The sequence below is a fragment of the Panicum hallii genome, chromosome 1 (genome assembly GCF_002211085.1).
Source record: "Panicum hallii strain FIL2 chromosome 1, PHallii_v3.1, whole genome shotgun sequence".
NCBI lineage: Eukaryota > Viridiplantae > Streptophyta > Magnoliopsida > Poales > Poaceae > Panicum > Panicum hallii.
In genome coordinates, this window is record NC_038042.1 from 1471790 (window position 1) to 1676177 (window position 204388).

At 46.0% G+C, this 204388-nt stretch overlaps 36 protein-coding genes and 1 non-coding gene across 70 annotated transcripts; 22 read left to right on the forward strand and 15 right to left on the reverse strand.

Moving 5' to 3' along the window:
- Window positions 1–1981: 1981 nt before the first annotated feature.
- LOC112902233 (probable L-gulonolactone oxidase 6) lies at window positions 1982–4195 on the reverse strand. The gene is made up of 2 exons (XM_025971197.1): window positions 3145–4195; window positions 1982–3013 (listed from the first exon to the last, which is right to left on the reverse strand). The coding sequence occupies exons 1-2, from the start codon at window positions 4091–4093 to the stop codon at window positions 2175–2177; spliced, it is 1788 nt and encodes a 595-aa protein (XP_025826982.1). The 5' UTR covers window positions 4094–4195; the 3' UTR covers window positions 1982–2174.
- Window positions 4196–5607: 1412 nt separating this feature from the next.
- On the forward strand, window positions 5608–17807 carry LOC112879491. Of its 4 annotated transcripts, XM_025943769.1 has the most exons (21): window positions 5610–7072; window positions 7981–8274; window positions 8375–8632; window positions 8738–8870; window positions 8953–9092; window positions 9182–9815; window positions 10323–10387; window positions 10460–10561; window positions 10747–10889; window positions 11377–11432; window positions 11715–12358; window positions 12465–12655; window positions 12810–13098; window positions 13394–13681; window positions 13763–13872; window positions 14343–14673; window positions 15223–15624; window positions 15793–15997; window positions 16088–16123; window positions 17172–17331; window positions 17408–17807. In XM_025943769.1, exons 1-19 carry the CDS (start codon window positions 5651–5653, stop codon window positions 16090–16092), a joined length of 5712 nt encoding a protein of 1903 aa, XP_025799554.1. In that variant the 5' UTR covers window positions 5610–5650; the 3' UTR covers window positions 16093–16123; window positions 17172–17331; window positions 17408–17807. The 4 variants fall into 4 exon arrangements, with proteins under 4 accessions (XP_025799560.1, XP_025799554.1, XP_025799540.1 ...); XM_025943755.1 differs by having other exon boundaries at window positions 15793–16123; XM_025943760.1 differs by lacking the exon at window positions 16088–16123.
- A 299-nt stretch (window positions 17808–18106) lies between these two features.
- Window positions 18107–18892, reverse strand: LOC112883871 (uncharacterized abhydrolase domain-containing protein DDB_G0269086-like). Its single transcript, XM_025949130.1, has one exon. It carries the CDS (start codon window positions 18890–18892, stop codon window positions 18107–18109), a length of 786 nt encoding a protein of 261 aa, XP_025804915.1.
- Window positions 18893–22438: 3546 nt separating this feature from the next.
- LOC112879530 lies at window positions 22439–26140 on the reverse strand. Its single transcript, XM_025943808.1, has 6 exons — window positions 25745–26140; window positions 25452–25611; window positions 25156–25338; window positions 24984–25067; window positions 23369–23450; window positions 22439–23217 (listed from the first exon to the last, which is right to left on the reverse strand). Exons 1-6 carry the CDS (start codon window positions 26062–26064, stop codon window positions 22784–22786), a joined length of 1263 nt encoding a protein of 420 aa, XP_025799593.1. The 5' UTR covers window positions 26065–26140; the 3' UTR covers window positions 22439–22783.
- A 2776-nt stretch (window positions 26141–28916) lies between these two features.
- On the forward strand, window positions 28917–31171 carry LOC112879559 (protein LOW PSII ACCUMULATION 2, chloroplastic). Its single transcript, XM_025943837.1, has 3 exons — window positions 28917–29368; window positions 30042–30195; window positions 30868–31171. Exons 1-2 carry the CDS (start codon window positions 28981–28983, stop codon window positions 30179–30181), a joined length of 528 nt encoding a protein of 175 aa, XP_025799622.1. The 5' UTR covers window positions 28917–28980; the 3' UTR covers window positions 30182–30195; window positions 30868–31171.
- A 296-nt stretch (window positions 31172–31467) lies between these two features.
- Window positions 31468–32397, reverse strand: LOC112883918. The gene has a single exon (XM_025949188.1). The coding sequence runs from the start codon at window positions 32395–32397 to the stop codon at window positions 31468–31470; it is 930 nt and encodes a 309-aa protein (XP_025804973.1).
- Window positions 32398–33101: 704 nt separating this feature from the next.
- Window positions 33102–34973, forward strand: LOC112879550 (uncharacterized protein At2g29880-like). The gene is made up of 4 exons (XM_025943826.1): window positions 33102–33205; window positions 33684–33802; window positions 33888–34277; window positions 34365–34973. The coding sequence occupies exons 1-4, from the start codon at window positions 33183–33185 to the stop codon at window positions 34928–34930; spliced, it is 1098 nt and encodes a 365-aa protein (XP_025799611.1). The 5' UTR covers window positions 33102–33182; the 3' UTR covers window positions 34931–34973.
- Window positions 34974–35095: 122 nt separating this feature from the next.
- On the reverse strand, window positions 35096–37152 carry LOC112879538 (protein ALP1-like). Its single transcript, XM_025943816.1, has 2 exons — window positions 35991–37152; window positions 35096–35898 (listed from the first exon to the last, which is right to left on the reverse strand). Exons 1-2 carry the CDS (start codon window positions 36471–36473, stop codon window positions 35197–35199), a joined length of 1185 nt encoding a protein of 394 aa, XP_025799601.1. The 5' UTR covers window positions 36474–37152; the 3' UTR covers window positions 35096–35196.
- A 128-nt stretch (window positions 37153–37280) lies between these two features.
- Window positions 37281–41701, reverse strand: LOC112879517 (3-isopropylmalate dehydratase large subunit, chloroplastic). Of its 2 annotated transcripts, XM_025943794.1 has the most exons (14): window positions 41538–41701; window positions 41331–41462; window positions 40898–41221; window positions 40704–40772; window positions 40510–40626; window positions 40000–40074; window positions 39834–39911; window positions 39649–39744; window positions 39490–39539; window positions 38855–38909; window positions 38636–38767; window positions 38424–38471; window positions 38168–38326; window positions 37481–37621 (listed from the first exon to the last, which is right to left on the reverse strand). In XM_025943794.1, exons 1-14 carry the CDS (start codon window positions 41589–41591, stop codon window positions 37481–37483), a joined length of 1530 nt encoding a protein of 509 aa, XP_025799579.1. In that variant the 5' UTR covers window positions 41592–41701. The 2 variants fall into 2 exon arrangements, with proteins under 2 accessions (XP_025799572.1, XP_025799579.1); XM_025943787.1 differs by having other exon boundaries at window positions 37281–37621; window positions 41331–41591.
- A 3653-nt stretch (window positions 41702–45354) lies between these two features.
- Window positions 45355–49945, forward strand: LOC112878745 (AT-hook motif nuclear-localized protein 7-like). The gene is made up of 6 exons (XM_025942961.1): window positions 45355–45722; window positions 45809–46272; window positions 47524–47591; window positions 47766–47897; window positions 49002–49166; window positions 49311–49945. Exons 2-6 carry the CDS (start codon window positions 45840–45842, stop codon window positions 49626–49628), a joined length of 1116 nt encoding a protein of 371 aa, XP_025798746.1. The 5' UTR covers window positions 45355–45722; window positions 45809–45839; the 3' UTR covers window positions 49629–49945.
- An 18577-nt stretch (window positions 49946–68522) lies between these two features.
- Window positions 68523–72008, forward strand: LOC112879009 (bax inhibitor 1). Its single transcript, XM_025943324.1, has 6 exons — window positions 68523–68781; window positions 69685–69828; window positions 69968–70059; window positions 71074–71260; window positions 71349–71504; window positions 71615–72008. Exons 1-6 carry the CDS (start codon window positions 68671–68673, stop codon window positions 71666–71668), a joined length of 744 nt encoding a protein of 247 aa, XP_025799109.1. The 5' UTR covers window positions 68523–68670; the 3' UTR covers window positions 71669–72008.
- Window positions 72009–72155: 147 nt separating this feature from the next.
- On the forward strand, window positions 72156–74490 carry LOC112879010 (cyclin-P4-1-like). Its single transcript, XM_025943325.1, has 2 exons — window positions 72156–72767; window positions 73849–74490. The coding sequence occupies exons 1-2, from the start codon at window positions 72394–72396 to the stop codon at window positions 74213–74215; spliced, it is 741 nt and encodes a 246-aa protein (XP_025799110.1). The 5' UTR covers window positions 72156–72393; the 3' UTR covers window positions 74216–74490.
- A 1190-nt stretch (window positions 74491–75680) lies between these two features.
- Window positions 75681–80168, forward strand: LOC112880116 (RNA-binding KH domain-containing protein PEPPER-like). 2 transcript variants are annotated; one of them, XM_025944605.1, is made up of 7 exons: window positions 75681–76155; window positions 77075–77330; window positions 78058–78206; window positions 78301–78510; window positions 78666–78776; window positions 78944–79129; window positions 79770–80168. In XM_025944605.1, the coding sequence occupies exons 1-7, from the start codon at window positions 75736–75738 to the stop codon at window positions 79980–79982; spliced, it is 1545 nt and encodes a 514-aa protein (XP_025800390.1). In that variant the 5' UTR covers window positions 75681–75735; the 3' UTR covers window positions 79983–80168. The 2 variants fall into 2 exon arrangements, with proteins under 2 accessions (XP_025800390.1, XP_025800400.1); XM_025944615.1 differs by lacking the exon at window positions 78666–78776.
- A 3663-nt stretch (window positions 80169–83831) lies between these two features.
- On the forward strand, window positions 83832–91328 carry LOC112902636 (probable alkaline/neutral invertase F). Its single transcript, XM_025971756.1, has 5 exons — window positions 83832–83909; window positions 87498–87946; window positions 88283–88717; window positions 89344–89899; window positions 90714–91328. The coding sequence occupies exons 2-5, from the start codon at window positions 87539–87541 to the stop codon at window positions 91013–91015; spliced, it is 1701 nt and encodes a 566-aa protein (XP_025827541.1). The 5' UTR covers window positions 83832–83909; window positions 87498–87538; the 3' UTR covers window positions 91016–91328.
- A 232-nt stretch (window positions 91329–91560) lies between these two features.
- On the forward strand, window positions 91561–92791 carry LOC112883955 (putative F-box protein At2g02030). The gene is made up of 2 exons (XM_025949233.1): window positions 91561–91771; window positions 91833–92791. The coding sequence occupies exons 1-2, from the start codon at window positions 91561–91563 to the stop codon at window positions 92789–92791; spliced, it is 1170 nt and encodes a 389-aa protein (XP_025805018.1).
- A 639-nt stretch (window positions 92792–93430) lies between these two features.
- On the forward strand, window positions 93431–95424 carry LOC112900242 (light-harvesting complex-like protein 3 isotype 1, chloroplastic). The gene is made up of 3 exons (XM_025969032.1): window positions 93431–93875; window positions 94721–94858; window positions 95021–95424. Exons 1-3 carry the CDS (start codon window positions 93503–93505, stop codon window positions 95266–95268), a joined length of 759 nt encoding a protein of 252 aa, XP_025824817.1. The 5' UTR covers window positions 93431–93502; the 3' UTR covers window positions 95269–95424.
- Window positions 95425–95511: 87 nt separating this feature from the next.
- Window positions 95512–99697, reverse strand: LOC112900249 (general transcription and DNA repair factor IIH subunit TFB4). Of its 2 annotated transcripts, none has more exons than XM_025969051.1 (12): window positions 99522–99697; window positions 99340–99428; window positions 98896–99166; window positions 98764–98810; window positions 98478–98500; window positions 98358–98403; window positions 98069–98122; window positions 97903–97971; window positions 97103–97179; window positions 96811–96906; window positions 95951–96062; window positions 95512–95740 (listed from the first exon to the last, which is right to left on the reverse strand). In XM_025969051.1, exons 1-11 carry the CDS (start codon window positions 99550–99552, stop codon window positions 96005–96007), a joined length of 861 nt encoding a protein of 286 aa, XP_025824836.1. In that variant the 5' UTR covers window positions 99553–99697; the 3' UTR covers window positions 95512–95740; window positions 95951–96004. The 2 variants fall into 2 exon arrangements, with proteins under 2 accessions (XP_025824836.1, XP_025824828.1); XM_025969043.1 differs by having other exon boundaries at window positions 98478–98515; window positions 99522–99696.
- Window positions 99698–100274: 577 nt separating this feature from the next.
- LOC112880604 (65-kDa microtubule-associated protein 3-like) lies at window positions 100275–103530 on the reverse strand. 4 transcript variants are annotated; one of them, XM_025945335.1, is made up of 10 exons: window positions 102953–103529; window positions 102640–102864; window positions 102320–102556; window positions 102012–102206; window positions 101765–101920; window positions 101527–101686; window positions 101287–101435; window positions 101091–101178; window positions 100929–101000; window positions 100275–100834 (listed from the first exon to the last, which is right to left on the reverse strand). In XM_025945335.1, the coding sequence occupies exons 2-10, from the start codon at window positions 102859–102861 to the stop codon at window positions 100518–100520; spliced, it is 1596 nt and encodes a 531-aa protein (XP_025801120.1). In that variant the 5' UTR covers window positions 102862–102864; window positions 102953–103529; the 3' UTR covers window positions 100275–100517. The 4 variants fall into 4 exon arrangements, with proteins under 4 accessions (XP_025801120.1, XP_025801104.1, XP_025801112.1 ...); XM_025945319.1 differs by having other exon boundaries at window positions 100927–101000; window positions 102958–103527; XM_025945327.1 differs by having other exon boundaries at window positions 100927–101000; window positions 102985–103526.
- Window positions 103531–108159: 4629 nt separating this feature from the next.
- LOC112880622 (calcium-dependent protein kinase 4) lies at window positions 108160–114552 on the forward strand. 3 transcript variants are annotated; one of them, XM_025945348.1, is made up of 12 exons: window positions 108160–108582; window positions 110242–110372; window positions 110894–110935; window positions 111090–111201; window positions 111300–111378; window positions 111473–111642; window positions 112401–112527; window positions 113017–113132; window positions 113213–113320; window positions 113400–113462; window positions 113575–113748; window positions 114072–114552. In XM_025945348.1, the coding sequence occupies exons 1-12, from the start codon at window positions 108289–108291 to the stop codon at window positions 114237–114239; spliced, it is 1584 nt and encodes a 527-aa protein (XP_025801133.1). In that variant the 5' UTR covers window positions 108160–108288; the 3' UTR covers window positions 114240–114552. The 3 variants fall into 3 exon arrangements, with proteins under 3 accessions (XP_025801133.1, XP_025801126.1, XP_025801141.1); XM_025945341.1 differs by having other exon boundaries at window positions 108162–108582; window positions 111279–111378; window positions 114078–114552; XM_025945356.1 differs by having other exon boundaries at window positions 108163–108582; window positions 114078–114552.
- A 451-nt stretch (window positions 114553–115003) lies between these two features.
- Window positions 115004–116245, forward strand: LOC112883964 (pentatricopeptide repeat-containing protein At3g12770-like). The gene has a single exon (XM_025949245.1). The coding sequence runs from the start codon at window positions 115004–115006 to the stop codon at window positions 116243–116245; it is 1242 nt and encodes a 413-aa protein (XP_025805030.1).
- A 499-nt stretch (window positions 116246–116744) lies between these two features.
- LOC112880640 lies at window positions 116745–119221 on the forward strand. The gene is made up of 5 exons (XM_025945369.1): window positions 116745–116838; window positions 117760–118146; window positions 118323–118434; window positions 118529–118589; window positions 118658–119221. The coding sequence occupies exons 2-5, from the start codon at window positions 118113–118115 to the stop codon at window positions 119039–119041; spliced, it is 591 nt and encodes a 196-aa protein (XP_025801154.1). The 5' UTR covers window positions 116745–116838; window positions 117760–118112; the 3' UTR covers window positions 119042–119221.
- LOC112880646 (small nuclear ribonucleoprotein E-like) lies at window positions 119187–121218 on the reverse strand. Its single transcript, XM_025945379.1, has 5 exons — window positions 120991–121218; window positions 120834–120896; window positions 119703–119781; window positions 119564–119609; window positions 119187–119468 (listed from the first exon to the last, which is right to left on the reverse strand). Exons 1-5 carry the CDS (start codon window positions 121057–121059, stop codon window positions 119459–119461), a joined length of 267 nt encoding a protein of 88 aa, XP_025801164.1. The 5' UTR covers window positions 121060–121218; the 3' UTR covers window positions 119187–119458.
- A 602-nt stretch (window positions 121219–121820) lies between these two features.
- Window positions 121821–123808, forward strand: LOC112901153 (Golgi SNAP receptor complex member 1-2). Its single transcript, XM_025970003.1, has 5 exons — window positions 121821–122350; window positions 122439–122528; window positions 122624–122695; window positions 123068–123197; window positions 123361–123808. Exons 1-5 carry the CDS (start codon window positions 122003–122005, stop codon window positions 123456–123458), a joined length of 738 nt encoding a protein of 245 aa, XP_025825788.1. The 5' UTR covers window positions 121821–122002; the 3' UTR covers window positions 123459–123808.
- A 175-nt stretch (window positions 123809–123983) lies between these two features.
- On the reverse strand, window positions 123984–128023 carry LOC112901141 (phosphatidate cytidylyltransferase 4, chloroplastic). Of its 2 annotated transcripts, XR_003230253.1 has the most exons (7): window positions 127512–128023; window positions 126557–126747; window positions 126144–126268; window positions 125535–125668; window positions 124954–125069; window positions 124451–124803; window positions 123984–124141 (listed from the first exon to the last, which is right to left on the reverse strand). XR_003230253.1 is itself a non-coding variant. In XM_025969989.1 (6 exons), exons 1-6 carry the CDS (start codon window positions 127961–127963, stop codon window positions 124712–124714), a joined length of 1110 nt encoding a protein of 369 aa, XP_025825774.1. In that variant the 5' UTR covers window positions 127964–128023; the 3' UTR covers window positions 124196–124711. The 2 variants fall into 2 exon arrangements, 1 of the variants encoding a protein (XP_025825774.1); XM_025969989.1 differs by lacking the exon at window positions 123984–124141 and having other exon boundaries at window positions 124196–124803.
- Window positions 128024–129562: 1539 nt separating this feature from the next.
- LOC112891758 (pentatricopeptide repeat-containing protein At1g71210, mitochondrial) lies at window positions 129563–134142 on the forward strand. 3 transcript variants are annotated; one of them, XM_025958714.1, is made up of 3 exons: window positions 129563–132571; window positions 133734–133859; window positions 133957–134142. In XM_025958714.1, the coding sequence occupies exon 1, from the start codon at window positions 129741–129743 to the stop codon at window positions 132483–132485; it is 2745 nt and encodes a 914-aa protein (XP_025814499.1). In that variant the 5' UTR covers window positions 129563–129740; the 3' UTR covers window positions 132486–132571; window positions 133734–133859; window positions 133957–134142. The 3 variants fall into 3 exon arrangements, with proteins under 3 accessions (XP_025814499.1, XP_025814505.1, XP_025814490.1); XM_025958720.1 differs by having other exon boundaries at window positions 133738–134142; XM_025958705.1 differs by lacking the exons at window positions 133734–133859; window positions 133957–134142 and adding an exon at window positions 133453–133692.
- Window positions 134143–134873: 731 nt separating this feature from the next.
- LOC112891774 (ribose-phosphate pyrophosphokinase 1, chloroplastic) lies at window positions 134874–138635 on the reverse strand. Its single transcript, XM_025958734.1, has 10 exons — window positions 138369–138635; window positions 137844–138017; window positions 137280–137528; window positions 136785–136928; window positions 136507–136674; window positions 136118–136187; window positions 135789–135870; window positions 135518–135677; window positions 135266–135345; window positions 134874–135121 (listed from the first exon to the last, which is right to left on the reverse strand). The coding sequence occupies exons 1-9, from the start codon at window positions 138477–138479 to the stop codon at window positions 135307–135309; spliced, it is 1197 nt and encodes a 398-aa protein (XP_025814519.1). The 5' UTR covers window positions 138480–138635; the 3' UTR covers window positions 134874–135121; window positions 135266–135306.
- Window positions 138636–139771: 1136 nt separating this feature from the next.
- LOC112891783 (probable xyloglucan endotransglucosylase/hydrolase protein 30) lies at window positions 139772–141433 on the forward strand. Its single transcript, XM_025958746.1, has 3 exons — window positions 139772–140219; window positions 140340–140440; window positions 140543–141433. The coding sequence occupies exons 1-3, from the start codon at window positions 140027–140029 to the stop codon at window positions 141347–141349; spliced, it is 1101 nt and encodes a 366-aa protein (XP_025814531.1). The 5' UTR covers window positions 139772–140026; the 3' UTR covers window positions 141350–141433.
- Window positions 141434–141939: 506 nt separating this feature from the next.
- LOC112891794 lies at window positions 141940–145218 on the forward strand. 10 transcript variants are annotated; one of them, XM_025958755.1, is made up of 4 exons: window positions 141940–142348; window positions 144004–144450; window positions 144547–144609; window positions 144879–145218. In XM_025958755.1, the coding sequence occupies exons 1-4, from the start codon at window positions 142218–142220 to the stop codon at window positions 145087–145089; spliced, it is 852 nt and encodes a 283-aa protein (XP_025814540.1). In that variant the 5' UTR covers window positions 141940–142217; the 3' UTR covers window positions 145090–145218. The 10 variants fall into 10 exon arrangements, with proteins under 10 accessions (XP_025814540.1, XP_025814549.1, XP_025814557.1 ...); XM_025958772.1 differs by having other exon boundaries at window positions 141942–142348; window positions 144754–144886; XM_025958780.1 differs by lacking the exon at window positions 144879–145218 and adding an exon at window positions 144781–144877 and having other exon boundaries at window positions 141942–142348.
- An 871-nt stretch (window positions 145219–146089) lies between these two features.
- Window positions 146090–147073, forward strand: LOC112891851 (18.9 kDa heat shock protein-like). The gene has a single exon (XM_025958840.1). The coding sequence runs from the start codon at window positions 146230–146232 to the stop codon at window positions 146737–146739; it is 510 nt and encodes a 169-aa protein (XP_025814625.1). The 5' UTR covers window positions 146090–146229; the 3' UTR covers window positions 146740–147073.
- Window positions 147074–147976: 903 nt separating this feature from the next.
- Window positions 147977–151170, forward strand: LOC112878738. 2 transcript variants are annotated; one of them, XM_025942948.1, is made up of 3 exons: window positions 147977–148386; window positions 149703–149744; window positions 150738–151170. In XM_025942948.1, exons 1-3 carry the CDS (start codon window positions 148138–148140, stop codon window positions 150972–150974), a joined length of 528 nt encoding a protein of 175 aa, XP_025798733.1. In that variant the 5' UTR covers window positions 147977–148137; the 3' UTR covers window positions 150975–151170. The 2 variants fall into 2 exon arrangements, with proteins under 2 accessions (XP_025798733.1, XP_025798734.1); XM_025942949.1 differs by lacking the exon at window positions 149703–149744 and having other exon boundaries at window positions 147984–148386.
- Window positions 151171–151826: 656 nt separating this feature from the next.
- Window positions 151827–155902, forward strand: LOC112878938 (transcription factor HBP-1a-like). 4 transcript variants are annotated; one of them, XM_025943216.1, is made up of 14 exons: window positions 151827–152148; window positions 152644–152790; window positions 153215–153280; window positions 153403–153489; window positions 153641–153727; window positions 153837–153893; window positions 153965–153995; window positions 154081–154138; window positions 154219–154270; window positions 154348–154384; window positions 154512–154696; window positions 155248–155325; window positions 155424–155549; window positions 155629–155902. In XM_025943216.1, exons 2-14 carry the CDS (start codon window positions 152737–152739, stop codon window positions 155743–155745), a joined length of 1035 nt encoding a protein of 344 aa, XP_025799001.1. In that variant the 5' UTR covers window positions 151827–152148; window positions 152644–152736; the 3' UTR covers window positions 155746–155902. The 4 variants fall into 4 exon arrangements, with proteins under 4 accessions (XP_025799001.1, XP_025798999.1, XP_025799000.1 ...); XM_025943214.1 differs by having other exon boundaries at window positions 151828–152148; window positions 154461–154696; XM_025943215.1 differs by having other exon boundaries at window positions 151828–152148; window positions 154482–154696.
- A 247-nt stretch (window positions 155903–156149) lies between these two features.
- Window positions 156150–163500, reverse strand: LOC112878937. 5 transcript variants are annotated; one of them, XM_025943210.1, is made up of 13 exons: window positions 162869–163500; window positions 162741–162779; window positions 162245–162342; window positions 161802–162040; window positions 161680–161711; window positions 161277–161603; window positions 160883–160954; window positions 159404–159486; window positions 158653–158913; window positions 158464–158570; window positions 157453–157676; window positions 157022–157200; window positions 156150–156724 (listed from the first exon to the last, which is right to left on the reverse strand). In XM_025943210.1, the coding sequence occupies exons 1-13, from the start codon at window positions 163412–163414 to the stop codon at window positions 156457–156459; spliced, it is 2475 nt and encodes an 824-aa protein (XP_025798995.1). In that variant the 5' UTR covers window positions 163415–163500; the 3' UTR covers window positions 156150–156456. The 5 variants fall into 5 exon arrangements, with proteins under 5 accessions (XP_025798995.1, XP_025798998.1, XP_025798994.1 ...); XM_025943213.1 differs by having other exon boundaries at window positions 161277–161555; window positions 161802–162043; XM_025943209.1 differs by having other exon boundaries at window positions 160883–160951; window positions 161802–162043.
- A 448-nt stretch (window positions 163501–163948) lies between these two features.
- On the reverse strand, window positions 163949–168240 carry LOC112878939 (dnaJ homolog subfamily B member 1-like). 2 transcript variants are annotated; one of them, XM_025943219.1, is made up of 4 exons: window positions 168006–168240; window positions 167127–167291; window positions 165603–166021; window positions 163949–164614 (listed from the first exon to the last, which is right to left on the reverse strand). In XM_025943219.1, the coding sequence occupies exons 2-4, from the start codon at window positions 167289–167291 to the stop codon at window positions 164176–164178; spliced, it is 1023 nt and encodes a 340-aa protein (XP_025799004.1). In that variant the 5' UTR covers window positions 168006–168240; the 3' UTR covers window positions 163949–164175. The 2 variants fall into 2 exon arrangements, with proteins under 2 accessions (XP_025799004.1, XP_025799003.1); XM_025943218.1 differs by having other exon boundaries at window positions 167127–168240.
- Window positions 168241–170363: 2123 nt separating this feature from the next.
- On the forward strand, window positions 170364–174048 carry LOC112876493 (ADP-ribosylation factor 1-like 2). Of its 2 annotated transcripts, none has more exons than XM_025940620.1 (7): window positions 170364–170653; window positions 171444–171534; window positions 172205–172320; window positions 172594–172653; window positions 172763–172828; window positions 173311–173516; window positions 173718–174048. In XM_025940620.1, the coding sequence occupies exons 1-6, from the start codon at window positions 170597–170599 to the stop codon at window positions 173503–173505; spliced, it is 585 nt and encodes a 194-aa protein (XP_025796405.1). In that variant the 5' UTR covers window positions 170364–170596; the 3' UTR covers window positions 173506–173516; window positions 173718–174048. The 2 variants fall into 2 exon arrangements, with proteins under 2 accessions (XP_025796405.1, XP_025796412.1); XM_025940627.1 differs by having other exon boundaries at window positions 171469–171534.
- A 395-nt stretch (window positions 174049–174443) lies between these two features.
- On the reverse strand, window positions 174444–174525 carry TRNAS-GCU. The gene has a single exon. It is a non-coding gene; the product is annotated as a tRNA-Ser (tRNA).
- A 366-nt stretch (window positions 174526–174891) lies between these two features.
- Window positions 174892–178680, reverse strand: LOC112878562 (E3 ubiquitin-protein ligase SINAT2-like). Its single transcript, XM_025942834.1, has 4 exons — window positions 178466–178680; window positions 177270–177561; window positions 175722–176108; window positions 174892–175446 (listed from the first exon to the last, which is right to left on the reverse strand). Exons 2-4 carry the CDS (start codon window positions 177504–177506, stop codon window positions 175120–175122), a joined length of 951 nt encoding a protein of 316 aa, XP_025798619.1. The 5' UTR covers window positions 177507–177561; window positions 178466–178680; the 3' UTR covers window positions 174892–175119.
- A 10529-nt stretch (window positions 178681–189209) lies between these two features.
- Window positions 189210–190520, forward strand: LOC112876484 (lysine histidine transporter 2-like). Its single transcript, XM_025940609.1, has one exon. It carries the CDS (start codon window positions 189315–189317, stop codon window positions 190518–190520), a length of 1206 nt encoding a protein of 401 aa, XP_025796394.1. The 5' UTR covers window positions 189210–189314.
- Window positions 190521–204388: the final 13868 nt, after the last annotated feature.

A 204388-nucleotide genomic window follows, 5' to 3' on the forward strand; every position in this document is an offset into this window, starting at 1 on the left:
CTACCTACAAACTCACCACCTCGGGGGTATCCCTCGGTGGGCGTGGCGGTAAAACACTAACAACTGGCACGCCAGGTGGGGGGACAGGTTTACATGGAAGTTCTAGTCGGATACATGCCCTAGAGTCCTACCTGAGTAATTTTCTGGTAGTTCTCTACTGTATCCGACCAGTTTGACTATTGTAGGAGTAGTTCTACTACGCTACAAGTAGTTACAATAGATGTAGAGCGTGGGCCATATCCCAACCCTTATCCTAGAAAAAGCATATTACGTGTATAGTCCCGTGTACCTGGGTTTGACACCTCCCCCCACCCCCCCAAGTGCCCCTCCGCCGGAGCCCTCCGAGCTCCGCACGTGTGCTGTGGCCGTCCATGGTGCTCGGCGGCGCCTAGATCCGCCCTCTATGGGTTCGGACCTCGTGCTCCTTTGGCGCCCCCTCCTGGATCTACCAGCGTCGAGGTTGCTGCGCCTCGGCTCTCCGATGCTTCGCACCAGTGGCTCCCCAAAACCCGCCCAACTCATCCGCGGCGACCAGTGGCCCCTCCCCCTCCCCGTTCCTCGTTGCTGCCGCTGTGTGAGGCTACTCCACAATGCTACCGGTGCGGGAATCGCCATGCGGCCGCTTTGTGGCTGCGGTGGCAACTCCTTCCCTTGGCGGGGCTGCCCTGCACCCCACCCCTCGCGGACCCAGGGCCTTCGGCCGTGTTCCTCGCCGCTGCCATTGCTCTACCCTCCGCTTGCGGTTCCTGGGCCAACATTGGAACTGGTCTCATCTGAGGCCGACCAAATTGGGGGTGTGGATCCGGTGCTGCAGGGGCCTCTTCGACAGGGCCTCCTTCTCGCTGCGGCCTGCTCGTTCGTCGTCGGCTCGTTGATTGTTCCTCCACCTCGTCGGCGAGACCCTATCTTTGCTCTGCATCGGTTTGTGTCGATTCATTGAGTGAGTAGCCCATGGTCGTCCTGGGATGCGGAGGGGCGGGTCCTGTGGACTCCGATGTTGAGCCTGCTTTTTGCGGAGTACTTAAGGCCAAACTGTGGAGTTCACCATCGCTGCACAATGAAAGTGCCACGTTCGGTGCATGGGAGGTGCCCCACCTCCGCTTGGGGAGGTGCCCTACCTCTGTTGCAGATCCAGTGAATTTCTGGGTGTTCTTGACCCGTTTGTTGCCTTTGGCTGCTTGTTTCTTGGTGACCCGACAGTGAAAGCGTCGTGTCCGGTGCGCGGGGAGGTCTTGACCTCTGTTCGGTTTGCCGTCTAGCAAGCTTCTATGCTACCTTCGCACATATCATCTCTCCTGTTGGTTTCGCCATTTGTTGCTGGTGCTTTCTTCTTGCAGTCTCCTATCTATTTTCTGTCCGTACTCTTTTTTGGACCTACTTGATGTTGGTCACTGGCCATTGCCGTGGTTTGGCAAGTATTCTTCTTTGGCGCCTTTACTCCATCGGCTTTGTCCTGTTGGTGGATCATCGAATCAAATGCCGGATGCTATTATTCACCTCTTGTGTTATCCCCCTTTAAGGTTTCCTCCTCTTTCATGACGTTGGATAGCAGTACGTGGAGCTCGGATGTACTTCAAATGGTGTTGCCCCCCAACTTCATAGGAGATGGTCGGGCCTGGCAAGCGGCGGTTGGTGTGCCTTCCATTGTCTTTAGTCCCCACTTCATTGGCGTTCCCTTAGATGGAGGGCACCAGTGGAGCGGCATAGCTACGAGGGGTGGTGTGGATGCATATTGGTTGTGGTTTGTCCGGTGAGCATATTGTTCGGTGGCGACTCTTTTCGGCGATCGGTATGGTCCCTTGCTCCATATTATGTATTGTCCTTTAAATTGTATAAGTTGTGCTTCTTTGTTATTAGTGCTCGTGTTGAGTTGTACCTTTTAATGCTGTGTAATCTATGGTTTAATGAAACTTCAGGCTAGCTTCTTGCCTGCCATAGTTCCCCATAAAAAAAAGAAAATGCATTATCTATATCAACTCCATTTCCGCGTCAACAAAATAAAAACTCATAGACTAATAATCTTTTTTTAAAAAAAACAGGAGGGGTTGCTTATAAACCAAACAGATAATGTAGTAGATACATGAGAAATCTTGCATGCACACTTAACCATTAATTAACGAATACTCTGCCAACTTTGCTGCGTCAGCATGCAGCCTCTGCCGGCCAGTGCCAAGCTAGTCGTCGTCGTCGTCACGCCGGCACACCCTGGCCTCCTTGTACACCCTCCCCGGCCGGCAGAAGTACCCCTTGCTGGGCGCGCAGTGCGAGTCCTGGGCGCACACGCACAGCCCCTCCAGCGCGCACCCATCCCTCACCACGCTCACGCCGCCGCCGCCGATCCCGAGCACCGCGTCGCTCCACTCGCTGGAGAAGAGCCCGTCGGGGTCGAACGCGCGCTTCACGGCCACGAACGCCGCCACCCGCGCCGCGCCGTACCTCCCGGCGGCGCCCTCGAACGCCGCGTTCTGGTTCTTGCCCCAGTGCGGGAGGCCGCCGTACTTGCGCAGCGCCATCTGCTCCACCTCCTCCACGGCGTCCCCATGCAGCCGCGGCGCCGCCGGGTCGCGGCTCCGGTAGTAGGTCAGGTCGAAGTCCACGCTGTCCTCCGACTTGCCGAGGTGCGCCGACGAGGCTTTCACGTAGCGCAGCAGGATGCCGTTGTACACCTCCACGCCGCAGAGCGCGTCCGGGTTGAGGTCGCGCAGCCGCTGCACGTCGCGGATGAAGGACGCGGCGCGGGACAGCGGCACGCTGATGCCGGACTGGAAGTAGAAGGTGCCGTGGGAGACGCGCGGGTCCCAGGGGCACGCCGTGAGCAGGGCGTCGTCGGGGCCCGCCAGGCAGCGTCCCGACGACTGGATGCGGTTCTGGAACCCCACTACCGGCCGCCCCGGCAGCGGCGGCAGCAAGCCGTTCTTCATCAGGCCGTAGTTGCCGGTGGAGAGGATGGCCCTCGTCGCTAGCGCCGTGACGCACCTGCCGCCGGAGTTCTTGGTGGCTTCAACGCCCTCCTCTGCATTCGAAGGAGCAAACAACAGAATCACCTGCTGTCAGTATGTAGGCCATAGAATGCGCGGGGGAGAGCTCATCGATGAGTTCGTTGCATGCATGACTAAGAGTCCATGACTAATAATGGCGGCGTACCGGCGAGCCTGTCGGCCTTGAGGGCGAGGGTGGGCGTCGGCCGGAAGCCGATGAAGTCGTAGACGCCGTCGCCGGAGGTGTTGAGGGGCACGCGGTCGTCGACGCGGTAGACGGCCTTGCCGTGGCCAGGGTACCAGAGGATGTCGGCGAACTCGTGCTCTTTGGCGAAGGCTACGACACGGTCCGCCAGGTCGCCGTCGTCGCTCCTCTCGAACCGCACCGACCGCTTGAACATGGGCTGCAGCGCCAGGGTGACCTGCGAGATGACCCCCAGCACCCCGAGCGACACCTTCGCCGCGTCCAGCTCCGGGTCGCCGGCCCCGAGCACCCGCACCCTGGCGTACCCCTCGGCCGCCGGCGCCGGCGTGACAATCCTCATCCCGACGACGTACTCGTGCACAGCGGAGCCCTTCCCCCAGAGGGAGCTCCCGTGCGCGCCCGTGGAGAGCAGCCCGCCGACGGTGAGCCCCAGCCAGTAGGGCGTGTACGGCACCGCCAGCCCGGCCTTCGCCGCGGCGTCGATGAGCTGCCCCAGCGTGACGCCGCTCTCCACGGTGACCTCCCCCCGGGCGGCGTCCACCGCGACCACGCGGTTCAGCGCGTTGGTGCTGATGATGAGGCCCCGGTCTCCCGCGGGGCAGGCCAGCTTGGGCACGCTGTGGGAGTAGCGCGTGGCCACCTTCATCCTGGTCCCGGCCGCTGTGGCGTTGGCCACCACGGCGAGCAGTTCCCGCTCCGACGCCGGGAAAGCGGCCGCCGCGGCGCGGCACGCGGAGCGGTCCGGGAACACGCCGTACGCGTTGGTCACGGTGCAGCCCGCCACGCCGCACCGGACCACCGGCGGCGGCGCGCTGGCCCCGGCGAGGCGCGCGGGGCAGACCCATTGCGCCGCCGCCACCGTGATGGCAACTGCGATGACGGCCCGGAGGAGGCCGTGCATGGCCATCATTGGCGCCTGCCTCTGGCTGCGGCGCTGCGTGCGATCGACTACCTGCACTGCTTGTTCTGTAGCTATCTGGCAGGAATGTTCCAACTCCAAGTGGTAGTAGCTGCTGATTGCTGGGGTGTGGTGTGGCCTGGCAGTGGCAGGCCGCTGGCTTATAATGCCACACGTCCGTTGACCGTTGAACCGTGTCGGTTGGAATATTGAGTAAAATATCGGTATCCCCGCGTTGATTTCATGGGCATGCATGTGGTGATCATGCGCCACGAGCGCAATAATCTTTTTTCGGTACGATCAGCTGCTAGCTGCTGCTGCGGTGTGGAAAGGCATCATCATCCGCTCCTCCTGCTCGCCTTTGGACCTTGGTTGATTCGGCTTGGACTCAGCTTGCCCACCGACGGACGCGAAACTTGCCGAGGGAGAAGGTGAGGAAAGGTTGCTGCTGCTGGATTATTATACTGGCAGGCAACATGCATGCGCGGAACCATACGTTCCTCCTCTTTAATCGCATTATCTTGTTTCCCATCCAAAGCGAACGTTCGCTGATTATTTACTATTTGCGGCGGGACGGTAAGGGAAACCGGCAGCACCGTATGGATCCCATGCCGTTGCACCTCGGTCGATGGGATTTGGACATGTCGACACGTCTTGCAATGGCGCCCCGTGCTTGATTGCGCCCTTCCATAAGCTATTAGCTACTGCCGCCTTTTTTTATATATATGTAGCATACAATAAACTGTAGGTGAATGATTAGCCGCCGATAAGACGATGCTCACGGACGGGTGCAGTGTCTTTTCGTCGCGTCTGTGGTGCTGGTAGCCGGTAGTAGGCCGGCCTATTTCTGAAACGACGTCGTCGTGTTAGGAAATGTGCCTGATGTAGACTTGCATACGTCACGGAATACCTAGAATTGGTTATGGCCCCTGTATGCAGATTTTGCGAGTAGACTATGTACTCCCTCCCTCCCTCTCCGTTCTATCTATTTTGTAGGCCGTTCCAACCGCTTCCGGAGAGATTAACAAAATAAATAAAAAGTGTTCCAGATATATAATAAAAATTATGTCTAGATATACATTGTGTCTATATACGTAATAAAAATTTATGCATCTAAATTTACTAAAACGACCTACAATTTGAAACGGAGGAAGTACAATCCATGATTCTAAGTTAAAACAAACATGGTCGACATGCCAATGTAACAGAATAAAAATGGAATAATTAAGATCGGCTCTTTATGAACATAATCTGTTTAAAACGGATAATTTTGAGGACGGGTTTCAAGATATCTGAACACACTATCATTACTTACTTTTACTTTAGCTCCACAAGGAAATGAACGTAGACTCCTCGAAAAAAAAGGGAAGGAACGTCAGAACGTGTAGACGGGGGAGACCTAAGGCCCATCAGGCCGACGTCAACGATAAGGCCCGTTTCCCACGGATAGATAAACTGGGCCTCAGCCCAATTTGTACATACTGTGACACAGTCAGCAAACTAACTGGCAGAGTTCGCTCCCCAAAATCGCAGCACAGAAAAACCTTCGACGAGAAGGCGGTCCCCCCCATGCCGTCGGCGTCGTCGCCGGCGATGGCGTCGCAGCACCCGCCACCGCGGCAGGAGCTCGACCTCGACGCGTTCCTCCCCTCCTCTCCAACCTCCTCCGCGGCCTCCGACGCCGACGCCGACCACCGCCGCGCCGTCGACGACCTCCTGCTGCTCCTCTCCTCGTCGGACTCCGACTCCGAGGAGTCCACCCGCGTCCCCAGCACCAGCAGCCGAGCCCTATCCCGCGTCCAAGCCCCAGCGCCGCCCGCTGAGCCCTCGCCGCTGCGTTCCCCGTCCGCGTCCTCGTCCCCGAGGAGATCCACATCCGCCTCGCCGTCGGAGGCCCTCTCCTCCCTCGTCGCGAGAACCTTCTCCAGCAACGGCGCCTCCTCTTCCTCTTCGAAGCCGCTGCCCTCGCTCTTCCGCGGCGTCCGCCCCAGCCCCAAGCCCGGCGCCGCGCTAGCCGCCGCTGCCGCGGCATCCCGCGCGGTCCTTACCCCGCACGCGGCTGCAATCAAGTCCCGCCGATCAGTCTCGGCGCCCGTCGAGAAGCTCCTGGAGGAGGGCAGTGGCTCCGAGGCCTCCGAGGAGCTCCCTTCCACTGGAAGCTTGGAAGCAGAGGTAGAAGAAAAGGGGAACTCGGAAGAGGTTCCTGAGCCGACAGAGCAAACTGTCAGTGGGAATGTGACTGATGAATTTGAAGAGGAGAAACATGGAGAAGTGGAAATTGAAGAGAGCTATGAGTCTATGAAGCTGGTGGAGGCGAGTACCCTTGATTCTGTAGTCGCTGACGATTTCAGTGGGCATGAGCAAACGGCTGAAAATGGCAATTTGATGGAAGCCGACAAAATTGAGAATCAAATTGTGGATGTCTATGAGGAAAATACAAATGACAAAACTGGAGGTGATGGTTACATGCAATCAGCTCAGGGTATGGATCCAGCTGGATCTGTTTCCGAGGAAAGTTTTGATGATGACCGGGAAGCTGACATGTCCGATGGCTTCATCGAAGACCAAGTGGAATCTGAGAGTTTAATTGATAAGGTGATCGAGGAGAGGATGGAGCAGCTGGAGATCAGCAGGAAGGCTGAGAAGAATGCAGAGAAGAAACAGAAGGTGTCAATGAAGCCGTTGGAGTGGGCAGAGGAGCTTGAGAAGAGGCAGGCCTCGTTTGGTCAACACTGGGAAGAAGGAGCTGCTGCGCAACCCATGCAATTGGAGGGGATTGGAAAGGGCCCACCAGCTATTGGTTACATGCAAATTGAGATGGACAACCCAGTAACTCGTGCCATGTCCTCACCGTCGTTTAGGCCAGACCATGGTTCTCCCCAGGTGCTGGCAGTCCATAGGAGCTATATAGCGATGGGTACGTCTAAAGGTGCTGTCATTGTCATTCCAAGCAAATACTCCATTCATCAAGCTGATGATACAGACGCAAAGGTTAGTCACACTGGTGCTGGTGCGAATAAGGCATGTTTCGTTAATACTATGGTATAGTTGCATATTTTGACTTAAAGATGATGTATCATTATGTGGTATTTGTAATGAACTTCGAGATGATTATTTCAAAACATTGTGCACTATATCAGTCCGTGTTAATTTATCGGTAATTTTAGCTTTCTTGTCTTAAGGAGATAACAGGAAGGCACAGAGAAGTATGGTATATTTTTGTTTCTATAACTACTCTATGTTGTATTTGTGCATCATCATTCTACAAATGAGTTCTTGTGATCAGAATAACACTTGAAATCTAGCTGAATCTGAATTTAGTTTGCTGGCAAACATGTGGAGTCAGTCACTACACCAAAATCTAGTACAAAGGCAACATTTAGGTAGATTTGCAGAAGTACCTCAGATTCTAGATCTGGAGCAGAAAATGCAGCAAGTCCTTGTGAGGAAGCTGATTAGGAAACTCCCTTGTTTGATGTACCCTTTTTAACATTAAAGGATTGTTAATTCATGCCATGCATCAGTGAATCATTGGAACATAGATCATTGTTTTCTCTTTCTTTCTAGCTGATTGAAATGCTATTAGCCCCCCCCCCCCCCCCCCCCCCCCCCCCCCCCCCCCCCCCCCCAAAAAAAAACATGCTGTCTTGATTAGCTGCTATATTTGCCCATGTTGCTCCTGCCATGTTTTTAGTCATAATATGTTAACTTGCAATTGCTATTTCATAATTGGGCCAATGGCTGCACATATATCTTAGGAACCAATATGCAAAATGTTGTTGGATACTTGGATGAATCTGGACGACAATAGCTCTTCTAGTTTGGTCGTTTTGAATTTCTATTAAATATGTGTATTGGCCTTTGAGGCTCTAACCATTGTTTTTTTAAAAAAAAATCAGATGCTTTTCTTTTGGAACCAAGGTGAGAAGACTCAATCACCAGTGACTGCCATGTGCTTTAACCAGCAAGGGGATCTTCTACTAGTAGGATATGGTGATGGTCATATGACAATTTGGGACGTACAAAAAGCTACAGCAGCAAAAGTCATATATGGTGAGCATATGGCACCAGTAGTGCATGTTTGTTTTATCCGCCAATCTAAGGCCATCACTGGGGATTCAAAAGGGGTTGTTCTATTGCACACATTTTCCATTATCCCAGTAATTAACCGTTTGACTGTAAAGGGAACCCAGGTATGGAGAAACACCATTTTCCCCTCTATGTTGCATGTATTATCTCACTAGCTTTCGTGTTGAACATGTGGTCTGACAAAAGCTAGCTACAATTTGCCAGCGACTTTTTGATGGAAATACTGGAATTGTGCTCTCAGCCTGTCCTCTTCTAGTGGATGAATCCTTTGGTTTTAGCAACTCATCTACCCAGGCAAACCAAACAACTTCCTCCAGTGGTAGTGGTCTTGGCAGCATGATGGGTGGTGTTGTTGGAGGTGTAGTTGGAGTAGATTCTGGATGGAAGTTTTTCAACGAAAGCTCCTCTACAGTGGAGGATGGTGTTGTGGTCATGTTTATTATGCATCAGCATGCTCTTGTGGTACGTACCAGTTATATTCTGGAAACATTTTCTTCGATTTTGGTAGCAATCAGATATGTTATGAATTCTTGGACTGAGCATAATGTTCTACTGTTTGCCTGTTAGGTTAGACTCCGTACCAATATTGACCATGTTGACCATATTGAGACCTTCTCTAGACCAGATGGAGCACGAGAGGGCTCCATCGCGTATGCCGCATGGAAGTACACATCATCCTTCAGTGATTCATCATCATTAGGTAAAACTAGGCCTCTTTCGCGAGCTCTTATTGGTGCTTTCTTTTTTGTGTCTTTTGATGGACTAAAAGGATGATACTATAGATGAAGAACGGGTATCATGGCTTGCACTTGCATGGGACCGTCAAGTGCAAGTGGCAAAGTTTGTTAAATCAAAGATAGTTAAACACAAGGAATGGAAGCTCGATAGTGCAGCTATTGGTGTTGCCTGGTTAGATGACCAGGTATGCAATAGGTTTCATTTCTGTAGTTCATTTAATATCTGTTCTCTACTTGGTTATAAAATTAAATTACTGTCTTTTTTCCTCTTCAGATGTTAGTTGTCCTTAATTTGAGAGGACAGCTCTGTTTGTTCTCTAAAGATGGCAGTGAGCTTCGCAGAACTACCTTTGTTCCGGATGGCCTTCTGTTTGATGACACAATATTGCACCATGCACATTTTTCTAACAAGTTTGGTAACCCAGAGAGGCATTTTAACAGTTCAGTAGCAGTAAGAGGTGTTACAGTGTATATTCTTGGGCCAACCTTTCTCACAGTTTCACGACTTCTTCCATGGAAAGAACGAATTGAAGCACTAAAGAGAGCTGGCGATTGGATGGGTGCACTGGACATGGCAATGAGGCTTTATGATGGTCAGACACAGGGTGTTGTTGATCTCCCGAGAACAGTTGATTCAATTAGAGAAGCCATAATGCCTTACTTAGTAGAGTTGCTTCTGTCATATATAAGCTATGTCTTCGAATATATCTCGATTGCATTGTCAAGTCATACTGGAAAAGGGGGAGAGACAGATGTTCTAATTGAGGCTGATAGATCCCTGCTGACACAAAGAGAGGAACAATATGCTCGTGTAGGAGGGGTTGCAGTTGAGTATTGTGTCCACATTGGGCGTAACGACATCCTTTTTGATACAGTCTTCTCTAAGTTTGTTGCTGCACAAAGCGGAGGTAGGCTTATAATTCTTTCATAATAAACAACAACCTTTTTTTGTTTTAATTATGAACTTTATTTTGGTTGATGCAAGCCCCCATTCTGCATTGGTTAGATCCTACTAGATCATTCTTTAGTGTATCATATTATTTTCCTTGAATTTTATCAATAAAACTAGAGAACCTTGCAAAGCTATTTCATGCCTCTGATCTAAGCTATCCACTTCCGTTGGATCCCTTTTTGAGTTTTTAACCTCAACAAAATCTTTTCGATAGCCTGACCTGTGCTCTTATGTTTTCGTGGTCCATTAATCTTCCTTTTTTTGGTCTTTGTAATATTTTCGCTTGTGTGTTGAAATTCCATGGGCTTATGTGTAACTGTGGTTGTGGAATCTATTTTAGATACAGATTGCATATGCCATGCTGGCTTATGGGATGTTGCATGTACGCATATCATATCATTGTATCTGTTGTTAAACTGTTGCTATTTGCTAACTTGAAAAGTTTGAAATGACATGATAATAGGCATGTTTCTGGAGGTACTAGAGCCCTATATATTGAAGGATATGCTTGGTTCTCTCCCCCCTGAGGTGAGCAGCATCAGGATCTACCAGTGTTAGCACACCATTCTATACATGAATATGCATATATTTTATTTGCAGATTATGCAAGCACTAGTGGAGCACTATAGCGGCAAAGGATGGTTGCAGCGAGTTGAACAATGCATTCTTCACATGGATATTTCTTCATTGGATTTTAATCAGGTATAGGCAATATTTGTTACTGTAATCTTCTGCATTGTCTTGTCAGTTATATTCTGTTGCCTAGATTGACCGAGACCGTAAGTTTTTAATTCATATTGAATTTCTTTCGGTCCCATTTTTGTAGCTTGAACTACAGTATTGTTTGAGGTTGCCAACACATTTTGTTATGCTTGTGTTGTGTGCAGGTAGTCAGACTGTGTCGTGAACACGGGCTATATGGTGCACTAATTTATTTATTTAACCAAGGTCTGAATGATTTCCGTACACCTCTAGAGGAACTTTTATCAGTCATTCAGAATAGCAACAGAAAAGATGCTGCTTCTACTGGGTATGATTCTGGCTCATAACAGTTCTATGAAACTTTTCCAGATAAGCTAAACACCCCCTAAGCTGCTTATATATAACCAGATCATGGTTTCAGTATTCTGAAGTTCCTGATAAAATATTTCTTCTGGCAAACGAACTAATCTGAATCCTCTGGATTAGCAAACACCATCCCCACATATAAGATGATACAATATTTTGTCCATAAGTTGTGGGCTGTGATTTGGTTATGATTTCATTGTTTTGAAAGTCTGGATCGAAGTATGTGTTTTGGTAAATTTTCATTAAATAGACTTTAATTCTTAGCAAACACCATTGTTATTCCTTACCTGACTATCATTTTTATTTGAAAAATAGACCAAATGAATCTTGATTTTCCCCTCATTCTTGAGTGTCCACATATGGAGGATGCTTAAGATATTTTTGCTAGGTTTTATTCTAATACTAGCATCATATAGATATCTTACCCTCTAACGCTTTGTGTGAAACAGATACAGGATGCTTGTTTATCTGAAATATTGCTTTCAGGGCCTGGCATTTCCCCCAGGTTAGTGCCTTCGCCATTTGTGGCATACTTTGTTTACTATTTTCCATTAAATCAATTGCAGTTTAGTACGAAGTTGGACCCCAAACCTTGTTTTCCATGTGGTATGGCTTTGTTGAAAAACACTGTAGTGGAAGCATACTTGATTTCATAAAACTGGAGACATTGAATTTACCACATGATTGATTCGTTGTCAGTCAATATGACTATCAGCAGGTTCTTTTGTATAACCAGAAACAGTACATATTAGAACTCAGAGATGTTCTGACATGATTTCTTTTTCAGGGCATGGGATAATTCCCCGATCCCACCTTCATTCAGTGAGGGAAGAACTTCTGCAATTTCTGCTTGAAGAATCTAAGTCACTTACTTCTGAAGTATTTAAGGGTTTTAGTGCTTCTTGTGGGAAGTGCCCAAACATATGCTATCTTCTATGGATGGATACTGAAGCTACCTTGGAAGTTCTCAAATGTGCTTTTGCACAGGACAGTTTTGAACCTAGAGATGAACTTTCTGGTACTGTCAATGCACCTGCCTCAGAGGATGAAGATGACATTATTGCTGGAAACCCAGGGAGTCAAAATAATATGGTACAAAATGTATTGGATGCTATCATTGACATTGTTGGTTTGGAAAATGAGGTTGTTCGGTCCGTTGTTATGGGTACAGCTGACTCAGAATTTTGGCCTTCAGAGAAGGAATTTGGCTATTTAATCGAGTTTGTGTCCTTTTTTGTTTCCCACAAAAGGGCTACTGCATCTAAAAGAGTTGTTATGCACATTCTCACTTATCTCACTTCGTCTTATGATGACACAAGAGCAAGGACTCAGAAAGAAAAAGAAGTTCTTCAACTCTTCAATGCAGTTCCCCGAAATGACTGGAATTCTGATTTTGTCTTGAACCTCTGTTCAGATGCTCATTTTCATCAGGTCTGCTACCACTATTCTGTTAGAGCCATTCCTGTGAAATTTATGTAGCATGCTGCTCGAAAATACCAGTTGAAATTTGTGTAGTAACATTCTTGTTGCTGTGTAGGCCTGTGGCTTGATATTTACAACCAGGAATCAGAATTTAGCTGCTCTAGATAGTTACATGAAGGATAAAGAGGAACCATTCCATGCTTTTATCTTCATTGATAAAAGGTTATTCAAATTGGCTGATGATGAAGGTTTGTCATTTCGTGCCACAGTAATATCTCGTTTTCCTGAGTTAGTCAAGCTAAGCAGGTAAAGTTATTTTATCTTGTACCATAGTAATTATTTATTAACCAGATCATATTCTTCTCTTTTGTTCTTCCTGTCATGTTTATCTTTCAACTGAATCATTATCTCTTCCTCCTGAATGCTGATAATCTTCATGTTTATCTTTCAACTTTATCAGGGAATGTGCATTTGTCTTAGTCATTGATCATTTCTGTGATAAGGTCCAGCAAATATTAGCAGAGCTTCGGTCTGATCGACACAGCCTCTTTCTTTTCTTGAAAACTGCTATTGAAGTGCACTTGTTAGGAAAACTTGACTTCAGCGAGCTTAGTGTAAGAAACAATCAAACTGTTGAACTTCAGTACTCTTCCACTGACCTTGAAGATTATCAGCAGAGGTTATCAAATCTCAAGTTAGACCAGAATCCTGTTTCTATTGACGACGAGTTAGTTGAACTATATCTGGAGGTAAGTGTGGTGACAGATTAATGACTGTACATTTAAGTGCTAGCTGCTATACTGTACATTGAATGTTATAAGAAAATCAGGCAGCTTATATAGTGAATTGCCAGAAATAGTAAGGTATCACAAAACAATATCCTTTTGCATAGTGTAAAATTATGCGTTGTTATCTACAAACTTTTTTGTAACTGTTGCAAAATTGGTCTTTCTGAAAAATACATAAATAGGAAATAAAAATTATCACAGCATATTTCTCATGATCTTCCCCCTCTTTGTTAATCCAACACATCTTCTTTCACAGCTTTTGTGTCAGTATGAGAGAAGGTCGGTTCTGAAGTTTCTGGAGACTTTTGACAGTTACAGATTAGAACGGTGCTTGCATCTTTGCCTAGATTACGGAGTTACAGATGCTGCTGCATTTTTGCAAGAGAGGGTTGGTGATGTTGGGAGTGCCCTTGCACTTATCCTGGCTGGACTTGATGAGAAAATCAGCGTATTCATCTCTTCTGTGGAAAATACTTTCTCTGGTGCTGCATCAAAAAGTACCTCTGAGACTAAGCAACCAGACATTGTTCTAGAAATGAATGAGGTATATTTCCCATACCCATTTGAATTATCTAGGTTTGTAACCTCTGCTGTATGGGTATTAACATTTTCAACATTTTTTAAGGCTCATCCAGTGCTTGATGCATTACATGCCTCCATTGGGTTGTGCCAAAGAAATTCACAACGCTTGGACCCAGAGGAATCTCAGTCTCTTTGGTTCCAACTGCTTGACTCGTAAGTTATGCTAATACATAATACTTGACTCTTAACTTAGCATTATAGTGTTACAAAAGTATTTTGTACGATGAATCTATTGACATTGTTTCTATCTGGTTAGTCACAGTCAGTCTTGCTACTTATGATCATAGTTAGAAAACATCAATGGCCCTGTTCTCTAAAATGACAGTATTTATGAGCAGAGTGCTCACGCATAATACCTATAATTATCCTTAGTTATGGTTGAAACTTTTGATTAAGAAGTAAGAAATGAGAGAAATATTTTCCAGGAAATTATCTGTTAGGTTCAATAGCATATTTGGAAAGACAATAAGAACCTATTGCTGTATCATATTTGGTGAAGTTTTTTTCCAAGCAGTTCTCAACTTTGTCATGCTCTTAGTTTGCTGAAGTCATATTGTTTAATTAATCCTGTGTACTGGTAGATACCATTTACTGCTTCCAACATTGTTGTGTTATTGATTCAGCTTTTCAGAGCCACTGAAAAAATTGTATGGAAGCAACGATGTAAATGAAAAAAGTGCCAGGTCCAAGGGGAGCGAAGCACCAATTGAGCATCTGAAGGGAAAAGCACTATCACAACAAATGAGGATTTCAGCTAAACAAAGGTGCCTAAATGTTCTGCGGAAAATATTTTCACAATTTGTTGGAGAAATAATAGAGGCAATGGCTGGATATATACCCCTACCGGCAATCATGGCAAAACTTTTATCTGATAATGGGAATCAAGAGTTTGGTGATTTCAAACTTGTGATACACAGAATGTTATCTATGTATCTTTACGAAAAAAGAATACTGGTATGACTCTCATTTGTCTTTTACTTGTAGGCTGCAATTACTGGCTCCATTTAATGCTTTGTGGAACATTGTAGATGATCATTGGTAATTTTTGAATGGCACGATTACATATTGCAATAGAGAAAGGTTTGAAAAAATTGCACTGTTTGCTGGTTGTGTTGACCTGTATTCTCATCCTAAATGGTATATTTGTTACTCTGTTAGTAACTGGCCTTGATGAATTGTCATTTCTTAATGCTACTGCCTCATGATGTCTTAAATTAGATATATTCATTCATGATCTGATTAATGTTCCCACACTGACATCTTGAACCAATTTTTGAGGGAACATCTTGAACCAATTATTTTGTTTTGCTCCAGTAAATCTAAAGTTGTTCCTTAAGTGTTGAGCTCTCTACCCACCATATTTCTTATTACATGTGAAATATCAAACAACTTGAAGGCCTAATGCAACACATCACGGCTTTTATCTGGTGATCTTCCATAATTTGTCTTGATAAGAAAGAAGGCTTAGCTCGCAGCGCTGATACCTTATGCATCTGTCTGCAGGAAACAGCTAAGTCAGTAATTGAGGACGACTCATTTTATACCTTGAGCTTATTGAAGAGAGGAGTTTGTCATGGATTTGCTCCACAGACTTTTGTATGCTGCATATGCAACTGCTCACTTTCTAAAGAAGGTGCTATTTCAGCCATACGGTTGTTCAGTTGTGGGCATGCAACACATCTTCAGTGTGAGTCTGAGCAGAGCAGGTCATCTAGTCGGGAATCTAAAGATGGATGCCCTGTCTGTCTCTCAACGAGTAATACACAAGCCCGAAACAGATCGCCTATGGTTGATAAGGGGCTAGTCAAGTATTCTGGGCCTGAACATGAAGTGTCACATGGCATCCATCAGACTCATGAAGTCGATCATGCTGAGAGATCTCGCGGGCTACAACATATGTCACGGGTATAACTATCTCAGATAATCTCATTTTTTAGGCTGCATCCATAAATCTCTCAACTTAAAACTGAACGCCTTTCTGACAATTGAGAAGTGAAACTGTACCTAGTTATAACCTTCTATTGTGTCTCTTCTCATCAATATGTAATATGGGGATAATATTTCTTTTTGCAGTATGAAATACTGAGTAATCTTCAGAAAGAGCAGAAGTCCTTTCATATAGAAACTGTACCTCCATTGAAACTTGCACCACCAGCTATATATCATGAAAAGATACAGAAGAGGACCACTTCGGTGGGGGAACCTAGCAAACATTTAGTTAGAAGTCAAAAACCCCGGAAAATATGGCAAATGAAGGAGCAAAAGTCAAGCGTATTCCGTGAGTTACTCCCGTCACTGACATCATAGGCATCAATTTCATTGTGCTGATTCAATTATGGAATTTTGTTTGCCCATTGATCCTCTGCAGGTTAATATAAGAATTAAGTGCTCTACTGTTTGTATGGTATGTAGTTCAAGCTATAAACCTTCAGTAATCCTGCCTGTATAGTGTTTCCCTTGTTTTAACATCTGTGACATCTACTGAGAATGTTCTCTAAGATCAGTACTACATTAGGTTTTGAAAAATGTTGAATCTACTCTTTCAAAATGTTGTTATAGATTTTGATTAACAATGAATTTAGTACTTTTCAAAATGTTGAATCTATTTAAATGTTAAATCTGGTTTTTCCAAAATGTTGAATAAAAAAACACAGATCCATAGCATAAGATTGTTTATTTAGTGCACGGAGCAGGTGTATGGCAGGGACAGAGATACTAAACAATGTCCAATGCTCATTGGAATTTTTTCTATTAATCCTCTAGCCTAAATATGATTGAATGCACGATGAGACTGAACTTATCACTCCAGTAGCTGTTCAAAAATGGCACCAAACCTCTGCCATTTGAATCTTAGCAAAACACATGACGCCACTACACAGTTAGATATTCCTTGTCTCCTGACTTGGCACTATACATTTTTCAAAACTATCCTTTGACTTATGATTTCTTTTATACTACAGTATTTGTAGCAACAAAATCATACCTGTTGGGAAGTACTTTTTAAATCGTATTCCAATGATATTATTTTTGCAAAACGGACTTAAAAAATAACGTGAGGCTAATTTTTGGTCAAAGATCACAAGATTTGAATCTCGAAATGAATGTACACCTTATATTTTGGGAAGAGGGAGTCCTGTTTCAGTTGAGCTTGTGAGATGCTTTTGATCCCTTGCTGAGACCAAAGGATTTGCATATGCTCATGATCAAGAGAAAATCTGGCAGGATGAAAAGGGAAGCATGTATACTCGAATAAACTTTAGAACTTCTACTGAAATTCACTTTCTATGATTGATTGGTGGATAGTGCATCCAATTTGGCATCTAGTTTTGTTTGCATTCTCTATTGATAATGAACTAACTTGAATGATGTTTCTCCTTTGCTGGTTAGTTGCATGCCTGGTATGCTTGCTCATTAATAGTAAGGCTACCAACATTTCTTCTTGTTTGGCGCAGGAACCAATTCAAACTGATTGTTAATTTGCTTCATGACATCACCACAATTGGATCTTCAAAGACTACTGCGAGCTGCTCATCAGTACATAATTTTCGTCTTTGGGATGCGTCTTGTCCTTTTGGAGTCATGTGATTCTCCCACCCTATACCTTGATCAAAGGTAGCAACTTTGATTCTTTCAGTTTGGGACTCTTATCTTTGTTGCCTAAAAGTGTCTCATCTTTCGGTTATTTCAGGTTTTGCGGAATTTGGAGTTATGTTGCTTTGAGCTAGGGAGGGATTCTCAACACTCGCGAGAGCATAGAAATTAGATCCTAAAGTGATCCCTTGAGGCTGTAACTTGGAAGTAGAGTTTTTTTTTAGATGAAGTTGAGAAGTTCGTGATAAGTCGTGCAGCTCACCATGCCGACTTCCTGTACAGAAGCATACGCGTGGTGACGTGATCCTCGTACAGTCTGTAAAATAGTCTAAAGTAACACAGGAGCGCTGACATGTATATACGGCACGAGAATAATGCTTGTACGCCCACATGACCTCCAACCAGCTGAGCTGCGATACTATCGGTTCTGATGTAAAGTCACATAATTATTTTTTAAAAAATATCAATGCACATAATTGCCTTTTTCTTCTTTCTTACAAGGGGATACAGAACTGAATCTCTGTTGCATCTTGTGATTACATCTGCGCGTCGAGCAATCGGAAGCCAGAAGAAGTGTCTGCAGTCTGAACTGACTATCGGATCTGCTAGACTCAAGATCCTGAAAACAAGCTTCGAATTTGGTAGTAATCCAAAGCCTTTGGTGTTAGAGTTTACATCACATCGGTCTGCTCAGCCAGCAACATGCTGCTGCTAATCACGATCACTAGCCCTAAGCCGTGTGGATGATGACAACCAGATCAGCGAGCAATGGACGATCTCGTCGACCTGTCGGCCCTCAGAACACGTCGGGGCCGCGGAAAACCTGGAAGCGGCAGCTGTCGGCGCCGCGCGCCTGGACGCCGAGCGCGTAGTTGGCCGCCGCCAGCTCGGCCACCTTCTTCTTGAGCTCCTCCGCCGCGCGCTCCGCCTCCTCCTGTCGCCGGTGCAGCGTCGCCACGCCGCGCTTGAGCACCCCGTTGTCGCGCTCCAGCTCCTCCTGCCGCCTGTGCTGCGCCGCCACGCCGCACCTCAGCACGCCGTTGTCGCGCTCCAGCTCCTCCGCCCGCGCCTTGAGCGCCGCGTTCTCCTCCCGCAGCGCCGCCGCCTGCGCCTCCGCCGCCGCCGCCGCGCGGCTGGCGACGGCGCTCTCGACCAGCTTCAGGATCAACGACGCGCGGCCCCTGGCGTCCGCCACGTCGGCCGCCGCGGACATCTGCTCCACCAGAACGCCCGCGCACTCCTCCATGCCGCCGCCGTCGGCCCGCGCCGCGGCGCTCGCGACCCGGGCCGCCGTCGCCTCCCTCTCCCTCGCCTGCCGCTGCCGGGCGCGGCACGCCTCCACGGTCGCGTGCACGTCGCGGCCGGACGCGGCGAAGCAGGCCTCGAGCTCGCCCGGGCCGGCGTCCGGGAAGACGCGGCGGAGGGCGTCGAGCGGGTCGACGGCCAGCGGCGGCCGCTGCGCCGCCGCGGCGCCCGGGCACGGCGAGAAGCGGCCGCGCTTGGCGAGGTGGGGCGGCGCCGGGGTCACCTCGTCGAGGAACGGGGTCGCGGCGCGCTTCCGGCAAGCTATGGCAGCGGCCATCGCGTCGGGATCGCGGCGCGGAGGGGGAGCTGCTCGTGTTTGCTGCTTCCCGCGGTATCGGCTCGTCAATATTTATGGTGGGGCGCAGTGAGCATCCGAGTTCGAACCAAGATCGAGTTCGTGTCCGACCAGAATTCAAACAAGTGCCTCACCGACTCTCAACCGAACAGAATCCAGGTTCGAATGGCCTCCGAGTCCGATTCGTGCCCGGACTATCCGACGCCCGGCTGGTCCTGACGATCCGACTCGAGGGCGAGCGAGAGCTCGTGGCCGACGACGAGACAAATGGAAACGTCGACGCTGCGCTCCACGCGTTCCACAGTCACGGGGACGTGGTACGGTGCCACGTTCCTCGTTCCGGGAACGTCGTTCCCCTGCTGGGAAACACGGTTACATTTTCGTTCGTCCCAATAGAATTAAAAATTATTTTGAAACAACGTACCATGTTCCTTGATCATCGATCCGGGAACTTTATTACGACTGTGACGCGTTCACGCTCGCCGGGGTGGCCCGCGACGAGTAGGAGAAGATGCAGCGGCGGGAGGCGCTCTCTTACTGACGGTGGGCATCTGAAGCGGCGGCCTGTCGAGCAGAGGAACGCTTCGGTGGACAGCGACCCGGCGAGCAGCCGGGCGGCATAGTCGAAGCTCTGGAGGTGCCCTGTGACCGTGCGGATCGGCGCCGGCGCCGCCCTTACCGAGCTGGCGGAGCGCCGTCGCGTCGAGCTGGCGGAGCAACGGTACGATGCGGTAGGCCGAGAACCACGCGGCGGCGCGGAAGAGGTCCGGGCACGCTCCGGCCATCCCGTGTTCCGGTGTTGCCCGAACAGGAGCACGGGGACGCGCGTGCCCCCTCACCGGACACCGGCCAGCTGCGCTGGACCAGGCAGCAGCGCTCGACGGTCCGCCGGACCTCTATCTCCTGCGCGGAAGCCGTGAACGCCCGCGGCGGAGGTCAGCACGGCGTTGTTGCCGTCGTGGTGCCGGGCACGAGGGCGGACGGTGTCTGATCGGCCTTGTACGGATAGGATCGACTTCAAGGTAGCGAGTCCCTCCGCTGGCTCACGCGCTCGGCCGCCCCAGGCTGGCCAACCTCGTCGGGGAAAATGATCGACAGCGCAGCCGCGCAGCAAATGGGCAGTTCTCAGGCCCTCGCGGGACCGACGGACGCCGCCGAGGCGTTGTACCGTACCGTGCATGAGCACGACGCGAACGGCCAGCTGCGCCGCTCCATGCCCAATGCTCTATGTCCCCATGGGCCTCCATCTTGAGCGAGCTCGCTGTACGTTGAGATCACGACGGCGTGGTCGCCATTGATGGCGCCGAGCAGCCCGTGCTAAGGGGATCGTCGGACCTTCACGGCCACGATCAAGCGCGGCTTCAAGGCAGCGAGTTCCCTTTCGCTCCACGCTCTTGGTCGCTCTACCGTGCCACGGTTCCCTGCCACGATTCGCTGGGCCGGAGCTCTGGCGAGCCGCAAAAACAGGACTAATACCGGCAGGAGGATTCGCAAACCATTCAGGTGTCAAATGTTCAGAAAGTATTCTATTTTCTAAGCAGTTACAGTGCTAGTATTGTCAGAAGCAGAAGACAACGCTCGTCGCCGCTGATCGTCCTGCGAGCCGGAGCAGGCACGAACGCAGCGCGGCCGGGCATGCCCACCCGCACCTCCATCCATCATCTCCTCGTCCTCGCTCCTCGGCACCCAACCGTGCGCTACATCCTGCACCAGACGGCGGCCGCGACCGCAGATCCGGCGACCTCGTCGACGAGCGCCTCCCCACCCGTACTTCCAAGCTCCGTCGCCGTCGCAGAGCATGCCTGCGCCTGTGGCGCGCCACGCCGGCCGGCAATGCCCCGTTAAGCGGACAGGGGCTACCCGGCGACTCCACTGTCACGCCGTACCGGCCGGGAGAGTGCGGGAACATGCAGGTCCGGTCGCCGGGCGACGCAGAACGGGAACCGGCGCCCCGAGCGCCTGCGCGACGACGAATGCCGGGACTCCGGGGAGGACGGTATTTGATTTCCCGTCCGGGGGGTGGACGGTAAATGAAATACCGTCCACCCCTTGGCCTTTCCTGGTTGTTGGATCAGCCTCGTGCGGCGGAGATCGACCTGAATAGTTGCCTTACCTCTCCACGGGCCTCGCGCGCTGTCCGCTTGGGCTGCCGCTCCCCGGCACCGTGCGCTGCGCCTGGCGCCTGGCGCCCGCGTCGCCGTCCAACGCGCAGCCTCATCCCCGGCCACCGTGCACGCATGGAGCACGAGCTGCTTCTGCCGCGCCCCCGTCCAGCGCCCACGGGCAGCACGCCGACGCCCGCATGCTCGCCAAGGGCTCCGCTCCAGGAGTTTCGCGGCCGGGCAGCAGCTGCGGCAGAGGTCAGGATTGCTTATGCTTCAGGAGGAGAAAGAAGCTTTACGATCGATGCTGATGCTGCTGGGACCTAGTACATGGTCATCATGTTGGGCTGCTGGCAGATGGGCAGCCACGGGCCGTCCAGTATTGTCTGGCACGCCGGCCGGCATGGCCAGCACTTAGCTTGCCCGCGCTCGTCGGCCCGGTCGCTGAGCACGCAGAACGCCGTGCTGCGAGCCCGTCCGGCAAGGGCTCCAGGAGTTTCCGGCCAAAAGTGCCATGGATGGACGCGCATGGTTCTCTTCGACTATCCCCGGCGTCGACGTCCGACTCCTGGGGTGGTCGGTATTCCATCAACCGTCCGGGGGTGGAGACGGTAAATGAAATACCGTCCACCCCTGGGCCTCTCGAAACCGTTAGATCGGTCTCGTACGGCTAGGATCGGCTTTAAGGTAGCGAGGCCCTCCCGCTGGCTCGCGCGCTGGGACGCTCCAGCGCTGGCCAACCTCGTCGGGGATGATGATCGACGGCGCCGCACGCCAGGCACGCGGGCTGTTCTCCGGCCGTGGACGCTCGCAGGACCGACGGACGCCGCCGATGCGCTGAACCATACTGTGCCTGAGCACGACGCGGACGCCTGTGAGAGCTTGCTGTTGAGGTCACGACGGCGTGGTCGGGGCGTCGGGCAGCTCGAGCTCAGGGGTGTCGTTCGACCTTCATGGCCACGAGCAAGCGTGGTTGCAAGGCAGCGAGTCCCTTTCCACGCTCCTCTAGACACGCCGCGGCTCCCCGCCACGATTCACTGCGCGGAGCTCTGGCGAAGTGGCGAGCCGCCCAGCGCCGGTCGTGAGGCGTTGGTGCGCATGAACGCCGTCTAGCTCGATAAGCGACGGACATGGAGACTGGTCTTGCACGCTAGTGCCCGGCAGCGGCAGGCCTCGCTGGCAGCAGCACGACGCCGGGCGCTCCATGACGACGCGAGCCGGCGAGCGTAGGTTGTGTCAGCACGGGGTCTGTCACTGGACACGGCCTGCGCGTCGCACCCACCAATGTCGGCGTCGGGACGGCGTGGCGCCCGCGAGGGAGCAGCCGTCGCGGAGGCAAGTGTCGGAACCAGTGTCCACGGGGCATCAAGTTCGACCACAGAACCATTTGTTTCACGATTTACCGGCAACTACGCTCAACACAAGATGGGACAAAACACTTTTAATTTGATCTGAATAGTCCGCTCTAGTTTGGTCTTGAGATGGAAGGTTACATTACATGAAACGAATTTATACATATAGTTGGAATTCCTTCCCCAAATGAAAAGTACAATGATTTTTACCCTATTCCCTCTCTTCCTCGTTATCTGACGGCCGGCAGCATATATACACATCAAAAATGCTCTGCATCTGCTCTCTTCAGTCTCGATGGCATTTGCCCCAATTAACCAGGCATTGAATCACCTCTTCCCTCCAATCTAAGAAAGCGAATCAGGGCGAGTCCAATAACCACATTGGCCAAGGCGGAGGACACCGAGAAAAAACAGCAACTCTACAATGTCTTCCTCTGCCCCACGAATTTCCGCGCAACGCCAAAGATGACAGCCTTCGTCAGGAGCCCTTGATCAAGGGTACAAGCCAGAGCGACTGCCCCGCCAAGCACGAGGAACCTCGACATATTGCTTCTCGCAGGTTTCTCTTCTGCTTCCACAATTTCTGATTCGTCGCTGTTGGTCTCCAGTGACCGAACAAAGTTGTCGCCAACCTTAGTATTGATCCGGGCCATCAAGGCACTCTTTGACGCTGGCTCCCCAGCAGCCCTGGCCTCCTGATAGGCCCGGAGTCCAGGCTCAATTTTCTTTACACATCCCCACATTCCCTGCCGAATCCCAAGCTTTGCAATCTCGTATGGTATACCCATGTCCTCATGGTGAAACAGAAGAATCTCACAGGCTGTCAACCCTCCATTCCCTCTCTTTGATTCCACTGTTCAAATACCAGTCAAAAGAAAATTCTGAGTTAGACAAGAGCCCACAGAAACAGAAACAAAAGGGATTTCCTTGCATTCAGTTCTAATTTTTCTGTTATGCAACTTCTATTCCCAGTCTCGAGCATAATAAGCAAGGGAAATGATTACCTGCACGAATGCACCAGCTTGAATAATACAAGTCAACTCTTCTAGGTTTGTTACGCCGTGGGATGGATGAGCATGGTATACCCTGCATCAAGTTACAAGAACATCAATGGCTGGGCATGAACACATGACATGATGTGAGTAAATCTACTAATCTCTTTAGTCACATTCACATTTTAGTGATCTGACAAATGCAAGCGGAACTAGCCTCAAGACTACCCATAACTAACAAGATTATAAACAAACTTTTTACCTGGCACCGATGTAAAAAAAACATCTAGGTTTAGAGAAACATCCTATTAACCACTGTATACAAGGTAACTGCTCAAAACAACAATGTTGATACATACTCATGGAGCTTCAACTACAATTTAGACCTAAACGATTTTCTCTATTGGGCATCTAACAAGAACCCCGAGGGGGAACCATCACCCAAATTGACTGATAGAAGAAAATAATAGTGACTCGTTGATATCAACTAACAGAAATTTGATGAAGAAAAATAGCGAAATCATTTATATCAACTGAGTGAAGAATGATAGGTCCGCAAGGAGTAAAATAAGGCAGTAGAGAAGTATACAGGCAGTCAAGAAAAATAGTAATGGGATAATATTTATTAAGTGAAGACATAAGAATGGGGATTCTACAATGCAACACAAAGAGGACCCAGTTGTAGAGGGAAAAAATTGGGAGGGCAGGGGTGCAAAAAAAAGAAAGAGAAACCTTAAGAAAGCTCTTGCCATTTCAGGAATGGAATTGGACCAAACTTTTAAAACATGGGTAGGAATATGAAATGCCATCAAGGGATTGATTTAAAGATATGTTCTTGTGGCTTATTTATTTATTTATTTATTGCCAATGCTTGTGGCTTCTTTATTGAGACTACAAAGAATGGGAGAACACACCATGTAAGGAAGGTAAGAGTCCATCCAAGTCTAGAAGTAAGCCAGAGACAACTGAACAAAGGCTGGCGTCAGCACAAGGGTGAGCTGAAGAAACCTTTTTGAAGAAATTGGTTCTGACATCAAAGATTGGCTAGCTAGGACTGACTATAGCCAGAACCGACATATTTCTAAGTTTGACATTGTTATATCTGTTACTTCCTAACCTCTCATTACTGTAACAGGCAGCTACAATTAAATGAAGGTTCCTTCCATAGTTTGCTTTCGAAGGAATAATGATGAAAAGGAAGAGTTGGAGATTTCCCTGTCAAAGACTTAATATTAACATCAAAACTTCAATGATGTCAAAAAGCCTGTCTAAGTGAGTGCTCCAATGGTGGACAAGTGGCCTCAGGTCAGTACCATTAGATACATGTAGCTATCATGAAATATCAGGACTGGAAAACAACCGCTGAACTTCCTATAAGTGACCACCAGGTAACACGTAATTCTGTGATTGCCTAGCCAAGCAATAAATCCATATAGCCGTACGTCTGTGCCTATTTCTGTCAATATTACAGTATGTATGTAGCCAAAGCTATATGGACCAAATTGATCCAAGAAAGGATATATTAGGGATCAAGCATAAGTCCATACATCCTGGAATCAACACTAAAATAAGGAGGTATTATCATTTACCAAAGACAACATCTATTGGTTTTTCAAGTCTGCTTCACCTTTGTGACACAATAGTAGGCGCCCCCCAATTTCCATATCCGACGAGCAATTATGTACTCTCTGTCACTGCAGAAGAAGGGGAACTGCAACAACACGAGATCAAAGCATAAGCTGGTAACCATAAAATCAGGAAAAATTATAGCAAATATACCATCTGAAGACCCCACTTACCTTCCGGACCCAATGCACCTTCATTGTCCCGGTTGTCTGGCACTCCTCCAGCGTCTTATGATAGATAAGCATATCATCCCACTTGTTGGACATCCGGAACTCATCATCCCCAAAGAAGTCCCTCACTTCCTCAGGAGTTGCATCCTCAAAGATAGTACTACTCTGATATTGTGGAGGTCCAGTCTAATTTCATCCAAACAAAATTCAATCATTACACGAACATGAAATTAAGTAACCGAATAAGCACATAAACACTTCAAATTTTGCAACAGAAAAGCTGGTGAAGATTCGTTCACCTGGGCATCCCTCCTCCACGCCTGGTAGGTCATTGTGGGCAGCGACTTCTCCATCATCTTGATCCAGGCCGGCCCGCCGTCCCTGCCCCCCACCAGCCTCCAGAGGTTCACCAGGTCGTCCTTCCCCACAGACAGCTCCTCGTTCGCCATCTCCGACGACCTGCCAAGCACCACCATTCCGTCAAAGGCGGGCTCCCTTTCACACGCCAAATCCACCAAAGAACACGGCTTTGACCACAACCCGGACCAAGAAACACAACACATTTCTCCAAACAGTTCGCGAGCCTACATACCCATGCGCGGTGGCCTCGTCCTCCTGCTGCTGCACGGTGGTCTCGGAGTAGCCAAGCGGCGCCCGGAGGCGGGCGGGGAGCTGGGCCTTCCAGAAGTCGAGCGTGGCGAAGGGGAGTTGCGCCGGCGCCGGTGCAGTGGCGTTGCCGTCAGCGGTGGCAACCAGGCCGGCGGCCCAGCGCGGGCGCCAGGCCCAGCCGAGCAGGAGGCCGAGGAGGGCCGCCGCCCAGAGGGGCCCCGCGAGGAGCGCCATCTCCCAGACCGCCCCCCACGCGGTGGGCTGCTCCAGCACCCTCGCCACCGCCGACAGCACGTACCCCATCGGAGCCGACCGGGCGGGCGGCGACGGAGTGGGGGGACGGACGCGGCTGTGCGGGTGGGGTGGGGGGCGGAGAAGAAGAGAAGGAAGGAATGGGGCTTTGCGGCCTATGGAGAGGATTAAAGACTCGATTTTTGGGGATTTTTTTTTCTCTGGGGGACGGAAAAGGTGTGGTGCACGAGTAGAGATGGGGCCATTGGAGTGTGGACATGGCGCATGGACTATAATCTGACTCTCTGAATATTTTTATTTGTTTTTAAGTCATTTTTTTAGACTTTGGAGGCTTTGGGATCCGAGTAGCTTCTCTCTAGTTTAGTTGGGACATTGATAGTTCTGAAAGCTGATCAGTCCTCTCTGTCTTGTTTATTTGGAATTTGGTGAGTTTTGGGGATGGATTTTGTTCTTCTTTATAAGAAAAATGAGATGATGTGGTAACACAAGCAATGGTTTGGGTGAGCAATTTGTTTATTGGTTAGGAGTGATAGTATTTATGTAAAGGTGTTGGTCGCTCCTTTGATGTTCTAACTTGGGTTTCTTTAGTACTGTTGTTGTGTGCTTATCATATCATGTGATTAGTTGTTGGTTGGGAAGTTGTTTTCTCAAGAGTTCCATGTTATCATGGCGTTCCTTAAAGGTACAAAAGGTGCTCTAAGGAATCTAAACATGCATAGAATTAAAGGATTGCACTCTAGGCTTGCCTAACTACAACCCATGTGTAAATTATTAAAAAAAGGGGGGGGCAAATGAATGTAAGCCCATTCCTTTGTAGAGTAAGAAAATTATTGTACAGGGTTTACATCACATCCTACCAAATCCAACACTAAAGCAGCTAACGCGTGAAACTCGTTGCCCTTGGAGAGTGCTATTTCAAGCATGGTAGATTGTTCTATTGACCGGTCAACTTGTTAAACGCTTTGTGTGCGCATACCACAACTAATTGACTAATCACCTGCCAATGAACTCCTTTTGGGTAGTGGAGTAGGGCTTTCTTCTTCTCCTTCTCTCCCCAATTGCAGTTTGGTCAAAATAGAAAAAAAATTAAAAATCAATCAAAGAAAAACACAGTTGGCCATGGCCCATGTGATGTGAGGGCAGCTGCGTGTGTGCCTGTGGACCGGGCGCAGCGACGTGGGTGGCCGCGCCCCAAGCGATAAGGGGATTTGGGAGCTGAGGCTGTTGGTGGCGCGTGTCGATTCTGGTGGGGGCCCAAATCTCCTCTCCGGCCAACGGCCGCGCGCCACGTAGGCCCTCCGGCGACGGCCTGCCCTATTGGTTGGCGGCCTCTGCATCTGCCAAAGGACACGAGGAGGCGGGTGACCCTATCTCTCTTCTTTTTTACCTTCTGCCAATGTGTTACTGTTTGCCATGGATAATATCATATGTGCACAAAAGCAAGAAAAACAAAATTATTGTACTCAAAAGTTAGTTGGTGAGATGCATGTCTGAGGTCAAGGGACAGCTGCTGAGCTGAGCTCCGTCCTCTTCTTGTACATTGTACTTGCTCCTCAGCCCGTGCGTGTTAAACGTTTGCCTTGACACACGAAGCCGACGACCACTGATGCTGAGTTAGCAGGGCCGCCATCCACTAATGCAATGATAATGCTTGCTGCCTAGCTTTTCACCGAAAGCATATGATACGAATATGATTTTATTTGTGATCTTAGCTAGCTAGCCGTCAACCAAAGCGACCATGCGCTTCTCTCCGTCTCCTCCGCTCAAAAAAAAAAAATAGTAAACCACATGTGCTAGATAGCTGCTCTCACACTAGTTTTTGCCTTCTCCTTTTTAACTAGTGCTACCCGTATAACCATAGCTATTTTTTTTATCACAATATTGTCGATCATGCATGTATACCTCTTACCCTCTTCCTCCAAGAAACAGTACCTCGTGAAAGTTATAAAGCTTATTCGTTTCATTATTACAAGTTTTTAACTAACAATTACCCTATGTGTCATTTCTGCGATATACCTATTTCTTATTTTAACGTGAGTATAATAATATTAACTTTGCGTATCATAAAAAATATGTGATGATTGTACAAGTCTTATCCTAATAAAACAAAATACGTACTTATATTTTATACAGAAGTTTGTTGCGAGTACACAACTAATTAACCTCTCTTTATTTTATTTGTTCCCTTTTTCCTTTTCTCTCCTGAGGGGAACAACATGATTTGTTGGGAGACAGGCCTTTAAACAAACAAGTGAAGCTAATAATCCCTATGCATAAGTTCAGTGGTGACAACTAATGCATCTACTTTCTTTCTCGAAAGAAAATCACACACGGATATCTTATATCTACAATGCACATCAATCATAACCACTTATGATTAACTATACAGATGCGTACATTGGAGGTGTCGTCTTCTGCTTCTCAGAAAACTAGTCCATAATACAACAACGCAACATTGTTTAATTCAAACAAATTTAAAACTATTTTTCATCATCAGCTAACATCAGCGACAGTTCGAGTCCCACTATTTGCCTTAAGAAAATGTTGAAATTTACAACATGCCCATTATTTTTGGGGGAAAATAGGAAAACATTTTTTTTCACATTTATGATAAAGTTTTTTATTGCCTAACATGAATGTAAACTATAATTTACCCTTATTCGTAGATGGAAAATAAGTTATTCAGACAGACAGACTCTTCCTAAAAAAGTGCTCCGGACAGAAGATGCGTGGCCTTTTTTAAATTTCGGCATGAGATTATGCATGCTTCAGGAAAGCAGTGGAGCTAAGCTAATGCCACATGAAGCAATTGGGCTCAATTTTACCGGCCCATATACGCATGGATCAGAAGCCTCGGGCCCCCACCTCACATGGCCTAGCCCGACTCTTCTCTCCGGCCCAGCCCCCGAAGTGGCGGATAAGCTGCGCGCGGCCGCGCCGTCGCCGCAGAAGCAGAACGCCGTCGCCATGGCGTCTCCCTCCACCGCGTTCGTCCCCCGCGCCGGCCTTCCCCTTCTCCGCGCAACGCCGCTATTCCGCGTCATCGCCTCTACCTCGGGCGCCGGGAGCAAGAAGAAGGACAAGAAGCCCAAGAGCGGCAGCAAGAGAGCCGGCCAGGACAAGGATAGCAAGGCGCTGGAGCCTCCGGCCCCCGTGGTCCGCCGCGCCCCGGCGGGCAGCGCGTCGATCTTCCAGCAGCAGCAGGAGGCGGCGTCCAAGGCCGGGGGCGCCGGTGGGAAGGGGCCCACGGAGGAGGAGCTGCGGCAGCGACAGGCCAACGAGAACGCCTTCCTCCTCGCATGGCTGGGGCTCGGCATCATCATCCTCGTCGAGGGCATCGCGCTCGCCGCCTCCGGTAATATATACAGCAGCAATTTGGTCTCAAACTTACAATGCTGCATTCGCTTTGCTTATTGGTGGATGGTGATGGTAATTCAGTTTAGCATTCTGCTTGCACCTGCCAGGGCGTATTACCTGAATGTAGTATTGAACATCCCCAAATGAGGAACTGTAGTGTTGAGCTCTGTTAGTACATAACTACATTAATAGACGATTAATTAAAGCTTTCGTTGTGGCAATTGTTGATGAATTGAAGAAAAATTGTCATGATGGTGGCATTTTGGTTGCTTTCCACACCATCATTCTGTGTGCTGTCACGTGGCCAAACTTTTTAACCCATCCTAGAGTAGATAACACACGTTCAAATGCGGAAACACCTAAATGAAATCACAATCTAATACTCCTGTCTCGAGAATTTTCAAATGGAAAATGTTGGTGCAGGAATGATCCGAGGAAGTGTAGCATGAAGCACAAAAGTACCAAAGAAACCATTTAACTTTGATCATCTAAATGAGAGAGGATGTCCAGCAACAGAAGCAATAATTTAGTTAAGATCAGGTCACCTAACTAGTAACTAATAGTTGAGTTGTGGGTTTGACTCATCCAGTAATTATATGCCAAGGATTTTGATACTGCAGAACTGTTGAACCAAGTAAGTCATGTCTTAAACTTGTATATGTTATATGCAGGATTTCTGCCGGAGGAGTATGACAACTTTTTTGTCAAGTACCTTTATCCATCGTTCACTCCAACAGTTGTTCTGTTTTTGGCGGGTACGGTTGGATATGGTGTCCTCAAATACTTTGAAAGTGAGAAAAGCAAAAGCTAGGTAACAACACAAAGGTGGGACTAGATATAATCATCTTGCGAATTTCCGAGATTTACTTATCCTAATTTTCTTCACGCTTTAGTCTACATTTTGTGATATGCTATGTACTTCCTCGCCACAAAAATGATATTTTTGCCATATAACTTGTTTCATGCATGGAATACATAAATTTTCTTAATTAGATAGGATGCTGAGGTATCAACCTATTACAAATCCTGCACTTGATGAATACTCAAATGAAGAAGCGATAAACGAGTAACAATGCACAGCAAGTCCTTTAGAGTTAGATTCTGGATGCTACACTAAGAGCTAACTTTTTTAAGCAAAAGGAGGTTCATAATCATTACTAAGGCTTTTTGTATTCATAGTTACCTTTTTTCGAATGTTTAATATTACAATTACCTAGACCAAAGTTGTGGAAAAATAGTGCTTTATGGTTTCCTGACTTCCCTGATATAATAATGCACCCTAGCAGTTTTCATTTGTCCAAAAATTGATGTTCCATACTAAGTTCTTCATGTTTTGTCCATATACCACGGCATATGTCTCTGACTCATTTCCAGCCTCTGGTGGACCCGCTAATTTTACCTGATCAGATGCAGCATTCCATGCTAACCTTTTCATGTTTTTAAGTTTTTTTCGAAGACCACGATGTAATCCTGCTAATTGTATCTGATCAAATGCAGCATATTTGGAGCAAAGTTGAGATGCACGCTATGTATGAAGTATTACGGCAGAAGATGGGTGGCAGAGAAGTAGATTGGTGTTGTAATCTGTATGAAGTTCAGTTGTATATCGGTGTTTGGGATTAATCAGCTTGTAGAGGTTCGTTGTGGTTGTGTAGAGCATTGCTGTCAGAGTTTAACTTGATTAAATCGATCTATTGATGACATTGAAGGTGCATTTTCGTGATTATGCTCCCTATATAATATTACGGGTCGTTTGTACATTGTAACTGAATAAATGTGGCATATACAGTGTTTCAGATCAGTTTTCTTTTGCACCAAATAAACATGAAAGCAGTTTTGCCATTTCCCCCTGTCACACTCTATCTCATATCAAATTAAACCATTCGAGCTTCATGAAACAAATTAAATCTGGATATAAAGGCATGGTACAGGAACCAATCTGAATATAATATACTACCCATCATTGCCAATCCCTTATAAACAAAAAGAAAAACATTCATATTACTATGGAATTTACAATGAAATCAATGTATTTACAACTGAACATCCACGAATCTTCAGAATCCAAACCAAGAACTATTAATAGCCTACAATTAATTAAATTGTTTTTGGATGTGATTGACCTGTGGATATATATTTACAAACATCCATGAAATCACCATAGTTTGGCGCCGGCAGCATATTGACATTCTTCTCTTTTAGTACCTGCTTCGTCTCCCTTAGCTTGACCACCTTCCTGTGGCGGTTCGAGTGCTTGTCACTCCGGAAGCTCGGGCTCGTCGACGGCCGGTACTCGGGCAGCAGCTTGTTCATCGTGTAGCGGATGCCGCACGCGTTGCACAGGGTGCCCGGCCCGTCCGGCCCCGCGCGCCATTGCGGCGTCTCCGTGCTGTCGCAGTGCCTGCACGCCCTCTGCTGGGTCCGCGTGTTCCTCGGCCGCGCCCCGAGCAGGCGCGGGCGGACACCGCCGTCGACGCTGCGGCGGCCGTCCTGGTCCCCGTCACCTCCGCTAGCGCTGTCGCGAGACGCGGGGACGCTTGGCATATCCAGCGACCACAACCGCTTGCGGCGCTTGACGGACGTGTCCCGTTTCTTCCTCGGGACAACGAGCCGCGAGACAGGCGGCGGAGGCGACTCGGTCTCCAAACTGGACGTGGTCGTCCATGAGCTGTCCGACAGCGCGGCGTGCACCGCCGGCGGCAACCGTGGCGCGCCGTCGGAGCAAGCGGCCCCGTCCCGGCAACCAACGTCGTCGGCAGCGTCCACGTCGAGGACCTCTTTGCCGCCCCCGGTGGGCAGCACTCCCCGGTGCGGCGGCGGTAGCGCGGCGGCTATGAAAACGTCCTCCGGCAGGTCGTCGTTGAACAAGTCGGGGTTGTTCATGATGGTGTCCAGCGGGTCGTCGGGGCAGCAGAGCCCGGCGTGGAGGAGGCACGGGCAGCCGCCGCCGCCGCCGCACGAGCCGTCGCACACCGCAACATCGGGAAAGTCGTGAGGGGAGAGACAGGAAATCACGAGTTCAGTCATGTTACGGGTAGCTGGTCATGATTCTACCTAGTTATTAGGATTTATGGATCGTCGGAGGAAGAGATAGCGACCGTGTAGCCTCGCGTGCAGTCAGATCGAGTTCAATATGGAACGGATAATAGAGTTCAGATATGTGCAAAGTACAACGGAGAGGCCGTCTCGATCTGCCTGCCCGAGCCAATCAGGACTCGGACTATAAGGGCCCCTTTGGATTGGAGGATTTTTAAAGGAATTTTGTAGGATTACTGTTTCTTAGGATTTTTTCCTATCCGATCCTTTGGCTCATCAAAAAAACGTAGGAAACAATCCACAGGAATGCATTTTTTAGCGTGATTTCACAGGAAAGTTACCAAGAGGTCTGACCTCTTGGAACTTTTCCTGGTGGGAATATTACCGCGTTCTGCTCCCTTTCGCGCCGCTTCTCGTTGTTTTCACGCATACTGCTCCGTCTTCCCCCTGGCGAAATAAAAGAGATGGAGAAACAAAAACACACTCTCCCCTCCCTGGAGAAACAAAACACACACTCTCCACTCCCCTTCCCATCGTGACCAACGACGAAACCTATCCACTTCTCAGATCGTCGACTACCGGCGACCACATTCATCCCCACCAGGGAAGGCTAATCAACACTGCAGGTACTCTTCTTCCATGTTTGATTTCTGATTTGTTGCTTCCTTTTCGTTTTTCCCCATCAGATCTGAGCATCATCGGCCTCCTGTCCATTCGACGGCCATGGCGACCACAGGGCCTCGTTTCCCATTGGAGAGCACAAGGCAGCATTCCCCATGATGGCCAACCAGTACTGCAGGTATCCGTAGGTTCTTCCCCATCTGCCGGCGCTGCCCTTTTGTTTACTATAGTTGATTTGAGGCGCGGCTCTGCTTCTAAGCATGATCGATTTCCCATGCGCACTTCCGTATTTGGCTATATGGTGTTTTGACGGAGGCAACGATGCATGTACTAGCTCAGATGCAGGCACCACGAATGCACTAGTATAGATTGACGGAGGCTTTCTCTTCTTATAGTTATTTATTATATCTAAGTTTGCCGTAAGATATATTATAATATTCTGATGCACACGATGCGCTTGATGGAGATTCTCTGCTTCTTGAAAATGTTTATTATTTCTAAATTTGTAGTGAAATATAGTACAAAATTATGTTGCACACGACGCACTAGTCTTGCAGTGAAATATACTATAAATTTTGGTCAGCTCCATTTATTTTGGCATTCTTGATAAGGTCCAAAATTTTTCTGGGAAAAATTACATTGTAATGTTCTTCTAGGGAGGTGATGTCGGGTAGAGGTCGTGCACAGATAGCTGTTCAAGGTGATTTGTCTAACGGACGGGATCTCATGAATGTTGACACAGAGCATGATACTACTGAGCCTACTCCTGAAATTGGTAATGCTTCTAACTTTTACTGCATTTGCACACTGAAAATGTAAAGTAAATTTGTATATATCTATTGTTGAATGCTGGAATACAGGAACCACTCCTAAGAGAGCCAAATGGAGCCATGAGATGAAGTTATTTCTTATTGGGCTCCTCAAAGATCATGATGTGCCAGGTTTTAGAACACATAATGCTTGGAGTAAGGAGGCATGGACAAATATTGTTTGTCGCTTGAATGCAAAGTTTGGTTGTTCATTTACTCTCAACCAAGTCAAACAGAAGGAGCAGGACTTAAAGAAGGATTATCGTGTTGTGAAAGAATTACAAGAAGAAAGTGGTTTTGGATGGGACAGCGAGAGAAAGATGGTGACGGCACCTCCAAATGTTTGGGCTAATTTTGCTGCTCGCAAGAACAATTCTGATGCCCTCACTTGGCAAGATAAATCATTTCCATATTTTGATGATTTATTTGCACTCTATGATGGTGAGATTTTGGACCAACAAAAAGTTTTATTCTCAAACAGGAGCTGTAATTTCTTTTTTTCACCAGTCTTGCAATGTAATTGTGCAGGTCGTTATGCAGAAGGGAGGACTCGTCATGGTATGGATCATTATGCAAACAAGGCAAAGAACGCATCAAATCCTTCAACTCAACAAGCATCAGCAGCTGTGACATATCAATCACCGTCTCCTACTTGGCCTGCTGAATTTGATTCTGGTTTGCAGTTTCCTTTTGATGAAGAGGCTGGTGTGACTCCTGTGCAGCACATGAAAACTCCTCCTAGCTCAACACCGACACCTTTAGAAGGTACGGAATCTCGACGTGGAAAGAAACAAAAGACTAAATCTTGTAGTCCTGAAGAAGGATTTCATGAGAGGTACCTAAAGCTAAAAAGGGAAGAAATTGATAGATTTGCTGCTATTGAGGAAAAGAAATTGGAGGATCCTTACAGCATCAACAAGTGCATCACGGTGCTTGAAAGCTTAAATGATCTACAAATGGGGGATATATTATTGGCTTCTGATATTTTCCAAAACAAGAATAACAGGGAAGTTTTCTTATCATTTCAAGGTGATGCAATTCGTTTGGCTTGGGTTAAAAGGGAGATTGGGCATTTGCAGGCTGAAAAAAACTAATGGGGCTGGTTGCATTGATGCTTTTGTTTGGGAGTATTTTGTGATACTTTTGTTTGGGAATATTTTGTGGTACTTTTGCAGGCTGAGAAAAAACTAATGGGGCTGGTTGCACTGATGCTTTTGTTTGACAGTATTTTGTGATACTTTTGTAAGAGTACAATAGTAAGAGTACAATATTTCTAGCAGCACAATGTTTAAGTCCTGTGAGCTACATATTGTTCTAGCAGTACAATAGTAAGAGTACAATATTTGTAGCAGTACAATATTTAAGTCCTGTGAGTTACATATTGTTCCCACATCTGATGTGCTATAGCATCTCTCTTTTGATTTCCAGCTTCTCTAGAATTATTAAATCTCTGTATATCACTGTTATAGTTGTGGTCACCACTTGGCATTTCAACAACCTGTTCTGGATCTAACTCATCATTGGAATTAGTTGGCCACTGCATATCTCCATTATGTAGGCGTATAAAGTTGTGTAAAACACAACAAGCAACTGATATATCAACTTGCTTATCAACAGGATAGTGTGAGCCAGTCCTTAGTATAGGAAATCTCATTTTCAATATACCAATTGATCTCTCAATATGGTTTCTCAGTTGTGCATGTCGAAGATTAAACAGCTCCTTGTAATTCCGAGGCTTTTGATTGGCTCTTCCTTGTTCTTGTAAGTGATACCTTGTTCCACGATACGGTGCAAGGAACTGTATTGTGTTTGCATAACCAGCATCCACAAGAAAAAATTTACCAGGTGGTACTACTAGGCCATGATCAAGTGCATCTTGTAGAACTCTTGCATCTGAAGCGGATCCCTCCCAACCGGCATGTACGTGGACAAACTTCAAATCAAAATCGCATGCTAGCATCACATTTTGAGAAATTGTTTGCTTTCTATTCCTATAAGGTTCTTGCTGTTCCAGCGGAAGTATCATTGGCATATGTGTCCCATCAATAGAGCCAACACAATCCTGCATAAAAAGAAATTTAATATTCATTGCTGTTCATATGATAGATATTTTGAAATTCTAAGATAACAACTGGATTATATATTTGTTTATACCTGAAAAAAGGGGTGAAATTTTGGTCTTCTCAAGATCTGATGTGGATGTAGAGACGGTGGACGAATATATATGCATGTTAGCTGTGTAATTGCATCAAGCACAGCTCCAAAGTATCGACTTATTGTTTCTCCACTGTGTTGGAAGAAATCTGCCAATGTCTCGTTACTTGCATTTTTTGCTAGTGCATATAAAAATATAGCAACTTGTTCTTCTACCGAGACAACTCTTGAATCAGTAAGGAGTTGTTTCTCACGAAGCTTGTGTACCAAAGCATGAAAAACACTAAGTTCCATACGGAAATTTCTTTTACTTAGGATCTCATGCCTAGTTAAGATTTCTTGAACACGAGATGCTCCTGAAAGTTTGGATGTGTGCATAGGTGTCTTTGTAGATGGTTGTGATGAACTGCTTTCTAAAGTCGGGAAAACGAAAAGTATGAACTCATCTTCATTTTGTGACCTTCTTTGATAGTTTCGATCCATGAAAGTGACAACCAAAAATAACACTTTGCTAGCTTCTTTTATCAACTGCTATTGCCTGGAATGAATTAAGCACAAGAAAAACATCTACCATCATGACTAACATATATGCAGAAAAATTGTTAAGTATGCATGAAGAGCTAAGTGACTCACCAGATTGCCTTTGTTTGTTGAAGAAGGAAGCAAGTTTCGCTTCTTTGTGTTGCAATATATAAGCTAGTGCTTTATAAAGGCATACAAAGGCAACGGTCTTGTAAGGCAACAGCTAGCTAGCAAGGCAACGGCTAACATGCAAATACAAGGCAACTGATAGCTTGCTGCAACGGCTAGTAGCTTCTTTCAAATTCAAAATCAAAGCAGGGTGATTCCTTTATTTTTCCTATGGTGCTATCAAAGGTATTCTCATCTCAATTCCTATGGTTTCAATTCCTGTAGGATTCAAAACATCTACCATCTCAATTCCTATGTTTTTCCTATTCCTGCATTTTTCCTATCCTACGTTCCAAAGGGGGCCTAATAGTAAGTTCAGAAGCTGCATATGACAAACAAGCTCTGCGAAGACTCTACTTGAGTGCTGATGTGGACAATAACAACCATGCATACGGATTTGAGCTTAACAATTGCTGATGTGGGCAATAAAACCATGCATAGTGCATACGGATCTGAACTAAACAATTGATAGATTTCTCGTGACGGTGATTGTTGTCCACTTCAGCACATTAAGTGTTTGTTAGAACTACCCGCACGAGCCCAAGTCTTTCAGGATTCTGTAGAAGAGATGCTGCTGGTATGTAGATGAATGCATGTTCCTTGTGTAACAATCATGCTTATTTTTGACAGTAAACTTTTAATAATGCAAAACCATACATGCCAACCTCTCGATTTGCAGTCGCCAGCAAGGTAAAACTGCTTATTTGTCATCCAGAGACACGTCTAAACTAAGGTTCAACACGAAAAAAACAGTAATACAGGCATTCTGTTACATCATGAACTCTGCCGTTTCAAGGTCGTTACATGAGGAAGTCCCTGGGGTCTGTGACATACCCAGTCAGGGCCGAGGCGGCCGCCGTGTAGGGGGATGCCAGGTAGATCTGCCCCTCCTTGTGTCCCATCCTGCCTGGGAAGTTCCTGTTCGTCGTGGACACACAGACCTGCATCCAGATTATAAGTGGTTGAAATCTAATTCATCATAACTGTCAATGTCGACAAAATAGAATTTTAAACTTGATGTTTGCCTTCACAGACTAAGGACTTCAATCAATGATAAAAGGTTCCAATGCACTTGTAGTTTCAACTGTCGTAAACATCTGTTAGGGGAAAAAAAGAAAATGCACCCCCAAAGGAAGAGTCTAGTGCTAAATACTAATGTATTCTAGGGAGGAGCTCAGGTCTACCAAGGGAGAATTTTTGTTTAGTGTTTCCAGCCATTATTATTCGAAAACATTAGAACAGCAACATAGCACATAAGTGAGACCATGGTAGCAATTCTGTACTCAAGTAAGCATATGCGGAACATCAGGTAGCCACAGTCATCGGTGTGAAATTTGTATGGGCACAAGATAAATTATTTTATCTTTCAAGAATTAAGGTATCATACTAATTTATGTACATAAAACCATAGTGGCCTTGCCCCAGGTATACACTAAGTACCAAGCCTATTTTACACAAATTCTTCAAGATGCGCATAAGATTCTTACCATCGGTTCATTCATGCGTGCATATGTATCACGAGGGCCACCTAAGCAAGCACCGCAACTAGGGCTAGCTGGTGTGTCGCATCCAGCCTCCTCAAATATCTGGGAGCAAGTTTTGCCACCAGATCCTGGTACAGGGAGGCTATACAAGTCCATCCACACCTGCAGAGATTTCACATTTGTTTTAGCGAATATGAACAAGTTTATAGGATGTTACAGTGTTACTTCAGGATATTTTTACTCTAGGTAGTAAATTTACCTTTTGTGTCGCAGGGACAAGGAATGTGGGAACTTTAACCTTCTTGCCCTGGATTAAGACAAAAGTTTGCAGTTAGTCAAGTAGTCATGGAATAAAATGATTTTGAAAGATAGCAAGTACATGCATAAAGTACAAGTTTCAAGTACACAACGGGTATCATCAGAGTATCATCCAACTTGCATATACACCATGGTAGGGTTCAAGATTCTTACTGAAGCTAGGAACACCTTTGCAGCAGCAAGGAAGTCCTCCGTCTTACCACCAGTGCAAGAACCAATATAGACTCGATCAATCTTGACATCTTTGCATTCTCTTGCTAGAGCACGGTTGTCAGGTGAATGTGGCTGCAGTTCATGAAGATTATCACTTGTTTTTTATAGGAAAACCAACAAATCCAAGGTAAAGATTTTCAATAGATTACATTAACAAACCTTGGCAACTACTGGTTCCAGTTTGGATACATCGAACCGATAGTCACTAAAAAATCTGAAGAAAAAAGAACTCGATCAAATAAAAGAACAAAGAAATCAATAGCCTATCCATATGCCATATCAAAAAATCACACAGAAAATCCAAGCTCAAAAGTTGCAACGGAAAAACTGTCTAGCTGAATGTTTGGTGCTGCTACTGTTAGGCAGTGGTTTAGCTGAATGTTTGAGATAGGAAAATCTATGTTTTTTAAAGTTAGGCAATGCTTTAGCTGAATGTTTGGTGGTGCTATCCTCAGCTGGTGTTCCCAGCAAAAATGGTCTGTGCAAATGTTATACTGCTTTCTTTTGAAGTGGAGTGTCCTATCTTTAAAAAAAATTGTGAAGGGAAACACTAGGCAACACTCTATTTCTTGTATATATGCATAACATAATCAAATTTTCAGAAAACCATAAGAAGTTCAGAAAGCAAGGACAAACTTGTTGAATAGTACTATTTATCCATTTATTCTTGAATTTCAATGCTGTCTAACAAGGAGTCATGTCTCCGTAAGAGAAATAACTTTAAAATTCTAATATGCAAATCAAAGCATAGCATGATCTAAAGGACCAGAAAAGCAAGGGCAGTCTATAATCACCTGGCCTGAGCATCACTGTAGACAGGTTCATAATCAACTGATGTCTTGCCCTGCAGTATACCAATATGACAGCTATCATGAAAAAACTTTTGCAAATTGTTTTGAGCAGTCGCTATCTCATAGGTTATTGGAATGTTATATAAGAGGTTAATTCTGTACCTCAAGGTATTTAAATGTAGTCTCATCAGCAGGCACAACACCATTCTTTCCACCAGCTTCAATAACCATGTTGCACAATGTCATTCGCTCTTCCATCTAGCAAGCGCATGAAAAGAATTAGTTCAATGTTACACAGCGTATTAGTGTGGCAATTAATTAAGCTAATCTTTGAGCAGGTAACGCACACTTAGACTCTCCACAGTTGATCCAACAAACTCCATGGATTTATAGGTTGCACCAGATACAGAAATCTCACCAATAATCTGTAAGTAGCAATTAACAAGAATAAGAAGTCCCGACTACAATTAAATCCAAAGAGATCAACAAATTTAACATAGCTTGTTGGCTTACTTGCAAAATCAGATCCTTTGCGAGTAAATAAGGTGGCATTTCTCCATCTAGCACAAATCTTATAGTTGGTGGCACCTGAAAATAAGATTAACATATCAAAACACTGTGTTCTTTTTTTCTGGAAGTGGCTGAAGTGTATCGGCGATATATGAGAAAGTGATAAGAGGATGTACAAAACAAAAGTGAAACACATAACTAATACATAAATATAACTGGATACTACATTCGATGTTTCTATTATTGTTGTATTTTGACAAAATGCAAGTCAGTGCAAACGATAATAACATTTTACTGATAAATTTATTCTTTGGTTTTGATTTATGTTAAACAAAGTTGATAAAGTCTCATTGGCCTGAAGCTAAATTTATGCAAATCTCCTGACACATCAATGAAATCTCCTGACACACCACACCTATACCCCACAAATAAATGTCTTTACTTTTTTATTTTATTTGTTCTGTAAGACTGTTTCTGAAATTTATTTGGAGGTAATGAAAACATTGGGCATACCTTGAGAAGAGCCTTTCCAGTGCCCAACACAAAACCTGCATCAGTGTTTCCAATTCCAGTTGCAAATTGACCAAAGGCTCCAGCATTGCATGTATGAGAATCAGTACCAAGGAGAACCTAGACAACAATTGGAGTTAGTCCATCCTGTAGGTAAAATCACAGATTACCTGAACTTGGTACAGCCAGTAAGGTACCTCGCCTGGTCGGCAGTGGCCTTCTTGAGCAAGTGCAACGTGGCAGACACCTTTGTAGTCTGGATTAGCCTGCAAACAACTCGAAAATGTAACTTCTGCAGGAAGAAAAACTTTGATAGGAACTTCAATTTGACACGAGGCAGGCAAGCTAAGTTATCAATTGAATGAAACGACAAGCAAATGGGCAACCATACCTTGAAATTGCTGAGGTCCTTGATGTCATAGAAGTACTTGATGTTCTGCTCCATACAGAAGTCCCTGAGGATATCGACATTGCGGTTAGCCCGCTCGTCGCTGGTGAAGATGTAGTGATCCGGGATGATGACGACCTTCTCGCGGTCCCAGACCTTGGCGTCCCCCCCGAACTCCTTCTTGAAGATGCCGATGGTGCCGGGGCCGCAGACGTCGTGCGTCATGAGCACGTCGACGTCCACCCACACGTTCTCCCCGGGCTCCAGTCCCGCGCGCTCCGACGCCCGCGCCAGGATCTTCTCCGTCATCGTCATCGCGGTCTTCACCTGAGGCGAGATTCAGGAGAGGCGGCGCGTAGGTACATCAAGCGCGACATCGGGAGCAGCAACATTCAGAAGAGGCGCGTTAACAGTCGGGGGGTTTCAGCGGGCGTACCGAGCCGGTGGACGACGGGGCGCGGGGCGCGCGCGCGGGCGAGGCGACGGCGCGCACGCGGCATGGCTTGCTCCGGCGGCCCGAGCCCGCGCGGTGCTGCGTCGGCGCCGGCGCCGCCGCGGCGAGCTCCTTCTGCGACAGGGGAGGAAGCCGATCAGTGACGGGACGCGAGGTGGGAGGGGGCGGAAGGGGGAGGAGGGGACGGACCTTGTGGGCGAAGGCGGCGGAGGCCTTGGCGGCGGCGGAGACGGAGGAGGCCATGGCGTGGCGGTGGCGGCGCGCGGGCGGGGCGAGGCGAAGCGTCGAACAGCCTGCGGGGGTCGAGGGGCAGTCAGGTCAAGGAGGAGGGGTCAGGAGGGGTCGGGATTGGGGGTGGCGCGGCGCGTGGGCCCGTGGGGCCACCGGGTGAGGTAGGGAGGAGGTGGTAGCGGGCTACCGGCGGAATGGGGGCTCATTTGTAGTGGGAGACAGAGAGGTAAGGAGCGTAACGTGGAGCCTTGGATCGAGATCGGGCGGCGATGGATTGGTCTGCAAAACGAGCACGGCTTTGATGTCGGTATGATCTGGAGTAATATACCATCTCAACTGCTTAAGTTTTCTTGTAAAAAAACTGTTTCAGCTTTGCTTTGACAGAGCGAAAAAAGACACATTTACTAAGGATTTTGTGGCATGTAAATGTGCATTTTTTTATAAGAAAGTCTTCAAAAGTATAATTTGATCTTTGTATTTTTGTCCATTCCTAGAAGAGCTCTACATGCCTATTGATTTTATATACTAAATTTATGTATAGTTTGAGCATTATTGTTAAAACATTGGAACGTTTCTATCTCATCATTTTAATTTTTAATCAGCAATACTTTTTACAACAACGAACGCCACTACGCAAGTAGTATCTCACGGTTAATGCTATTTAGTAAATTCTTACTAGAAGGTTAAATCGTCGATGCCGGGTTATGGTTTGCAACAGTTTGTGTTTGATGGCTTTGGTTCTGAATTTCACTAAAAACTAGCCTAACAAACTTTACTCAACTATTGGTAAGAATGTTACTCCTTGGTATCTGCCTGATTCGTTTTTGGACAGTATGGTTGCTTGGGCGCTACTCTCGAGTAGTCGAGACTCTGATTGTTTATGTGCCCAAGCAAAAGAAACAAGGCCTGGACACACTACGATCAGAGAACACGTGCTACAAGACACACGTGTTAGATTTTTCTTGGGTTTTCTAGGGGCCAAGAAGAACAGCTGTGGGACCCAGTGACAGACTGACAGTCTGGCCACACAAAGCTCAGCACATCCCCCAAGCTCTAGAGCCATTTTCCAACACAAACACCACCAGATAGGGACGACTCCTGGACAGCTTTAAAAAACTTGGCCCCTACGTTTGCTCATTTGTCAGCCCGTGAATACGCTCACGCGGTCCATCATCTTGCGTTCTCCGTACGCATACCAACTTGCCAGCCCGCGGACGACCGGCCCAAATAAAGTGGCTACGGCTTTAGAACAGAAGCCCAAAATGTACCGAAAGCTGGAATTCCACGAGAATATCGCAAGAAAACAGCGCGATTTCATCTCGAAATTGTGGAATTCCCTTGTTCTAAAAAGATTCTAAACCATATTGTTGCATATGAGCTTTGGATTTTCCGCCGCCACCGGCGATTGCTCGCATCGCATTTGCGAGCTCTAGAGACAAAGCAATCAGAATTGAAACAAAAAAGAAATATTTGAAACTGCATCAGTCCATAGGGATAAACAAATGAAATAAATAAAAAAACCTAGATTCTCAATACACTATAGAGAACAGCTATTTTATATGGAGAAAAAAATTGGAAAAGATAAGGCCGTTGGGCAGGACTTATCTGGTACATGCATGGGGGTGTAAACTAATGGACAAACAGGAACACGTCATGTGGCGCGTGATTTTAAAAACCCTTTTGGCAGCGAGAGGGGGAACAATAACACGCCAATCGGCATCATTTCCTTTGGAAATAATGTAATACTATTACCACGTCACACTGGCTAAAGTTATATCGAAAAATAGTATAATTTTTGCACCACGTAGATCACCCAAATCCATAATTCGCGTAAAAAAAGATACTGTAATCTTGTCCTATTGATCATATCAAATCGGTCAAAATTTGGCCCCACTTACAATATAATTCGGTCAAATTAAGCCTCCATAGCTTAGTATTTTTTCACCATGTGCTGGTATGTGTGTGTATATATATATATAATTCGGCTGCGAGAAATTGGGCCCAGATGCATGTGAATACTTTGGGGATCGTAATTAACTAAGCGCTTCTACACCCTTCCCGAATAATCATAAAGAACTACAATATATGATAAACAAATATGCATTTTAATATTTAGAAAATATTAAAAAAGCCATAACATGGTAAGGAAAATGAATTTAGCCTGGGATCTAACTATGCACTATTGACTAGCTTGCACTGGTCAAAAATAGTTTGTCTAGGAAAGCACCTAACATACTTGTGGAAGTAACTAGCTAGTTAGTGTGCAGTTTTGATTAAAAGAGTAGAGCTTAACTGGTCTCTCCTTTAATTTTCTTTAACCAAAAGATTCAACTTTTCTTTGTGGGAACGAACCAAACTAATTAACTATTGTACAACACTTGAAATCGATGTGCTATTGAAATATGGCCATCGAATAGGATAATCTAATCGTTGCCACTTGGGCTAAAGCTAGTTTGGCATGTACTGACTTTTCTTGTGCAAAGTTGATTTCTATATTTATCGGAAGGTGTTATCATCGATCCAAGCTTAAGATAACAATAATATCGTCATATCCAACTGCCTCAATGATATATCTTGTAGTCATAACCAAGTAATTATTAACTCCATTTGGTCAATAATACGTCGATATTGGGTAGGGAAACGAGAGGATATTTTACCATATGATTATTGTCATGCAAAGCGATGATGATTTGTGACTAGGAATCACCTTGTATCTATGTTTTCTTTTGTGAATTACATCGATGTTATCTTTTACATAGATCATCTAGAGTGCGAACCTCTCAAGAATTTAAAAAGGGTAAGCGAGCACGGTGAGCCAGGATGACATGAGGGTTTATGGTAATTAAATACGATAATTAATTACCTGTAGCCTTCTTGATTGCCATCATTTTACATAGGCATGTGCGGTGCCAGCAAAAAGTTACCTATTTTTTGTTTTAGATAATTAATTTAATAGCTATCAAGTCAGATGAGAAGTAGTTAAGTGGTGGGCAAGAGGCTCTTTTCCACCAAAGAAACTTCACATAAATTATTCGTATAAATTTATTTGGTTAATGAAAGTCAGACTTTTGCTTTCCACATATATGCCCTTTACATACATTTCTTAATGTTTCCGTCGCTAGCTAGGCTATAAATTAGAGCTTTAACAAAGAAACATCAATATAAAAGGGTATTTTGCGGAAACACACCTGTCTTTGCGCAATTTTAGGGAAACGTCAATATAGGCTGTTTTGCGGAAACAGACTTGTCTTTGTGCAAGTTTAGGACATGAAGCATTAGCTTAACTTTCCAAGACTGGAATTAATTGCAACGGAATTGTGAATTGTGAGTCATGTATCCGTTATGGTCAATATGGTTGAAAGACATATTGTGCCTAATACATATAAATTAATACTCTTCAAAACACCATGGAGTAGACAAAATTTGCTGTAAAATTTTAATATAAGTTCATGCATAATGTACAACGGGGTCAATCTGCACTTGAATGCTTTTGTGCAATGCTTACAACAGAATAAAATGAAAGAAGGGGCAAAATATGCTTGACAGGACTCTTGTCTTGTTCATACACGCCCTGAAGCCTATGAATGTGAAATCCGGAAGGGTTCAAAACTTCAAACACCACCAACTCCTTCTCTGGTCTGCAATTTCTTAAATCATCAAGGACCTAGCCAGAAAGACACACCAAAATATAAATTAATTCGGCGTCACACCGCATATTTCGAAATTGGCACCACGGGGATTAAAAATTCGCCCTCTAGACGATACAAAACAAGGAAACAATTAAACAATAAACCCCACCAATATTTTTTCCAATAAAAAACCCCCACTAATTTAACCCCAATCACCAAACCGAACAAACTTAATTTTTTTAAAAACTCCGTCCATTTGCAAAATATTTTTAAATACTTTCTGTCCTTGTTTAAATTAACACCAATCGATCCCTTTTATTTCCTCGCGCATTTCCCATCTCTTCGTCTCCTTCCTTGCATCTCTCCCCTTGTCGCCTCTGTTCTTGAATTTCTCGCCGGAATACGGCCGGCGAGGCGAAGCTCGCCGGAGAACCGCACCGCATCGGCGGCTAGCTTGCAGAGTCCGTCCTCCGAGTCTGGGCTCTGAATTCAGGGTCGGGAGTCTGAATTCCAGGTGAGTTCAGGCCTTCAGCTTCGTGATCGCGCTTGTGAGAAGAAGAGGAGCAGAGCGGAGGACTCTGATGGTCACGGCCCGACCAGGCGCGAGGTAGTGTTCATAGAAGAGTCCACGATGGCGACAACGGAGGCTTCGCCGGCCGCGGCTGATGCCGAGCAGCCGGCGCCGGAGACGGCGACGACACCGACGCTGGCGAGCTCTCAGCCTGCGCCGGCTGCTCCTACGGCCGCGCCAGCGGTGCCGGCGGCTGTTGCTGGGAGAGGAGACGGGAAGAGGAAGCGGGGGAGGCCGCGGAAATACGGGCCGGACGGGAGCCTGCTGCGGCCGCTGAATGCGACACCGATCTCGGCGTCGGTGCCGGACGACGCGGGCGGGGCGCAGTACACGCCGGCTGCTGCCGTCGGGGCCGTCATGAAGAGGGGCAGGGGCCGCCCGGTGGGGTTCGTCAGCCGCGCGACGCCAATATCCGTGGCAGTGACGGCCGCCGCGCCCACTGCTGCGGTGGTCGTGTCAGCGCCGGGGCCGCAGCCACAGCTCGGGCCACTCGGTACGTCCTGCCCTCCTCGGCTTCCTCGCATCTCTTGGACTACTTATTACTCTTTTAATTTTGAGAAATTTTCCCGTAGTTTCGTTCAATTTTGATCTGAGATCGGAATTTGGGGCCAAATCTGAAAGGTCGCAACTTGTTTTAGTCAAAGAAACTCTGTTTTGTCGGAGCATAGTTGGTGAGGGCTCTGCTATTCTAGGTAGGTGAACTGAAACTCTGAAAGAGACATGCAGCCTAGTTTCAGTTCAGGTACCAGTACTAGAGATATTTCAGTAGTGCTCATGTTCTCTGAAGACGTGGCGCTGGTTGGGTATCCATGTCGTCTTTTATTTGTGGTTTGCTAGTGGCTTCGGACTTGCACCCTTTCATCCTTCATCTGTGACACGCTGGCAACCTACTTATGCAACATCCATCGAATTGATCAAGGGATGATTGCGATTTCAAGCCTTAGTTCTTGTGCAGCTGTACTAACACCTTATTCCAGAAAGAAATACAAGTGAAAGTGGAACTGCCATGCCTGTTCACGGATCCTGCCTGATTGCTGCAGATTGGCAAATGCATTGGAAGTTTGTAACCTCACTAGCGTAAACACTCATATTATATATGTGATTGATGTGTTGTCATAGATGATGCAATTGAGTGGCTCGGAAGCCTATTTATCTACTTGTAGTTGGACAGAAAATATGGTTGATAGCGATGTTAAATAAGTTGATGTCTCTTGGAAGCATATTCTTTTGGAGGAAAACAGATATATCGTTTGGTTGCTTGAGTGGATGGGCATGGGTTTCGTGTGAAATATATATCCGCATTTTGGGAATTATTTGCAATGTTGTCTTTTTGCATGAAACTCTTAGGTTATTAACTGTTTGGCATGGGCAGACAGATAATTGATAGGATAACTCATAGATTTATCTTACAAAGACCAGGGAGATTACTGTAAGGTTCTGCTACACTACATTGTCGGTTCTGCTACAGTAACTGTTTGTCGCTGTTCCTCCTTGTTTTTCCTTTGGTGTTAGAACACTACGTATACAGATTGCCCATCTGGGCATGAGGGAAAACAGCAGTTGTGAACTTATGATGCATTAGTTGAATAGGATTGTTGCTTATATAATAGGGCTGCCAGGTGTACTTCTTGTACCCCCTCCATGATTGATAAATTGAAGGCATGGAATTACCAAAGTGAACATTTTCCTGATAGTTCTGTCTCCCTCCATTTCAGAAACATGATATTCTTTGATTGGTTGGCAGGTGAATTGGTAGCTTGTGCTTCTGGTGCAAATTTTACACCTCATATCATTAATGTTGCTGCTGGTGAGGTAAGCATCATGTATTTCATCTACTTGATAAAATATTCCTATTTAATAGCTTGATGAACTATACTGTATATTTGCTTCTCTATTGGTACCCATTGGTCTTGAATTAGCATTCTGTGGAATTCAGACATCTTTTTTTACGGAGAGAGTTCATAACGTTGTTTATTTATTTACTAGGATGTCAATATGAAGGTCATATCTTTCTCCCAACAAGGTCCAAGGGCAATTTGCATTCTATCTGCCAATGGTGTGATTGCAAATGTTACACTGCGTCAACAGGACACCTTAGGTGGTACAGTTACTTATGAGGTTTGTCCATATTGACTTCTGAAGTTATATACATGTCAGTAGTTGAAGCTAATAGATGAAGTTTAGTTCTTACTTGGCAATGTTACTTCCATGCTAGCTATCATATTCGTGTGTCATTCTTTTATTTTAATTTTGCATTTCCTTTAAAGGGGAGGGAGCTATGGCCATCAATTGGCCTCCAGAACTAAATCAATACTCTTCACAGCCTTATATGGTGATTTTGTTGTTTGCCTGTGCCTCGGTATTCAAGTATTCAACAGATAAAGTGCTCCATAGAAATTGTGCATGGCCTGCGTAACTGAATAAGCAAACTTTTGTGGCTTTCCCTCTAAAATTAATATCGTATAGTCCTCTGCAGTTAATATGTGCTGAAGCATCTTTGCAGATTTAGATTATTTAATTGGTCATCTGTAGTATCAGTTCAAAAGTTTAGTAATAGCTTTGCTAGTAGGAGAAATGCTGATGGCAGAAGAATTCTACAAGGTACTGGTTTACAATGTGTTGTACCCCACTAAATCTCAAATTGCATATCGTAGAACTAAATTTAGTAAGCAATCAGTCCTTGTATCAGTGGCTATAGCAGCCCAGTAGAAATGCTACTGCGAATTGAGAGCAAGTACAAATTGAAAACCAAGGTGGTCAAATTGAAAGTCACACCATATATGTGGTGTTGTAGAATATTCATATGGTTTGACTTTGATTGAATAGGGCCAAATCATGATCAGGACCTTTCCACTCTTTGTGATGAAAGGTAAATGCACGGAAATAAAGTCGGCGGAAACTAGTAGCACATCCAGCACAAAGAAGCTGCAGAGAAACTATACACATATTGAATTATACATATGCTTTAGTCATGTGTCGTTGCTTGTTAGTGTATATAGTCGCGGGAAAATAATGTGCCCAGCTGTCCCATTGTTTGATAGTGCTTGTATGTGTGTTATATGCTATGCAAATAGTGGTAACATGTTGGAGTTGCCCTTTCCTCTTTTCTTCTAGAAAATGGGTGCTATTTAGACAGAAACTTGTGAATCCTCGATCTCTGAAAAAACAATTATTCTATATTCTGTAATGATTTTTTGCTGACACTGCACCATGTTAAATAAGGGCCGGTTTGAGCTGCTCTCCTTGTCTGGATCTTTCACTCCGTCCGATAACGGCGGCGCCACCAGAAGCCGCTCCGGTGGGATGAGCGTCTCCTTAGCGGCCGCCGACGGTCGTGTCATCGGAGGCGGAGTTGCCGGCCTCCTCGTGGCCGCTAGCCCTGTCCAGGTACGTGAACGCACCGAACTATAAATGCACGTGAAATGAATTACATTATGGTTAATTGCATGATTAACTATATAGTCGCTGGTCCATGACGACTCATCGATGCATGTTTGTTAATTCGCGACCTGATGGCGTCGTGCGTGCCAGGTCGTGGTAGGAAGCTTCCTCCCGAGCTACCAGCTGGACCAGAACGCCAACAAGAAGCCGGTCATCGAGATCACGACAATTTCGCCGGCGCCGACGCCGGCGACCGTCGGGTTCACGATCTCCAGCGGCGACATGGAGGACTCGTACAGCGGCAGCCAGCACCTGCGGTCCGGGACGGCGAAAGGGAGCTCGACGGCGGCGGTGTTCAAGGTGGAGAACTGGACGGCGCCTGCGCCGCAGCAGCCGGCGGCGCCCGATCAGGCGAGGAAGACGCCGCCGCCGGCGTCTGAGGCCAAAGTCACCGTCCCCGGTGGGTGAGGCTTGCGGATCATCCCGCGGCTCGTCGATCGGCTTGCACATCAATCTCCATCACATGCGTGCCGGCCGATTGAACCACTTGCATGATGCAGTCCTTCAGGGATAGCTAGCTCTCTGATGACAATCAGGGCCCTGCAGTTTATAGGGAATATAATTCAGTAATTCAGCAACCCTCAATGATGCCATTTCAGTACAAAATGGATTGATTTACTTGCACATTGTCAGGCGCGTGAAGATGCATGCTACTATAGCTCTTAGTATTAATTAGGTGTTGACATTTTATTTGCACGACGCTTATACATCCATCCTAGTATCAAGTTTGTGTGTCATTATCATGAACTGAAACAGATATGCGAATGGGCCAACTGGTAAGCTTCTTCTCCAACCTCGCCGTTCTCCGATCCTCTCCCTCAGATCCGCCAGCCATGCACTTTTTTTTTTCGATTTTGTTCCCTTGATCCATTAATCGCCATGGTCCTATCCTCTGGAAGCTGAGCTGATGGATTAGGGGCGGTCTTCCACCGCCGACTCCGATCAAGGAGGAAGACGAGGAGGACGGGGAAGATTAGGATGCCTGGGAGGACAGTGAAGACGAGGAGGACAGGGAAGACGAGGAGGACTGGGAGTGGGAGGACGGTGGCGTCATTGTCGGCGAAAGCAGTTGAGAGCATGCTGATGCCCCCGCCAGAGGAGAGCTCTTGTTGCTTCTATTTAAAACTACCAAGAGAGGCTTAGCTAGCTTGGGTTTATCATCTTCTGTACGTTCAAAGACTGAAATTCATGATCGTACAAGAATCATATTCTCTTTGTCAACACCTATGTATCACCAATACGCGATACGGGTACGGCGATACGAGAGTTTAAAAACGACAGTGGTAGTACAGAGAGAGTATCGGAGTATCGGATACGGGTACGGCTGGGTTAGTGAAGTATCGGTGATTCATAGGTCAACACAGTGGAAATCAAGAGATTTCCCGGGCTTTGGGCAACGAGTTTCAAATGCTAATTCCTATTGTACTATCAACGCTATAGTGATCTGCAATTTGCGGTGACAGTAAGTTCTGAACAGCAGAGTGTTTAGGAACAAAAGCATGCCTTTTTCCTTTTCTTGCAATCAGAAAGGAGCTCACTTCTTTTTTGTACTCTTGTAACTTTTTATTTCTTAGTTAATGTATAATTCAGTAGGGGATTAGCCCACCTGTTTCCTAAAAAAAAAAAGAGAAAGGAGCTCACTCAGGTTTCCAAAGCTGTCCAAGAAGTTGCAACTGCCTCCAGGTGCTAGCTGCAGCACAAAATTTAGGACCCCGGTTGACTCCTGCTAACTGTCTTTCTCTCTCATCGCCTCCTGCTCCTGGGCGGAGGAAAAGAATTTGGGTGCTTGTGCTCACGGCTGTATACAATTTCAGCAGTATGCATGGCCATCTGCTCTTATCTCCACCATTCCTCTTGACAGAGAAGCACCTTGGATGAGTGAACTTGTAATATGTAGCTGGGATATCTTCTTGCTGCCTGAGGGTCGTAGATCATTTACGGTTAACTACTGTTCATCATCTTTTTTTGAAAGAGTTACTGTTTATCATCAACTACGGAACACGCTTATAATACAGGAACATATACATGGGGGAACTGCATGCAACACAAAAGTTTTCTCGTTTCAAAAGAAGATTGGAGATAGCTGCCTTTGTGTCTTATTGCAGCTAGTTCCAGAGTTCGGGCACTCCACTAAAGTTCAGCTAGGAGATGCAACACAAAAAGGTTTTGGTTTGATCACTGAATCGGCCCGGCCCCAACCACTTGTGGAGATCTTCCCCGCTCTCTTCTCCCACTGCCGACGGCCGAAACGTTTCAGTCCGTCAGAGCTTCACAGGCACTGAATGGGAGTTCTTCCTGCATCCATGGCTTAACATGGTTGCGGCCAACAAGTTGACTCTCTCTACACGTCGTGATGGTTAACATGGTTGCGGCCAAAGAGGCCTGTTCTGTAAAGCATGCCTTGCTTGCTTGATAAAATCTATTTTATCTCATGACAGATGACTGCTTCAAGGATCCAGATTGTTGCTAGGTTCAAGCCCTTTGCTCATATATGCGTTGTTTTGATTTAGAAGCTTTTGTTGAAACAAATCAACATTCCCGGAAGGTTCGTTCGACTGCAACTTTACCTCATCTTCTTGAGGATGCTAATTCAGCATTGTCTCATCCTTCTTTATCTAAATCAAGCTTTGTTTCCTTGCTTGCAGTGGACGTACGTGTCCATTTTTCTTGAAGAGATACTCTCTGTCTAGATAACATAACAATTGATCCTTACTTCAATCGCATAACTTCTTTGGTGAATACAGAGTGGCATGAAGTACGTTTCCCTATGTGCATTTTTAAGGCGTGCATCATTGCTAATTTGTTACAATATTTTGGTGATCCAGATCAAAAGCCGTGGAGATGATACAACGATCTGAGATTGGTGTCAAGCCTGATGGTTCCTGGAGGGTTAAGGGTACAGCTGAGCTAGCTGAAGGGTCAAAACACAGTGACAGATGGCACTCTGTTGGCCACATATATATACATATCAGCAGCCAAACCGACAGACACATGGACAACTAAAACTAACTGCATCAATCTGATATGCAGTGTTCATGACACACATTGACTACATTGGAGATGAAGGCTATAATTATTTAGAGCCAGAGAGAAATGATTATCCTATAGCCTATGTCCATGATTTTGATTCTTCACATGCAATAGTTTTGCGAGACTCAGATGATGATGCTGTCAGGTACTCAGGTGTTGTCTCCTGGTGAAGCCGAGCTTCAGCAGTAGCACGATGTAACATCGACAAGAGCAATAGCACAGCAACACACACACAGACAGAGAAATTTATGGATGTTTTCTATTAGCAAGAAAATAGCAATACAGGCAGCAGAAGTAGCAGAAGCCAAGGAGGCAGTCATCTAGCATTAGTTTTCATGCTGCACTACTAGTTTACACTCCTGGGAGGCGATGGGGCATCCAGCGAAAGCGGCAGCCACGGACCCCAGTGGCTCCGTGCGGCGCGAGCTAAGTGTCACCAGCGCGAGCCTGGTGCCGGTGGCGAGCACTCGGCGGATGAAAGCAATCTCCCCAGCTCCTCCTCTGTAGCATTTGATTGTCAGGAGCTCCAGAGACTGGGTGATGCAGGGCGGTAGGAACGGGAGCGACCAGGCTCTGGCTTCATCGTCACCCCGGGCGCAGAGGTCGTCCACGCGCTGGAAGCACACCAATGGGACAGAGAAAGATCTTGTCAGAGAGAAGGTTCAGATGGATCGATCAATGGATACAATCAGAAAGGGAATGCATCAAAGAGGGTACCCGGAGGATGAGCTTCCGGAGCTGGGGCAGGTTGCACAGTACGTCCGCCAGAAGGGGCGCCTGGCGTGGTACGCAGACTTGAATACCAACGTCGAGGGAGTCCATGTACGGCAGCGAAAGGATCCGCAGGGCATGACAGTGCAGGTCCAGCTGGCGAAGCTCCTGCAGCGCAGGGGCCGACCTCAGGTCAATGAAAACCGCCGCCGCCGCCGCCCTTCCTGCAGCCGGTGCCGGGGTAATCCCCGCGACGAGCACGAGCAACGCCGGGGCCTCGGCGATCGTGAGGGCGCTTGCGCTGCAGTTCCAGAAGTGCAGCCACGTCAGCGACTTGGAGTCGATGGTCAGGCCTTGAGGTCCGCACCCGGCCGTGAGCTCGCAGCCCCCAATGGTGAGGCTGATCAGGCGTGGCAGCTTGCACACCAGCGCCGAGAGGGCTCGCCCCGAGAACCGGCACCCTGCCAGGTGCAGCTGCTGGAGGGACGACAGGTCGTCGTTGTCATCGTAGCAGCACCAATCAAGGGCGAAGAAGCTGAGCGCAAGGATCCTGAGGCTGCGGCTGCGGAGGCGGTGCAAGGGGAACTCAGCATCGGTGGGCCGCGTCCGGTTCAGCAGCACGACCTCCTGCACATCCTTTGCTGACAGCACATCGACCCACTCGCCAAGCCGTCCCTCCCCGGGGCAGGCTGTGTGGTCAAGGCGGATACTGTCGATGGGGCCCGGGTGGTTCTTGAGTATCTTGCTGATCCTGTCGCTCAGGTCCTCCGTCTCCTCCGCCTGCGGGAGATTGATCCGCACGGCCTCTGCCAGGTCCAAGTCGTGCAGCACGAGAGGGATCTGGCGCCACTTCTCGTCCCACGGCTTCTCCAGAGCTCGACCACACATCCATAGGTCGATAAATTGATTCCGGTAGAGGACCGTCGCCGGGGCCGCCGGGAACATGCCTTTGGCGTTGTGGATGACCTCCGCCGTCCGCTCCACAACCGATCCCTGCAAGGAAAGAAATGGAGACTTGTCACGAATTGTATCGAACATAAAGTGACTATCGTACTAAGCCTTAATTGTTGTTGCATGCTATGAAACTTTACAAAAAAAAGTGCAGAAGCAGTCCTCCAGGATCAGAGCACTATATGTTAACATTTTAACAGAATGATGGGAAGCATGTCAAAACAGTCATAAAAGTTACCCAAAGGGTGAGAAACTTTTAAGGAGCACATATTGGCTGACCAAATGGTAGCAGATCAGAGCACTATGTTAACATCTTTAACAGAACAATGTTAACATCTTTAACAGAACAATGGAAAGCATGGCAGTAAGGAACAAACCCAAAGGGTGAAAAACTTTTAAGTTACAGATATTGGCTCACTAACCACAAAAAAGGGTACCTCAAGAATTTTCAACCATGATTACCAACTTATACAGTTTCATTCACACTTCAGATGCCCACAATTGCCATGAAGAAATTTTTGCCCAATGTTATTATTACACGAGAAACAGACAGACAAATCCTGAGCTGCTAACAATTGGACTTTCTGTGGTCGGCAACTTATCATGAATCAGATTGATTATTTTCAAGAACTCAGGTGACCAGGATCTAAGAATCACTATGATCACACAGACTGACTAAAGTGACAGTAACCAACATATGCACAGAAGGAAACTGTCAACGAATAGATTCAAACTTTTTCCACCAAGCCCCGAATTTCATTACAAAACCGCAAGCATCAAAAACAAAAATTAATCTACAGCACTTGCACAGTATTCCCCAGTACCACTACCAAATCCTAACACGCAAGAACCACAGGGAAATAACAGATACAGACGGATTCCCCTGCCCCCAAGATATTCAAGAAACTGCACGGATACTCCCGAGAATCAACGCAGCAAGCACTGAAATGGAGCAAACACCCTAGAGAACCCTAAAGAACCACCGAGACATGTCCCCAAGCACGTACCTGCTGCCTCTCGTGCAGCAGCGACTTCGCCATCACCTTCGCGTCCCCGGGCCGCGACGAACTCTCCCCCGCCGGGTTCACCTTCGGCTCGGGCGCCTCACCCTCGGACCCGACCTGCATTATTACACGAGAAACAGACAGACAAATCCTGAGCTGCTAACAATTGGACTTTCTGTGGTCGGCAACTTATCATGAATCAGATTGATTGATTATTTTCAAGAACTCAGGTGACCAGGATCTAAGAATCACTATGATCACACAGACTGACTAAAGTGACAGTAAGCAGACATATGCACAGAAGGAAACCGTCAACGAATAGATTCAAACTTTTTCCACCAAGCCCCGAATTTCATTACTAAACCGCAAGCATCAAAAACAAAAATTAATCTACAGCACTTGCACAGTATTCCCCAGTACCACTACCAAATCCTAACACGCAAGAACCACAGGGAAATAACAGATACAGACGGATTCCCCTGCCCCCAAGATATTCAAGAAACTGCACGGATACTCCCGAGAATCAACGCAGCAAGCACTGAAATGGAGCAAACACCCTAGAGATCCCGAAAGATCCACCGAGACATGTTCCCAAGCACGTACCTGCTGCCTCTCGTGCAGCAGCGACTTCGCCATCACCTTCGCGTCCCCGGGCCGCGACGAACTCTCCCCCGCCGGGTTCACCTTCGGCTCGGGCGCCTCACCCTCGGACCCGACCTGCATTATTACACGAGAAACAGACAGACAAATCCTGAGCTGCTAACAATTGGACTTTCTGTGGTCGGCAACTTATCATGAATCAGATTGATTGATTATTTTCAAGAACTCAGGTGACCAGGATCTAAGAATCACTATGATCACACAGACTGTCTAAAGTCTTTAGACAGCAAGCAGACATATGCACAGAAGGAAACCGTCAACAAATAGATTCAAACATTTACCACCAAGCCCCGAATTTCATTACTAAACCGCAAGCATCAAAAACAAAAGTTAATCTACAGCACTTGCACAGTATTCCCCAGTACCACTACCAAATCCTAACACGCAAGAACCACAGGGAAATAACAGATACAGACGGATTCCCCTGCCCCCAAGATATTCAAGAAACTGCACGGATACTCCCGAGAATCAACGCAGCAAGCATTGAAATGGAGCAAACACCCTAGAGAACCCTAAAGAACCACCGAGACATGTCCCCAAGCACGTACCTGCTGCCTCTCGTGCAGCAGCGACTTCGCCATCACCTTCGCGTCCCCGGGCCGCGACGAACTCTCCCCCGCCGGGTTCACCTTCGGCTCGGGCGCCTCACCCTCCGACCCGACCTGCATTATTACACGAGAAACAGACAGACAAATCCTGAGCTGCTAACAATTGGACTTTCTGTGGTCGGCAACTTATCATGAATCAGATTGATTGATTATTTTCAAGAACTCAGGTGACCAGGATCTAAGAATCACTATGATCACACAGACTGTCTAAAGTCTTTAGACAGCAAGCAGACATATGCACAGAAGGAAACCGTCAACGAATAGATTCAAACATTTACCACCAAGCCCCGAATTTCATTACTAAACCGCAAGCATCAAAAACAAAAATTAATCTACAGCACTTGCACAGTATTCCCCAGTACCACTACCAAATCCTAACACGCAAGAACCACAGGGAAATAACAGATACAGACGGATTCCCCTGCCCCTAAGATATTCAAGAAACTGCACGGATACTCCCGAGAATCAACGCAGCAAGCACTGAAATGGGGCAAACACCCTAGAGAACCCTAAAGAACCACCGAGACATGTCCCCAAGCACGTACCTGCTGCCTCTCGTGCAGCAGCGACTTCGCCATCACCTTCGCGTCCCCAGGCCGCGACGAACTCTCCCAAGCCGGGTTCACCTTCGGCTCGGGCGCCTCACCCTCCGACCCGACCTGCATTATTACACGAGAAACAGACAGACAAATCCTGAGCTGCTAACAATTGGACTTTCTGTGGTCGGCAACTTATCATGAATCAGATTGATTGATTATTTTCAAGAACTCACGTGACCAGGATCTAAGAATCACAATGATCACACAGACTGACTAAAGTGACAGTAAGCAGACATATGCACAGAAGGAAACCGTCAACGAATAGATTCAAACTTTTTCCACCAAGCCCCGAATTTCATTACTAAACCGCAAGCATCAAAAACAAAAATTAATCTACAGCACTTGCACAGTATTCCCCAGTACCACTACCAAATCCTAACACGCAAGAACCACAGAGAAATAACAGATACAGACGGATTCCCCTGCCCCCAAGATATTCAAGAAACTGCACGGATACTCCCGAGAATCAACGCAGCAAGCACTGAAATGGAGCAAGCACCCTAGAGAACCCTAAAGAACCACCGAGACATGTCCCCAAGCACGTACCTGCTGCCTCTCGTGCAGCAGCGACTTCGCCATCACCTTCGCGTCCCCGGGCCGCGACGAACTCTCCCCCGCCGGGTTCGCCTTCGGCTCGGGCGCCTCACCCTCCGACCCGACCTGCATTATTACACGAGAAACAGACAGACAAATCCTGAGCTGCTAACAATTGGACTTTCTGTGGTCGGCAACTTATCATGAATCAGATTGATTGATTATTTTCAAGAACTCAGGTGACCAGGATCTAAGAATCACAATGATCACACAGACTGACTAAAGTGACAGTAAGCAGACATATGCACAGAAGGAAACCGTCAACGAATAGATTCAAACTTTTTCCACCAAGCCCCGAATTTCATTACTAAACCGCAAGCATCAAAAACAAAAATTAATCTACAGCACTTGCACAGTATTCCCCAGTACCACTACCAAATCCTAACACGCAAGAACCACAGGGAAATAACAGATACAGACGGATTCCCCTGCCCCCAAGATATTCAAGAAACTGCACGGATACTCCCGAGAATCAACGCAGCAAGCACTGAAATGGAGCAAGCACCCTAGAGAACCCTAAAGAACCACCGAGACATGTCCCCAAGCACGTACCTGCTGCCTCTCGTGCAGCAGCGACTTCGCCATCACCTTCGCGTCCCCGGGCCGCGACGAACTCTCCCCCGCCGGGTTCGCCTTCGGCTCGGGCGCCTCACCCTCCGACCCGACCTGCATTATTACACGAGAAACAGACAGACAAATCCTGAGCTGCTAACAATTGGACTTTCTGTGGTCGGCAACTTATCATGAATCAGATTGATTGATTATTTTCAAGAACTCAGGTGACCAGGATCTAAGAATCACAATGATCACACAGACTGACTAAAGTGACAGTAAGCAGACATATGCACAGAAGGAAACCGTCAACGAATAGATTCAAACTTTTTCCACCAAGCCCCGAATTTCATTACTAAACCGCAAGCATCAAAAACAAAAATTAATCTACAGCACTTGCACAGTATTCCCCAGTACCACTACCAAATCCTAACACGCAAGAACCACAGGGAAATAACAGATACAGACGGATTCCCCTGCCCCCAAGATATTCAAGAAACTGCACGGATACTCCCGAGAATCAACGCAGCAAGCACTGAAATGGAGCAAGCACCCTAGAGAACCCTAAAGAACCACCGAGACATGTCCCCAAGCAAGTACCTGCTGCCTCTCGTGCAGCAGCGACTTCGCCATCACCTTCGCGTCCCCGGGCCGCGACGAACTCTCCCCCGCCGGGTTCACCTTCGGCTCGGGCGCCTCACCCTCCGACCCGACCTGCATTATTACACGAGAAACAGACAGACAAATCCTGAGCTGCTAACAATTGGACTTTCTGTGGTCGGCAACTTATCATGAATCAGATTGATTGATTATTTTCAAGAACTCACATGACCAGGATCTAAGAATCACAATGATCACACAGACTGACTAAAGTGACAGTAAGCAGACATATGCACAGAAGGAAACCGTCAACGAATAGATTCAAACTTTTTCCACCAAGCCCCGAATTTCATTACTAAACCGCAAGCATCAAAAACAAAAATTAATCTACAGCACTTGCACAGTATTCCCCAGTACCACTACCAAATCCTAACACGCAAGAACCACAGGGAAATAACAGATACAGACGGATTCCCCTGCCCCCAAGATATTCAAGAAACTGCACGGATACTCCCGAGAATCAACGCAGCAAGCACTGAAATGGAGCAAACACCCTAGAAAACCCTAAAGAACCACCGAGACATGTCCCCAAGCACGTACCTGCTGCCTCTCGTGCAGCAGCGACTTCGCCATCACCTTCGCGTCCCCGGGCCGCGACGAACTCTCCCCCGCCGGGTTCACCTTCGGCTCGGGCGCCTCACCCTCCGACCCGACCTGCATTATTACACGAGAAACATACAGACAAATCCTGAGCTGCTAACAATTGGACTTTCTGTGGTCGGCAACTTATCATGAATCAGACTGATTGATTATTTTCAAGAACTCAGGTGACCAGGATCTAAGAATCACTATGATCACACAGATTGACTAAAGTGACAGTAAGCAGACATATGCACAGAAGGAAACCGTCAACGAATAGATTCAAACTTTTTCCACCAAGCCCCGAATTTCATTACTAAACCGCAAGCATCAAAAACAAAAATTAATCTACAGTACTTGCATAGTATTCCCCAGTACCACTACCAAATCCTACACGCTAGAACCACAGGGAAATAACAGATACAGACGGATTCCCCTGCCCCCAAGATATTCAAGAAACTGTACGGATACTCCCGAGAATCAACGCAGCAAGCACTGAAATGGAGCAAACACCCTAGAGAACCCTAAAGAACCACCGAGACATGTCCCCAAGCACGTACCTGCTGCCTCTCGTGCAGCAGCGACTTCGCCATTACCTTCGCGTCCCCGGGCCGCGACGAACTCTCCCCCGCCGGGTTCACCTTCGGCTCGGGCGCCTCACCCTCCGACCCGACCTGCATTATTACACGAGAAACAGACAGACAAATCCTGAGCTGCTAACAATTGGACTTTCTGTGGTCGGCAACTTATCATGAATCAGATTGATTGATTATTTTCAAGAACTCAGGTGACCAGGATCTAAGAATCACTATGATCACACAGACTGACTAAAGTGACAGTAAGCAGACATATGCACAGAAGGAAACTGTCAACGAATAGATTCAAACTTTTTCCACCAAGCCCCGAATTTCATTACTAAACTGCAAGCATCAAAAAAAAAATTAATCTACAGCACTTGCACAGTATTCCCCAGTACCACTACCAAATCCTAACACGCAAGAACCACAGGGAAATAACAGATACAGACGGATTCCCCTGCCCCCAAGATATTCAAGAAACTGCACGGATACTCCCGAGAATCAACGCAGCAAGCACTGAAATGGAGCAAACACCCTAGAGAACCCTAAAGAACCACCGAGACATGTCCCCAAGCACGTACCTGCTGCCTCTCGTGCAGCAGCGACTTCACCATCACCTTCGCGTCCCCGGGCCGCGACGAACTCTCCCCCGCCAGGTTCACCTTCGGCTCGGGCGCCTCACCCTCCGACCCGACCTGCATTATTCAACATACCCACATGATCCCCATGCGATGCAGGATCCTCTCGCTGCTGGCTGGAGGGTAGGAGGACGAGGAGGCGAGGAGCTCGAGATCACCTTTCTCCTCTTACTCGGCGGCGAGACCCGTGGGGAGGCCGACCGGCGCTCTCCCCTGCAGCAGCGGCTCTCCAATCCTTCGTCGCCACCCGCGACGGCGGCGCTCCGATCAGTCACCGCCATGGCGGCCGGGCGGTTACGCTTCGAGAAGGGGAAAAAAGCAGACGTGGATTTCTCTTTTTCTTTCCAAGGAAAATGGCTGGCAGAGTTGGAACTTGGAAGGGGAGGGCAGGTTTTGTTGGGATCAGTGTGGGCCCAAAGCACCGATCCGAAGTCGGTTTACTTTTCTTTTTTTTAAAAAAAATTAATTTTACAGAGACGAGTTTTGTTCGGTTTGGTGGGTTGTAAATTGATATTAGATGAGAGTGTGAGGATGGTTAATAGAAAGATCGTGCTCTAGGAGGATGCTATTTAGATCTGATCAAAGGTTATCCGATTCAATCATTCAAACCTTCTAACAAATCGACCCAATCAATATGTTGGGCGGGTTGGGCGGGTTTGGACCGAAATAGAACAATGTATAGGCGGATCTCTTTTACCTAAATTTTGAAAAAGAAACAGCATAATTCAAAAACTGTAAATAAAAAAATCATTTTTTACTTGGACTCGGTCCGAAAAATCCGATCCGGCGGTCAGCCACCTAGGATCGAAGAAAAAACAATACTTTTTTACTTAGATCGACCTAGGATCGAAGAAAAAACAATACTTTTTTACTTAATCGATCTAACGGAATGATCATAGCTAGTCATATATAATCATGGCCCGCCTGCCCGCCTGTCCCGATGAACCTGACCTTAAAAAAAACCGAGTCAACCCGACCCGATCAATATATGTTCTGGACTCGGGATAAAATTCGTGACCCACAATAAAAATCGAGTTGGGTACGGGCTAAACTTTTTGACCCCAAAACTGAAAAAACCAACACAACCTGACACGACCTGAAAATTGTACTTAAAATCGGATTTCACTCAACATGATCTAACCACGTGTCAGGTCAGACAAAAAATCCAGCCTGATGGTCAAGTCGTGCCAGGTTCAGAACGAAGAAAATGACACCGATTTTTTTTACCTGATCTGCTTTCACATATAGAAAAAACTTTGGAGTACATTACACGCGTTTAGTGTATTGGAGCTCACTCATGTTTCCAAAGCCGTCCAAGAAGTTGCAACCTGCAACTGCCGCCAGGTGCTAGCTGCAGCACAAAAATTAGGAGTAGCTTGAGGACCAAAGAAAGAAAGGTTTACAGTAGTTGAGCGTCAGAGTAGGAATGCAACGCTCGTCCAGAAGCACAAGCACCCTCTCGGTGACAGACACTGAGACAGACCAACATTACATTGCAGACGGAAGGCTTGACAAGTTTTACCTGACAGAAACCAAGTCGATGGACACCAGCCCTACTCTGACGACACTTGGAGCCCTGCGCAGCCCGTGGGCTTGGACTGGTGCATCGATCTCATGGCTGGGCCCTGGCTGTGTATGACTGATGACTCTGCAGGTATAGTTTCCGACTCGGTCTGTTTAAAAATAGGGGACGTGGTTGAAGCTGGGCCCCTATATGCGGATGGGCCTTTGGCCCAGTGGAAATGCTGTTTCTGCGGCCCAGTCCAATACTTTTGCAGCGCCCGTCCTCCCATCGATGGACGCCCTCCAGCTTGTTCCTCACTGCCGGAGCAGGCGAGGAGTTTCCTTGCGCATGGTCAACTCATCGTCACCTCGTCCACATACACATCGCGATCGATAGACTAGAGATGAAGTTCCCAGCAGCTAGTAGCTAGGCCAGGAAAAGTCTCTGAACTAATGTATCAATACTATTATTAATTGCTGACGAATCGACTGCTAGCTGCATGCATCGAGACCATTGGTAGATATATGTATATATGCTGCGACTATGCGTGTAACTTTCGTTCGAGGGTACCTATGGCTGCAGCTAGCTGCTGCTCGTTAGGGCTTAATAGCAAGTCAAGGAGCTTGTGGAAAAAGAGGAGAAACTGAAGCTGGCGTGGCAGCATCGAAATAACTGAAGAGTAGTAAGTAGACTAGCCAGAGAGGCAGGCAGCACGGATGAGGACGCCCACGAACGACACTCCATCTTTCAACTTTCTGCGAGCTGATGAGAAACCCGTGGAAAACTTCCGCGCGAGCGAGCAAGTCGGCTAGCTAGGAGCATCTGCATCTGCAAAGCACGCAAGTTCCTGAACATTTCCTGTGCGGAGAATGAAATGAGCGTGTGCCTTTTCTAAGAAAAAGGTAGATGAGAGTCTCTCTCTAGGTACCTTATGCAGTTCCAATTGGCAATTCCAAAGACGAGCCAGCGTAAAAGCAGTAAATTAAAAAAGTAGAAGAACATGCGTATACGACAAAAAAGAAGAAAGGGGAAAGCAATAACTAACAAACAGTGATGTGATAAACAGCATATTCGATCTCCAGATAGCTACATGCCCATGCACGCATGGTGGTTTCTGGTCTGGAAGTCGACGTGTAAATAACTGATTAGCACGCAAAGGAATTAACGGTGATTATGATACATATGTTAGAGTATATGATGGCATACGGATTTATACACAGTGGGGTACAGTAGTAAACTAGCTAGCAGGTATTTACAAAAATTACGGAGAGAAAGATAGCGGTAGAGAGATCTAGACAACACTCTTTTCTTTTTTAAAAAAAAATACGCCGGCATTCGTAAGCATGAAACCGACATTTAAAAAATATTCTAGCCCTGACCAAACAGTTTGCTACACCAAAGGAAACTACTATTGTAGGATCCCTGTAGAACCCCAGATTCTTAGTTATTCGACCAAACAAATAGGATATGCGTAGATGGTACTAAAATTGTTTCATCCTTTTAGCATTATTGAGCTATTCACTATGCAGTTTACCAATTTTAGGCAGCGCAACAATCATTTAAATTGAAACAGGTGCATAGACATGCAATCTTTAATCTTAAGCTACATATCTAGCAATTACTTGAGCTGAGGAATCAAACAAAATTAGATCTAGCATTTTTAGAGCAATATATTAATTAATATTCGTTTGACGTAGCCTTATCGGTTGGCCTCGCCGGCGGTACCCCTGCGCGCGTAGTATCTATATTGGCGTATTACATATATCTCTTTATCTTATTTTTTAGAAATTAAAATAATTGTAAATGTAGTGGTTCGCCACGATCGGGTGGCCACGAGGATCGCTGAGAACCGAGATAAAACGTAAGAGATGCAATGTTTTGAAGGTTCTAGGGGTTTGAACATAATTAGTATTTGAGATACACCCGTGGACCGCGGTTAATTTTTGTAAGGTTTAGAATATTTTTTACAAACATCAACGGGTTCAAACATGGACTGCAGGTTGGTTCTTCAAAAAATAGAGGGATTTGCAACGTATCCGGAACAAGCTCTTCTAGCCGTTGGATCGGATGATCAAACGGTTGGAGATTTTTGACCGACGTGGCATGGCTTGCCGGCCGCCAAGCCCGCTACGATTGTTAAATGTAGAAAATATTAGACCTCTAGAACATACAGCTCAAAACTAAGAGTCTGTTTAGAGAAGCTAAAATTGTGTGCTAAAGTTTAGTACATATTAGAACTTATACATATGCTAAAGTTTTAGCTAAAATTTAACCCATTCTATTAGCACTCCCGTTTGGATAGACCAGTGCTAAACTAAAAATTTAGCATATGCATAAATACTAAATTAAAATTTAGCACTTAACTTGCTGTTAAGTGTATGGGCTGAAATGACCGTCGGTAAGACAGTAACATGCACAGCAGATGAGACCGCCAATGACGATGCGTGCTTTGCGGCACAGCAGATGGAGGCTTCCTGGAATTTACCAGCAGCGGCTAGCTAGCCTGAAAATGAAATCCATACGCCCGGCCCGGCATCCATGACTTGTGTCCTGCATTTTTCTACCGTGCTATCGCCGTCCGACATGTCGGATTATCGAAGATACTAGCTAGCTAGCACTACTATTATAATATATACAGCGTCTGTTCCTTTCAGATTTATTTTCTCCATTATGGACATCGATGGATCAGTCACCTGGCAGTAACAATGCGTAGTAATTTCTGCCAGGTTTACCAGGCTAGCTACTACATGTACTTTTACGTGGTGATGCACGGCACAGTTTTATTCCACGGTTACCAAAAATTAAGAATTTGATAACTGTATTAGAGAAGTATTATGGTGATAAAATTTTCCTCACATCCTATAAAACTTTCCCTTATCTCTCCTTTTAATAATCATACCACGTCAGCAAATTTAATACCGATAAAATCGTTTATAAAACCCGCTAATACATAAGGAAACTTCCTGCATGCAAGGCAGCAGAGGAACGACAAATAAATTCGAGCTGGAGCGATGCCAAATCTCCGACGGCTCATCAGTTGCGGCGCCGCCTGCCGGATTCTCTCCGATCTTTATATTTGTCAAATCTTTATATACAAAGATATAATAGAGAGCACGGCTGCCGTCGGCTGGCCGGCTGCGGCGACGATATAAAGTTAATATATACTTTTTGGTAAGAACACGTGGCGTGCCTGCATGCTAGTCAAACTTTTTTTTTTATAGATTCGCCCTTGCATCAAGTGTACATTTTTCCGTACTAGACATGAGACCGATATAAAGAACGAAAGAGATCAATAATATTTCGAGAAGTGTAGGGCCATAAGAACTAGAGGCACAAATTGATAATTTTTATGTGCACCTCCAACCTAAAATGAGGGTTGGAGGTGTACCTAAGGATCACCCATTTGCACATCTAATAAGAAGATTTTCTCATTCAGCTACTATACAATGCAGGCGCCTTTCGTCCGACGTCGACGCCCAATTAACGGGTTGTACAGAAGCAGAACGAAGAAACTGATCGAACATTTGAACGTGTGAAGAAACTGAACCCCCTCTTTTTGGACGACCCACACACATACAAATATATCTATGCAGTTCACTGGTCCGGAGACGACAAGACAAGACAGGGACGGGACACCACGCACCAATATAGATAGCTATAGCTAGCTTGGCATCGACACACTTTCTTCTTCGTTGCCGGAATATTTCCACTCGGAAAAAAGCCAAGCCGTTGCATGCATCTTTAATTTCCTGCGCACAATTCTGGAAAACTTTCGCGCCCGTCTCCGCCAGGTTCGCAGGACGCAAGTTCCTGACAGTTTCTGGCGGCGCAGATCCAGATAAGCATATTTGCAAGCATCGCGATTTGGACGTGCAAGATGCTAGTATTTCACAAACAGTCGCACCAGACGGCTATACGTCCTAATAACAAAGCCCAAATTCCATTTTCTTAACGAAAATTGGAAGATTTAGACATATATTAATAAAAATGAAAGAATTTTAATTTTCATGCGTGGGATGCAAAGAAAAATGTACACCACTGTCAGTGTCAATGGCATACGTGAGTTCCACGCACGTGCATGCCATTCATGATGTCAATGGCAAATGACGATAAAAGCTAGTAAAGCCTTGCTCGCTGTACACCATAAATCCCTAGCTTTGGTTATCTTCTCAGCACAAGTTAAGCAAGGCGATGGTTAATCAAGTGTCCTGCGCAGTATGTAAAGTTAGTTTTTCCGTGATTCAAATGACGTTCTTCTTCCTACAAATATTATGGTACATTATCTTCTTGAAAAGACAAATCTTATGCGCCCATCATCACCAAAAGGATAGTTTGGGATATAGTTATATTTTGTTCTAATAAAACCAAGCACAAATAGTTTGGGAGGGCTCCAGGGAGACGGCTATACCCTTTAATGTGCTCATAATCAGGGATTGATTGTTAAATCAAATGTTTGACGTGGCTACTTCTTTATATTAATGGTAGCCGATGAGTGCGTCGACATACCATATACAATATATTTGTACTTCCTCCATTCCGAATTGTACAGTGCTCTCTCCATCCTAAATTATCAGTCATTTTGACTTTTCTAGGATTTCGGTATCTTTCTTGTCTGCACTTGATGAAATCACATCTAAGTATATATTATGTCTAGATGTAATACACATTTGATGCATCCCTTCCTTTTTTTTATACGCCGATTAGTTACTGTTTTCCGGGGCATGCAGTAATAAGGCATTTGATTAGTTTACCGATGAAGCTTTGATCGTCAATCAATGGGTTGCATCGTACATACATTTTGCTTGCATGCAATGCAAGGCAGTCGACTGCCGGCCGCCCGGCGGCGGCGCCGTGATAGAAAAGTAGAGTAGGTGGACTAGCCGGAGACGAAGCCGACAGCCACAGGATAGGTATACATGGGAGATATACTCGAGTCCAGATGCTGCCCAGATAGAGCTATACATAGCCTTTCCCACTGATATACGATATCGATGTCACTGTCTCACTGCATGCATGCTACTTCTAGCTATCGAAAAGAGGTCAGGTTACAAAATGATACGGAGTTATTGATTACTCCATTTCAAAAGAATGCAACTCTGGTTTTCCGAGAAGTCAAAAAATTTAAAATTTGACTAAATTTATATAAAATAGTATTAATATTTACGTTATAAAATAAGTATCATTAGATTAATTATATAATACATTTTCATACTAAATCTATTTGGAGATATAAATGTTAGTAACTTTTTTATATATTGGATCAGAGGAAGTAATTCCACATGATAGGTATATATTTCTGGAAAAGCATATTCGCTCGCGCAAGTTCCACATCATTTCATTTCCATCGACGCCCACATGCATCATCTTGCCTCCATGATCGTGCACGTATACGTCGTGATTTTGACATGCAAAAGCACGCAGCAGACCTGTTGCACGTACGACGACTAAACGTTGCTGGGCTTTGTATTTATCTACCTTTAATTTGCAGCTTTGACGTCCGATCCTTTTTCAGAAAATCGAAAACGAGCCCCTGCATACTGCGTGTTCCCGTAACTAAAAGGAAAATTCAAAGCTTGACAATAATGTCTCCTCTCATGGTAAAAGAAAAATATTATTAAGGAGGTTACTACTAAAGCTTCTGTACTACTCCAAATTATAGATCTGCTCCTTCGTTCCAAGTTCCAATCTGTCCCGATCAATGCACCCTACTCGATTCTCCTGAATTATGCTTGCAGAAAAAGTTCAAACTTTAGTTCGCACGCGCATACGTTTTCCTTACGCGCACTCGTAGTCGGTAGCGGGTGAAAAAAATCTGCGGGTCCAAATAAACTCGCGTCGGGCCGGATACGGGAAAGTTCCAAAGGGGTCGAGGCGACTCCGAAAAGCGCACGGGATGGATAAACCCCGGCACGGCCCACGGGCTGCTGGTGGGACCGGTTCGTTTCTGGAAGGCGAGGCAGGGTTCCCGGGGCCCGCCTGCCAACAGCAGCAGCCACCGTGGGGGGGGGGGGGGGGGGGGGGCGCGCAGAGGCCCTCGGGCTCGCGAAGCCTCTCCAGCTCTGCTCCACGGCTGCACCCCGTGCCCGGCCGTGCCGGCTCCGCCACGTGGAGGGGCGGCATTCGTCCTGGCCCGACAGTTCGCATCACCGCCTCATCACGCGCAATGCAAGTAGGCGTCAGGTCTCCTTTCTTAACGCCAAAGAAACACGAATCCGACGGGCGATGGCTATAATCAATTGCTACGTTCGTAACCGGGTCAAACAAAAATGAATAACCGTGTAGGACTGAGGATTCGAAATGTGGATCATCGTCATAGTTGAGCCTCTTTGATAATCTGGCCACGCGAAAATAATGGTGTTCTCAGACGGCCAACCACAAACCAAGAATGTTACTGCTGTCTGTACTGCATTTGGAAATTACTGATGCGACGCGACCAAAGGGTGGTACTCCAGGCCAGCGTGGCGGGGCGGCTGTACGTGACGGAAACTTCTGGGACGGTCGCGGCGCACGGGCGCCTCTCGTGCGCCTTCCCGAAAACTACTCGCGCGGTGCCGCGGCGCTTCCTTCCTTCGCCCCCCACCGGGGCACCACCCTGTATATAAACACGCCCCCGGCCTCCCCCTCCGCATTCCGAAACCCACGAACACCTCGCGACTCGAACCGAACAAAAGAGGCAGCTGCGGGCCGGGGGAGAGAGCACAAGTCAGGCTTTGCGTGCGAGGCGAGGCCCCGATCCGATTCGTTTCGCGTCAAGAGAGGGAGGCATCGGCGGAGCGAGGGAGATGGACGCCTTCTACTCGTCCTCGTCGGCGGCGTACGGCGCCGGCTGGGGCCACGACTCGCTCAAGAACTTCCGCCAGATCACCCCCGCCGTCCAGACCCACCTCAAGCTCGTACGTCTCCGGGCCTCCGCCCTCCCTCCCTCTCCTTCTCTTCCTTTTTCCCTCCCTGGATTTTAAGTTCGCGCGTTTTTCTCTTCGTGCGGCGGGCTGCGTGCTGGGTGTGTACCACCGGGTGATCCCTAGGGCTTTTGCGGGGTGGAATGCGGCTACGGATTCGGGCGCTCTCGTGGTTTCGGGGCGTTAATCTGACGATCTGACGGCTGTTTGGGGGAATTTGGTTCAGATGGGGCTCGATTCTTCGTAACCGCCAAGTTTGCTCTTCTGTTCCAGGCTGGCTTGCGCCCCCTGGTTCGATTTCTGCGCCCGATGGTTTAGACGATCCCGTCTACGCCTCCCGGGTTCGATTTGTCCAGATGAATCAAATTTGTCGGGTTCAATTGTTTTAGGGCCGTTGCTGGGATTCACCCATGGAGTGCGAATGCGATACGCGCAGCTAAACATTTTTCGGACTAAATTGTTAGAATGTGTGGGATTCACGCGATTAGCCTTTATTTTTACTTGTTGGTCTCGTGGGGATTTATTTTTACTTGTTGGTTTCGTGGGGATTTAATTTCTAGTGGAATTCATGTGTAAACATCTTCTTTATCATGACCTGCAGTTGGCGTGTTGTTCTTACCGTAAGCTAATGGGAATCTGGGATGCGCACAGATCCTCGCTTTTATTCGTTGGGTGGGGAACTACTGCGATTCCCACCGCTTGATTCGTCATTAATTAAGAATATAATTCGATTAAAATATTTTAGCAAGTTGATTCCATTTCCATTCGTATTACATTTCGGTTACATGTTTATGCGCCTCACGTATCGTGCGATCGTGCCACTGTCTGATATCAGGCTTTGTTCCAACGGTGGTAATCTGATTTGATTCTGACCGTTGGCTGGTTGGTCCCCTGCAGGTTTACCTCACCCTCTGCGTGGCGCTGGCCTCGTCGGCGGTAGGCGCTTACCTGCACGTCTCCTGGAACATCGGCGGGATGCTGACCATGCTCGGCTGCGTCGGCAGCATCGCCTGGCTCTTCTCGGTGCCTGTCTACGAGGAGGTTCGTCTCTCCTTCGTCAGTTGACCTTGATAACCTGATTGCTCCATCGCGCTGTAGAAGTTCGCGAGAAATTTGACATCGGAAAATGTCAATCGCGCTGACTTTTGTGGTGCTTTGCCCTGTGTGTGCGTGTGTGCAGAGGAAGAGGTATGGACTGCTGATGGCGGCTGCCCTTCTGGAAGGGGCGTCGGTTGGACCTCTGATCAAGCTGGCTGTAGACTTTGACCCAAGGTAATAAGGAACTTACCTAGCAGTTGTCTCGGAAATTGCCTGCTGCTGTGGGTTACCGCTTAATCAAATACATTCAAGTCCACTTTGTTTGATCATGCATGAGTGGATTAGTAGGACCTACTAGTCGGCATAGTTATAGTAAATGATATACCTGAACAATTAGGTGATGGTGATTGGCAATATGTCAGTACTGACTAGGACATATTGGATGCCAATGGTTTACGTGTCTCTTTGTCAATCACCGTCTGGTTATGTTCTGCCTTCGCGAGGACATTTATTCATTTAACCCATGTCGACGTCAGAGTAGCAGAATTTTGCATGGCAGTTGGACTAGTAGCATTTTTCCTCATGATAATCTTTTTCTTGTGGGGATAAGAATTTTAAGTTGTTTGCTGACAGTTGCTGTTTTGAGTACGTCTTGCATGATGTTATCACGAGTTAATTCATAGTTTACGTTCCCTTGCTATGAGGGTGCAAGATTTCTTCACCTTGTTGCAGAATTGATTTTGCCCTCGGTGTGCCTTTTCCTATGCATGTTTCACCCTGTTCGTCAAAAGATGCTCAAGAAAAAGCAACTGAATTATTGGCATATAGATTGAATAATAAGCATCGAACAATTTTCTGAAGATATTTTGGTTCTGACTGTTTAGAAAAATGCTACTACATAGGCTCGCTTTCCATTAGCGTTTCCTTAAACACCTATAATATTGCTAGCCACCTGTAACATGCTGAGATGGCTTGGAATTCTGATTAGCGTATGATGGTGTCCTGTGCAGGGCTTGGGCCTTTTTGTTTATGCTGGTAGAGTGCAGTGCTCCTACTTTATTTCAACTATGTTAGCATGATGAACTGAGCTTTCTTATGCTGTATTCTGTGCTAAATTCGTGCATACTCAGAGCCATGAATTTGTTGTTCTCTAGAACCTTAATGTTAGTTCTATTTCTGCTCACCATCATAAGCAAAGTAGATCTTAAAAATCTGTTTACTGACGTTTGCTTCTGTTGTGTTTGACAGCATCCTGGTGACAGCATTTGTTGGGACTGCTATTGCCTTCGCGTGCTTCTCCTGCGCTGCCATCGTCGCCAAGCGCCGGGAGTACCTCTACCTTGGTGGGCTGCTCTCTTCTGGCCTCTCCATCCTGCTCTGGCTGCAGTTCGCCGCCTCCATCTTTGGCCACTCCACTGGCAGCTTCATGTTTGAGGTTAGTGAGCCATTTGACAAGTGTTTTGATGACCGGAAGAGGAGTAGTTAACCTGTGATGGTGTGGTTTTGTCAACTCAACCTTGCAGGTTTACTTTGGGCTTCTGATCTTCCTGGGGTACATGGTGTACGACACGCAGGAGATCATCGAGAGGGCCCACCACGGCGACATGGACTACATCAAGCACGCCCTCACCCTCTTCACCGACTTCGTGGCTGTCCTCGTCCGCATCCTCGTCATCATGGTGAGCCTTTCGGGTTGCCTGATTATTACCTCGATTTGTTAGTGGCCGGATTGCTGCAGTGTGTGAAAACTGTGTGTGCTGACGAGGAGCGCTTCAATTTGCTGGTGCAGCTCAAGAACGCAGCTGACAAGTCGGAGGACAAGAAGAGGAAGAAGAGGTCGTGAGCGCTAGCTGGTACCCCCTCTGCACTTAGAAGCCACTGCTACAAGTAGCACTACTACCACTACTACTAGTAGTCTACTACATGTGCGTTTGAGGATGGAACGGAGCTGCCACACAACTGGGTGCTGTGGTGGCAACAAAGTGTTCATTGGATTCTCTCTTAGTTTGTTAGTTCTTTTGTGAATCTCGTGTGAAGTTTGCTGAAGCTTTGCATGTGGCCATATATATGGGTGCGCTACAAACGACTCGGATGTTTCTGCCTGTGCTTACTGAATGCTGGCGTTCTCCGAGCCTGAAAACAAACTCTTGAAGAAATTGCAATGTAAATGTTGACGTTGCACAGTTCCCCGAACCCCATCCTGTGTTTTGTTCAGTCCTTGCGTATGCTTAGAATCGAGTCGTACTTAATTTTGATCCATTTTCTGGGTGGTGGTTGAAACTACGCCTCAAGCTGCAGCGACGAGATGATGCCACCGAACCGTCCACCAGCCTTTTCTTTCACCTCGTCGGTCGGTGGCGGTCGGTGCTGCCTCACCGAACCAAAGGCGCCCTCCCCAAGTTTACGCCTCCGCGAGCACGCAGGCGGCAAACCAACAGCGGAGGGTCGCTCTGCCAGCACGCCACCAGTCACCCCCCACCAACCTCGCCTTTTATTTCCCGGCCGTCACGGCCTCCCCTGGCCACCAGCTGAGCCCACCACCACCACGCGCCGCGCCACGCCGGCGGCATGGAGCCGAGGAAGGGCGGCGCGCGCGTGCCCCGGGCGGTGTCCGTCCTGGCGGGGCTGCTGGAGCGCGCAGCCGAGCGCGGCGACGGAGGCGCCGCTCCCGCTCCGTCGTCGTCGCCGCCATCGGCGTTCCGGGGCAAGGCCCTGCCGGCGATCCCCGTGCGGCGGTACGCGGAGCGGATCTACCGGTACGCGGGGTGCAGCCCCGCGTGCTTCGTCGTCGCCTACGTCTACCTCGACCGCCTCGCGCAGCGCCCGCTGGACGGGGAGGAGGATGAGGAGGCGGGGGCCGCGGTGGTCGGCGTCGACTCGTACAGCGTGCACCGCCTGCTCATCACCGCCGTCATGGTCGCCGCCAAGTTCATGGACGACATGTGAGTAGCCCATTCTTCGCCGCAGTCCCACTCTGGCCATTTGGTCTCTCTCCATTGATGACTAGTACTCTCGTCTTCGCTGCTAATCAGCTTGCATTCCGCGGCGGCAAACCACTGATTTCCCGCTCCTGGTTGGCACCGAAAAAAAAAAGAATTACTAAGCTACATCAGCAGCAATGGGGCTGTGCCTATAGTAATAGTAGTAACTTGACATGCAGAGTAACTAAGCAACTGATTCCAGCTAGGCGCACGGGAGGAGTTGACACTCCACGCCTGTACGTACATGCCAGAGTTGACTAAATTCATCAGTGTCGGTAGCCTGCATTAACCTGGATACTCATTTCCCGCCAAATAAACAACCACCGATCGGTGCTGCTGCTCTGCCTGCGCGCGGCAAACAAGTTGATGCCGTGGAATACAGAGCAGCAGAGCCGTATCCCTTCACCCCGTGTGTGCCGGCCGGGAAAGGCAGGTCAAATCTGTAGTGCTGGTGGCTTAGCTGTTGCCGATCAGAGTCGTGGCACGGCAGCGCGAGCCATGGAGTCTGACAGGGCGTGGCACCGCTGCCTTCCACCGCCTACCTAATTCAGCCGTTCAGCGCAGCTTACTCATGTGGCGTTATCCTATATCCGCTGTATATCCAATAGCTCAGCTGACGTCTTGGGAGCTGCCAACTGAGCTGGAGCACACAACCATGCATACATCAACCAACATCTCCCTCTTCATTCGTTCAGACCATCAGTTCACCTCGGGTGCATGCTGATGCTGCTCCAACTGCCGAAGATCCAGCCATGTTTGTCTGATGTATGGTGCTACAATGCAATCAGGAGGAGGCATATGCAATGCAGCAGCCGGTAGTTCGCGGTAGGTGCCTTGGTCTGTTGGCACGTCCAGCTCGTCGCTCGCTAGGCTGTTCCTCTCCCACCTCCAACTCCGAACCCGATTGCTCACCTACCGGAACAAGAAACACTCCAACATTTCCAGGAATGCGAATGATTATTTCATGATCGCGACCGCTGACGAATCTTTTTTTTTTTGGATGAAACCACTGACGAATCTGAGCTGTGTTTTTTTTTGGCAGGCACTTCAACAACGCCTACTTCGCGCGGGTGGGGGGCGTGGAGGTGGCGGAGATGAACGGGCTGGAGCTGGAGCTCCTCTTCGCGCTGCGCTTCCGCCTCAACGTCACGCCCGACACCTTCGCGCGGTACTGCGCCGCGCTCGAGGGCGAGATGCTCGTGCCGCCGCCGCCGCCGGCTCCCGCCGCCGCCGACGAGGAGGACGAGGCCGAGCGCCGCGACCACCAGGCCGCGCTGCTGCTGATTAGAAAGGCCAAGGACGGTGCGGCCACTGCCGTTCGCGATCAGGCCGGGGTCGGGGGCAGGGCCGCCGCCGGCGGAGTGCCCGTCGTCGTCCCGAGAGCGGCCGTGGAGATGATCGCCCGATGACGGCACGATTCTTTTCATTTAATTTAATTTGTTGGTTCCTGTCCTAGGAGGGCTTCGTTTCCGATTGATTTTTTTTTCTTGGTGAGCTGCCACGACATGCCTTGTGTTCGCTGTTGATTGGGTTGAGTTCGTGTCGTGGCCGGTCTAGGGCAGTTGTACTCGGTGTCCCGCCGGTGTGTAAACATGCGAGTGCAAAAGCGATCGCACGAGAACGGGGGCTTGATGAGCTCGTGAGTACAGCATTTTTTTTACAAAAATTCTGGACTTGGTTAGTACGAGGCGTTGTTCTACTCCCATTCTATTCTAGTACGACAGTTAGAACAAACTAAGTACTAGTTTAGAAACAAATGTTAGACTAAAAGATAACTCAGAGGTAGATCACTGAAAATAGCAGGATTTTTATAGAACAGAATCAGTTGATGCATCTGACACTCGATCATGGTTCGATAGAATTTGCAATACGGGTTTGATATAATTCAGAGTTGGCCTTCAACCTTGAATCTCCTTACCCGTATGCAACGAAGTTGTGTCGTTTCTTTTCTAACCACGACCATCTCCTCTGTCGCACTATCAAAATGTATTGTGATGTCTCTATTCCAATCCAACCTAACTCATTGGATAGTAACCGACCTGTGCTGCTTAAAACCAACAATATTCTTACTGTCTTAGTGCTCTAATACTCTCATGTCCACATGTTTCAATCAAGTTCTATTTTTTTTTTGAAAAGAGAAATTTTATTAATTTCAAGCCCTGTTATGTCAAGGTGGTACAACCATACTTAAAATTTTTTGGCCTCTGCCGAAACGCACACAGACTAATTCAATAGAAGACAAGCAAGCACACTCTAGTGACCGTCAATCCGTAGACTAGACCGTCACCCATGTACCTGGGTAAAAAACACCTTAGCCATTAGCGCCCATTGCTGAGATGCCGCTGCAACTAAATCTTGAGTAGTTCTATGACAAATTTGAACTCAAGATTATTAAATTATGTTAAAACCAAGGTTGAGAAATGATCATAAATAGAGAAGCTCTAAGAGCAACCAAATCTACACCTCATGACATTCACCTACGACTTGACTTAATAAATACTTGTACAATACAATGTAGAAAAAATACTTTTCATATAATAAGCGTCTTATTTTTCTCTTATTAATATGTTTAATAGGTGTTGTCCATCAAATTACTACTACTCCCTCCGTTCCGAATTATAGGTTGTTTTAACAAATCTAGATACATAGATTTTACTATGTATTTAGATATACATTGTTCTTAAATATATAATAAAAAATTTATCAAAACGAATTTCAATTTATAACGGAGGGAGTACGTATCAATATTCTGATCATTCTCAAAATAAGGAAACCAGGTGAGCTAACCACCAGTTGACACGTGTCCTGACGAGTCACGAGTTACGAGTCTTCAACTTCTCGTCCTGCGGCTCAACCACACCAGCCCGAAAACCCCACCAGCGGTTGCTCACACTCGCCTCGCTCCGCCGCGTCACGAAAATCCTCCGCCATGGCGCTGCCGCCGGAGGAGGAGGCTGCGATCGATGGCATTCCGGAAGGTGGCGTTGAGGAGGAGGAGGAGGAGGAGGAGGATCCGCAGGAGGTGGAGCCGTGGTTCCCATCCTCCGACTCGGAGCCGGAGCCGGACGCGGACCGCCCGGCGCTCGAGCCGCTGGACCCTTTCCCCGCCGCGGCCGAGACGGAGCTACAGCCGGCGCGGATGGCGGTGCAGGAGGAGAAGGGAGATGGGGAGGAGGCGAGGCCGCGGTGGCCCGGGTGGCCCGGCGCGAGCGTGTTCCGGCTGCTGGTGCCCGCGGAAAAGGTCGGCGGCCTCATCGGGCGCCGCGGTAGCACCATCAAGCGCCTCTGCGACGAGACCCGCGCCCGCGTTCGCGTCATCGACGCCGCGCACGCCGCCGCCGACCGGATTGTAAGACTCCGGTTCCTGTCCCCGCAAAATTTGGTTCGTTGTCGAGCTATGGTTTTATGGGTCATGATTTGTGGGCGGTTGGAACTTGCCAGTGGTGTCGATCTTGCAGTGTACAAGTTCGTTTGATGTGCGAAGCAAGAGGGCGAAGTGTTGTTCGATCGGCTTGTTCCATTGCTTAATTTGAAATTGGATCTCTCTAGCTCTGGGAATCGTGCTTGTTGATTGTAAACACTAGAAATATTAACCATATTCCATACCTTGTGTGTTCAGCCATCTGTGTAGCACTGGTTTTGGTTGGACGAATTTCAAAGTTATTCCTGAACTTCAGAAACATGACCCTTCAATTTTGCGTTACACTACTTCCTCAAAAAATAAAATTTGTATTACACTGCAATGTGCTACTACATTTTGGAGACGATCATTTTGTGTCCTATGACTAAGAGATGGTGGTATCAGTAGCAGTGTCAAGTTTTGAACCTTGGCTCGGTTAGGAAATGGATTTTTAAATTGTATCAAACTGCGTACACGTGTTCGCTAGATATACTATAATTGCGTAATTAATCATGTTACTGTTGCATCTTCGTTTATTTACCAGTTATTATGTGGTTTGATCCACTGTGGAAACCTCAATTAATGTTTCGTAGAATTCTGAGTTGTCTTGATCTAGTTGCTCTGAAAAGCTATGTTTTGTTAATATAAATGTCGGATCTTGGTACAATTTCCTGTTTCATTCTCATACTTTGTTGCAACCATTGGATTAAATGTCTTATTAAATTGCAGAAAACTAATGTAACATGTACAGGTGGTATGATACATATCAGGATTTGAAAATGACATCACTAGACCTGTTATTTGTGCCCCCAGAAAAAAAAGACAGTTGTAGTGATACCCTTCTATTTGTTTTCTTCCCTTTCTTTAGGTTTTGGTATCTGCAACGGAAGAAGTTGAAGCAGAGTTACCACCTGCGATGAATGCTGCAATTAAGATCTTCAAGCATATAAACAGGATAGAAGAGATCAATTCTGATGGAACTTTATCTGCTTCTGCACCAGACATTTGTTCCGTTAGATTATTGGTTCCAGCTGCACAAGCTGTCCACTTAATTGGCACGCAAGGAGTTACAATTAAGTCAATCCAAGAAAGTATTGGTGCTATGATAAGGATTATAGATGAAGGTATGTTGCTAAGTATCTTCATCAAAGTTGTTCAATTAAAGGCTGTGTGCATTAGTGGTAGGTTAAATGGTGATATGTGCAATCCAATTAGTATTGATTTGCTGTTTTCTTTTTGTCACCTTCATTATTGGAATATAGCCACTGAATGTGACTTGCAGCCCAACGTCTTTCCCTTAATTATTTTTTTTCTAAAATTTACATGCTTCACCATTTGCCTTTTCAGCTTCTGATTCAAGACATCCAGGGCGCTTTTGTTTCTTGTTCTGACCTTTTCTAAATTACACGCACCCACAATTTGCGGTTTTGTTATGCGCTGTTAAGGCTTCATACAATTTGCTGTCCTTTTTTTAGTAGCTTCTTATAGCACCTGGCTTCTTATTAGGAAAAGTACTACCAACCTTGTCAAAGCTTGCACTAGCTCTATTCACATATCTCCTGTTCCAGGAATGAAAATTGGAAAGAAAAAGGATTTTTACTGGCCTCTTGTTTGATTTGGTTGTGTACGGAATACTAAATTTTGTTGGTAGATACTAATCAGTATACCAAAAAAATTTCAAACCCTAGTTTTAGATGCTGGTTTATTATCTGGTGAAGTCTTGTGACAGAGGGCTGAATTTGAATTCCATGCTCGAGGAAATCTTCTTCTTTCAATTGCAACCAAGTTTTATGTTGATATAAATATCCAGAATTCATATGTAAACATTTTCTGCTCCATCTTTTATTCTAGATGAGCTATTGAATTTTGAGGCACTGGATGAAAGCATTGTGGAGATATATGGGGTTTCTGTCAAGGTTCACAGTGCCCTAAAATCAGTGCTCGGACTTCTCCGGAAGTTCCTAGTTGATCATGGTGTGCTTCATCTATTTGAAAGGAAGGTAATCATCGTATATTCTGCCTGCTCTCTTTTGCATAAATATTTTAGCATCTTGTAATATTTAATGCAATCGATGTTTGTTTTGCTCATTGCAGAACCAAGAAGTAGCTCAGCCACAGGACACTTCTAAAGAAAATCAATTTATTGATGCTTATCATCTTGAAGTGAACCAGGATTTTTGGTTATATGATCAGCGAGGTTATGGTACCCCAATAAGCAGTAGACCGTTCTGGGGTCATGATCCATCTTTCTGTGATCCTTACTCATCAGATATCATCCATGCAACTGATTCCTTGATGGCACAGGTCTTATGCTAAACCAGTATAGTCTGTACCTAGTAGCTACTAGCTACAGCGTAAATGTTTTGGCAGCTTGCTCACCTGATTTCATTCGGATTTCCACTGTCAAACCCAGTCTTCTTTGCATTTGATTTTTCTATTTTTTTTTGTTCTATGATCAGCCGGGTCATGCTAAACCAAAAGGCAGTAGATTCTTATATGGATGCGATCCATCTTTTCATAACCAGTACTCTCCAGATCTCAGCCAACCAACTGATCAGTTAATAACACAGGTCTTATGCTGTACCCTGTAGCTACACCTGAAATATTTTGTATTCTTGTTTGTCTATTTAGGTCAAAATTTCACCTATTATGCCCAGTTTCTTTTGAATTTAATCTTAACAGTCACACTTCTTCAGACCTTGCTGTTACATAACATTTTGGCTTTCACATTACACAGACAATGAAGATCCCGCTGCCACATGCTGAAGAGATAATTGGCGCGAGGGGAGAAAACATTGAATTTATCCGTTCTGCTAGTGGAGCAGTTGTGATTCTTGAGGAAATTGGAGATTATCCCGAAGAGGTTCTAGTTATGATCAAAGGCAGTCCTTCGCAAGTTCAAACTGCATATCAAGTTTTACAGGTTACCTACATTCTATATATCCCTCTTGCATTCTGGTCTTGTACTTGGTTGCTGAGTTAATCTAGGATGCTATATGGATATTGTAGCGCTGTTGGATTCCAAGAACTACGCTTATATAGTGAGTTGCTGGGTTAAGCTTAGTTCGTAATGACAAGTTTTGAGATAGCACGTGCTTGTTGCATCCTTTTCGAAATCGTGCGTCTTACATTTAGTTCTATTGGAATGAACACAAAGTGCCTAAGCTAGTTGATTTCCTCCTGAAAGGCATGGAAGGGATTGGAGAAATCTATCCATCTTATTCCTGTCAAAAGTCTTATTTAACTGCTTGATGGTTTCAACCTGTTCCCAACTAGCGAAACCTCAGAATTCCTGCCTCCTATCTGGTATCTGACGCACGACACCTTATAGATAACCATGAAACTGGAAAAATACTCTCTAATTATGGACAATGGAACTGTTTCTAAAGTTCAAAGCGACGAAGATGACATGTGCCTGTGAATAAATACGACTACCATGTACATACAAACTTAAGATTATCTTTATACAGACGAATTGCCCAGTCACACCCCGTCGAATTTGTCCAAATGATGTTGTAACCGTGTGCCGATGAATGCACTGCTCATCATTGTACTTGTTGCAGGAGGTTCTTTCAGGCAACAGGGAGCCGCCGCCGCCACCCAGGATCTGTTACCGCGACGCACGCCGAAGCTGGGCCACGGCTGCCGAGCTCCTCCCCTCATGCTGGCGCGCTGCTGCTGAACTCCCCGCACACTGGGCCGAGGTGGCTGCACTCCCCCCTACCACACGGCGTTGCAACAAGCCGGGACTAGCTGCCATGGCACCACGAAGATGAACCGCCCATGATCACAGAGGCTGCGCTCCCTACGCCTAGAGTCTAGATCATGCTCACCTGACCAAGCTAGCTAATTAATCTGTACTATGTTCAGTCTAGAGAAGTATTGGCGCTTATATACTTGCTACACTCACTTATTAATCTCAGCATATTATGACAGCATGATTAGCTGAGGAAAGAACCTAGAGCCTCCGTATGGTTTCATGCTTGCTTCATATAGACAGATTGGACAGCCACGGGCAACGAAACAGCGCGGACGATGTGCGCCGTGCGCGTGCTCATGCCGACGAACCGAGAGTACGCGCATGCATCGACCATTGCCCTTCTTCGTCGATCATGTTCACTTCAGGAACAAAAGCGCCGTGAATAGGAGAAAGTCGTAGAGATGAGCATTTTTACAGCGGAAGGAATCAAATGTACTGCCCTGGATCACGAGGTGTTCACAATAGCCGTATCCGTGTTGCTTCAACGGAACAAAATGTGGCAACGTTTTAGCATCCACGTTAAGCGTACAGCGGGGTTCAGGGCCCAAAGCCCAGGCCGTCAGAACCAGACCCCGTCCATCCAGGCCAACGCTGCCACTTACCGCGTGCGTGCGAGAGAGTGAGGAAGGGGGGACGACAGGGAGACGGACGGAGGTCGCCGCACCACCTTTTTCCCTCTCGCTCCGGCTCCGCCCGACCTTCTCGTTGGGTTAGTTTTTGGGTGGTTTTGCGGTGGTTTCCGGGAATGTGGGTGGGAAAAGCTGGGGATACTTCTAGGAGCTCGATCGAGCCGCCTCCTCGAAACGGAGCGGGCTCTAGGAGGTGCGGTTCGTGGCCATATCGAACCGCACCCTACGCCTCTCTGCTCCAAAATCTGTGGCGACCAGCGATTCGTTGGGAGACCCTTCTTCTTTTTGTTTGCGGTTGATTTCCGGAAATGCTGGTGGGAACTTGGGAGGGGAGCTTGTTTCTTCTCGAACTGAGCAGGCTGTAGGAGGTGCGGCTCTCGTCCTGTTGTTTTTTTTTTGTTCAATCGTGTCGGCGTTTTTTTTTGTTCGAGCAGCTTTGATCAGATTCCGGAGGAAACTATCCTGTTGTTTTGTTGGGTTCTCAGTCGCGGTACGGGGATTCGATCACACGCGATTGTTGCGTGCTAGGAAGCGCTTGGTTTCGATCGAAATTCAGTTGCCTACCCGCTCGTTTTTTCCCCAACTATCGTTGGTGTGGTATCTGCTGGTTTGAAATCCCACGCGTAAATTTGTGGTTATTTTTGGATTATTATCGGCTGAGGTTACAGGGAGGTTTGGTGGTTGTTCTGCTGCAATTTTTGGTTCGCGATTTTCCAGTTTAGGAATTCATGTCAAAGGTCGGCCGTAACGGTTTGGATGGATGAAGGTGGATGGACTCAACGACTCTTTACTTTTATGCAGCTGAACATGTTTCATCTGATTGAATTTTCTTGTAGTGTTATCGTAAATTTGGTCAAACAGGTTAACTGTGATGTCCTTAGGTGTTTGCCTAATTTTTGCATAATGATAATTACTTAATTAGATCCAGATGCAACCTCGTGTTCTTTTTTTTTTTTGGCCCTAGGGTCGTGTGACCAAGATATACTCTTGTTTTAGCAACAGCTTAAGGTCCTTTTCCCCATGTCAGGAGTTAGGTGTAATAATTTTGGGCATGGATGTTGTCTAATGCTTAGTAACTGATCAGTCTTTATGGGATAATTTGTTTGAGTGGATTTGCTATCTGGATGCCTCCTAAACTTTGAGGTGGGTTCGAACTTGAATTGCTTTAGACAAACAGCTTGGCGACTCGAATTGAATCAGGCTCGAGCCTTCTTTTTGACTTGGACGCCCTTGCTGGAGTCCTTTTTCTCCATGCTATGCGCCAACCATGATTCGTATGCATGAGTGGCATGTCCTTATCATATAAGATATGATATCCAAATTTTAAATATTATTGAGCTGTTTAGAGAATGTAGGTTTTTGGCTAACTCATTAAAAACTTTAGTAGATAAAAACTCACACCTTGAGAAAATCCTATTAAGAAAAACAAAAGGATGCGACCCAACTCTAGAATAAGACTCAGTTGTTCAACGTTGCATGAATACATTATTACATCACACAATAAGTTAATAAGTTCAGATCTTGTAGCTTGATGCTACTATTAGGGCGGTGTCGGTGTTTCGACCACCGGCTAGTAATTTACGCCGCACTTTTTAATGATTCAATGGCTAACAATCGAAGGCAAGGATTTAGGCTGGTTCGAGCGATCACCCTACGTCCAGTATGGGGTGGTGTTCTTCTTAATCTTTATGTTCCAATGTTGGATGCTTACAACGGAGCACTTGCAAGCGGTCTGTGCGGTTGTGTGCTGTTGTGAGATCATGAGAGAGAAGAGAGAAGGCTCAGCTCCGCCTTATATCTGTGGTGGGCTGGGCTACAATGCATGAGAGATGGGCTATCTCTCCTCCTGAGGTTGGCTATCCTACACGTGTCTCGTCTAGGCCCCGCGTCTGATCGTGCTCCGCCACGCGCTGAAGTCAAGTCTTGTCCTCCCGGTTCGCGGCGCCGCCTTGCACGTCCTGGATCCCGCTCGCCACTACCCCGACAGGTGATGGCGCCTTCATCCTTTCTGTCCGCCTTCCGGATGTGCAGGGGGCGTACCTCCCACGAGGCCTACTGCTCCCGGCCTCCTCCTGCTGATCAGGAGGTCGAGGAGCCCCGGTAGCCGTGGCCACCCGCTTCGTGGTGAGGCCGCTAGCTCAGCGGACCTACCACCCTTATGCCTGATGGCGGAGGCTGATCGGGCACGCTCCATCACATCCCTCTATCGGAGGGACTCCGCAGCCGGCGTGGGCGCTGGTCGTGGCATCATGATGGCTTGTCGGACCCGAGACGCCTCGCTGGTCCTTCGGTACATAGGCAGCATCCCTACCCCGGCTGTCGAGGGAGGATTTTGCAAAGCTGTCTTGTCGGATCTTGGAAAGTTAATGCTTCCCCGTGCCTTCCCCAAGCAATTCCGCGATCGGGCTCTCTCGGGGATTGACTTGGTCCTCCCGGCCCCCTTCCTGGCGTGATGGGTCGGGAGGGCGCCACGTGTCTGGTGTTGTGATGCCCTAGGTCGGGACGTTCCTTGCCCGTTAGCGGGCTGGCGCCGGCTGCTCGCTTGGCCCAGTCGGACCGATCCGCTTGGCGGCTGATATGGGCTTTGACCCTTAATGACCACACTTGGGTACCAGTGGTGTTTACCCGATACAGGTGGATTGATTCCTACTTCATAAAGAGGATGAAGCGAATTTATTTTCTAATATTCAAAAAATAATATGTTATATAATCATATTAGTTATATTTCAAATTTAACATTTAAACCATAAATTGAAATGACAAGTTCACCATATTATACGAGAGTATATTGGTACGTGGCAGTATTGGCGGCACACCACAGAATGCACCACCAAAGTGCAGACTCTCGCTTGCGGAGCGCGACAGGTGCATCAGGATTTCTTACAACCTATTTAGATCCTATTTCGTATGACTTAAGCTTTTCGTAAAATAACTTCTGAAAGCAGCTTCTCTAATGAAGCTGAAGCTATTTTGAAAATTATTTGAGGAAACAAGCTAAATTGTTTGGCGAAACAAGCTTTATAAGTGGATAGAAAAGGTGAAGACGCTCCTACGTAATATAATCTATTTCTAGCTTCACGGGATGCTTCATTGAAAAAATTACTTGAAAGAAAAAATTTCTCTAGTACAGCTTCCGGTAAGCTATTCCAGAAGCTAAGCTGTTCCGAAGGTATGGCAGAAGCGACCTGATATAAATACACACGACCCCGCCGCACCGCCTTTTCCCCCACTCGCTCCGCCTCTCTTCCCTCCTCCCTCCCTCGAGGCCTCAACCACTCGGGAGGTCTCTGGAGGAAGAAGGCAAGAAGCTCAAGGTGAGAGGCTCCATCTCTCCGCCCGTTCTCCCTGCTCGCTCGCCCCTAATCGTCCTGCCTCTGTCCGCCTCCGAATCCGAGCCGTGCCGTGCCGTTCCACTTCTGACTTTCTCGTTTGGGGTATTTTTTGGGTGGGGTTTTGCGGTGAGGTTTTGTGGTGGTTTCCTTGAATGCGGGTGGGAAATCGCAGGGGAAGCTTTCTAGAAGCTCGATCGAGACTCCTTCTCGAAGCGAAGCGGGCTCTAGGAGTGCCTCTTTGCTCCAAAATCTGTGGCGACTAGCGATTCGTTGGGAGACCCTTTTTCCAGGAATTTTCCGCTATTTGTTTTGTTACTTTTTTTTTTGTTTGCGGTGACTTTCCAGAAATGTTGGTGGGAACAGACGGGAGAAGCTTCTGGAAGCTCGATCGAGCTTCCTTCCCGAAGCGGAGCGGGCTGTAGGAGGTGCGGCTCTCGTCCTTACCGAGCCGCACCTGCGGCTGTCTACTTCCAAATTAATCAGCGGCGTCTGGCGATTCGTCGGGAAACCTTTTCTGAGGATGTTTTGGCCCCTCTGTTTTGAAGGAACATTTTGAATCCCCCTTCAAACGTGTGGGCGTTTTTTTTTGGTTCGAGCAGCATCCCAATTTTGCGGGTGTTTATTTGTGATTTTCGATTGCTGCTTTGATCGGATTCCGGGGGGAAGCTATCCTGTTGTTTTGTTGGGTTCTCAGTCGCGGTACGGAGATTCGATTGTGCGATTGTTGCGTGCTAGGACATCGCTTGGTTTCGATCGAAATTCAGTTGCCTACCCGCTCGTTTTTTCCCCCAAATATTGTTGGTGTGGTATCTGCTGGTTTGAAATCCCACGCGTAAATTTGTGGTTATTTTGGATTATTATCGGCTGAGATTACAGGGAGGTCTAGTGGTTGTTCTGCTGCAAATTTTGGTTCGCCATTTCCCAGTATAGGACTTCATGTCAAAGGTCGGTAGTCACGGTTTGGATGGGTGAAGGTGGATTGACTCAATGACTGTTTACTTTTATGCAGCTGTACATGTTTCATCTGGTTGAATTTGCTTGTAGTGTTATTGTAAATTTCGTCAAACAGGTTAACTGTGATGTCCTTCGGTGTTTGCCTGAGGTTTGCATAATGATAATTACTTAATTAGATCCAAATGCAACTTCGTGTTCTTATTTTCTGGCCCTAGGGCCGTCTGACCAAGATATACTCTTGTTGTAGCAACAGCTTAAGGTCCTTTTCCCCATGTGAGGAGCTAGGTGTAATAATATTGGGCATGGATGTTATCTAATGTTTAGTAACTGATCAGTCTTTATGAGATAGGAGAGTAAGCTGCATTTGCCATTTAAATCTCTGAGTGGATTTGCCATTTAAATTTATCTGATTGAATTTGCTTGTAAGTACTATTCTAAATTTGGTCAAATGGGTTCAGTGTGCTGTCCTTCCATGTTTGCCTGAGGTTTGCATACTGATAATTATATATAAATGCAACATCGTGTTCTTCTGTATTGGCCCTAGAGTGCACGACCAAGATATAGTGGTTCTTGTAGCAACAGCTCGCAGGTCTTTTTTCACCCATGTGAGGACCTAGGTGTAACAATTTTGGGCATGGAAGTTGTGTACTGTTTCATTAACTGATCAGTGATCAGTCTATATGGAATTGGAGAGTAGGCTGCATTTGCCATTGAAATTGTATGAGCACTACTTGATTTTTGTTTATATGTAGGTGTGAATGTTTTATTCGAGTGAATTGCTTGTAATGTTATTTTAAATTTGGTTCTAATTTGTTAGGAGGACTGTTTTCCCGTGTTTTCAAGGTTTGCATGATGATAATTAAATCCAAATATAATGTCATGTTCTTATATCTTGGCCCTAGATTCGTATTACCAAGATATACTGGTTTTTGTAGCATTAGCATGGAGGACGTGATGTTCCTCCTAGTGGAGGATCTAGGTACAACAAGTTTGAGCATGGAAGTTCTATCACGTATTCAGTAGCTGATCATTCTTTATGGAATAGGAATAATCTACCCATTGAAATTTCTGAATGTCAGAATGTATTAACAAGAGTTAATAGTACTGCAGTAGCATACTAGCATGTTGTGTCGGCTTCAGCATTAAGTAAAAAATTAGTTGTATTGGCTTCAATGTTCTTCACGAGAATCGTACTATGAGAATATATGCAATTTCCTTGCAGTACATAGATTATATTTGCATGAGCTTCCTTTCGTCCAGGCATACATGGCCAGATACCTTCCAATTGTACTTTATGTGGTTTATCTAGTAAAGAAGAAAGCTAATGCATGGGGGTTGTTAAAATATATCACAAAGTTATCGGTAGTTCCTATTTTCTTTTGCCTAAATCATGTGTGCATGTTATGCTTTCTGATTGTTTTCAGTAGAATTGTAGAAATGTTCTCCATGTATAGTTATATCCATTTCAAGTGTCAAGAACTAGCGACATAACAGACTCCTCTTGTCGGTGTTTCGGATCGTCGACTAGTAAATTTGTGTTTGCGCGTCTGGCTCGGATGGTGTGCAAAGTAGACACAAGGGTTTATAATGGTTCGGGCAGAATGTCCCTACGTCCAGTTCGAGCTGCTCGTGTACTTTACAAACGGTTGAGAGAGGGAACGAGCTCCCAAGTCTCTAGTGGCGAAGTGTCCGTGTGAGTGTGTGTCTGTGTCTCCCGTCCCCCATGCGGGGGGCCTCCCCTTCCCTTTTATAAGTCAAGGGGAAGAGGTCGAATACATGAGAGAGAGAGAGAGAGAGGAAAAGGAGGGTCCCCGGGATCCCGCTGCTCCTCTTCCTTGCGTGTGGGCCCCGTTGGCCCTGTAGATGATGATAGGGGTGTCCCTGCGCCGCTTCCCGGCGTGGTGGGCGACGTGCGCTCCAACAAGACAGGCGGCATGGGCCCCTGGCGAGTCTGGTGGCGCGAGCCCCCGTCGTGGTGGATGACGTGCGCTCCGACAGGACAGGCGGCATGAGCCCTCGGCGTGTTTTGCGGCTTAAGCCCCGGCTTGGCGGGCGGCGGGAGCTCGCCGTCATGGCCTGTCACCTCCGGGGGTCACATCGAGGCGTGCCCTTGCTTGTCCCTACATTAGAGGTTTGACCTCCGATGCGACCTTTCACTCCCATGGGACCCCAAGGGCCCCACGTCCCTGAGGCGGGCACGGCTGAGTTTGTGTCCTCGAGGTCGGGCGAGGCGGACCCCTCCCCATAGGGGTCGGGCGAGATCGGGTCCACACCCTTGGGGTCGGGCGAGGCGTAACCTAACTCCCGGTGGTCGGGCGAGGCGGCTCGTGTCCCGCGTCTGGGCCTGTTATTGGGCCATCAATGTTCCTTCAGCCGGCGGGCCGTCCGCGGCCGCATGACGGCCCGGTTAGGCTGAGCTGCACGGTTGGGAAAGCTAATCCGTGGTTAGTCCCCTAAGGACCACACTTTGGGGTACCCGTGATATTCACCCCCGTCACCTCTTTTTCTATGTTTTGGGACAACATTAGAATGTCACTTGGTCTTATGTAGTGCTTTAATTTTCGAGATTTTGAAACTAGTTATGCATATGCTAACTCCTATGTTTGCCATTTCTAGCAACTAGAGCTTTCTCTTTCGGAAACTAGTGAACAAGAAAGATGGTACTTTGTGCTGAACCTCCTTCCAAGTTAAAGATACCAGAGAGTAAGATCACAGAACTGGCAGATGATGCTAACCATGATTCGCCAAAACTTGAGAGAAGGACAAGGATGCACCACATTGAGCGGCACAGATCATGTGTTGTGACCTTATCTGACATGGAACTCAATGATTTGCAACCTCGTCGTCTGCTCCAGACCCTTGAGGTCTCCAAAAGCCCAGGAGCAGGATCACAGTGCTCACTCCATGAAGAAACCCCTACAGACGCTAATGCATCACACAGGCGTGCTATTGCAGATGCTGCTTGGGAAGCCCTTAAAAGGTCAATAGTTTACTTCAGAGGCCAGCCAATTGGGACTGTTGCTGCAATAGATAAGTCTCAAGGAGCGGCACTCAACTATGACCAGGTGACCTTTTCTGTTTCCAGTTCAAGCATTGATAGTGTAGTCTATTTTGAAGATTTTCGCTATCTTTTGTACCATGCTGTACACTATTATATTCTGTTCTCAAAATCTGCATCTTCTTCATAGTTATGATCTCTTGCTGCTTATTTTGCATCCAGTTTTATCGAAAATGGTTGTCCCAAAATTCCCTAATGGAGAGTATATTTATGTGGACAACTATTGGCTTCCTTCAAAAAAGTGTCCTTGATAACTCTAATGCTTGAATTAATCCATCTCTTTGTACCTAGCCATACAATACAATCAGCAATAATTTATAAATTTTATCATACCCTGCGCCAGGTTTTCATGAGGGATTTCATTCCTAGTGCCTTGGCTTTTCTGATGAAAGGAGAACACTTGATAGTAAAGAATTTTCTGGTAGAAACTGCCCACCTTCAGTCAAGAGAGAAGATGGTTGACCTCTTTAAGCTTGGTCAGGGTGTGATGCCTGCAAGCTTTAAGGTGCACCATTGCAACCCTAACCTGAAGACGGAAAGTTTACTAGCTGATTTTGGCGAAACTGCCATCGGGAGGGTTGCTCCAGTAGATTCTGGCTTATGGTGGATTATTCTTCTTCGTGCTTACACCAGATGGACAGGGGACAATTCTCTGGCTGAAAGCCCTAACTGCCAAAGGGCCATGCACCTTATTCTCAGGCTGTGTCTCTCAGAGGGGTGTGATACTTCTCCAGCCTTGCTTTGTGCCGATGGCTGCTCCATGATAGACCGAAGAATGGTAGGAGCTCATATCCAACTACTTCTGTCTTTCATTGTTATTGTTGGCAATACGCCTCGTGCCTGTTTTCTCAGGTTTTCTAGAATCTTACCGTTACACTGTATCCTTTCAAGTCCAATATGAATCAGAATTGAAACTGGTTTGCCCGTCCAATAATGTATTGATACTTCGGAGGTGTCCATATGAGTTTTATAAAAGGAATCACTTGTAGGATGGTTTTCTAACTGCTAAGATCAGGACCAAAAATCTGAAACACAAGAGAGTTGTGGACATTAATAATGCTACAAAATAGTGCATAGGTTTTGGAATGCTATATAGTTGTGAACAACATCAGTGTACTTTGTGTATAGTCAACATGTCATCAAATTCTTTGGCTTCTCGATTTATGTGCTAGTTTCCTTTCAATTTGAACCTATGCTTTGTTCTTATTGAACATACTTAGTAGGCTGCAAGTAGTTTATCTTAATTCCCTGTGGTTTGTTACCTAATTACTACATATTCATCCTGTAGGGAATCAGTTTAATGCCCTTGATCTTGGGATGGCAAGTTATTAGTGCTTTTCTTGAAAGTTTGTCCATGTTTTATCCTGTATCTTGTTTACTGAACTATTGACTGAATCCTTGCAGGGTATATATGGCTATCCAATTGAAATCCAGGCTCTCTTTTTCATGGCTATGAGATGTGCCCTAAGTATGTTGAAACAAGATTCTGATGCTGACTTTGTGAACCACATCACCAAAAGAATCCAAGCTTTGAGCTACCATCTGCACAGCTACTATTGGCTTGATTTCCAAAGACTCAATGACATATACCGGTACAAGACTGAAGAGTACTCGCAGACAGCTTTGAACAAGTTCAATGTGATACCTGAATCAATACCTGATTGGATATTTGACTTCATGCCTAGCCGTGGTGGGTACTTCATTGGCAATGTTAGTCCTGCGAGGATGGATTTCCGCTGGTTTTGCCTGGGCAACTTCATTGCAATTCTGTCATCATTAGCAACTGGGGAACAGGCTGAAGCTATACTGGATCTTGTGGAGGAGCGCTGGGAAGAACTCATCGGAGAGATGCCACTCAAGATCTGTTACCCTGCAATGGAAAATCAGGAATGGCAGATAGTCACTGGATGCGACCCAAAGAACACCAGGTGGAGCTACCACAATGGAGGCTCATGGCCAGGTTAGGGTGCTTTGGTAACTCGATATATAGCACTGGACTGTGTTATTGAACATCTTAACAGTCATATTAGTTTGTTAAGCATTATATGGTTTAGGGAGTAATAAGTAGTTACATTTCAAATCTTATGAACGTACGAGATTTGTTATTTGTCGATCTTTTGGTTTGGAGATTGAGAGCAATATTAGCTTGATTTGCCTATATGAACTTCATCTTTGGGTTTAGTAAATCTTTACTTGCATAATCTACTGACGTACTTCTGGTAGAAAAGATCAAAAGATAGTGTATATATGCAGATACAGCAAGCTGTACATCCTAGAGTTTGTGAATATAAACAGCTTTTTTTTTTTTTGCAAATTGATATCTGTACATTCTTGACCTTGCATCAACATCCTTTTTACAGGGCATGCTTGCATCTTCTGTTTGTCCTGCTTATTAATCTGCTACTCTGGCTGCTGGTGGTGGTCCTGAGAGTCGTTATTAATTCTGTGGTTTAGGGACTTGGGAATTCAATTTCAAATTGGTTATTTGTCGATCTGATCTTTATTTTAACAATATGAGCTTGATTTGTCTACAGGAATTCCATCTTTGGGTTAGCATATGTGTACATGTGTAATCTACTCTGGCAAAACAGATAGTATGTAGAAACTGAAGGCTATCGTCGATCAGAACAGTTTGTAAATATGAGAGACATTTTTGTTTGTTCAATTGATATCATTAGTGTACATTATTCACCCTGCAACAGCTTCCTCTTTATGCGGCATGCTTTCTTCATCTGTTTGTTTAATCCCCTTTGCATATACGTGTGCCTGTGCAGTGTTGCTGTGGCTGCTGGTGGCGGTGAGCGTGAAGCTGGGGCGCCCGCACCTGGCGAGGAGGGCGATGGAGCTGATGGAACGGCGGCTGGCGAAGGACGAGTTCCCCGAGTACTACGACGGCAAGGCGGGGCGGTACGTGGGGAAGCAGGCGCGCAAGTACCAGACGTGGTCCGTGGCTGGCTACCTGGTGGCCAAGATGCTCCTGGACGACCCCTCCCACCTGCGGATCATCGCGCTGGAGGACGACGGCCACTCCCGCTCCCGGGCGCCCTGCCTCAAGCGCTCCAACTCCTGTCCGTGACCCCCGCCGCGGCATACGCCTTCTTGCCCACGCCGAGACTGCGATTACAGTCACAGTCTCAGGTTTCGTTCCTTCTGATTCTGACCGAGGATAGTGAAGGAGAGGATGCATACGCTGTTCATGTGCTGTGCATTGGCACACGTAGACATAGTTATGTTACGTAGAGATGTTGGTGGCAGGATGAGGATATACAAGAATGTAAGTAGGTGCTCCTGGTTCTGCTGCGGTTGATGCACGCATCCATTCGCTAGACATGTAAACTGGTGGGGATTTTGGTAGCTGAGGCTTGCAATCCGGATGCAGAACTCTAGCTGGTGGAAACGAATTTTGCAGTGGTTGGTTGAATTCCCGTTGCTGCTTAATCCTCGCCACGCTTGCCTCGTGTCCTTGCCGTGCGGATGGATTTTCATTTGGCAGAGATGCCTGGGCAGGGAGATTGGTTTTTACTTGCTGGACCTTTTTTTTCTCTTTGTGCAATTTGCTAGCTGAGTCATTCATTACTGTCCTGGAAGGATCAATCTTTGTTTGTCCACTGCATGTACGCCATGAACCTGAAGACGAGCAGGAAGAGGAAGAGGAAGACGAGCACACCACCGGAACCTGTTCCCGAGCTTTCGGACCAGATTGTCCAGGGCATCCTGGTCCGGCAGCCTGTCAAGTCCCTCCTGCGGTGCAAGGCGGTGTGCCAGGCGTGGCGCGCCATCATCTCCGACCCCTTCTTCACCCGGGCGCACCTCCGGTGGTCGGCCTCCAGATGCGAGCAGAACCCGTGGCCTGATCATCACCCCCCACACCCTCAAGGACCCCCTCCTCCCAGGGGAGGAGGAGGAGGGCTGGCCGACCAACTTCTCCAACCACATCCGCTTCTACCAGTGGCAGCAAGGTGCTTCCATGGCTACGTTCATGCACGCCGAGGACTTCGACTGCAAGTTCAGTTTCGTGCGCTACTTTGCCCACTGCGACGGGCTGGTGCTTGCTCCCACGGACACCGGTATCTACCTCTTCAATCCGGCCACCAGGGAAACCGTCACGCTGCCAATCAGCATCCGGCACCATGAAGAGGTACACTGCTGCTGCATCGGCTTGGGCCGGGATCCGCGCTCAGGCAAGTACAAGGTAGCCCGGGCCTTCTACCGGTCATGGGACCCTGACACTGGCATGGGGACAGGCATGAGGATGGAGGTGCTCACCGTCTCATGCAACGGCGGCGCCGCCGCTTGGAGGGAGATCGCGGACGATCTTCCCTACCCTGCTTGCAATTGGCGAACCGCCATGACGGTCAATGGGTTCTTGTTCTGGCGCGTCGCCAAACACCTCCCTGGGCTGCCTCCACGGGGTCTCATCCACCTCAGCCTGGCCGACGAGACGTTAGGCATCACCACGCTGCCTGATTCTGTCGACCCGGTGCTCCCCGATGCCTTCGCGCTGGACGAGCTGCATGGGGAGCTATGCGTAACCGAAGTTACCGACGACGAAACCGTGACCATTTGGACGCTGGCTGTGCAAGAAGATGGGGTCCAAGGCCAATGTTGGGAGCAGCGTTGCATCGTCCAGCTCGGTGGTTTTTTCCATCCTTTGGCATTTCTTCCTGGTGGCCGAATAATGTTGAAGGCGGGTTTCGACATCAGCATCTACGACATGGCTACCGCAAAGCTGACAACTGTGTGGCAGATGGATCGCTTGAAATACCAGGGTCGCAGGGCACGGACGTGGAAGAATCTCTTCGTCTTCAACGCCCTTCGGTATACAGAAAGTCTTGTTCGGATCACTGTGTAGCAGCTGTTATATGTCTGCGTCTGTTTTTGTGTCTTTAGAAAAATGTCTACTTCTGTTTGTGTGTGTCTTAAGACAAAAGCAGCTAGCTTTGTTCGCTGCTTGCATCTTTTTTATGGCTATTTTCAAGATCAATACGGTGAAGCGAAGATTCAACACTAAAACGTGTCCAATATCCAAGCCCGTTTGGTAGGGCTTCAGAGGAGCTGTAGCGTCCGAGGAGCTGGAGGAGTCACAGTTTGTAGCTCCACCGGTTCTTTCTAGTTTTGTGGGAAGGAAAGCCAGAAAAATGGGCTTCAATGAACAGTGCATAGATTGTGCTCTACAGTACATGGAAACCTCGATCTTGCCATCCAAATGCCTGTCAGCTGTGGATTTTCCGTTGAGCTTTCAACATCCATGATCCATCCAACTTCATTTGTGATTGAATATTTGAATACTACATTCATTCATTTGAAACGCCTCGGCAGCCATCCATTTTTCACGTGCCCCCGCAACCACAGGCCAATGGCAGCCCAGCTAGGACGACACCCCATCCACACACCCCGCCACGTCAGCGCCGCGGCCGCCACGTCACCGGAAAAGAGGCCGCCCCGCACCCGGAGCCCAAGTGCCCAACCGCCCCCTCGCCGCACACTATCCTCTCCTCTCTATCTCCTTCACGGGCCACTGCTCGGCTGCTCCCTCCCTCCCTCGTCACCCCCCAACCCCTCCATGGCCATGGCGACCTCCACCTTCTCCCCGCGCCCCGCCTCCCTCAGGTCCCTGAGGGCCGGCGCCAAGCCCCACCTCCACCTCCACCTCCTCCCCTTCCCCCGCCTCCGCGCCGGCCGCCGGGGGAGCCGCCTCGAGCGCGCCGCCGCCGGGGAGGCGCCCGTCGAGGTCGCGCCGCCCAGGGAGCCCGAGGCGGAGCCGGCACCCGCCGCGGCCTCCAACGGGTCCGCCGTCAAGGCCGTCGAAGCTCCCGCGGAGGCCGCGCCGGCGCCGGTGCCGGCTTTCCGGGACGCGAGGTGGGTGAACGGGACCTGGGACCTCAGCAAGTTCGAGAAGGGCGGCGCCGTCGACTGGGACGCCGTCATCGACGCCGGTGAGACTCAAATTCCTTTCTAGTATAGACCATGCTGCTGCTGGCCTATTGCTGGGCTTGATGCTAGTGTGGTTGGCTGCTAAGCGAACTGTGGATTCACATGCTGGAATCTGGGGACCTCCTACCTGCTATGGGATTTGTTAGCATTTCGCTTGAGGGATCTCGAAATACTTGCTTGCATGATAGGACGTGGATGTGCATGATGACAAGGCATTTTTGCCATGAGTTCAGTTTGTCATGGATTGAAGCAAGATTTAATTGCGTATATGCTCTTGTCTTTGCTGAATGCTTCGCAAGCAAAGGTTTAGATGTATAACCAACAAAAATCATAGAGCCGTTCAGCAGCCAGATGTTTCTCGAACATATAGCAGGACTGCCGATTGAACACCTGCTGTGTTTCAACTTGTGTTTACTATAGTTGTGAAGTTGAAAATTTTGAGGATTGGATATGATTTTCCTTTTAGTTTTCAAGTTGCAATAGCTGATGGTTGAAGATGAATTTCCAGTCTACAGAGGTGCGAGATCGTTTGGATTGTGGGAGGGAGATGTATGAGCCCCACTAGAGTTTCAGCCGATCCTAATTTGTTTTAGCACACATTTTCCTGAACTGGCCTGCATTTTTGGGCATAACTTGTGCGAGTTCTCTTAGCTCAAGTGAACTGCCTAGAAAAAAAAACTTGATGCATATACGGCACATGCTTGCCAAATATGCATAAACTCAGACATTTGTTGGTTTGCTACGGTAGAAGAAACATTGCTATGTTACAAGTGTCATGTATCTTAACTGACATTGTAGCTCCTAGGGAATGCCACAGTCAACTGATGTCACCTTTGCATGATTCCAGAGGCCAGGAGAAGAAAATGGCTTGAAGATTATCCAGAGGCCACTAACACAGATGAGGCCGTTGTCTTTGATACTTCAATTATTCCATGGTGGGCATGGATGAAGAGGTTCCACCTTCCCGAAGCCGAGAAGCTGAATGGTAATATTCTCAACTCCCACCATGGTGCCATTTACATAACTAAAACTAATGTACTATTTTTTTTTACTAATGTTCAAACTGCTGGCTCAAATAGTTTATGTCCATGGATTCCGCATACAGACCCAACTTTCTCATCCAATGACATGGCCTACATCTATGCAGGTCGCGCTGCCATGGTCGGCTTCTTCATGGCTTACTTTGTCGATAGCTTGACGGGTGTGGGTCTTGTCGACCAAATGGGCAACTTCTTCTGCAAAACCCTGCTGTTTGTAGCTGTGGCTGGTGTTCTGCTGATCAGGAAAAATGAGGACCTTGACTCACTGAAGAAGATAATCGACGAGACGACATTCTACGACAAGCAATGGCAGGCAACCTGGCAAGATGAGACCACTGGGGGGCCGAAGAACTAGATCAGTGTTGGGGTCTGAATGCAGAATGCTTTTCTTGTGTTGTGTTTTGTTTTACGGCCTTTTTGTTTCCCCATCTAGTGAGGCTTGCAGGAACATTTTGACAAACATAATAATCTACGCTATCTTGTAAAAAGTATGAACTTACTTTCTGTGCTAGAGACATTTGTTATGGTTCGCCACGTATGGGCTCAAACATTTGTTATGGTTCGCCACGTATGGGCTCAAACATTTCTCATCAGAGCAGAAAGGGCAACCACGTCATGTCATTTTCATTTGTATTTCTTTTCGTTCTTTGACAACAATTCGTCACAGATATGTTCTGCTCCATGAGAACTCTAGGTCCAAAATCACAGAGCGTGCACCGAAAACCATTTGGATCACAAAATTGCCACATCCATTAGTGCAAGCAGCATCATTTATCACCTTTCACCAAATCGCGGTCTACATGGGAAAACCAGGAGCATGCTCCATCCTGGGCAAATCACAAACAAGTAGTCTGATATCAGGCACAGGGATCATTTACACATTGATCAAAGAAACGTTATGTATGTGCGAGTTGGATGTGTCTGTTCATCGATGCCTGTAAATATTTTTTTTTAGGAGAATGATGCCTGTAAATATAACAGTAGCATAATGCAGAACATGTCAAGGTGCCCATCCAAGAAGATAGTCTGAAACAAACCTGTGGAGGGACATTTGAGCAAAGCACATTGGTTGATGGCTAACTGTCAGACTACTACTTGCTTTGATCTGGCATGGAATTCAAATCAGGCATGACACGACTGAATTCTGACCTGCAATCAAAACAAATAAATTAAACTCCACACCATCTCCATAGCCATCCAGATTTTATGACACTAGAGGGAATCAGTAATTCGGCAGAAACTTCTGTAGTAAGTTAATATGTTTCCTAAAAGTACAAACTGATGGGCAAAACATACTTCTGCAGAAGGTTTATTGAACTTTGGTATGCTTTCAATTCGGCATAAGGCTGGTACTCCGTCTCTTTTAATAGCGCGTATTAGAATTTCAAAAGGTCAAACTTCATAAAATTTGACTAACTTACTGTACCAAAATGGTATTACTAGATTCATATTTGATAGATCTTGTAATAAAATATTGAATCTGTAGCCATTCATAACATATTGCAAGAGAAATTTGTTGTCAAAGTATGCTTCTAGAAAACTTTCCAAATCCTAATATGCCCTATAAAAAGAAACACAGGGAGTAAGAGCGTAAAAATGAGAGTGCACACGTAGGAAACCAAAATTAGTTGTAAACTTGGTAAGCACCTGATTGCTTATTTCCTCTAAGAAGCAAACTCAGCACAATTGATGCTGATCAAAGTTCAGGAAGTCAAATGGAGAGGAAAGAGAAGAGAACAAGACCATGCATGACCATAGAAAATAAACCATATATTTTCAAACAGAAACAGTGGGACTTGTGGCAAGAAACAAGAACAATAGACACGCTTACTATCATCAAAAGGTTAAAAAGAAAGAGCTCCTGAGAGGGAAAAAAATGCTTGAATGAAAGACCTACCCACAGGTTGAACACTTCTTCTGATTCTTGCAGAATATTGACAAACAAACTGAACAAACGTATCCCATGTCAATAGTCTTCTTATGGCAGAAACATCTGCAAATCAGTAAACAATGTTGGTTGCATTGAACTTCCAGCAATTTTAAACAAAATGGAGATTTTTTTAGAAAGAATGAAATGAAACCTTGAGTTGCTAATGTGAATCAGCCTTTTGATTTGTTTGTAAAGTTGTACAAAAGGAAGCTACGGCTATCCTATTGATGCTTAACAGAGGAAATTTAGAAGCACATACGAAGCACGAAAGTCCACTCCAAGGGTCTTAGGAAGGCGCAAAAACGTTCTTGAGTGTAAATCAGTTGCAAATACAGCCTGTATCCTTGTCAAAATGTGTCAATGAGCTTGAGAAAACTAATTAATTTCTAAAACAGAAAAAAGCTTTACACAAAAACCATGTATACAAAGAACCCTATTTCAAAATGATATGAAATTAAAATGAAAAGGTATTGCCGAATCTTAAGTGAAGAAAGAGATTTGTGTAACAAGTAGAGCTCAGTTCAGTATCTCGGACATGTGTGGATCTATTGCATAGATTCATACAAGTAACTTCCCAAATTTTGTATAAAAACAAAGTTTCATTTAGTAAATGTTTGCAACTCCTAATGTAGAACAATGACCAATCAACAAATATTTTATCACAAGGCATACATAAATGCATGATAAATTTATAAACCTCTTAAGGACAATTCACAGTTAAATAACATGCAAAAGGCTAAAGATCCCTGAATTACTATTTTACATTGCAAATCTACATCAGGAAAAAAAGAATCTATAAGAAAAACATCAACTGATAATTTAATATAACGGTAATTATGTCATTTCCCTTTTACAGGGTGGCTTCAGCATTGTGTGCTTTTCCAAAGCTCAGCCATTTGCTATTATGTGAAAGACACACAAATTATGACCATAACAAGATTATTCTGATGTAAGGACCATAGCAAGATTATGAACACATCATCAAGCTATCCTAGAAGTAAAAGATTGGGCTATATGAGAAGTATGCGAGTACAAGCAAAGGGAGCCTGGATAACTTACAGCAAGATACTGAAACAGCCCATTTAGCTCTTGGGGCTTCAAATAAACTCCTCGCGTTATGTATGAAGCCTGCAAAGTGAAGCACCAATTCAGGAAGAGAATGTTGTGGCAGCACATATTGATAAAAACTCAAATCAATAAAATTCAATAAGGGACAGAGAGTTACCTGTTGCAAGAAAGCAGAATCTTGAGTTCCCACAATACATGAATCAATTGGAACCTAAGATGTTTGTAAAATATTTCAGTCATTATGCCATACTAGCTAGTTTAAGGCCATAAACAGTTCTACCATTAATGCATATATTTATAAGCACATTCCAACATCCTGTAACTTCTGAACCCACTAAATGCACCGCACTTGAAAAGTAATAACATAGTGATTGGCCAGTGAAATGAAAGGACCAATAAATCTCAATAAGACTAAAAAAAATTGGGTAAGAGGATTGATGTGATACCATGGAACGTTGAGCAGAAAATATTGAATTCATCACTGCCACATATCTGCACATGTGTTTGATTAAGTGAAAATCAAGTTCTGGGATAAAAAAACTGTCTTGATGGAGGTGGACACATACTGTTCAGGACCATCTGGAGAACCCTGCAGACACAAAATCTGTATTTCATGTCAGTATCAACTATCATGGCATTATAGTATCTTATGTGTAAGAGCTCCAACTACAACAATTTAAGGGAAATGCAAAGCAATATTGTCGATCAAAAGACAGGTGCCTTTCCTGTTTTACCAATTGCAATATTCTAACTATCTTATATATATTTTCTTCTAAAGCACTTAATCAGTAGCAAAGATGAAAAGATCCAAATGTTACCTAAAATCCTACATGAGAACAGGTAGGTACTCACCCGAGGTTGCGGATGTCGAGTCCCAGACCTGAAAATCCTCTGTATATCTATACATCCTCCATGTTAAGCAAAACAGACACAAAATAAGATAGGCAAACGTGCAAGAATCTAGGAATTCAGACCATAGGATACAACACAAAGCAAGGGACAGCGCCCCAGACAGCAGCGACGCAGCATTTGCAGAAGCAACGGAACTGTTGCCCGCAGTGGCACGGGCATCTTGTGCAATGAACTCCTCCACCTTGCGGCTTGCCTTGTCGAAGGTGGCCATGACACCTACACCACCAGAGGGGCTGGCATCATTGGAATCAAAGATGTACGCACAAGAGCTGACTCCCGCGGCGATGACAACCACACGGTTGAGGTGGTTCAGAAGTAGGAGCGAGTTCACGAAGTGGACCAGCTGTGCAGACATAGACATTACATCAAGTTCATGGGGGAATGACAAAATCTAATCAGATGGATCAGGGCACACCTAGCAACAAACCATCTATGCCCCAAAAATTATCATCATCGGAATTCGAGCGAGGAGGCTGGCTGAGGGGAGGAAGCGGAGGGAGAGTTAGGGTTGCGTACATTCGCGAAGAAGTCGGCGAAGGGGAGCGCAGCGGCGGCCCAGAAAAGGGGGTTCGTGTCGACGACCACCACCACGAGGCTGACGTCATCTGCACGCGCCGGCGGGTGCACGAGGGCTTGTGTTAGTCAGAGCGATGCGGTGCCCGCGGAGCAGCGGAACGCGAGAGTTGGGCGTGGCTCACCGGAGTAGAGCTTGGAGTGAGCGGATGTCATGACCGCCGCCGCCGGCGTTTCTCCCGGATCGGCGCCGGCGGGTCGCGAGCAGAGCACCGGCGGGGGGCGGAGGTGCGGGGGCGGCGGCGCTGGCGGTCCGGTGGCAGTTGCCGCGGTTTGGGAGCGGTCGAGCGGAGGCCGTGCCGCCGTGGAGCTCGTGCGCGTGGGCCTCTAAGCCCGGGACTAGACGTGGGCCTGGCCCAACTTTGTGTGGTTAGGCCTAACATTTCTGGGCCTGAATTTAGGCTCACATCCTTTTGCTTTTGCAATTTTGAATCAGCCGGACTTTTTATACATTTCATAATTTTTTGCCCTTCACAAACTCATCACTTATTTTGTCTTCACATATTTACAGTACAAGCTAGGCTCACATGTTCAATTTCACAAACCCTCTCTAATATACGGACCCTATTAGTCATAAAAGGGTTGTTCAAGATAAAGATGTAGTTTTATGAGAAGACAACACGTAATTATTTATGCTTTGTGACTACTATTAGCCTAAGATATTGACAGGCTTGTGGCATACTCTTTTTTCAGTTTGTATTTGTTTCACGGAAGGTTCTGTTTGAAATTTGAACATGGGGCTATGCATTAAATGTTTGACCAGATCTTATCAAGCAATTTAGAGACATTTGAACTTTTATACCAAATTGCCCGCTTGAAAGTTCAGAATTCCGTTTTTGTTGCGCAAATGGCACGCGAATACTTTGTGTTTTCGTACTCTGTGTTGTTCATTCGTTTTTTGTTGCAGAAATAACATCGTAATGATTTTGTACACCCTATTAACAAAAGACCTTGCTACTCTGCATAATCTCTAAGAAGCTGTGCAGGAAACAGTTAGAAAAAACTGAGGATTCAGAAGATGTTGATCGAGATGCAGCTGAACTCAGCTCACTGCCATGGCCAGAGCTGAGCCCTCCTCTCCTAATGCCCCTCGGGTAGACAGACCAGAGGCCGCGCTAGAGCTAACCACTCACTCGAAGGAGTCGGACGCCATCATCTGGCCCTCGTCGCTGCCGCCCCGCCGCGCGGACATGGGCGACTTGAGGAAGCTCGGCGTGCCCGGCCTCGACGACGACGCCGACGCCTTCCTGGCGCTGCCGCCCATGGACAGCGTCCTCGTCACGTTCTTGATGTTCTTGGGCGGCGGCCGGGCCACCGGCGACGCGTCCCGCTCCGGCGCCGCGCCCTGCAGCCGCCTCTGGTCCCGCTGCCTCTTCCGCTCCTGCTCCTTCTCCTTCCTCGCGTTGCTGTACTCCTCCAGCATGTCCAGCAGCGCCTCCTGCGTTCGCCGGCGAAGACAAGATAATTTTTTATTCGAGAGCGGATCTCTTTGTTTCGACACGAACAGCCGTAGGTTTTAGCAAGGCGTACACCATCGTACTCGAACTTGACGCCTCTCTCCTTCTCCCAGGCAACAACCTTCGCCGTCAGAGCTTCCGCCATGGCTGACGACCACGCAAACACATCAGTTTCTTTTCTTGGAACGATCACGTTCGGCGACGATGAAGAACAGAGGTTTTTAGATCGTTGGTTACCCGGCATCTTGCTGACCAATGCGCGCGCTTTCTCGGCGCGCTTCAGCACCAGATGCGTCCCTTTGCCCACATTGTACCTGTTCTCGTTCTGCAATCAAGAACAGAAATGTTCAGTGATCCTCTTAGAGCCAGGGACACTTGTCTGTTTCTTTTGGTGATCAGGAATCGAAGAGTTCGGAAGCCTGATGACACGCACTCTGTTGTACTCCTCGAGCCAGGACTCCTCCTCCAGCGCCGCCTGCCACTTGTCCATCCTCTCGAGGACGTCCTTCCTGCTGAACTCCAGATCCTTGGCCTCCGAGATCTGCACCTCCAGCCGTTCCAGGATCAGGGCTCGCTCAGCATCTGCAGGCACAAAATTGAGATTCCTCAGGCCTGAGAAGCAATTAGTTTCTACTGCAAACTCTGCTAGCTGCGGATCTCCTCGACTGCATACCGCTGTCGATGGCGTCGAACATCGCCACGGCGTCGCCGTCGTCCTCCTCCGGCAGGCGCGCGCGCCGGCGGATCTCCTTGAGCTCATCGTACTTCTTGACGACGAGGTCCTTCATCCGGCACTCCTTGAGGGTTTCGAGCCTCACCACCTCCGCCTCCACCTGCACCGCGCGCGCCCCGGTCAGAACGGCGGCGAAGCCCCGGCCGAGAAGCTAACTAACCGCGCGCGCGCCACCGACGTTGCGTATGAAGTCCATGGAGAGCGCGTTGGGCTCCGTGATCTCGTCCTCGGACGCGGCGATGTTGCAGGCCACGCCCTGGAACCGCCGCTGCTCCTCCGCCGGCGTGTCCATCAGGTTCCACAGCTCCAGCATGCTGGCCAGCAGGTCTTGCAACTGCCAATATGCGGCGGCGGCAGCTGCCGGTTAGATCACATCACAAATCTGAGAGCCACGCCATCCATTTGGTTTCGGAATGCCGGCTCACCTTCCCCATTCGGCTCCGTTTGATCTCCCTCAGCCTCTCGATCTCCGACGCCAGCCTCGCGATCGCGTCGTCGCTGAAGTGGCCGGCTTGATCGCCGCCATGAGTGGCAATGATCTCTCTGGGATTCATGCCGAGAACCAAGGACGAAGAATGCAGCGAGGCCATGAGCTCGGCCACCTTCCTGGTGCGACTTTCCTATCAAGATTTAGAAGAAAGAATAATTAATGTTAAGGATCAATCAGGAATAAACTCCTCCTTCAGATTTATAGCACTCGCTCTGTAGCCCCCAAATTGTGATTGATCTGAACCTTCTCCGATTGCAGGTGCTGCAGGTACGCCCTGAGCTCTTCGAGCTTGGTCAGCGTCAGGTCGGAGCTGTCGGCGACAACACGGGGCTGGCCGCCGCCCAGGTTCATCTCCTGGTGGATCCTGTTCACCCTCTCCGTCACGTCCGAGAACTGCCGCCGCCTCTCCTCCCGCCGCCGCCTCATCTCCGCCAGCTCCGGCGCGATCGAGCCCAGCTCCTCCTTCAGGCTCCCCGTGCCCTGCTCTCTCAAATCCCTCGTCAGACATGCATCACCACTGGCACGTCGGCAATGATGGATGGGGCCGCCGTTCGCATGTTTACCTGCAGCGACGAGCAGGCCGTCTGCACGGTGGCCGGCGGCTCGCCAATGGTGGCGCAGATGGCGGCGACCTCGGCGACGGAGTCGGCGATCTCCCGCTTGAGCTGCGCCCTGTGCTGCCGCACCTGCTCGACCTTGGCGCGGTAGACGTTGAGGCACTCCTCCTCCAGCGCTTGCAGCATCCCCCGGCGATCCTCCTCCCCTTCCCCGATCTCGTCCCACATCTCCTGCGAGCGCGTGAGAAATCAAACCAGCAATCAACACGACGAGCGGATCGCCGGGCGCTGGTCGGCGTGATGCGTGAGGAGACCGAACCGAACGACAGAGACGACGCAACGGACACTGACCCCGAGCTCGTGCAGCAGCTCCTCGCGCCGGGGCTCCATCTGGAAGGGGAACAGGATGGCCCTCAGCTTCAGGGAGAGCATTGGGCTCCGCCACGCTGCCCTCTCCTCATGCTTTCCTCCTCCTCCTCCTCCTCCTCCTCCTGATCAGCTATGATCAGCTCAAGAACGCGGCAATGGCGGCGAATCTGAACGGAATAACGCGACGTGCAATCGCAATCTGCCCCCGGCTATGCTTCTTCACGCCGGCACCGTACCCTCGCCGCAAGCCGCTCGATCAGGGAGTCGCTGCTCGATCTTGTTGCGATCGCGATTGCTGCACGAGGGATTCAGCAGGCGGAGTGCAGAAAGGGGAAAATTAAAATTGGGAGACGAGGATTGCGGCTAAAAGAGGCATGCAGATGCAGGGGGAGAGAGGCCGCGTGCATGTGATGCGTGAAGTTTGGGTGGCGACAGGCAATGGTGCCCCAGAAATAGGATTAGGAACAGGAGTCTAAGATCGAGGTGGATGAACAATGGCGATCTGTATTAATCTCTTTTTAGATGGACGATTTATCCCTTTTCCGGCACTGGTCTAAGTTTAAGAAAGAAATCGTAACTTTTTTCACTTGAGCTTGGTGGAAATAAAATTTATATAAAAATGTAAACCTCGACTAGGTGAGCGTGAACCATCTGGTTCAGCTCATTCACCAAATATGTGTCATGTGGGGTAGCGGAAAATGGGAATATGACGGCTCGCTCTGTTGTTGAAATTTATGTTTTTACATCAACTTCACGGCGGAAAATATTGGAAGACAAGAAAGGGGTCTGAAACGGGCCAATATCAGGAAATTATGTCATCTGAAGTTTTGCCAACGATTCACAGCAGTGAAGTCTAGTATTCTTAGCGAACTAACGTACCATTATTTTTTTCTTGATGTTGACGTACTCGATAGTCAAGCTAGCTGGTGCTCCGGGCCTCCCTGCGGGAGGTTAAATTGCTGCTCTCTCCGTACCAAATTATTAATTATTTTAAATTTTCTAACTACATAGATTTTGCTATACATTTAGATTATATAATATATATGTATAACAAAATAACTCATACTTTAGAGGATGGAGTGAAAAACTCTCTAGCTGCGTATTCACCATAATTTTTGTTTCATATAAAAATGATACGGTACTTGTGAAACAGTGAAAGAAGACGACGAATTGCCAACTGATAGTTGAGTTAATTATAATCTCAAGCATACAGTCAGACCAGCAGTGGTCGCTGATCATTTCCGTGGCACTGCCGACGGCGTCAAAGGTGTCCCTCGGTCGTCGCCTACTCGCCTGTCTCCCGGCCACGCCAGCGACGTCGGCCAGCGCCCGGCGGGGCGCCGGGCGCGTCTTCCGTGCCTCGATCGATTTCTCCACGCGGTGTTGGACTTGGACTCGAGTCGCCGTCACGGCGAATTGATCAAGAAGCTGCTGACAGCGACGGCGCCAGGCAGGCTCGGCGACGACGACGTCGACGGCGACGGCGATGACGGGAGAAGCTTCTTCGCAGGTTGCGCCGGGCGGCATGCGTGCGTGTGTGCGAGTGTGAGTGTGTGCATGGTCAAACCAACAGAGCTTGCTAGATGGAGCGACGCTGAATTCAACGTGTACTACGACGACGGCGCTGCCGATGCCACGCCTACGTGTACACGTACGTACACACGCGGTCGTAGCTTGACCCACGTATACACGCACACGCCGCGTATATAGCAAATAAAGCTCTTATACCAGGTCGTCGTGCATATATACGTGTGCACTCTGTCTATATCATATATCGCCAAAACTTTGCATGTACCATTTGGTTGATGCATGAAATCCAGACATGCACACACGCGTATCGTATAGCGATCTTCATATTTGAAATCCAGACATACACGTATTGTATTCATAAATCTTAAAATATTTGGTTGGAAAACATACACATATATCCTGTCTTGAAAAATTAATTTCATAATCAATGTATGTCTTTATCTATTTCTAAAGCACGTAGTGTTTCCATCTTAAAAGATTGTTTGGTCCAACTTCTATCATGGTCATGTGGGCCTTGGTCTATCCCGAATGCGGCCGGATCAGTTCTCCGTCCATAACTCGATCACGTACCCTACAAATTAACACACGGGCAATTATACGTATCTGATACCTATACAATCTTTATCTGTAACAACGTATAGGCATATTTGCCTATTATATATATTGGAAGAAGTAAAATAGGAGCTAAAGTATTTTTTTACTTTATTAGTCTACACCAACTATTTCATACGGACTATATATTTATGATTTTTTTTCTTTTTGTGTGGTTGGAAAGTAACCAAAATTTCAATCGCTTAAAATTAGGCATTCCCTTTTTTTTATCTTCTAGGAATTCACTATTCAGGTACCACTCGATCATATCATAGTTTCATGGATTAATATACATCTGAAAAAATAGTGGCAATGCACCAAAATACAATAAAATAATGACACCATTATAAGATGCATTGAATAGTGGAAAATCTATATCACCAGCCCCGTGTGTGCATGTGGGATCTCTTATGATAAAAAGGGAAAAAGAAACTTTCCGTTGGCTTGCACGTGTATGTATAGTGACTGATAAAGATGGGACTGTGCGCATACGAGTGGACCAACTAAGGAATGCATACTCGTAGTTTTGCAAGCATGCATACGCATAGGCTCCCCAGTCAAAAGTAAAGCTTACTACACGAGTAGACTTTGAGATATAATAATTCTTTGGCATTCTATTTCCCCATTTTCGTTTTTAGGTGTATGAGGATTTTGAAAGGCCAATATTTATAAGTTTTGATGAACTGTCTAAAAGTTGCGTTGGTAGGATCTCATTTCACATATCTTTTAGTGTTAGTTGTGTAAAAATTTATAATTACATTATAGGATAAATTAATGACCAAATTTTCTGTTGAAGTTTCTTTAACCCTATAATACACCATACATGAATAAAAGAGTATTTTATAAAATAATTAAGTAAGCAGTTAATTTTCTAGCTTTTTGCAATGAAGTAGTTTTAACTATTATATATCAGATAAAGCTTTACTAACAAATCAAACTCTACAACAACATGTGATATATAAAAAAAAAGTCCACAATGAATCCAGGCCAAGCTGCCATTTGAACATGGCCGATTTAGGGACGCAAAGCGAAACCACCTTGGGTGCTGTTTGGTTCGCTAAACGCAAATGCAACATTAACGGTATCAGGTGGCATCGGAGCCGGATACAATGTAAGAGAATATAGAATTTGTTTGGTTCATGTCGGCAATGAAATCAAATACGTATCAGCTAGGAGCGCCTCTCACGCTGATTTGACTTGAACTGACGGTGGTTGAGTATATCATCGGCGATAGGTAATCACAAGCAGCACCTCTCCTTCCTCCGTCCAACTCTGTGCACTTGCACGTCCAACGATAGAGATGCAGCACAGCTTTGCTGCTGCTGCTGCAGGCTGGCCAGCGCACTCAACACAGTAGATTTAACACTTGCCAACATTGCCCATCATAAACTTGGCAATCAGCAAAGGAAGGGAGCGGTGGACGCGACAGAATCATACTCGGCCGTGGAGGCGAAGCAGCTGCGAATTTCTCACCGGTGTGGAGGCGGGCAGACACTCGCAATGGAGAAAGCGGAGAGCAGCGGCGCTAGCTGCTATTCGTTAGGAGGAAGAAGATGCCGTGCCCTATCGTTTTCTGTTAACAGTCGACAGGGCGCGGTATCACATTTGTATAGACCCGTATCCGATACCATGTAAACTGATTCCTGCGCTTCTCAAACAAATGTTTAAAGGTATCGGTTGCCAGTTGCCACCGTAATCCGTTAACGCTCAAAATTCCCTCAACCAAACAGCACCCAAAAGATAACCTATTTGCAAGTTCACGATCAAAGCTGCCTGTTGCCTCCTGGGTTGGGCAGATGCCTGGAACACCTTATTACCATTGAACCAGCCGGCCACTAGTTTTTCTTTTTTGGGAAACGTGGCCACTAGTTGAGAGGCATTAGTGTTTAACCACAAGGCTATTAGGCCGAAAGAATGTGTGAATAGGATAATGGTGCGAGGATGCATGCTTTCCAGGGAGAACGCCAGTGGGAGGCATGGAAAAAGGGACCATGGGAAAGAAAAGGAAGCTGTACTTATACATATATAACTGAATGTTTGCTGACTTGATCTGGTCATGAAAAATACTTTTTAAGGTCTTGAGAGCTATGGGTCACTTTGGACATCACGAGCAACGACACCGTCGTTGGCTTGTTGCCTCCTAGCAGCTACATGCCTACCTTCCCAGTGGCCCACTGCGCTGGAGTAGGATCAGACAACACCCCCTAACACACACACACACACAATAAAACAGTATTTGATGTTCTCTTTTTGGTTGAAAAGAAAATAAATCTGATTGTAAATAAGGTGACATCCTTGTTAGAGTTTGGAGTGGTAAATAAGATGATAATAATATAAAGCATCAGTATTCATCATGAAATTCACGGTAATAATGACAAGACAATGACGTACATGCGTAGGAAGTTTGAAATTCATAAGGGGGGGGGGGGGGGTCTGCTTTGACCAAGACAGCTTCCAAGGAGGAACCTAGGTGCAAGGAAGGAAGCCTGGAAGTCAATACAAGCTATAGTGACTGATGAGATGAGAGTATGAGAACAAAAAAAAATAATAATCTGGCGAATTGAATCGGCAGTGGATAATTGACTAAGATAGAGACAATGCTAGATTATACTACATAGTCTTTGCGTAACCGACCTTAGGAAATTAGAATAGTCCTACTCTAGCAATTAAGCCATCGACTAAATCCTAATTTCTCCAAATTTCTTGAATTGAACATTTTTTACTGTAGATCCTTACGAGTGATATATTTTGAGGCCACCTTTTTATTATCAACTTCTCCGTAAGGATCCAATCAGCAAAATGTCTACAACACTGGACAAGCTTTATACACCACCGAGCGGCGCTCCAATATTCTAAACACCAAAACGAGCGGGAAATATGGTGCTTTCCTCGAGCAAGTGAGGAGAGAGGGAGGTGCGGAGGAGTGAGAGGGGTTTGGCTTGCCAATTGGCAGTTTGACCGCTTGACCAACAGCAGCGTGTGTTGGGGGGGGGCGGGGGGGCTTCCCCTCCGCCCCTCACCTTCCTCTCCACCTTCCTCCCTGCTCCCTCCTCCCCTCCCAGCCCCGCCCCGCCCCACCGCGCCAACCAACCCAGCCTGCCTATATACCTCGCCCCCGCGCCCCCCACGCGCACACCCATATGCTTAGCTCCCAGCCCCGGACCCATGGGCGCCTGCTTCTCCTCCGCCTCCGCTGCCCCCGCCGGCGCCGCCGAGCGCCGCCCCTCCAAGGAGGACAGGAAGAGGCGCCGCGGCGGCGCGTCTCCCGAAGGAGCGGCAAAGGCGGCGGCGGCGGCGGCGGCGGCCCCCGTGCGGGTAGAGTTCGGCTACGAGAGGGACTTCGAGGCGCGCTACGAGGTCGGCCGCCTGCTCGGCCACGGCCAGTTCGGCTACACCTTCGCCGCCACCGACCGCCAATCCGGTGACCGCGTCGCCGTCAAGCGCATCGACAAGGCCAAGGTGAGCTCCGCTCCACGTCTTTGCGCGGTCTCCTCTGGGTGGTTCCGGGTGCTGCCTTGGTCCATCGAATTCAGTCGCCTTCGCTCTCTTCTTGGGTAGATTTCGAGGGGATTCCGTGAAATTCCAAGGGAATTGGTGATTGTTCTGCCGGTTCTGAGGTTTAGATGTTTCGTGGGAATGGAATTAGTGCCTGCCGTTTTGGACGATTCCTGTAGCTCACCGAGGCGTGTAGCTCAACGAGTAGGTTAGTCACATTTCCAGTTCATTTCTGGCTGTTTGGCCGCTTGATTTCTTCCAAGCCGTTGTCGTTTTTTGGTGGTTCTGTGAGCTGCGGGATTCAGGCGTGACACCCGGGACGATGTTTGGAGGTGGTTTTGACATTCAGGCACCTTAGTTTGGCACCACAGCAGTACAGCTGTGCTATTTTGGGAAGTAATGGGAAGTTGCTCTCCAGCCCAGTGCCTCGTTACTGGAAATGGCTTAAGCGAGTGGTAGTTCTCTATGGAAGGGAAAAGGTGTTTCTCATTTGGCTGTTCATGGAAACGCTTTGTCCTACTAATTTCAAGAGGACCGTGCTGGGTTTACTATGATACTCCTTCGTAATGCCTCTTATTGTTTGCAACTATGAGTGATTTGTACGGAACACATTCATATGGAGCTACATCTTGGCTTCATTTCTTGAATCTTTGATTTCGTTCCTTTTGGATCACTAAGATTCATTCCTCGTATGCTTGGAACTTGGAAAGTTCCTGTCGAAGAAAAAGTCAGGAAAGAGAACCATTGCCCACTTGCAGTGGACAACGCTTCCTTGGCTTCCATATATAAGTGCAGATGGCATTTTCCTATGTATAAATATTTTGACCTTGAAACACATGTAGCCATATACTAATCAACACGGTTTTAATTTCATCAAATATTTTGGGCCTTCTGTCGAAGTGTCAACGTTCCTTTATTAATCTGTTGAAAGTTTGTACCACTGGAAGAAAATGTCAATTTCTGCGAACCTTCGATAGTATCTTTTAAAACTTAGTGTTATAGTGACATTGGGAATACGGGTCGTTTGTCTGACACAATGTGTTACTTGAGAGCTGATCATGACGTCCTTGTCAAAAAGGCACTGAACATGCCTGTGTGAAAATTAGGCCTCTTATTGGTATGGGAAGGAATCTGATAAGTGATAGGAATATAGACTTGGATGATACTATTGACTATTTTTATTAACAAGATTTGAACTTTTAACAGAGAACTAGGATACCCCTTTTGATCATGCTTTATACAGTTTCTTAAAGACTTGTATTGCCAGGTTAATCTAGTATCCCTCTTGGATATCATGAGCCTCATTGTTGCACACAGATGGTCATCAGTGAATTTGCATAACTAGCGATTATAGTCTGTTTATATTAGTTTAGATCAGGACACATTGAGATGGTAAGGTAAGGGATAAAAAAATAGAGTATAAACATGTGCAATTTGACAACTCATAATCCTGTCTGGATGTTTTATCATTCAATGTTTATTCATCCAAGTAGGCAGTTGAAGCATTAGATGATTGCATTGTACCGTCATGCCTTATTGCCTTCACATATTGTCTATTTGACATCATCTTAGAAGTTAGAGCATGTGTTTTCTGGCAATTAAGGTTATGATTTTCTGTAACAGATGACCCGTCCAGTTGCTGTGGAGGATGTGAAAAGAGAAGTGAAGATTCTTAAAGCACTTAAAGGACATGAGAATATTGTTCACTTCTATAATGCATTTGAGGATGATTCATACGTGTATATTGTAATGGAGTAAGTAGTCCCATACTAGCTCCTGCTATCTGTGTCAGCTAACTATAGAACATAACTGAGCACTTAACTAAGATCTTGTTTTATTTAAATTTGATATTTGATGCTGTGCAGGTTTACAATGACCTTTTGCTAAAGTTTTAACATCAACTGTATTTATCTTGTTTCCAGAATCCTAGACACTAAACATACTATACCTAAATAATTAGTATATATGTATACCAGTTCATTCTCTATTAGTTTTATCTTAATGTACGGGCATATGGGACTGTTGTTCCAAATATGCATTTTGAATTTGAATGCAGTGTGCTATAATACTTCAATTGTTAAATGCATAACTCTTTATCACGTTTTGCACTTCACTTGTCTTGTTGTATGTTGGTCAACGGATGCAGTTCTTATAGAATATAGAATCTTCTACAACACTCACCAATAGTCAGGACCTAGGGGCTTATTGTTCGGCAATGTAGCTAAGGATAGCATACATGACCGGAACCAAATCTTACCCTCTTCTATTTTTGCAGACTATGTGAGGGTGGTGAACTATTGGACCGGATTTTGGCAAAGTAAGAAGCACAGATTCTCCATCTTTTTGTTTCTTATATCTCTGCCTCTGTGTTCATTTAATTTCTAGACTTTTGTGCTGTACAATCAGATTGCTTTATTTGATTTCTGGTTGCTGGTACAAGGTCATTACTTAAGGGCATTTTCTTTGGACAGAAAAAATAGCCGTTACAGTGAGAAAGATGCTGCAGTGGTAGTGCGCCAAATGCTTAAAGTAGCTGCTGAGTGTCACTTGCGTGGGCTAGTTCACCGAGATATGAAGCCTGAGGTAGAAATTGAACACTTTCAATCTCTTTACACACAGTAAGCATTTTGTGATATTTCCTACTTCTCAGGTCATGTAAGACTACCTATTTTCCTTCCCAGAACTTCCTTTTCAAATCAAATAAGGAGGACTCACCGCTAAAGGCAACAGATTTTGGTTTATCAGACTTCATAAAGCCAGGTACTGCTTGGGGTCCTTTGCATCTATCTGTGACGTGATACGACAGATCTGCGGTCTAGCTGACCAGTTCGTTATTTAAAATGCATGGTTGTAGGGAAGAAGTTCCATGATATTGTTGGCAGTGCCTATTATGTTGCACCAGAAGTATTAAAACGACGATCTGGTCCTGAGTCTGATGTTTGGAGCATAGGAGTTATAACCTACATTTTGCTCTGTGGGAGGCGACCATTTTGGGATAAGACAGAAGATGGTATATTCAAGGAGGTAAGTTGACAACTTTTGCATACCATGTGCTTCATGTAAAATATGCTTGGTGGGAGTGCCATACTAGGCATTTTCAGTGCGCTGACAATGTTTTCTGCAATTTGTTTTGACATCATATAGCATTGTACCCTGTTAATTATTTGTCAGCGTCAGCAATATAATTATACAATCTTTTAACATGTAAGGCAATTATCTATTTGGTGAGGTTGTCCTTCAGTGATTTTTGTACTAGCTGCCAGAATGCGACCCTAACAAAGTAAGAATACCCACCATCTTTCAGATTTATAATGCGCAGTGTTGCACAGATTTCATTATGATGCACCTAAGATGAGTAAGTACTAAGTAGCTAAATTGTCCTTCAGTCCTCCGCTTGTAGTTAACTTGAAGTCTGGAGACAACCTGTGGCCTCAGGCAACAAATGCATGGTCATCGGTATAGCTACTTCAAAATTCAAACCTATGAATTAACTTCAGATGTGTGAAGTTGTATATTAGCTTCAGACATATGAGTCGCTTGTATAGGATATTAGGAACCTTCTGAGATCAGTGTCTCAGCTAAAATATGTTGCATTTCCTTTCGTATTCTGTCTTAACTTTCTAATACGCAATCTGTAAAGGATGTTAAGCAATATGGTTGCCTTTTCTATTCTGCCACCAGCCATCGGCTTTCTTGCAATTTAAATATTTTTATGCATCACTTTTATGCATTTAAAATCTGTATATGTGATCTTCTACATTCTTTTCACTTCTTATAATTAGGTTCTAAGGAACAAGCCTGACTTCCGTAAGAGGCCTTGGTCAAGCATCAGTCCAGGTGCTAAAGATTTTGTTAAAAGGTTACTAGTGAAGAATCCAAGGGCAAGACTAACAGCTGCTCAAGCTCTCTGTAAGTTTCAATAATCTACTAGCCTAGGCATGAAGCTCAGAATTTCATTATGTTCTATGTCCAAACTGAGAACACAGATACAGCTTGCAAACAAAACTGATCACACATATAGTATGCCTTCAATTAACTGTATAATGTGAATATGAATGTGAAAAATGTGACTGTTATATCTTGCATAGCAATTTATTCATGTATTTGAAAATATCAATGACAATTATAATCTTTTAGGACAAGATGTTGCAATCTAAATTCAGAAGTTCAACAAAATAAACATATGCTCATGAGGTCTTTAGTTCACTGTGGTCTTGCAATGAGCTAGTAAGGCATTGGTGGTTTGCTGCTGTACCTTTTTCCCTGTTCTCATAGATAATTATAGGATAGTACAGCACCATTTTTCTAAATGAAATCTTGGCATTTCAGCATCCTCTTGTCTTTATATTATGATGAACTGTCACCTGTACTGATTCTGATTATTCTTGATATGTTAAGCGCATCCATGGGTTAGAGAAGGAGGAGAAGCATCTGAGATCCCTGTCGACATATCTGTCTTATCCAACATGCGCCAGTTTGTCAAGTACAGCCGTTTCAAGCAGTTTGCACTTAGGGTAATTATTTTTATCACAAAATTAATTTTATCATTTCCTCATTTTTTTCCCCTTACAGTATTGCTTTGTGGCATATTCAGGCTTTAGCAAGTACGCTCAATGAGGAAGAGCTAGCTGATCTGAAGGATCAGTTTGATGCAATTGATATTGATAAAAGTGGATCCATTAGTATTGAGGAAATGCGACATGTAAGTTTTATTAGGATTTGTTGATAAACATGTTCCTGAGTTCCTCTGAGGTGCTGATGATCTGTGCACGTTTCAATAGGCCCTTGCAAAGGATCTTCCTTGGAGATTGAAGGGTCCCCGTGTGCTCGAGATTATTCAAGCAGTAAGTTTTAACCTTTTTGGTCCATTTTCTGTGGTTCCCCCTTATTTTCCATGCAAATAGTCCACCTTGATTCTAGGACAGAACTAAAACTGTTGATCCGATTCTGTGGTAGATCGACAGCAATACAGATGGTCTTGTGGACTTCAAAGAGTTCGTTGCAGCAACTCTACATATACATCAGATGGCCGAGCTGGACTCTGAAAGGTGGGGCATTCGATGCCAAGCTGCTTTCAGCAAATTTGATCTGGATGGTGATGGATACATCACGCCAGAGGAGCTTAGAATGGTAATTTTCTATTCCTATTTTGTTTTTCATGTTGCTTCCAATATGTGCGTAGTTCATCATTGACTATGCACTTGCTAGTTGTTTGTATTTTTATTTTTGTGGGACTAGCTAGTTTTTCGTATTCAATGAATGGAACAATTTGGCTATGGAAGCGTCATAATATCATCGGGAAAAATGTCCATATCGTCACTTGGTTTAGTCCACTCCATATCAATCAATCTGCATGTACCAGGGATCAACCCCATCGTCCCTAGCATTTAGATTGATTATTGCACGGTAGAAACCAAATCTGACAGTATTCTCATTGAGTTTTTTCTTTCAAGATGCAGCACACTGGCTTAAAGGGATCTATTGAGCCGCTGCTGGAGGAGGCTGACATCGATAAAGATGGGAGAATAAGTCTGTCTGAATTCCGCAAGCTCCTGCGAACTGCAAGCATGAGCAACGTTCCCAGCCCAAGGGGACCTCCACCAAATCCTCAAGCTTTGTGAACTGCGGTGAGGCCATTAGAGGAGCAAATTTAGGAAGATGCCGTACAGTAGTCAATGTGTTTTTTTAGCGTGCCATGTGATGTTTCTGATTTAGCATCCAGGTTATTTGTGCAGCAGTGAGATAAGTTTCAAAGTAAATATTTAGTAATTTTTTTTTCACGGAGAAGTATGAGAGGTCGAGATAGAAATGGTAAATGAGACTCGCAGTCCTCTTTCTGTACAGTACTAAATATGTATGATTTGATTATACTATTGGCCTCAATAAATTGTCTGAAGGTGTGAGGACATGCCCGTCCTTTGGCGTAATTTCAAATGGTTTGGTTTCAAACTGTTGAATGGAATTGAATTTACGGTAATTGTTGGTTTAGATGCATGCTGTCTGCATTGCAACTGAAACAAACAGACAATGACTCATTTGCAATACGGAAGCTCTTCAAGATTCGTGCTGGAACTAATCTTTTTGCTATGAAATTAATGAATTCAAAATCCGTGCGCTCCAAATTGTGGCTTAAATTCATCTTTTTTACCGAGGTTAAAATAAATTCAGTAACGCATCTGCAGCTGTTTTTGCAACAAAATCCTGGTGAATTTCTGCGTTTTCAGATAGATTACTGCACCAAGTTTCAGCTTAAAAATCATGGCAGTTTCCATCTGCAAGGTCACTGCTGGCCTGCTGCAATGTGCTACTACTAGTACTAGTTGAGTAGACAACCAAGCTCGCGCGGGCTTCTCCTTGGTACGCAGGCTTGAATGCCGCCGCCTGGATGGCGCCAAACCCCGCCGCCGTCCTCCACGCGGCGCTCCTCAGAGCTTCCTGTCTGCCCCCCAGCATCACCTTTAACACCCTCCTCGCGGCCTCCGCGTCCTCCCCGCTCCCGCGCCTCCGCGCCCTCGCCCTCCCGGCACTCGCGCTCGCCCACGCCGCCGGCCGCGTGCCGCTCGACTCCTACGCACTCTGCCCCGTGCTCCGCGCTGCCCCCTCCGCCGCGGAGATGCTCCACGCGCTCGCGGCCAAGTCCGGCTGGCTCGGCAGCGTCTTCGTGTCCTGCGCGCTCGCCGCGTCCCACGGCGGGTCCGGCCGGTTCCTGGACGCCCGCAGGCTGTTCGAAGAAAGTCCCGCCAAGAACGCCGTCTTCGGGAACGCCGTCCTTGCCGCTTACGTGGGCGCGGCGGAGTGGACGCAGGCGCTGGGGTTCGCGAGGAGGTTCTTGGAGCTACGGCTGCAGGTTAACGGGTGCACGATGACGTCCATCATGCGGGCGTGCGGCGAGGTGGCAAACGCTGATCTTGGCATCCAGGCGCACGGGTATGCGATCAGAAAGTTGGGAGGCGTAGAGGCGGACGTGTTCTTGGTCGGTGCACTCGTGGACATGTATGCCAAGTGTGGGCTTGTCCACCAAGCTGAGCGGGTGTTCGGCCTGGCGCAGCAAGAGAATGGTGGCAGAGGTGATGTGGTGCTGTGGACGGCTATGTTAAATGCATATGGGCGGCACGGACAATGCAAGGAGGTTATCCGGATGTATGACCTGATGGTGGCTTCTGGTATCTATCCTGATGAACTGGCAATGCTAGCGGTGCTCTCAGCATGCCATCACGCTGGGGAGGTGGCCAAGGGGCTCAAGTATTTTGAGTCCATGCACGAAGATTACGGGTTGGTGCCCACACCAGAGCACTACGGTTCTGTGGTCAACATGTTGTGTCGGGCAGGGGACGTGGCCAAGGCATGGGAAATTGCCACCAAGAATGGCTGTTATAGTGCAATCGGCGTGTCTACATGGGGTGCACTGCTCAGTGCTTGCCAGGATTGTGGAAATGTTGAGGTTGGGAAAATGGCAGCTCAGAAGGCAATCGAATTGGAGCCTGCCAATGTGGGCATTTACATTGAACTGTCAAATTTGTATGCAAGGGCTTGTTTGTGGGAGGAGATTGACCAGCTACGGGAGGTGTTGAAGGAGAAAAGGTTGGAAAAGGATGTTGGATTTACTTGGGTTGAGCATGGTTCATGAAATAACTTTGAAAGTGTGTTCTTTCTTTGCTGTCAAACTTGATATAGTATGGAGGAATACGTGAGATCAATGGCGGCCGTATTTTTTTTGCATGCCTGAGGTAATTTGAGATGTATCCTGTGTGACAATGCGCTTATACTTGTAACAGATTGTTACTTACCATTGTTTCGTGTATATATGATACCATCATTGCGCTGCGACAAGTAGACATGCAATGCATTTTGACACATTGCCATGAGTTTTCTGACTGCAATATGATGCTCTGGTCTGATAGTTATATATTTGTATTGAAATGAACGTACGGTTAGCACGGTTGCTGCTATGTGATACTTCTCGCAAATTCAAGCCTTTCATGTGCCAGCAATTTTTATATGACTAGAAGAATCCAAAGGTACATTCTGCTATGCAGTCTTCTGCAGAACATGATGCCTCGCTGTAATAATTCTGAGATGAGCCAACTGGCATGGTTGCTGTTATCTGATACACTCTTTGGATTCAGTGTTCATGTATCTGCAACACTCTTCTGCTGTGGACCTCAGTTACGAGTGTCTTCTTTACTTGATGAAAAGATGTAACTACACTGGATGCTGAAGGTAAGAAACTCAGAATGTATTTACTTATTTCTATATCTCAGCCAGGGTACCAATGCTTTCTTAGCTTTCTCCAGATTGTTATTTCTTCCTAATATTTGTGATCATACCTGCAACTTTTATGTTGGAAGTGGCTCTTACAATCGAGATTAGGCCCACAACATAAAAACTGAGAATTGCTATGCCAACTAAAACTTTTTTAAATAAATTGCATTATAAATATGAGAATTACCTAGATAAAGCTAGTACCGAAAAGATCAGCCTGCTGGCCCAAATGATTAAACAGAATCACTGTTCCTTTTAAGAGAAATGAGGAGATACACAAGGAACTGAGTATCTTCTTTTTAATAAGGGGAACTTTTAAGGAGAATGGAGGCTTGAATCCATGACCTTTAGAAGCTCTATCTCTTGCACCCCTAGGCTGTATGTGTTCCTTTGAGGGTTATTCTTTTTTGATAAATTGTTATAGTCCAAATTTTTGCAGTAGAAGAGTCTGAGGAGACCACCATAATTCTGGCATATATCTCAAACATAATTCTGGTGTATGTCAGAACTGAATTTACGTGAAATTCTGTGTCCGCCTTCCAGTGCTATATTTAGCAACTCATGCTGTATATTGGGTATGAAAATACTAATATCCGAAAGACATAAAAACAGCAGTAGGAATCTCTCTTTTAGAAGCTAAAGCATGATTATTCAATTTGTCTTGCGCAAGCAAGAAAGCATACTCATGTGCCAAAAAGCATGTCTTTTATGATCCTAAGGTGAGGTTTATATTACTGTAAAAAGTACAGATAAAGATAAAGAGTGCCATAACTTCTAGCTTTCTATCTATTTTACTCCTCACCGCTCTCTTGACAGATAGAATCCAGTTCTATTTGGAAATTTAAAATTTTTACAGAAATCAGTTATTCACCTTCGTAGATCTGAGGAGAGACTCTTTCAGCGGGACCATATGTTGACTAAGGCTGGAAAAATGTGTCCATAACATCTCACTGTTACTGGAAACCCAGAAAAGAAAAAGGCAAGGATGGCAAGCTTCCCTGAAATGATTCCTGCAGCTTCACAACCAGGCCAACTCTAACTTCACTTCCAGGGCAGGAATCAAATGGAGGGGGCATAAGCAACCTTGGTATGATAACAATGAAGGAAAAGAATGCATTCCAAGCTTGCGTGCCTTTTGTTTTGTGGAACTATATAAACACTCAGACTCAGGCCCCCTTGCATCTTGTAAGCACACACGGACACACTCTGGTTGCCCTGTTCTTGGACCAAAGATGGGCGGCTCCTTCAGTGCCTTCAACAAATTTGGTAATTGACTCCCAAGCATTCTTTAGTTTTCATCACTTAAGGCAGACGGGTATCATGCGATATGTGTGAGAGCTGCCTTATTTGAATGTTTAACGATGATCACAGTGTGGTTTCGTTCTGCTTTTTTCGTCTCATTGTTGTGAAGGGAGTTGACAGTTTATGCTCTCCTTCCTCAGGACTCCCAGGGCTGAGCACGGCAACTACCAAGCAAGTTTATGAACGACATTTCAAGACCAAGGCGACTGGCAAGTTTGAGGACTTCCATATTGCTTACGTCGACTTCTGCAAGTGGGCGTCCTTCCTGTTCTGCGGTTCAATCTTGTGCCCTCACTTTATCTGTTTTTCAGTTCCCATCTCATCAAGATTTCCCCAATCACTGCAGGTATTTCAACACTATAATGCCCGGTCAAGATTTTGACACTCCAACACGCGAAGAGATTGAGGTAATTAATCCATAGGTCATGTACAATTCTCATGTAAATGTTTTCCAACATGTGCTGCTGCAACGCAGGAATTTTATTATAAGACGTGGGTGCCAGCGCCGGAAGACGAAAGGAAGGAATTGTTTTTCTATTTCATGAAGCAGAAAGTCCATGAAGCGAAGGTGGACGACCGCTTCTTCATCGCGGCGGGGCTCGCCGCACCCGCGGCGGCCGTCATCGGCAAGAGGGCCAGCGGGCAGATCCCCTACGTCAAGAGCCTGCGGCTGGACATGGTCCCCAACGTCGTCTTCGTTCCGGCGGTCACGCTCTTCGGCATCATAGGAGCCACCATGTGGCGGATGAGCAGCAGGAGCGCCGCAGCCAAGGAAGAGGTCAAGAAAGACGACAAGCGCAAGGAAGAGGTCAAGCAAGACGAGAAGCGCAAGGAAGAGGTCAAGCCCAAGGCGCCTTAGACTGTTGCCTTGTTTATCTCTTGCATATGCGTTGAAAAGCGATACGGATGACTCGATCACCTACTCGGTCAATAACCAGGAGTTTTATTTGGAACATTTTATGGTGCATAAATAATCTCGTCGGTACAAAGTGTAAATTTGGGCGTGAAAAATATATATTTTATTTCCTGCTGCCGTGAACACGAATATTTTGATCAACATGTTTCTTGCTAAAGTTGAAGCGGGATGGCTTGAAGCAATAGAACGCCTGATACCTTGCAGACTAACAAAGCCACCCAAAACCTGATGCAAAGATTGATCAATGTCTTGGTTTAGATGAGCACAAAGGAGAAGGATAAATCCACTACAGCCTCAAATTCACATTCCAAGATAACTACTGGTCCTTGCAATCAGACGCGCTGTCGCTGGGAACCGACGCTACTTCCCCCTGGAGAGCAAGGTATAACAGATTGATAAATGCATGCCAAACGTTGCCAACTAACGGAACAAACTGGGAGAAAACTCAGTTTACTTTTCACTTACGTGTTCATCATTAGCGTGATATTGTCTCCTTTTAAGAGGATGCGGCCTGGAAAGAATTCAGGGCATAAATTATAGAGTATTCTATTCAACACAGGCCGAGGACAAAGAGTTTTAGAAGAGTGTGACATTCCATACGTACCCAAAGATTTCCTGGTGCTTTTCTTGACGTTGATCTCCTCTGCATCATCCAATACCAAATTCATGTATTCATCAAATCCCTACAAACAGTAACTGGAGAATGAAATGCTAACACAAAAGTCTACATAATCTTAGATGCTTGATACACCAACAGTACAAGAGAAGGGTACCTTAATATGCAATGTGATGCAACATCACAGATACAATACTTACAGTTATGAGACAGATATGAACTACATCATGGGCTGGGTTAGACCCTCAGGCCTCAGCCTATTCAATTTGTTTTCTCTAAATTCTCAGTATGGATTTAACAGGCTTTTGATCCTAGGCTCAGGGCAAACCCCTGTCAGCTCTAGGCCGGCATCTGCTTGCGAGCCCGGATCCACCTTTCTCAACCATAGGATGTGCTAGATCATGGGGCATTCTTTGGGTAAATATGGAGGAGATTACAAAGGTTCACATACATGAAAATAGAAATTGCAATAAAGAAGAAACATAGCCAGAATCCCATTACAAGTTACCACAGTTTCAAACAGAAGATTGGCGATTCAATCAATAGTGAAATTAACCTCATTGGATGTGTGATCAAGCACTCAACATTGAGATTAAAGCAACAGACTGGACGGCAGATGCAACACAGAAACAGCAGTAGTAAGTTACACCATCCATCTTAAGTACGGCAGTGGTAACACCCAATTCCACAAAATCTCTCTTAAGCAGCACATATCATGCACCCATTTCAACTACCCCAAACAAGTCAGCAATCAGACAGACTAATAAGCCTGGAATCTTGGCAGCAACAGTTTTAAAGGAGACTGGTGACGAAGATCAGTGTGTGATCATCAAGCTCTGCCCTACCAGCCTGCTGGTGATATCAACCCAAATCTTAAATTTAAGCCTCTAAAAATGGACAACAACACACAGCAGTCTCTGGTTTACAGAATTAACCCATCTAAGATATTGTTCAGGCATGTAAGTCTGGAATCAAAACTCACCCATGCCACAAAACTTGTCTCTAGTGCCACACTACTGGAGATGCTTACACAGAATATTCAGTAACGCAGGATTAAATTTCAGCAAAGAAGAGAGAACATTTTTCCCCACATTGAGCTTAGGTGGTTGAGGGACTTACGATGATCCTCCCTTCAATCCGCAGGTCCTTCTGCTCGAAGAGCCAGATCTGGATGCGCGCCTTCTGCTCCAAGAAACACAGAAGGGGACAAGAGATCAATACGGGGCCCGGCAGCGAGAGCACGAGAGAGGAAACCGAAGAGGGCGGGGGTGCGTACGCTCTGGAGGAAGCGGAAGATGAGGTTGATGGGCTGGGTCATAATCCGCTGCACCTTGGTCGACGCCATGGCGGGCGCGCTCCTCCTCCTTGCGCCGCGCGCTGCTTGGTCCACACGAGATGGCGGGGTAAAACCCTAGCGGAGGGAGGCTCAGGCAGGGAGGGGTTTGCGGTTCGGAGGCCAAGCTCGTCGTGGGTCGTGACGGCAGACATAGAAGGGAGGAGTTGCTTCGCTTAGTTTGCAGTTTAGCCCCCCGCATTTGAACTTTTTGAGTTCTACTGGTCCTTAACATTGTTATCCTCGAATGGATCAATTTGTTGTCAGAAACACAAGTGCAAACGACACTACCAAATTTGCATTGCCGGCGTTCAACACTCCTCAGTTAGTGTAACAAACACATGCATATATACCAAAAAAAATTACCTTTAGTTAAATGCACGCACAATCAACTAATAACTATTGACAAGGGTTACATTCTAATTTTATTCTGTTAAGATATTTTAAATCGTCAACATTTCCATAATTAATAACCTTATCTAGTTCTGAAATAATCTTTACCAGTTCCTAGTTATGTTGAATAAGTAATATTTATTTATATAAATCTATCTTTCTTGGAGTGAAACTTAGCGACGTGTTATCATGACGCTAAGTCGCTGACCAGTTAGCCCCTCTGTTGGCCCCATATCTTTACTCTCTTGCAAATTGTTTCTTTTTCTTGAAGGGTCCTGCAAATTGCTAAACTGCCGGGGTGTCCTTTCCGAAAAAGAATACCGGGATGTCAGACCGTTTTGAAATACTGCTATTCGTATTGGGTTCTTATGCATAATTTCCTCCATCTCATTCTGCTGCGCATCTCAGTATTCAAGCCCAGGATCGATTGCGCCCAATCCCCCAACTCCACCACGATCGACGCCGCACCCAAATCGGAAGCTACTCCTACGTCCCCATTTCTTCTTCAGATCACAGCGGGTTGGATCCGATCTGATCCCAGTTGGCGTCAGCGTCGGAGACGATGATGTCGTCGTCGGGCGACGCGGCGGCTGCGGCGGCGCTGGAGCTGCAGGAGTCCGGGTGGGAGGAGCTGCGGCGGGAGGCGCGCAAGCTGGAGGGCGACCTCGACGTCAAGCTCTCCTCGTACGCGCGCCTCGCCGCGCGGTCCTCCTCCGCCGCCTCGGGCGCCGCCTCCCCCTCCGCCGACGGCTCCTCCTGGAAGTCCATGGAGTTCGAGATCCTGTCGCTGCTCGGCAAGCTGCAGGACGTCAACGACGCCATGAGCCGCTGTGCCGCCTCCACCGCCCCCACCACGTCCGTCTCCCAGAAGCTCGCGCGCCACCGCGACATCCTCCACGAGTTCACGCAGGTCTCCCCCTGCTTGGCTCTCTCATTACTCTTGTTCCGTCGAACGACGCGGCTAATCAGTTCAAGTGGTGGTTCATTCATGGAGGCAGGAGTTCAGGAGGACGAGGGGGAACCTGAGCTCCATGAGGGAGCACGCCGATCTCCTCAGCTCCGTGCGTGACGACATTACCGAGTCCAAGGTTCACTTGCCACAATCTCTTCGGATTCTGTTATGTACTATTGCCGCTGTATGTGTTGTGCCAATCTTAACACTGGAATGTGGAATCCTTGTTAGGCCACCGGTGGCATGTCGCCAAGAGTGCATTTACTAAGGGAGAGGGCTTCCATTCATGGCAGCATCAACCAGGTATTCCTTGAGTTAGACAAGGCTGCGTTGCTTAACATTTTGTTTAGTTATGCTGGGCCTGGTTTCAGTATACTAAACTTACTTAGCATTGCCCTGGAAGAATTTTGTATAGAGCATATGTTCTGTCTTTGCCTGATGCCAATGATCTCATGTACAAACCTACATCCTTTAGTTACAACTGATGTATATTTGACTAGCCGCTGCTGCAGCATCATGCCATTTCATGAATTCTGAATTTACGAATGAAAAAGAATAGGTTGCCAGGAACATTTACAACTCAAGAACATTAGCGTTGTCGATATACATTTCTGCAGAACTCTATCTCTGGCACAAGGTACTAACTACCAAATCACATTTTTTGTTCAATTCTAGATTGATGAGGTAATTGGCCAAGCTCAAAGCACAAGGGTGGCCCTTTCCAATCAGAGGGCCTTGTTTGGAGATGTTCAAGGAAAAGTCAAGCAGTTGGGTGAAAAGTTCCCGATAATCAGAGGTCTTCTTGGTAATATATGAATCCCTTCTTTACACTTCGCTGCAAATAATTTTTGGGATGATATGATGCAACTGTACTACTCGTTGCAGTGTGCAATACCTGTTACCTTGGATAGAGTCTTTGCGTCCATTGTGCTAATACATCCATATAATTCTGCCATCCTTGCTTGCAGGCGCCATTAAGCGGAAGAAATCAAAGGATACTATAATTCTTTCAGCAGTTATCGCGGCCTGCACCATGTTTTTGATTATTTACTGGCTTTCAAAATGATGCCATCTCACCCAAAGGAAACTTCCCAACATGAAGGCAGAAGACCCTGCCTCTTGGCACAGATTAGCTGGTATCTGATAGCGTGTCGTTTGTCATGCTGAGAAAGAGGGAAAGAGAGATCAGTTTCTTCAGCTTTCAGTGATTTGCCTTTGACTTCTATACTACCTTGTATCTGAGATTCCTCATCAAGCGTATGTAGAGAATTTTTGCTGGTTGAGTAAATATACATGGTAACATCGAGCTCATGCTTTAGCTGTTATTGCAGCGTGTGTGTTTTTTATATTTCCTCTCTTCTGGAGAGACCTTGGCTCTCTTGGCCTTTGTTTAGCTATTTTCTATTTTTTCATATATCTATTTACTTGCCGCAGCTGGGGATTCCCTTACTATTTTTGCTCAAAAAAGAAAAATCGAGCTCATGCTTTTTTGTGAGACGTGCCATTTGCATATTTAGCTTTATTAATTGGTAAATGAAAATTGGCGAGATTTTTGTGATCAGACTCTGCATATTTCAAATTCATTGGTTCAAATATTGATATGGAATCCATCGGACTAGAGCAATTGTACTCCGAGCTCCACAGCCATTCACACACGTGTACAACTGATCTGAATGAGGAAGTTGACAACCAGATGCTTGCCTTTAAATGTCAATCAGATGCATTTTAAGCTTTATCTCTTTCATCCTTCTGCACATGAAATAACAAATTGAAATCAAAGTGATATGATTCAACCTCAGACCCTTTTAAACGTAGCAGATAACCATGAAAACAACAGACATCGACTGATATGGTTTGGTCCGTTAGAGCCACTGATAAAAGCCACCTTAATACACTTCAACAACTTTTGTCATGAAAAATTATACACTTCTTTTTGACAAAAAATTAGCCTTTCCCTTTTACTCTATAAAAACAAACTATGTACAACCAAACTGATAAGTTCGCAACAAACAGGTTGAGCTGGGAAAGAACAGCTCAAACCCAATGTAAGAAACTCACTGAGTTAGCAGCCTTCTCTGGTTGAATCTTTAACTGTCAGACGCCACTGAATTCGCTTGGGCAGGACCACGTTGTCCAGTGATGAAGATTGATCTGGGGAATCTTGGCGATGCTCATCATTATGTTAAAAATTCAAGACCACACGGCTGATGGTAGAAGAAAAACATGTTGACAACGAACGGCCAGCTGCTGTAATCAGACCGCATACAAGGGTAGATGTAGAAGAAAGAGATGTTGACAATGAACGGGAAACTGCTGTAATCAGACCCCATACAAGGGTAGAGCTACTCTGACAAAAGAGTAACAAAGTGCCCCTGTGAAAACGTAGCTGTCAACTCGGTCAAGTATTCCACCTACATTGTAGAATTGTGTTATATTCATGCACGAGGTATGAAATATTGATAATCAATGAATACCATGGCTTATATTTTCTCAAAGCAGGATCGTTTTCAAAGCAGTACATCCAATGAACAGGAGGGAACACAGGTATTAACAGTGCTTACCATGACCAGGAATGAGTGATCCAGAGTCCTTCACACCAGCATCACGCTTAATCAGAGACTCAACAAGATCCCCAAATAATGAACCCAGAAAGATCAGGATTCCATAAGCTGTAGCACTGATATCAAGGAAATAAGATATTAGGCACGCAAATAAAATGCAGCGCAAATATTTTTCCATTCGCAAATATTGAGAATGCAGTATGCACGCTCTAAATGTTGAATAATTTGAACAAAAAGATAGAATTATAACAGGCACGTAACTTTTACTTTAGGATAATCAAGTCCAAGGTCTAATAAGCAAGTCATGTAGTTGCTTCCTTGGTGTTGCTCTGATGTGCTATACAAGAAGTTTACTAGAGAATGCAGTACGCACGATCTGTATGTTGAAACTAATTTGAACAAAAAGATAGAATTATAACAGGCACATAACTGTTTTTTAGGATAATCAAGTCCAATGTCTAATAAGCACATCACGTACTTCGCTTCCTTGGTTTTGCTCTGATGTTCTATACAGCAGTTTACTAGAGGAAAGTAATGTTCCCTTGCTAACACAGTAGTAGTACAAATTCCATATGTCATACCTCAACAGTGATCTTGGCCAGCGTAAGACAGTTGACAGCAGCACAGTGGTCAGTACACAGCCAGCTAGACCAGCTAAAGCACCCTCCAAGGTCTTCTTAGGGCTTATGTTAGTCAAAGGCGTACGACCAAATGCCTGAAACAGAGAACAAATATCGTGGTCACATGTTTTACTCCTTTCAACTACCAAACCGTAAACTTTACTGACCACACTGTCAATAAATAACTGGACCACTCCATAAAGTAGGAATCAGGTGAGTTTCAACTAATCTTATGGTGAAGCTTCAAAGTTTCACCATACACCATGAATCACATGGCACTTTGGCCTCATGTCCTTACAAACATGTTTGGAAAATTGTCTTCAGGTACACAGATAACAAATATTTGCTACAATTTAAGTAATGAGCTACAAGAACCAAAACAGCTATATCTGCTTCTGACTCCAATATTACACTGGGGCAATTTTAAAGTAAATGCACCTTTATTATGGCCAGATGCACATAACAACAGCAACAACGCCTATAGTCCCCACAAGTTGGATAGGTTAGATATGAAACTCAGGAGTAAAAGGAATTAAAGGAAAAGAAAAGGATAGTAATTAAAGAGCATACCCTTCCACAAAGGAAAGCTGATGTGTCTGCAGCAATGATGCTACTAATAGCTATCAAGGTTGCTACAAGTCCAACTGTCCAGTGAGCTTGCCCACCAAGAAGAATTGGCCAATTGTATGCTATTCCTAGCAAAACACAGTGTATTAGGAGAGTGATCCTACAGTTAGCAAAAAAATAGAAACACTAGAACGGCTTGATTAAGAACTTTAACAATAAAAATATCCTTGTAACTATTTTTTTTATCAGTCCTTGTAACTATTAGGACAACAGAAAGACAAATTAGATGGACACAGGCCAATATATTTGATACACATGTTGCTTCTATCAACAATAGCAAACTAAGTGGCACAACAACTGCAAGCAAAAGGATGCATCGAAAGGAAGGAAAAAGGCAACCTAACAGAGAAACTTACTTGAATTCAAGGCAGGGGCAGCTAGTCCAGAGCGAAGCTTAACCCAGAAAGAAGGAAGATAGCCGCAGTAAAATAATCCGAAAACTGAACTAGTCAGCTGAGCAAACCGAGGATTTCCTCTTTGTAATAGCAAAGATATTGCAATAATGAATGCAGAAAACGTCACAGTAACATCCATGCGCCCATAGTACCTAAGCAAATAGGCAGATGAACCATCAAAAATCAAGGCAGTAGTCATATTTACATGAAACGATAGCTAAATTTTCAGAATAAAAGTATGTGGCACAGTTTCCTCTCAGATTGTGAATAATTAACAAGAATCACTAGGATATATCTACAGCCCCCTGCCCTGTCTTTGTTCAAAACTAACCAGTGAAAACAGAGGTGCTATCATATTTCCAGTCTAAAAGAACAAGGCATAACAGGGTTACACTACTAATGCTAGAAAGCTCAAGTAATTGAGCAACAATTTGTAAGCTCCAAAGTCACTTAAACTCAACAATACTGCAGGAATGCTAGAACAAGCACTGTTGCTTTAAGCTATACCAACAATACAGCATTCAGGAGTGGGAATATAGTGATGAGGCACTCAGGCAGTAAGGCCATTATATCCCTCAATCTGAGAGTAAAAATAACAAAACCCAATACTCAAATTTTGAGGGCTGAAAGGTTTGAAAGTCCTCGATTTCTTCGATGTTGAGTTGAGGAACTAGCTTCACTTCATTTTGTTTGCTATGGGTCAGAAAATCTTCCACGATACCCCAGTTGATCAAATCATCACCATCATCATCAAAATCACATAGGATGAATCAATAACACCAAGCAGCTCAAAATTGTGCTAAAAGTGGAAACTTTATTCAAATACAAGCTAAATTTCACCACAGTTACACTCAAAGGGAAGCAAACTTTAGAGCTAAAGATAACCAACGCAAGAATAAATGCGATGCGTCCTTACAGCGTCAGGATGGGCAAGAGAGCGCAGATGGCGGAGCACACGCGGGACACGTAGCGCGGCGGCGGGGTCCCGCCACCACCGGCAGTGCTGCGGACGAGCTCGAAGTACTCTCGGGAGCCGGCAAGGACGGCAGCTGACACGGCGGCGGCGAAGACCCAGCCGCCGGCGACCACGATGCCGCCTGCGCCCACCCCGATGGCAACTCCCACAAGGACCCGCTTCTGTAGTTGCCGGGCCTTGTCGGCCTTCCTGGCGGCTTCCTCCCCGCCCCCGCCGCCGGCGGAGACAGCGGCGGCGGCGAGGAGCGGGAAGCGGCGGCGCAGGCGGAGGGGCGGCGGGGACGGCAGGAGGAAGCGGAGCCGGAGAGGAGGGTGGGGACGCGGCGGGGAAGGAAGCAGGAGGAACGGGGGCTGGAAGTGTGTGGCCGCCGGCGCCGGCGCCGGGGCCGCCATGGGAGGTGGGGAACGGGGTGGGGTGGGGAGGCAGGGTGGGATGGTGGAGGCGGAGAGTTCGATGTGAACAAAGATTTTATTTCACCCCACACTGCGTTGTTTTGGGAGGAAACAGAAGGACTTTCCTGAGAAACGCCATTACAGTATTATAATGTAGCACAAATGTGCACATGGGAAGCATGACAGTGTTTCTTAGGGTGATGTGTGCATGATAAAACAAAGATACATGAAAATATTTAATTTTTATAATATAAGAAGATCGTGTTTATATATACATATATGTAAATATATGAGGAGCCAAAGTTAATGTTTTAGTAAGTTCAGAATTTAATCCATCAATTTATTAGTTCCTTGAAGGAGGTTGAAAACAGTTGTATCTAAATCTAACACTATTAGGGTTTAGGTGAACTATTAAAGTTCCCTCTGCAGTTTACATATTAAAGTTCCCTCGAAATTGATGCTGAACTATTAAAGTTTACATAAAAACTTGAACAAGATTCTTTAAGCTATTGTCCTTATGTGAGATTTAAAATCCTCACTTCCTTTTGTGCCAGATTTGGTCCCAATTAGATTGATTTATTATCCGTTTATATTTCCCTCCCCTACTTACCTATATGAAGGAACGGAATAATAAGTCTAAGAAAAGATTATGTGTTAGAACAACAGCTGCAATGATAGCACATATACTTCACTTGAAATTGTTTCTTTTTGACAAGACTTAAACTATCCCAAGCCACATCTACTAAACAAAACTGTTAATGCCTCTGCAGTTTCACCCTCAGCAATTCACGGTGACATTGGATTAGTTCATTATTGGAGTGGTTACATTTACCTTTATTATTAGCCTCCTAAGGGAACAACTTCTCCTCGATAGCTTTTGTTAATAATCTCATACAATATTAGATATTATAACTATATTGTCGTGGTCAAATATGCATCTCGAAGACTTTGATCACTTGTGGGCTCGTGGCAACAAAAACCCGATCACTAGAAAATGTATGTAAATACATTTCTAATATAGGTGTTTTTTTAGCCCAAGCTATGTTTTTTAGCCCAAGCTTTTCATATTATTAGACTATTTATTGGTCAAATTTACATAGTTTGAATCATAAAAATATGGATGTACCTTATATCCATGAAAGACTGACTAATTAGCTTTCTGAAGGTTGCATTCTGTGTGGCAGGTACTGATGTGGATGGTGAATTAGGATTGCTTGCACACTTGCACGTTTAGGGGCGGCCTGCTTGTTCACTAGAGGGGTGTTGCGTGTCTTCTTAAATTGATTGTGGCTCATTTGCTGGTTGCATGCTATACGCCTCAAAACAAGTTAGCTAAAAAGAGCGCTAAGAAAATCAAACATGCAAAAAGGTTGTGAAATGACCTTTTCCAATCAGCTAGGAAATGAAAGATGGATTTAAAATTACTTACAGAACTACCTTGGTCTGTTTAGACGCCCAAGTTCTTTCTAAATCTTAGCCATGCACATCAGCACATGTGCGCAAAAAAAAACCAGTATCAAATGAATATAAAAAAAGGAAGAAAAAGAAGAAAGGGCAGGAGACCGAGCCTAACAAACACTCGGCCCACATCACGCCGCCATGACCCAACCCACAAAACTCCGACCGCTGCGGCAGAAGGGAAATTCCCAGCTGAGCCGACCCGCCCGTCCGCCGCCACCCCACAGATGCCACCTGCCGCCGCCGGCCGCCACTGCTGCCGGCGGCCACGCCCACGCCCACGCCACTGACCGCCGCCCACCGCTAGCCCCGGCTCACCATGCGCCGTGTCCTCCTCGCCCCGCTCTCCCGCCGCTCCCGCCGCCGCCTCCTCCCCTCCCGCCCCCTCATCGACATTCCCTCGAACACCTTCTCGGCGTACGCCGCCGCGGCTCCACCCCGCGCGCCGCCACCGCCGCTCCCGGCGCTCTCTCCGCTGCTTCCGCCGCGCCCTGAGGACGCCGTCTCCACAGCCGCGGCCTCGTCCGCCATCGCCACCTCCTTCCGCGACTGGTTCCTCGAGGCCCCCGGCCCCGTGGCCGCGCCGCTCAAGGCGCTCGACGCGATCTACGAGGCGCTCGCGTCCGATGAGACGAACGCGCTCGAGGCTCTCCCGCTCTCGGAGCAGCTCGTCCTCGCCGTGCTCCGTCACCGCCCGCGGAGGCTCGCCGACGGCGACGCGCTGCTGCTGCTCCGCCTCAAGTTCTTCGACTGGTCGGGACGCCGCCCGCGCTACCGCCACACGCGAGCCGTCTACCACGCCGTCTTCCGCCTCCTCTCCCGCGCGCGTCGCAACGCCGTCGTCGTCAACTGGCTCCGCCTCTTCTCCGACACCACCGCAGCCGCCGGGCTCCCGCGCTTCCACGACACTCTCGTCATCGGCTACGCCGTCGCGGGCGACCCTCAGCGCGGGCTCAGCGTCCTTGGCCACATGCGCTTCCGCGGCCTCGACCTTGACGCCGTCTCATCGCGGATCCTCCTCAACTCCCTCGTCGATGCGTCGCTCCACGACCTTGCCGACTCCTTTGCCCGCAACCTTCCCGCCAGCCCTGTGGCTACATGCATCCTCATCAAGAGCCTCTGCCGCCGTTCCCGCCTTGACGATGCCGTAGCTCTTCTTGACACCCTGCCGTTTGCTGAAGCATCCCGTGGCCCCGCCGCCGGCTCCATCATCACTGAGTTCTGCCGCCGTGGACGTTTTGCTGAGGCAGCCCAGATCGTTGATAAGTTTGCATCCTGTGATGTGTATGGTACGTGGATCCATGGTCTCATTGAAGCTGGGAGGCTTGATGCTACATTGAAGTTCATCTCTGATAAGAAGGAAACTGAAGGCTATATCCCTGATGGGCAGCGGTATGACAAGCTTGTTTATCGGTTGCTTCGCCGGAACAGACTTGGCGAAGTGTATGACTTGCTCGTGGAAATGATGGAGGAGGGCATTGCTCCTGGCCGATCCACCATCAATGCTGCGCTTTGCTTCTTTTGCAAGGCTGGACTTGTTGAAGTAGCCATGCATTTGTATAGGTCAAGAATGGAGCTTGGGATCAACCCAAACAGGGATGTCTACAATAATCTGATCAGGGCACTGTGCCGGGGTGGGGAGACCGAGGAAGCCTGTCAGGTATTGGAGCAAGCTATGGAAGGAGGGTACTTTCCAGGGCGTCAGACATTTGCCATGTTTGCAAATATGCTTTGTCAGGAGGGAAAGCTGGATAAGGTGCGGGAGCTGCTAGACAGGGCACTCAAGCAGGAAGTCTGGCCAATGGACTCTGTCTTAGCCAAGTACCTCGTGGCACTATGCAAGAGTGGGAATGTGGAGGAGGCATGCAACGTGCCTCAGATAGCAAGCAGCAAGAGCCATGTGGGCTTATATCGCTATGAGTCAACCTACAAGAGCTTGATTCGAGCATTAATATTGATTAAGAGGGTCGATATGCTGCCAAGGCTCATGCTGGAAATGCAAGATATGGGGCACATCCCAACGCGAAGCCTCTATCAGTCAGTTGTCTGTGCTTTGTGTGAGTTGAATAGGTATGCTGAAGTTCTTGAGCTGTTAGACAGCCAGCTGCAGCGGAGTGAACTCCAACCCCGTGTGTGCTACAACTACTTTATTTCTGGAGCTGGTCATGCTAAGAGGGCTGACATGGCCAGGGAGGTGTATAACCGAATGGAGGTTTCAGGGATTGAACCATCAGTGGAAAGCAACATCCTTCTTCTCATGAGTTATCTAAGGAGCAAACGTATTGGCGATGCACTTAACTTTTTTAACCTCATTCGTGGAAAGAAACCACCTGGCACCAAGATGTATAATGTATTTATATCTGGTCTATGTGAAGCTCAGAAGCATGAGCAGGCAATGGTGTTCTGGAGGGAGGCAAGGGATAATGGTGTAATTCCAAGCATCAGCTGCTATGAGCATCTTGTTCTCTTGCTGTGCTCTGTCAGAGATTATGACAGTGTTATAAAGGTTATTGATGATTTCAGAGAAACAGGTCGCCCTGTTTCAGCCTTCTTGTGTAATGTGCTTCTCTTGCACACGCTGATGGGCAGGGACCTTCTGAAGGCTTTGTTACGTTCAAGAGATAAGTCAAAACCTCTGGAAGTGAAAGGTGAAGAGATCCATGGTCGGGAGGCAGGAAGGCTCTTGATTGGTGATCTAGTTACCTCATTTGCAAGTGGTATTAAAAACATGAGTGACTTAGAACATTTGGGAGAGGAGATGGAAAAGTATTTTCCTGTTGATAGTTATACTTACAACATGCTTTTACGAGGGCTTTCTATGGCAGGGAGGATGGATTCTGCCTGTAATTTGTATGAAAAGATGTGCAGAAAGGGGTATCAACCAAATCGATGGACTTTTGATATAATGGTACATGGTTTCTGCAAGAATGGTGACAGAAATGAAGCTGAGAGGTGGATGGATGCAATGTATCGAAATGGGTTCTATCCCACGTGGTACACTATGAGGTTATACAACAATGCATCGTTGCGAGCACATGATCAGAAGATCATTTCTTTTGTATGAGTAATTATATCTATTTATCTCCCGTGCTACTCACATTCGACTGCTGGTCTGCTCTCTGCATTGATCCTATGACATAGCTGAAAGAGGTAATCTTCTATTAAACCTTGCTATCGTTTTAGTTACTACCGTATAGAATTTGGAGTTTGAGAGGCCCTCATGCTTCATATATCTTCTGTAATATGAGAAACTGTGATAGCCAACTGTCATTTCCTGCTACATTTTCTTAGAATACAGTGTCTAGCTTTAGGACCTTGTACTTTGTTTTGGGGGTATCACATTAGACCAGTGAAAAGACAATTTGTCAGATATTTTAATGTCACCAGGTGACCATTTTCATGGGGTCTGCAAATGGCTGCCCTGCAAAAAGTTGTTTAATAAAAGGTGAATTTTTATTGGCAGTTCGTGAGTTGGACCATGTGTTATTCATGCTGCACCCATTGCATTCACCGTGTAACATTTAATGTTTTACAAGCTGTCTTGTATAGAAAAAAAAAACTTGACCTGCGGGGGGTATGATGGCCCCTGAGCATTGACTAAGGAGAAGACCTTCTCACGCAGGCCAAGAAAACCCTCGAACCCCTGCCCCACCCTTACACAGGGATGCCGTTGCCCGTAACCCGTGTGAGAGCAGGCCGGAGCGGATCGGCACCTATTTTCCATGTGCTTTGGCGTGTAGGCTGGCGAGGGGATTTTTTTAACCCCAGCCTGAAATTCGCTCACACCGGGAGTCAAACCTAGGACCTGAGGAGTGCTACTGAGGCCACCTAACCAATCCAGCTAGGCACCCATTTGCAGCTATGTCTTGTATAAGTTTCTTGTAATTTTGTTATCCTTTACTAGAAGAGTGCATGCTGTGATTTCTCAAGATACTATTACATCAAATCGTTCTATCTACTGGCGTTTTACAAGCTGCAGTGACCCTTGTTTCGTAGCTGAATGTCTGACATTGTTTTTCTTAAAATTTCAGCTTTTTGCAGGCATTCTTTTGGAAGACCAAATATATAGTTTTTAGAGATGTATTCCGAGATTTAACATTATTTTATCCCTGAATCACATGTCACCTATCATGACATAGTGTCCAAGATGCTTCTAGGATATCAGTTTATGTGTACCATAGTTTTTCTTTGACTTTGTATTCTAGTTTAACACAATTTTGCTGTAAAATTATACCATGTGACCAAAATTTTCAAGTTTTTTGGCCATTCAATATTTTGCCACAGTTTATATAAGAGTGATCATTCTTTACAGCTAGGGTCAAGCCTATAATAAGCAGTTGTCCAAACTGTACAGAATATGACATGCCATTCAAGGACCCATTGGATGTTCCAATTTCAAACTTCTAACCAGCAAGCTTCTTGTTCTTCAACAGTTCAGGTTTTACTTTTAATGAAATATTTTCATGGATAGATATTGGTTCATAAATTTTTAGTTTTTAAACATTGCTTATTTAATGTTTCGTTCATGATACTAGAAGTGACAAGTCCCCGCAGTCAGAACAGACCTCAGGCAAGAGAATTGAGTAATTACGCTTCATTAGTAGATTCAGAAAGCATTACTTCACTAATAGACGCAATTTTTTCCCTTTTCGATGTTGAAAGAAATAGCTTGTGTTGGAAGATGACCCTATAAGTCTGGTTGAAGTTCTCTGAGACGATAACAATCTGTTCATATTATTGCTTCAGTTTAGTTAGGGAACAGCCTAATGGCAACATACTCCACAAAAGAGAGGGGGGAAGGATCTCTGGAGTTCATTTTTATTATTCTGCCAAGATGCGTGTAATTTTTATCTTGAAATGTCAGTCACCTGGCAGATTTAGTCAGAATTCTTCATTGGTAGTTTGCTTATAATTTTGTTACCTAGAAATCTAGCAGATGGAGGAAGATGCATCTGAGCAGATTGCCGGACACTGAAAAATAGACCCATCATTTTGGATGCCAAACCAAAAATGCCATGACAAAATAACGATTTAGCTTGCAAAACAGTCGGATATTTGATTGCTCGGGGGCACTAGTGCCACGTGGTAGATCTTAACCGATACTTTTAGGGTCGGTATATTGGACGAGTAGAAGCAGGCTAAGCGGATGTAACACTCACTACTGTCTAACCGTGTGAAGATGACCTCTTCATGTGCTTCTATGCACCATATTGGGCCAGGATGGAGTATGTCGTCATCGTAGCAAAGAAACACACAGCAAGGGGCCTTTTTGTGAGAACAAGGTTTCAAACCCTGATCGGTAACATCATAAGTGGAGGACTTACCAGAATGCTACTACTTTCTACAAGCATGTTCTCATAAGCGGTGGCTTCAGAAGATGCATGATGCATCGTCATACAAACCAAATAGTGACCAAATAGAGCAACGCATGTGGGGCGAAATCAAAAGCAACTGAAAACTGGGATGGCAGGGAGCCATATGTACGTGCATTGACGATAGCTGAAACACTGCACTACAAATCTACAATCCAAAATTCCAACTTATGTACTGTCATTCAAAAACATGGTTGAGGTTCTTTGCTTCTTTGCTGACAGAATCCCACATAACATAGGGCCACTTATTACACACACACCAAAAAAAAAAAAACTGAGGCCCCCCAAAAAAAGAAGATAAAAAGGTTGTGAGCTGCCACAACTATTCCTGCACAGGAAAAACAATTGTTGAGCAATGGCGTACATATCACAGATGAAAATTGTACAACTGATGAGATAATGTTGGCTCACAATGGAATCAAATATGCCTAGTATAGCTTGTAGAGAAACAGCTGTTTGCTTCCATTCTCACCTAGGCATGAAGGGCGCGGCATGAGTAATAAGCCTTAAGCATTAGTCAATATCCAAGCTGGAGTATGGCTCATGACCAACCTGGATAGATTTCGCAATTTATATGAAAAAGTTACACCGGAAAAGAAAATTGCAGTTGCTTCTGAGGAATAGTATCATGAGGTTGCAAAATGATGCGAAGAACCAATTGCAACCACCGACTAGGGCATATAGAAGAGTAGTAATTTTTTATGAGTCCAAAGTTAGAACTTACTGAACAATCATCATGAACACGCCAGATTGTTTCACCTAAGAGGTTAGCAACTGAAAGAATGGTCAGCTGCGGAAAAGTCTTCTCCTCCTTAAGAGGGATAGTGTTTGTGATGATTACTTCTTGAAACAAACCACTTGATAACCTTTCAATGGCAGGTGGGCTGAAAAGGTAACATATAAATATAGTTGCAGAAAAATCCAGCAAGCTACATTGTATGGCACAGGAGATAAACAGAATATGACTTCAGTTAGCTTGAAGAATTAAAGCATACCTAAAAACAGCATGTGTACAGCAAGCATATACTTCTCGAGCTCCTTCCTGATGCAGTAGCTCAGCTCCTTTGGCAATAGTTCCTATTTATGTTTGATAACTCCATCAGGATACTGATATCCCGAAGCAAAGTATCTCAGAGAGGGTAACTAGTTTAGTACGCAATGTGATGTATAATTTTCTTGTCTAGTGGCAGGAATGTTGCACAACTCACAAGGCCCTCAACCTAGCTGGGCTGTTAAGAAGAAGGCGTAAACTCATGGCCTAACTGCCTTTTATGAGGGGCACGGAAATGTCCAATCTAAAAATTGTGTCCAAGGGAGAACGTACCTGCTGTGTCAATCATATCGTCCATCATAACAGCCACTTTTCCTCTAACATCTCCAATAAGATTCATTACCTGTAATAAATGCACATGATATGATGTACTTGCTCATTTTGACAGAACTGAGATAAAAGAAATTGTGGTAAGATAGGCACATCTTCAAATGCATTATAAGTCTTGGGATTCAATAGGAAGTAATATATTCAGAGTACTATGTTACTAGGGAAAAGGGCAAGTGAAGATTTTCTTCTGTACACCCTAATCAGCTGCTCGTAATATTACAGTTAGTAAGGCGAACCTAATATTTGAGTTAAGAAGTTGACATTTTCTTCTAAATACATCCATTCAGCCTGCTACACTGTTTAAACAAATAATATAGTACAATAATACTTGCCTCAGCAACATTGTGTCCATGCCTTCTTTTATCTACAATAGCTAGAGGTGCATCTGAAAGCTTTTTGGCAAAAGCACGTGCCCTGGCAACACCTCCAACATCAGGAGATACAACCACCAAGTCATTTGAACATATTGTCTTGCTGGCGAGATAATCAAGAATAACAGGCTAGACAATTCAAACAGGCAAAATTGAGAACAATTGTAAGAAGAATTAATGCCATCACACATAAGTTTTAAAGGCATTGATAGATTTAAGCAGCATGCTTCAGGACGTACCTGGCCATAAACATGATCTACTGGGATGTCGAAGTATCCCATTGCCTGACTGGAATGAAGATCACAAACAAGGACACGGTTCGCACCAGCTTCTGTAATCATATTAGCTACAAGCTTTGCAGCTATAGATTCCCGGCCTTGAGACTGGGATAAAAGGAAAAGTGCTTCAGTTAGAATGAAAAATGGCCAGGAGATAAATTCTTTTGTTAGGTCCAGTGAGGGCTTTTGATTTTGTAGATACTAGGATGTTAGAATCAAAGGGAATAATAGAATCTGTAATGCCATTGAGCATTGACTTCAATTAATCTCGTTTATATGGATATTAAAAAAACACCCACAGGTGAAACAGTCTAAATATTAGATTTCGAAAAGTTTGCTTATGCACCTTTCATGGTTAAAGACAAGCATGTGATAAGGGATCTTTTTCCCATTCAAAAAGAAGAACAAACTCAAAACCATTAAACAACTTAAAAAACTATAATAAATCTACATTACCTTCCTGTCAGCCCTTGCATAACCAAAATAAGGGATGACTGCAGTAATATTCTTAGCAGATGCTCTCCTACAGGCATCGATCATGATCAGAAGTTCCATGAGATTCTCATTTGCTGGAGGGCACGTTGGTTGCACAAGGAAAACATCACAGCCCCGCACACTTTCTTGCAATTGGACATATATTTCACCATCCGCAAACCTTTTTATGTTAATCTTCCCAAGTTCTAGACCCAAGTAGCTTGCTATCTCCTGTTCATAGGACACCATAAAGAAATTAGGCATAAAAGAGACAATTCATTTGGTAAGAGATGGACATGTTGATAATGAACCACTATTTGTTACTCTTCATTCAGAAGTGGGCCAGTGGCTATGCCCACAGGTACAGTTACCCTTCATTTCAATTCGCCTTCTATATTAGTAGTCCATTTTCCAAACTCAAAATGAGTACAGTTTAATTGGATGCTCTAAGGTGGTCAATACAGTTTAATTGGTTGTCTGTGACAAATTCAAAGCAGGACTAGAATAAATACAAGAGAAAATTTCTTCATGCTAGATTCAACTGACCTGGGAAAGGGAAGGATTGGCTGTGCCTGAGAAGATGCGCAGCCTTGTGTCGTTTCTCATGCTTGGATCCCGGAAAACCGGCAAGTTTACAGGAGTCAATAGTGACCTGTCGGACACTGGAATGCATGGTGGTGATCCATTGATTGCCCTCAGAGAATCAACCTTTTTACATCTCTGCATGTATGGAGACCGGTTTTAGCTGAAGCAAGCATAAGTGTGCAGATTCAACCTGATTACTACCAGCAGCTTCCTCTTGCCCGCAGATGCAGGATGGATACTCTATGATGTAACAGAATCTAAAGCACAACTAAGCATGATTCCAAGCAAGCTCCCAAAAATCGAAAGCTAAAAACACGGAGATGATGCGAGCAAGTCGATTCCTGAGCTCCCAACGCCGACTACAGATCACGGGTAGCCATGGGGGGGCGAGTGAGTACTACCACAGTACATGAGCACGAAACAAAGCAAAAGGGAACCAGGGGATACGAGCGGCGGAAGAGGTGGGTGGGGGAAACCGGAGCTCACCACGACGACGGGGGCTGGGCGCGAGCTGCGAAGGAGTCCCCCGCTGCGGGCGGCGATGGGAGATGCCGCCGTGGCGACGGCGGCGGAGGTGGGGGAGTGGCAGAGCGGCATGGGTGGGAGGCGCGGAGACGGAGCCGCCGGTGGCTAGGGTTTAATCCGGTGGATTGAAGCGGGGTTTATGATTAGTTTCGCAATTGGCACAGCAGGACCGGATTAGAGAGGCCGGAGCCTGCAGTGAACGAAGAGTGAGGAGGAGGAAGGCCGGTGGTTTTTTTCTTATTTTTTTTGTTGGCGACTTTTTTTTTATAAGGATTGGTGGCGACTTTGATTGGAGTTGGAAATACAAATGGACGATGATATAGAAAAATATGAAAATTATAGCTTTTATTAGAATTGCTAGAATGGATAGAAATAGCATACGAAGGAGCCGTCCAAGAGCTTTCTCTGCTCTTCACAAGAGTAATGGTAGTGCTAGAGCAAATCGAAGGAAGTGTGTTTACTTCATGGGTGCGTCGAGCTAAATTGTGAGAGGTGCATATATGGTGCAAAAATAGATTTTATCACTATTTTTATATTTTTCTATGGATGCATCGGCACACCCTAGCCACAACGTAGTTTCGCCCTTGGTAGTACTATGGTCTAAAAATAAAATAAAATATTTCCTTCCTCAACTGGTTAACTGCTGCTTCTGATAATGGTAAAACATCACTACTATTTTGTTTTCAGATCCTCTTATTATTATTGTAGATAAGATAAGTTGGCCAGATAAAATAATGATACCATTCGTGCTGATTCAAAAGCAGCAGCAACCAACTTTATACTTCTGATTTGAGGAAGAAACTTACCAAAAGAGACTACAACCGGGGACAAATTTGTAACAGAATTCATTATTGAAAGAAAGTCAAATTTAATTGATTGTCCAAACATCCAAGAGTCAAATCACAAATAATTATATAACTGAAAGAAAATTCTTGAACAAACTAAGCTCACGATTTATTTATTGATCCGATCTCTCGAAAATATTCATCTTAAGCTGCGTCCCATCCAGCGTATGATCGCCTGCCCTTGTGTATAAGACCGATCAGCCTTAAGATATGGATCTCGCTCTGAATAAAAAATAATTTCCTATCTCTCAATACCCTGGCGATTGCATGCCAAGCTGGAGCATGGGCGCGTCCTCGTCCCATCATCATCCTTTGCTGATTTTTTATTGCTTATGGCTCGATCTTTAATTTGAGGCCGGATCTTTATCTTTTCGCCGTTACGATCCCTCCTAAGACCGGTACTGTTATATATAAGACTACTGATGCCCTAATGCGTCGATATCTTTTTATGGATAACACGCCAGCCTGCTTAGCGCGCGGTCTTTTCCATTTTCCTCGCAGGGTCATGGAGGGGTCTCCTTCCCATATATAGCTCGCGCGCGCGCACGCGACGCGGCGGCCATTTCTACTAGTCTCTATCTCGAGCTCTCAATCACCACCTCAAAATAAGGCAAGCGATCGGCGGTTGATCGTCCCGAATAATTTTATTCCCAGACGAGGCGAGGCGCCGCGCCTCGGCTTAATTTGGATCGACGTTGTCCTCCCCTCCCGGCATCGATTGCTATTCCCCGGCTCTGAATCGGAGGCGGCCGGCCGGCGGCGAGCTAGCAGCATATGGCCGCCGGAGCCGTGGTGGCGACGGCGCTGCTCGTCCTCGCGGCGGCGGCCGCGGCCGTGTCTGGGCTCCCGGCGATCAACGTGACGGCGATGGTGTTCGAGGAGGGGTACGCGCCGCTGTTCGGGCAGGACAACATCCTCCGCTCCGCCGACGGCCGCACCGTCAGCCTCCTGCTCGACCGCTCCACCGGTGAATTGAATTGATTTGATTTGCCGATTAATTCTTGCCTTAATTTTAATTGTTCTCGCGGCATGGAGAGTGGATCGGTCGATTCATCTATCCATCGATTGAGAGGTGGCTGCCGCGCAGGGTCTGGTTTCATCTCGTCGTCCATGTACCAGCACGGCTTCTTCAGCGCGTCCATCAAGCTCCCCTCCGACTACACCGCCGGCGTCGTCGTCGCCTTCTACGTGCGTCCTCCTCCTCTGCCCCGCTCCTATCTATATATATAAATGTTATTATTTCTTACTACAACAATCGATGACGACATGATCGATGATGCTGGTGTGCAGACGTCCAACGGCGACGTGTTCGAGAAGCGGCACGACGAGCTGGACTTCGAGTTCCTGGGCAACATCCGGGGCAAGCCATGGCGGGTGCAGACCAACGTGTACGGCAACGGCAGCGTGAGCCGCGGGCGCGAGGAGCGCTACGTGCTCCCCTTCGACCCCACCACCGAGTTCCACCGCTACTCCATCCTGTGGACCGCCGCCGCGGTGGCCTTCTACGTGGACGACGTCCCGGTGCGCGAGGTCCGGCGCTCGGCCGCCATGGGCGGCGACTTCCCCTCCAAGCCCATGTCGCTGTACGCCACCGTCTGGGACGCCTCCACCTGGGCCACCTCGGGCGGCCGGTACCGCGTCAACTACCGGTACGGGCCCTTCGTCGCCTCCTTCACAGACCTGGCGCTCCTCGGCTGCCGCGCCGACCCCATCCGGATGGTGGCCGGCGGCGGGCGGCAGGCCTCCTGCGCCGCCGACGAGGAGGCCCTGCGCGCGTCGGACGTGGCCGTCATGACGGTGGAGAAGCAGCAGGCCATGCGTCGGTTCCGGGAGCAGAACATGGTCTACTCCTACTGCTACGACACGCTGCGCTACCCCGCCGCGCTCCCGGAGTGCGACGTCGTGGAGTCGGAGCGGCGGCGGTTCAAGGACAGCGGGCACCTCCGGTTCGCGCTGCGGCGCCGGGGCCCGCGCCGCTCCAGCAGGGGCACCGCCGCCGGCCGCGCGGCGGCCGCGGCCGCGGCCAGAGCAGCAGCGGCTTCCAGGGCCGCCGCGGACCTCGCCGCCGCCGCCAAGAAGCGAGCGGCAGACATGTAGGGAGTAAGTAGTCAGCGATGGTGATGGGTGGTTGTAGTGCGCGCGAGACATGGCATCGATCAGGTCCGTTAAGCAAATGGGGAATTGGCAGTCCGATCCTGTTGGTGTTCATCGATGGGTTCCTACGATCACGCGGAACTCTGGTGCCGAGCAGACAGACACGCTAACGCGGGCGGAGAGGACAGGCTTCCGAGCGAAATCTTGCGAGCGCCGCGCGGGAGGTCGGCCTGGTTAGGCCACAAACAGTATCTAGCAAGAATCCGGCCCAACAAGGCAGAAAGGCTGGGCCTCTTGGGGTCAGCGTTGGGTAATCTAAAAAAAAATCGGCGTTGAAAATAACTTCTGAAAACTTAGAAACTAGCCAGGGGAACTTGGCACCAAGCTCATTTGACCTCGTGGTTTCCTTTCATTTATCTGTTTCAAAATCAAAATTTTCTGCAGCAAGCCCAGCAAGGTTTACCTTGGCTCAACTGCAAACCTGTGCTGACGTAGCAGGTGATGTGATGAGCGAGCGGAACGCAGCAAGGCATCGGCGACCGCAACAACCGCAAACCCCTCCCGTTCTCCCCCTTCTCCAACACAACAACCGCAAACCCCTCTTGCAAGAAAGACACGAGCACTGAGGTCTGAGGGGGACTGGAGGACGCACGCACACACGGACACGCCACGGCATCTTTCCCTTTTCTTGCCGAGGAGATCCTAGAAGTAGATCCTCCCGTTACCCCAAATTCCATCGCCGCCTTAAACCTCCCCCCCTCCACCCCCTCAGCCGCCGGCCGCCGCTGTCCTCGGCGGTGGGGCTGCTCCGCCGCGCCGCCCCGCCCAGCGAGGAGGAGGATCAGAAGAGCAGGCGCCGAGGAGGTCCGGGATGGTGCTGTGGGAGCTCACGGCGATCACCGCCTACTTCCTCGGCCTCAAGCGCACCTACCGCCTCGCGCTCCGCATCCAGCGCCGCCTCATCCCGCCCAACCGCCCCAGGATCAGGAACTTCGTCTACAGGTGAGAGTATTTCGTTTCCCCCCGTCTCCACCCCGCCTCCCCCAATTCGCCACGCCGTGCCACGAGGACATGCGTTCGATTTGATTCTCGTTGAGACTTGAGATGCCCTCGATCCGAGGCAAAATAGAATAACCGAGGCGTGGATTAATCGATCCCTCGCATCAATCAATTGATTCAGTAGTCTTGGCACCAGCATTCTAGCTCCGGGGAGGGGTGGATTGGACCGACCCGCGGTTTGCTGATTGATTGTGGCGCTGCACGCCTCAGTAGCGGCGTCAATGCGGGGTATTGCGAGGGTAGGGACAGTTGCTCAAGCTGCATCCTTTACTTTTTACATACCTTCATAGGTGACACGATTTGTCGCATTACATTTTGATCCCGTCCAAGTCATCATCGGCTATGCCTAGCAAACGGTACCTACTTCTTGTTTCAGCAAGGAATTGCTGAAAGCGTCCCTGTACCATGTCCCATTCACCTCCCCTTGTGTTTCAATATATAAGATGCTTTCGTCTCTGTGCCGCACATTATCTGTTGTATCTTTGCATTTTCATTCATCCATGCTATGGTGCTGTATTCTATTACTGAGGTATATTCATATAAACGCATAGTAGTAGCTGTATGCCTTAGACATGAGAATAGGCACGGTTTCCTCCCATTTGGAGATGCTGAGCACATATAAGTATTGGACAGTGCTGGTACATTGTTACTTTTGACGTTTCATCTTTACTTGATCCAGCTACTTGTTCCTGAATCTGCTGAGACTGTATTTTAGATGCTTAATATTGAAGCTTGTGCATTTTGTTGATTATTGCACTGCTAATAGTCTCATTTGATAAACTGTGCCTCAGCTTGGTCTTCATTCATCTTCTGGATTTTTTTAAACACTTGTGCAATGTCTGAAACTGCTGGATTGTAGATACCAGTATGAACCTTGCATTTAAATCGGGTGGAGTCCTTCTATCTTTTGTGTGAAACTGTGAATCCAGTCATACTGACCTTTGTAAGGACTAAGGATTAACAAATTCAGATTGGCAGCTCTGAGAGAGAGACCACCATTCAGACCCCCTCTTTTCCCCTTTTATTCCCTTATACGGCTCGTTTGGTTGGGGGTCATTGGTGAAAGGAATAGGAATTCAAAGGTATGAGACTAAATTTCTCTTGTTTGTTTCGTGGGATGGGGAGTTCACTGGGGATGGGGAAAGGGAGTTTAGAGACTCAATTCCCACTGATCTCTTCCCATGGGGAGGGGTGGGAATTGGGAGGGAATTCTGCTTTAAGATGAAAACAAATGACCTTAACCGTTCATCATGACTTATGATATAATTTCCCACGTCAAAACCCACATACCAAACAGAGGATATGAATTCCCTCTCCAACTTCCTCCTCTAATTCCCTCCACGAATCAAACAAGGGATTGGGACTAAAAATAAACTCCCAAGTGAATTCCCTCCATCAACTCCCACTGCTAATTCCTATGCCTCTTCCTATTCAGTTGCCAAACGCACCCTACGGGGGATCCTGGAGACAAATTACCCAATTAAACACTCAACAAATTTGCTTTATGATTTCAATGCATTCTATATGACCAATCAAAGCTTACATCATTTTTTACATCCTATCAAGATTGATGCCCTTCTCCCCTCTGTGTTCTGCAGGCGTACACGAGATGTGTTCAATGTTGCAGTGTCAGTGCACAAGAACATTCAGCAGAGGGACATAGAGGTTGGTCGAAACCTCGGAAATGCGATCCTGCGCTGGCTTGATCGCATGAAGCCATCAGCAGAGATTCGCCCCCGTCTTCCAGACCCACCAAATGGCAGCTCAGAGCAATTCAAGCATCTTTCAAGCACAGGCAGGAGCACGGGATCTCAGAAGACTGCCTCTAAAACTTCACCCCACGACTCCAGCGGAAAGATGCTGTTCTCACGCCTGAACATTCGACCCAAGTCCTTCCCTGTCCTGCCCACAATGGCACAGCCCAACAGAATCAGCGCGAGCAGCCAGTGCAGGCGCATCTCCTACTCCCCGTTCCCATCAGTCACCGCGAAGAGGAAGGGCCTTATGGAGGGCGTCTTCCGCAAGGACATTGCACAGCTGATGGTGTAAGGATCTCTGCTTCTTTTTTTCTAGGCAACGGTGTATACTGTGTTCTTTTTTGGAATATGAAGATTATTACTCGGACTGAATTACTCGCCCAGGACAGAATGTGTCTCGTTATATAATAATGAAGCGCATAGGGGAAATTGTCGCTGCTCTGCCAGGTTAGGCCATTAGATCTCTAACCAATGCTCAGATTCTCAACAGCATTTCATGTTTGGTAACGGACATGTGTACTCCATTTATCTGTGCTTGAATTATGAGACCTGAGAAATCTAATGCCTTTCAGTTTTACCCTGCTGTTTCAGTGTTACCAATTGCTGTATTTTACTCAGCTCGTTGCAAGACCATGAGAGTGGGCTGACACAGGCCCATCCTATCAATGAGTTTTTCTCCTGCCCCTACGATCCTGATTAGCTCCAGTTGGCTGAAGGTTTCTGGAGCGTGGATCAAAAGCAGCAGGCACGACTGCATTGCGTGATCCCATCTTCGTTTGTGATCTGGTCTGTGTCTGGTGCGCGATTTTATTCGCTTCTGGGAGGAGTACGCTATGCTTATGTCCTCGCACAGGGGAAAAAGAAAAAGAAGTGAAGCATGTGGCATCTCTGGATATTGGCATCTCAGTGCATGTAGCAATCGAATAACGAATCCCTGCCCGTATTCCCAACAGGCAAACACTCGTATCTTCTCGGGGAAATCAAATTCGCATACAGTGTCCTACGCTTGAGTATTCGGCTGGGGAAAATTTATATAAGGGCGTAAAAAACATGGAAATTGCATGTATGGTTTATGCATATACATAAGTGGGGCCAGCAGGTATGCAATAAGACCATAAGTTTTGTAGATGAAGGGATATAAATTATCCTAGGGGCTACTCAACAAAAAGTGCACAAATCTCCTCTATTAAATACGAATTATTCCCACCTGTACATCAACAAGTAAAAATGAGATTTGTACTGTTTTTGAGGGGAAAACAAGCAAAAAAAAAGCACGAGACAATTTTTCTACACGCGCCTGATTGTGGGGATGTTCAAAACGGTTTCATCGAGATAGTACCTAAACAATCTGGGCAAGGCTACTACTCTATTACTATTTACTAGCATGGTCATAATCTTAGGATCTCACCATCATGGTGCACGTGCTTTGCTACGCGTAATATAAATTTTACTTTAACCTATACGAGACTAACAACTTTATGCTTTTTCACTCCGTGTACGTATCGTGCCGTGACCGCACGAGACATTGTTGATTGTTCGGGTTTCGATTGGGATTCCGATTGATTTATCGGGGTTCCGATTAGAATTCCAATTAATTTGTCCGAGTTTTGATTAGGATTCCGATTGACGGACCAAGAAATCATTGCTTACTTTAGAAATAGTAAAGATAGAGATAGAGTCTATTATAAATTGATTTGGCAAGTAAACCTTGGATATTTCAAACAACCAACACTCAATCAATGATGGTTTCAAGAAGGGGTCGGAAGATAAGACTTTCGCGCGAATCTCTCATCGTCATCACACAAGAGGCATACAAGCTCCTAGAAGATCATGTATGCATATGTGCATGATGGCATATACACCAAATCAGGTCACTAGACAAGTATTCCTTTGCTCGCCTCGCCTATAAATGGGACAAGGGATAGCAGCTAGCTCAGCGTCATCAAGAAGTAAGTGAGCGCACAAACGATCTAAGCCAAGCAGCCAGTATCCTAACCACCACCAAGTGAGGGCTGAGGACCAACACACACACAGAGTCCTCAGCGAGAGGCAAGGCAGACGGCCGGCATGTCGATGATCACCAGCATGCTGGGACGCAAGCAGCAGAGCCAGAAGCAGGGCGGCGCGCGCACCGGCGGCGGCGCGGAGGTCGTCGAGCCGGTGAGCATCGACATCCTGGAGCCGTTCGTGGATGCCATCTCTCTGACGGCGTTCGCGGCGCCGGCGCTGGGCCTGCCGCCGTTCGCGACGGCGAGCATGGACTGGAAGGAGACGCCGACGGCGCACGTGTTCATGGCGGACCTCCCCGGGGTGCGCCGCGACGAGGTGAAGGTGGAGGTGGAGGAGGAGAAGGTGCTCAAGATCAGCGGGCAGCGGCAGCGCGCCGCCGAGGACAAGGGCGACCGGTGGCACCGCGTCGAGCGGAGCTCCGAGCGCTTCGTGCGCACCGTACGGCTGCCGCCCAACGCCAACACCGACACCGTCCACGCCACGCTCGAGAACGGCGTGCTCACCGTCACCGTGCCCAAGGACAACGAACGCAAGGCCTACGGCCGCCTCATCCCCATCGCCAACTAGCTCGATTCATAACTCGATCATCTCGGCCACCTATCTATACAATCGGCGATGAAGTCGCCACTAGCTACTTCATCACTTACCGTAATACATGATAGCATCCGATCATGTATCGATCAAATATATGAGTGTCAAAAAAAAAATGCGAGTGTCTCAGTGTTGAAGCATGCCTATGTTCTTGGTTGACTAATAGTAGTAAAGCACGTCTAGATATGTGCGTGGGATACATGTAGAGAGGATCAATAATTGACTTGCACTGTTGCATGGTGAAAGACTGAAAGTCCTTTGTGCAGTGGCATAATTTGGGGAATAAATTCGAGTTTTATATGTGGGCTTATTTTAAATTGTTCTTGATCCCTTGTTTTTCTATTCTTGGGGGAAAATGGTCCTCGAGCCTCACATGTCTGCACTATGTTTCGGAAAAAAAAACTCTTACCACAGCAATGCCAATGCAAATCGAATTTATTTTGATATCAAATTCTTGTAATATTTCTCATATAGTGATATGTATGGATCAAGTTGTCTTCAACATAATTTGACCACCACAACATAAAAAATACTTGTAAACTGGACCTGAAGGCCAAGAGCACCAGAAACCCCAAACTCGCTTCATTTAAGTTGAATGAACCACTAAAAGGGGAACAATATTCATCCAATGTATGTTTTTATGAGGACAGTTGGTTTTCGATGCAACGGTTCCCACTCAAGAAAACAATACCAATCTTAAACCCAACCACTACTTACCCCTGGCCCACTGAACCACTAATCACCCATCAAGAGCCACAATAATCTAGCTCATCATATTCTCGATGCACTTGCAAGTCCGCTCATTCCTTTAAGCAATAATTACCATCCCCTTTGAAAGCTTGGTACTTTGATCACAGTGATGAATCCAGCCAGAAAGTGAAGAGAGAGCTCATTTTCCTTTTTTCTTCCTCCTCTCCCTTCTTCTTCTTCATTCCCTTTTTCTAAAAATAGAGTGGATTTAAAAAAGTATCCATTAATCTTAGGAAGGTAGGGGGTTTGAGCCCCTAGCTCTCTTGGATGCGCCCCTGTCCTCAATTCCAAACCTCTCAGTCTCTCCCTCTCCCAAACACTTAATATACTCTCGTACCACAATTCCTTTCCAACCTTTTCATGTAAAAAAACAAAATAAACATGAATTTTTGAAGGAAAGATAAAGAAGAAGAGACGAGGTAGTAAAAATAAAATAAAATAGTACTTATCATAGTTTCGCTTCTCTTCTTTTCCCACCACGCAGTAAAACCCAAAACTACAATACGAAACCACACGCCCCTATCTCGTCGCGTCGGCGGGCCATTGACATTCTCAGTTTCTCACCCTCACCGCCGTCGGATCAATCGCGTGCCCTGCCTCCAGGAGACCGCTGCCTCGCCGCCGATGGGCTTGTTCCGCCGGATCTCCGGCTTCTTCGGCATCTCCCGTGACGATGCCGACCACCCCGACTCCTCATCCTCCAACGCTGCCGCCGCCGTGGAATTTCCGCAGGACAGGGCGGCTGCGGCTGCGGCGGCAGCGGCGGCCCACGGCGCGAGGCGGGGGTTCAGCGTCCAGGTTCCCGTCCCCGTAGAGCGGCAGGGCCCCGGGCCCGTGCTGGTGCCCTGCCCCCAGGGGGACGGCGGCGTGCAGGTAGCCCTCGAGATTGCTTTCCCATGTGCGATGATGGCGTCAGTTGTAGTTGTGCTCTGGAGTCAGCGGGATCTGGTTCGTGGAAAGAGCTTTTCGTAGATGCTTCTGCTAGTGTCTGATTGCTCAAATGTTTGGCCTTGCTGGGATGCCTCCCTGAATTGCGATGGGAGTTGGAGCAGTCGCGAAATTGTTGATCTCGGGTCTTCAAGACGGTGCTGTGGTAAACTGGATATCTAGTCTAGTCTTGGGTTATGCCAAGTAGTCTGTAGTCAACTAGTTTTGTGCTATGGATTGATTGGCTGGGAAAGTTAGGTTTTTGACTGTTGTGTGCTATCCTATTCTGGCTAATTCAGTGCAAATGTAGATTTTGACAGGTGCGGGTAGCGCTATTAGCATCGGATGATTTTTTTCCCCCTTGGATGTTCTTGCATTTTGTGAGTTTGGGTTCTGGACCTAAATTACTTGACTAGGAGCCGAAATCAAAGAATGTTTCTTTCTTGTTACGTTGTAGTTATGCAGAACCATTTTATTTCCTAGAAAATTAGTTTAGCATATTGGTGCATTTTTACAACAGTCTCTTGTATGGCAAGGAAGACTACACTTTGTTTTAATGGCCAGTGCATTCAAGGTGCAAAGTTTCATTTGTGAACCTTGTACATAGCATTTGTGGACAATGGGATAAGAGGGAGGGAATCTAATGCAAGCAATGACCAATGTAGATCACTTTTGTTAGATCTTACGATCTTCAGTCAGTGTTATCCCTTGCATTCAAAGTTGAAAGTTGATGCAGCAGTTTGAGGCCATGCTTCTGTCACTGTAAGGTAACACATACTGCTATATGTGGGTTGGATGAGAAGGTATATAGGTCATATTGCTTGCTTAAACTATATGTATGTTAAATACCAGTAGTTCAGAACATATGAGGGCCTAAGGGGTTATGCCTTTGTCCTAGAAATTCATTTGATTGACAGAGTATATCTCGATGTATGTACTCTCAGTAATTTCCCTTGTTTCATCTGATTGCCCCTTGGTCATACTCCAGCTATCTCTAAACAGATACTACCTAGCAATGTCCATATCTTGTTAAAGTATAAATATACAATGAGTTTAGCTGCTTTATTTTTGGGTATTTGATGTTACTTTCTTTTGCTACTATGCATGTTTATAGTTGAGGTGCAGTTATGCTCTGATGGGTTCATTTAGTCATTAATTTGGTTAGGTCAGTATGTCTTGGTTTGGTTCTTCTTTCCCTGAATTATTTCTTTTGATTTGGTTAGGTCAGTTATGGTTATCTACATTACTTTTTCATGTAACAGGTTTATCGTACATTTGTTGCTATCAATGATTTATCGGCTAAGGTATAGTTTTATTAACTTGTAATGTGTTTACAAGAAGGATGGTTTGAGATGATTGGCTTTGTGTGGGCTTTGACACTATGATTTTTAAATTTGCATTAACCAATGCTTCAAAGCTTTTTACAATTGTGAATTCCATTTTTCCGGACATGAGTTATTTGTGAATTCCAACTTTGGTTGCGAAAACGAGAGGTGTTTGGTGGAACCAGACCCTTTGGTTATGACACATTGTGTCTTCTGCCAATTGTTCTGTAAACAGTTCTTGGTGGCATTTTTTAAATTATAGAGCTATCCCCTTGTACAAACTTCACAATGGATTTCCTTAATATGTTTTGAAAAAGTAATGTTACATAAATCAGTATTTCTCAATTGTCAGCCTTTTGCAATTGCAAAACACAGTTCTATTCTTGTAGGACATAAAGCTAGCAAATTGGAATTGCCATCTTTACCTACAACACATGCATTTGTCATTCAGTAGACCTTGTGGTTCCTGTTGTCGGACATCAAACTATCAAAATTGATATTCGACATCAGACTTTAATTATACTAGTTCCTCTTTCTGTATATGTTACAAACTGAGTGAACATTTTTGGTGGTACTGATGTGCTTTCAAGAGAAGGGGATATCTTAAGTTAAAGGAGTGGCTGTAGCACATTGTTATTTATGTTGACGAGCATCCAAATATCTGTTCACCTAACAAATTTTGTGTCACATCTACTCTTTTTTAAGCAAGTGATCATCATAGTAGTCTTTTTTTTTTCCGAGTCATATTACTGTATGGAATGGTTCCTTTGTTTCTAGTTTATTATGTGCATAGATTGCATGTAGCTAAAATGATCTAACCAAACAAGTGCCCCCTTTTCATGGACATTTGTGTTTTTAGTGTGTACGCTGAATCCCTTCAGTGTTGTCAGTTGTCTTATATTTTACTTCTTGCATTTGAACTTTGAAGAAACAGGCATTATGACATGCTGTGTCCTGCATTTATTCAACCAGGGCTTTCGGTGGTATACAAGGAAGCTGAGAATTGATGAAGACGGAGACGTGGCTGATGAGTTCTTGGATGAGGTTATCCCGGAAAGCTCGATCAACAACAATGCAAGCCCAGTTGGAAGGTTCCAACCGAAATACAACACGAAACCAGCCAGTCTAGCGCTGAGAAAGCAGATTATCGCCGTTGATGGCGACGTCCGCCACAGCTTGGAACACCAAGGGCAACTGCAGTGGGTGTGAGTGGATATGTAACGTTCATTGTGTTTGGGATGGCTCATCTCATGGTGATCACTAGATCCCTTGTACCACTCGTAGTTTGTACATTATCGTATCGAACAATGACAGAGGTAAACAAGCTGCTGCTGGAAATTTAATGGGTAGTGTGCTTGCTTGCTAATTGGTTAAATTTGGAATGGGTGATGTGCTTGCTTGCTAATGGAGCCATTGGTTCCTTGCATTTCATGTACAGAGTATGCAGCAACTGACAGAGACTGATGAAGTCTGTGAATGTGTCCCTTCGTTTCCCCATTTATCCTTGAATCTTTTGCATGATTTACCATCACAACATAACCCCAGCCACATCACACTATTACCATGTATCAGTACATGTGAAAGCTACTCTGACAACCTGATGAACGCAGAGTACGCCATGCCAGGTCGCCAACCACAAAGTCCACACGTCATCTTAAAAAAATGGGTGCATGTGTGCACGTAAATCTGCAGTTGTATCCATGTTTTCTTTTTCATTCCCAGTCAGCTGCTGTTTGTAATAATTTTCTAATACAGGAAACGATGGCATACCTACCAAAAACAATAATTTATAGAATTTGCTTGTAATTATTTGATGGAGAGGATATCATCTGAGATACTTGCATGAATAACAAGTTCCTGAACCGAGGTTCATTTGGCTTATATATAGGGGTATTTTCGAGTAAAAAAAAAAGCAAGGAGTTCTAGAAGATATGGCCAGCCAGGCCTATCCATCCATCCACCTACCAATCGCGCGCGCAGCTTCTGGCTCACGATATATCCACGGAGGCCCATGCCCCCAATCATCATCCACATTCGTGGGCCCCACGCTCGCCCGGTTGGAGGCGGCCCATACGCCCGCGCCTCCTCCGGCCTACGGTCCACCGAGAACCGGGTCCACGGCGCCGCGCCATCTCCTCTTCTTCCTCCTCTCATCGTCGTCGTGGGGCTCCTCCTCCTCCCCGCCTTCCAAACCCACCGCCCCGCCGGAGCCCGCCCGCTCACTCGGCGCCGCCTCGAGGCTCCCCCGCGGCCGCTGCATTTGCGGGTGACATCTGCTACGAGAGCCGCGGGAGGCTGCGAGACGGGAGGTGTGCGGTCCTTGGTTGCGGCTGCTGTGCTGTGCGCTCCGGCGAGCTGCTGCGCGCGGGCGGGCCTGGGACTGGTGAGAAGAGTCGTATTTTTTCAAAAAAGAGAGAGTAATGTCTACGTGGTTTTGTTACGACAATAGCTAGCCATTGTGAACTTGCTATCACGGTTTTCTGCTATTTATCGTTTTTTTTCCTGTCGTGGAGTTAAGTGGGTAAGGGAAACACCGTAAAAGTAATTGTGTTTCCAACTCCACCAGGGAACATGGGCTCGACAAGAAATAGTTTGTGCTTCATGTTCGATTGGTTTCTTTTTTTCTTTTTTTGAGCAGAATGTTCGATAGGTATCTGATGAGTAAAATGCGTGTGGAATGCTCGGAATTTAGTGCGAACTTCTTTGGCTCCCTTTGTGTATCTTGCTTACCGTATAATTGGACACGAACGAGAAATTTGTACTCGGAAAATTTGAGACCTTCAGCTTTCCTCTATGTCTTCCTTCGTGTCATATATATTGTTTTAATAGATATTTTTGTATCTCGCCTCTCAATGCTTGTTTCTTTTGGTTTTAACAGGGAATTCTTGCATATATTCATCCCGTGAGTTATTGGTATTCCGGTTGCTGTTGAGTGATTGGGGAAGCTGATTGGCCAGAGGCATTCTTGGTCATGGGAAGCAATGACCCTAGCACACCCTCCAAGGCTCCGAAGGCATCAGAACAAGTACTCGAATAGTGATAGCATACCTTTACCTTTTGAAATGACATTCCCTCTGTTTAGTTTTGTTCTCTATTTGCTTAAAGGGATTTTTCCCCCTAGTGCAATAACCTTAGGAAACATACCGGCTCTGATGATTTTCTAGAATAGTTGTGATTGTGCTGCAGCCAAATTAGGGAAACATGCCAAATAATAATTGGTGCTTCAATGGACTAACGGGTAGAAGTAAACATTCTATTTTTCTCAGATTATGTAGCTGAAGACAACCGCAATATGTTCTGCATATTCTGTTCTATTTGCATAGGCAGTTCCTTTCACTGGCGGAACGAAATACGCATCTAGGTCAAAACACAACTGTCCTGTTTCTACTGTGACTAAACACATAATATGCTTGTTTACCCTTTCTTGTGTGTTTCTTACCTGTCCTCAGGATCAACCTTCAGCCACTACATCCGGGGCACCAGCTTCAGTTTACCCTGAATGGCCTAGCTTTCAGGTTTTCCATACATAATGTTCTCTTACTAATTAAGGAAGACTAATCTTTTCCTTTTATGTACCTCTTATTCTTACAAATAATTTTCCTTTATTTTATCTCCTTATTGTTAAAAATCTTGGTAGGCTTACTCAGCAATTCCACCACATGGATTCTTCCCCCCTACCGTCGCTGCAAATCCACAGGCTCATCCATACATGTGGGGAGCTCAGGTGGCGTCTACATCTGTAACTTTGTGTTTCCCCCCAGACCCAACATCTCTTTTCTCCGTCAATCTCTATTGTTATTGTTAATCTGTATTTATATGTTTATAATGCAAGGGCATGCGATTTTAGTATCTGAATCAATGTTCCTTAATTGCAGCACATGGTGCCACCTTACGGAACGCCACCATCACCTTATGTGGTGTATCCACCTGGAACAGTATATGCCCATCCCTCTACACCACCTGTATGCACTTTTAGCCTAACAAAATCTCATCTACATGTTAGCTTTGTACGCGCACCCTTTTATCCTGTTTTGATGACGTATTTTGTGCTAATGAGTAACTAATTGGCAGGGTATGCATCCATTTAGTCATTATTCTATGCCAACAAATGGACATGCTGAAACTCCTGTAAGTAACCAACTGTGCCTGTCCCCTTTTGCTCATCACTGCTTCATGTAATCCTGAAATATATCTTTTAGGGAGCTGCGCCAAGTGCTCCAGAAATGAACGGTGAGTCTTGTCCAAGGTCAATAATTGAATATCAAGGTCACTTGGAGCATGGAAATTAAAACTAGGCTTCTGGTAATAATTACAGGAAAAAATGAGCCTGGCAGAATGTCTGCTCCGTCTGCCAATGGGATTACCTCCCACAGGTTTTTATTTGTTAGTCATTTATAAGTCACAAATTTCTACAGTTCACACAAAATATAATAACCAAACTTTTTACCTGCAGTGAGAGTGGAAGTGAGAGTGAGAGTGAAGGAAGTGACGCCAATTCCCAAAATGTGAGATTGATCGGTGGTTCTTATTCTTTCTTGTCATAACATTTCTTTCAGACTTCTGAGTAATTTTGCTGTCGCAGGATTCACAATCAAAGGACAATGATGGAAAGGAAGATGGTAAGCATCTGAGGACTTGTTTCTTTTTCATGATAAAGACTAATAGAATTACATATCTATTTTCAAAAGATGGTAGGTGTATTCTGTCAATATGCAGGTAGTTCTCAGAACGGCATATCTTATTCAGTATCACAGGGAATGCTAAATCAAACCATGCCGATGGTTCCAATACAACCGGGTGCGATGGTTGGAGTTCCTGGCTCCACAGCTAACTTGAATATTGGAATGGACTACTGGGCTGCTCCTGGTTCTGCAACTGTCCCTGCAACGCAGGGCAAAGCAACTTCTGGTTCAGCACGAGGAGATCAATGGGTACTGTCCTTCGGCATGTATTTGCATATCTATATGAATTATATTTATACTAAAATCTTGATGTTTGAGGATTGGCATGTCTCGTCAATGTTGGTATAGTATTTCTTGCTTTGCAGAACCAAGTACTGTTTTTTATTTATACATTCACTTTGTTGCTAGTGCTGTTCTAGAAATAAATTTGTAATAGCAACTCCAGAGCCAAACTATTTGATGCCCTATTGTTTCCATTTTCCATGTTCAGCTAAAAAAATTCTGGGTTTGTTTGGAACACCATCCTTTAAACTTACAATAAGAGAAATTAAGTCTGCAGCAAGCCATAGGCTCTCCACACTGACTTTTAAATTTGTATTTGGCGGATGGGTCATGGGGATCCGCAAGATACCATCTTTTGAAATGCCCAATTGTGCTTTGTGTGTGGTAATTGGTAAACATAAGGAACCAACAAGGGTGCCATGCTTCGTGCTGCTTTATTTGGTTAGTGCTATTGTGTGTAGATTAATATAGGAAAAGTTCACGACTGCAAACTGTGATCGCACAATGGCAATTTTCAGGATGAAAGGGAACTCAAGAAGCAGAAACGAAAGCAGTCTAACCGAGAATCAGCACGCAGGTCCCGGCTGCGCAAGCAGGTATTGTGCAACGTGGACATGCTGACATCCTGCTACCTAAGTATTATCTTCTAAGTTTCAAGAGAACTTTGTCCAATGCTTCCGTGACCGAATTCCAGGCTGAGTGCGAGGAGCTTGGGCAACGTGCTGAAGCTTTAAGGTCGGAAAACTCCTCTCTTAGAGCTGAGCTTGAACGGATTAGAAAGGAGTACGAACAGTTACTTTCACAGAATGCTTCCCTCAAGGTATATATATTGCTCTAGTGATTGTGATTCTTTCACATAGGTATATTTTCTGCAACAGATGTTGGTCTGATATCTGCAGGAAAAGCTGGGGGCAACCAGTGATTCTATTCCAGACATGAACGAGCAGAACGACGGCGGTGGCAGCGGCTACAAGAAGCAGCCTGATTCCGATGCCCAGCCTGGGAACGAGTCTTGACATGTTTAGCTCAGGATTGTTGTAGCGCGGCATTGCTATTTATTTTTCTCGAACAATACCGAAAAGAAAATAGGAAAGATGAGAGAAAATTGTGTACGCGGCTCTACCTCAACTGACTAATATTTCTAACGGCACCGCTGTCCTTGAATTTGTTTTAGTCCCTCCGGTTTTTAAATATAAGATGTTTGGAAGAAAAAAATTAGACAAAATGCACGCCTGCGGCTGCAGAGTGAACTGAAACCGCGTGTGCATCCCAAGCAAACGAATGGCTTGTTGGTGGACCTTTTTGGCCAAGCGAGAATCTCCACAACAAATGCGTAACTTATGAGATGTCACTGCGATGGATGCTGTCAAGGCTCAACTCAACGCACATACCTCAATTGCTTAAGTTCAAACACCATCCAGGCGGAGAGAAACGTGGAAAATTTCGTTAACACTGCAGTGGCCAATGCCGTATGATGTCCAGAACTGGGCATTTGCCGTGCCGTAGTACTATTACATTCTCAACCCCAAAATGGCGAGGTCTGTACACCACCAGCCAAAAGCTATCTACTCGCCCCAGCCAAGCCAATCCAACTCAACCCAACCCGGAAATAGATCCTAGGGTTAGTAACAAAAAAAAATAAACTAAACTTCTCGACCAGCTAGCAATAAACCCCAAACACCTTGCTTTCCGTGTTACTATCTCCCAGCTACCTGGGGATGGAGCAGTCAACTGATGAATTTCGCTGCTCCTGGATTGGGACCATCAATTGCCAAGGGTTTCTCCTCCAGGAAAGCATACACTCGCGACCTGAACTTCTGGGCCAACTCAGCAAGATCATTTCCCATCCGGGTCTGGGGTAACCGGTTTGCGACATCGATTGTCAAGGTTGCACAAAGCTTACTGCTCGTCAGCACCTCCAAAGTTGGTTTTGAAAAGTTTGCATGTGATGCCAGCCGATTCAGAAGGATAAGAGCCTCTCTCATCAGCAGACACCTGCAGAAACCATTCGATGGTTATTTGTATTTGATCGACAGCTCAAGTGACCGTGCAACTTCTTTCTTTTTCACATTAGTACTGTAACAAACAGCGTGCAGGTTCTTTATGGGCAACTAAAAGCGACTAAGATTGCAAGACAGAGTTGCCAACAGGAAGGGGCAGATTGCACTGAGCTTAGACATTGTTAGCATTCACTCATTGCTATATCCACATGCTACATGCTACTTCCACATTCAAAGTATGATCCAGCAAGCTAGGAATGCACAAGATTGGGACGGAAAAGTTTGAGAGTACCTTTCTTTCAGCAACTCCTGTGTTTCATATTGCATTTGCGATGCAAGGACTTGCATTATCAGCTCCAAGAAACTGGCACCACGGGCACTCACTGGACCTATGAGCATTTCATATCCCAATTTGCCGCTGGAAGCTATATACGCTAACAGAACGATAACAAGCCGGCAAAGCTCAATTTCCTGAAAAATACAATCTTAGTTGTTTGGCTATGGAAGTAAAGTGAAATGGCACAAGTTATGAACCTATGCTGAATCTGAATCATCTATAAATAGACCCTTCGGAGCACTATGCAATGCTTCTTTATTAATGGCAGGTGAAAAACAATCACTGGTTTAGTCTTAAAGGGTTTCAATATCACAGAATAGAATCTAGCTAAATATTTCTAAATGCAGATTTGCAGCCTGAAAAACTTGAGTTAAGAAGTAGCATACCAGAGAACAAGTTGCCTCACAAGACAAACACTCAGACAAATCCACTAGAACTGAGCTTATGACTTGTGATCTATCATTTTCACGCCCTTCTGACTCCATCTGTTCAGAACCATCTTTGCCTCCACTACACAGCAACTTCAACCTATCATTTTTACATCCTTCTGATTCCATCTGTTCAGAGCCATCTTTGCCTCCACTACACAGCAATTTCAACATCACTGGACCTACCAGAAACAGGAATTAGGTTGCCATTGCAAGGTTAAAAGGCATGCACAGTTCAACAAGCCTAATATATTTAAGATATATTCGAAGTAGAAAACAAATTGTTTAACCAGAAACCTCCATTAAACTGATTCCACCACAACTGAATGAAACTGCTACATAAGCATTTCATAGAATGGTATGGGACAGAAACGCCTTGGTAAATATAGTTTACACTTGAAACACCAACAATAAATCATGCCTTTTCCATCTAGACATTAAAAATAAGAGCTTAAAATAGAGATACCAGAACCAATTTCTGTTATGCTTATGTGGGATGGGGAGTCCCCAAAGCGAAGATGAACTTTTGGTTCACAACTAATTCAACTGTGGGAATGTTTGGAGCATTTAAGTTTCCCAGGCATGGCTAAAGACCAGGGATGGAAATATGTTACATCTGTTCTCTTCTATTAGAGGTCCTAAAGTACATGCCATAGAGCTTTCTCTAACGTTTGTCCATCAATGTCTAAAACTATATAAATTGGCTAGGCAAAACCTGCATTAGTGGTGTCATTTAAAATACTTTGATAATGTTATAATTATAAAAGATATGTCTCACATTCTCGCTTCTTGAACATCATCAAAGGATAAAAACATCAAATTAAAAAGGGAAGGAGGGAGGGCCAAGTAACTAGTCCACAGAATGCAATACATTGTGCCATTCACCTTGCAAGAACAGTTTTTGCAAGCTAGCATCTTCTATTATGAAGCTAGTGTGAAGAAATTAAACATAGGAGCACAATAACTTACAATTCAAAAGCAAGAAAAGTAGACGCACAGAATGCTTCTTTACAAGCAATCCGTTTTCTTTCTGCAATAGCAGATGCAATCTTGTCATTACAGAAGTAAATCCGAATCTGAAAATAGCAATGTTATATCATTAGCATCCAACCTTATGACCAACTAAAGAAAGGAAATACTACTCAGATGCTTGTTTACCTGTGGCGTTCCTCTTTGGGATCTGTTGTTCTTAAAATGAGAATCATTACGGATAATGCATCAGTTCGAATTGTTTCTTCTGAGTACTTGACCACAATTTGAAGCATTACAGTGAAGACTGAACTCCAGAAAGCAAAAGGAAGAGACATATTATGCTGTCTCAATAGATTTTCTGCATCCAGAGGGCTCAGCAAAGCAGAACTGTCTTTGTGATTGTCCTCCATGTGCATGTTAGCATATGGTTCAACAGAAACATTGGTCCTGAGGGTACACTGAGAAAAATCAAATTAAAGTTCATAAGCATGGGAACCTACAATTGTAAACAACAAAAAAGTATTACACAATTATGCAAGCAACGCTTGAGTAGCAACATTCTGAATATAGGAAAAAAAAACTCCTTAACCAGTTCATTTCATTTAGAAACCACGTCACCATTTCAATCCCTAAAAACATTGAAAGGCTGTAGAAGAGCGAAAAGCATGGTTTACAGATCGACAAAGCATAGTAGCAGACTAACACATATCACTTGAAGCACTACACAGCTCAGACTCGAGTAGAATATCCAAGTTCAAATCGAATTTGAGAAAAAACTTAAATTTTAGTTTACAGGAACAAAACAGTTCGCTTTGCTTCCTCGTCTGATATGGACTATTGATTACGGTTTCAGTCCTAAACTTAAGCACCATATTTACTTCAATTGTGAAATGCAGCTATTCTGTCAACAGGAAAAATATTCCATTAATGTGTATACCTTTCACTAGACTTGGTTCCATAATTCAGCAAGTGTTGCAATATACTGAGCAATATCCTCAAAGTTCTACTGACTATAGCAGCCTGAAAAACAGAGGAGGTGAAAATGAATAGCATATACAAAAAAGCACTTGTGTGATAAATTTTTTTTTTGACAACATCAGTTCAGAATCCACAATCCATTGGAAAGGTGAAAGATAATTCAATTTATATAGCTAAACCATTACAGCGGTGTACAGGGCAAATTGAGTGTATTCTTTCATCATTATTGTTCCAACTCTCTAGTAATAGTACATATGAAGGGTTGATGGATGCCATGATGGAGTCAGACAAAAGCCGTACATACAGAAATGAATGAAGCTACTATTGATGTTTCAAAACTGATGGCGGAATCAGTTTGCTATTACTACTAGCATTTTCCCAAGTCTAAATAAATTAACTGCTGACTCTTTTATTATTCACAAATAAATCAAAATAGATTTGTTCCTTCCTTGTTAGTTCCTACTGATCTATGCTGGCTAGGGTCATCACTCTTCACAATAAGGTACATGTTTAAAATGGTAGTAGAAATAAATTGCTGTCCATCAGTATTCACATCAGAAAACCATCATTTTCCTTCTGCGCAATCACCAAGGTTAACATCGAAAAACTTACTACCACGTTAGGATCACTTCTAGTTTATATTATTAGTTAAAAAAAACACATGTGAACAAACCAATTCTGTCATGTAGTCTTAAATTAATTAGTACAAGATCATACCTAAGTACTGCCATGGCACCGATAAGGTGATTAGTCGAGATTAGTCGTCGATTAGGCTGATTAGTCGAGCTTAGTCGAGCCTAGTCGTCTGTATAGTCGTCCAGTACATCCAGGACCGATATGATATGTATACTATATAGTACATAGTATATAGCAAGCATTAACACCACAAATTTTGGCGGGGGCTCCTGGGCAGCGGGGAGGCATGGAGCTCTTGGGCAGCGGGGAGCCATGGAGCTCATGGGCGTTTCCTTGGCGGCGGCGTGCTCCTGGGTGGCTGGATGCGCCAGCGGGCGCGCCTTTGGGCGGGCAGGCAGCAGCCTATATTTTAGTGGGCGAGCAGGCAGGCGTGTCCGCGCGTGTATTCTGGCAGGCGTTTTGGGGTGAGGTGGCTTGGCAGCACATGCAGCTGTTAGAGATATACCCAAAACCTAATAGGCCTAACTGCCAGCCCAGTAGCCCACCACCCACTTGCGAGGACCATGATCAGACTCTCAAATCTGATCGTTTTCAAGCCTAATCGGACAACTAATCACGGTTAGTCGGCGACTAACCGGACGACTAGATTCTAGTCGCTCAGACCTAGTCGCTAGCCCTTATCGGTAGCAAGGGAGCGATAAGCCCGACTAATCCCGATTAGTCGGACGACTAGAAAACATTGGGCAACACAGAAATATTGCTATGAGAAAAAGGAGAAGAAACTTGGAGTCTTGGATCTTACATTATCAAAAGCACAGAGATTTAGCAACGCTTCAAGGAAAGTCTGTATTGTTATCTTCTCATTATTCATCTGCTGATAAAGTGACAATATTAGTCAACTTAAATGACTTGATTATAAAATTGAAGGACAAATTGAAAAAAATTTACATCCTGCAGACTTCAAATTCAGAAGACATGTGGCAATCATCATATATTGAAATGCTTAGCCAATTTACGACATATTGTGGCTGAAAACAAGTTTTATACCAGCCCCGGTATAGAAAGGTTTTTTTTTTTTGGGGGGGGGGGGGCGGTGGGGGTTTGGTATTTAAGATTCAAGTTAGGTGAGAAATTCACATTTCCCCATATCAGTGCAAACTGCAACAGGGAAGGTGCTTTTTTTACATAACACTCACCTTAGTGAACATGTCATATACTTGGGAAATAGCTTCATTCATGGAGGAGCTTGCTTCAGAAGAAGTTTGACAGTTGTCTGTCAATCTGGTAGATTTGAGAAGTGACAAAATTTCTTCTGAACAAGAAACAATGATCTTTGATATCAGATTCCTCCTTGATAAAGTGTTAGTTGGCATGCCCCAGATTGCACGTAGATTGCTAGAGATACGCTCAGCCGATATTTTTTTGCACTCAAGATGTCCACTGTCAGATGTACTATCTGTCTGGACTCCTATCGCCTTAATTTCCTTGCACATAATGCTTCTTGGTTCAAAATGGGTATTTTCCTACCAAACAGAAGATATCTTTACAGATATTTCCGGTACAATATGACACAATAGGATGAAAAACTAAGGGTCTTACCTCCAGTGACAATACCCCAGATGTACTTATTCCTGTTCATCAAGTTGAATCACCAATAAGATTCAAAGAGGGAGGATGAGAAAAAAAAAAAGTATCAGACACAAAATAGCTCAAAATCTTACCATTATCGATCATGGTGCGTCGCCTCAGTTCCATGGCCTCAGGTAAATCAGTTTGATCCCCATGCTTCAAATACAGATCAACTTGCAAGGAATTGGCATCGTTATCTTTGCCATTCGTCTTGTCTGTTCGCCTGGTGGATGCCCAAGAAGAACCACCAGCATGCAAAGCCCCATTTGCAGGGGCATGAAAGGACTGATCAATATCCATCCCCGCACCGCAAACATCTTTGTTGGCAAAGCTGCTGATTAAAAAGAAAGAGAAAGGTGTGAAGTTCCAACAGTCTAGGAACTAATACAGAAAACAATGCATGTAAATCAAATAATATTTCACCAGTCATTTTCAAATTCTCCAGATAAGATAATATACATGACTTGTTACCTCACCGTGAACACATGGTGACTGAAATAATGTGTAGCTAAACCAGCAGTACTGCAGTACTTACACATTTGCTTTTTTCAGATTTTCAATCTCCACTTCTTTAGCCTTGATTTGAATATCTTTCTTTGTTCTGTCCTTCCTCAGCTCAGTGCATTCATTTTTCTGCATATAAGATTGCAAGGAATCACCTCATGCTGATCATACAACTTAACTAAGGGGGTGATTGGATCCAAGTGCTAATGCCTAAAGGTGCTAAATTTTAGCACTAGCCCAACAGGAGTGCTAATGGGGTGGGCCAAACTTTAGCCAAGACTCAAAAACTTTAGCAGGGGTATGAGTGCTAATAGGTGCTAAAGTTTAGCAATCAACTTTAGCCCATCCAAACAGGCCCTAAAACAAGACTGATCAAGTGATAAAATGAGATTGATCAAAGCCCCAGTTTATTAGATCAGTTCTTATCTCAATGTAACTTCAATCAAGTCAAGGTTGAGCAAATGCACAGATCAAAAAAATTACAGGAATGTAGAATACAACTAGTGACGAAACGACAGGGTACGCACCAAGTCATTAACTTGCTTGGAGACACGGCTCAGCTCCCTCTGCAGTGGTTAAGATCAAAAGCGTCAGGAATAGAACACAAATGCATCTAAGCCAAGTGAACCGCTCCAAATACAGCGAGAGGAATCACCTTGAGCCTCTCGAGCTCCCTCGTTTCCCTCTCCTCCTTCGCGCTCACGCGGCCGCCCGCGGGACCCGACGAAGCGGCGGTGGTGAGGTCGGTCTTCTCGGGCGCCGGGCGCTGCGAGAGCTCGCGCGGAGGGGAGAACCCGCGTCCGACCATAGCCATTGCCTCCCCATCGCTGGACGCGTCGGACGGCCGGGGGAGCGGCGGGCGCTGGGTGAGCTCCCGCGGAGGGGAGAAGCGGAGCGCCGGAGAGGGGTACGACGCGGCGGGGAGGTACGAGACCGGGGCGGAAGCAGCGGCGAGATACGAAACTGAGGTGGAGGTGGAGGTGGAGGAGGAGGCGGAAGCGGCGGGGAGGTGCGAGATGGGGGTAGCGGGCGGGAGGTGCGAGATGGGGGTGGCGGGCGGGAGGTATGAGATGGGGACGGGCGTGGGAGCGGGAGTGGGAGTGGGGTTAGGGTTGCGGGAGGCGATGGCGTCGTCCGTGGCGCGAAAGAGCTCGTCGAGGAAGGTCACGTCCTCCCAGTCCTCGTCGACGATGCCGCTCATCCCCGCGCTCCCTCTCCCCCTCCTCTCCCCGGCGCCGGAGTTGGAGGCGGCGGCGGCAGTGTGCGTAGCCGTAGTACGAGGAAACGCAAGTGGTGTGGCCGTGGGTTTGGGGGTTTTGGGCTCTGCCGTATTTAATTGCAAACAAGTCCCTCCCTTTGACTGAATATTTGGATAAAACCATTTTCCTTATTTTTCAAAAGGACCTTTTTTCCGCTTTTGCAAAATCAAAATAGTAATAACAGCCGAATATTCCCGGGAGATCATAAGATGTACTACGTGCCATTGGAACGCATGTATTTTTGCAGAAATTTCATTGTGAGACAGCATGAATATGAAAAATTTGTTTCCCTAAAAATATTAATCCTACATAATCGACATTATAGTAACAGCCAGACGAGGAGGTAAAATAGCTCAAATGGTTCATCTTCGTTTCCTTTTCTTTCCTTTCCTTCCATTTCCTTACCGATGATTTTCAGTATTTCAATGAACAAAACCATCCCATAATTAAAAAAAATGACTGCAGACAACAATTCAGAAGGGGGAAAAAATCTGGTTATCCTCAACATTTTTCACTGATCCACAAGAGACAAATAAAGAATGGGGTCATATTCAATTAACCAGAGCAAATAGATAGAATTAGAGACGGGGCATTATAACCATGGAAATGCCTATCTGTCTAATTTCCAACTATCTATCTAGATTATAGGGCCAATATAGCCACTATTTCATCTTCCTATAAGAATGCAATGACCCTTCTCTGGTTAGCCGCCCATGATTTGCCTGATAGCTGTCCGCTGCGACATCGATAACCTTGTTGGAAAGGCCACGTCGAACCTGATTACCAGATTCCCCTTCTTCCCCGGCTCCTTCCTGATCGGCCACCCTTCGTTCTCCAGCACCACCTCATACCCAGGGCGCACCACTTCCTCCACTCTCACAGGAAGATTCCGGCCATCTAGGGTTCTGAGGTTTATTGCCGTCCCAGAGAGTGCATCCACCAGAGGGATCTCCTTCTTTACAAGAAGGTTGTTCCCATCAAGAGTGTACACATCATGGGGCTTCAAGTCGAGGATGAAGGTCAGGTCCTGTGCCAACTGGCCATGCAGCTTGTCGCCTTTGTTTGGGAATGTAATCTTGGTTCCTTTCTTCCAGCCAGGCGACACTTCCACTGCCAAGACCTCTGTTTCAACTTCTACTCTTCTGCACAAGATGAGATTCAGATGAATGAGTCTGAGAAACAGCATAATCTCTATTTTCTTAGTAAATGTAACATCAGATAGATTTAGATATCTCAAGCTAATCATGTAATTAACAAAACGAAGAGGAATCAACTTTGTGGTTGGTATTTGTTTTGAGGGTCAAAAAAAGCAAGAGTAACAGCTAGGATCATTAGCAAATTATGTATCCTTCCCATTGCTTATGATATACCTGTCAAGAAGGAAAGTGCGCACACAGGTTTTAATTATGAAGCAAGAAGTATACAACTGGTATACCAAGTATGATGTCAAAATGGCATGATTTTCCTCCAAAAACTGTTTCCATGTCAAGCAATCAAGCTACACTGTGTATTTACCAACCAGCAGGCTCATCAGATTCAGACAGACATTAGCATGACCTTGCAGCCAAATGCTCCAATTAACTTTTCCAGGTTTTCATTTTGGAGTGGTCAGAGAATTTGACTGGAGTAATGAATATTAGTTGGAGTATGACGGCTCATTTCGGGCAATGTGCAGTTGAAAAGAGCCAAATGTGACAAAAATGTACCGTATCTGCAAGCTCCGACAAACATACTTAGATATGCAAACAAAAAATAAGTGCTGGTGACTCATTTTCAACTCAAGCACCATGTATATGCATTCAAGGATTCAAATCTCAGCATTCACGACCTCATTCAAATCTACACGTAATAGCATTCAGCTTGCAGAAGAAAAGGGGAAAGAAAATGGAAAAAGAACACATAGTGGACTCAGTATCATGAAATGCAAACAGAATATAACAAAATTAAGAGCATCTCTCAACTATGGCAGAAAAATCATGTCTGTGCAGGTTCAAATATCTAAGTTTTGCAAATGTGTTCGCACATTGGTCCAAACTCATTATGCAGAAAAAAGGAGAAAAGCACCACACTGAGGAACAGCATATCATGACAAGGAAATTATAGGGATATGAGGAAAGAAATATAACATACCCATCTGGCTTTGCAACATTCCTAGTGATCTTCATTTTCCTTTTTGTTCCATTGTACAACTCTTCAAGGGTGCAAGGTAATGTTTTTTCCACAGGTAGTGGCTTTTCTGGCTGGCTTGTACTAGCACCACTCTCCTTACGTGAACCAGAAGGAGCTTCGCTCCTACTGTTCCTTGCTGAAGTCCAATGTGATCTTTGCTGAAATCGCATCCGGTCTTGGTCGAAGGAGTAGGTCTTGTTGCTTGCCATGAACTCGGCAAAGAAATCATCTGGGTCACTAGGATTGTACCGGAAATTACTTGGACCGCTTGGGCCAGCAGCTGTGGAGGACCGGCTCTGTGAACCAGGCAGAGGCATCCCCTTTAAGCCTTCCTCACCATATTGGTCATAAATTGCACGCTTCTCTGGATCACTTAGTACCTGCACTAATCATCTAGAGTTGGTCAGCAAAGAGCAAATAAGCAACGAAGCTCTTGAACTGAACTTTACATTATAGACGCAGTTGAAAGAGGAAAATATGAAACAAATTGTATGTGCTGATTTTTCTACATTAGGTTGAAAGGAAAATAAGTATTATGAGTACAAGTCAAATGCAACTGATGATTACAAGAGAGATAAAACAGTTGCACTTTTTGCTCTTTCTTGCTGTCGCATACAAAGTTTTGAAACAATGCGCAGTACCCAAATAATATTTCATCACCATACTAAATGCTGAAGGTATGTGAAGACTATGAGAGAACATTTTTAACTAGCAGTAACTGTACTTTACTGTAACAAATAATAAGTTTGAACCTCACCATTTCAAACCAATGTTACTCAAAGTATTTACAAGTTAGGAATTAGGCTTCCAAGATGCCAGGACAGAATAATTACTTTTGAAACATAAGAAAAAGCGAAGGATCATAATATGTTTCTTTTGGCATAAGATTCACTATCAGATTGTATTATTGAACTTGAATTTTTTTTTCCTAATATTTGAAAGTAAGTGATTAAAATGGACGATACATACTCTCATTTTGTGAAAACCATTAATATTAATTAATGCGTGAAGACAAAACATCTACGTTTTGTTTCAAAAATGAAACGGAGTGGAGGGAGACTCTTCTTAGGAAAATACTCTAGCTTCACAAATTAATTAAAAGCATGAACTATGTGTTCCACTTTGTAGATCCAAGGTGCAGATTAAAAATGCTGAACAGGAACCTAGCCATAACTTAGAGACCCATGTACTTTAAACTTGAGCTCTGAAGATTTTGTAATATATTCTCGGTCTGAAATAGCTACATTCATGGTATATTTGGACTACTGAAATAGCCAATCTTATTAGGACTTGAGGCGTTTTGAGGATACATCTATAATTAAAAGAAACATAACTCCATTTACAGAAAACTAAAAGATTCCCACATGCCCAGTGGATCACCACCCAAATAAACCAAACGGTCCACAACTACAATACTTTCAAAACTGAGCACATATGCTTCCTACATTACATTGGAAAGGAAGTTGATGGGCAAAATTCACTTGCCTCATAGGCCTCGGTTATCTGCTTGAACTTTGCCTCAGCATCGGCGCCTCCAGTTGGGTTCTTGTCGGGATGCCATGTCCTCGCAAGCCGCCGATACGACTTCTTGAGGTCATCCAAGGTTGCATTGCGATTCACCTTGAGGATGTTGTAGTAGTCCATTCCCATCTGCTTTTGCAGTCAGGAAACCACGAATGTGCAGTAAACCATTAACCCTAGATCATTGTATCTCCAGACTCCGAATTTTCAGAATCCCAAATTCACAAAACATTTGGGAGCTCCAGTCATGGGCGGACCCAGCATTGGACACGGGTGTAAATCACACGATAATTTTTGCAAAAAAATCGGTATGTACAAATACAAGTACATAGTGTAACTGAGTGACATCCGAAACAAATAACTCAGGAAAGGTGGCAGAGCCAGGATTATAAAGTTGGGTATTCCCACTTCCTTTGGGAAAAAAAATTCAATCTAAAAAGTAGAAAGTAGCACAAATGAAAGGCACAAATTGTTCAATACATCAAGTCTAAGGACCAAGATATCCATAAACTAAGGAAAATAACAAAATACTTTAAGAAAATTACAATCTAACATTAACTTTGCGTTCCTTCATGGCTTGAAAGCGTTTGATGGTATCTGCTTCTTTGACTTGCAAAAAGAACTCACGCTCAACAAATGTGACCAAGCAATCATTTAAATTGATCCCCAATCAATTTATTCTTCACAAAATTCATTGATGAAAAGATTCTTTCAACACTAGCAGTAGCTACTGGAAGTACTAGCACCAATTTGAGAAGCTTGTAAACAACATCATGTCTAAGGTGCATATCTGTTTGAACAAGCATAATGGAAAGATCATCCAGACTTTTCACTTCTGCAAACCTTTTATCTCTACGCATATCAGTGGTGCTCGGCCCGGCCGCTGGACGGTCGCCGCGGATCCGCGGCCTCACCCGCGCGAGCCGCAGTGATGCTGGTGCCGGACGCCGGACGCCCAGCCGCGCCGCGCGCTAGCGCTAGTGGCCTAGGGTTCGTCGATTTGGGGTATTGGGGAACGATTGAACGAACGGGCATGCATTACTCTGGACTGCGTCCGTTTGCTTGTTCTGCGAGGGCTGAGAACTTGAGAGAGGAGGATGAATTGGCTGTTGTGGGGCTTGGGCCGCTTGCTAGCCAATGGGCCAACTTGGAAGGGAGATGGAAGGTGAGTTAGGTTGATTTCTAGCTTAGGAAATAGACAATTTGACCCACTATATCATATATGTACATGTATACTTGATTTTTTCACAAAAATTGGATATTCCTAGAAATACCCATGCATCACTGTAGTTCAGCCCCTTCGCAGCAAGAAGAGTAAGGCGCTCCGCGGTCTTAGGGTTTGGGGTGCTCCGTTTCGCACAGCAGGAAGGGAATAAAAGGGGCGGGCATACCTGGTGGTTGCTCGTCGACGGACGCTAGTAAAAGGCCTGGCGAAGACGTTGCGAAGGGCGCCGCCGCTAGCCAAGTCATCGCCGGAACCCCAAGCAGGCAGTGGGGTTATTGCTGATTGTTCGTATCGGTTAAGTTATCCTTCGCGTACTCCTATCTTGTTAAGGTAATATTTAGATAATAAGATTGGTTTATTTTACATTCTGTTAGTTTAAACAATTGTACCCATTCTGAATTTTGAATATTTTAAATGATATTATTTTAGAAAAAGAATTAGTTCTTTGTTTCATATTTTTATTTTATTCTATAAATTCTATGAGAAGATATAAAAAAATTGGAAACAACTTGTTTTCTCTTTTCTTTCTAATAGAAAATATTTGACTGCATCCATCCGACTAAGAATGGTACCTATCTTATAATAACTACTGAAATACATGTACATGCATAAACTATGGAGTTAAATGTATAATTTATTTTATTTCAAAGCGTGTACAATTTAATACACAAACTTGGTAAGTTAATTTAGATGCACTTAGATATATTATTATCTCTTTAATTACAGATAAACGTAAGAAACTCGCGAGAAAAGAATGCCACACTAGCAGCTGATCTACTCACTGGGAATTTAAGTTTATGCTTTTATGTAAAAATTCATGGGTTAGTTTGCAATTCTAATAGGTTGATGATATTTTTTCTACCCCAAGTCTCCATCTTCCAGCCACCCTGTCCTAAAATCCAAAATCAAAGGAATTGAGATTTCATGCCTATATGTCCCACATGATCGTCATTTTAAGAATACAGTATGGCACACCCATCTATTAGTCTTAGAATACGTTGGCAAAGATGTCAGTGGTGAACTAAGATGACTTTAAGGATTGGTACCTCTCCAATCTCGGTGCAAGTACAGTCAACCATGAGAGCTAAGGTTACCGTAGCACTTAGGGTGTTCTCATTGAGCTGAGAAAGATTGCAGATTTTATTTCTCTATTTCCTTAAGTGAAAAATATTTTTTTTTCTCGCAAAAAGTAGTGGAAAATATTTTAAAAAAATTATATGTATATATATTAAAAAATGATCAGATTTTGGAGATGGAATAAAATAAGATAAAATATCAAAGCATATGTTTTCTTTTATTGTATAAGCAGCTGAAAAGGGTGGTTTTTTATTGCATATCTTTCTGATGACTTATCTGTATCGACTTGTTAAGTTGCTCCTTCCATATAAGAAATTAGAAAGATAATGTAACTAAGCATACCCGCTTTCCAAAATTGCTGCTCTCAAATAAATAATCGGAGTGCATCCAACTATTATGTTTATATATTAATTATGCATTTAATTCTAAACTAATTGAGTTGAGCTCTTCTGAAACTATTATTATTTTAGAGCAATCATTTTAATAATAATAACCATTGATCCAATCTTGTGTCTGATTACTTATGCATGGACTTATTCCATGACATCTTAGTGAATTAAGGCTAAGAAAAAATAGTTCAGGGCATTCCAATCTCATTTATGTATTATGCCGCATATGTTGTATTGTAACTTTACTAGATTATAATTAGTGTAGGATCATGTAAATTTAAAAGGACATCACTTATAATAAATTTTATTCCGTGTCATTGTAATTTTGAAAAATCCTCTTAAACATGGAACACTGTACAGTAGTCTCAATTTAGGAGTGAGGCTTAAGAAATCCAAATCCGCAAACAGAAACACCAAGCAAAGCAAATATTCTAATCGCGTGTGTTGTCTTGTCGTGTGGGAGTCTCATGGCAAAGCCGGACCAACCCAACCCCGCAGCCAAGCCAACAAGGCTCTCTTCCTCTCCTCGTCTCTCTCCAGCTCTCGCCAAACCAGACCAGACCAACCCACCCACTGGACCTGACCGTGCCTGCTTCGTCCAGCCCTGGCTCTCGCGATCCACTCCTCTCGAGCTCGACGGAATCCCGGGGGGAGAGAGAGGGAGAACAGCAGCCGGCCGGCCGCAGAGGGCAACAGCTGCCTAACAACCCGCCACCCGCAGGCAGGCAGGAAGCGGCGGGGGGATGGGGCAGGCTATTCGCAAGCTCTTCGATTCCTTCTTCTCCACCAGAGAGATGAGGGTAATGATGATATCAACCTCCCTGTCCTTTTCTTCCGCCCTTTCTTGGTTTGATTGCTTGCTCATGTAGATGTAGGTAGGTTCTTGGAACCTCTAGGCATGCCTGGTGTAGTCTAATCCTTGAACGAACCCTCGCAATCTTAGGTCACCGCTTTGGATTGTATTGTGTTAGTTCTGCTGGAGGAAATATGAATGGTACTTGAGCTGGTACAGCACAAGAATTTGGGCGTGTGGGTTGGTGCCTTGGTGGGTTACAAGCTGATACGCCGTTCCATGGCGAAGCTCTGATCTGAGTTCTTGGTAAAGTATTGGATAGTGGCGTGTGACCAGGGGTCCATTATTTAGGATTCTGTCGTTGATTCGACGCCTCTTAGTTATTACCAACCAACTGTGCTCTGCTGAAATCAATTGGATTCAGTGCTTGGTCACTGGTTCATTCTTGTGTTCCACTTTGTTCTTTAATAAAAGAAAATCTATATCATCCTTACAGTGAGCTGTGATGGCAATTTTGAGGACGTGGATTGAGGTAGCACTTAAAGTAATGAACATTAGCAGTAGATGATGGGTCTACTGGGTACTGGGATTCTAACCCAGCTAATTCTTTTATGTCCAAATAGGACTGAAAAGAGATCTTTGTGATTCTAGTTAAATATACCTTTTCAGGTATCCACCTTGATCCAATGAATAATTCCATAAAGTCTTACTAATTGCACTATCCTCCATCAAGTTCTGTTTTTCTTAATCAATGGTTATCTGAGTCTGTCTCTAATAGTGTGATTACCTTCTTCAAGGTTGTGATGCTTGGTTTGGATGCAGCTGGTAAAACAACAATATTGTACAGGCTGCACATGGGAGAGGTTCTTTCAACAGTCCCTACAGTGGGTAGGTGACCTGCATCATTATTTATTACTTATTGACCTACAACGCTGAATCATTGAGGTGTGTCATGAAGATTGCATTCAGCAAGCTGATTAGACATTTCGATGTTGAAATAGTAGGTTGCTTGGAAGTTGTATCTGATCTTAATTACTGTTGATTTGGAAACATTTGTCTATATTCATCTCATAGTTCACACATAAGTTTCCTCAAAACTGCATTCTTCTTCCATTCAACCGATTCATTAATTTATCACATGATATAATTTTGGAAGAAACAAAAAATTCGATAGAAGCTGGTAAATTTACTGGACAGCACTGCACCTTTATATATAGCCAGAGGCTGTGTCATGCTTTTGGACAAACCAAGCTTGATACATTCTTCAGTGTATGCCATTACTTGTTGTGTTAGAGCCTTTTCCTTTGCCATTTGAATGATGGGGTGAAAAGAGTATTTCCAGTCAGTTCTTCATATATTAATATGTTTTTTTAAAAACACTTTCTTCTTGATCATGTTACCTGGCAATTGAGCAGGAGCAGATATTTTGTGGCCCAGCACAATGCTCTGGAGTTTATTTCTTTTTTTTTCTTTTGTTCTTTTGAACTTTTTTGCATACCTTAATTCTCCATCCATTGATCTAATTCTTTCCTCTGGTAACATAAATTCTCCCCTGCAGGTTTTAATGTGGAGAAAGTTCAGTATAAGAATGTAGTATTCACTGTGTGGGATGTTGGGGGCCAAGAAAAACTCAGGTCTCTGTGGAAGATGTACCTCAGTAATTCTGATGCACTGGTAATAACTATTACATGGAAGTCTATATTCACATGCCTAGCTTCTCATTATTCTGTATGGTTCTTCTGTGGTTCTAATCTTTCTCAATTCTTGCTTTGGACTTTGCACATTGTTTATCTTCAATTGTAGCTAATATCCAAATCACGGCATATATGTACATATTGTCTCAAATCTAAAGCACATTTTGAAGAAAACTGCATCGGTGAATGAACAGAAGTGAAGAGCATTTAGTCGTCTTGCTAAGTTTGTGTTTCAGCTTTCGACTTGTTGCAGATATATGTCGTTGATTCTTTGGACAGAGAAAGGATTGGAGACGCAAGACAGGAATTTCAGGTTACTATTTCATACTATATCCTTCACTACTACAGAACTTCCAGGCTCCTTAAATTATGTTTGTTGATGATATGTGTCCTACTAACATGCATTCCTTTTCTCCTTCCAGACTATTATCAAGGACCCTTTGATGGCAAACAGCATAATCTTAGTATTTGCAAACAAGCAAGACCTGGTAAGTTAGACCAAGAATTTCGATTTCTAGCCACTACTTGCGTAGTTTTTATTACTGTACTAGCGTACTTACATGCAACTGCTTATGCATTTTGTGAAATTCCCTTTTGATCAATGATTGTATTACACATTCTTTTTTTTTTGCTCTTTCTTCTTTTTGCAATTTGTCTGTAGTTGCATATTAATACAAACTTGTACATTTTTCTAGATGTCAACCTGTACATGTTATTGAGATAATCAGAGTATTTACTTCCATAAAACAGTGAGTGTGTAAACATGCTGTGTAGGAACTGTTATGAAAACTGCTTGTGTTGTTATGAAGCTTTTTAGAGTACCAAGAAAACAGTTCTTTGAAATTCTTTATGGCTAATTGAAAACTGGTAAGTTTAGAACTGCTGTGAATGCCTGCAGATCTATGAAAGGTTCGAATCAGCAGTGATGGAGTTAAAACTCCCAGACTGATGCCTTTTCTTCTTCACACAGAGAGGTGCAATGAGCACAGATGAGGTTAGCGAAGGACTGGGATTGCATGATCTCAGGAACAGAATATGGCACATACAGGGGACCTGCGCACTACGTGGTGAGGGCCTGTATGATGGTCTTGACTGGCTTGCATCCACCCTGAAGCAGCTGCAAGAATCAGGCCATGCAACTTCAGTTGCTGGCCCTTCCATCTAACTCAACAGAAGGTTCTATAACATTCTGAGTTCCTTTTTTTTCTTTGGTAACTAAGAGATGAACATTAACTGTTTTCTTTTGCTTCCACCTGGCAATAACTTATTGCAAGTCCAAGATATGTTATCACTATTCATTTTCTCAGCTCACTACACTCATGAATGCATGATGTCAGAGCTTTGATCGATTCTGAAAAGACTGTTCTGTTTCTGCAGTGACCTCGGTGTCTCAACCAACTGGCGCCTCATCTGCAATGGCCTGTTGATCTGCTAAGTGCTCCCACGGGAATATGCTCCAGAGCAAAAGGCATTCCTTTGGTGTGGCTGTCCAGTGCCCGCAGATGGAATTCGTTTGCTTCATATGAGCCAATTCACGCAGCAGGAATTCACATGCCTTTCTTCCTAGATGTTTGTAAAGCCTTAGATGAGAGGATGTTATGTGTATCAACGTTGATCTTGTCTTGTGTGTATACTTGAGGGCAGGTGCACGTGGTTTCTTTTGGTGAGTGATTGTTTGTCAATAAAAATTTGCTTTGTGATTCTAGCATATTACAAGCTTTTGGCAAAGTGCTCGCTTCAGAATGTATTGCGGTTCTTGTTTTTTTTTTTGGTAAAAAACGGTTGAATGGTACACTTTTAAAGAAAAAAAGTCGAAACCAGAAAGATACACTTTTAGTCATAAAATATTTTATCTTTTTGCAAGAATACATTAGTATGTTAATCTGTTGAATGCTAAGAAATTTACAATAAAGAAGCGCTACAGCAATCGTGAAAATGCATCTGATGCAGTTTGACCACAGGGAGGGAAAATAAAAGACTGGTAAAAGGGCAAAAAAGAAAAAGAAATAAAGGTAGAGAGAGACGATGGTTGCTTCTGATGCAGTTGGACCACAGGGAGGGAAAATAAAAGGCTGTAGGGGAGAAGGACCAAAAAAAGTGGAACGACGCCTGAGAGATTCGAACTCTCGCGGGGAAACCCCATGTACTTAGCAGGCACACGCCTTAACCACTCGGCCAAAGCGTCGTTGTTAGATAGCTTGTCACAAACAAATATTTGTATCTGCAAACTTCCGTTCACGCCTTGTCCACCGACTAACTCTTGCAGGATGATAAGGTCAGAAGTTACATCTTGCACCGCCACATTCAGTAGTTTTTTCCATAGTAGCGTGAAAAGACGTTCGTATCCTTATTTATTTGCCACGGACCACTTAATTAGTTATTTAGTTATGATCCAAATTGCACTTTTTTTGGATTTTTTTTCTCAAAAGTAGGATTGCACTTTTAATGGAATGGAGGGAGTAGTCCGCTCGAAGCCAGGGAAAAATCTGGGCCTTCAGGGCCACGACCAGATCCCATCCCATCTCAACCCAGCCTGCTCCAGGATCCACACTTGAGGCATCGGAAATTCAGAATCACACGTGACAGTCAGTCAGGTTTTCCCGGGGCTTTCCCCACGTGTTAATCAGGTTTGATTTTGAACACAGTGGCTACACCGTGCCAAAAGTATTTTTGTACAGCAAATGCACAGGGTCAACATGGAATGGAACTTCAACCATGGCAAGGGGCAGAAGCTGCCTTCCCCTACTGCTGGATGAAGGATACACCAAGGAGAATCAGCTCATTGCACTTGCTCCCTCCAGATGCGTCCAGTGACCCGCAGCTTGAGCTCCTGCATGCTGCCGCCAGAGAAGAAGAGCGCCATGTTCCGGTGGATGATCAGCCCGTCGAAGCTGTCCCGCACCTTCCGGTGGCTGTCCCTGATGCTCCTCGGAGTGCCCTGCCATGTCAGCTTCCGCCCACCACCACCCACCTCCAGGCTGTACCCAAAGCCCTGTGCCTCGCTCTCCTCGCCCATGAACCGCAGGAACGCCATGTAAACCGGCGCCATCCCAAGCAGGAATGCCTCAAAGTGCAGGCAGAAGTGCTGCCCGAAACACTTGAAGACCTGCACATATCAAAATACCAGCCAGGTTGTGAAATGCAGCATTTGATCGACCTCATACTCATTCAGTGCTTATGGTACAAGTAAGAAAAGAATGGACGTGTCTAAGGCAAATGACAAAGATATTATCACATCCAAAATGTAAGACGTAACCAAATACTATCCAAGTAATTCATCAATGTCTATACTGAACAAGTAAGCATGCATTCCAGATTGGATGATAGGTGATCCAAACTTTTAGGTATTTAACATGCACAAAGATGCTGATTGTTACTTACTGTGAGCATCCATGTAGCATTTTCCACTTCGTAAGGGTTGGGCTTCACATACCGGTGGTTGAACGTGCATCCCTCGTGCAGGTCCACCTTATGGTCATTGATGAGATGAGACACCAGAAACGGAACATCACCTGTGATCAGACACTCTGAACCTGCGTATGGACAGTTGTATGGCCTGAACCTGCAGAGCTCCTCATGCTTGAGTTTGTTCTTGTACGGGTGAATCTCGGTGCATCCCATGCTTTGGTATTTGCATGGAAGCTGAAGTTGTTCTGCCACTTTCTCAAGAGCCAAACATCTGATGTTTCCCAGTTCTTGGCGGCAAGTTGGGCAATGGTTGTCTACCCTATGCTTGCAGCTGGAGCAAATTGTGTGGCCATTTGGGCACTGCAAGAGCCAAGAAGAACAAGGAATGGGTACATTATTACTTTTCTCATTTCCTGTATTTGTCTCCATAACCATCAAAATTTAAACTGTTGTTTAATTGCACGATCTAAACCCCAAAGCACTCTGGATTTTATCATTATTCAAGTAGCACAAATTTCATTGCAATTCCTTTTTATTTTAATGGAAAAGAGGGTGGAAGTTACTTAAATTGAGGAATTATGATCATAGTAAAGTAAATATTTTGTAGAACTATAAAGTTAATCCATCGAGGCCAACGAAATGCAGAAGAAAGTTCAAATAAAAAAAAAAGCATGAACAACATAATGTGCATGTATGCGTACACAGAAAGCAAACTAGAAAGCCTGGAAGTGTTCTAATCTTTACCTATTTCTAAAGCACATAACATTTCCACCTTAATTTTTGGCTTGGTCCAACTTCTATCATTGACATGTGGGCCTTGATCCATCCCGTATACGAGACGGACCAACCCACCATCCACGACTCTGTCACATATACCCCTACGCACAAACAACTATATGTATCCAATACTTATACAACCTTTGTCCGCAGCAACGCACAGGCATATTTGCCTAGTGCAAGTAATATAAAAGCTAAAAAAATGTTGATGGTCAGAACCATGCCAAATTCTAAGAAAGCAAAGACTAGAGACATGGACTCCAAAACTATGCAAGCACTGCAAATATATGGAGGAAACCAAGGACTGATCTTTTCATTCCTGCTCTTCATCATTAACATATGGAAGTTGTGGATTACTTTGATGCGAGGGAGTCCATAATTGTAATGAGCAACATGATAACCAGAAAGATGCAACCAACTTGTGTCAGCATGTTGAGCAGAAAACTTGTTTATTAGAATGTAACAATAAAAAACCTACATTATGCCATAAGAGAACATGAAGGCAACGAAACTTGAGATCAATGGACAAGACGCACGTATGTTAAGCTGGTGTAAATGCAGCATTCATAGAACGATGCCCTCTTTCTATACCAACTCAATCAATATATCTAACAGGAAATGGAAACTAACAGCATCTTCTTAGCAGTCAAACTGAAACATGCAAACATGTATGTTTCAATCATCAAAACATCTGCTTCTGCCAAAAGAGTAAAAGGAGAGAAGACAAGCCATGAGCACACACACCTGAAGTATAGGTGGACGCATTGAGTTTGTACACACTGGGCATTCGAGCAAATCATTCAAGCCAGCCAATGATGATAATGCAACACTGGCTAGTGACGTAGACCATGGTTTACTTGTAGAGTCTACATCAAGCCTAATACCCCCAAGTGCCTCAGAAAGGCCATCATCTCCACAGTCTGACTCGGGAACTACAGTCACAATGCTGCTTCCCGGTGCCATTGTAAAGGCTCCTTTCATGTTCGGTAGTATAAAACGTGAGCACCCCACCACTCCATTGCTTCCTCACGATCAGCTGCATTATTTGAATCTTGTCAGGAGACCATGGAAAGATCATCACACAAGCTTGTAATATTACAGGAGACATGACATCTGAAACACGGCAAAATTAGCATATGCACAAGTTGACACTGATGTTCATTTTACCAAGGTGACATAAAAAAAGGGGAGTAATTCAGAATCATGAATGAGAAAAATGTGTTTGCAATCTGGCACAGTATCAATCAGTCGGCACCAACTGAAGCAGAGAAATCCAGCCTGAGACAAGTTACTGATAAGTAAACTACATTCAGATCCCAGACCTGAAGAAACAACATCTATTTCAGCGGCTCTCATCCATGAACCCCGGCAGTTTTCTAACTCGAATTTGTCATTAAGGGTAGGTTACCTACTTCACCCGGTCCACATTTAATCCGAAAGTGCCGGTTGCTCCCTCCTTGCCTAGTTTGGTTTCACAGGCGCCTGCTACAATCCAAGATCCGCGTAATTAAGCTCTAAATGTCACTGGAATCGTCTAGAAAACGATAATTAAGCTAACCCCCAGCCCCGCACTCAACCGACATTGCTCTCCCACAGCACGAATTGGAAAAGAGCCTCCCATCTGCTGCTTTAACTTGCAACAAATATTTTCCAGTTCCTGAGTCGCGCCCCCAAACGTGCAAAACCCCTGGGGCTCTCTTTCCTCTCCCGAATTGCGCCCCCCTGAAACCCAACTAAAAGCCTGTGCAAAATGAATCGAACAAGACCCCCTCTAGTTCCACCTCATTTCGCACCCAAAATCGGAGCGCGGAAATGCCTCGGAATCCTGTCTCGGCGAGGGAGCAAAACCGTACCACGAGCACTACAAGAAACGGACCCGAGGAACCCCAAACAAAACCACAAAACTGCAGGAAAAAAAAAAAGAGTGAGAGCGCACGCACACATCCACCAGTGCCAGCACAACCGCTAGGGAACCAGCAGCAGCAAGGAAGATTCCGCGAGGCGCCGCGGCTGGAGCTGGACCCCTGGAGACGCCGCAAATCGGGTGGGAGAAGCTAGACCAGACCAGGAGGGAGGAGGAGGGGGATGTTGGATTGATTCAATTATTGTTTGAGCTTTTGGCTTCGCTTCATCGCGCTGCGCTTGTTCTGTAACGGAGGCGGGGGCATCTGGAGTTTTCCGCCTCCCCCGTCACGGCCCGGGCCCCGCGCGGTGGCCGATGCGCGCCCGGTCCACGGCGCGCCGCGTGGTGCTGACAGGTGGGGTCGGCGATAGACGCGGGCAGCGGCGCATGGGCGCGGTGCAGGGGAGACCGGGAGAGGGAGGGGGTTCGACCGCCCCTGGGAGCACAGGGCCCGCGTGGCAGGCTCGCGGCTGCGTCGTTTCGAAATCAATCAACGGCTGTTTGACTCTTTCCTTGGGGGCAGGGATGGATGGGATTGGGATGCGGAGCCCGAGGTCACAGGTCACAGGGGTGGCCCAGCAGGAGGGTGGGCCCGCACGGTCGGGTGGCACGTGGCAGAAATGAATGGAAAGATAGACGGGCCAGCCAGATGGGGGACGGAGGCCCAAATGTTACGGGCCTGCTGCCGGCTTGGTGCGCCGGGGCCAAAAAACAACAAGGCCCTGTGCTTCTGCATCGAGAGCGAGATTGCAGCGGGTGCATGGGCTGATGTTGTCAGTGAGCCAGCCAGTGTGTTGCACATTTATTGGGAGCACGTGGCAGTGATTTATCTTCGAATCTCCGGTGTCCCTCTTATTAAAAAGGATATAGGGTAGCCGGTGGCTCACTAGTGACATGAGCAAGGCCGAGATCGGAATTTACTTGTTGGGATCCAGATAGGGTTTCTGCTAGGTAGTAGGGTTTCTATGTGTGTGCGTATATATATACACAAATGTTGGATGATATTGGCATACACAACGTTTCGCAAAGCTAGCAATACTGCAATAATGTGCCACGCTCATCATCATCCATGTTGGGTTGTTATGCTCGCCATTGTTTTGGGAGTTTTTGGGCTCGGGAGGCATCTGGAGTATGGGCAGTAGCCTTCAGCGAGCGCCTAGTTCGGTTTAGTGGTAAAACCTGCCTCTTTGTTCATGTGTATCGACGGGTCATTGAGGATGTCTAGGTTCGAGTGCCTCCCTCCTACAGATTGTGCTTGCTTCACCAACTCCGCCTCTTACTCTGCCTCGTACAGATTGTGCTTGCTTCACCAGGCCAACTCGTCAACAGGCGGTGCAGGGATCACCTATACATGATTATCAATGCTTTGTGATTTTTTTTTGGTGCTCGGGAGGCATCTGGATGTAGCTAGTTAGCAGCTCTCCTCCAAGGTCCAGTCGGGTCCACCGCCAAAACTGGTCTTTTAGTTAATGTGTGTTGATACCAAAGCCGCAACATCTCAGAATTTTTTTGGAATGTTATAAGTCGAAAAATTATGAATTTCAAAAGCTTTTTGTGCAAGTGTAGTGGCAAGTTCAATCTAAGGTTGAATTCTTCCCTTTCTTGCATTCTTAGTAAATAAAAACATAAATTTGAGTTAAGAGTACTTGAAATGATAGCGTGATCCGATTTGGAGTTATTCGGAGTTTGTTCTCGGAATTGTTTGTTTAAAATTATTTTAATTTATTTTATTTTTAATCGATTGAAAATTAGGTGGAATTCAAACTCGAAGTGTGCCCTTCGAATTCAAATTCAAAAGCTAACAAACCCATATCCTAAAACCTACCCTAGCTCAGCCCAAGCCCTGGACCAAACCAAGCCTGCCATGTCTGGCCTACTACCACGCCTCGGCCTGCTCTGGCCTGCTACCCCGCACGGCCCATAGCTCATGGCTTGATCCGGCCTGTGCACCGGCCAGCCGTCAGCCCAACCCAGCTTGGCAGCCCAAAACCACCGCCGTCTCCCACTCACCGCACGCCCCTCGGCCCTTCCTTCACCCGGGCCCACCTTGTCAGCTTTACCCGCAAGCTCCCGACGCTGCCGCGCCACGCCTGCTCCGCACCCCGCCAGTGCCGCGCCGACTCCGCTCTGCGACCTCCCTTTCCACCTGGACCTCGACCGCTCCCGCGCCCCTGAAACCCTATCCCAGTAGTCGCAGCCGCGCAATGTGCGCCACGCGTCCCGGCCCGGACGCCGAGGATCCCCGGCCGTCCGCAAGCCGTGCCTCCCCTCGAAATCCTAGGGCACACTCTATAGGAGCCCCAATCGTTCGCCGCGAAACCCTAGCGCCCCTGGGCTTGTTACTCGTCCGCCGCTGCCACCAGAGAAGAGAGGAAGGGAGAAGGGGAGAAGCTGAGTAGGAGGGGAACGAAGAGAAGGACGTCACTGCCACCGTCAGGAGCTCGACACCACCGCCGACTGCCGACGAGCAAGTCGAGGAGGAGCCGCCTGAATCGAGGACGCCGCCACTGGAGCTCTTGTGCCACCAAGCCAGCGCCTCGATCGACTACATCGGCGAAGCCGCGCGTCCTGCACGGTCCGACCCGTCATGGCCACGCCGCCTGCCTGCGCCACCACCCTTCTGCCTCAGACAACCGGTAGGTCGACGCAGCCCCCTTTCCAAACTCTCTACTGCTGTCATGCTTGTCGCCGACATCGTTGGAAGCCTAGGCACTCGTACCCTTTTGCCCGGCCATCGAGCGGCCCCTTTTCGCCCGCAGGAGCCTCGCCGCAGCCCCGCCACGGCTTCGCCGTGCGCGGTCACCACCTGCCCAGGAGCCGCGACGTTGTGCGCGATGCGCCCAGGCCTTTTCGGCCTTTCACCAAGCACCTGCGGTGCGCGCACACACACACACCACCCCGCCATCACAACACACGCACGCACACATGGACTCGAGCCGCACCGGATCTGGCCACCACACCAAATCCAGGGTAGAGACCGATGTGTGGGTCCTACTCATTGGCGTACAAGTGGGAGCGCTGAGCTGCGGGACCGGCGTGTCAGCGAGAGAGAGGAGGGAGAGACAAGCGGATTGGGCCGAGGCTAGACCAATCCGCCATCTGCCAAGCCAGCTCGATAGCCCCCAGCCGGACGGTGGAGCTGAGTCGGCCTGCGAACTTGAAGGCCAAGCTGGACACCGAGCCAACCCTAGGCTGAGCTCGCTAACCAAGCCAAGCCGAGTTGGCCGAACCGAGCTGGCCCAACACTTTTGGCCCAGTAACCCCAAGCCGACACCCCTTTTCCTTTTTCTTTTTCTTTTCTTTTGCTATGCTGATCTGTGGGTCCCGTCTGTCAGCCTCTGGGTGAGGATGACCAACGGGACCACCGACCCGTGGACCCCACCTTGAGCCATTGACCGGTCAACGCTGATGTCATCAGAGCGGACGTCAACGGACGCGATCCCACCTGCTGACGCCATGGTGACATCATGATAATGTCAGCATGTCACATGGCACACCCTAGTGCTGACACGTGGCGCTAACCGTGTGTTTTCTTTTTCGAAAACCTTTTTCTAATTTCAGAAATAGTTAAGCTTAGAAAATTCATAATAAATCAACCGGATACTTCGAAAATTATAAAACTAGTTTCATAATTCTTATAAAATCACGAACTACCCGTTAGAGTAGATTTTGATGTGATTTGGATCTTGTTTGAATAATTTTATGCACTTTTGCACTTTGGCCCTGTATTAATTTGTAATTACGAATAGGACCTATCGACGAGGAGCCGATCGACGCCGAGGACCACCAGGACTACCAGTGGAGCCGAAAAGACTATGAAGAGAACTCAGGTTCATGCCCATCTACGATTTGAATACATATTAGGCAGTGCTTGCTAGATATGCTATTGCTTCGTGTTGAGCTACTATGAGATGAACATGCATAGCCTCTTTATTTACCTGAATTCTTTGCTTTCCTATACACTTGATATATATGAGATGCCTTGCTACACTTTGCATGGGTATGTGTGGGAAATGGATGGATAGTCTTGGCGTTAGTGGAGATACACTTTCCAGAAGTTGGTGAACAGAGCTTATAGCAGGGAGCGAGCGAACCTAACTCGAACTTTGGATCAAGGGCTTGGAGTGTGTATCTTGGCACACTCTACAGAGTGCCTGTGGCGGGTATAACTTTGTGAATACTTGGGGAGGAGTTGGGGGCACCTGTAACGGGTGCAGTTGTGGACCACTGCGGTGGAGACGCATGTGACGAAAATGCTCGGTTCAACAATTGAGGACCGGGTAAGAGTAACTATGATTTGTGGGATTATGTTAAGCGTGCACACCACTTACCCATTACGCGGGTGGGCCCAGTTTGTTGCTAGCAAGTGCGGTACCAAGCTAGTAAGATGATCGAGTATCGGTGCAGGGGGAGGAGGTGCTAACCTCACTTTCCCTGAGACGCAAGGGAGGCTTTACAGTCTCGGGACGACCTCTTGCAAGAGGATGCGCCCAAGACAGAAAGCCAGATGGTACCGAGGCTACTAGTTTCTGTATCAGTAGACTGGTGTCTCGTCGTTCAATTGGGTCACTCTTGGCCGGCTTCAATTCGAGTGGGTCTAGGTGTACAACCTCTGCAGGGTGAAAAATATACGTATAGCCGCGTCCTTGGTCATGGACAATCCTACTCTTCTGTTGCTCTTATTAGATAGTTTTACTCATGATTTCTACCTCCCTCTAGTGGTGACTTCCTGCCTGGGGCAGCTGAGGTGTGAGGAGTGAGAGTTCTCGCACCTACTTGGTGGTTTTGGAAGGTGTGTGTTGGATCGGGAATCCGGAATGGCCCCAGTTCAAAGTTCAGATGATGATGTATCTTATGATGCTGCTTGCATTGGAAATCTCAGCTTTACTCCTTAGCTTTACTCCTTGAATATTTGTTATATCTTTAGTATAGTCCACCTTAAAACTTGCATACGGATAGTGACGTGGACCTATCCCATTACTCAGGGATAGATTGGTAGATATAGGATCCATCCCGGAGATTGACCTCAACCTTGAAGAAGGACGAGACTAAGGCTCATGCTATGCCCAAGTTTGCTTACGGTGGAGATTCCAGAAAAAGAATGGTGCAGAAGTGTAGTCACCGCTTTTCGTTTTTTTACTTGTTCTGTTAGCCCAAGGGAACTTGTAATGGGACCGTACTACAATTCTTTGGATTATGTAATAAATAAACTCATGTATTGGCTTTTTAAATTATATGACTATAATATTTATCTAGGATGAGTTCTATACGTGATAGCATTGGATACAGAAACTATTATAAAAATACAGTGAGTCGGATTTTCATTTTAAGAATCTGGTTGGTTTCAAAAGCCAAGTCCAGAAATCCTCTGGATCGTGTCCGTCTCCTACCAATTATCCTTGCTTCGTCTACTCTATCTCCGGCTATCTGTTCCCAGGTTACCCACGAGGTTGAAGACAGCTCCACCCTCGTGGGCCGTCGCCATCCTATCGACTCTCGTCATCAAGACACGGAAGATATATAGAGCAGCTAGCTCATGTTGATATTCGATCTCGGTGTGGTAGCTCAACAAGAAGTTGTGTCCTACAGATATACTCCATTCATTTTTATTTACCTATCGTATTAAGTTTGTCCTAAGTTAAATTTGGTTAACTTTGATCAAGTCCATAGAAAAATATAGCAACAACTATTTTATGATAGATTTAATGAAACAAATTTGATATTGTAAATGTTATTATTCTTTTCTATAAATTTAGTTAAAGTTGGCAAAGTTTGATTTAGAAAAAACCTAATACGATATGTAAATAAAAACAGATCGAGGGAGTATATATTAACGCTCATGTGCACGAGGCAGAGACCGGTCTTAATTTGAGATGTACTATATATATACAGATAAATAGGGCAACCATGCATGCTGTAGAGTTTCTCTGCAAATAATAAGAGATGCTGGCAGCATGCATATGCTAGGTCTTAATTTGATTGACTGTAGTGTTTGCTTTTAATCTGTCCATCTTGTTTGATTTTTGCATTGAAGGATGCTGTCTTTTTTATATATAATAATGATCGGATATTCTTATAGAGGCCGGGATATTTACTACTTTTATCTAAAAATTAATGAGCATACCCGCATGGTAGAGATGGGCTATCAAATAAATAGATCGAGCGACTATGCACTAGGGTCTGTATACAAGTTGGATGTCGGTACACACAACATTTTGCAGTGGCAGCACTATTGTGCAGGGCTCATCCTCCGATCCATGTTCCATCATCACGCTTAGCATTGCTTTGGATTTTTTGTGCGCTCGGGAGGCATCTGGAATGTAGCTAGCAGCTCTCCTCCAAGGTCCAGTCGGGTCTACTGCTAAAACCTGGCTTTTAGTCCATGGTCATCGACACCAAAGTCAAGTCTAGCTTCTAAGTGTCCTCCTTCTACCAATTATCCTCGCTTCATCTACTCTATCTTCAGCTCTCTGTTCCCTGGTTACCTCACGTCGTCTACACGAGGTTGAAGACAGCTCCACGCACGTGGGCTGTCGCGCGCCATCCTCTCGACTCTCGTCACCTACCCCCGGCTCTCGTCATCAAGACACAGAAGATAGAGTAGCTAATAATGCTAGTAAACATAGAGGACTATGTGCAGTGCAGGCTTTATTATCTTAGCAATCCTCTTGAGATTCCCGGCTTGGGGCATCGGGAATATGGTCTTCGGTGGTGATGTACTGAGAGCGGTAGCTGGTTGGTTGTTAAGTTTTTCTTTTTACATCCGTGTACATGTAGACCGTAGACATGTAGTACACACCACTGTAGCTTCTAGTGCTAGAGGTCAGCTGAATAACTATTTATCAAATTTTCTAGTCGTTGCAATGATCCAAAATATTTATGACTTACATTCCTCTCTCTCTCTGTATTATGTATATGAATGATTCTCGCTGTCTTGTTTTTCAACCCTTTGAAGTTCCTACACGCTTTGAGCTTGGAACACGTCGCGGCCTTTTCTCCCCATCTACCACAATTCCTCTCCCCGCTGCTATTTAGCGCTCGCTGCCAACCAGGACCACCGAAGAAAAGAAACAGCAGCTAACATGCTTTCTTTGCTCTCCCGCTTCCACTTAGCTAGGCTTGTGAGGCACCGGGAACATCCATCCACTTCTCGCCATAGGCCTGTGCAAGTTATTAGCAGGTTAATTAGTTTCTTCCAGTTTCTACACTCGCCTCGACTACTCTGATGCCACTGCATGCCGAGACTACTCTGACGCACTAAAGAAAATTCTCCGCAGCACCGCTGACTAACCGTCTTCCGTGCATGAAATCGCCGTCGAGCGCTAGCAGCGGGCTGCTCCGAGAGCTAGGGCAGTCTTGAAGTGGACCGTCGTTGCGTTTGTGTCCTTTCCAAGCCTGTCGTATCGACTGCAGTGCGTTTCTTTTCTTCCCTGGGAGTGGAGTTCTGTCGCACCTGGTGCTGCGTTACGAGATTATAAATGGCGGTCTAACACAAATCATCAGTCGGTACACATATGTTTTGAGTGTGATTGTGTATTACGTTTGATCGAAAGATATGATAGAAAATTGCAAAAAATGACATCTCTTGCGTCGCTGAAAGTTTGAGGTTTCCCATTGTAAGACATTTTGCATGCATTGCAAATGCCCCCTACCCTAGTTGTGTTGTAGAAACTACCCCACCGGAAAAAAATGTTTAACGGATTTCGCATGTTTTCGCTGATATAGAGGCACGGCAGTCTAACATATAGTCAGGAAGTTCTTGGATTTATGCTTATTCAACATGTTATATATGGTGAGTTTAAGCGTTGTCAAATTAAGCCGTGAGTTGCTGGCTCAGTTGTGGAGTCTATGTCCAGCGGCATTTCTTCCCTTGCTCCAGTGGAGCAAGAAGTAGTGGCGCTATATCCGGGAACAAATTAAAGATGAACGATCTTAGAGGCTTCAATGCTTTTATATTTTTTAAGGATCTTTTGTGTAAGTTCCTGTATTTTCTTTAGAAAATGGAAATTAGTTTTCGATCTCTGCGACCGCACACAACCAAATTCCTGTACCTAGAGAATGTGTTATTTGAAGTTTAGTGTAGTCATGTTTTTCTTGAGGGAGTGTCGGGTAAAAAAAATCAAGGTTTTAAATCACCGGCTAATGCGTTTAGCGGCAGGGCTGCCATTACGGTATTTAGCGAGCTATAGCCGGCTTTAGCGGGCTAAATGCCATAGCGGCTGTCCTTTCTAGCAGCTATAGCCGGCTATTTAAAATCTTAATTTTTTTACACGACACTCCCTCAAGAAAAACATGACTACACTAAACTTCAAATAACACATTCTCTAGGCGCTGGAATTTGGTTGTGTGCGGTCGCAGAGATCGAAAACTAATTTCCATTTTCTAAAGAAAATATAGGAACTTACACAAAAGATCCTAAAAAATATAAAAGCATTGAAGTCTCTAAGATCGTTCATCTTTAATTTGTTCCCGGATATAGCGCCACTACTTCATGCTCCGCTGGAGCAAGGGAAGAAATGCTGCTGGACACAGACTCCTCAACTGGCCAGCAACTCGCGGCTTAATTTGACAACGCTTCAACTCATTGGCGATTCTATTTTGGAATTCCAAGAAGAAATGTTAGTGCCAGTCGATCACTAAGTGTGCTAACATTTATTTTTAAGTCAGGCTCGGGTTATAGTAATTTATCTTCGGAGGATCTCCCCCTAATCAAAACAGAGATACGCTAAGTTACTGATGATCAATAATGATGACGTGCAAGGTCGAGGTGGACCTTTAATTTGTTGGGATCCAAATAAATAGAGCGACTACAAGCTCTGTGCATACAAGTTGGACGATGTTGGCATACACACCATTCTGCAATGCTAGTAGCCTATAGTAGTACATACCGGCCGTGTGCAGGGCTCACGCATGTTCGATTGTACGTTATGCTTAGAGTTGTTTTGGGAGCTTTGGGCTCCGGAGGTATCTGGAATATAGCCAGCAGAAGAAAGATGATCCATGGCCTAGTCTAATGGTGCCTTTTAGTGCATGTGTACGACATCGCTCGAAGTCGTGCTAGCCTGATCGATGGCTGCCTCTTAGTGATTGTGCTGGCTTCATCAGCTCCATCTCTGAGTTTATTCCCAGACTGTGTCATGGTGTATCGACTTTGTCGCCGTCGACAGTCGGCACGAGGTTGAAGATGATGCCACAATCGTGGGCCGTCGCCGTCCTCATCCCCCCATGTAGCGGCGATAAGAAGCATATATCAAGACGGCCCATTGCTTGTGCTTGCGCATCAGGGCCACGCTTTCACTCGCGCCGCGCACTTCCTGACCAATGCCGCTGGGCGCTGGTGTCGCTGCATTTGCAGTCCGACGTGCTGTCTTCGGCCCCTCCCCAGCCACCCCGCTGCCATGGATGAAGGCATGAAGCTCATACCACGACTGTTCGATCCGTGCAAGGAGGGCTGGTTCCGGCAATCAGCAGGTCTATCCGACGATCGAGGAGAGGTATCAATTTAGGCGAGCAGCACCTCGATCTGCAAGGGGTGCGAGGATGCTTGGACCAGGAAGCTGAGTATAGAACTGGGAAAAAAACTGGAAAAAAAATTGACCGAACTGGACTGAAGAACTGCAAAAGAATATCATCACCACATTATGATCTGCAACTGCAAACGCTATATGTCCCTGTACGTATCCCTAGCTACTTTGCTGCTGAATGCTTGTCACCAATCAATCAGATCTGCTGCCTCTTGTCACCAGCACAATAATGCAAGTTAAATAAATGTTACTAGCATTTCACCAGCACAACCACTACACAGAGTCACAGACTATATATATCAGCAGACACCAGCACCACATACAGTGTGCTATACTCATAATCTCCTGCGGTTTGGGCTCGGGAGGCATCGGGACCGCAGCTGTTGCGACTCCTGGGGATATCACTGCAGCTCACTACCTTGATCTCTAGGACGGTGCTGCTGATCGTGTGGTCATCTGGTCATGGCGCCTCACGACTTCACCGGCACATGCATCTTCCTTGCGATAGTGAAGAACTGAAGATCAAGGTATCTCGTGGCAGATTCAGGGAGTGACCGTGAAGAGCATGCGAACTGAAGTTGAAAGCGCGGAGGCAATGCGTGTTGCCATGGGCCAATGGCACCTGCAAACACTCAGTATTCAGTAGTTTACACGCTCATGTGCTGCTGATGAATCTGTATGTTTTTCGTTCTTTCCCCTTAAACATGGAGAAAAAAAAATTCAGTGACTGTCTGTCTTCCACAGCGATACCAGCAGGTTGGAGTTGGACAGGCATAGGATCGGAGCCGCTCCCCGTAGCAGTCGGATCGGGCTGCCAGGAGGAACGCGGACGGCGACGGAGACACGCCGGCGCACGTCGTCAATTGATCTTCAGCATCTCCGGCCGACTCGGACACGGACAGGTCTTTACGAATCCGATTCGAGCCGTCTCTGGAAACCGGTCCTGTCTCGTTTCTTCTTTCTCGCCGGCCGGCAGGCCATGCATAAATATGGGCGCGACCCGCCTGCCTTCCGCAACAGATCGATCGATCGACGGGATCCGAACCACACCTACAAGCACAACTTGTAGTGTCGCACGGATCGATCGAACTAGTTAGGCACGCGCACGGCGATCCTCGTCGACGACGACGTAGCCTAGGCACCGCCACCGAGCGGCCGGCCGGCGACAGCGAAGAAGAAGGAGAAGAACGAACGAAGATGGCGTCGTTGTCGGTGCCGGACCTGATGGAGGAGTACGTGGAGAAGGTGGACGAGCGGAAGCAGGAGGAGCGGCTCCGGGACGCGAGCCTCGACGACTGGCTCCCCATCACCTCCTCCCGCACCGCCAAGTGGTACTACTCGGCCTTCCACAACGTGACGGCGATGGTGGGCGCCGGCGTGCTGGGCCTGCCCTTCGCCATGTCGCAGCTCGGGTGGGGCGCCGGGACGGTGGCCATCGTCGGCTCCTTCGGCGTCACGGTCTACACGCTGTGGCAGATGGTGGAGATGCACGAGATGGTGCCCGGGAAGCGCTTCGACCGGTACCACGAGCTCGGGCAGCACGCCTTCGGGGAGCGCCTCGGGCTCTGGATCATCGTCCCGCAGCAGCTCATCGTCGAGGTCGGCACCGACGTCGTCTACATGGTCACCGGCGGGCAGTCGCTCAAGAAGGTGCACGACCTCCTCTGCAACGGCCGGTGCAAGGACATCCGCCTCGCCTTCTGGATCATGATCTTCGCCGCCGTCCAGCTCCCGCTCTCGCAGTTCCCCAACTTCAACTCCATCTCCGCTGTCTCCGCCGCCGCCGCCGTCATGTCGCTTACCTACTCCATGATCGCCTTCTTCGCCTCCGCGGCCAAGGGCGCCCACGCCGCTGCCGCCGCCGACTACGCGCTCAGGGCGCCCACCACGGCGGGCAAGGTGTTCGGCGTGCTCAACGCGCTGGGCGCCATCGCGTTCGCCTACGCCGGCCACAACGTGGTGCTGGAGATCCAGGCCACCATCCCGTCCACCCCGGAGCAGCCGTCCAAGAAGCCCATGTGGCGCGGGGTGGTGGTGGCCTACGCCATCGTCGCGCTCTGCTACTTCGCCGTCGCCTTCGCCGGCTACTACGCCTTCGGTAACTCGGTGGACCCCAACGTGCTCATCAGCCTGGAGAAGCCGCGGTGGCTCGTCGCGGCGGCCAACCTCATGGTGGCCGTCCACGTCGTCGGCAGCTACCAGGTGTTCGCCATGCCGGTGTTCGACATGATGGAGACGGTGCTGGTGAAGAAGCTCCGGTTCGCCCCGAGCCTCGGGCTCCGGCTCGTCGCACGCTCCGCCTACGTCCTGGCCACCATGTTCGTCGGCATGACCTTCCCCTTCTTCGACGGCCTGCTGGGGTTCTTCGGCGGGTTCGGCTTCGCGCCCACCACCTACTTCATCCCCTGCATCATCTGGATGATGCTCAAGAAGCCCAAGAAGTACGGCCTGACGTGGTTCGTCAACGTCTTCTGCATCGTGATCGGGGTGCTCCTGACGCTCGCCTCCCCGGTTGGAGGCATGCGGCAGATCATCCATGACGTCAAGAGCTTCAAGTTCTACTCTTAGATGCATGCATGCATCAAGGGAAAGAGGAGGAACTCTATGTTTAGATATGTTCAAGGAAAAAAACGTGTATTATTTAATTAATTAATTTATTTCAGTGTTTTCGGATCATCGGATGTACATAATATTTTCAATAGATATCGGAATAATAATGTGTAGTTAGGCTGCTGATAAATGTGTAAAACACACAGAAATAAACATATGTAGTCTAGACAGATTATTATCCAACTCATTATTGTCTCCCAATATCTAAACTGAGAGCTTTGCAGCAGGGGTTTAGTGAGTGCAATAACTGGCAGCAGTGACACTTCTCTTTTCCTTTTGATGAAATAGGATGGGCAAGCCCACACTGTTTTTTTTTGAGATTTGAGAACGGAAAATAAAGGGATAGCCAAAAGGACTTAAAAGTACTCAGAATCCAAGGCTCATGAAGGTGATACAAATAAATAGGAGTCCATCGCTCTACACAATCTGATACACATACAGCATTGGCAAGACCAGTTTAATAATTTTGTTCTCTCCACTTTCTGTTTTTTTGGCCTCGTGATTCGTCGTCTCTTGCTAGCAGAAACTCGATGGATTAAGGAGAGGGGGCTTAGGAGACATCAGGAACTCAACGTGCATGCAGACTTCAGTTTCTTCTTCCGCTGATGCTCCCTGATCCATCATTAGCTGACAATATGTAAACATGTAGTATTGTTCAGCATCGGTCATGCTCTGATCTAGTTCCGTTTATTCTCCGTCAAGTTGAAAATGCATAGATCCCTGAACTCACAGTGGATGAACAGTGATTGCTAATGCTGAATTATGGAGAGATACTTCATGCACGTGATTGACGATTGATGAGCTTAATTACACCTAGCTATACGAGTTCCGCAACGAAGCATAACAAGCTGCTTCCTCCATCATTTTGGATTTTACATATACATAATTTTTTTTATGTATATATCCAGATGCATAGCAAAATCTATGCATAAAGTCAAAATGACTAATAATTTTGGATGGAGGGAGTAGTACAGATATTTCTGGTAGCCCGAGCCTGTTTATACAAAGTTCCGTTGTAATTGTTTGCTGGATCAGCTAGTTTTGTTAGCCAGGACTGATCCGGAGAGGAAACAAAGCAGTAACACCGATCTGTAAGCAGCTCGAATTGCAAACAAGGCATTTTTTTCCTGTGAAAAGAACTTCCTGCTATTGTACTAAACTAAAATCTCCCTCATTTTTCAGATATCCACCAACTCAAGTACAAAAGGAAAAGAATAGCTCAGATCTCACCCGTCCGAGTGCATTAGCTCATCGTAGCTAGGTCGACCATATCTTGATGTGCTGCAGGAGTTCTTTCTCAATACAGAGTGCGGCTAAGCGGCTTGCAGAAGAGAGCACATGCCTGATCACTTGCCAGGCTTCAGGCTCTTTTTTCTTTTGAATAATCGCAACAACCTAATTTCCCCTAGTTCTGAGAAGAAAAAGGACAGCTATTCTAATCAAGTTAAATTGCTTTGGACCGGTCCTTTTGACTTGGCAAGCTATATATGCATTTACCTGTAGTCAGCCCTGCACATGTTGAGAGCTCTGCAGTAGAGGTTGAGTGAGAGCAATAACTGTTAACTCTTCTTAGACTTTAGAAATGAGCCACAACACATACTCTCTGAAAAAAAGAGAGTAGCATAAAAGCAAAACTGATCAATGCTTATGAAGGTATTACAAACAAATAGGACTCTTGGCGCTCTCCAAGATGCAGGCATCTCATTGTTTGTAAAAACTCTATGAATTAGGATTTGGAGGCATCGGAAATTTAGAATCTCCTTGCTTTTGGAATATAGTTCCGACAGACAACCGAGTAGTTTCACCCTTAGGAAACATATTCTTCGAGCGTAGAGGAATTCCATCTCCAGTTTATCAACCTTGCTATTGTTTCATCAGTGGAAACATATTCTGCTCTGCTGGTCCATCTGGTGTTCAAGAAATGATCTCATTTTCCAGAATCAGGGAGTGTCTTTGTCCAACTGCAGAGCCTTATTCAAAAGAACTCACAATGCTTTTGCATCGTGTTCAACCCAAGCATAAAGAGCGTTTATTAGAATGGATAAAAATTTTGGATAATTTTTGCTCAACTTAATTTTTTATCACATTTTTTTTATCTCTTGAGGCCTCCCTGTAAAGACTCTCCTTTTTAATCTCCCTCTCTCACTCACTCTCTCTCGATAGATATATATATATATATATATATATATATATATATATATATATATATATATACTCCATACTCCATGTATGGTCATATACTTAAAGTATATATATATCATCACATATAGGCTAGTATAATCATATACACCTCGTTCATACCTTTTGATTGGATCAGATACGTCCTACATCATGAGATACATATGTAGGAGTAGCTACAAGCGCGTGTAGAATGAATTTTTACTCTCTCTATATATATATTCAGTAGGGGATGATCATCCCCTCCTATTGCTTCAAAAAAGTACATGTATATTTTCTATGTTTCTTATTATCTTGGTATTTGGGTGCAAGTGGTTGGTGTATGCGGACCAATCGTGGTTGTAATATGCAAATGATATGGTTACACCCTTCCTTAAAATTGGAATTATATGTGAACTTACATCCATGTCAGAGATAGACATGGATGTACACGCATTCAAAGCACCTAAGAAACATAGTGTACTAGCTCTGATTAGAGAACTATCAAGAGTACCCCACGTTTACATAGGACTAGTCCTGAAACTTACTCCATATTTAATTTCTTAGAGAAAGAGCTAGCATGAGATGCAAATGTACATCCATTCAAAGCACCCACAATAAACGTAGTAGCTCTTCGTTAGAGATAGGTGCCGGGATCCAATATAAATAGAAGGCCATGACCAATGTTCCAGCCAAATATTTACATTACATATATACGTGCAATTTTTAATGTGAATAGGGTAAAAATCACGTAGTGATCCGGTACAAAGTATACAATAGGGAAACCATACTGGATGGTGCCTTATATATGTCCAAAAGTTGAATGTATACACACACATGTTGGGGTAGTGCCATCGAATGCTATCTTGGCTTTACTTTGCATGCTTGCCCCTGCTGCATGCAAGTTTTGTTACTGCTTAGTGGGGGGCTTAGGAGGCATCAGGAACTCAGCATGCATTGTACAATTCTCAGAGACGAGGTCACACTCTCACAGATGCTTCGCATAGCGTGTCTTTCATTGTACACAGCTTTGTGTGAACAACTCTACATGGGCCAGCTTGGCGACGGGCTCTGCTCGTATTCGTGCAGCATCTAGCTAGGACACAATTTCCATCTTAACAGGGCTGGCCAGCTCGCGGGCACACACCTGCGAAAATTAGTAGAGGTTTCTTTCAGCACTACTCGTAGAATGAAAGATATCGACTAGAGGGGTGAATAGACGGTTTTAACTAAAATTAGTAACATAAAAATTAGTAACATAAGTGAATTTCTATTTCTACTAAATCCTATCACTAATGGAGTTTTGCAACCTAAGGTGATAAGTAACAATTCAATTTCTAGTAAGGTAAAGTGCTTAAAGTAAAATGCACAAATAAATAGAGCAAAGAAGTAACCAGGAATTTTTCCCGTGGTGTCGATAACTTGCCGGTCACCCCTAATTCATGTTGAGGTGGACTCAAAGCTCCAACTGCTCCTGTATCAAGAACCACTCTTGATTTTGAGCTGGCTTGAATCAATGAGCCTCTGCAAATCTTGATTCCACTAGAGTTGCTCTTCACCACTTCGGCAATGTGAGCATAAGAACCTCTCACAAATCAAATCGGAGCTCCTCCACAATTTTCTTGAAGGGCTCAACGGTTTCACCTTTTCCAAGCCGTCTAGGAGACGGCAACCTCCAAAAATAACAAATCGATGACGCTTGCTTGAAGACTCTCTAGTGCCACAAAGCTCAAACACTTGATGCAATGCACTATGATGCTCTCACACTCTCAACAATGCAACTCCAAAGCAAAGTGAGTGAGAGAGAGGAGGTGACTGGTTCAAGAATGTTAAGAAAGCTTTCAAATATGCCAAGAGAGCCCCTCACGATCGGGCAATGGTGTATATATAGCTAGTTCCTCAAAATCCAACCGTTACATTCAAAATCCATAAAATCAGAGTTTTCACGGACTATCCACCTTAAAAAACCGAACAATCCGCCATTCAAACTCAAAGGCTAGAAGCACAATAAATGCGTGTCAGAGTCGATCGTACAACCCTGGCGGACCGTCCGCCTCACGGGGAGCGGATCGTCCGCAGCATAAAGATCCCGAACACACAGAACATCCCAAGTTCTGTCTAATTTCAAAAGTTAGCCAGCGAACCGTCCGCCGCTCAAAAAGAATTCCCACCAAAGCACAACATGTTCTGTCTCAACTTAGAGTTAAATAGGCGGACCGTCTGTCCCTTGAGGCCGGACTGTCCACCCTACGAAAACTTTTGCGCACCAAGGACCGACCGAACCATTCGGTTTGGCGGTGGTCCTAGACCAACTTTTGTTAGGTGGCGGACCGTCGCTGCTTCCCCTGGGCGGACCGTTTGCCTTTATCTTTTCGGCTCCACCCAGAAACATAAGTTTTCCATTCTTGATTTCAAAGAGACATGCAGACTGTCCGCCACTCTAGGCCGGACTGTCCGCCACAACAAGCCAGTATATTTTGAAATCAAGTTGCCATTCTCAAACTAAGTTAGCCCTCATGCATGCAATGAAAGTGTTTCAATGAAAGTGTTTGAGCAAAATGGCACCGTAGAACCGTCAAGCAAAGGCACAACAACCCCTCTTGATAGTACGGCTATCTATCCGATTAATCCGGTCATTTCTCATTCTCTAATCACCTTATAATCGGCAAAAATTAAAAAGCCCTACCATATACCTTTGCTTTGAGCATATCCACTCAACATCATCTCCAGGTGTCTTCATGACATCAATTTATACTCATGTCTCTTGGACCAACCTATACTCATTCCTTCTTAAAGAAATTGTTAGTCTACTAATATTATCATTAATTACCAAAATTTAAATTAGAGGCTTAGATGCTTTCACCACTTTAAATGTCCATCCTCGTCGACTAGTTTGTTAACCCGGGACAGATTATTGGAGGAAAACAACTAAAGCAGTAACACCAATTTGGAAGAGGATCGGAGGAGCTCAAAGTGCAACCAAGGACTGGTACTTGCAGTAGGGTTTGTGGTAGTTCGGTAGTTCCTGGTCTTGATGCACTCCAAACTGCAGAATTCAGCAAAGCGCACTAGTTTTTAATTTGCTTTATTATTTTCAAGAGCCCAGCGGTTATAACCGCTAACCTGATAGAAGAGGAAAGAGTTAGGTGCTACCTGTTACCTTTTTGCCTTAATAAAAACCATAATACTATATTTTGTCCAGAAACAGAATTTTCTACATATCCACCAATTCACATACTGAAATAAACGTCTTAAAGCAAAAAAGAAAAAGAGCATGCAAAAAAAAAGAGAGGCCATTTGCATCTCAACAGGTAGAGGTCCCAAGTGCAGTAGCTAATCGTTGGTCCACCAAGCATTTACATTAGCAGCATTACACTCTCAATGCAGAGTTTAGCATGCAGCAGAGCAGAGTGCACATCTACGCACATGGTAGGCTTCAAATGAATTACTGCAAGAACCTGAGTTTCCCCCATGTTGGAGAAGGAAAAGGACGACCAAAAAATTGCTTTGGACGTGCCCTAAGGCCAGGTCCGGCTATAAATAATGTTAGACGGCACACTCCACACGAGAACGGTAGTGCCACACAATAAGATAAAACCCTTGCTACCATGGAAGCAGGCTTTGATGCGCCCAAGCTTTTGCAACGCCCCTTGCATTTTGTGCAGTGGTCGTCATGCTCGCGCATAGAGGGGGCTTTGGAGGCATCAGGAACCCAGCAGTTGAGTTGGATCCTCCGGCGATGCTCCTTGCCCTGTCTTTCCTTGCACACTGCTTTCTGAATTCTGAATCCAACTCCACCACCATCAGCAGAGGGCCAGCACCTGCTGCAGAGGATCAGCACGTTTCACCTGGAAGATGTCTCTTTGTCGTCTATCCATAGAGAAATGGAGGACGCGTATCCTCCATTCGCTTGGCAAGCCAGTATGTGGATCAGAGAACGACAAGGCGCCCTTTCTTTAACAGGACTTGGTCGTTTGATTATTTTCTTAAATAATATTGAGAGAATGGGTCAGGAAATGTGCCCTGACTTGGCTACCGATGTACAAGCAAAACTCAGAAAAGGCCCTGTGCAAATGGTGTTGCTTCTTGGAGGATCGCCTCTAGGACCCCCTTGGCGATCGCCTGTTGATGAAGAAGGTGAAGCTTGGCATGACGAGCTGGGAGACCTGAAGACCAACCTGGAAGACAGAAGCTTACAGCTTCCTTTTTATCTTTTCCATATGAACTTTACTGCTTTCTGTTCTCGGGCCTTTGGGGTTCTTCATCTGGGTTGGCGTTTCCAGTGAACTGTAAAATTGCCAAATAAATTTTTGCCTTGTTCAATGAAAGGGGCTGGGCGGCAGCCTCTTTTTCTAAATAAAAAAATGGGCCAGGAATATATATAAGGAAATATACAGCATGTGATCATATCCGTTGCTAATGCTCTGCAGGCCGGATTGCCAGGAAATATGTTCTTCGTGTACGTGATTATTCAGGATGGAATGATGCTCCTCTGATGACTTAAAGCTAATCCTGCACTCTATAAGTTGCAGAGTGCTGCAAGAAATTAAATGGCTCTTTTCATCTTTGACGTAATACTGTTTTTTTTTTGCATTTGTCATGGTATCTCGACCATATACATATTGTTGTTTTGCATCAATACTTTCTGAACGTAGATTTTTTTTGCGAAACACAATAGAGATGCAGGTTTTGCATGCAGCAGGCCTCGAGTCTGTGCAGCTGCATATATATTTAAAGAACACGATTATTTTTCCTCATTTCTGATAAGAAAACGGGTGACAAACGAATTAAGTTAAGTTGCTTTATTTGGAACTACACAAAGGCTGGGTCCGGCGGCTATATAATTTAGGATATGGTTGATGCTTCCTCAAAAGCTTACCACACGCATGCGTTAAATTAGAATGCTAGACCATTTATTTCTTCCAACCCAGCTTTCTTGGATCTCCCCCGGAGCTCAGCTCTTTCTATGTCTCTCTGAACCTGAGCTTATTAGGCTTGGGAGTCATCAAGAATTTATAGGGCTGCATGTTGGAGGGAACCGGTAAGTTACTAGTACCACTGTTTAGCTGTTGTCTTTGCAATGTTTCCATGACCACATGAAGATTATATTTCTTATCTATGTGTTAAGCTGCTTCGAGAATCATCAGGTTCTTTTAATTTCTGTAGGTAACATGATCATATCCGAAGGCAGGACCCCCTAGTTGCTGGTCAACAACGGGAAGTTGACAGCTTTAAGTTGAAAAGCTTTTTATCGATTCCAATCTAGATTTAAAAAAAATCTAATCCAAATCATCCAACAATCTGACAAAATACTTGTACTAGCTACTATCTAGATTGATCTCTAGTTGCTATTTAGAAAATTCCTAACCAGTAAACATGCGTCCACTCTGAACACTTGTTTTGACTTGAAATTCTGGCAAAACTGAGAAGTCATGACATGCATCTTGGGAAGAAGACAATTTGAAACTGGAACATGAATCATTCTGACAAGAATCAACCATGAACAAGAAACAAGAACCAGCAAAAACTAATCTGACAAAAGTGAGAGAGAGAGAAAAAAACTCAGTGCAGCCGCTGTTCCTGGCTGCTGCAATTGCCCGCATGGGCATGGCTGCCGAGCCGCCTGCTGTGCCACGCACCGCCTCCGCTGCGCCTGCTCCTGATGCCAGCGCTTGCGCAGGCGGCGCTACGCCGGCGGCCACCGGGTCGGTGCGCTTCGCGGGCTCCGGGAACACCTCGTGCGCGTCGAAGCGGCTCCGGCGCGCGGGCACCCCGGCTCCGGCGCCCACCGCATCGCCGCCAGCGACGGCTGCTCCATCAGCGGCGGAAACGGCGACGCCGACCGCCGGAGCGCGGCCGGGCTCGCGGCGCAGGAGTGGGCGCCGTTCCCCGCCGCCACCACGGCGATGGCAGCAGTGCGCTCGTGGGGAGAGAGAGAAAGGAGAGAGGTGAAAGAGACACCCTACAATTATTGCGGCAGCACTTTGACGATAACGGCGTTTGATCCCGAGATGAATAGTCACCATTGATATTTAATCGGACGGTGACCAATCCGGATGGGCAGATGCCCATGTGCGCATAAAAACCAGTCTCATAGATTATACATCAACAGACATACTAATTCTAAACGTATCATAAGATGAGGGCCGCTATATATCATTACTAATAATTATAATTAAAATAAATAGTTTAAATAATTGAATGGTACTCATTAGTCATAGATACAAATTTAAAGTATTTCCAAAATTATTGGTCATTACTCATTAGCAATACATATACCTTCAGAACTATGGGTTATTTAAGTATAAATTATATATCATCAGTCATATTAACTAAAATAAACATAATTATTCACATTGCAATTAATTAAGTTAAAAGGTACTCCCTCCATCCCAAATTATAATTCATTTTAGCTTTATTAGATATATAGTTTTTCTACGTATCTAGATATAATGTATATTTAGATGCATAGCAAAAAATATATATATCTAATAAAGCAATTAAATTTGAGCGGTTTAATTTGGACCTGCCCATAGGCAAGGTGTAGCTATAAAATAGGTGGCGTCCAATGCTGCCCAGAGGAGAGGAAAATAAAGCAATTTAAATTTGAGTGGGTTTGGAACTGCCCGGAGGCAAGGTGTAGCTATGAAATAGGAGAAGCCCGATGCTGTAGAAGTGTAGAACGGAGCTGCAAACCACCTTACACGTACGGGAATGCCAAATAAAGCTTCTTTTCCTTCGTTCCCATCCTGCCTTGCTTCTGTTTTCGATGCTGAGCTGATGCTCCATGCCTCCACTCCTCTGCGCCTGAGCTTGGGGATGGGAGTCACCGGGAAGCTGTGTAGGACGAACGGGTGGTTTTGCTCTCTACCACGCACCGACACAGCCAGTCACAAGCTCGTTCCTAGCCGCTCGTGCTCAGCTTGGTAGCTTCTGCACAAGTGGCGCGTGCAACGGGGACAGCAGAAGAGTGGCAGTTAGGTCATGCCATGGCGATCGAACTCAAATGTTGGTGGGCGGTGGACCTATTCGGGGAGCCTAGTGACTGCAGAGGCAGCCGGTTTGCCATCGTTGATGCGGATAAGGAATCAGCAGTTAGCAACTTTCAACAAATCGTCCGTGCAACAAGAAAGACCAAAGTGTCGAGCTGCGCTGATGCGGACAAGGAGCCAGAACTCGCTTGGATGTCTGGCGCCACCACTCCTGGAAGACGTACGTTCTGATCTCCCTCTAGCATCAAGTCCTGTAGGTCGATTGGTGGCAGCATAGCGAACTAGGTCGGCCTAGCTAGCAAGCAGCACGTACGCACGAGGTGAGGCAGTGCTGGCCGTCTCATCCTCCTTGTCAGTTGTCACAAAGATTACCGATGAGCGGCGACTCCAACGCCCAAGCACCAGACGCAAGACGGTCGGCCGTCCAGCAACGTCGCCACACCAACCACAGGAAGAGTTTGCGACGCAGAGGAGCCCAGAATCTCCACAACCATCGACAGGGCTCGAACTTGATGCTTCCTAAAGAACTGCTTGTAGGCGGATTTGGTGGTGTAGGTACTGCCATTCGAAGATCTCACAATGTTTCAGTGTTTTTTTTTCTTGATTTTCTCCTGTGTAATCGAAGCTAAGCAAGTTTTGCAACTTGTTATTTCAGAGCATGAATGCGCGTTCATTCAACAAACTCAAACAAATTGTAGTACATTCAACAAACTCAAAAACAAATTGTAGTACTACTCCGGTTCATAAATTTAGCAGGACTACGCACATGTTGATCTAGCTGTGGTGCCCTTGTATGCGGCAGAAATGGATGCATTTATTGTGCTCACAACTCAAGTCGATTTCAGTTCTGAACACGAGGACCTAGGTCAATTTGGAGACTCTGCCTCAGGTGTTTACACAGCCAAATCTGCATATAATGCACTTTTTGAGGGCGCCGTCAGCTTCGCTCCCTTTGAAGGTATCTGAAAGTCTTGGGCACCTCCTAAGTGCCATTTCTTTACGTGGCTGGCTGCTCACAACCGGTGCTGGATAGCAGATCGGCTTGCTCGGAGAGGCCTTCCCCACCCGGACTGATGTCTGTTACGTGATCAGGAGGAGGAGAACATTCAACACCTGCTTATAGGCTGTGTGTTTGCAAGACAATTCTGATTTGAACTTCTGCAGATTGTTGGCCTTGCAACACTTGCTTCACAGCCTGACGATCCTTCCTTTGATGCCTGGTGGGATAAGGCGGTTTTGACGGTCAGCGGCGATACAAGAAAGGGTCCGAACTCCCTCATAATCCTTGGTGCTTGAACCATCTGAAAACTTCAAAATGATTGTGTGTTCAATGGTGCTGCCCCTAGCATGCCTGCGGCTCTATCCCGTGCTAGGGAGGGAGCCCTTTTGTGGAGTTTAGCTGGTGCTAAGGGTCTGTTCTTGCACACAGCCAGTGCTGTTGTAGCCTAGTAGGTTTTGTGGTCAGGTCTTTCTTAATAAGCATAAGTGATTTAGTTCTTGCAGGTTTAGTGGGTGTGTGTGTTTTTGGGTCTATGTAAAACTCTTTCTCTTCTATTAATACAATGATACGCATCTCCTGCGTGTTCGAGGAAAAAAAAAACCAATGCAAGTAGTATACATACAGACAAACCATATCGTGATCTAAAATGCTGAGTGTATGTACCTGCACATATACATGTAGCTAGGTGTAGTGTCACAAACAATAATGCTACTACCATCGAAGGGCACCTTTGGCTTAGGAGGTATCAGGAACTCAGCATGCAGTAAAATCCGAGGTGTCAGTTTCACCGATGCTCCTTAGCTTCCACTGGCCCGTCTTTTCTCTTATGCTGGGGGTTGTAAACTCTGTCCCCACAGTTTTGCAAGTGGTGTCTGCTCATCTAAGCTCTTCATACTTCATTTCTAGGCTGATCTCATTTCTAGGCTTTGTCTGATTGAACAAGATACGAAGCAAGTAGCAAGAATATGTGAAGAGCTCATATTGCAACCAAAGGAACAGTTGGGTAACACGGTGATATATATATGCTGCAACTTGTGTGGTAGTTCCTGACCAGTGACCAAGGATACACTAAGTTGCAGAGTGTCGAGGAAAGCCCTACCTTGAGTGCAACAAAGAGCTAGCACTTGTTTTTGTTTCAAGAATCCATTCTTGAGTTTTTTTTTAAACACGATTCTTGTACATGGAAAATTGCAGAGCTTCCAGCGTTCCGCAAAGAGCACTTCATTTTATTTTTAAGAACCCAGTCTTGGTAATTTAATATTAGGAAAACGCTTATAAAACACAATACAATGTTAGATGAACTATAAAGTAGTCGTTACTTGTCCAATAATGAATTTTTTTTCTAATTCTACAGATGTCAACCAATTCACGTACTGAAAGAAAAAAAAGGTTCCAAAAAAACGAGATTAAGATCTCGACCAATCCTCTACATTAATGCATCAGCTCTTGATAGGTAAACCACATATCGATGTTTCCAGAAATGGTTCCTCAATGCAGAGTTTGGCGTGCAGCTTAGCATTCTGTACTGTAGGGCTGTAGGCTTCAAGTTCTTGGTGCTACTGCAAGAACCTGATTTCCTTTAGACCTCCTAAAGGTCAGGTCCAGGTATGAATACGAGGTTTATTTCAAAAGGAAAAGGTATAAATACGAGATGAGATGGTCGATGCTCCAAAAGCTACATGCATGCGCGGACTTCCAAAAACCACAAGTAGTAGGCATTGCTCCTGCGTCGTCCCGCTATGGGCGACACGGGCGGCTCCCCATCCCCCCGCCTCGCCCCCCCCCCCCGCCTCCCACGCTCCCTACCCTCGCCGCTGCCGAAGTTGCCCGCCGAAAGCCCGGCGAGCAGCAAGGCGGGCAGCGGCGGGCCCTCAGCTCGTCCCTCTCCTTTTCCTCCTCTCCCAACCCCTTCCTTCCCCTCCTCTCTCCTTGCTGCAGCGCTGTGGGCATAGCCGGCGGAGTTGGCTGGATCCGCACGGATGGCAGCCGGATTTGCGCTTACCGGCGTTTCCCGGCCATTCCCGGCTGTTCCCGGTGATGGGCGGTGATGGCTTCTTCGTCGGTGGCGGGGACACGGCGGCAGCGCTGGCGGGTGCCCGCTGTGTCCCCCGGCATTGCGCTGGCGACCTGGTCCTGGCGGCTTGACGCCGGTCCTGGCCCGCAGCTCGTTGGCTGCCGGTCGGCTCCCTCTGCTGCATGAGGGGTCATAGGCGCCCCAGGCGAGCGGCTTTTCCTCCGTCGCGTCTTGCGGCGTGAGGGTGCTCCAGGCCTGGCTCCGCCGGCCGCCGGCTGTGAGGTGCGGGTGGCCTGCAATGTCTTTGCAGAGGTGCTTCGGCAGCGTCGTGGTGGCGTGGCCGGCAGCGGCTTGCTTGGGTGCATGTCAACGACACTGTAGTGGCGTGGATGACTGCGGCTAAGCGGAGGTGCGTTAGCTGCGCCACGGTTTGCGCGATTGTGGTGGTGGATGCTAGAAGTGGGTGGTCGTCAGGTTGTGCAGATTCTCGGATGAAAGTCTTGCTCGGTCTTCGACCGTTGCCGGTAATGACGGCGACACGGTGCATCGTTCTCCCTCTTGAGGGCGTTGCATTAAGGACCTCAACCTCTAAGGATTGCTCCAGGTGAAAATCGAAGAACTGATTGTTGGTTTGGGCGACGGCGACATCTTGATGTGTTGCAATCCTACTGGGGTGTCGCATGGAGTCTTTGGGAGGACGATCATGGTCAGTGTGGAGGGATGAAGATGTGAGAGGAATGGAGTTCGTGGTAGAGATTGACTTAGTGCGGTATCTACGCGACAAGATATATTCATAAAGTATCTACGCGACAAGACATATCATAAGTTTCTACGAAGACAATAGATGCGAAGAGTTTTTGTTGCTGATAAGGATCAAGACAAGGTTGAAGCAAAGGACTCAGGGAAAGTGTGAAGCTTAGTCTTTCTATCTTTCTTTCTTAGTCTCTTTCTCTTTCTCTCTTTCCTCAGAGGTTTAAAGTTTAAAAACTCTTGTAACGATTGGCTCGAGGTTTAGAGTCTAAAAACTCTTGTAACGATTGGCTGTAGACATTCACTTGTAAATGTTGAAGGCCGGGATTTTCCTTTATGCAAAAAAAAGCTACATGCGCTACATAGCAGAGAATTGTAAAACATTTCTTCCCACCCTGCTTGCTTGAATCGGTTTCAGACTTTCAGCATTCATCAGCTCATTCTTCGTCTCTTTGCCTCTGAGTTTAGGGTTGGGAGCCGTCTGGAATTTGGAGGTCTATGGTGTAAAGAAATCTAGTAGGTTACTGCTTCTGTTGTGCTTGTTGTTTATCATGTAATGTAAACACATCCAGGCCAGTTGCAACTTGCAAGCCCTAGCTCAGTTGGCAAGACCTAGCTATAAATAGGAGAAGCCTGATGCCTTAGAATATGCTACACGGGAATGACAGAATTCAGTTTCTGCTCCGCTCGGCTCCTTCTCCATTTCTGCTTTTGAGCTTTGGCATGGGAGTTGCCAGGAATCTGTGGAGAACCAGGAGAGCATCGCACCTTCTACGACGCGCTATCACAGCCTGGGGCACCGACTATGACAGATTGCGTGCGCAACGATCGAGGTCGCAGGGTGCTGAGCATATGAGAAGGATATAGTACATAGGGAGTATAGGACCCAGAGTCCCAGACAATAGACTAGGAT

What these genes read in the sequence shown, in the direction of transcription:
- LOC112901153 (XM_025970003.1), top strand. Translation starts at nt 122,003, where the DNA reads ATGATGTCGTCGTCGGGCGACGCGGCGGCTGCGGCGGCGCTGGAGCTG. An exon ending in TCCTCCACGAGTTCACGCAG is followed by an intron (nt 122,351 to 122,438) that starts GTCTCCCCCTGC and finishes TCATGGAGGCAG; the next exon opens with GAGTTCAGGAGGACGAGGGG. An exon ending in TTCATGGCAGCATCAACCAG is followed by an intron (nt 122,696 to 123,067) that starts GTATTCCTTGAG and finishes GTTCAATTCTAG; the next exon opens with ATTGATGAGGTAATTGGCCA.
- LOC112880622 (XM_025945341.1), top strand. Translation starts at nt 108,289, where the DNA reads ATGGGCGCCTGCTTCTCCTCCGCCTCCGCTGCCCCCGCCGGCGCCGCC. An exon ending in TACGTGTATATTGTAATGGA is followed by an intron (nt 110,373 to 110,893) that starts GTAAGTAGTCCC and finishes CTATTTTTGCAG; the next exon opens with ACTATGTGAGGGTGGTGAAC. An exon ending in TGCTCGAGATTATTCAAGCA is followed by an intron (nt 113,463 to 113,574) that starts GTAAGTTTTAAC and finishes ATTCTGTGGTAG; the next exon opens with ATCGACAGCAATACAGATGG.
- LOC112883918 (XM_025949188.1), bottom strand. Translation starts at nt 32,397, where the DNA reads ATGACTGAACTCGTGATTTCCTGTCTCTCCCCTCACGACTTTCCCGAT.
- LOC112891783 (XM_025958746.1), top strand. Translation starts at nt 140,027, where the DNA reads ATGGCCGCCGGAGCCGTGGTGGCGACGGCGCTGCTCGTCCTCGCGGCG. An exon ending in CCTGCTCGACCGCTCCACCG is followed by an intron (nt 140,220 to 140,339) that starts GTGAATTGAATT and finishes GCTGCCGCGCAG; the next exon opens with GGTCTGGTTTCATCTCGTCG. An exon ending in GCGTCGTCGTCGCCTTCTAC is followed by an intron (nt 140,441 to 140,542) that starts GTGCGTCCTCCT and finishes GCTGGTGTGCAG; the next exon opens with ACGTCCAACGGCGACGTGTT.
- LOC112891851 (XM_025958840.1), top strand. Translation starts at nt 146,230, where the DNA reads ATGTCGATGATCACCAGCATGCTGGGACGCAAGCAGCAGAGCCAGAAG.
- LOC112876484 (XM_025940609.1), top strand. Translation starts at nt 189,315, where the DNA reads ATGGTGGGCGCCGGCGTGCTGGGCCTGCCCTTCGCCATGTCGCAGCTC.
- LOC112878938 (XM_025943214.1), top strand. Translation starts at nt 152,737, where the DNA reads ATGGGAAGCAATGACCCTAGCACACCCTCCAAGGCTCCGAAGGCATCA. An exon ending in CCCATCCCTCTACACCACCT is followed by an intron (nt 153,728 to 153,836) that starts GTATGCACTTTT and finishes ACTAATTGGCAG; the next exon opens with GGTATGCATCCATTTAGTCA. An exon ending in GTGACGCCAATTCCCAAAAT is followed by an intron (nt 154,271 to 154,347) that starts GTGAGATTGATC and finishes TTGCTGTCGCAG; the next exon opens with GATTCACAATCAAAGGACAA.
- LOC112879517 (XM_025943787.1), bottom strand. Translation starts at nt 41,591, where the DNA reads ATGGCCTCCTCCGTCTCCGCCGCCGCCAAGGCCTCCGCCGCCTTCGCC. An exon ending in CTACATTTAAATACCTTGAG is followed by an intron (nt 39,540 to 39,648) that starts GTACAGAATTAA and finishes GGTATACTGCAG; the next exon opens with GGCAAGACATCAGTTGATTA. An exon ending in CACGCATGAATGAACCGATG is followed by an intron (nt 37,622 to 38,167) that starts GTAAGAATCTTA and finishes ATCTGGATGCAG; the next exon opens with GTCTGTGTGTCCACGACGAA.
- LOC112876493 (XM_025940620.1), top strand. Translation starts at nt 170,597, where the DNA reads ATGGGGCAGGCTATTCGCAAGCTCTTCGATTCCTTCTTCTCCACCAGA. An exon ending in TTCAACAGTCCCTACAGTGG is followed by an intron (nt 171,535 to 172,204) that starts GTAGGTGACCTG and finishes TCTCCCCTGCAG; the next exon opens with GTTTTAATGTGGAGAAAGTT. An exon ending in ACGCAAGACAGGAATTTCAG is followed by an intron (nt 172,654 to 172,762) that starts GTTACTATTTCA and finishes TTCTCCTTCCAG; the next exon opens with ACTATTATCAAGGACCCTTT.
- LOC112883964 (XM_025949245.1), top strand. Translation starts at nt 115,004, where the DNA reads ATGGCGCCAAACCCCGCCGCCGTCCTCCACGCGGCGCTCCTCAGAGCT.
- LOC112879538 (XM_025943816.1), bottom strand. Translation starts at nt 36,473, where the DNA reads ATGGATCGAAACTATCAAAGAAGGTCACAAAATGAAGATGAGTTCATA. An exon ending in AATTTCACCCCTTTTTTCAG is followed by an intron (nt 35,899 to 35,990) that starts GTATAAACAAAT and finishes CTTTTTATGCAG; the next exon opens with GATTGTGTTGGCTCTATTGA.
- LOC112891758 (XM_025958714.1), top strand. Translation starts at nt 129,741, where the DNA reads ATGCGCCGTGTCCTCCTCGCCCCGCTCTCCCGCCGCTCCCGCCGCCGC.
- LOC112878738 (XM_025942948.1), top strand. Translation starts at nt 148,138, where the DNA reads ATGGGCTTGTTCCGCCGGATCTCCGGCTTCTTCGGCATCTCCCGTGAC. An exon ending in AGGGGGACGGCGGCGTGCAG is followed by an intron (nt 148,387 to 149,702) that starts GTAGCCCTCGAG and finishes TTCATGTAACAG; the next exon opens with GTTTATCGTACATTTGTTGC. An exon ending in TCAATGATTTATCGGCTAAG is followed by an intron (nt 149,745 to 150,737) that starts GTATAGTTTTAT and finishes TTATTCAACCAG; the next exon opens with GGCTTTCGGTGGTATACAAG.
- LOC112878562 (XM_025942834.1), bottom strand. Translation starts at nt 177,506, where the DNA reads ATGAAAGGAGCCTTTACAATGGCACCGGGAAGCAGCATTGTGACTGTA. An exon ending in TGCGTCCACCTATACTTCAG is followed by an intron (nt 176,109 to 177,269) that starts GTGTGTGTGCTC and finishes TGGCTCTTGCAG; the next exon opens with TGCCCAAATGGCCACACAAT. An exon ending in ATGCTACATGGATGCTCACA is followed by an intron (nt 175,447 to 175,721) that starts GTAAGTAACAAT and finishes TGATATGTGCAG; the next exon opens with GTCTTCAAGTGTTTCGGGCA.
- LOC112879491 (XM_025943755.1), top strand. Translation starts at nt 5,651, where the DNA reads ATGCCGTCGGCGTCGTCGCCGGCGATGGCGTCGCAGCACCCGCCACCG. An exon ending in TGTTGCTGCACAAAGCGGAG is followed by an intron (nt 9,816 to 10,322) that starts GTAGGCTTATAA and finishes ACATGATAATAG; the next exon opens with GCATGTTTCTGGAGGTACTA. An exon ending in CTTCATTGGATTTTAATCAG is followed by an intron (nt 10,562 to 10,746) that starts GTATAGGCAATA and finishes TGTTGTGTGCAG; the next exon opens with GTAGTCAGACTGTGTCGTGA.
- LOC112902233 (XM_025971197.1), bottom strand. Translation starts at nt 4,093, where the DNA reads ATGATGGCCATGCACGGCCTCCTCCGGGCCGTCATCGCAGTTGCCATC. An exon ending in CAAGGCCGACAGGCTCGCCG is followed by an intron (nt 3,014 to 3,144) that starts GTACGCCGCCAT and finishes CTTCGAATGCAG; the next exon opens with AGGAGGGCGTTGAAGCCACC.
- LOC112900242 (XM_025969032.1), top strand. Translation starts at nt 93,503, where the DNA reads ATGGCCATGGCGACCTCCACCTTCTCCCCGCGCCCCGCCTCCCTCAGG. An exon ending in GGACGCCGTCATCGACGCCG is followed by an intron (nt 93,876 to 94,720) that starts GTGAGACTCAAA and finishes GCATGATTCCAG; the next exon opens with AGGCCAGGAGAAGAAAATGG. An exon ending in CGAAGCCGAGAAGCTGAATG is followed by an intron (nt 94,859 to 95,020) that starts GTAATATTCTCA and finishes ACATCTATGCAG; the next exon opens with GTCGCGCTGCCATGGTCGGC.
- LOC112900249 (XM_025969043.1), bottom strand. Translation starts at nt 99,552, where the DNA reads ATGACATCCGCTCACTCCAAGCTCTACTCCG. An exon ending in TCTCCAGATGGTCCTGAACA is followed by an intron (nt 98,404 to 98,477) that starts GTATGTGTCCAC and finishes ACACATGTGCAG; the next exon opens with ATATGTGGCAGTGATGAATT. An exon ending in ATTCTGCTTTCTTGCAACAG is followed by an intron (nt 97,972 to 98,068) that starts GTAACTCTCTGT and finishes TTCACTTTGCAG; the next exon opens with GCTTCATACATAACGCGAGG.
- LOC112880604 (XM_025945319.1), bottom strand. Translation starts at nt 103,065, where the DNA reads ATGCTCTCCCTGAAGCTGAGGGCCATCCTGTTCCCCTTCCAGATGGAG. An exon ending in GGCTCGAGGAGTACAACAGA is followed by an intron (nt 101,179 to 101,286) that starts GTGCGTGTCATC and finishes TCTTGATTGCAG; the next exon opens with AACGAGAACAGGTACAATGT. An exon ending in TCAAGTTCGAGTACGATGGT is followed by an intron (nt 100,835 to 100,926) that starts GTACGCCTTGCT and finishes CGGCGAACGCAG; the next exon opens with GAGGCGCTGCTGGACATGCT.
- LOC112883955 (XM_025949233.1), top strand. Translation starts at nt 91,561, where the DNA reads ATGAACCTGAAGACGAGCAGGAAGAGGAAGAGGAAGACGAGCACACCA. An exon ending in CCGGTGGTCGGCCTCCAGAT is followed by an intron (nt 91,772 to 91,832) that starts GCGAGCAGAACC and finishes CCCTCCTCCCAG; the next exon opens with GGGAGGAGGAGGAGGGCTGG.
- LOC112902636 (XM_025971756.1), top strand. Translation starts at nt 87,539, where the DNA reads ATGGTACTTTGTGCTGAACCTCCTTCCAAGTTAAAGATACCAGAGAGT. An exon ending in CGGCACTCAACTATGACCAG is followed by an intron (nt 87,947 to 88,282) that starts GTGACCTTTTCT and finishes ACCCTGCGCCAG; the next exon opens with GTTTTCATGAGGGATTTCAT. An exon ending in CAATGGAGGCTCATGGCCAG is followed by an intron (nt 89,900 to 90,713) that starts GTTAGGGTGCTT and finishes GTGCCTGTGCAG; the next exon opens with TGTTGCTGTGGCTGCTGGTG.
- LOC112891794 (XM_025958755.1), top strand. Translation starts at nt 142,218, where the DNA reads ATGGTGCTGTGGGAGCTCACGGCGATCACCGCCTACTTCCTCGGCCTC. An exon ending in GACATTGCACAGCTGATGGT is followed by an intron (nt 144,451 to 144,546) that starts GTAAGGATCTCT and finishes TTACTCGCCCAG; the next exon opens with GACAGAATGTGTCTCGTTAT. An exon ending in AATTGTCGCTGCTCTGCCAG is followed by an intron (nt 144,610 to 144,878) that starts GTTAGGCCATTA and finishes AGTTGGCTGAAG; the next exon opens with GTTTCTGGAGCGTGGATCAA.
- LOC112878745 (XM_025942961.1), top strand. Translation starts at nt 45,840, where the DNA reads ATGGCGACAACGGAGGCTTCGCCGGCCGCGGCTGATGCCGAGCAGCCG. An exon ending in GCCACAGCTCGGGCCACTCG is followed by an intron (nt 46,273 to 47,523) that starts GTACGTCCTGCC and finishes ATTGGTTGGCAG; the next exon opens with GTGAATTGGTAGCTTGTGCT. An exon ending in TTAATGTTGCTGCTGGTGAG is followed by an intron (nt 47,592 to 47,765) that starts GTAAGCATCATG and finishes TTTATTTACTAG; the next exon opens with GATGTCAATATGAAGGTCAT.
- LOC112879550 (XM_025943826.1), top strand. Translation starts at nt 33,183, where the DNA reads ATGATGGCCAACCAGTACTGCAG. An exon ending in TGAGCCTACTCCTGAAATTG is followed by an intron (nt 33,803 to 33,887) that starts GTAATGCTTCTA and finishes GCTGGAATACAG; the next exon opens with GAACCACTCCTAAGAGAGCC. An exon ending in TTTATTTGCACTCTATGATG is followed by an intron (nt 34,278 to 34,364) that starts GTGAGATTTTGG and finishes GTAATTGTGCAG; the next exon opens with GTCGTTATGCAGAAGGGAGG.
- LOC112883871 (XM_025949130.1), bottom strand. Translation starts at nt 18,892, where the DNA reads ATGGCCGCTGCCATAGCTTGCCGGAAGCGCGCCGCGACCCCGTTCCTC.
- LOC112879010 (XM_025943325.1), top strand. Translation starts at nt 72,394, where the DNA reads ATGGAGCCGAGGAAGGGCGGCGCGCGCGTGCCCCGGGCGGTGTCCGTC. An exon ending in GCCAAGTTCATGGACGACAT is followed by an intron (nt 72,768 to 73,848) that starts GTGAGTAGCCCA and finishes TTTTTTTGGCAG; the next exon opens with GCACTTCAACAACGCCTACT.
- LOC112880640 (XM_025945369.1), top strand. Translation starts at nt 118,113, where the DNA reads ATGGGCGGCTCCTTCAGTGCCTTCAACAAATTTG. An exon ending in CAGTGCCTTCAACAAATTTG is followed by an intron (nt 118,147 to 118,322) that starts GTAATTGACTCC and finishes CTCCTTCCTCAG; the next exon opens with GACTCCCAGGGCTGAGCACG. An exon ending in GCTTACGTCGACTTCTGCAA is followed by an intron (nt 118,435 to 118,528) that starts GTGGGCGTCCTT and finishes CAATCACTGCAG; the next exon opens with GTATTTCAACACTATAATGC.
- LOC112879009 (XM_025943324.1), top strand. Translation starts at nt 68,671, where the DNA reads ATGGACGCCTTCTACTCGTCCTCGTCGGCGGCGTACGGCGCCGGCTGG. An exon ending in GCTGTAGACTTTGACCCAAG is followed by an intron (nt 70,060 to 71,073) that starts GTAATAAGGAAC and finishes TGTGTTTGACAG; the next exon opens with CATCCTGGTGACAGCATTTG. An exon ending in TCCGCATCCTCGTCATCATG is followed by an intron (nt 71,505 to 71,614) that starts GTGAGCCTTTCG and finishes TTGCTGGTGCAG; the next exon opens with CTCAAGAACGCAGCTGACAA.
- LOC112891774 (XM_025958734.1), bottom strand. Translation starts at nt 138,479, where the DNA reads ATGCCGCTCTGCCACTCCCCCACCTCCGCCGCCGTCGCCACGGCGGCA. An exon ending in TAGATCATGTTTATGGCCAG is followed by an intron (nt 136,675 to 136,784) that starts GTACGTCCTGAA and finishes TGAATTGTCTAG; the next exon opens with CCTGTTATTCTTGATTATCT. An exon ending in TGTACACATGCTGTTTTTAG is followed by an intron (nt 135,678 to 135,788) that starts GTATGCTTTAAT and finishes TTACCTTTTCAG; the next exon opens with CCCACCTGCCATTGAAAGGT.
- LOC112880116 (XM_025944605.1), top strand. Translation starts at nt 75,736, where the DNA reads ATGGCGCTGCCGCCGGAGGAGGAGGCTGCGATCGATGGCATTCCGGAA. An exon ending in CTGATTCCTTGATGGCACAG is followed by an intron (nt 78,511 to 78,665) that starts GTCTTATGCTAA and finishes TTCTATGATCAG; the next exon opens with CCGGGTCATGCTAAACCAAA. An exon ending in CTGATCAGTTAATAACACAG is followed by an intron (nt 78,777 to 78,943) that starts GTCTTATGCTGT and finishes CACATTACACAG; the next exon opens with ACAATGAAGATCCCGCTGCC.
- LOC112878937 (XM_025943208.1), bottom strand. Translation starts at nt 163,414, where the DNA reads ATGAGCGGCATCGTCGACGAGGACTGGGAGGACGTGACCTTCCTCGAC. An exon ending in CTGGGGTATTGTCACTGGAG is followed by an intron (nt 161,604 to 161,679) that starts GTAAGACCCTTA and finishes TCTGTTTGGTAG; the next exon opens with GAAAATACCCATTTTGAACC. An exon ending in GGAACCAAGTCTAGTGAAAG is followed by an intron (nt 158,914 to 159,403) that starts GTATACACATTA and finishes GTGTACCCTCAG; the next exon opens with GACCAATGTTTCTGTTGAAC.
- LOC112879530 (XM_025943808.1), bottom strand. Translation starts at nt 26,064, where the DNA reads ATGGGGTACGTGCTGTCGGCGGTGGCGAGGGTGCTGGAGCAGCCCACC. An exon ending in CGTGGAGGAGGGATGCCCAG is followed by an intron (nt 25,339 to 25,451) that starts GTGAACGAATCT and finishes GGATGAAATTAG; the next exon opens with ACTGGACCTCCACAATATCA. An exon ending in AAGCTGGTGCATTCGTGCAG is followed by an intron (nt 23,218 to 23,368) that starts GTAATCATTTCC and finishes GTATTTGAACAG; the next exon opens with TGGAATCAAAGAGAGGGAAT.
- LOC112879559 (XM_025943837.1), top strand. Translation starts at nt 28,981, where the DNA reads ATGGCGTCTCCCTCCACCGCGTTCGTCCCCCGCGCCGGCCTTCCCCTT. An exon ending in CATCGCGCTCGCCGCCTCCG is followed by an intron (nt 29,369 to 30,041) that starts GTAATATATACA and finishes TGTTATATGCAG; the next exon opens with GATTTCTGCCGGAGGAGTAT.
- LOC112880646 (XM_025945379.1), bottom strand. Translation starts at nt 121,059, where the DNA reads ATGGCGTCGACCAAGGTGCAGCGGATTATGACCCAGCCCATCAACCTC. An exon ending in TCTTCCGCTTCCTCCAGAGC is followed by an intron (nt 120,897 to 120,990) that starts GTACGCACCCCC and finishes TTCTTGGAGCAG; the next exon opens with AAGGCGCGCATCCAGATCTG. An exon ending in GGATTGAAGGGAGGATCATC is followed by an intron (nt 119,782 to 120,833) that starts GTAAGTCCCTCA and finishes TACTGTTTGTAG; the next exon opens with GGATTTGATGAATACATGAA.
- LOC112901141 (XM_025969989.1), bottom strand. Translation starts at nt 127,963, where the DNA reads ATGGCGGCCCCGGCGCCGGCGCCGGCGGCCACACACTTCCAGCCCCCG. An exon ending in TGCCCCTGCCTTGAATTCAA is followed by an intron (nt 126,269 to 126,556) that starts GTAAGTTTCTCT and finishes GTGTTTTGCTAG; the next exon opens with GAATAGCATACAATTGGCCA. An exon ending in TGGCCAAGATCACTGTTGAG is followed by an intron (nt 125,070 to 125,534) that starts GTATGACATATG and finishes CCTTGATATCAG; the next exon opens with TGCTACAGCTTATGGAATCC.
- LOC112878939 (XM_025943219.1), bottom strand. Translation starts at nt 167,291, where the DNA reads ATGGGAATGGACTACTACAACATCCTCAAGGTGAATCGCAATGCAACC. An exon ending in AGATAACCGAGGCCTATGAG is followed by an intron (nt 166,022 to 167,126) that starts GCAAGTGAATTT and finishes TGATTAGTGCAG; the next exon opens with GTACTAAGTGATCCAGAGAA. An exon ending in AATGTTGCAAAGCCAGATGG is followed by an intron (nt 164,615 to 165,602) that starts GTATGTTATATT and finishes CATCTTGTGCAG; the next exon opens with AAGAGTAGAAGTTGAAACAG.